Below are 281,533 nucleotides of genomic sequence, written 5' to 3'. Positions count from 1 at the left end.
GAGAATGCAAAAAGAAATATTGGACAGCAGCCACTACATCATCACCAATTAAAGGCCATGCTTTCTTGAAGAAAAGAGGGGTGAAGCCCTCTGGACCAGGTGCTTTATCGTTTCCTTGGCAAAAGAAGGCTTCCTTGATCTCTTCATTGGATACCACCTTAGTAAGATTAGAAGCTGCTTCTGAAGGCAAAGCAAATTGGAGAAGTTCCTTGAGAATACGAGGGTCTGTTTCTTTAACCCCTGGATCAACAGAACCGATTAAGTTAGAGAAGAAATCAGTCACTTCGGCAGCCATTTCGTCGAATGTTTCAAGTGTCTGACCCTGCTCATTAATCAGCACCCGAATAGTGTCCCTTTTATTCTTAATAGCAACCCTTGAATGGAAGAATTTGGAGCATTTATCTCCATCCTTAAGCCATTTCACTTTGGCTTTTTGTTTGAGAAACAAAAGTTCTGCATCTTCCAGAGTACTCAGCTCTGATTGTAATATTAACTCCTTTTCAAGAGTGTCTTCACCTTTTAACGTGAGAATCTGTTGAAGCTCCAACTCACTTCGCTTTTGTCTTACACGGGCCGAGAGGTCACTAAAGCTATCTCTATTTAAATTCTTTAGGCAGCTTTTGAGTCTCTTCAATTTCAAGAAAAGGATCTTCATTGGATTACCATGAATAGGTTCTTGCCGCGAATGCCTAAACTCATTCATAAAGTTCGGGTGAAGTGTCCAAAAATTGAAGAATTTAAACGGCTTCGGTCTATTACAAGGGATCCCCTTCGAAAGCCAAACAATGGACATACAATGATCTGAAATTCCTGGAGAAGTAAATTCAACAAAAGATTGAAGGAAGAACAATTAGGATTGATCAGAACCCTATCTAATTTTCGTGCCAGAAAGGATTCTTTCTGTTTGTTATTCCAAGTGAAGGAAGGACCGAAATAAGGGTGGTCTTGAAGGTCCAGCTCGTGGATGAAGCCTTGGAAATCTTTCATATCAGAAGTAAGATAGTGGCCTAAAATCTCATGGTCCGAGCTTTCAACAGAATGCAGAAAAGCATTAAAGTCCCCTCCTAAAATCCAAGGGGAGTGATTAACAACATTGTCCAGATCTCGAAGTTGGTTCCATAATTGTATTCGAATTGTTCCCTCATTACTTCCATAAATTGCCGAAATGAACAGAGGAGCCCCAAGGTAGTTTCCTTTAACAGTGATACTCTGATCAGTAACATGAATGATGGAAAGATCGATACATTTCCTCCAAAGTACCCAACTTCTCCCATTTAGAGCGTGATTGTAATTAGTACAAACATTCCAATTTGCAAACTTTGTCTTGAAAATAATCTCTGACTTATCTAATTTGGCCCTTGTCTCCAGTAAACACAAAACATCAATTTTGTAGTGGTATGCTCTTTGAACAACTCTATCTTGTTTCAGAAGTTTATTAAGACCTCTTACATTCCAAAAACTAAGTATCATTTAGATGATGATCCGGCTGTACCCCCATTACCTTCAACTACAATGCTGTGAGCTTTATCTATGTGTTCTCTCTTCTTCGATTTTAACTCATTTACCAAGCCTGCCACTCCCAAAGAAGCAGTACGAACTTTCCTTGGAGGTCGATTTGCACTTTGTGAATTTTCTTCAACTGTAGTGAGAACCTCAAACCTATTTTTTGAACCTACAAGTGAAGCTTTTGAATTTTCTTTAATAGGTTTTCCTCTTCCCCGTTTAAGGGTTGTTTTTTGAGTGACTAACTTTTCTTCCTCAATTGAATCATTAAGGTCTTTTAAATGTTTTTCTCCATCATCAACTAAGTCTTCAGAGACACTTGCTGTAGGTTGAATTTCAGTGTGCTCTTTAAGATCATCTTGAGCTTTGGAATCTGTTTTGGTCTCATTGAGGTCTGGATCAATAACGAAAACAGTATTCAGAGGATTTTGATTCTGAATTTCAGATAGCTTAGGTTCAGAATTCTGGGATTCCTGAAGAAGTTCAACTCCTCCTATTGATGGGGAACCAGAATCTGAGTTATAAACTTCCTTCTTTTTCCAAACTTGGGGAGCTGTTGAGGCAGGATTTTGTTTATGCAAGCATCCCTTTTCCGAGTGGCCGAAGACTTTACATTTCCTGTAGGATGGAGGAAGCCACGGAATTTCCACTAGAATCGAAGTGGGATGGCCATCTTTCAGAACAACTTCGATATAATTTGGAATTACTTCGTTAACCCCAATTTCAACACAGAGTTTTGCATATTCAAGTCTGGATTTCGAAGCTGTAATCGAATCTATAGAAAGGGGTACTCCTATAGCGCTCGCTATGTAACTAAGACCAGCTCGGTTAAATAATTCAAGAGCGACGTTATACAGGTGCACCCAAACTGGAATTCTAGCCAAATTGAAACTAAGTTTTTTCAAATTAGGCTCCCATTTCCTAAGTATCAATGGTTTGTTTTGTGTGTGCCATGGACCGTTCTCTAACACCCAATCCCTAGCTGAAACAGAATTGAAAGAGAAAATGAAGAGATTACTACCAGCAGAACTCACCTTGACTTGTGAACCTTGTAAAGCTTTGTTCCACAATGTAACGACAATTCGTTGAAGAGAAGAGAAATTGGGTGTTGCTCCCAGGAATTGTCCTACCAGAGATAATTCCCATTCAGAAATTCCAGCATCGAGGACCTCTGGAGGGGGAAGAACAACCGGGTTCCCGTCGCGATGCTTTGGGGGAAAATAATCAAGGGTTTGTTCTGTAGAGTTCCCAAACAATTTCCGCCAGTCCATCTGTTCTCCCATTTCCTCTCAACTCAAATTCTCATATTGATTCATAGTGGCATATTGAAAAGTTTTAGTGTTTAATTTTGATTGAAATCTGAAGGGATTAAAAGATTTTTCGATCAATTTTAAATAAAAAAAAAAGAAAGAAAAAAGAAGAGTAATAGTAACTTTACCTTTCGTTTTAACTGCCAGAAAACACTTCCCAGCTTTATCGAGCCAAAGAAAATGGAAGGGTTTGCTAAGAAAGAGAAAGCTGTGGTCTTGTGGGGTAACAGTTAATTCATTGAATAAAAATGGGCCTTCAGTGTTTGGCTGTTGGTGTGATGTGATGCAGTTGTCCTTAAATCACGTGATTGTGTCATCAATGAAGATTGTCTCTTTCCTGGCCTGATGAAAAACAATGGTTAAATTTGCTTATTTTATAATATTATTATATAAGTTTTACGGTTACATTGATTTTTCCTGATTGTTTTTATCTTCTGCTTCCTTGTCCTGTATTGGTTCTAAGTTAGATTAAGAACTTAAGAAACAATGGAGTATCCGTTTCTTCCACCTTTTATCATCCATAGAAATAAAAAATATTTTATATAAAAGAAATGCAGAGGAAAATAGTGGAGGGCCCTTTTGCATTTAAGGATTCTGTAAGTATAATGCAAGTGCAGTTGAGCTTCAATCCTATTTAAGATTCCATATATTTTCAAGTAATTGGAATCTGGGAGTTACTTGGCTTTCATGTTTTCTTACGTACAGTGAGGTTTTCAAAAAGCTCGGGTGGAAGATGATGTTATAGAGGTATGGAAGCCATGTAGGTGAATGAGACAGGCTTTTTGTCTCTCCTCTATTTGCGGCTCTGTAAAGAGGCGATATGAGCGAATATGTCCTCGGAATTTTCGTCATCTTCTTTTCTTTTTTAATTGTTTTTTTTTCTTTTTCAAATTCATGGTGTTTGATCTTACCACTAATGTTTGGCAGATAGTTTAAGTGTGCTAAATTGGAGTCACTTGCAAGAAACTCTGGCTGAAAATTGAGGCATAATTATCATGGATCTTGAGCATGGCAAGCCCTTAGATACTTCAAAGGTTTGTGCTGTGTGCATATATCCCCAACTTCAAGTTATTAGTTATTTTGTTTCTTGTTTTTTTCTGGTAGGCTTAGATTATATGGTTGAAGGATTTATGCTGTTATCGATTGAAGGAGAGTTGCTTATTCTAGAATTGTGTTGCAGAAGGGTTCTTGGAAGACTGCATTGCTTTTCGCGTACCAAAGCCTTGGTGTAGTTTACGGGGACCTCAGCACTTCCCCTCTTTATGTTTACAAGAGCACATTTGCTGAAGATATTCAACATTCGGAGACAAATGAAGAGATTTATGGTGTTCTGTCCTTTGTGTTCTGGACTCTTACTCTTGTCCCCTTATTCAAATATGTGTTTGTGGTTCTTCGGGCGGATGACAACGGAGAAGGTATGTATTTAAGCAATTGTGTCTTCCGTAATGTTTATCCATTAAAGATTAAACTGAAACCTTTTATTCATTGCAGGAGGGACTTTTGCGTTGTATTCTCTCATATGCCGACATGCAAAAGTCAGTCTTCTGCCCAACAGACAGGTCGCGGATGAAGCGGTCTCGACATATAAACTTGAGCACCCTCCTGAGAAAAAAAGCAGTTCAAGAGTTAAATTATACCTTGAGAAGCATAAGATCTTGCACACTGCTTTATTAATCTTGGTTCTCCTAGGTACTTGTATGGTAATAGGAGACGGTGTTCTCACCCCAGCAATTTCGGGTAAACCTCTTTGCAGTCAGTTACTTAAATTTGCAACTGATTTTTCCCAGCCACCGACTAATTAAATATATTCTTCTGAATGTAGTTTTCTCTGCCGTGTCCGGCCTCGAGTTATCCATGTCTAAGGAGCATCACCAGTGTAAGCCCCTCACTCAGCTTGCTATCTTAGATCTTCTCATATATAAATAACATTAAATTGCAACCCTGAAAACTCATAAAACTGCATAATAGTCCAAATCGCCAGCACATGGTCATAACTACCTTTAGAAAAGATTAACACGTCATCTGCAAAGCACAGATGGGTTAATATTACTCTTTGGCATTTGGGTTGATACCTAAACAGGCCATAAGAAGCAGTTTTCACCGTCTCTAATCTTGCAATAGACTGTTTTTCTGAGTCTTCTATTTTCTTCCATCCAAAGATCCTGTCGCCCTTCAAAATATTACATGCCAGGTTTTGTTTTCAAGTTAGCTCTGCCCTGATATCTGAAACCCATGCTCTCTCATTTACAGATGCAGTTATTCCAATTACATGCTTCATTTTGGTGTGTCTTTTCGCACTTCAACACTATGGCACACATCGGGTTGGATTTTTCTTTGCTCCAATAGTGTTAACTTGGCTACTTTGCATCAGTGCCCTTGGCTTATACAATATGATCCACTGGAATCCACATGTCTATAAAGCTCTTTCTCCATATTACATGTTCAAATTCTTGAAGAAGACAAGGAAAGGTGGATGGATGTCTTTAGGAGGCATACTTCTCTGCATAACTGGTGAGTTTGAAACATATTTTAGTAAATTTTCATGCTGCGATGTGTCTTACTTCTCTGAAGGTAGGTTCAATGTAATATCCTTAGCTCAAAGTAATCCATGCCTCACAGTTATGATAGCTCATTTTTGACATTAGCATATCAAGTATGTTAGTAATGTGGAGCAAAACCTTTTTCACAATTTGCATAGAGTTAACCAGCAAATGAATACATATCATTGATAACAGGATCTGATTAGGCTGTAAAAATTCAAAAGTTTTACTCACGCTCAAAGCTGGACAGGTTATCCTATCATTCGAGCTAAACATTTCGCATTATCTGATTTGCAAGGGCCCATTATACATGCTGCTGTTAACTTAGAATAACAAGAACTCTGTTCCACATCCATTTATTAATTGGTCTTCAAGCAAAGTTGTTGGTTTTGAATTTTGTTGAGACGAGATATATGGATAACTAATACCATAGGTTAAGTTTGGTTCAATGTGAAAATTGACAACCAACGAATGCCAATATTCTATTTATTATCCGTGCAGGCTCGGAGGCAATGTTTGCTGATCTTGGTCACTTCTCTTACGCTGCAATTCAGGTAACTCAACGCTAATACTCTTATAAATGTCGATTTAGTCGGTTGGATTACCAATTCAACGTGAGTTCACAATATACTACTAAAATGAAATTTAACCTTTGTCATGCTGCAGACTGCTTTCACCTTTCTGGTTTATCCAGCTCTTATATTGGCATATATGGGTCAAGCTGCTTATTTGTCTCGACATCATAATACAAGTTACCAGATCAGTTTCTATGTCTCAGTTCCAGGTATAACTCATCATCTGTTTTAAAAAACGGTAGGAAGCTGATTGATGAAATTGGACATATGAATTCAAGCTCCATCCCTTTTCTTCAAGAGCTAAGAAATACTGTAAGAACTTAAATGGTGTTTCAATAGGATAACTCCTTAGTTTATCATGTCTCCCCAGCTTAAAAGACATTGCAGTATCTCTTTGTCGGAAGAATATCTGAATTCATGGTTGTCGACAAATAAACTTGATTGCTTAATTTTTGTGTGTGTGTACAGAAAGTGTGAGATGGCCGGTGCTAGTAATAGCAATTTTGGCTTCTGTTGTGGGAAGCCAAGCCATCATTAGCGGAACATTTTCGATCATCAATCAGAGCCAGTCACTTGGTTGTTTTCCTAGAGTCAAGGTTATTCACACCTCTGACAAAATACATGGACAGATTTATATCCCTGAAATAAACTGGGTGCTCATGATCCTTTGCATTGCCGTGACTATTGGATTTAGAGACACAAAACACATGGGCAATGCATCAGGTAAGTTTAAACACCTAAAACTTCATGCACTGCACAAAATAATTTTCCAACATAATATGAAGTCCATTTTCTTATTCTTTTTGAAGATTATTCAATTGGCCTCTACCTGTTAACTAAACTTTAGCTGAAAATGGCTTGAGGAATTAGATCTTTTTTTACATTAGATGATACCATGAAACAGTGAAGTCTGATGCATTAAAGTTCTGCTCTTATTGGTTTCAGGATTGGCAGTGATGACTGTGATGCTGGTGACGACGTGCCTCATGTCCCTCGTTATTACCCTCTGTTGGCACAAACCTCCTGCAGTGGCTCTTGCCTTTCTTCTTTTCTTTGGTTCTATTGAGTTGCTTTACTTCTCAGCTTCACTCACCAAGTTCACTGAAGGTGCTTGGCTCCCTATCCTGTTGGCCCTTTTCCTCATGACAGTCATGTTTGTATGGCATTATGCCACCATCAAGAAATATGAATTTGACCTCCACAATAAGGTGTCACTAGACTGGCTGTTAGCATTGGGTCCAAGCTTAGGAATTGCTAGAGTACCGGGTATTGGCTTAGTTTTTACTGATCTCACCTCGGGAATCCCAGCTAACTTTTCTCGTTTCGTCACTAACCTTCCTGCCTACCACCGTATCCTCGTCTTTGTGTGTGTAAAATCAGTACCTGTGCCTTTTGTGCCCCCAGCTGAGCGCTATCTAGTGGGCCGCGTTGGTCCTGCTGCTCATCGGTCATACAGGTGCATTGTTCGTTACGGATACCGAGATGTACACCAGGATGTTGATTCTTTTGAATCGGAACTAGTTGCCAGACTGGTTGATTTCATCCATTATGATTGGCATCGGAGCCAGCACGCTAGTCCTTATGCTGAAGATGAAGCTTCCAACTCTAATGAATCATCAAGTGGATGTAGATTAGCTGTAATTGGAACAGTTGCATTTTCTGGCGCACCAGCTTATGAAACAGAGGGAAGTATTCAACCAGAAAGTGTATCTATTGGATTTCCTACAGTTCAGAGTGTCACAGATATCGTCGAGATGGAGGCCGTGGGTGGTGTTGAAAGAAGAGTTAGATTTGCCATCGATGATGATGATGAGTCCGAATCTGAAATGGAGGTGCAGCTGAAAGAAGAACTGAAAGATCTATTGGCAGCACAAGAAGCAGGGACGGCATTCATACTAGGACACTCACATGTGGAAGCAAAGCAAGGATCATGTGTTTTAAAGAGGTTGGCCATTAATCTTGGGTACAACTTATTGAGAAGGAATTGCAGGGGACCAGATGTTGCACTCAAGGTGCCTCCGGTGTCTTTATTAGAGGTCGGCATGGTTTATGTTGTCTGAGCTTTCTCATCTCATGTAGCTACTACTACTTTGTATCTTTATGATATTATATATATTACAGAAAGAAGGTGATGAGAAGGCTGGCCTGTAGAGAAGGTTAGACAACTTGTTTAAGAGTAATTCACCTCTTTCTTTATGTTGGATGCTATACAGAATTGGGATTACTATTTGTGAAAGTGTATGTAAGTTATGCCATTCTCAAGTTCAACACACCCTCTACTCCTTTTACCAATATACATCATGTTTGGTTGGAGAAATCAGAAATGGATTATTCCATTTCTCAAGTGAGGTAGAATGGACCATTCAATGGAATGCTCATTCCCTCCCTATTCCAATAGCAGTTAAACTATCATGGCTTCCAATTTAGTTTCACCATGTGCAGCGGACACCCCAGCACCAGCATGCCAGCAGCTTAGTGGAAATAGGGTGACCAAAGGGCAGAAAACCAGTATCACGGCCATGGCTGCCAATCCACCTGCAATCCACTACCGTTAAGAAGCCAGTAGTGGCTTTGGTTCGACTTCGATGATACCACACCATCTTCTTACAGCCAGTGCCAAATGAAACAAAACAATGGTGGTGGGCGCTTATCCCGACATAAAATTGGAAAATTATACCAGGGATTCATATACACAGAGGATCAGTTTGAGAACCATTCTGGTGCACGTGTAACATTGGATAAGTACTTTTGGGCAGGGCCTACGCCTGAATTACTCGACAAAAAAATCTATAATGGGGAGACCAGCGAGTTTATGCAGAAAGCCGACTCCAGAGGTTCAGTTGGAGCAGTTGGATATATATTCCCAGACAATTCAATAATCCTATCGAGACATCCACCGTTTGATGATATACTTGGTACAATTATTTCAGAAGATAATGCTTACTCGATAGGATAATTGAATCGGTGCCGGGATCCTAGTTTAATGTCATACATCTAAAAGAGAACTATGATTTCCGCAACAATTATAAATGTCCACAATCACACCATCTCTAACCTATTATATGTTGTTTTTTGGATGATATGTTCGTTTGGACTAGGAAAACAACTCAGCTTCTACACTACATGCTTTCAAGTGAAATGAATTTTTCACCTCATGTTCAAATGAATACATCAAACTCTGATTATATATTCTTTCAAGGAGTGCAACATCTAAGGTTAGTTTATACTGTTCTCTACACAAAATACAATTACATGATCAAAACTGCTCACCAGTCTTCTCAAGGGATAATATTCTTTATAGTAACAATGAAAAAAGTAGGCAGCAGTCTACATTTTGTGCAAAAGAATGATTACATATCAAATAATATACCACAGTACGCAACGCAGATTTTCATCAAATTTTAATGTGAAACCAGTCACCAGGTACAGAAAGTATACAAAACCTGATATTTTTCTCCTCAATTTGTGATTTTACATCCTAGTTGAGGATGTCCGATTTATCCTCTGTGCACCCAATCTGGGAGCAGCTGCTTTAGTTCCTCTGCCTCTTCCCGCTGATAAAGGCTTTGCCTTGGTTGTTGGAGGGGGAGCTGCAATAGCTGCCCAGGGATCATCATCATCAACTGCTCCACCTGCTTTTACATTCAATGGTTTTGAAGCAGATTTTGGAGGAGGAGCTGCTATCGAACCCCACAAGTCATCATCTTCATCTTTAGCCACCTTCACTGTACTTTTCGGTCTCAAACTCGCAGAAGCTAAAGCAAAGAAACAGAGCAGACAAACCAAAATGTAAATCTACAAATTTTCAAAAATACCTCATTAAACAAGTACATTTCCCATCTTGGACCATAAACATTAAGGCTGGAGATTTATTTCCTATATTACACGACTGAATGTAGAATAATACTACCTTGTGGTTTAGGCTGTGAAACAGGACGCTTCTGAACTGCCTGAATATTTGCCAAGGCTGGAGATGGCTTTGGCTCATCAAGGGGTTCAATATCATCCCATCCATCTTTATCACTGTCCTGTTCTTCATGAATGCCATTTTCAATTTCTCCCCATCCATCGGTTGAAGTAGGAGATGGAGGCATGGGTTGATCTGCAAAATCTGTACTGGAACTTACACGGTGGACAGGTGCTGTACTTGGAGTGACTACTAGTACTAAGATTGTCATAGAAAAACAACATCAGAGATGGAATTATTAAATGAAACAACCACATATAATCAGGAAAAAGTAAAGACCAAAAGTGCAGGCATTGTATAACTTATTTCCAAAATAATAGGCTCCAATAATATCATGAAATACCTGGGTTGGATGTAGAGGTTGTGATAGTGGCTGGTGTGATGGAATTGGCAGTAGCAACTGGAGCTTGATCAGAAGCTTTGCCTTTAAGAGTCAAGGAACTCATGGCCCATCTGCATGGTCAGAATCTTAGCAGTCAACAAAAAAAATTACAACCTTGTCAAAGCGATACATCATCCATCAAGTGGCTATAAATTTTTCTGGATTTGCCTTTATAGATCATTAACTAAGATATCTGCTTAAAATTAATGTGCCTGACAAGCAAACAAGTTGTTATATGAAAGTTTTAAGGTCATTTCTACAATGACAACAAGCGATATCACCAACTACAACAATTATTCACAACTTACCCCAGTAAACCGGCATGTCCTGGCATTGATGAAATCCCTAAACTTCCAGCATCAGCAGTATCTCCAACATTACCCTGTAAAGAACAATAGACAAAAAACATTAGTAGAAGAAAATTGTGTACCATAGCTGATATTGAAGATTTCTTAGAACAGATGTTAAATATTAAAATAAAAAAAATTATGCCTGTATAAAGAAATAATAGTTTAGTTTGATACAGATAACGATCATAATACAGCAGAGAACATAAGTGAGAGAGAGAAGTTGAAAAAGAAACATGAGTGAGAGAGAGAAAAACGTAGAGAGAGAGAATTTGAAAGGAAAGTCAGTTCCTAATGAGTGTTGGTCGGCGTTTATCGAAGGGTCTCCCATCGTACGCTTAGGGAATTATTCTTAGTCCATGGTCCTGTTATGAGAGTTTTTATTCCAAGCCAAACTAGAAATCCGAAATACAGATTTTCCACTTTTGCTTTTGTTCATTTTAAGAGGGAGGAAGATCTGAAGAGGGCTGTTGATAAGTTTAACGGGATTGTGATTGATGGAAGGAAGATCTCAGTTAGTCCTGCCAGATTTAAGGATGAACGTTCAAGGTCAAGGGTGGAGCTTTCTTCTTCAAACAAGGTTGCTGGTCAGATTAATGCAGAATCTTCAAAATCAAGAGAAAGAGAACATTAATAGAAGCAGAAGGGATGATAGAACTTATAGGGATGCTCTTGTTGTAATGGGAATAGAAGGGGAACAATGATCTATTGTCTGAGATATCCAGAGGAGAATGTCAAGAAAATATATTGAGATACATATCCCATCAGAAAGTGCCAACTGGGTGAAGAGGTCGTTAACAGGGATTATCAAATACTCTTTTCAAGTTGAGTTCATTCGGAATGCATTAAAAAGAAGGCTATGATTTTCAATTGCTAGATGAGGCTATGTCTGGAATTCTTGTGTGATAGTTCTTAAATCTCATGAGAGATGCTGGAGTTATGGAGCAAAAAGGAAGAGGTTTTAAAACAGTGGTTTGAGCGAGTGGAACCTTTACTAATGAAACCGGTACCAATGGCCTTTTGCATGGCAGAATTAAAAGGGGTTCCTTTGTTATGCTGGAATGAACCCTTCTTCGAGAAGTTGGCTGGTATGGGGCAGTGTGGTAGATATCATCATAGTACAAGGAAAAGAGAAGACCTCACAATGGCAAATTTTATTGAAGGTGGAAAGTCCCTTTGATGTTCCAGAGGTGATTACTCTTGGATCGTATGGAAGATCATTCAAAGTAGTATCAAGATTGGATCAGCTAGTGAGTATTCTAGTTCGTTTTTCAGTAATTTTCCGATGGAGGATTTCGGCGAGATATTTTTTGAAGAGAGTATGTCTGAGAAGGATGAAGACAGATTGTTGTCAGTTCATGGGGAAGGTGAGACTTGCGCAGCAGGGAAAAATCGTCTGTCAGTGAACAATTGGATTGACAAGGGAGTGTTTCGTGTTTCTGGAGGAGCTAGTGAGGACAGACAGCTAGCAAGACTTTCCTTAGATAGGAAAGATATTAATGTGGTCTGTCAGAAAGTCAGACTGTTGGGAATTTTAAAGTTGGTGAGTATGCAGGTTTGGGGATTAGAAGTCAAAATTATTCGGATGATGGATCTCAGGCCCATTCTGAAGACTTTGGGCAGTCTGGGTCAAAATACTTTTCGGGTTTCATTTCTGGGCCAGCATTTACAATTATAATTTGGGAATTGGTTGAAAACCTTCATTTATCAGGAAAAACAGGGGAGTGTCCAATGTATTGGAGACGAGCCCAATTGTAGAGAAGTCATTTAGTGCAGAAATAGAGCCCGAAGAAGAAAATTTAAGACCGATGGAACTGGTTTCAACTAAAACTCAAGGGGGGAGGCAGTTACATTGCTCTAGAAGAAAGTTCACAACAGAGAGTAATGTGCTGGAAACTAGAAGTCTGAGCAGTTGCAAAAGGGTATACAACAGGTCGAGGGAAAGAAGATATTGGTATGGGGATTTGTTGAACATCTCGTCTGAAACAGGGGGTACCATAGTTAAGCAGAGGGAGCTAGATGTTGATTCCAGTACTAAAAATCAGCTCTATTTATCAGCAGAGAACATTGCTGATGGGAGTCTTTTTCCTTATCTTGACAATGGATCTGGGGGTGGGAGCGTAGAGAGGGAGATTGAAGGTTACTTTTCAGAAGATGATTGCTTAAAGTCCAATTCTGGTTTGTTGATCAGAAGGATGAGAAGAACTAAAAGGATCCTGTATTGAGAAGCCCTTGACCAGGTGAGCATTGATACAGCATCCTCCTCAGCTTTTTCGATTCTATTGAAAGAAGCGGTAGAAACTTGGGAGGTTAGCAAGCTTTTGGGTGTGTCTTTTAAGGAAGGGAAAGAAGCCTTTTTGGAAAAAATCATAGCTTTAGAGAAAGGCGTGAATGGGGTTAATAAAGGTTTGGTTGATTGAGGGTTGTGTCTGCACCTATTTCCTTTTATGAAGATGACAAAGTTAAATATGTTCATGGAATGTTAGGGGCTTGGGGAAAAAACGAAAAAAAGAGGGTTGTTGAGAATTTAGTCACCAACTTTAATCCTACTTTTCTTTGGCTGCAAGAAACTAAGACTGAGAAATTTAGAAGGTCTTTTTTTAGGAGAAGTGGAATTAATAAGCTAAAAGGAATTTTGGAATCTCCTTCAGTTGGATCAGCGGGGGGCCTGTTGTGTTGTTGGGATGACAATGTTTTTGAGCTGGAGATTCAGTTTATTACCAGGAGATTTATAGCTACTTTCGGTAAATTTCGGAGTAATAATTCCAGGTGTGGTTTCATCAATGTTTACGGTCCAGCAGTGGAGGAGGAGAAATCTGGTTTTTTTGAAGAATTAAGCAGTTTTCTTAGTGGACAGAATTATCCCGTTGTGGGGGGATTTCAATGTCTATTTACAAGAAGAAAAAATGGGAAGGGGTCAAAGGGAGTTCAATGGAGATCTTTAATGAGTTCATTCTTCATACGGGTTTGATTGATCTCCCTATGAATGGGGGTAGGTTCACTTGGTGTAATAACCAAGAGAATCCCACTTTTGTAAGATTGGACCGTTTTTTGGTTGATTGTCGCTTTCTAGAGTTGTTTCCGGGCATTTTGCAGTCTCTTCTACCAAGATCTTTGTCAGATCATAATGCTATAGTTCTGGAGAATAAAGGAGTGGACTGGGGTAGAAAACCGTTTAGATTATTCAATTATTTGATGGATGAGGAGGGTTTTGAGGATCTGGTTGTTTCTTCTATTCAGAGTGGTAAGGATAGTCAGAAGAAGGCAGGCGTTTTTAGTCTGATGAGGAACACCAAACATGCAATTAAGAAGTGGTCTGGAAGCAGAGATAAGTATCCAGGAGCTTTGATTTTTGAATTAGAGAAGAAAATTTCGTTGATAGAGGATGATATTCAACAGAAGCAAGGAGTTGTCGACAGTGAGGTATTAGAGCAGAATTGTGGAAGCTTCACAAGAATCAGGAGCAGATCTGGTTTCAGTACTCGAGAACTAATTGGATTGTAGATGGGGATCGCAATACTAAATACTTCCATACTTGTGCTACGATTAGGAATAAAAGGATGCTCTTGCTTTAAATTTCAAAGGGGAACAGTTGAAAATCCAACTGCAATTAAGGCCATAGTTAAAGAGTATTTTTTTAAGATCTATAATGAACGAACTACGTTAGAAATTGATGATTTGAATCTGGATTTTCCCAGAATTTATTTGGAGCAGAATCAGTTCTTAGAGCAGGAGTTTTCTGAGGAGGAAGTTTGGGATGTTGTGAACTCTTGTGGTAGTAACAAAGCTCTGGGTCCTGATGGCTTTAATCTGGGATTTTTCAAGAGGTTTTGGTAGGTCCTTAAGGTAGATATTATGAAATTCTTTCATAATTTTTACTTGGGGAAGGAATGGGAACATGGAGTAAATCACACATTCATCACTCTTTTTTTTTTTGATAAGATTGGAAGGCCTCGTTAAAAACCCCCTTCTTGGTTAAAGGAGCTTAGGGGTAAGCTCCTTAATCAACGGAAGGAGGAAAAGAGCGCCTTAAAAATTTTATTGATAATAAAAGTTTACATAAGATTTAAACACTACACCCAAATTACACATAAAAACTTAACAACTACTTTCAACTAGACCTCCTCGCTGGATCAGAAAATCCAGTGATAGAGCCTTACAGTCAACCTATCCCTTTCTTAGCTAAGCTATCAGCCTCCTCATTGCTTTCCCTTGAAATCCACCTCACTGAATGAACCATACCATTTGAAAGAGACAAAATCTGATTAACTAAAGGCGAGTAGAAAACAGGAGCCAAAGCCGGTGATTGGATCCATTCCACTACCGACTTGCAATCACACTCAACAATCAATCTCCCAACAGATACCCAATGTGATGCCAAAAAAATTTCAATGCCTCATCACTCTTATTCCTAAGATTTCAAACATTGGTGGTCTGGACGATTTTAGACCTATAAGCCTAGTTGGTGGATTGTATAAGATACTCTCTAAATGTCTGTCAAGAAGATTTAGGAGTTGCATTTCAGATTTGATCAGTCCAAGTCAATTCGCTTTTATCCCCGGTCGGCAAATCCTGGACTGTTCTCTTATGCCTGAAGGGATTGACTTTTGGAGGAAGATGGTTTAAAAAGGTTGTGTTTTTTAAGGCTGATTTCAAGAAGCATATGATACTCTTGACTGGCCTATTTTGTTTAGAATAATGAAGGAAATGGGCTTTGGTTCTAGATGGATAGGTTGGATTTCGAAATGTATCACATCAGCAACTGTTTCAGTTTTGGTGAACGGGGTCCCTACCGAGGAAATTCCAATGGCGAGGGGTCTTCGGCAGGGCTGTTCCTTGTCTCCATTGTTGTTCAATATAGTTGGGGAACTCTTGAATCTATTAATACTGAAGGCTGTTTCAGGAGGGCTTTTTTCGGGTTTGGTCATTAAGAAAAGAGGAGAGGAATTTTAATTTAACTCATTTGCAATTTGCTGACGACCTTATTATGTTCTGTGGGGCGTCGAAAAAACAGATCTTGAATGTAAAGAGGGTGCTTCGGGTGTTTGAGATTATTTCTGGTCTTCAGCTGAATTTAAAGAAGTGTAAATTATTTGGGGTGAACTTAAAGGAAGGAAATTAAGGATTGGGCAGCTATGATTGTGTTCAGTGGGCTCTTTTCCCTCAGAATATTTGGGACTCCCTCTAGGTCCACATAGGAACTCCAACATTCTATGGGATCCAATGGTTCAAAGCTTTAATAAGAGGTTAGCGGGCTGGAAAGGCTCCTCTCTGTCACTGGCAGGCAGGCTAGTTCTAATTAAATCAGTTCTAAGCTCACTCCCTATATACTTTTTGTCAATGTTCAAGGTTCCAGCTTCAGTTTACAAGACTCTAAATTCTATTATGTCAAATTTTTTATGGGGTGGTGGAGATGGGAAAAAGAAGATCCATTGGGTAAGCTGGTCCGACGTTTGTAAACCAAAAATTGAAGGAGGCTTGGGGGTTCCTAATTTAAATGTGGTGAATAGGCACTTTTGGAAAGTGGGCTTGGAGGTTTGCTATTGAGAGGGAGGCGGTTTGGAGGGAAATGCTCTGCATCAAATATAAATTGGACCCTTCCTTGATGCAGTTCGACAGTAAAGTCCTAAAATTTTCTTGGATGTGGAGAGATATGGTGAGTAATCATTATAAAGCTGATTCGTTGGGCTGTAGTATCAGAGGTAAATATAGCTATAAAATTGGCAATGGGAGGAACATTCGGTTTTGGCAAGACAATTGGGCAATGGATCATCCTTTGATGGTATTGTTCCCTAGACTATTTTCTATTGCAGTGAATAAAGCAGGAAGATTATTTCAGTTTGGGGAGTTCAGTTCAGGGGGGTTGGATTTAGAACGTTCAGCTGAGGAGAGAGTTGAATGACTGGGAATTTGAGCAATGGGCGAATTTGATGGCTGTTATCTCTGATTTTTCTATTTCTGCTGATGCCGCTGATGGACTGTTTTGGAAGGGGACTGGAGAAGGGGTTTTCACTGTGAAATCATGTGTCAATCTATCTTATTCGGGTTCCCCCGATTCGGAGGTCTAATGTTTGGAGGGGTCTGTTGCCTCCAAGAGTAGAGACTTTTCTTTGGCAAGTTATCTTAAAGAAGTTGGCAGTGAAGACAGCTCTGGTTAAGAGAGGTGTTCAGGGCATAAATGATACTTTGTGCTCTTTTTGTAATCTAGAAGAAGAGTCTTCATCGCATTTATTTTTTTCCTGTTCGGTTGTTTGGCCAATTTGGATGAAATTCTTGGGCTATTGGAATTTCCAGTCTGTTTTTCATGCAGATGCTAAAAGATTCCTATTGGCTTGGAATGACTTGAAGACCAACTCTCTTATCTGGTCATTTATCCCTGGAGCTATTTTATGGACAATTTGGAAGACCACGTATTTTATAGTGTTTAAAGGAGGGAAGCTTGATCGAGCAGAGATTTTCTTTCTAGCAAGGTGCAGGATTGCTTCATGGGTTTCTAGCTAAGGAAACTCATATTACTATTTCCAAGGATGATCTTATTGCTGACCCTTCCTTAGTGGATTCCTACTCGTCCCATTCTAATCGGATTTCAACCATGTTTCCTTGGTCCCCTCCTCCAAAAGGTTTTATTAAACTTAATGTGGATGCGGCTACTTCGAGTGATTGGAAGAGGAGTGGTTTAGGTGGTATTTTGAAAGACATGTCTGGTTCGATTCTTGGCTCCTTCAAAGAGCCTGCTGGTCCGGGGGGCCCAACTTTAATGGAATTGAAGGCTATCCTAAAGGGTTTAGATTTTTATGAATCTATTTGTCATAGGTTTAAAGATAGATTGATTATTGAGAGTGATAGTAAGGTGGCAGTTGGCTGGGTTAAGGATGTGGTCTCTTGTCCTGTTATTTATGTTCAAATTGTTAAAGACATTATTCAAAAGCTTAGTGTTTATGAAGGTTTTATTAGTTGGGTTAGTAGGACAGCCAATATAGAGGCGGATGTCCTAGCTAAGGCTGGTATTGGTTGAATTATGTTCTGTTAAGGGCTGTTTCTTTCTGGTTTTGTATCTCTTGAGGGAGATTAGTTTGTATTACTTTGTTATATTTGAGTTTAATGAAATCCTAGGACACTCTTTTCCTCCTTGTGTGGATTAAGGAGCTATTTTTAAGTTCCGTTAATCACAAAGGGGGTTTTATTGAGGCCTTCTATTCCTATCAAAAAAAATAACGATCATAATACAACAAGGTTTTATATGCCTTCACTATTGGCTGAACCAAAACATCCACACTAAAACCTAAGATAAAGAACAATAAAGATGACAGATAAACGCCTAAAAGGAGCAAGACATATTTTGAATAAAAAGAAGACACAATTAGTTATATGTTCCCTGCATGCCTGAAATCTCTAATAAAATAGTGCCTATCAAGCATAGCCATACACTGGTTAAAAGCAAATGGACGGAACCAGAAATCCTTGCAGAACCAAGAGATACAATCGTTCTTATTAAGTTTTAGCCTGGTTCTTATTAAGGATGGAAAATTTGTACCGAATGCATTAGAATGCTGAACAAGGAAACAGGCAAAAGTTATAGTTAAATGCAAGAAGTATTATCCATTCTGTGCTTGATAACACCGAAATTACATTCAACTTCGCATTTGCTTAAATTCAACAAAATGAAATGGGAGAAATGAAGAAGGCATCTTAAAGCTCACCTTCTCGTTATACTGCTTCACTATGTGTAAAAATTGATCAACTGCTTGAAATGCCTTTGACCTTACATCACTGTTAAATAGACAAGAGAGCGCATTCTTCATGTATACTGATGGATGACAATAAAAAGTTGATAATAAACAAACCAATCAAGAATAACATAACCTGTCAGGATCAATAATGAGTACAACAATATTTGGAAGAATCCGAGTAGCAATCTCAGTCATGTCATAATAAGAACTGGTGGCACATAAGGCCATAACTCCTGCCACAATATAATTTCATGTTAGTTTGATGACACCAAAAACCCAAGAACATATATGCTTTGAAAATCAAAGAAAGCATTTTAAAAACCAAGAGTATCAGAAACTAGCCATAAACAAGAATACCTGCTCCTCGGGCAGGAGAGAATGTATCACGCAATGCACGGACCGTAAATGCATTGATCAAAACTCTCTTCCTTGTCTACAATATTAGGGAAAGATGTGACAAATTTTCAACAGCAGACAATTAATTAAACTTAACAAGAAGCATAAAAGTTGACACTAAAAGAAAGAGGATCGCCACTAAACACTACTATCTCAGCTGATAATGTTAGCTAACTCAAAATATTAAACAAGGATCGGCCTAGAATCAACTAACCCCTTCGTTTAGGTAGCTTGCAATGTTTCCCAGTAATATGGTGGTATTTGTCCTAATTGCAGGCTCTTCATCAACCTGCACAAACATGCCAAATGTATAAAGAACATGGTTTTAGACTGTAAGAGAATCCTCCAACAAATTAAATGAGAATCTTAACATTCTCATAATAGTAATATATATGGAGACACCTTGGTGATTTTCATATGGGAAATTAGACACAATTCCACCACTATTCTTTTAAGTTGAAACTAATAAACCTTTTTATCCAGTTAGATAAAATGCTTTACTGTTGGGTGTTAGGTGTTGGACCCAAGCCTTATCCTTTTCTTTAATATTTGGAAAGTGATCTATATAAATGTTATATATAAAAAAATTTATTGTTAAACTTTCAAAAACACAGGAAAATTTTATCTAAATATGATATTTTAAATACATAAAATTAAAATTTTCACAATAATTGTAATATAATTTTTATTTAGAAGTGTGATAAATTAACAGTTTATAATTCTTTATAAATTTGCAGGTTGACTTGACATAAATATAATAATGTTATTATAAACTGGTTATGCAGGCATAAGGTTATAGGTTTAGAAACTTTTGGTTGCTTTCTATTATTCCCTTGCAAATGATGGTGACTGAGTAAAGCCATATATATGTAAACTGACCCCCAAAAGAAAAAAAATAGAATACTACAATACAATACCAAATGATGTGTACCTGTAACTTGGAAAGATACTTCAATAATGAGCCTGACAAAGTACGTTGCGAAAGCTGCAATGGAGAATAAGACAAAGCAAAACTTAGAAAAGATTCAATTGCATTTTAACATAAAAATAATAAAAACACCACGACGCATCTACAAAATAGACAATGAAACAATATTGCAAGACTATAGAGATGATATAGGATTAAAATCACAAGCTCATATAGAACTCAACCTTTTGGGTTTTTTCATTTTTTTCGTAACTCCTTTCTCCATTCTACTTGACAGAACATAGATAAGCAACTGAAATTCGCACATGAAAAGACCTTACACATTGTTATCCTACATTATTCACATCCCAAAATGGTTAAACTTAAGACCATTGGCATATAACAGGGCATTTATTTCTTAATTTATCTCTTGGCACTCATCTCAACAGATCACAATTAGTTATAGAAAAACATCTTCACTTTGTCTCCTAGTTCCAACTATCTTTTGATTATCTATAAAGTCAAGTAGTCAAACGTTTATAAACTTTGCTAGTTCCTTGTACGTTTACGCGAATGACATTGCAAGCTAGTAAGAGTTGAAAAGTAACTTGAATAAGTCAACAACATAACTAAAAACACAATAGACTCTTGAAAGAGATATGACTAACTATAACAAAAACATTAGAACACACAATGGGCCAGAAGAGATTTCCCTGCTTTCAATGCTTAGCTGGATGGTGAAACTTTTTTTTTTATAAGAATTTCAGGCCTCATTAAAAAACCCCTTCTTGATTAATGGAGCTTTTAGGAAAGCTCCTTAATCAGCGGAAGGAGGAAAAGAGTGCCTTAGGATTTTATTAAGCATAGGCAAAGTACATAAGATACAACCAGAAAACATCCTTAACAGAACCTTAAATATTACAGAACAGAAAATCAAAAACACCAAAACGACCTGACCACACTTTTTTTTTTGATAAGAATGACAGGCCTCCTTAAAAACCTCCTTCTTGATTAAAGGAGGAGGGAAAAGAGTGCCTTAGAAACTTTATTACTCCTCCGAAATTACATAAGATTTAACATAAACACCATACTGAAAAAACGAAACAGACTAAGCTACTCAACAGACAACCAAAAACCTAAAACGCAAACGATACAACGCACTGGAAACGACTAAACATCAACCAATTCCCATCTTTGCTAAACTATCAGCCTCCCCATTACACACCCTTGGAATCAATCTAATTGAGTGCACCCTGTCCGAGATAAAAGATGAAATCTCTTTAACTAATGGGAGGATAAAAACAGGGGCCAAAGCTGGGGTATGGACCCATTCCACAGCCGACTTACAGTCACTTTCCACAATCAACCTTCCAACATTAACCCAACAAGAAGATTAATCATCCAATCCCCTGTTTAGCCAGAGTATCAGCCTCACAATTGCAGCTCCTTGGTATGTGTCTAACAATAATCTCCCTTTCCGAGACTAGGGAAACAATTTTCTCAATCATCGAACCAAAAAAATGAGGAGATGTAGTCGGCAGCAAAATCCAATCCACTGCTGATTTACATTCACTCTCTATTATTAACCTTCCCTTCATCGCCCACTCCGACGAGAGAAAGAAATCAATGCCACCAGAACATAGAAAGACTGACACATCTCTTCTAATATTTTAGACCAAGGTTATCTCCTATTAAAACAATCTTAATTTTCTTCATCACCAAAACTGGAGTCATGCTACCCTATTTTGCCAGCTCTTGGTTCAAGTGTTGAACTTAGGGGTGCCAAGACAATTATGTTAAATTCTTTTTCAACTCATCCTTATATGTGGATATCTACAAACATCGTCTAGTTTGACTTGTCCAAAACGAGATTGACACAGGTCCTACAAACATGGATGCTAACAGCAATAAATGAGTATACCTTAGGAGCCAATATAAGCATAGACTTAAGAGTCAATTCTCGGATAAACGCAGAGGTGTCTGCAAATCCAGTAGCAACATGGGGATAGACCTAGTTCAAAATTTTAAATCAACAGTTAAATATTAGCAATATTATCAGGAGGATGAATAAACCAAATTTTCTTGAATAAGGGAGAAACGTAAGAATCACTTTGCAGTGGATTGCATACTTGCTCATCAACAACTTGGGCTGATAAAGATTCCCCATATTGATCAATATGCTGTAGGAGAGCAACTCGAACGGCTCGGTCATTAGATGCAAAAAGTTTCACAATTGTAGGCAGTACCTGCAGGGAAAAACGAAGATGTCATCCACTCAGCCAAAAGCAATAGAGCACAAGTAACATGTTTAAACAGTCTGGTTTATATATTTAAATCAAACATATAATCATATGAATAAAGTAAACTGGAATAATGAATAGAATGACCTTCAGACTAAATTCTTCAGGTTGAAGCCAAGAACCCATTTTCAACAATGCAGTCAAAGCAGAGGCAGCAGCTGAACCGAATTCAAGGGAAGAGGCTAACAAAGGAAGTAACTGCAAAGCAAATTATGAAATCATAAATTGGCAGTTGAAACCATGGATGATTATCTTAGCGAACTTATCACAGTTGAATTCTAAAGATTGCACCTTCTTCAACACAATTTGTCGAGGAAGCTGCTCGGCTAAATTAGGAAGCTTACGAAAGAAAGTATCTTTCTCAACACTGTCTTTTAAACTAAGAATTTCCATGAAATGTATTGTGTCCACCAACTTATTTTGGAAATATTCTGGCAATAAAAACATTTAAGAATGTAGTATTAGCACAAAGAAGAACCTGACAGAGAAGAAGGAATTTCAAAACACATAAACTATTGAAGGAAACATATGCAAAAAGATCTTATACACAAAAAAAATGAAAATGAAACAGAAAAGATTTCTCAAAGCAGAATTCAGAAGAACTAAAAAGCGCCATATGAAACAGATTTATTGGTTGAAACTTATGATAAAAGAAAATTTATTACAATACTGAGGAACTGAGAGATTGGTGTTTCCTAGCATAAAGCTTTCAACGTAACTTCACTTTCAAAATGAGTACCATCTCTCTTCATCATCTCAAAACTATCACCCATACTCAACTCCTGCCGGCTGCATCACCTTATTTACGAAAACTTCCCACAATTCAAAATTCAGATCCTCATTTGTCTCTCTTTTTTTCCTCCCTATTTTGTATGGGCTTCGAAGGGTAGGCTCATTATTGAAAGTGATTCAAAGACAGCAGTGGAATGGATTAAAGATCAAAGTTCAGTCCCTATTTACCTGTCAAATTTTGTGAGGGAGATTGCGTCTGCTGTTTCGTTAAATCAGATCATTATCAGGTGGATTCCTAGGTGCTGTAATTGTGAGGCGGACAAGCTAGCTAAGGAGGGAATTGGCTGATTGTAATGCTTTTAGTTGGTTTGTATGTCTTTGAGGGGTGGTCATGCTGGAGTGTTTCAAGTCTTATGTATTTTTATAGGAGTCTTTTTAAATTTTATGTAATTGTTTTATCATTAATAAAATGATGTACTCTTTTCCTCCTTCCACTAGAGGGTTCTTGCCTTAGGGCAGTGGACTACTTAGAGGGAGGTTTTTAATGAGGCATCCTATTCCTATCAAAAAAAAAAGTAAGGATAATAAAGGAACCTATAAAAAAATATCATAACCTCTGTTGCAGGAATAAAGAACACTCCATGCCCCTCCAAAGATGTCAAAAATTAGGTATAGTTCGTCCAAGAGTTGAACATAAGATCTCATGCTTATAAATCAGACTGCTGGAAAAACTACTAGAGACTTGGTAAAGGGCACTTACCACTATTTTCTATAAGCTTTGATGTATTCAATCTGCGAGAAGGCATGGAGCTCAATAGCCGCTGGTAATCTGGAAGCAAAGACTGTGAAACAAGAAAATAGGCAGATAAATACAAAAATGAACCTTGCCAGGGATCAAAATGGAAGCACATATAAACACAAGCGAACTGAGGAATGTGACCACCAATAATAATAATCACAAACCTTTGGAATAGAAGCAGTGTTGCGCAGCTCCTCAGTTTTCCCCAACTTCATGCCAGAGAAAATCTCATAAATAAGACATCCTATCAAATTACAGAAGATCAGATAGCAGAAAAAACCAATAAATAACACAAAATGAACCAAATTACAGATATGTAATTATTATTATCTTCTTTTTCACTAGTCCACTTTAGATACATGCATATGTCCATACATTTTCTGATATCAATGTGATAAACAGTGCGCATAAAAGAAAGTTGAGAAGAATTGTTAAATTTTTTAAATAAATCTAAACTCATAAAACTCAAGCAGATGAATGCTGACTAGCCGCATAGCCAAATGAACATCAGAAGCTAAGCAGTCTCTGCTCCTGCATCACTCTCAGTCAGCAGTACACTAGTGTCTAACAGAAATGAAAAATTGCCAGTAACAACTCCCAACCCATGCAAGGAAACGTCCTCTTATCCAAAAGGAATTTCATGATGTAAATACACCTAAGAGATCGATACGAAATTTACTGGATGCTAAAAAAATCACACAAATTAAGTGTTTAATCATCAACACATCTAATTTCTTACACCAGAATCAAAAGAAACAATATGAACTTACCCAAACCCCAAGAATCAATAGCCCATGGTGGTGATTTTCTTATTGTGGCCCAGTCAGACTTTGCCAGCTCCATTGGCTTGTATTGTAATCCAACAAGCCATTCATATTGCTGACAAAAACAGAGGATTAAATTGAATTATCCACAGGAAGTCTTGACAACAAATAATGAAATGTTGACCTTGAGAGTCCCATAAAGATATGTGTGTGTGTGTGTATGAGAGAGAGAGAGAGAGTGAGAGAGTGGTTTGCATAATGGATTTCATAGCATAAGATGGAAAAAAGAATATTTATAATATCAGCATAATAAAGAAAGAATATAAAAATTGAATAAAGTATTTCATCTATGTAAATCATATGCAGAAAAAATTACATAGATTGCAATTATACTAAATTTAATATGTAATCTCTAAGGACTCGCTCAGAAAAAACTTTGTTCTCTAATAAGATACTTAGACATCTCCATAAGTACCTACTTGAATTTGAAAATTTAGTAGTATACATGTCATATTGAGATTCAAAAATAGCTCAAAACATTTTCCTCACAGCCAAACACACCCATTACCAGCATTGGCCCCGTAGCAGTTGCATTTGCCCAGTCAAATTCTGATAGAACATCAAAAGCATGTAACTTCCAGTCCAATGTCTGTGTTACAACAACACTTGACATACAAACATTGCCATGAACCTGTACCATCCAAAGCTAGTGAAAAGAATGATCTTGAAAGGCATAAGAGTGGTTTAAAACAAAAGAAATCACAATATTGTATTCAATGACAATATATTCTATTTAAAGCAGTGCAATTTCCCTAAGATATGAACTGCTAATCTCAAGTACAAAAAAAGAACATGTGTCGGCGTGTCTAAAAGTGTTTAGAAGTTCAATGGACAATGATCTGAATTGCAAAAGCTTGAAATACTCACAAGTTTGCAATCGTTATTTAAAAAGCTAACAGCTTTAGCAACTTGGTGCAGCCCCCAAGCATAATACTCATCCCTACCAGCAAAAGAAATCAAATCTAAAATTATTCTTTAAACAACAAATAATGTTGGCAAGTTTCTACGTATGATGGCATCAAATGGGGAAAATAAACTTTCAAATAAGAGCATATTTTAATTCAAGTCTCAGAAACTAAAATGTACATCCTTTCTAGGAATAAGAACTAGCAAAATAGTAAATACAAGCAGGGGATTTAACAAAGTTAAGGGGCTATACCTTTGTGTACCTTCTAAACCGAGTTCCTTGATCTTCTCTGACAATGGCATAACAAGCTCCGTGACAATATAGATTGTAACTTTTGGACTAGGAGCATCAAAAGATTCAACCTCAGTACTATGAAGAAATGACAATATATTTGGATGCCTCACCTGTGAAAAGAAGCTGAAATCTCATACCAAGGTCCAGAAACCAAGAACTATACAAACAAAACTAAGACCAATAACAAGTTAAAGTCTAATCTTTCCGGATCAGGAAAACGGGAATTGAGGTGTTCATGAAACATTATAGGAATCAATAATATTATAATAATCCAATTTTAGACATTGGGTAATTCTAGCAAAAGCTGCAACAACACGTAGAAAGAAAATCGGGATTTAAAAGGAAGGAATAAGGTGAATTGGTTACAGTTCGAAGACGCTTGACACCATTTCGACCAGCAGCTAAATGGCCGTCCTGAGGATTAGTTCCGGTAAGAGAAAAGATAGAGACCGCTGATCCATCATCCTGAAACATTAAAGAAGAAAAGAGATAGAATTGAAGGTTTACGAGTGTTTGAGGAAGAGATTAGAAAGGTTAAAACTGCGGGAAAGATGTACCTTGGAGGTGCCACGAAAGTGAGACCAAGAGCCCCAAGCGGAAGGGTAAGGATCTCCAATGTTGTAAGGTAGATCCTTGAGCCCGGTTCCAGATCCGGCTACCACTCCTTTCAAGAATTTCAACATCTTGTTTCTTCGATGATCTGTGAAGAGATACAGAACAAGGAGGAGCAGAAGCAGGAGGGGGTTCCAACTTCCGATTCGATTTGATCTGCCAAAATTTCTTTTTATTATTATTATTGTTGTTGTTTTTAAAAGTAAAAACTTATTATATATTATTCAATATTAATAGGGCAAACTATGTGTATTATGATTCACCTATTTTCGTGATTCTGTTTCGATCACATAATAATAATTATTATTATTAAATTATATTTATAGTTACGTTTTAATTTTGTTTAAATCATTTGAATTTAAAAAATAAACAGAATTATTAACATGATTATTTTTTATTTTTTCAATGATAATGTGATATTATCTTATGATGACACACTAACATCATTATTAATCTATTAACGACGAATAATCAAAATGAAATTAAAACTTTTAAAATAAATGCTCGAGATTTATCTTCTATGTTACTCTTTGAAACCACAAATTATTTTTTGCTTTTTTATATAATAAGATTTCCCCAAACGAAGGAATAATACTCACTTTGTTGATCTTCTTTTAATTAGTTCTCCAAACTTGCCGTAATGTATACATCTATCTTATAGTTTTTTTTAAATCTTTTTAAAAAAATAAATCATGAATTGGTGTTATCTTTAAGTATCTAAAGAATCAATTAACAATCTCTATATATTCTTCACATAATTCATTCATATATTGATTGATAAGATATATCGAGAATGTAATATATGATCTTATGTATGATGGATATATCAATTTACCTATTAGTCTCTTATATTGTCGTTTGTGAATATGTATTCCTCTTCATTTTTCTTCAGTCTTAGGTTAGAATTCACAAGTTTTTATGCTAGTTTATACCCAATTATGTCCATCTCAAGTAGCAAATTTAATATATATTTTCTTTAAAATATTATAATTCTTACATTAGATCGTGTAATCTGAGACCTTGTTGTCTTTGATTTTTAACTCATAAATAATAAAATGATTTCTTCTGATTTATCTTCTGTTATAACCATCAACATAGACAGTAATAATAGTTATTTTACCTTTTAATGAAAGTTTTACAAATAAGGTGTAATCTGCTTGACATTGATTGTATTTGCATGTGATTACTATTTTGGCAAACCTATCAAATCAGGCACGAGATCAATTTACCTATCAAAAGAAGACAGAGAATTAGACTTACGACGAGTGAACTTATCCATGTAGAGGAGAATTCACTTTGAGCAAGTAGGGTCACCACACATCTCAACGAGTGAACATTTTTTTTAATAAAAATAGATTGCAATTTAATTTTGAGCATAAAGAACAGATGAGAGAAGAATGGTCTGTTTCAATTTAGTAGATCTGATTTCTGCTACTTTTGAGAGTGATCCATCTGTTATTTAGACCGTATAAAGGCTTGATTGAGGTTTAATAGATCTGATTTCTTCTACTTTCGAGTATAAAGGCTTGATTTCTTCTACCCAAGTAGCTCCTGCAGTACTTCAATTTTCTTCTCAAGAATGAATTGTATTTGGTGCTGGTGTTTGAAGCATTAGCCACGTCTGCATGGTTGCCCCTGACTTGGCATGCTTCGGTTGGGTCTCCAATCAACAGGACATAAACCAAAATCCTAAGACTACTAGGTTCCTTGTTTCCTAATACTTTTAACTGTAAGAAAGAATTTGTCAAAAAAAATTGTAAGAAAGTTGTAATTAAAATAAAATTTATCCTTAAAAACCAGAAGAAAAAAAATCCTAATAAAACCTTAAATGAAAGCACAATCCAAGTACAAATTCAGTTGTTTAAATTACTTGTTCAAAAAGCACAGCCACCCCAGGGCTAATTTACAACAATAGTTGAATGCTTCAGAATATATTCACAGCCTTAACCATAAACAACACAAGTCTTTCGTGCATTCAATTCAACCATGAAATTTTCAAAGGAAGTAGCTGAGATTCTTACAAGCAATTCTCAGCAATGTAAACAACATTGTCTTCGTCTGTCCCTTCTGCTCAGCATCGAGAGTGTGATGTATATGGCACACGTTAGATGCCTATTTGGAAAATAACACCTTTCAGTGCATTGCATTGATAGAAAGATTCATCATCTTTGGATTTGTCACTTCCATAACCTTCCACTGTTGTACTTTTGTCCCCTTTACATACTTTTCTTTTTCTTACTTCACTGCCCCATTCTCTAGGCTACCTTTTGTCCACATTTGGGCTCCAAAATTCTGCAGTCCTGTTCTAATTTCAGCACTCTACATTCTCACCACTCAAAAAGTTAATTGCATATGAAGACCTTAAATTATAAAGCAATAATGTAAAAAAGAATATTTCTATTATTTGATTACATAAACACTTTAAACACTTATTTTTTAGAGCACGTTGGAATTTAACATTTTATTTTAGGATAAACGGACCCTTGATTGAATCTTAATCATTAATTGATTATCAGTCAACACTCTTCCCTGACGTGGCAAGACCTATGTGCATGCTACATCATCACTTTAAACATGTAGAATGTGCCACATCATCACTTTAGACATATAGTACATGTCATGTCATCACTCATGTAGACGTGGCATGTGCCGTATTATCACTTTAGATACATGTCGTGTGTCATGTTATCTCTCATGTACACCTAACATGTGTCATATCATCACTTTGTATAATTGACACATGTTACATCATAACTCATGTACACGTGTTATATATCACGTCATTACTTTGGATATATATCTTACTACGTCAGCAAAGAGCATTGACAATTAATCAATTGATAGTTTTCGTCTAATCAATGATCATTTTGCTCAAAATGATATATTAAGGATCAAAATATTCTTAAAAAAGGAGCTAAATTCACTATTTGATAAAATGTTAAAGATATTTTTATAATTATGCCAAATAAACTTCTGCTATTTTCCACAATAAGTTTGAAAGTTCATATTTGTCAGGGGAGAGGGGACCCATGCAGTAGATATATAATTGTGTGTACATATAATGCACACAAACATGAGTCAAGTCAAGTTTCTGCCATCTTTCCTGGAAATATACCATGCAATTGCTTGGCATAAATTATTGATGATTACGATGGTTATTATTACTCCAAAGGAAAATACATTTCCACACCTAGATAAAACCTCAGTGGTTCTTATTGTTCCACATTGCCTATTACAACTGTTGCAGCTAAAGTTAATATTAAGCTTTACAAGCAGCTAGACATAGACTAGAGCAACTCACTTTCATCAAACTGAAAATCGTCTTCAAACTCAACAGGCTTCATTACAAGGTCCAATTCTAAGTTCTGGGAAGTGATTTCAGTGCTTGAATACACGTTAGACACCACATCATCATAATTGGCTCCGATTATATCCTTCCACATGATAACAGAACCCAAGTCCGTAAGACCGCTTGTTGTCGGCGTCGTCGGCGTTGTCACCGTCGTCTCTTCCTTGGCTTCCTGCTTCATGGTTGTAGTGTTCGATGGGATATCGGAATTGACAAAAGTGACCATCTTGAAAGATTGCCAGGATTCCGAATCACTGATGATTTGGGGAGCCTTGAATGAGTCTGGTCTGCATGTATGGGTTCCGATGTAAGTGATCTGATACATTTGGGAATCATCGTCCATTCTTTGGACTTGTTTAGTGGCCCGGCAACCTTGATCGTATTTACGAGTGCACCTAAAGTAACCCCTGTTCCATGATAATTTGGACCGCTTAAATAGCTTCCTTTTACAGGAATCATTTTTGGAAGGAATTGCAAAAAATGAATACCTTGGGTGTTCAGAATTCAAAATCTGCTTTTGTCCATATTTCCTCCACGCATGACCGTCTTCAACAGTTGCAGAAGCTACTGTCCATGTCTGTTCAGCTTTCCTGCAACCAAAACACACCCCATTAAACATTTCGTACAATCTACGTATGAACATCCAATATTTAACATGTTTTTTTAATACCTTCGCTTATAACAGCCTCTCTTTTCCTTGGAGACAGGTCTCTTCTTACAACAAGGGGAATCATAGTAGGAAGTTGCTTGATTCTGAGAAACCTCGACAGATTCATCACTAGACAGCAACGGGATCGCGTGATCGAAAGATGTGAAGATCTTGTGCACGAGCTCCTGAGCCGAGAGACGCCCACTCTTTTCAGAGGAATTGTGGAAAAGAATCTGAAGCTGGGTAGCACAGCCTTTACCAGTAACAAGTTCTTCTATTACCCTTTTCTTATTGCGCGACACACTTCCCATAATTGTCGCCCGTTCTGCTTTGCTTACACTTGTAGATACATATATAAAGAAGAAGAAGAAGCAGAGATAATATTTTAAAGACAGGAAAAGATAGAGAAGAGGAAGGGGAGAAGCAAAGTAAAGGAAATTGTAAGGAAAGGGGAGTGAAGTGGGAAAGGTAAGATGGAAAATTCTAAACGTGTCTTTCTCATTAATGATGACAAAAGCAAGCTGACGTTTGTACATCCTAGATTAGAACTTGGATACAACGATATCATTTGGTCTTTAACATAATTTGGCCTGCATTAGACAGTGTGGATAACATTAATCAAAGGAAAAAAAGAAAGAGAAATTGATAAATTTAAAAACAAATTAAGGTCACACAAACTCAAATCATACACAGCTGAATTGATTTGGGTGGAAGTCAATGGACTACTGAGCCACCTTCCATGAGTTTTCCTTTGTTTCTAGAACTAGGCATCATTTCTTCTATTTTCTTTTGAAGTTAGAAAGGGATAGGTCAAATTTTGGTTATGTCCCACTATGTTAAAATTGAGATTCTAATATAATTTGATATATTTGTTTTTATAATATTATTAATTAGTTTAAATTATTAGCACATTTAATTATTTTAGATAAAATAATGATATAAACATTTTATATCGAACGCATCCATCTTGTTTGAATTAAAACAATTACACAATACGTTAGTAATACTAATCAACATATCAAAAAAGCAAAAGCTACATACACCAAATTAATTTGTAATGGTACAGTAAAGACTGCAAGTAATGATCAAGGACACATGAAAAGGGGGGGAACAATATTAAGAACTTTGGCTAATTTTTTTTAGATTTCATAATTTTTAAATGAACTTCATATAAAGAAAAATAATAAAATAAAGATCATTAATAAAAATGAATGAGAGTTTAATTTATTTTTTAAAGATTTACCATGAGAGTAAAGGTTTTAACCTACAACCTAGGAAAACTTAAATTGCTCTTAATAAAAAATAATAATAAAAATCATAATTTTATTCTTAATAAGTATTGAACCCACAACTTAAAAAAAATAAAGATAGCAATTAAGAGTTATTAACCGGTTGCTCGTTTCCTCTAAAAATTATCAATGAAAACCTAAATTTAAAAAAAAAATCTATTCAATTTTCAATTGTATATAATAATGTATTATTTAGTTTTTAAAAATAACTAAAAACATTGTTAATAATGCATTATTTGTTTAAATTTGTTTGGTCTTTTACAATATAACCATACAATAAAATAAGTTTTTAGTGTTAGTTTTTGCAGCGTTTTCCGAGTTAACACTTGCTTTACTCGGATGTACCATTTACCTCTTCTCGTCTCGTCCCGTCTCGTCTCCGAGACATTGTGTTGGGTTACTGTTAATAAAACCAGGATTTCTGGAAATTTGTTGTTTAAGTGGAACTTTGGCTGTTGTTTGTGATTTTGGTTAGAGTTTGCTACCACTCTGGAAAAGTTTCAGAAAGAAAGAGAAATCAAATTCAGAGCAGCAACAAAGCGCGCTCATCGTCGTCTACAATGGGATCAAAGAAGCGGAAGCTCTCTCTAGAAGGCTACATCGATTTCCCTTCCTCTCACAAACAACCCCTCTCGCCGACAATTCCCTCAACCAGGTCCATCAATTCTTCTCTCATTCCAACTTTTCAATTTCCTTTCATTCCTTTTCTTATTGTTCATCATCTGATTTGTTTTCTGGTTATTTCATTTTCTCCATTCACGGTTTTAAGAAACTCAAAGTAGCTAAGGTAATCGACTCTGTTTCTGTTTCTCCATTTGATTAGTCCATCTTTAGTTTTAGTGAGCTTATTATATTGCGCGAACAACTGAGTAGAAAGAGTTGAGTGATGCGGTGGAAGAGTTGAGTGATGCGGTGGAGAAGCTGAGCCGGCATTTCGTCGAACGCCTGACTGACTCAAAAGGAGGTGATCGGAGACCTCTATCGTCTGGATTGGAAAGAGTGTTGCGTTACCGCAATTGAAACCCTAAACTCTTCGTTTCCTGAGGAACGATCCAATTTCATCCCCAGGCGGGAGAAGCTCTGATTTCTGAACAAGAAAGCCGAACATCTGTTTATCTTGCGGGGACTTATTTGATTTTGTGCTTGATTTCACTCATTTTGATTTCTTCTTCAAAAGTAATAAAATGGGGTGTTAAACTGCATGGAAAGACTCAAACATTGACTCTTCCATATTCGAGTAGATTTTAGAATAGCTAAGACATTTAGTTGGACTACGTACGAAGGCTTCTTCCATTTTGTGCTTGATAAATGAATGAAGAAATGAGGAGTTCCAATGCATAACCCTTTTGATTAAAAATTTTATGTATGTATTAGTATGATATTGATCAAATCTCTTTATTAGCTTGAGTGTTACATGTCAAAGTCAAATATAATTATTATAAAGATAAATGAGATTTAACTTGTTTTAATAAAATATTCTAAATTTTATTATTACGGGATTTGAACTTTGGTTCTAAGGCGCCAATAAGGGAGTACACATTTATGACGTTTTGAGACTAAACGTTACTACAAGGCATTCGTTAAGAAAAATCACTATATATATATAATCAATAATGACGTTCCTGGTCAAAAATGTCACTACATATCATAGCATGGCTATAGCGGCCTTTGAGAGAATAAACATCATTAAAGACAAATTAATTCACGATGTTAGAAAGCAAACACCACTACATATCACAATAATTAGTTGTGTTTGTTTCAAAAATACTGCTATATAATTTGACCTTTTGTGACATTTAATGTTCACAGTTGTCAGTAATTGTTGAGACGTTTACTTTAAGGGTGCTTCTTGTCGTGCTCTTACTAACATCAGGAAGTTTTTTAGCGACACTTAAAAATATCGCCAAGACTAAAAAGCATCGCGAAAACCTATTTTACTGTAGTGAAAGATTCTTTAGGTCAAGCCTAGCGTAATATATGATGAAACCAAATGGACAGTTCCTAGACTCTTTTGATGACATGGCGACTGAGTTAGTGAACTTCTTCACTAATCTCATTGGTATTGCAAACCCAATGATCAAATGTCCTCCTATGGAGTGCCTGAGAGACTTACTGAATTTTTCTCTACCTATTGACGCTGGAGTTATGCTTATTAAGGAGGTGGAGGATGAGGAAATTAAAGAAGCCTTGTTTAGATAAGGCTTTGATGCTGGAGCTATGCTTATTAAGGAGGTGGAGGATGAGGAAATTAAATAAGCCTTGTTTAGACAAGGCAATGGTAAAAGCCCAGGCCCTGATGGGTATTCTTCTTGGTTTTTCAAGGCTGCTTGGGATGTGGTGGGCTGTGATTTCCTTGCTGCAGCCATGTTCTTTTTTATCTCCTCCTACATGTTGCCTACTTTTAATTCTACTACTATTGTCTTAGTTCCTAAGGCACTAAATGCTTGCATGGCAAAGGATTTCAGACCCATTTCTTGTTGTACTATAGTGTACAAAACTATCACTAGAATCATCACTACTAGACTATCTCACATCTTTTCTAGTATAATCTCCCCTAGTCAGACTGCTTTTGTAAAGGGAAGAAATATTGTTGATAATACCTTACTAGCTCAGGATATTGTTAAAGGCTATTCTATGAAAAGTCTTTCTCCTAGATGTGCCATTAAGATTGATCTACAAAAAGCTTTTGACTCTGTGAATTGGGACTTTCTGATGGTTGTACTAGAGGCTGTAGGTCTTCCTGTGAAGTAATGTAGTTGGATAAGGGCATGTGTTACTTCATCTCAATTTTCTGTTTCTTTGAATGGTAGCCTTGTGGGTTATTTTAGGGGTGCTAGAGGAGTTAGGCAGGGGGACCCATTGTCCCCTTACCTCTTTGTCTTGGTTATGAATGTTCTTTATTCCTTGCTGGATGTCTCTGCAAAAAGGGGAATCTTTAGGTAACACCCTAAGTGTAAGAGAATTTCACTTACACACATTTGCTTTGCTGATGATCTATTGGTGTTCTGTCATGGTTCCATGGATGTTGTGATGGGTGTTTTGAGTACCCTGGAGGGTTTTTATAAGTTCTCCGGTCTTAGGCTTAATGCCCAGAAAACTAAACTCTATGCTTGTGGCTTATCTGACTCTGTCCTTCAGCTAATCTAATTTGGTACGGGATTTAGGGTTAGTATACTCCCTGCTAAATACCTTGGGGTACCTTTGGTGACCAGAAAGCTCACTAGCAAGGATTGCTTTGCTTTGGTGACTAAGATTAAAGAGAAGCTTTGTAAGTGGTATAATAGAAAGCTAAGTTTTGGGGGCAGGCTACAACTCATCAAATCTGTCCTGTTCAGCATCTTCAGCTACTAGAGTAGGCAACTCATTCTGCCTAAAGGGGTCATTAGTGATGTTGAGAGACTTTGCATGAGGTTCTTTTGGAAAGGCTGTGATTCCCCAGCTAAAGGAGCCCGAGTTAGCTGGAACCAGATCTGTTGTCTGAAATCTGAGGGAGGCTTGGGGTTGAGGTGTCTGGTTGATTGGAGTAAAGCTCGTTGTCTTCTACTTATCAAGAAAATCTTGGCAGGTGAAGGTTCTCTTTGGATCGCTTGGTTAAATGCTTACTGTTTCAGGATTGACGATTTCTGGAATGCCGATTGTAAGTCTCATTTTAGCTGGATCATAGTAAAGCTGTTCAAAATGAGGAGTGAGGCTGTGAGACTATTCTGTTCCAGTAGTAACTGGGATCAAATTAGAGCCAGCTGGTTATGGGATAAGGTTCGAAGCAGGAGTGAGAAGGTTCCCTGGCATCGCCTTGTGTGGTTTCCTGGCCACATTCCAAAATTTTCGCTGATCTCTTGGATGGCAATCTTGGATAGATTGCCTACTAAGGACAAGTTAGCCAGGTTTGGTATTGTTACAGACAGTGTTTGTAGACTGTGTAGCTCTGGTCTTGAGTCTCAAAGTCATCTCTTCTATGAATGCTCTTATGCAAGTGAAGCTTGGTGTGCTATCTTGCTACTATGTGGACTTAACCAGGTACCTACTGGTTGGAACGATCTTCTGCACTGGTTATTGCTGAACCTGAAAGGTAAATCATTGTTGGTGCATATCCTCAAGTTGGCTTGGTCTGGCTTTATCTATTGCATTTGGGAGGAACGGAATCGTAGACACTTTAGAGGGGTGCATTTCTCGGTTGGCACAGTTGTTGGTAGCGTTAAAGAATCAGTGAGAATTAAATTGTATAGGAGTTCTATGAATAGTCTAGATACTGTAAATAGGTAATTGTGTATAGATTGGGGACTGATATAATGCCTTGATTTATGTTTGTAGCAGCTTGGCTGCATTCTTTTGGATGAATAGAATTCTACTTATCCAAATATATATATATATATGAAGAAACCATTCTCTTTACTAATCGGATTAAAATGGCACGATTTCTCTAGAGTAAACTTTGATTCCATTTGCAAAAAATAAATTATAAATTTCAAATTAAATAAACTGAGTCAATTGATTTTTCAAATCGATATTTGTTTATGTTTTAGATTTAAATCAAGTTAGATTTTATAATTTAAATAATTCAAATAAATAAATTTCTACAAATATCATTTAGATTCTTGATAATTTAAAAATATATAAATTGATCTCTCTTAGCAGAAATTACAAGAACATACAAAATCATCATTTAAAAAAAGTATTTTATATTATATATATACACATAAACAAAATATATGTAATTTTGAAAATTCTTATATTATTTATTTTTAATATCATTAGTTTTATTTTATAATTTTTTAAACTCATAAAATTTTAATAGCCTAATTAAAAATATTATTTGTTTAAATAAAATAATCACACATTTAAAAAATGCTAGCATTTTAAAAGCTTCAAAACTTTTTAAATGATCATCCAAAGACAAAAAGTAAAGGAAAAAACATTCTATTTTTTTAATTATATTATAAAATATTTGTCAATAGTCTAATGAAAGTAGTTAATATTGAGTTTCTCATATTATCTTCTCACGTTGAATACATTAATGTATGGAAAGAATAATTTTTATTTGTAGACATAAAAGAAGATATTTATGTATGGAAGATTTGATGGGAAAGATATTAAGTTGACCAATGAGCATCCAAATTGGCATTGGTTAAATAATAAAAGCACAGCTTTGATTACTAAAAGAAGGGAAGACAAATGCATTTAAAAAAAAACCTAATCTGAGTTGTAACATGAAAACTACACCTTACCAAAATATTCTCTATCGGTATTGCTCCACTTGACACATGATGGGTTGTTTATATATATATATATAATTACTGATTTCTTATTTATTAATCGATTAATTTGAATCAGGTATTACAGAAACAAGAACGACATTCCAAACTTAATTTACTCTATTTTACATATGATGGGTTGTTTTTAATTTACGAAAAACGAATGTTGAAGTTCACAATAATCTATAATTTGACTTTTGATTTAGTATTTAGAAATTGGGTGTCATTTACTCTTCTCCATCTTCAACTCCAAGCTTCAAGCCTTCAAGGGTGTTGACATGGTGAGATGGTTTTACTTTATATTTTTTACTGCATGATAGTAGGATGCCACTTGCTTTTAGTTTACTGATTTTGCCACTAAACATTGGTTGTAATATATTTTATATTAGATTTAATAAAATAAGATGCATTGAATGATGAAAGCAGGGTATTGTTGGCTTGCAATACCATAGCTAGTAACAAGCAAACAAATGGAATGAATTAAAAAAAATTTAGTCAACACCCGATATTGGTATAGTTAATAAATCATTCTATTTTTATATGATTATATTATTAAATTTTAATTTTATATACAATTATATTATTGAATTAACATGGATGATTGTTTTCATAAATAATATTTTTTAATATGAATATATATATATATACTCAAAATAACATCGCTTTTTTAGGATTATACCTTTGATTTGTGTATCAATTTTTTATTGAATTTTTTAATGTTTTAATTTTAAGCAGTTAAGTTTTCGACCATAGTTATTAGTCGTTATACGTTATTGATCGTTATTCGTGACAAGATTAATACCAAAATGTTAATATTTCACTCATATTTTTTCTTCTCAAATTAGTTTGCCACGAAACTCACATAAAACTGATAAAAATTCATCTCAAGTTTCAATGTGTAAATGCTCTGTCCTCCTCCATTGACCATACAATGATGTTAATTTTGTAGTATGTTATTCGTCTTCTTAAAATAATGTTTCTCATCATCCAGATTTTCAAATAAACACCACAAACTTCTCAAATTCGAAGAAAACCTTCAAACCCAAAGATTGATGGACTTTTTTTTGTTTAATTTCATGAATTTAAAAAAATGGAAAATTTTAAACCAATAAAGTGGTAAACGATAATGAGACTTGATATCTAGGGTGATCGTAAAAAATACCAGAAAGTGATAAATTTTTACAACAAATTTGATGAAAAATATTATAAAACGAAATAAAAAATTATTCTTTTACTTTTACATCAATATCGCACTACTGTATCATTCTATTATTAATTATGTGTAAATAAAATTTAGTGTTATAATATCAATTCATGGTCTAATAACAAATTGGATGTAAAAATTAAAGTAGTATATGGTACAATTCAAAGCTTACCTTTTTTAGTACATTTCATACCCATCGGATCATTGTCAGCCGTTTGATACTTTATGATTATGATTTACGATGAACCTGGCTACACGGTAGTACATCTTGTTTAAAACTTCTAATGATGATTAGATGAAGCGAAGATCATTACCCTTCCCGACTATCCCAACTATAAAAACAAGAACCAGCAAGAGGGTGTCTTGAGTTTCCAAATCAAACTGATTTTCCCTTGACCAGCAAAGCAAAAGGAAAAAAAAGAAAAAAAAAGGTTCTGGAGATAAAAACCATGGGAGAAGAGGTGTCGATGATGAGTATAGCAGAAAAGGAAACATCAGCAGACATGAAAAGAACACACTTTGTGTTGGTTCATGGTATTGGTGGAGGAGCGTGGTGCTGGTACAAAATCAGGTGTCTCATGGAGAACTGTGGGTACAAGGTTTCATGCATCGATCTCAAAGGTGCCGGCATCGATGGAGCCGATGCCGGTTCTATTCTGTCTTTTGATGATTATAACCAGCCTCTCATGGACTTCATGTCTGCCTTGCCTGATACTGAAAAGGTTATTATTTTTAAAGAATCTTCACCTGTTTCCATATTGTTCATATATGATAATTGGCCGAAACACTCAGCAGAGCCCTCATCTTATAATTTGCAGGTGATATTGGTAGGTCATAGTGCTGGAGGGTTAAGTGTAACGCAAGCCACTCACAAATACCCCAACAAAATCCGTCTGGCGGTTTATGTTGTGGCCACCATGCTGAAATGTGGCTTCTTGACTGATGAAGATGTCAAAGATGTAAACACTTCTCTAACCTGGTTGTCCTGTTAAATTGTTCTCTGTTGAATTCTGGGTTTTGTTTTTTACTTGTTCTCTTTTGGTTAACCTGGTATGCTTGTTCTCTTTTGGTTAACCTGGTATGCACCCTTGGTGTTTTGAATTATTAGTGGTAAATTGGAAGAGATGGTTCATGTGGCCAAGTACCACCTGTTTTCATGAAGGCTTGGCTGTCAGCCATTTCATTATTCCCACGTTTTAATCTATTATATTTTATATGGTATATATAGGAATCCAAAACTTTACAGACGTTACTCACATTTCACTGTCCGTTACTTTTTTCAGTAACCGAAGGAGGTTCACAGCTAGCAAATATGACATACCAGTATACAGATACCTGTATGTATATCTGGTTGATCGGTAAATAATCCCAAATTATCTATTTATTCCTCTTTTGAGCCACCTATTTTGAACCGCAAAAAGCAAGAGGCACAAGCAGGGAATTTCAAGGACAGAAGAAGCATCAATAGTACACAAACGCACACCCCTTCTTTTGGCATGCATGGGAACCAAAATGCCCTTGCTTGCCGCTTCCGAGAAAAAGACCAAGGCCAAGCCTAATCTGCTTTCTGATCCTTTCCCTCAATATGATTCTATTATTCTTTTAGCTTAAAACCTATAGAATCTATTCCCTATCAGTTCCCCAAAACTCAAACTAGTTCTTCATTGGTTTTAACTCAGAAAGGCAAGGTTATACCAAAACCATGGATATTATTGCTTGAAATGCATGCAGTTGTTTGATGAAGCAGTAAATACTAGCTACATGCATTTACTTCAAAAAAAAATTTACCTTCACTGGTCAACTGTTGTTAACCTCCACCTCCAATGACTGAGATAATGAATATGTGATTTGGTGTTAAATTAAATCATGACCAGTTTGTTAGTTATTTAGTTAAAAAGTTTGATGATTATCCTGGAGAAAGGAGAAAAGAAAAGGGTCAAGCAATTTTTAAATGTGAAACAGGGAATACCAGATTTATCCCAATTTGGTGATGTGTACGAGCTAGGATTTGGATTGGGAGCGGAGCAGCCTCCGACCAGTGCCATTGTTAGAAAGCAATTCCAACGTAAAATCATCTATCAAATGAGCCCGCTGGAGGTTACTGAGTTTGACACCACCTTTATTGCATTGGTCTCTTCTATGTTATGTATGGTAATGAGCATTTTATATGAATTAAATGATGCTGGCCGGCACAGGATTCGACTCTAGCGGAGATGCTTTTACGGCCGGGACCGATCCTAGCACTGAGGAGTGCTCGATTCAAAGAAGGCGAGTCGGTGGAGAAAGTGGGGCGTGTATACATTAGGACAATGCATGATAATGTTATAAAACCGGAGCAGCAGGAGGCAATGATAAAGAAATGGCCGCCATCTCAAGTGCATGCTTTGGATAGCGATCACAGTCCCTTTTTCTCTGCCCCCTTTTCACTCTTTGGCTTGCTCCTTAAAGTTGCAGCAACTTCGGGTGGATGTAACTAAGCTCATTCATGTGTTGCTATTTCTTAGAATGTGAACCCAATGAGTAAATCACAGAACCTTATGAACAAAGCTTGTTCATGTATGAATCATATGGATCAAAACAATGAAAATAAATGGATCACAACTTCCTCCCCCAATTGTGCTAATCATATGGTCCTTAACGATTCTTGTGATGAAGCATCATCCACACATCATGTGTTTCATTCCCTGCCAATCAAAACTCGGTAATATTTTTTTGGTCTTAAGCAAGAGTAGTAATTATCAAAGAGTGTATATATAGGAAGATGGGTTATTATTTGGTATCCGATGACACGGCCGTGCTCCGGAGATGATTAACCCAAAATGCGATGCAACCCTCCATCTTTCTCTTTGCTACACCAACCAATTGAAAATGAACACGTATATACACATGAATCCTTCAATCGGTTTTTAATGTGTTTTCACTATAAATGTAGCCCCTGAATTTCACCCACGCTTTTTTTTTTCTTTCACGAAATCCGAATTGCCTCTGCAATCCCCTAAAGGTTTTTCCTTTTCCCCTTTTTTAATCATACTGTTCTTCCTACTGTCGTTTTTGTTGTTGTTTCGAAGACGACTTCTATTTTTCTAATGCTTGGAGAATCAGACTTTGAGCTTTGAATTGCTTTTCTGATTTGCCCTCCTCCTTAATTTTTGTTCTATAAACGAAATGTTTGGGTCTGAATTTGCAAGACCTAATTATATTTTCATTGTGTGTGTGTGTGTGTGTGCTTTTTCCCCTCTTTTTTCTCTTATTTTTCATGCTAAATCATTGGTCTACACCCTACAGCTTTGCAAACCTGATCTTCATGAATTCAAGCAGCGCTGTTGCATCCACAGTTTCCTGCAAATCGGGAAACAAGAACGGTTTTCTTGTCTGGATTTTGGCTTGTTTGCTTCGAAGTTTTCTTGGAACCCCTGTTGCATACCTTAACTTCCACCTGTTTAAGGCCATTGTACGGAGCCCTTCTTCATCTAATTGCATATTGGAATCAATTGGATGTTTCCATCCATAACCTCAAGGCCTTTTTGAAGTTATCTGAATCATTTCATAACCAGCATGGTTTCCTCTGAGTTATCTAGTGTAAATGAGTCTCGCCTTCACAAAGACTTCCAAAATCAGTTACTTTTCCCCATGGGGCAACCTGAAACTCCGAGTTCTGACAATCTTGAGTTTGATTTCTCTGATGTGTTTGGCCCTGCTTCAGTTCAACCCTCAATGGAAATCAGCACCCAGAATCCTAAAACTATGGTTGTTGCAACTGAATCCAATGAAATGCTTTATGATGATCCAGCTGCCATCTGTAGCCGCTCACACTCCTTGGTTGGCCCCTCAACATATGTTAGCCAGTCATTGAAGCTTAGCAAGCTTACATTACGTGAGACGGGGGATTCCCTGGAACTTGTAGAGAAGCCATCAATTGATGATGTTATTCTGGAGAATCCTGATGACAATATAGAGAGTCGTCCTTTGGGACAGCAACCTATGGGACTAGAAGATTTTGAAGTTTTAAAGGTTGTTGGCCAAGGTGCTTTTGGAAAGGTTTACCAAGTAAGGAGGAATGGTACCTCAGACATATATGCAATGAAGGTTATGCGCAAGGATAAGATTATGGAGAAAAATCATGCTGAATACATGAAATCTGAGAGGGATATATTAGGAAAAGTGGACCACCCCTTCATTGTTCCGCTCAAATACTCATTCCAAGTAATGATGTGCTAGTAGAGTAATGATTTATATTTCTGGTTGCTTTTTTTTATTCTCTTATGGTTTTCACTTGTTTCAATGATGCCATGCTAGTATAATTATGGTAGTGTAATTATATTGGATATTTTGACAGTCATATAAATTTGCTGTCAAATTTAGTATAGGTTTATATTTATCCATTTGCCAATTCATGCAGACCAAATATAGGCTGTATCTTGTGCTTGATTTTGTTAACGGAGGGCATCTGTTCTTCCAACTTTATCGCCAAGGCTTGTTCAGGTATGGCATTAAATGTAAGCTGCAACTGCTTTACATTGTGATGACAATGATGTAAATTTTCTGGACCTTTGTCCAACATTTTGCATTTCCTCCTTCAGGGAAGATTTGGCTCGCATATATACTGCAGAGATAGTATTAGCCGTTTCTCATCTCCATGCAAGTGGTATAATGCACAGGGATCTCAAGCCTGAAAATATTCTTCTAGATGCTTCTGGACATGTAAGAATTGTGCAAAATGCTGTGAATTTTTTTAGTGGATTTTCATCTACTAGAGATTGTATTTAATGTTTGTATGGCCATGCTATAGCAAAATTTATGGTTTTCAAACCTGAAGTATTGTCATTATATGTGCCACCTGGTAGTTGGTTTCTGCGGTGGTCATAATTTTTGTGATTGCATGTGCGGGAAACTGTGTGCTACGCTTAGCATTGGTTGAGCTTAACTAACTGAACTCTACACTACCGTCATGGTGGTTGTTGCTACCCTTGTGTTACCAGGTAATGCTGACAGATTTTGGCCTAGCAAAGGAATTTGACGAAGCCACAAGATCCAATTCCATGTGTGGAACTTTAGAATATATGTCACCTGAAATTGTTACTGGCAAAGGCCATGACAAGGCTGCTGATTGGTGGAGTGTTGGAATTCTATTGTATGAAATGCTTACTGGGAAGGTTGGTATATATCTATTCATTTTGATAATTTTATTCGTCTTATGATCTTCAGCTCTTGATTTTTTGTTACGTTTGAGAAAGTGCATGTCTAGTATCTAATGCTTCCCACACTTTTCTATGCATGCTTAGCCTCGCTCTTGTTTATTGTTTAACTGTTTTACAGCCACCCTTTACTGGCGGAAACAGACAGAAGGTCCAGGAGAAAATAATAAAGGAAAAGATCAAGCTGCCAAATTTTTTGTCAAGTGAAGCACACTCAATCCTCAAGGGGGTAAGTTCCGCATTCTCCTCTATTTATGATTTTTCCATTAATGTTCCAATGCTCGGAAAATGTCCAAGACTTGCATAGCTGTGAACTTAAACGATCTACTCCATATAATGCAAAGTAAATGTGTAAAACGTGTACAAATGTGAAACTAGATTGTGGTTTCTTTGGGTTATGTAACTTTTGTGGTTCCTCATGTTTGGATTTTCATAAGGAATAATGGTGGAGTTTGTTTGTTCTTTCTTTAGCTTTTGCAGAAAGAAGCAAGTAAGCGTCTTGGTAGTGAGGAGATCAAACGCCATAAGTGGTTCAAGTCCATTAACTGGAAGAAATTAGAGGGTCGGGAGATAAGGCCTAGTTTTCTTCCTCAAGTTGCAGGGAACCACTGTGTAGCTAATTTTGAGGAGTGCTGGACTAGCATGCCGGTTACTGATTCTCCAGTTGCTAGTCCTACATTCGGTGAGAATCCCTTTAAAGGCTACACATATGTTAGGCCTGCCGCCTCCTTTCTTCTGAGAAATGCTTGATATTTCCCAAGCGACGACACAATGAAAGATGGCTATGCTAACAGCCTTTTCAACTTGGATTAGTTTGCGGAACTATGCATTCGATTGTGTTTTGTTTTCTTTCTTTTTAGGGCTTAAACATAACGCTACAGTGAGTCTACTAATAGACATTAATTTTATGAGATCCAAACAGCGGTTTTATGTTTCCTTATTCTTTCTTGATCGTTAGATGGTATGTTTTTTTTGTGTAATGTTCATATGAAAAATCAGGATCATTTAAATCAGAATTACCATTCGCTTTAATTATCAAAATAAGTTCTGTAACGCCTCTTCTTAGATTCTCTTAGTCATCTAGTCCGGATGTAGAGAGAAATTCACACTACTCAGCCTCCTGCCCATCTAAGTGAACCGCTAAAGCATTATTGAATTAAAGACGAAACCACTTCACTTCACAAAGCAATTGGAAGAAGATATTATGATGATAAACTGCAGTTCCATAAACATAATGCGAATAACTCAAAAATCCAAATATTTTAAGCATGAAAATCCATCAGTTCAACTAAAGGAAATATTCGCAATACAACTATAACGATAAACCAGAAATGAGTTCAATAGATGCTTTTGGAGAGCACAATTTTTTTTTCATGGTCAAGAGTCTATGCCGCTCCAGAAAGAAAAGCTCTTCCAGGTTGACGATTAGCCAAAGGCCCATGACATCCAAGAAGCTGCACATTATAAATTTTCCACTTTAGACATAATACAACAGGAAACTTGCAATTACATCATTTGAAATTGCAGTATTTAAACTTTTTTAATGTTCAGTGCAAACAACAGTAACCAAAGAGAGTTAAAAAACATCATGCACGATTTCATATAATAAGCATCCATATAATGTGTATTATATACGCAAATCAGGAATATAAATAAATGATAAAAACACTGTCTGAAATAGATAATATTTTCCCATACCTTTGCATTGACACCATCTGGGACAATCCTGTTCTCAGACTTCCACCTCAGATAGTCAGCACGGTTGTATTTGGTAAATCCCCTGACGATGACAAATATAATAATATCATAAATATATACTTCAATTATAGCAAAACAAAGAGAAAACATCAGGAGTTCAAGAGTAAAACGTCTAAGAAAGAAAAAAGCATACCACTTCCTGCTAACAATAATCTTTTGACGACCAGGAAACTTGAACTTTGCACGACGAAGGGCCTCTTGTGCATGATGGCTGTTGCTGTCCTTGCAACGAACAGAAAGGAGGACCTGACCAATGTCAACTCTTGCACATGTTCCTAGCGGTTTACCAAAAGCACCCCTCATTCCAGTCTGAAGCCTATCAGCACCGGCACATGAAAGCATCTTGTTGATCCGCAGAACATGGAAGGGATGAACCCTTACTCTCAAATGGAAAGCATCCTTCCCAGCAAACTTGGCCATGTACTTGTTGCAGGCAATTCGGGCGGCTTCCAATGCCTCACTCGAGACATTCTCCTTCTCCCAACTGACCAGATGGACACAGAACGGAAATTCATCAACACCCTTTTTCTTCATCCCAACATCATAAATTCTGATCTTAGGATCTGGAACACCGCGGCAGTATCGAGATTTAGGGTATGGTTTGTTCTTGATTTGACGATAACACCTTGCAGGTCCTATATAACGAAAGAAAATAATGAGAACGACACTCAAAAGTTTACATAATACAACAATAGATTCTAAGGGAAATCATGATAGAACCCATGAAATAATACAAATCATTTCTAAAAGAGATGGTTTCCAGAACCTTAAGCCTAGTGTGCATGCAAGATAGAAGAGAAATATACAATTAAATTCTAAGTATAATGTAGCCAGAAATACAAAATAACCAGAACTTGAAAAGAAAAATGTAACGATTATAGACTCCACAAGCAACACGCTAAAGAAGATGGCCACCAGAACACATTCCCAATGATTTTTTAAGTAGTATTTGCAAGCAATTACATGATATAGTTAGTAGACGATTCAAAGAGCACCATTGTCCAAGTTCCTTGCATAGTATGAATAAACTTAAAACAATTGAAAATTAAAACAATTGAAAATCATAAAGCCAACTGAATCTTCAGCCGCTACAACTTAAAAGATTTATGACAAATTTTCCATTATTTTTTTTTGTAGAGATTAGCAGGTCCTTTTTGACATGGAAATCAAGAAATGAGCATGATTAAACAGATTAAATGCATATCAAAGCAGTTCGAGACATACGAAACAAAATGAATTTCCATTAATGTAGGTAAAACAAAGAATAAAATGACGGAAATTGACAGAAAGACAGCATCCAACGATAATCGATAACACAAAAAAACGTAAGAGCAATTACAGCAGTAAAGATTTAAGAGAAGAATCATAATAGCAAGCAAGAGAGGGAGGTAAGGAACTCACTCCTCCCCATGTCGACGGCTGGTCCAGATGAGATTTGAAACTTAGGAAGAGCAAACCCAAAATGCCCAAAACCCTATCTTCGCCCTTTTCATTTTATAGCGTAAATGTATAATTAAAAATATTTATTTTGGGCTCATATAACTTCAGTCCAAACCAATTTCCTATTCTAAAATACAAGTGAAATTATAACATCTCAAATTTAAATAAATATTAATTAGATTTTTTATAATGAAAACAGACTGAAATGAATTGATTACAAATGTGAAGTCCCTGTTTAGTAGTTAGGCCAAAATGTTTAATAGTGAAATTTTGTTGACATGTTTCACACCATTGATTTCCAACAGTAAGATGTAGTCATTGATACCACATTTAAGGAATTTATATCCCTTAAATAAGGCCTTAAATAAGGGATAATTCCCACTGATTGGGAAAAGCTTACTAAATAAGTTTCATTGTCTTTCATCCCTCATACTGATTTATGATTTTATGTTAGAGAGTAAATTTATAATATTTAAAAAATAATAAATTTGTAAAATTTTAAAAGATAAAAATAAATTATCAATTAAAAATACAAAAATATATTTAAAATATATAAAAATTTAACATTTTCAAAATAATAATTACCACACCCTCACCCTCGATATATCCATTCATTTCACCATGACCGAAAGTTCAAGTGTGTATAATAGAAAAGTGATATGCAGAAGGCTATGATAGATATGGTATAAAAGTGGCCATGTATGTATATAGATATATGTAAATTGCTAAATGATGTATGATACTTGTTTGGTTTGGTTCGTTGACATTATATTTTAATTCATTTATAAAACGGTATCTAAATTATATTATTGTTTTTAATAATCTTGAGTGATTTATAAGGTAATATCTGTTTAGAATTTTCTTAATAAATTGACAACGTACATGCCAATACAGACGCAGCTACTCGAATCCAGAACCTCTAGAGAGAACAATATCCCCTTTTTATTACCGATGTCACTTGATGAGTTCCTAAAAACTCTTTCCTAGTTTCTTAATGTTTTCTCAAATTGTATAATAGATATATGCATAATTCCGTAATCGCTCCATTAATATATGACAATCTCTTGTCTAGACAAGATTGTTACATAAATGTTTTCTCAGTTAAACTTCGAAACAGAAAGCATTGGAGTTGTAAATCAGTTAGGTTTTGGCACCACATATACTCGACTTGCACGCCTCAGTTTTCATCCCTTCACCATTGTTGGTTGGTTACTTATACTTTGAGGTTTGAGACTGCAGAGACGTGGTTGAATTAAAGCTGCAGAGCTGCAATCATTTGAGTTGCATGCCCAATAACTTAACCTCAGGTGCAGTAATATTCTGCTTTGTTGTGTGTATCCTATACATACATACATACATGCATACATGCATACATACATTTTATGTATAGAAATGCTCGTCATCGTTATGAGGATTGAGGAATTCAGATTGGATCAGATCATTGTGTTGCATCAATGATCTTTTGTGGTGGACCCATAAAAATTCCAAGTGTTCCCCCTAGTGGGGTGGTGCCAGTTGTTGGCACTTATCAACGGGTGATAATTTCTTTTTATTTCACATATAATCAAAATAAAGGGTCATAGTCTTGTAAGTATATGCCCTGAATGCTTGTACTCCGGCTGACATATTAATACCCTCAACTCAGTGTTAACCGGCACACTGCTTACAAACTGGAACGAAAATGATAGTTTTTTGGGGGCACAGTTGGAGCTAGCTTAGCTGATTAATTGCCTCATCTCAAGATGGCAAATATGGTCATATTAGTTTGAGTTTTGGTGTGTTCCAAGGACCCAGTAAATTGCAGGATTTTGCATATGAAAATTGAAAAGTTAACTTTTAGCAGAAGAGGGGGAGATTTTGAAGACTGATGATGATGGGAAATAAGGCTAAGCTAGAGTGGTCTCCACAAGTTCACTCACTCTCTATCCATGATACAGACGGGGGAGAAAAGGACTTTCTTTATGGCATTTGGAAGAGGAAAAAAGAAATGCAATTTACAGTCTAAAAGCAACATACTACTACGTGGTATGGGGTGTCGTGAGTCTGAGTTTCGGTCACTCCCCAGCACAGCATAAGCTCCAATTGTACGTCTCTCGCATCAAATCATCAATGTCTACTTTTATTTACATCTACACATGTATATTCGTCAGTTCATCTCTATAAATATATATATAAAAAAAAGCTATGCCTCCATGACACAGGACAGGAGTGCCAGAAAGTACCTGTATCAGAATTAACACTATCAACTAGCAAATACCAATGCTCCATCTCTACATATTTCTATTTTCTTTTGAATTATACCCTTTTTTATGTTCAATTTTTAAAGAAGATTGTGTTGTGTACGTAATTCAATCATTAACATGTAGTTTTCATTGAATGTATGGCTCATTATAACGGGATTCTATAATTAATCCAATTCAATTCCGCCATTGTTTCCTAGAGAAAGAAAGTGAAAGTAACATATTGTATGGATGATGAAAGAGTACGTAAAGATACTGTAAAAAGATTTTTGTGATATTCGAATTAATCGATTAAAAATAGAAAATGTAAAGTAATTTGACCTGAAAAAGAGTGATAGAGAGAGCCTAATCCTCCAATACCGTGTTTTGCTTTTACACCCTTTGATTTCTTTTTTCCTTTTTCCCATTCCATACTATTCCCACTCTCCCTCGTTGGATATGGTCAGATGTTAGGTCGCTTTCCCGTATCTGACTCTCATGACAACGATGACCCACCTTTTTTTCCCTTTAGTTTGCCTATGATAATACATACATACATTATACATACATACTACAACTCATTCATCTCTGCCTGGCCTTCACAATCCATAATTTCTGCAGCTATCTCCTTTTTCTACTATTATTCTCCACCTTCTCTCTTACTTCCTTTCGTTGTTTTGCTACCTGCAGTTGCTGTCCATGCCAGGGCCTTCCCATTATTTCTCTTTCCTTTGTTTGTGCTTCTATTTTTTCCGTTTATTCCCCCAAGATTAGGGTTTTAAGCATTACTTTGCATCACTTAAAAAATTAGGGTTTTACTTCACTAACTCAACCTGATTACTCTCTCCATGAGTATGAATGTTTATAGTAGTGCAGCACATGTATGTTTTTTAGCGGTTAGGTTAAGATAATGAATTAGATACAGACTCACACTTTCCTTTTACTTTTATTGGTTTCATTTCTTTCTTTTTTTTCCTTTTATGTTAACAAAATACTAGATCCCATGTCTATATATTGACTTGATAGGACTACTTTATTCACTTCTATTAGTATATCAGGAAATGGTTTCTTTGATCTGATGCCTGTCCCGCAGTTTCCAGGGTTAATTCCCCCTGCTTAGTACTTGCTTCGTAGCCTATAATAACTCATCAGTCTAAACTTATGCACATGCCTTGCCGCTTACAACAGTAAGTTCTATATCATCTGTTAAATTGTTTCCTTGAAGCTGGCGGTTGCTGGGAAATGTTTCTTTTTTCCCATCATTTGCAACTCATCTTTAACTCACCAACGGAGTTTATAGTCTACTCACACTTTTCCTTTCTGTGAATTTACTTTCATATGCTAGCTTATTATATACATAGTTGGTTGTTAGTTTCCTTTGGATGTTTCAAATTCGATCATGTTTCATGTCAAGGTCTTACAGTTGGTGTTTCGTTTCTGAATGTGGCGGTAAAGGGTACTCAAGGATTGATCTTCTTTGTTCAATGCGTTCAATTTAATATGTGTTTTTCAATATCAGTCCCTTCATCATTCTTTTATCACTCATTTCATTTGAGTTGTTAATTTACTTTCTCTTTCATCCTCTTGGACATCAGGTTGGTTCCTCAACCTATAATCACTAAGCTTGGATCACATATTCGAGTTGTGGTGTTTGTCATAACGCTGCAATTAGATTGGCTGAAAATAAAATTGATGTAGCTGATTGTTTTGTTAGTAAAAATGATCTTGTAGACTAATTTGCTAGTTTGGGCAGCAGTTGTGTAGGAAAGAATTAAAGAATTTTAGGGAAATGGGAAGAGAGAGCTTCCTTTAGCCCACTCACGGATGGGAACAAGGGGGTTGAACTAGCTGCCGACTCATTCATTCAAGCACTCAGTAGAAAATGAAATGGAGATTTTTACTACTGTGATTGTGTGAATGAAGCGGGAGATAATTTTGCATCCCTCTTTCTCCATGCTTGGACTGAAGGGAGCTCCTTCTTCCTGTTCCCCCTCATTTATGTGTCTACTGTACTACCAAATACTCTCTACTTTTACTACCTATCTGTATATAGCTTTCACCTCATTATCACACGTAACTTATCTACCAACACGGCTAACTCGTATCATCATCGACCTTCTTCTTTGTAAGTAAAGTAGTACACACTGACTTGGATCATTAATTGCCACCTCTCTGACATGGCGTAAATGCTTGTTACTCATTTGGTGTATTTTTCTTTTTACTGGACAGGGAAATCAAACTATGGTCATCTCAACTTGTCAAACGGGAGTTGGCTTAAAGGTTCCATTATTGACAAGCTCTCTTGAGTCCAGTCCCAGTCCCAGTCCCAGTCCCCAATTCCTTCTATTCTCTAACTTGTGTATACATCTGTACATACATTACTCCAGGCTCTAGCATTAGTAGTGTTGGATTTAACTTGCTCAAAGTGGAGTCAGTTCCATCTGATGGAACTATTAATGATCTACTACTGATGTCTGTTGACCATGTGTTGGCATTTTGAATCAGACGGTGTACAGCTCGGTGCACGTGTTGGCATGTGTTTGTTTCTGGGTGTGTTTCATTGCTTGTAAAGTGTCAAATGCATGAGTGGGGTATGCTGCTGACTGCTCGCACCTCGAAATTTGACTATAGCCAGCCATCAGCATCAGGAAACAAATAAACAGGACGTATGATTTTATGTCATAAAATGTACATTTAGGAAGTTATATTAGAAATTTAAGATTGTGAAATTATAGGATTTCAACTGCAAGGATGCAACCGCACTCTAACATCCCTTGGCCCATCCCTGCAAGTAAGCGTGTTTCAACTACATGTTTAAAATATTGGTTTTGGTTAAGCACATTTAGAACCAGTTGTTTTCTGCATCTGAAAGTGTGCATCGAAAGAGAATGCCATTGTTTTTTTAACTTGGGCATCTTGTTAGTTTTATAGCTTGCATGGGGCCTGTGATGATGATGTCGTGGATCTTACTGCAGGAATGAATAAGTTACGGATGATTAAACTTGCATTCCTCTCTCTTATTTCCTGCTCCCCATGGATCTCTCGTAAACATTTATAATAGATGCATGTTATATATATATATGAAATGTGGTCCCTAAACAGCCACCATTTTCACCTGATATGCAAAGTGGATTATTAATTAGTGTTGTAGTTCACTAGATTTTGCTTGTTACTTTAAACAACTTGTCCTGTTTTTAAGTTTGGTCCCCACATTCGCTGGTCCTGTGGGCTGTGGTCATACAAAGTCTCATTTCTCAATTAGCTCTGCAAGTTGAAGTCGTTAAATCTCATTTCTCCCTACAGCGGTATTTTCTGAAATCTGTATTGTCGAAAACAGCAGTGTGAGGGGGAATCAGACTAATAACAATGAATTGTGGCCTTAAATTACGGGTAATAACTAATTATGGTAATAGCAGGTCACTATTGTCGTAATTGTTCTGTTACGATAAAATTACAAAAAATCTAACTCCATTATCGTCTCACAATTATTATGTTTTACAATAAGAATAACTCATGATTGTGATACAATGATTGTAATAACATTGTATTTCTAGCAAGTTGTTTAATAGTTGGGATATTGAATTATATACATAATAGACTGATTTAAATTTCTTATATCTACAACTACGATAAACGTAACGTGACAGTAATCAAAATTTGGGAATCACATTCTTTTTTCCGCCTCAATATATCTATCAATCTATACAAAGTTTCATAATATATATATATATATATATATATATATATATATATATATATTTGAATGAATAAAGTTGATGTGATATTTTAAAATAGAAAATAATAATTTGCAAATCATCCAATCAAATAAGATAATGTCATAATGAATCTGAATTTAATAAGATAATCTTAATCATGTTAATAATTGAATTTAATAAGAATTTATAACCATCATAAAATGAATTCATACAAAAAATAGCATGAGAAAAATATTTTCTACCATCTTTGAACATTATATTATTTTTGTAGGATTTAGATCAGAAGGTGAGTTTTTAATGACGTGAATATGCCTATCAGTTTTCTTTAAAAATGGAGATTGTATTCTGAAAATAGGAAAACTGATTGCAAAAAATAGGATAAGAATAGAAGGTGAATAGGATGGCGGCAGATTTTTTTTTTTTGATTTATTTTCAAAACAAAAATTGTTGTTATATTCTCTCAAATTTATTTCAATATATATATATATATATATTAATCATGACATGATTTAATGTTGTTCTAAAAAAATTACTTTTTTCTTTTTCAAATTCTCCAATTCTAAAATATTTTTTTCAATCAAAAAAATAAACTCTAAAATGTCTATAAAAACAAACATCACTAAGAACAAGATAAAATAACCCTAAAATCTTTACACCCTACTTTTTAATAGATCAAAGGAACATAATTTTCATTTGGGGAGAATAAGAACCCCAAAAGGCTTGTATTTGGGTTTGACCTAATTCAATTATCTTTTTATTAATTTTGCCTTTTCTTAACTGTGAAGAGAAATCTAAATATGGGCTTTGAGCTGCGCATTGCTTGGCCCAATGTAGACATTCTCTCATAAGGGAAAAAAACAATACAAAACCGAAGTTTACAATTTTTATATGATAATATTAACCGAAAGGAAAATGGAAGATAGATACAGAAGAGAAGCGGAGGAAGGCGAAGACGTAGTTGTTGTTTGTGACCTCGGATCAGATCTATTAGCTAACCACTGATTCTGTCTTTCTTGCAGATTTCGTTGTCATTTCCTTCGTTTCGCATTAGTCGGTTTCTCAATTCCCCCTTCAATCTTTTCTTTGCTTCTTGTTACTCAATTTTGCATTCAATTTCAATTCCCTTTTTTTGTATATATTTTCGATCTTGTTGGATTCTTTTTGCTCATTTTTGCAATCATGAATTGGAATTAAATTTCTTGGTTCCCTTAATTACTGTATCACCCTTATAATTTATCTCGTGCCTACTGCTCCGTTTTTCGGATTAATGCTGCCTTACTAATCCTAATTATTATGCAATCATTAGGTTTTGGATAGTTGCTTGACAAAAGAACTGTAAAGAATAGTTTCTAAATTTCTGCACTCTTGATTTTTTTCAGCTAGCTAAGTCTTGAGCATTCATTCACGTACACATACATGGTTATTGGTGGCTTTAGGGTTTTGCAAGATTTCCTTTTGGAGCTTTCTGTCTCTGCGTGTGCTGCTAGGCTAATGTAACCAATTCCAGAGTTGGAGACACCTTTTTTAATCATTATCATTCACTTACACATGACTTCAACCACACTGTCCACCTCTCCACCACTCTTTGCAAGGACATCCGCTGAACCTACTCAAACCCACATTTCCGATGATCCATCATCCTTTATGCAGTCCCAGGATGCCCCTGATATTGACCAAATAGAGTTACTCTCTGTGTCCTGGAACCAGGATTATGGCTGCTTTGCTGCTGGCACATCCCAAGGTTTTCGTATTTATAATTGTCAACCCTTTAAGGAAACCTTCAGACGTGATCTCAAATCCGGGGGTTTCAAAATTGTTGAAATGCTCTTCCGCTGCAACATTTTGGCACTTGTCGGCGGGAACTCCAATTTTCACTACCCTCCAAACAAAGTTATAATCTGGGATGATCATCAAAGTCGCTGCATTGGTGAATTTGCATTTAGGTCTGACGTTCGAGGTGTCAAATTAAGGCGTGATCGCATTGTTGTGATCCTGGAGCACAAGATATATGTCTACAGTTTTATGGATCTCAAGCTTCTTCATCAAATTGAGACTTTGGCCAATCCTAGGGGCCTTTGTTGCCTTGCTCACCATTCTAATACATCTGTATTGGCTTGTCCTGGTCTTCATCGAGGACAAGTTCGAATTGAACACTTCGGCCTCAATAGGATGAAACTAATTAATGCTCATGATTCTCATATTGCCTGCTTGACCTTGACATTTGATGGTCTACTTCTTGTAACTGCTAGTACCAAGGGTACCTTGATAAGAATATTCAACACAATGGAGGGAACTCGCTTACAAGAGGTATATTGCTGGACTATGGTTTTGTTTTCTCCTAAACTTACACTTGTATTGTTCAAGTAATGTTGATTCAAGGGGGGAAATTACTAGCTTTGCCCCTAAACCTGTCCTGCCCGATCTGTGAAGTAGTGATCTTAAGTGTTAACAGTAGGTGTAATGTCATTTATATCGTCAATTAGCATGATGGACTCTTCAGCATTATTCTCATCTCCACTCAATCCCTCTGCAATTTAGGCGCTCATAGTAATAGTTACTGTCCATGTAGGTACGAAGAGGAGTGGACAGAGCAGATATCTATAGCCTTGCCCTCTCGCCAAATGCCCAATGGTTGGCTGTGTCGAGTGATAAGGGAACTGTTCATATATTTCACCTTCGAGTTAGAGTTTTTGGGGAGGATTCATCTTCTCGACAATCTTCTGTCCAAGGTCCAGCATTATTTCATCAGAATTCTTCAACTTCACTTGATGCTCTTATAACTCCAAGCACTGGTGCCAATCCTGGTTCATCATTGTCTTTTATGAGAGGTAATAAATACAGTAAGCCTTTGTAGTTTATATACAGGTATTTTGTTACTTTTTAAAACAGAATTGCAATCAATTCGTTTCGTGAAATTTCCAATAAAAGTCAATTTTGTATGTTACAAAATATTTAAGTCAGTGAATCGCTAGATATGGAATTCTTTATAGAAGATCTGATGTATAACGATGAGGATAGGTGAGAAGCAGAGAATTAGTTGGCTGGTGTTATATTAATTAAAATATGAGTATTTGCTTCTCTAAACGTACCAACATTCTGCATTTGCCAGGGGTTTTACCAAAATATTTTAGCTCAGAATGGTCATTTGCTCAGTTTCACTTACCTGAAGATACCCACCAATTTATTGCAGCATTTGGATCTCAAAACACTGTTATTATTGTTGGCTTGAATGGGAGGTATTTGCTTCTCCTTTTTCTCTTGAATACCATTCAAATGCTATTTTGTCATTGAAGAGGAATTGTGCTTGATTTCCTATTGAAATTAAGGAACTAGTATTGATAAAATAGAAAGCTTTAGTTGGTTTAATAATTGTTTGTAAGGTACGGAAATGCCTTGGATATGTTGACCCACCTCATATTATATCGTTTTTATACCTTATTCAAAGCTATATATTTGCATAATTGTGTTCCTACCCGAAATTTAAACCTCGTGTATTAGTTCTTTCATCAAACAAATCTGCTTCTTCTCTGAGATGATAATCAGCAGATGTGCAACAATCCATTTCAATAGGGACTTACTTTCCCTGTTTCTTGCCAACTTCAAATGTGTACTGCTTTATTGAGCATTTTACATCTTTTATGATGTACGGCATCTAATTTCTTGTAAGTTAGGTAGATGCTGTATATTTCATACTTAGGTCAGGTACTGAACTTAAGAAACAGACCAAACTGTATAGCATACAAGTACTTCCACAAACTTGGGGATTTGTGTTTTCTTGAGAAACAGTCTGAACTCCACGATCAGAAGAGTATCTCCTTCTACTTCCCTCTGCCTTCTTCCTCTGGTCTATTTTAAAAATTTCCTACTCTGTCTTACACCTTTTCTTATTATCAGTTTCTACAGGTGCAGTTTTGATCCCGCTAATGGTGGAGAGATGTTGCAGCAGGAATATGTCAAGTTTTTGGAAACTGATAGCCGGCCTAGGTAGAATTGAATCCAGACAGATGCCTCTGATATTGTACAAATGGATCCAATATCTTTCACATGTACATATCTTAAAATCTTCCATGAAATGCTGCATGCTTCTTGTTGTATAATGTCCAAGAAATTGCTGTTCCAGGTACTTTGTATATGGGTAATAAATTGCTGGTTAACGGCAATATTCCACTGGACTAAAATTGGCTCTATATAAGAGACATATTTCCTGGTACTCAAATTATTCTTGTCAGCCTGACAATGCCAAAGCGTCCTGGCTATAAAAAATCACAGGGTTTTGTATTCCTTGCTTATATTACCATGAAGTTTATTCGGAATGCTCTTCAGTGGATGCTTTCAAATTCACTATATTTTGCAATACTTGGTAGCAAAATCAAGCTTCAAAAGGGTAAGCATTTTTTCTAGGCAAAATTAGTGAATTATTCTTTAGTAGTTGGAGCATTGGAGCAATATTTTTTAACTGAGGATTGTTGCAGGCAACTCTTATAGCGCTATCGTCCTACTTTCACCTTAACAATCTCCAATAATATTAAAACGTGTTTTTTCCTTTCTGGAAAAAATAATGTATCCATACAAGTCCAAAGAATTGGGTACCGTTTGGTAGTCTTAATTTGGGAAACAACGAGTGATAACTGATACATTCGGTTCCCTTGGAATTACTCACCCATTTCCCTACATACTATAAGCAACTCCAGAGAGTTCACCAGTCTAACAAATACCAATAACACGTGAACACAATTGAAAGTAAACAAAGAAGGGCCAACCATGGACACCCTTATTATTTCCATTTTTCCTTTTATTTTTAACACCATATTTGATTCGAGCATGCGATTCAAGCGAGGGTAGATCTCAATCACTTAAAGCATAGAGCTTCGCTTATCATCAAATGCAATCATCACTTTCCCTATTACTCTTCTATCTTTAATTGCAGAGAATGCAAGGTTGGCCTGTCAAAAGACGAACAACCAAATAAGTTGAAGCATTCCGAAGAAGTAGAAAGTAGAACCTACACCTGCAAGCCTATAACAGTAAAATCTTCTCACATCATCTTCTATACGGGAAGGAAAAGATAAAACCAATCAAAGAAATCAATGAATTTCTCATAAGCATCTATCACAGCGGTAGCAATTACAAGCTTCATCATTTTGGTGAGTCCTATAAAGAAGTATGCACCAAAAGTAAATCATGCATGTCTGGGTCTCTAAATCTCACCATGCATCAATTTGCATCAGGTTGTAAGATTTGTGATAGTCCCGGGATATTGGGACTGGAAACAACATAATTCACTGACTCCAAAATGAGGAATGCAGATGAGAATACTGCTACACTTTGGTAAAGTTGCAAATCTAATGAGATGGATAGGATTTGGTCCGCTGCAATTCCAAGTATGGGCTAACCTGGCTTTCAGCAGACCACTGTGCTTTTGTTTAGAGATTTGAGGTTTAAGACATCAATTTTCAAATACTTCCTCTGTATCTTTCAATTATGGTTTTCCTTCATAAATTAGAGCTTCACATAATAAAAGAACAAAGGGGGGAAGTGGAAGACCGGTAGGAGCCCATTACCTCTGTTAGGCTATACGTTTGAGAAATGTGAACGGTAATTAAGCCCTTTTGCATCCAGGAGATCAACTCCCGGATGGAATCCTCGAGCACAGCTGGTCGATGTATCCTGTAGCTACCGCAGTACAGTCCATGCACAGTCCAGTTCTGCATAAGTTATACGAGGGAGAAGGCTATTCAAGATAAACAGCTAGCAACAAGTGACTGACTGACTGTGACCATAATAATTACGAACTAGTTTAACATGTCAAACTAATGAGCATCATTAGAGTAGGTTTAGAACCAATCCCTGCTACATCAAATTTATAGTTAATTATTTGACATACAAATCTTTCATTTGTCTATCATAAATATTTTCAGAAAGTTCCATTTATGCCCAAGAGTCCATGCACATTCCAGATTTACACAAAATAGTTGTCAGAGAAGGCCACTAAAGACAAGGAAGCAACTAATAATGAGTAACTGGACTGGTTAATGTTAAGAGTTGACTACTGAGCTTCATTACAAATCTTTTATTTGTCTATCATAAATATTTTGAGAACGTCATCATTCATTTATCCTAGAGTTCAGATAGTTATACAAAGAAAACACAGTCCATACCATAAATACACAGATTTCAACTAATTTGCATTTTCAGTGTCTATTTATGGTCTTCTTCAACTGAATATATTGATAAAAGAAAAGGCAAGCACAGATGAAATTATATCACAAAACCATCTTGGGTCCGAGAAATGAATATCACAAAACCACACCTTCAAAAGGAAGTGTTAGGAACGGTGACATGAGGTACATAAATACAAGCAGACCACTCTTGGTACTTTGCCAATACCCACAAATGAAGTATGATGGTCGTCTATTCAATGCAGACACACGGAAATTTAGAGAGAAAGAGGGAAAAGGTGGAGTACCTTAACAAGAGTGATATTTGCTGGGATCACAGGGATTTCACCACTGGCGAATCCGATGACAAGAATTTGTGCACCCCAATTCAAGAGCTTCATAGCTTCTTTAGTAAGCTTGCCACCAACAGGATCATAGAGAACATCAACCCCTTTGAGGTCCCTTGACTTGAGGAACTCCTTCACACTTGCAGTTAGATTTTGATCAGTCAAGTCTACCACGTGATCAACACCCAAGGACTTTAAAAACTGCACCTTTTCAGCTCCCCTGAAATTGTTTGATACCAGTACCTTTTTAGTGTTGAAATGAACAAGAAATGTAATGCTATTGCTAAGAGAAAGAAGCAGCACCTGGCAACAGCAATGACAACTGCGCCGCAAACCTTGCCAATTTGAACAGCAGAAACGCCAACGCCTCCGGCGGCACCAAGAACTAGCAATACCTGTTTGTAATAATTACCATTTTTCTTCTTTACAAGTACTATTACCATTATTAATTAGTAATAATAAACGAATAAATAAAAGAGATAAGTGCCTGAGAGGAGGTCAGGTTAGCCCTGTGAACAAGAGCTACATGAGAGGTCCCAAAGGCGACAGGGAGTGCAGCAGCTGCCACCAGATCACACCCTTTGGGCAACCCAAACCTAGTGAATCAGAAACACTGATTAGTTCATTAATTAATCCTTAAGAATCGATAGTATTAATAAATTAAAGTAAATTAAATTAAGCTGGTGGGGACGGACAGGAGGGATTGGTCTTGGACGACGAAGGAGGCGTAGGTGCCTAAATCGGCAACGGAGCAGACGGGGTCGCCCACCTTGAACTTGGTGACGGCGGGGCCTACGGCTTCGACAGTTCCGGCATAATCAGAGCCCGGTATGAAAGGGAGGGGAGGCTTCTCTTGGTACTTGCCCAATATCTGAAGGTAATTTCCGTAGTTCAAGCTGGTGGCTTTGACTTTGACTCTCACTGCAGTTGGAGAGTCCAATTCTGGGATGGGATAGTTTCTGATGACCTCAATGGGAGATGGGGACGAATCCGAATCATTGCCCACTGAGGGTGATTCTGATGCTGGATCGCCCAATCTCTTGCACAATAGAGCTTCCATCTTCTTCTTCTTTTTCATATATTTTCCTGTTTTCTTCTAAATATATTGACTTTTTTAAGAAAATAATGTTGGCGAAAAAAATATTTGAAAAATGCAGTCCCGCCTTACTGACGTGTTCCACAACAGATATTATTTTATTAAAAATAAAATAATATATTTCTTTTGACTAGGGGTAACTTTTTTTTATTTTTTTAAGAATATTTTTTAAATTTTAGATAAAATATTAATTTTCTTTTTAAATTTTAAATAAGATATCACTTTAATCTTTAAACTTTAAATATATCACTTTCACTCTTAAATCCAATCAAAATTCATATTATCGATCATCTATAACTATCTATCGTCTTTGAATATTAAAATTTTCAGTTTATTTTTCTCTTTAAAACATTTTTTCATCAAAAAATACCATGAGTTCTATAAATTTAACGTAGAACGTTTTGACTTCATTTCTTATGTAGTTTTGATCCCGCTAATGGTGGAGAGATGTTGCAGCAGGAATATGTCAAGGTTTTGGAAACTGAGAGCCGGCCTGGGTAGAACTGAATCCAGGCAAATGCTAATGATCTTTGTACAAATGGTCCCGATACCTTTCACGTGTACATATCTTAAAATCTTCCATGAAATGATGTATGCTTGTTATTGTATAATGTCCAAGAAATTGCTGTTCCAGGTACTTTGTATATGGGTAATAAATTGCTGGTTAACGGCAATATTCCACTGGACTAAAATTGGCTATATATCGAATCCATTAAGTAACCTCAGTAGTAAAAAAAATATTATTCTTCCTAGATGTTTTAGATTTAAGCAGGCCTATAGGTGTGTGTGTGCATTGTTAATAAGTTTAAAAAATTCAGAACAAATACTATCTTACAATCACTCCAAACTATTTTTTTTTTTAAAATAGCTCAATATCAAATACATGTTTGTTTTTTTTTGGATAATTTCATTTTATTACCCAAAGAAGAAGAGTTCTGCTACAAAAAATCAATCACCAACCAAAACCATATGAGCAACCTACTTACAAAATCAAATGATCGGTTAGACTATACCCAAAAATTACAAAGAGTAATATTAACACTATATAGTCTATTTATGTTCATTCCTCTTAATTGTATACCTATAATCTCCTTAATAGCTTTAAGTATCTCTTCAACAGTTCTGAAGCACCCTTGGAACAACCTTCTATTTCGTTCCTCCCACAAGGCGTAAATATAAGTACACCAAGCCAGTTTCAATATAGTTGTGAGAAGAGACTTACCTTTCCAAGCACTACAAGCCCAAGCTAACATGTCCTCCCATGACAATGGGGTCCTCCTTAACCCGTTTAGGAACAAAATGGCCTCCCATAAAGAAGAAGCCAAGGGGCACTCTTAAGAACAAGAACAAGTGGTCCCTTGTCTCCAAAGCTTTGCCCATAAAGAAGAAGCCAAGGGGAACTCTTAAGAACAAGTGGTCCCTTGTCTCCAAAGCTTTGTTGCAGTTAACACAATTACCATCAGTAGAAATCTCCATTCTTTGAAGCCTATCTCTAGTTGGAAGTTTGTCTAAGAGAGTCATCCAAGCAATCATACTATGTTTAGGGATGTAAAGAGGAAACCAAATCAATTTATGCCAAGGTATTTTGTCACCCTTCACCCGTACCTTTTCCCATATTTCCCTTATCTTCTTTGCTCCTGTAGATAGGACAGGAAGAGCTTCTGTCCTTGATTTAAATATTCTGTTTAAGCACCAGCTAGTATTGGCTCCTCCATCTATGATCCAAAAGTCATTCTCCTTTAACACGTAGCTTTTGAGCCAAGCTACCCATAAAGAACCCTCGCCTGCAAGAATTATTTGCTGGTGCTTAAATTATTCTTGTCAGCCTGACAATTCCAAAGCGTCCTGGCTGCAAAGAATCATAGGGTTTTGTATTCCTTGCTTATATTACCCTGAAGTTGGCTGAGGGTCCCTGTATTCGGAATGCTCTTCACGGATGCTTTCAAAGTCAGTATATCATGGCATTATTCCATTTGCAACACTTGGTAGCAAAATCAAACTTCAAAAGGATTTTTTGTAGACAAAACTAGTGAATTCTTCATTAGTAGTTGGAGCATATTTTTGTAAACCGAGAATTGTGGCAGGCAACTGTTATAGCGCTTTTATCATCCTACTTTCACCTTAACATTCTCCAATAATATTAAAACATGTTTTTTATTTCTGGAAAAAAATGATATATCCAAAGAATTTGGGAAACAACGAGCGTGAGCTTACGGTTCTCTTGGAATTACTCACCCATTTCTCTACAAAGTATAAGCAACTCCAGAGTGTTCACCAGTCTATAACAAATACCAGTAACGCAAGTACAGAACTGAAAATAAACAAAGTGCCAACCATGGACACCCCTATTATTTCCATTTTTCATATTATTTTTAACTCCTTATTTAATTCGAGCATCGGAGACAAATCTAGTTGCGAGGGTAAATCTTAATCACTTAAAGCTTAGACCTTCGCTTATCATCAAATGCAATCATCACTTTCCCTATTGCTTTTCTATCTTTAATTGCAGAGAATGCAAGGTTGGCCTGTCAAAGACGAACAACCAAATAAGCTGAAATGACTCATGTAAGAAGTAGAAAGTAGAAACTACACCTGCAAGCCTACAACAGTAAAATCTTTTCACATCATCTCCTACACGGGAAGGAAAAGATAAAACCAATCAAAGAAATCCATGAATTTCTCATAAGCATCTATCACAGAATCATGTATGATACGACGGACTACAGACTTCAATCCTGAAATGCGTATAAGAACTGTCATTTTTCCTCCTAAAGACAATAACATCATTACTAGAATAGAAATGGACCGGTAGCAAACACAAGCTTCATCATTTTGGTTGAGTGCTATAAAGAAGTATGCACCAAAAGTAAATCATGCATGTGACATGTCTAGGTCTCAAAATCTCACCATGCATCAATCTGCCTATTATCTGCATCAGATTTATGATAGTCCTGGGAAATTGGGACTGGAAACAACATAATTCACCAACTCCAAATGAGGAATGCAGATGAGAATACTACTTCTATTTGGTAAAGTTGCAAATCTAATGAGATGGATAGGATTTGGTCCGCTGCACTTCCATGTATGGGCTAACCTGGCTTTCAGCAGAGCCACTCTGCTTTTGTAAAGAGATTTGAGGTTTAAGACATCAATTTTTTCATATACTTCCTCTATATTTTTCACTTATAGTTTTCCTTCATAAATTAGAGCTTCACATTATAAAAGAACAAAGTGGGGAAATAGAAGACCTGTAGGAGCTCCTTACCTCTGATAGGCTGTTAATATGAGAAATGTGAATCATAATCAAGCCCTTTTGCATCCCGGAGAGCATCTCCCGGATGGAATCCTCAAACACAGCCGGTCCATGTATTCTGTAGCTACTCCAGTGCAGTCCATGCACAGTCCAGTTCTGCATAAGTTATATGAGTGAGAAGGCTATTAAAGATAAAAAAAAAAACTAACAACGAGAGACTGACTATACTAAATATTAACTTGTTTAACATGACATAAACTAATGAACTTCATTACAGTAGGTTTAGAACCAATCCCTGCTACTTTAAATTTATAGTTAATTATTTGACATACAAATCTTTTGTTTATCATAAATATTTAAAGAAAGTTTCATTTATGCCCAAGAGTCCATGCACATTCCAGTTCTACACAAGAGTGAAGTACCTTAACAAGAGTGATATTAGCTGGGATCACAGGGAATTCACCACTGGCAAATCCAATGACAAAAATTTGTGCACCCCAATTCAAGAGCTTCATAGCTTCTTTAGTAAGCTTGCCACCAACAGGATCATAGAGAACATCAACCCCTTTGAGGTTCCTTGACTTGAGGAACTCCTTCACACTTGCAGTTAGATTTTGATTACTCAAGTCTACCACGTGATCAACACCCAATGACTTCAAAAACTGCACCTTTTCAGCTCCCCTGAAATTGTTTGATACCAGTACTTTTTGAGTGTTGAAATGAAGAAGTGCAATGCTATTGCTAAGAGAAAGAAGCAGCACCTGGCAACAGCAATGATAACTGCACCGCAAACCTTGCCAATTTGAACAGCAGAAACGCCAACGCCTCCGGCGGCACCAAGAACTAGCAATACCTGTATGTAATAATTACCATTTTTCTTCTTTACGAGTACTATTACCATCATTATTTAGTAATAATAAACGAATAAATAAAAGAGACAATTGCCTGAGAGGAGGTCAGGTTAGCCATGTGAACAAGATCTACATGAGAGGTCCCGAAGGCTACAGGGAGTGCAGCAGCTGCCACCAGATCACACCCTTTGGGCAACCCAAACCTAGTGAATCAGAAACACTGATTAGTTCGTTAATTAATCCTTAAGAATCGATAGTATTAAAGCTAGTGGGGAACGGACAGGAGGGATTCATCTTGGACGATGAAAGAGGCGTAGGAGCCTAAGGCAGCGAAAGAGCAGACGGGGTCGCCCACCTTGAACTTGGTCACGGCGGGGCCGACGGCGTCCACAGTTCCGGCATAATCAGCGCCTGGAATGAAAGGGAGGGGAGACTTCTCTTGGTATTTGCCCAATATCTGAAGGTAATTGGCGTAGTTTAAGCTGGTGGCTTTGACTTTGACTCTCACTGCAGTTGGAGAGTCCAATTCTGGAATGGGATAGTTTCTGATAACCTCAATGGGAGATGGGGACTATTCCGAATCACTGCCCACCGAGGGTGAGACTGATGTTGGATCTCCCAATCACTTGCACAACAGAGCTTCCATCTTTCTTTTTCATATATTTTTCTGTTTTCTTCTAACATGTTGATAAGTTTTTAACGCATATACATACACACACGTTTGGGTAAACTATTAAAATGACTACTTGTATTTCATTTTTGTTCATTGTTAACTTGTTGTGTCTATATTTAAAAAAAATTAATCACTTACATTATTATTTTATAGTGTTTTGATCATTGTCGGTCGTCATTGTCAAACATTAAATAGTCTCGAACTTCACAAATCTATCCTAAAACCCTTTGATTTCTTTTAAAATTAAACAACAATAATAAATTTATAATTCATATTCTTTTAAAAATAAGAAAACAAGAAATCTAAATTCATATTATAACCATATTCATATTTTGTTTGTTTGTAATAATAGATTTAGATAACATATTAATTCAAATAATTTCTTTGAATTCAAACTTGAAATCGATTCAGACTAACTCAAATTATATTTATGACAAATAAGATTACCTTGTAGCAACTTTAACTTTTAAGTCTACATCCGAATGTTAACTTGAGTTAGTGATGTATTATTTATTTAGTGTCCGGGTTTCATTGGGCCAAATTTTGGCTCACTTTAATAGGCTTTGGGGCCTTTTTTAAGTAATTAAATCTCTTTTGGGAACTTTTGAGAATTTGATGAAAGTTAAAGGACCATTTGAATGATTTAACAGTTTTTTAAAAAGTCAATGCTACTCTTCTATAGGAGCACGTGTTCGCCATGGCTAAAGGGAGGAGGTGATTTTTTCGATATATCACCGTTGAACAGTATATTTCTCGATCAGGCACCGTTTAGATTATATTTCTCGATCTAACACCCTTTGCAGAAAGGCACGTTCCCTGCAACGCGCTTTACGCTGATTTGGTATCACGTGGAATAAGGCATGCCCCTAAAGCGCGCCTTATGTTGACATGGTATACACATGTGTAAAGGAGGTATAACGCGGTGCTGGGGCTGCGTCTTATCCCAAAATCTGCCACGCGTCACAAAGGCGCGCCCTAACTATAATTACCCACATACCTCGACGTTTTACACCTCAATCCCTACCTATAAATACCCCATCCTCAATCATTTTCATCACACAAAATTCTCTCAACTTCTCTCAAATACTCTTATAATCTCTGTCTATGGTATATTTTATTATATTGTTAATATTTTGTATTTAATTTATTTAAGTATTTAATTTATTTAATATTTTACTTAATTAATTTTTTTGCAGATATAAAATGGAAGACGGTCTACTTCGCTTTGATGGAAATCATATATCTCGACACTTTGCTGATACGGTAACATTTTAACGTTTTAATTTAATTAAAACTATTAGTAATAATTTGTTGATTTATTTAATGCATGATTATTATATTAAGAATTAATTTTTTTAATTATTTAATTTTAGGAGAAGGACCGTGTATTAGATCCTTTTATTAGAAACCTTAAGCTAGTGATACCTAGTTGTGTCTTGCCGTATTTAGTAGATGTTGGATTCAGTTACATAGGTAGATATCAGGGTCACTGTAAGATAGAACCAGACCTTATTTCTGCCTTAGTAGAGCAGTGGAGGCCGAAGACCCACACATTTCATCTTTCGTGCGGAGAGTGCACGATTACACTTGAGGATGTTTCTATGCACCTGGGGATTCCGGTGGATGGAGATGTGATATCAGTGATCGCGCAGGGTTCCTGGACTGCTTTGTGTCGGGATAATCTAGGACGTGTCCCGGAAAGTTTTAACGGTGGTCGGATACCGTTAAATTGGTTAGATGCCAATTTTCGGGAGTTGAGCGAGGACGCGTCAGATGATGAAGTTAAAATATATGCACGAGCATGCATACTGCAGCTGATAGGAGGGTTGTTGATGCCGGATAAATCGCGCAACCAAGTTCACTGTATGTGGTTGCGACATCTTATCGACTTTCGTCTGGTCGGATCACTCAGTTGGGGCTCGGCAGTTTTGAGTTTCCTGTACATGGAGATGTGTCGAGCCACTGACTACAGACGTAATGCTATCGGCGGATGTCTCCTGCTGCTGCAGTCTTGGGTATGATATCGATTGCCCTTTTTATGTCCCGTTGTGAAGAATCCATTCGTATTTCCGCTATTCTTGAGGTAATTATAAAACTGATTTCGTATATTAATAATTTTATACAATATATAATAATTTTTTTCCTTGAATAGATGATCTACTGACAGGAAAAATCATCAGGAGCTACCTGATGATTTAGGAAAAAATTAGTGTGCTAATCGATCAGAAGGCTAGCACTCATGTATGAATTTTAATGTTTAAAAATTGATTTTAGATTATAGTTATATAATTAGATTATTATTTTGATAAAAATTATATATATTTGTTTTAGTTTGAATGGGTGTCATATTCTAATGATGATGTGAGGACAGTGATCCCACCTGAGTTGAGGGGCCCATCAGATGTTTGGATGGCGATGATCCCTTTGATCTGTTATGCGACAGTCGAGTGGCACTCCACTGATCGTGTGCTCTGGCAATTTGGTTGTTTTCAACCAATTCCGGAAGCATCTCGCAATATAGACGAGTTGCATATCATAGATAGACGTGGCAAGACCGATACAGATTGACTGGTGAGGCATCATGAGTTGGTCGTGTTGTGGGAGGATCGACATCGTCGTCTTCCCCGTAGAGAGCCCATTTATGTTGATGACTTGACGGTTGATGATGATTATTATGAGTGGTTTAACAAAAACGGGAAACTATTTCTGCTTCCCGAGGATGCACGAGGGCGGACCTTTCCACGACGTCTAAAGAGACGTTCACCGACACAGCACCATCGTCCACTGACTCGTGGACGGAGAGCAGGTGCTTCCGGTTCATCCTCAGCTGCACCAGCACAACATGTGTGAGAATCGTTGTATACTGTCAGTTCTCATATGTTGTTTTTCATCTTCCTCTTCGATACGCGAACCATTCAATTGCATCCGTTTTCGCATCGGGCACAGTAGCATACATATTTTTCTGTCATGGAACGGTCGACTCTCGATTGAACAGAATTATGGATATTGTAATTTTTTATAACCATCATCGCTTATTCTTTGCTTGAAAATTTGCTTGAAAACTCCATGCCTAAATATAACTCACCATTATTTATTGATGAGTAATATTCATAGTCATCGAGATAAGGCATATCCGCAAATTTTGGCCTATACATTGCACCATAATCAGCTTCATACATATGTGCTAGAGGGTAGTTTGTGTCATACTTGCTGGACACATCATCATCATCATCGGAGTTGAATTGCGGTGATTATGGGTGAATGAATAGTCCAGTCTCAGCACCATCCACACCAGGCTCACGAAGCAGTTCTTCTGGTGGAGATGATGGTTCCTCCATACTCTCCACATTTAGGTCGAAGAACCTACTACTTGCACGCCTTCCCCTTGAATTGGAAGACATATCGACATTCAGATCGAAAAAGCTCACAGTCGAATACCTCCCCCTGGAGCTTGAAGCCATCGTGTCAAATAGAAACTGCACAGATTGTTGCGTCGATGGCATCTCCATATTAAAGTCAAAGGGATTTGCAGATGAATGCCTTCCCCTTGAACTGGACGCGATGTTACCTTTCGAATTGTTCATCGACCCACCTTGATACATATCGTAAGGAGTTGCGGATTAATGTCTCCCCATTATGGCATTAAAATCAGTACACATTACTGTCGTTGGGTTGTCAACTTGATCAACTTGTTCAGCCAGCCCATAGTGGGAGCTTAATGATTGACCCCGAACAGCACGCACTTGAATAAAATTTGCATACATCTCAATATCGGCGTCTGAATAATTACTTTGAGCTTCAACCATCATTTCAACATCATCATTGTTCAAAAGTTCGAACGCTGTATAAGTTAATGGCAACGATGATGCTGGAAATCTGTACTGCAACGACGACATTCTTCTACTACTTCCAACATGAATCTTCCTCGAAATCTTCGTTATTAGCTCCTTAAGAGTTATGTTTCTCTTCAATGATATTTTAACACGTTCATTTGATACGAAAACAACGTCGGTTTCATCTTCTCGAATCTCACCATCATAATAAACAATAGCTGAAAGTCGCACCATTCTTTGAGTTTAAAAGTGTGGCAATATTATATCTGCAAAAAATACAACTAAAATAAAGCTGATTAAATAAAAAATATATGAACGAAAGTATAACACAATAATTTTTTACACATAAAAAATAATAATTTAAATAATATAATTTTATATTATTAACTGTACCGCAAAACTATTTCGACGTATACTCCCGCTTTCTAATTTTACAAACACAAAAATTAATTGACAACAATTAGTATAATATTTTTCAAATAATCATAATAAACAATAAGTATAATAAAAAAATTTATCACAAATTACCTTATAACGAAAAATCGCACGAATTTCTGAATTAAATATGAGAAGATTGTCGGATTATTGTATTAATTTTTTCCTAATCGAAAGAAGATGTGAGGAGTTACCGGGGGGAAAGGGTATTTATAGCCGAGAAAAGCTACAAGACGTGATACTTGCACCGCGCCTTACATAATTATATCAGATAAAGCTAAGACGCGACCCCTGTTCCGCGCCTAATATAATTGTGTTAAAGGTAAGGCGCGATCCCTGCCCTGCGCTATACTCCTAGGTGGCTTAAGGAGCGCTCCAAGGACCGCGCTTTACACACGTGTATACCATGTCAGCATAAGGCGCGTTTCGGGGGGCCTTACCCCACGTGGCACCAAATCAACGTAAAACGCACTGCAGGGGGCGCGCCTTTCTGTAAAGGGTGTTAGATCGAGAAATATAGTCTAATCGGTGCCTGATCGAGAAATATATTGTTCAACGGTTATATATCGGGAAAATCGCCCTTTTCAGACCTCATTTTTATAGCATTTCCGTTCTTTCTCCTTCAGTTGTTTTTGGTTGATTGCTGTGTGAGAGAGAGAGAATTGATGAGTGAGTCTTTCTTACCATTTCATCCTCTAAAATTCAAGAGGTAAGCCTGAATCTTCATATATGATAATGAGAATTTTAAGAGTTAAATGAAGATTTTTCAAATTTTGTAGTTAAGATAGCATATTAGGGGTGTTCGTATTTAGGTACCCGCTTTTATGGATATCTTATATATCAAATACGTAAGATTTGTTGGTACAAAAAATGCGATTCGTGTCTCGACCCGTAATAATTGATTATCCATAAGTTGAGTACCCATAAAACATGAATACTTACTTATCCAAGCTATTGAGTACCCATAAAAGATACGAATTTTTGAGTGATAAAAGATCATAAAATCTAGACAGCAAAATTCTCATAAATCTGTTCTAGCAATGACTTTGAAAAATCACCAAAAATCTCATAAGAAAAATTAACAAGTGAGCTTTGTATACCTATAATGGGATGGAAGTCTAGTTTCGTTTAAAACTATATTTGATTTTGAGTTGTGTATTAAAAGTTATTAAATTTTAATTGAGTAAAGATAAGAAGACAATGTAATAAACTCTCTAAAAACAAAATAACAATTATTTAAAAAAATTACCATAAATTGTAAGAGTTAAACTAGAAACTATAATTTATATGATTTGAAAGTTTATTATAGAACAAACAAAATATGATTTTAAACTATATATTATTAATTACACATTTTTCTTTGAAGGTAGTGTAAATTACCATATTTTTAATAGTCACGTTTTATTGTTTATTAATGGTGAAAATCATTTTTAAAAGAATTGGGCTTGATCGTTGATTTTGGTTGTATATCATTGTAATTATTTCTTGTTGTGTGGTTTGTGTGAATGGATCTGGATACCTATATGAGCACTTCAATGTTGATGGCGAGATATCGATTGTACATTCCTAATGCTATGTGACTCTAAGCCTCACCCGATATTGAATGTATGTATTTTATGCTTTGTGATCCCAAGTCTCATTCAAAAGTGAATGTATGTTTCTGATGCTATGTACCTAAACCTCATTCAGGTTGTACTTGACATTGTGTGATTACTGTTATATGATTGATAGCGTATTTTTTGGCATTGTACTCATGCCCTTTATATATCCGTACTCACATATCATGTTTATATTTATGATGTGTGTATAGTAAAGTAGAAATATACTACTAAGCTTATAAAGTCTAGCGTTCGGGTGTTTCCGTTCATAGGTGAGTTGATTAGATAGTGCCTCGAGGAGCTTCATCGGAGAAGGATTCTAGCATCCGAGTCATTGCAGATTATGACATTATCAATACTTTTCTGCTCTTTATTTATAAAAAAAAAACATGAAACAAGATAAAATTCCAAACTTATCTGCTCAATATATGCCATATTGTTGGCACGGTCACCGTGGAATAGTCTCCATGCATTTGCAGTTCAGAAGATGTTGGCTGGGAAACACTTACTTAAGGCACCCACGTTTCTTATAGTGGCATCCTTTGTTGTGCTTTTCCAATATTAAAACTTCACCACTAATCTATTTCAAACTAATCCATATGAGAATGCCAATGACAGAAAGCCCTATCAACATCAAAATCCATTCATATTATACTTTGAAAAGAATTTACTGTGGTGCTTAATTCAGAACTTATGTCAGTTTTTTCTTTCTCTCTTCATTCAATTTATTTACCTTTTACAACAGGGAACAAACTACAGTGAATTTCATTGCAAAAAACTAAATTCATATACATCATACATACTGCAACATTGAACTTCAAATTCGATACTTACAAGAAAATAAGAGAGAATTTTTTTCTAAGATGAAAGAGAATCTTGAATGCACAATGAAACCGGAAAAAAAAAGCCCCCCCCCAACAAAAAAAAATTCCATATGCTTCATTAATAAGACAAAAAATTGAATTCATAAGGCAACCGTGTGCTTCAACCTTGATGTTTGGCTGTGTTGGAAGATGCAAACGGTGGCACTCGGGGTGGTGGAGCTAACAAAAGTTTTCGACCAGCTTCCGTAACCATCTCGTCACCTTCAAAACAAGTATTTGAAACCGTCCTACCATACATCATCGTAGTAGAGCCTAAGATGTCATCTCTGAATCCACATGCTTTGAAGAAGAACCTGAAATAAGCTTATAAACACCATGCTCTTGAAAAAGAATCAACACGAATCATTTATCAATGACCCAACCTTTCCCTTGATTCTCTCAGGTTTGCACATAATTTGTTTGCAACAAATCCATCCGATGATGTTCGTTCAATGAATGAAAGAAGCACCTATCTAATCAAATTTTAAGCCCTGCTATATTTTAATTCGTTCTGGTTTAGGGCTGGAGTGAAGGTGGCAGAAGAGAGCTACTGAGCCAGATAACATAAAAAGAAGACAGTAAGCTGCAGCAAATTCAGGAGAAAAAATAATTCCCCATAAGCTGTAGGCTGATTGTAATACACTTGGCTGGCCTTTGTTAGAATGACATTGCAACATGTTTCCAAGCAAGAAAAGAGAGGCTGCCTAGTGGTAAAACCATTAAAACCAGGGTACATGAAACAGATGCTTAAAGAGAACACATAGGTTATGAAATTTTAGCATAATGACAAGATTACCTTTCCTTTGTGGAACAAATAGCAGCTATGTCATAAATGTCTCTAGTTGTGAGCATCCTAGAAGCAAAATTAGGGTAAAAAATGTTAAACTCGTACATATAACTTTAGTAACTACCAGTATACATTTCATTTCAAAAACTGAAGGCTAAGAATAAGGATATAACAAGATAATGTAATCTCCATCGTGCAGTTCCTGGGGCAATTATTTTGACTTTGACAGCTAAAATTGAAATCATCAAACAAATAGAATTTTCCTGCTATTCAACTATAACAACCATGACTCAGAAGCAGGCAAACGGGTGACATGATACCATTTCTAGATCTGAGTATGGATGCATGCACTGGCTCTTGTTTAAAGGAAAACAAGATTACAGTTGCATGCCTACATTGAGCATGCATGCATGTTTGGGGCAGATTTGATATGCAACTACTTAATCCTGTTAAAAAATTCAAAATTAGTAGAAACATTAGAGTAACAAACCTTACAATCCTTTTAACTATTATCGTCCCAATTTCCATGCCCTGTAAAGGAGGAGCGACCTGAAATGCACTAAAGCACGATTATAGGAATATGAACGGTACCCAAGTATCAAATTAGAATTAGAGGTGTCTCAAGAAATCACACTGATAAAAAACTGAGGGTTTTATAATCCAAAAGCCTTATTACAGTCAATAACTTAGCCCTTTACCTTAAAAAAATACAAACCAAGAGTTGAAAACTTGATATTGATATCCACAAGTAAGGTTATCTGATATTTTTTTATAACCATTGCATTCTTCTACAAAGGGGAAAAAGGGCCCAAACAGATTGGTTATTAAAGGATGTTGGGATGCTAACCCCATAATTACCAAAGGATAGAAAGACAAGTACCATGACATCGTAGATGGATGCAGTCAATCCTAGATCAGAAACAGCACGGCCAAAGCCAATAAGCCGGCCGTTCGAAGGGTTGACGGGCGTCACACTCTCCATCAAATCTCCAACAAAGTCCTTTTTCATTTGCTTCTGCTGTTCTTTGTTTTGGATTTGCTTGGTGATGCTAGTCACCTTGACATGCTGAGGTTTGCAGAAGACTGAAACAATCACACAACTGTGGGAGAGAGCAATCCGGAGCTTGTCCAAGTTCAAGGCTTCTTCAACTATGCCGGTGTTTAGGTCCACCTTAGGGAACCGGTGGCAGGAGTGGTTGCAACTAGTGTACAGCTCACTAAGCTCTTGAAGATTAATGTGGTATGGGTCCGTTGATATGTAAATTGGCATCATCAATGGTGGTGGTGTTGAATTTAAGCTTCCAAACTCCCTTGAACTTGGGTTTGGGTTAGGGATCTTTCTTCTACTGTTTCTGCGAATCCATCGCAGTTCCATGGATTTGAATGGGAAAGCAGCAGCAGCAGCAGCAGCACCACCACCACCCCGTATCATCATTATCTGTGAAGAAGTGATGCTAGAAATAGCAGCATCCACCATCTCTTGTGTAGTGTTGGATGACCTTACTCTTCGTCTACGCATATACATATAAATGGAACAAGTTAAAAGAGTATGGGCGGCTGTCTTAGTCTTCGCCAATAATTTACCACAACTAACATTTATCAATTTGAATGAACAACAATGGAAGCTAAGAGAGAGTGGTCGTAGGTAGTACCTGGCAAAAGCAATGACTAATGCACCGCAAACCCGGCCAATTTGAACGGCAGAAATGAGAACGCCTCCTTCGGCACCAAGAACCAGCAATAATTACATGTAACTGCTTATCTCCTTTACAATACAATCATAAGACCACAACTATTAGCGGGGGCAATAAAAATAGATAGAATGGAAAGCAACAAAAAAAAGGGACCTGCCTGAGAAGAGGTAAAGTTGAGGTACCAAAGGCGACAGGGTCCGGAGTGCAGCAGCTGCAACCAGATCACACCCTTTCTGCACCCGAATTCTAGTGAATCAGATTGAACTTCGGGAAGCAGCTGCCCACGGCATCGACAGTGAGAGCATAATCGGGGCCTGGAATGAAAGAGGAGATAGAGAGGCTTCTCTTGGTACTGACCCGGTATCTTAAGGTAAACGGCTTAGTTGAAGCTGGTGGCTTCACTTTGATTCTCGCTGCACCGCAATTGGAGTCCAATTCAGAGAAGGAAAGCATAACTGGGCTTCCATGTTTGTTTAATTGTTTCTTCTCTTCTCCTACAAAAGTTTCCTTTACTTGTGGCTTTCGGTCCACAATGCAGAGATTTGGATAATACTCAATTGAGTTATGACATGTGAACTATTTATTTAGGTCACAAATTTCATTTCCACTGCTCAATTTTTTTTATTAATCTAAGATAATTATAAAATAATATTTATTTTAAAAAAATAGTATTTAATAATTAAAGTTCAAATACACTTGTAATCTCTAATGTTCGTACATAAAACCTCTAAAGATAACAATCATCATTTTTTTTAATAAGAAAGATAAAAGACAAGTTATATAGCAGTGTTTTAGTTCACTGCACAGCAAGCATCTTTCAAGAAGACTTTCCTAATCTCCTCCGGAATTGTTTGAAAGAAATGTGTCCAAGCCATCCAACTACAGCATCTGCAACTCTATTGTTCTCCCGTGGTGCAAAGACAATTTCCAATTTCCAAATCCTAACAAGAAGCTGTTGAATGTGTGGAAACATCGAGGAGCTTGAACTTCCTCTCCTATCGGAGCCAAAACCAATAGCTGATAAAGCTTCCCTACTATCCGTTTCGACCACGATCGAGCGGAAACCCAAACTCCAAGCCAATGATAAACCTTCGAATATGCCCCAAAGCTCTGCATCAAGCACTGAACAAACACCAATGGCTTTGGCAAAACCCATGATCCAACCACCCATATGGTCCCTTAGAATACCTCCGCACTCCGCTAAGCTCGATAACAATCATCATTTTAATCAGTAAATTTACTTGTTCGTGTCCTCATTCAGTTGTTAAACCATCATTAATGACATTTATGTCAATCATTTATTATAAAAGGAAAGTTTCTGAAATAATGCAGTAGAAAAAAAAAACAATTTAAATTAGGTAATGAAGATTTTATTTTTCTAAAGTAAAGTGCTTGTTATAATGACATTAGAAAGACGTGAGAAACATTTGATGTCTTTAGAAAAATAATCGGACGAGCGATGACTTTTAGATCAAACTATATACAACATTGGAGAAGACATTGTCATCTATGCATCTTTCACCAAAGATACCATGCATTTCCAACATCTTCCGAAAGGTACCAAGTGCTCCATGCTGCCTCCACGTAACACTATAACAAATATACTATTTGAGAAAATAAAATCCCTAACATCATGTTTGAATCACTTTCTCCTGTTGCATTATCTTTCAAAATTATCTATCATAAATGGAGGAAATATCAAATATCAAAGAAAAGAGTTGATCAATCCTAGGATTATATACTAAGATTTCAAAAAATTTCACCACCACAATTAGAAGTAAAAATGAATCGGATTCAAACAAATAAGGTTGCGATTGTGTTTATATATATACATATATTATTGTGTTTATGCTTAGTTCGTATTCGTTTAAATTTTTAATTTCTTGTTTATGTTCTTTTAATTATTTTTGAAGGTGTTCGTGTTCGATTCATTTAATGATCACGAACATATTTATTTAACATTTGTGAACATATTTATTTATATGTTAAAAATGTTAACTAAACAAACAAACAAAAATAAATAATACAAACCAACTAATGGTGAAATTATGCCACTAGTCCTTAAGCTTCACAATTTAAACTCTAAAGTTCACACTATTTTGATTTAGTCTATACATTCACCAATATTTAAAATGTAAAAAATAAAAAGAAACGATTCGGATAAACGGGATTATAAACGAGTCGATAAACAAGCTTACAAAGATTTTATTTGGACCATAAAAGAACCGAATACACATTCGTTTGTGTCCATCCGTTTATTAAATAAACATACAATTTTTATCCATATTCGTTTATTAACTTAACAAAATGAATGTTGTATTATCAATTTATTAAATACTCTATTCATTTACACCCCTAACTACACTAAACTCTTTTTACGAGTGACACCTTAATATTAAATACATAATTTTAAATATATAAAATTAGTGGTAAATTGTATTAAATGGTCTTTGAACTTTTAGGATACTTACAATTTATTCAGCAAACCTTAAAATTTGTAATATAATCGTTAAACTTTTATTTTGTTATTAGTATGGCCGTTATCATCAGTTGACATGAAATATTAAAGTCTTATTCCCCTCAAAATCTAAGCTTCCAAACCTTGTTTTCTTTGAAATTAATTGTCGACATCACTTCCTTCTTTCATCGTTGCTTGAAATCTCATCAAACTTTTTCTTTTTTTTCTTTTAGTTTAAATTTCTGAAAAAAGTTAATTTTTTTTAAATCTCAATCGAAACTAAAAGCTAAAACTTTCTAATCCATCATTATCAACTATTAGATCAATTTGAAACTGAACTATATTAATTTTTTGACTTAACAAAGTCTTCCCAACGTTGGGATTGATTGATGAACATTCTATTCGTAAAATTTTGCCAAACCGAGATGAAAGTTTTCTTTTTCTCATTTTTTACTTGATTTTTTTCTTATTTATTATTTATTGTTATTGATGGTTGTGGTTGTGAAGATAATCAAATGTGATTGGTGAGGATGACTCGGGTTTTAATTGGTTTGGTTTAAATTGTGATCGAGTTTCAATTATGTTTGTGTCTTGGATGAAATGATTGTGATGAATGGTTCGGTGGTCGTTGGAAGATGGTGAAATTATTGAGTATGATGGGTGTTACGTTTAGTTGCAGTAATGTTTAGAAGATATAGAGGTGATGACACATGTAATTTGGAAGAAGATAAATTCTCAAAACATACATTTTTATAAGAGAATAAAACCTTAATGCACACAAGAGGTTTTTTAACACGAAAATGATTATAATAATAACATATTAAATCTCTAAAAAAAATATTATATTATATTCATTCAACTTACTTAACTCGTAGAACTCAATTTATTTTTAATTTTAAAAAAATAAATAATTTATCTTAAATATTAGGGTAAAATACATGTTTAGTATCCTAACTATCACTTTTGTTCTGTTTAAGTCACTTCAATTACTTTTTCAAATCATAGTTAATGTTATATTTTAATTCATTTTGGTAATCTATCGTAAAAAATGACAATTGATGTGTCATTTATGTAATTTTTTTCAATGATGATATGGTATTATCTTATGATAACACATCATCACCATAATTAATTTTTTAATGTTGGGTGACCTAAAGGAAACCAAAATAAAATGTTAGGTAAAATTTTGAAATAAAAATAGTTAAATGAGCAAAACGAAATCAAAATAATAGTTGATGTACTAAAGTGTAGTCTACCCTAAATATTAAGTAATATAAATAATCATTTCGATTCACTCAGTTTACTTTTTTTAAGTAAATGAAGAAAATAAAATTTAGAAACAGTCACAGATACACTGACATATGACTATAAATACTAATATTTATTTAATTTCTTACAAATTATTATTTTATAATTAAAAATTATTTTTTTCTAGAGATTATGTTTTAAATCACCAGACTGTAAATATGATTAATCATATTATCAAATGATTAAAAATATTTAAAATATATATAATTTTTGAAAATATTTAAAACGTTGTAATCAATTTTATCTTAATAAAATATATTTATTTAATTCCAAAATTTGAAAAGTAGATCGGACGGCGAAGCATTCTCACTGGAATCTGAGACACAGACAATACAAAGTCTCAAGTCTGGGCCAAGAAAAGCGAAGAAGGCTTCTTCTTACTTGTTACCAGTACTATCCCTTTTCCTTTCTTTAAAGGATATCAAATCTTCTGTTGCTGCTGGATGAGGGAGCTTTAGTTAGACAACCGCAGCCCTAGAATTGGGTGGGAGCCGAAATCCAGCGGACTTAGGGCTTTGTTTTAGGAGCTAAAGATATGGATGGTGGGCGGTGGATTGCGGTCAGTCCAAGGTGCAGTGGACGGAGATACTTGCATCCAAGAAAAGAGGGAGAGCCGATTCCTTCGTTAACAGTGTCAAGAAACTTCAACGAAGAGAAATCTGCTCTAAGCCACACCGTGCTTTCTCCATCACCGACGTCCAGGAGCGCTTCCGTAACATCCGATTGCAGGTTCTTTTCACTTACTTGCCCTAACTTTTAATTCTTTTATCATTGCGCTAATTTCCTTCGGCGTTTAAAGTTTTATTCTTTATTCTTCCTTTCCTCTGGTTTTTGTTGTTCAAATTGCTCGAGAAATCTTCTTTATTATGGCATACAAATTCAGTTGTCTTTACTCGCCCAAACCTTAGTTTAACGTTTCGTCCTTTCTTTTCGAAATTGCGAAAGAAATTTGAACATTTTAGCCCTAGCTGCGAGTTGCGGAAGAACGAGAGAAACTCTTAGCCTTGCATCTTAATGTTAAAATTGGTTTGACACATACTACCCGTTTAATAGTTTAAACTCCAAGTTCTGCTTTGGTTTATAATAAACAACTGAAATGGCTGGAGCGCATACAATTTTCAATTTTATCTTTACGAGGTACTGGTGCAAGCCTCACATACTTCCGTTGTTGTTCAAACTTTGCTTTTTTTTTTGGTTTAAGTCTTTAATATTATTAACTACAAAAGAAAAACATTTGAAACGGTGGGACTTCTGTGTCATCCTGATGTTGAATGAAAAGTTCCGTGAATGATAGTTAATAAAGCTTTATTGAGAAATGAGTAAGAAATGTAGGAGAATGCATTGGCTATATTAAATTTTAGATGCTTTATTTGCATTTGATGGTATTCGGTAAACATGTTATATTCCTGCTATTTCAATCAGTTCACCTTTGGTTGAATAGTATATATGTATGAGTAGGAGATACAGAAGGAAAACTCTTCTTCTCATTTAGTTGGAAGTCTATCAGCTAAAACATTAGTTTTGAACGTCAATGGGTGATCTGTTACTTGTCTAGCCTCTGTGTATTACTGTTCTTATGGGCTGCTTAATAGTTTGGTGATATGTTGTGTAATATGCAGGAGGAATATGATACTCATTATCCAAAAGGACATTGTTCAATGGTATTACCGTGTCTGAGGAAGAGATCAAAGATTATAGAGATCGTTGCTGCACGAGACATTGTTTTGCTCTTACCCAGTCTGGTGTATGTGCAGCATTTAGTCGAGGTGGGAACCTTGTTTTCACACTTCTAAGCTTATTTTGGATGGGCTTTTCTATTTCTGTTGTGTCAAAAATTAGAATAGGAATCTTGATATTTTATTGTTTATTGGGTGCAGAGACTAATCGAAGAATATGCTTTCTAAATGTCACTGCCGATGAAGTTATACGAAGCTGTTTTATAATAAAAATAATGACTCACTTATCACAGTCTCAGTTTACGCTTCTGACAATTTCAGCTCCTTGAAATGCAGAAGCACAAGGATCGAGTATGTGAGTTTTTACAACCTCTATACAACCCTTAGCTTATCCGAACTGGAGCCTAGAATAGAAAATAGTGAAAAAATCAAATAAAGAAGATGAAATACTGCATCTAGGGTTTCAAATCACCGTCACGGTCGCGTTTCGGTCATTTCGGGTTTACCGTGATTGTGGCCGTCGCGGGAGCTATTGCGGCCGTCGGGCTCTGTTGCGGGTGTAGCGGGTAACTCGGATGGCGGCGAAACCGCTATTTCGCGGATGAAATCACGTTCGGACCGTGATTTGAAACCTGACTGCATCTCTACATTGTAATTTGCAATTTTCTTTTCTTTTCTTTCTGAAACAATTCGGTTTTATGGGCAGATACATAAGAGAGGTCAACTGATGCTGGTTTTGCACTTTTTGAATCTGAGTCACTGAAGTGCCTGGGTTTGTCGAGTTTGATGTTAAGGGAAGGTACTCATATCTGCACAGGATAGGTAAGTGTACTCAGCCTAGGAATGTACCTTTGTGCTAAACTATAATGTTGGATCTGTAACTAAATCCATGAGTCTGATGTTTTTCCCCCTTTTACTCAGCATACAAGGTATTTGACCTAAAAATTATACGATGTTATACACCATATCGGATAAAAATGTTCAGGAGATTAAGATAAGGTAATGCTTCTTTCATGATGGTAATTTCTCGCTACAAAAATAAAATTTCATTCAACGCTGATTTTTTTATCTGTTCTGATAGATAGCAAAATTGATACCTAATGAGGTTAAAACAAAACATTGATTGTAAAACTATCTGTTTTATTATCATGAAGAATTACAGTATTGTAATGGTATACAAGTACCGTTTAGTCCAGACAAGTTTTCATCTTCTCATGGAAGCAATGTACTAATTAACAATCAAATGGTAGCTTGTTTGCTTGGAGTCACTGTTATGCAATTGACTTTGTTCATCATATCTTTCTTGACAGTCCTGGGATCATGTTATTGATTTTCACTAAAGTTGGTGGCCATGTTCCTCTCAAGATTCTCTCAATTGAGGATGGTACAGTTCTCAAATCTTTTAGCCATCTCTTCACCGGAATAAGAAGGTGGATTTTATCGAACAATTCAATGAAAAGCTTCTTGTGAAGGGAAAATGAAAACCTCCAAATTCTTGATGCAAGTATCTTTGTCAATATAGTGCAATCTTATTCAATGTTAAAGCTTAAAAAAATCTAAATATTATTGTGCAGGTTCGCAATTCAGAGCTAACAGAAGTTAGCAAAATGAATTTATGACTCCATCAGCATTATATTCTGTATGAGAACAGTTATTCCTAACATTTAGAAACCGGACAGTGGCTGTCTGGAACTTCCGTGGAGAACTTGTAACTTCATTTGAGGATCACCTTCTGTGGCATCCTGACTGCAATACTAATAATATATATCACAAGTGATCAGGTTATCATCTCTTACTGCAAAGCTGATTCTGATGATCCATTGTCTGAAGGAAATGGTTGTTTTTCATTCTTTGAACTTTTTATTTTCTGTTAAATACAACAGTATGACCAGTTTAAATGCTTAGCTCGCTTATGAAGTTATATTCTTTTTTCCTCTTATCTTATTTTATTCTGGTAATGTATTTCATATTTTCATCTTACATGAAACTTCATTCCTCCTTTAGATAACTGTATCTCTCATTAGGTCTACTTCTCGTTTTTGGTTTGGCAGGGTCCATCAATATCAGCAACATATCGACTGGGAAGTGCCTTGCTAAAATAAGAGCAAGTAATAGTTCCCCAGTGGAAAAGCAATGTAGCTGTTGCAATGTTAGTTATGGTAGCAGGTCGAACATGAACGGCCGTTCATCCAAGATTAGAAGCACGGTGGCAGAAGCTTGGAAGATATCACCGCTCTTTTATGACGAAGAGCACATGAGATTTACACAGGGAACATGTATGGTCTAGTTCATGTGTGGTCCAACTGATGGGTTTGATTTTGATTAGTAAATTTATATTTTGACTTTGGTGGAAAGTTGATTCTGTGAATGAGAATTGCAAGTCTCATGAAATTGTACCATTATTACTTGGTCTGATCGTACCAATTCATTGGGCTCTTGTTTCAGAGTACTGGTCCATTGTGGGAGTGTAAATTGCTGTTTTTGTAGTCACATCTCACTTATGCTACTTCTTGCTACCCTCTGACATAGTGCATCGGATAGTTATTTATCGGATTAATTGAAGCGATTCTTTATCGCAATGAAGCAAGCAATCTGAAATGTAATTATTCAGTTGCCCTGGAGAATGACACGAATAACTATAACATTGGTGCTTGATACATTTATTAATGATTATAACGAACTATTGTGAATGTTTCTTAATAAAAAAATATCCGGTATTCTAATCAAATGTGTATAATTATTGTAATCAAATAACAATTGTCTGTCATTCTTAAAATTTGAAAAAATCAGAAATTTCAATAATTATTTTTCTTTGATATTTAACTTTTTTATTGTCGGTTTTAATAAAACAAGTTTGAATTGTTACTTTTGCAGAGCTTGAAGACTTGAGTTGAATGAAAGTATATCTGCATAATTTATCAAGTTTGATTTGACACTTAATTTATTTCGTTTAATGTTTTAAAAGATTTATAAAATTGTTTAAGTTTTGATTCGGTGTCTAAGTCCCCAATAAATAAAGATGTTTAATCACCTTTAATGTTCTACATGTTCATATTTTTAGACATGAAATGAAACTAAATTGAGAAAACGAGGGACAAACAACGTAACTTTGTTTACTTTTTAGACCACAAAGAAGTGGTTCTTGAATCTTCAAAACTGACTCGTAGTACCTTTCATTATGTACCATACAATACAATTTCACATATTCATATCAATGATTTACTCTGTAATTACTTACAATACAGCATGCTTGGCTTTCGTTTAACATTCTTCTGTCTTGTTCTGTCCAGCTCACTCCCAACTGTCTACAAAAGTAGATCAGACTGAGGCTGCGGTGTTTGGTTCAATCAACTTGCTTGCTGGTGCTTTCTCTTGTCTTTCTACATAACCAGAGGGAAACCATCCAGCCTTGCCCTTGCATTCTCCTTCCGACCATCCATTGGCACCCACCTTCATTGTTACAACCAAACTTATGATTATCATCACCCAACAGCCTACCTACCTAGCACTGCAGTTCGAAAAATACGTACCTGGCGAACCACGACATAGTCGCCAACTGCTAAGTTTAGCTCCCCATCTGCTTCAGCATCAAATGGGTGTACAACCTGTTAAAAAACAATCCGCACCTCAACCATCGGTAACAGACGAAGAATAATGGAGTAAACTGAATTTCTATACATAATTCAGAGATCAAATTCCCAAATTTAATTTAGTTACCAAGGGGCCGAAAGAGAAAAAAGTGTTCAAAAGCTAAACCTTTGCTATGAAATATCCATCGCTTTGTTGTTTCCCTGAGCGTCAGATCCATTCGAACCAAAGTTATCATGTGGAATGGAGACATTCAGCTCTCTCTCTGATGTCACCGAGTTCAATGACTCATTTCTGCTCTTCTAGGGTTATCTATGCAGCAGTAAACTTCGATCAAAACCTTTTGGATATGTAATAAATAAGAGTAAAAGCAGTTTGGAACCCATAAAATTCCATGTACTTGGATGGTGCCTAAACAAGTCATGAGAACAATAACAGAGCCAAGGGAAATTAAGTACAAACCTCAGCATATAGCTTCTCTAAAATAGCAAGAACATGTTGATGATAGGATTTTTCGGCATCAACCTGCAAATGAGTCAGGCGAGGACCAACGACCTGAGCACTACAGGTAGGGGTAATGAGCATTGAAATCAAATTAACTCTAAAGTCAATAATATATTTTCTAATTCCATATTACACACACACATATATATGCCCCGGTTAGGACTTCTTTGTACCGAGTACACGTCAAACAAGCAACTATAGTTGTCAAACTAAACTTACAACTACCGATGTACACACATGGAATCCTCAAGAAAATATCATTGTTATAGAATAAATAACAGTGGCAAAAACATCCTTCAGTTGGAAATCAAATTATGTATCTGTAAAGAGAGCACTTCTGAGTACCAGAAAAACATTTGTTTTCTGAACCACAGGAAAAAAAGAGAGAGCTATTATGGCATTGCATAAAAAAATTAAATCAAAATTAGCAATACCACTGAACGGAGCACTTGGAAAGTAATCTTTTGCTGTTGATCCTCAGCTGACAAACATGGCCTCAGTTGCTTCTCTTCCTAGTACCACCATTGAGGATTTAAGTTCAGTCAATCTTTCGGCATGTTTAAGCTTCATGTAGCTTTCGGTAGATATATCAGATTCCTTGGTCTTTGATTTACGTCTCAAACATCTTCTGACTGTTGTGAAAAAACAAATGGCTGAGAATATAACTTACGTACATAAAAGGAAATAAGAATAAACTGAAAGCTGTAAAAAAGAAAGATGATACAGTTTTTATAGGTTATAATTGGAGTCAAAAAAGGATTAAATCATTCCATATTTCTTTTGGGATAAGTAGGAAGTATAAGTGTAATCTTGCTTATTAAATGTTGGGAGAAAAAATACCCTGCACATCCGTCAATGAACACATAACCTTTTTTAGAATTAACAAAATGAACTTTTCATGAATTGGCTGGGCCACGTAATGACAATCAAGAAATTACAGTGGACTGCGTCAGTGAAGTCCATGCCAATTTTTTGATATCTTTTCTGGTTCAACCAACCAAATTCACAGTCCTAGGTTCCAACTGCTGACATTGGCCTACTCCAAATTTTAAAACAAAGAAATACCTGAGCTTCAACCTCTTGACGGAATCTGTCATAACGGTGGGTCAAATGTCGAGCATCCTCTAAAGGAGCTCCTGTAATTAATGCCTGTAGTGGCTCCGAAACCTACACGTATGAAACCTGTAACACTTAGAAACATGAATATGCGAAATAAACATAAAAAAGAGGGGGGGGGGGGAAGATCAAAGCTATGATCTAATAAATGTTATCATAATTTCCAGCACTATTCATGCAACACTTGGCATCAAGTGCATCCTTGACATGTTTTAAACAAGGAGAACGAACATAATGAAGAATAATCTGTTAGCATACGGTCAAAATCAAAACATTCAATTTTTTGGAAAACCAGTCCTAGTTTGCAATAAACAGCAATCGCATGATAACTGGTTATAACTTAATTTGGAAAGCCATGCATAAAATAAGTACTTATTCAACCAAACATTTTGATACAAAAGAATGCACATGTTTAGGAAGGCAGCTGGAGACTTGTTTTATAAATACTAGAAATCACGCTAGGGAAACAATAATTGATAAAGTTTGTAACTTCTAATCTATAAACGCCTAGAATCAACAATAGGCCTTAAACATTTCATTAATTGAAGTCAATGCTTAACAAGACAAAATCAGAACCAACAGTAGATGTTCCAAGTTAGTTGTCAACATCTTATCATTATTTCATCATAAATATTCAATACATTTCAGTTATCATTAACAATACCAATAATTTCCTCTCCGCAAGAGACCCCTATGAACAATCAGTATATGGCAATAAAGTTAAGAAATTACCTTCTGACCAAGGATCCCAAGCAATGTCTCCATTTCATCTTCCATTGATTTATGTGACTTACCAAAGCAAAGGGAAGCTCTTGCAAGAGGGAACCGGTATTTTGATTTTCAGCCATACTTGCAACAATCAGCCAACTTCCTAGCTAAAAAGTCGAGGTGAAACAGCACGAATCAGCTTTGTTCAGGGATCAACATGTAGTAAATGAGATAACCATGCATACCTATCTATTAGCTTTGTGCTTGTTGCAATAAATCCTTCTACGCCACGGACTATGTTTCGCGCAAATGCTGCAAGCATAGTTCAGAAGCGTAAGTTGACATGTATTTATTCACAAGTTAAACCACTTTAATAGAAGTAGGATTGGTTGAGAAGGACTGAAGAATGTACCTTAGTCGCCTTAGTAGAAATGTACAGGTCTTGAAGCTTTGAAGACATTGAAGTTCGGCTTCATCTACCGTAATGTCTTCATTACTAAAATGCCCAAGATGCCTTAGTACTGCCTACATGATGGAGAGGATTTGAACCATATTGGTGAAATACCTTAGTCCATTATGGACGAAACTACTGACATTCAGTAATGAGAAACAGAATGGTACAGATTTTAATCTTAACGTTTCTATCACATGTTACTATGAAAAAGCCTTTGACATTCTAGCTTATTAAACTTGGGAGTTTGTTAAAAAGATGACAATAAAATTCAGGATTGAACACAAAAAATTCCAACGTTGTCGTGGTGGTTATATTTCCTCAAAAGAGAAGAAATTTGGAAATAGGAATTGAATGATTCGCTTGGACTCTAGACACGACAATTAGTAAAGCGTATTATGAACGGTTTTTATTTTATTTTATCGGTCTAAAGCATAAACTTGAAACCCGTAAGCTAAAGTGTATCCGATATGATGAAAGATGAAAGGAAAAGGAAGAAACCCCTACTTGCTGTTGCTTGGCAACTTGTTCTCTGAGCTTGGTAGCCTGCTTCTTGATAGCTTCCATTTCTAACAGAAGAAATTTCCTGTTAATCAATTCCCAAAATCGACAACAACAGGAAATGAAAGAGAAAAACGTAAAAATACGAGGATTTGTGTTTGGTTTACAGACCCTTTGAGGCAACAGAAAGGAGAGAAATCAAAGACCCTTTGGACTTAGGAAGGTGGAGAAGAGGAAAGTGTCTTCCTGTACTTCCAGCAGAAAAGGCAGCAGCTTTTTGTGCTTGAGATTATTTTTTATTAAATAACAGAAATTTATTTCCTTTCTATGTATATAAATAGGTTGATATTTGGATTTATTTGACTGTTTAGTCACTTTAGCATGCCTCGTTTGTGGCGAAGAACCTAAGGAAGCATTCGAGTTTGGTTATTAATGCTAATATTATTCACTTATTATACTGTATAATATATTTTATTTATTCCATTAGGGTTTGGAGGGGTTGGAATTCGTTGAAACGTCAGTCATTATTGTGGTTAGTTCAGGAAATACAGAGAAACTCTGGTGGATTCCACTGAGGGATTGGAGTTTAAACCAGCTTTTTATTTGCAATTTATTATTCTGAATTTGGTGAAGGGAATATTAATCATTTTATTTGCATTAATTTATATAATATTACCTCCCATTTCATGTTTTCTACCCATAAATTGTTTCACAGATGTTTTGATAGCCCAAATGCCCAATGAATAATTTTTAAGGAGCAATCATCATATCCCACAGCTCAATTCTAGTAATAATAATGCTTGCTTTTTTCATATATTATAAATATTTTTTTTGTAAACTACCCAATAATAACTCGAGGATAGAACTTTTTATATAATTATAGTTATTTGGGTAAAATACATCCAAGGTCAATAATTATGTTGTTGTTGAATGATGATGAAATATATTTGAAATTGACATCCAAATATTACCTCGTAGTCTCGAACTTACAATGACCATAATTAGAGAAGTTTATTTTAAATTAAAACCTAATTGATCAATAATTAAATACGATGACTCATTTGCTTTTTAGGTATAATTAAAGAGGCCAAATAATCATAGGCGGAACATCTTTGACCCCGGCAATTATTTTTTAAGTATTAATTAATATTGAAATATATATTTTTAAAAAGAAAAAAAATTTACCCAACCCTCAATTAAAAAAAAATTTTTAACCCCACTTTAATAAATTTTTAGTTTCACCGACAGAAATAACCATGTTGCATTTTGTACCATCTTTTGTAACAGAAGTTAATGTTAGGTATAAGATTGATATCAAGTCAAGGTCATGTATGAAATGTTATATTAATCCAACAAGTATTAGGTTAAGCTATGTCGTTAGTAAATCAATATTTTACAAGTAGTAGGTTAAAGGCTATGTCATGCGTAAATCATATTTTACGTAATGAGGACTAAACTGTCTCAATGGTTTTAAGTTTTAAACTTTTTAATCCTACGAAGGTTCGAATTAATCGATTTAAATATAAAATAATTTAAACACATAAATTTAAAAAGTTTAAAATAATGTGAATAGTGGCGGACGTACATGGCATTTAGGGTAGACACGCTATTCTAAAAATTAATTTTTTTCCGATTAGTTGTGTAATTTATTAGTTCGTGTCCACTATGAAATTTTATTTATATCCATATATAAAAATAGTATTTTTCCAAACTAAGGAGTCCAAAGTGGAATCTTACCATTTATTTACTAAATTTTAGTAGTATAAGGACTGAAATAGTAATTTTATCATACCGGAGTGCCAAATCCCGTGCCACCCCTGATTTGGGATAAGAAAATGAGGGAAGAAAATTGTACCGATTTGTCACATTCTACTGAGAAATCGAAATGAGAGACGCAGAATATTCAAGATAGGTTGAGCTAATCATATAACTCGATTCGGTTCTTAACTGTAAGCAACCGGTAGTAGTGAGATGATGCGTAAAACAAGCAGATTCATTGAAGAAAATCAGAAATGGAAGTAATAAATCAAGGACAAAAGGGCAGTCTAGCAGAGCCAGCCCTGTGACTGGGAATGGTGAAATGCCTTAGTAATCCTTGTTGCTCCCTCATATCCTTCACAAAGAAAAGCCTTTGAGAACTTATCTTCCACAGCTCTGTTCACATCATGCACGAAAACATCGGTCTCCCCCTCTTCTCTGTTCTAGCCATTAACCCCGCCGTGTAGATAGCATTCATCCTCCCGGGGGCTTCATCGTGGAACCCGGTGGGCGCATCCACCATGATCAGATCCCACTTTACATCATAAATTTCACTCGAAAACCCTTTGTGAGCAAGCTCGCACTTGGAGAATCTCGGGTCACTCACGACCCTGCACGATTCCTCTTTCGTACCCGTCTCTAGCAGAGCATCGATTGGTGAACTTTCGTGGAGTATTCGATGGTATTCTAAACCGGGGAACTTTTGCTTCATCTGCTGGATCCACGCCTTGTCTTCTTCAAGGAAAACCGTGCGCCCACCGTGATTAAGCGCTGCCCCCATCAGACTGTCGTGGCCTAAGCCGAAGACCAAGAAGTTGCAGGGTGCCTTGTTTTCTAACACTCTGGCCGACACCGAGATTTCCTTGAAGGTTTGTTGTGGGTGGTGCTGGTGGTGGCGTAGTGGATGAGGGCGTTGGCCAGAGATGGTGGGTTTTGGTGCATGATGGAAGGGATGGACAGGGTGTGGAGTTGGAAACGAGGGATTCTGAAATGGAAGACGATGATGATGGTGGTCGTTGTGTTGTGTGGAAAACGTAGAAGAAGTTGTGCTGAAAACCAAGAGGAGGAAAAGAAGGAAGAAAGCACAGATGAGAATGAGCTTGGTGTTGAAAGATGGAGACTGAGGTTTGGCGTTGGACCTCATTGTTATTGCTTCAACTTCAATTTCCTATGGCTTAATTAATTTGTTCTGTTCGAGGGAAACTGAAAGGAGATAGGAGAAGGGGGATGTAACGTTACTTTGGGAGTTGACGCTGAGACAATAACTTATAGTTTAGACTTTGTTGTCCGTATAGAATCATGACCCCATCCATACAGACCAGCTCATTATTGAACTTCTTGTTGCGTTGTCACTTGTCAACGAATATCTACTCTGTAAATATTCGAGTTTGGCTCAAGGATTATAGAAATTATATGATACAAAAAAACAAATTCATTCGAGAATTCATTCTTAAAATATTCAAATTTGAGCAATTGTATTTATAGGATATGTGTATGTTATTGTAGGTTAAGAAAAATTCTGAATACATTATTTATAATCACTTTAACTATTCAAAAAGGAAAAAAAATATAATTTTAAAATTTTAAAATAATAATATCTAATATGATATTGAATTATCATTTTGTATATTATTATAGTATAACTTTTCATTGATTGATTTGATAATTACTAATCGTGTTAACTCATAATATAATAATACAAAGTAATAATTTATGTATGACACTTAATAATGATATTATCGAAATAATAATAAACAAAATGATAGTTCAAACATCATATTTATATTTTTAACAAAATATGGTGATATTAAAATATAACTATCAAATTGAACATTTTATCAATAAATGAACTATAAATATTATAAATATTTGTTAAAGTATATGTATCAATTGTGATAATTTTAATTTTAAATTAATATTCTTTATGACATATGAATTATGAATAAATTAGTTTTTAAATCCATACAGTTAAGAAAACAATGTTTATAAAATTGAGTTGTTGGTGGGTTGCCATTGTGAGTGGAATAATGAAGGTCGTTTTTTAATTATTATTTTTTTTATCAAAGTTGTGTTGCGGTTAGAAGGGTTGGTTGATGATACCATTTTTTTGGGTGAACGATGAAACCTTCTTTTTTTATATAACAAATAAATCAATTACAGCGCTGTACAAGGCATATGTGCTGGCTAACTTCCAGATACTGTAGGTAATTTTTATTCCCTCAAGTTTTTCTTTAAATAATCTGCATTATTATATAGTAATATTTTTCAAATTTTCAATTTATTAACAATATAAATATATCTTACATATACAATTGTTCTAACCTAAATTATCTATAAGTTATATTGCTTTATATTGAATTCGTATTGTCTAATTATATAGGGTGGACCTAAATTCCAATATAAAATTATGATATTCAATTCGTAAACGCAATAAACATATCGTAATTTAAATTAAGATGTAATCATCTACTATCACATTCTATCTAAAATTACAGATATTTTAAATTTGATTTGATTATTTTTTTCTCTAAAGAAAATTTGATATATTAAAAGTAAAGACATTATTATACACACCCTAACGATTTTGTTATTAGTATATTAAGTATTATTATGATTTTATAATTTTTATATAAAATTATAACAAATATCAGATTACTTAATCTAAACTCAATGAATAGAACTCATTGATAGATATATCAAATCAATAAGGTATTTACATTATATGATTAAAATTTGATATTGTATAAAAAAAGCATGAAGAAAGATAATATATTAATCATTTAATGTTAATGTATTTGATTATATATATATATATAAATAGCTTAATGTTGAAAATAAAGATTCTACAATAAAATAGATATTAAGTTTTACTAAAAATCAAAATAATCATATATATAAAGAGAACCTTACTAATAAAATAGAAAAATACAGATTATAAATAACTTAACTTTTAATAATATCGCATACTATCTATTTCCAACATAATTACTTGGTTATAAATAAACTTTTTAATGCAAAATTGTTCAAACTATATTTATACTTTTAATAAACATAAAAGTAAATGTATTTCATGTTTCAATCAAATTAAGTTTCTTACCTTCTTCAATTTTCTCTTAATTTAATATCTTCATTAATTGGAGTCAGATTGAATTCTAGTCAAATTCTAGCAATCTTCACATTCAACACGAATTCAAAGTATAAAATTTGAGATAAATCACAAATTCGATGAAACATCAAAACTCAACAAAAGTATTCATCTCACGAACAAGTTCTCTACTTCTTTCGTAAAATCTCTTAGAGTGTAATCAACAATGATTATATCGAATTCAAACCTTGCCTGAGTTTAATGTATGAGATAACATAATCTTCACATTGGTAAGATAATCATATGTGTCAGCTTTGTTCATAATTTTATGTTAATTTAGGTTGGGTTAACGATTAATATTTTTTTCAAACTTCGGTTATCGGTTAATTCATTTCAAAATCAGTTCGAATTAATTAATTATTAATATATATTAGTATAATTATTAGTCTGAAGATTGTTAAACTTCAGTTTTAATGAATTAAACAAAAATATTAAATATTAATATAATATTTTTGAAAAATTTTGGTTCGATTAACAATTAAAAAGAAAAAATTGGTTAATGATTTTTAAAAAGTTTGATTCAGTCGGCTAACCAAATCGACCGGTTGAACACCTCTATGCGTATGAGATGTTTTGAGCAACGTATCAAATACAAAAAATAAAAAAAATAAAAAAAAAACCTTTAAAAATCGAATTATGCTTGCTGCCATTCAAAAGATTCATATTCGAAGGATTCAATTCATCAAGTAAATAGAAAGTTGGTGGGATTAGAATTCAAGAATAAAAGATAGATTTCGAATTGTATTAGGACTTTGCCTTGTTGATGTCAATGGAGTGAATGTAGTTTATGTTTGATTAGGGCACATCCGATTATAAGAGAACTCGAGTATAAATGGAGACTCTATTCACCTTAATTGTCATGATCGATTTGACGAGCAAATAAGATAAATGAGCATTCAGCCCAAATCCCTCTGGTTGTCTTTTTATATATATTAAGCATTCTCTTATTTTATTTTCGCTCATTCAATATATTAAACCATTTTTAAGCCGACGAAGTGCATTTAAGGCATTACTCCAAAATGAAGTCTTGATAAGATAGCAGTTTAGCTATCTAAGAAACAAGAAATGAAATGAAATCTTTGTAATTCTTTATTAATGAAAACGCTAATCTCTCTTGAGTTAGAGAGTAGCAAAGAGAAAGGTAACTGCTGTTAACAAGAAGTTTAACAACTTAACTGCTCGTAACAAGGAGCTAACAAACTATTCTAGAACTGACTTCTAGAACTCACACAACACATGCATAAGCTTGTATACATAACACTAACATTCACCCTGCTTTATTAACTTCTTCAGCACTTGCTTCAGCTTCTGCAACAAACTTCTTGACTTCAATATTCCCCCTGCCATTCCCACTTTGTAATCCTGCAGGAAGACCTCTTAGTTGTGTTACCAAGAGTTTTTGTCTGTGTTTGAGAAACGAAGGGGAAGAGAGTGGCTTTGTCAAAACATCCGCCACCTGCTCATAAGCAGGAATCTCATTAACCTGTAAACGACCATCAGCAACCATTTCTCGAACAAAAAATAAGTCAAGCTCAACATGCTTGAACTTAGAATGCTGAACAGGATTGGCACAGACCGCAACAGTGCTGGAATTATCACACCACAAGGTAGCTTTACCATGTGGAACCACGCACAACTCCTAAAGCAATGACTCAATCCAAACAATTTCAGTAGCTGCAGAGGCAACACTCCTATACTCGGCTTCAGCTGTGGAATGAGAAACTACTTGTTGCTTGCGTGAGCTCCATGAAATGAGATTTCCACCAAAGAAAATACAGTAACCAGTCGTGGAACGCCTATCATCAATATCAGACCCCCAGTCTGCATCAGCAAAACCAGTCAAAGATATGCGAGAGGATGCTGTAAAACAAAGACCATAGTCAGCCGTTCCTTGAAGATAACGTAAAATCCTCTTAACAGCCTGAAAATGACTATTGCGAGGTGACTGCATGAACTGGCAAACTTTGTTCACTGCAAATGCAATATCTGGCCGAGTGACTACTATGTACTGAAGAGCTCCTACAATGCTTCTATATTGAGCTGCATCTTCAATGGGGTCACCAGCATCAATCGATAACTTGTAATTGGAGACCATGGGAGTAGGTAGGCTCTTGACATCACCAAAACCATGCTTATGCAACAGCTCACGAATATATTTTTGTTGAGTCAAAATAAGACCATTGTCATCAGAACACACCTCAATGCCAAGGAAAAAATTAAGAGAGCCAAGATCTTTTAAAGAAAATCGAGCATGCAACTTTTCAATAACACATTGCACCTCACCAACCTCACTCCCTGTCACAATAATGTCATCAACATACACTAGCATGTAGACAACACTGCTAGCAGTTTTTCGAACAAACAGAGATGAATCAGATTTAGACAAGACGAACCTTTCAGAGACCAGGTACTCTCGAAGGCTCTCAAACCAGGCCCGATGAGCTTGCTTCAAGCCATAGATTGCTTTATGCAGTTTGCAAACTAAACCATCACCAACTTGTACAAAACCAGGAGGCTGAGACATGTAAACCTCTTCCATCAATGCCCTATTTAAAAAGGCATTATTAATATCTACTTGACGCAGCAACCAACCTCTTGTCAATGCAAGAGTAAGAATCACTCGTACCGTTACAGGTTTCACAACTGGACTAAAAACCTCATGAAATCAATGCCTGGTCGTTGAAGAAACCCCTTCGCAACAAGACGAGCCTTGTACCGAGACACTGAGCCATCAGCATTACGTTTCACCTTAAAAATCCACTTGCGTAGCTGTTTCCACTTAATAGTGTGGTCCCAACTCTTTTAGTCATTTGATTGTTCTCATGTGAACGAATTAGTGCGGTCCCATGAATATTATCATCATGCATTGTCGTAACTTTTCTAGTCCTTTGATTGTTCTCATGTGCTGAAGTGGCTTCCATATGCGTACGAATTAGTGTGGTCCCATGAGTGTTATCATAATGCGTTGAAGAAACACGCTTTGACAGAGCATCACATGGGTTATTTTCACGTGTTGAGTCGAACGGAGCACCATGAGTGAGACCACGTGGGCTGTTGGCATTTAAAAAACCATGCATTGAATTGAGTGGAGAATATGACATGGGTCCAGCAGCACATTCAACTAGAGAATCACGTGCATGTGTTGGATTTGGTGGAGCATTATGCGTCAATGGAGCAGCATGTGGACCATTTGCAAATAAAGAACCATGCGTTGAATGCATCGAATGAGCATCACGCGTGAGACCAAGAGCATTATCAACATGCATTGAAGGAGCACACATTGATTGAGCATGTGGTGGTGGAGCAAGTGCAAGTGGAGCATGCGCTGGTGGAGCATGTGATGTCTGTGCAGGGGAGACAAGAGGAATAATGCTCGTGGAGACACCATTATCTGGAGTGACACCTGAAAAATTACACACTTCATAAGGAAAAACACTTTCATCAAATACAACATGCCTTGAAATTATTACTCTGCCAGAGTCATCGAGACATTTGTATCCCTTATGAGTAGTGCTATATCCTAGAAACACACACTTCTTTGATCTGAAATCCAGCTTATGACGATTAAACAGACGCAAGCAAGGATAGCAAGCGCATCCAAACACCCTGAGAAAAGAATAATCTGGCAGGACACGATACAGAGCTTCAAAGGGAGACTTGCCATGCAAAACAGGTGTGGGCAATCTATTGATAAGATAAACAGCATAGCTCCAAAATTTCTGAGGTAAGGAAGCCTGAGCTAATATTGTCAATCTTGTTTCCACAATGTGCCTATGCTTCCTCTCAGCCTTACCATTCTGCTCCGAGGTGCCAGGGCACGAGAGACGATGCTGCACTCCATTGGCAGAGAACCACTTTCGAAGTGGTTGATATTCCCCACCACCATCAGTCTGGAGAGCTTTAATTTTGTATCCAAACTGCACTTCAACCAATTTCGCCAAATCAAGAAAGCATTGAGCCACCTCATATTTACGTTTCAAGAGGTACATCCAGGTATAACGGCTACAGACATCAACAAAAGAAACATAATAAAGAAAACCGTCAGTGGAGCATACAGGAGCTGGTCCCCAGACATCAGAGACAACAAGTTGGAAAAGCTCATTATATTCGGTCAAAGATTTACAAAAGGGCAACTTATGAGATTTCCCTTGCATACAAGCAGAACACACATTTACTACTTCAGTTTTATTAAAAACATTGCTACACGACTTCAAAACACGCTGAACAATATCAAGAGATGGATGGCCAAGACGCTGATGCCACAACTTCAAAGTCACAGGTGACTTCGAGACATTATTCACCAAGCAAGGTGACCTCTGATCCTCACAAGGCAGTAGCTGATACAGCCTGTCATCCGTGAGCCTCCCTCGAAGTAGAATTACTTGAGTCCGAGCATCCTTCACAAGACATTTAGAGGGGTGAAATTCCATGAAGACACCATTGTCACGAGTGAACTGAGAAACAGACAATAACTTTTTCTTTATGTTAGGTACGTGCAACATATTTTGTAAAATTAATGGCTTCATGTTTGAGCTCAAAAAACCTTGACCAACATGTGTAATTGGAATACCATCACCATTACCCATGAGCAAGGAATTACCACCCGTATAAAGAGTACCTGATTGAAACTCAGTCATATCATTTGTGACATGATGTGTAGCACCAGTGTCAGGATACCACGAGTCAGTTGATGCTGAAAAATTAGACCCGAAGTTCATTGGAACAGTGGACACATATGCTGCCGAACTAGGAGATGTACCATGAGGACCACAAGAGGTATTCGAAGCAAAAACAGGAGAGAATCTAGGAAAGGGGTAATATCCAGGAGCATACGAGGAAGAAAAGTAAAACGGAGTGGGAACAATGTTCGAACGAGAAGGCATGGAGGTTACAGTATGAGCATAAGGTTGTCTACCAGATTGCGGGTGTTTAGCAGAATTCCCAGCACCAGTGGGCTTTGAGCCATTCTCTTGCATCGACTCAGACCCGGACACACCAGTGTCGTCTCTATCAAAACGATGATAACACTTCTAGACCACATGTCCAAACCGGCCACACAACTGGACGATTATTATTACGCCCTCGACCTCGACCACGATATCCATTTGTCTGTCCACGAGATGAATGATCCTGTGATGACCCAGTATTAACATCCTGAGTTACAATAGAGTTAGTTTCAGCAGCAACACCTTCCCGAGATTGAAGAACAAGATTTGCAGAGAATTTTTCACTCAAGAACATCTTCTGTCGAGCCTCACAATCTAACAACATCTCAGTAAGAACATCAAGAGAAAAATTTTATCGTGATGCAATTGCAATAATAGACTCAAATTCCATTGTAAGTCCAGCTAACACAACATTAACATGTTCTTGCTCAGTAACCACACTACTTGAAGCATTCAACAAATCACATATGTATTTGACTTTGGCAAGATACTCCCTAATCGTCAAACCAGTCTTTCGCTGGGAATGAAGATTATGTCGAAGAGAAAAAATCTTTGCACTGGAACGAGCACCAAACAGACGAGATATAGTATTCCAGATTGACATTGCAGTTGTAAATCCGGTCAAGTGAGGCAAAACCTCTGTACTCACAGTAGTTAAAAGCCAGGAAGCAAGCAGTTTATCTTGTTGACGATGAGCAGCAAACAATGGATTCTCTTCAAGTTGTCTAAACGCATTAGTGATGAACTCATCTAGTGCAACAGAACCGGCAGAGATGAACCTCAGCAACCCATAGCCATCAATTATCAAAGCCACTTGATGCTTCCAAAGAAGGTATGTGGATTCAGTGAGTTTAACAGTGTCATGCTTTGGTATGTGTTGAATACCAAACATACCTCGAGAAGTTCCATGACTCAGGGAGGAAGCATTCGCAGATACATCGTCGGGATCAACCGTCAAATCAACCATGACGCCAAGAATACACAATGTGAGAACTTAATCTCGTGCAGCTATTGGAATGAAGAAGAAACAGCGGAAGAAAACACCCAGGTATTTGCCGAAAGATACCATGATAAGATAGCAGTTTAGCTATCTAAGAAACAATAAATGAAATGAAATCTTTGTAATTCTTTATTAATGAAAAAGCTAATCTCTCTTGAGTTAGAGAGTAGCAAAGAGAAAGGTAACTGTTGTTAACAAGAAGTTTAACAACTTAACTGCTCGTAACAAGGAGCTAACAAACTATTCTAGAACTGACTTCTAGAACTCACACAACACATGCATAAGCTTGTATACATAACACTAACAAGTCTAACTTAAGCATACAACTAATGATTTTGGGCTTAAAATCATATGATTTACCATAATAAACCTTAACCAAGTGGTATAAGAATGGCCCTTCGACTGCCTGATTTTATATTGAGCATCCTAGTGGATGGGCGTAAGGCAAGGTGGACAACCGTGACGAGGTCATCACGAGATTGAATAGATTCATTTCTCTGAAAGTTTCATTTGCATTCAAGTACTTATTTCTATAAATAAATATTAGAAAAAAGTATCGACACATATTTAAAGAGCGTCGATACATAATGTAAACCTATTTGCTAATTAACCAGTATATTTTTACCGGTTACATTGTAAATTTACTTGTTTCTGGGTTTTTGTTCTTTGAGAAACAAATAACATGGTGGGTTTCCCAATGCTATTCTTTTGTTACTGTAAAGTTTTTATTCTTTTTTATTGAGTTTTGCTTAAAATATCTAATTTTTTGTATTAAAAATGAAAATTCTGAAATAAAAATGACCACACAAGCACACTTTTTTTTGTCATTTCGAGACTAATTTTTTCATATTTTTACCTGTTATATTGTTATGGATCGATACATTTTTATAAAGTATCGACACTTTCTTGGCGCTATAACTTCTTTTCTTTTAAATTCCAAAAGTGTCGATACTTATAATAAAGTATCGACACTTTCAACATATCTGGTAAATCTTTACTGATTTTGTCATTTCGAGACCGATTTTGTCATATTTTTACATGTTTATGGATCGATACATTTTATAGAGTATCGACACTTATTAGCGCTATACCTTCTTCTCTTTTAAATTCCAAAAGTGTCGATACTTATAATAAAGTATTGACACTATCAACATATCCGATAGCGCTTTACCTGTTTTGTCATTTATAGACCGGTTTTGTCATTTTTTACCTTTTATATTGTTATGGATCGATACATTTTTATAAAGTATCGACACTTTCAATATATCCGGTAGCGCTACCTATTTGTCATTTATATACCGGTTTTGTCATTTTTTTACTTGTTATATTGTTATGGATCGATACATTTATAAAGTATCGACACTTCAATATATCTGGTAGCGCTTTACCTGTTTTGTCATTATAGACCGGTTTTATCATTTTTTTACCTGTTATATTGTTATGGATCGATACATTTTATAAAGTATCAACACTTTCAATATATCCGGTAGCGCTTTACCTGTTTTGTCATTTATAGACCGGTTTTGTCATTTTTTTACCTGTTATATTGTTATGGATCGATACATTTTTATAAAGTATCGACACTTTCAATATATCCGGTAGCGCTTTACATGTTTTGTAATTTATAGACCGGTTTTATCATTTTTTTACCTGTTATATTGTTATGGATCAATACATTTTTATAAAATATCGACACAAACCGACAAGCTAAGTTTGCGAGTTGCCAAATTTTTTAATATTTCTTCATGATTTCCGCCTATTACATTATTATTATTCAATATTTCTGGTAGCGCTAAACCTAATTTATCAAATATCTTTTAATGTATCCGGTAACACCGTATATTAATCGTATATTAATCTCTCTTTCCTGAGACAATCCCAAAGAAAGTGGGCCTTATTAAATCTGCCTTTTAACTTGATTGAACTACACTTCAACCAAGACAACAAAGGGGGAAGATTTTCATCTGACACTTTATTCCACGAAAAACAACAACACATAAGTTCAATATAAAAACAACCCAACCCAACATGAAACCTACATAAGGCCCAAACAAAGCTAAATCGAAGCAAGGACACAAACAAACCATAATACTCTCGAGATGTTACAATATTAATAATTTATTAAGTTCAATTTATGAAATAATTGTATAAACAAAATTTGAATTTGAGTATTTGATTAATCAAACTTAATTGAATACAAAAATATATTTTATTAAATTCAAATCTGATATAAAACCGTGATTTTTTTTAAATTAAACTCGAGTTTGAATTTATCATTGTTCGACGTTAATGTAACTTTGCACCCTCATTTAGACCGATCTAATGAACATTTCAAAATCAAGCAAACTAACATGACTGTATAATAATGTAACCGCCAAAGGCTATTTTGCCTTGCATCTAAGCAGTTTGAGGGAAAATAAAACTAACCATATCCACATGCAGTATATGCAATGTACTCAGTCAAGTATCAAGAACGCACGGCTAGCGCATTCAATTTTACAATGCTTCATTTTTTATAATTTAATCTTTATGATTTACGTCTTTATGATAAAACATGTAATTCAAGTTTTGAGTATATTATAAAATTTTTATTGTCTTTTAAATATTAAAAATAGAATAAAAATTAGAATAGTCTGATATAATTTATAAGATAGTATTTGATTAAATTTTTTCTTAGTTATTGACAACGAATCTAGAAATATTTTAAGGATGAATACATACGTTAATGACACAATTTTTGGATGATGAACACATATAACAATTCAGGGTGAACAATATCAATAAAATAACTAAATAATCGAAACAAATTCAGATTTCATGAGGTACACGTATATCTCCTATTATTGACAACGTACACATCTTATAAATAAAACTCTTCGAGCTCGAATCATTAAGAATAATATTATCTTTTATCATGGACATCCTTTAATGAATTCAATTAAAATTTAATTTTTAGATAATGTAGTTGAGCGGATGTTCATTAATTTTACTTATTTAACAGACTAGATTAAACAAATAATCCTCTTATGAATGATTATCCCCTTCTTGCTTTTTATAAAGATTATTTAAGTTTAAAGAAAAGGAGGAATGCATTATTAAAGAGTAAAAGATTGGTCGTAAGTATGGTAGAAAAAGAGAAAAAGGATGGAATGGAATGGAATCAAAGTAAGATGACCCCAACAAATTCAAACAAAAATATAATTATATTTTTAAAAAATCATAATATGTCTTAAAAAATATAAAAGTAATTGCAAATATCTGAAACACTAATAATACTTAATTGTAATAATCGTTATCCGTTTTGAAGAATTATTGATGAAGTTTGGCGCGCCGAAATCCTTGCGCGATCCTTGGGCGAGACGCCCAAAGAACGCGGCAGTCAATCACGCTCACGCCCCCCTTTTTTCATTAGCGAAACGTGAAGCCCAGTTTCCGCCAATTAGCACCAGAAAATCATCATTCTTTCTACTTTTCTTTTGCTTTCCCATTGACCGAGGAGGAGTCTTGCATGAAAAAAAACCAAGGCACCACTTTTTCTAATCCATTCATCTGCGCATTGGTCCTACATTTTCCATTCTTAAAGCGCTGATTTGGAATCTGTTTCTGAAACTTTAATGTTTTGTCAACAATTTACTAAAAAAAAATTGATTTTTTTTAAAAACAGAGGGATCAATTTGATAAAGTTATAAACATCGGGGGTTAAAATTTCTTTTATGCCTTTCTTATATTTCGTTTTCTTTATTTGATTTTTTACACGACGTTTAACCTATGAAAATTGTGGTTTAAGTGTAGAGTTGGGAGTAGTAGTTAAGGGAGAGAATATGTTCATGTATCTAATCCAAACTCTGTTTGTAGTCTCCTTGAACACATGGAGCCGAATGAAAAGAAGAAGATAGAGATCGGAAGAGTAGGGTCAAAGTAAGTAATAATCTGAAAAACCGGAAGAAAGAGTGTTAATGGGAAAGATTCCAATTGGTCAACTGCTGTTAAAATTAAGCAATTAATCACTCGGCAGCCATTATATCTTCAATATCAATGTGTTGACATGTACACAACAAGATGTTTCACATTTTTGTTTAAATAAACATTTGTTTTTTGAAATGGAAGAGATGTTAAACAACATTAAAGATTATTGATTCTCTGTATAAAAGCCTGATTTTGCTCCATTGAGATTTGAGCACAATTCTCCTATAAATGGTCATGCAATTTTCCAACTAAACCCAAGTAAAAAGAACCAAATGGCAAAGGCAATGGCTAGCAAACTCTTCTTGTCTATCTTTCATGACACTATTAGTGTTGGGAAATGGTGTTGGTGTGGAGGGAAATCCAAATTATAAAGATGCATTGCTTAAATCCCTTCTCTTTTTCCAGGGACGAGGTCAGGAAGGCTGCCTGCCAACCAGCAGGTTTCTTGGAGGTCAAATTCTGGCCTTTCTGATGGTTCCCTTGACCATGTATGTCGCTGATTCTCACTTTTATTTTTGGTCGCCATATACATATATTCTGCAGATAAATATAATAAAATAAATTGCATTTTGTGTCGAAATCAGGTGGATTTAACTGGAGGCTACTATGATGCCGGAGACAACGTGAAGTTCAACTTCCCGATGGCGTTCACCACCACAATGCTATCATGGAGCACACTTGAATATGGAAAGAGAATGGGTCCCCAGTTACAAGAGGCAAGGGCTGCAATCCGCTGGGCGACTGACTATCTTCTGAAATGTGCCAGAGCCAACCCTGGCAAGCTCTATGTTGGTGTGGGTGACCCTAATGTGGATCACAAGTGCTGGCAGCGTCCTGAGGACATGAGCACTATCCGAACTGTGTACTCTGTTTCCCCAAGCAACCCTGGCTCAGATGTTGCTGCCGAGACGGCTGCTGCATTGGCAGCTGCCTCCCTGGTTTTCCGGAAAGTGGATTCCAAATACTCGCGTTGTTGCTTCAAACAGCAAGGAAAGTAATGGCGTTTGCTATTCAATATCGTGGCGCATACAGTGACTCACTTGGATCAGCAGTCTGCCCTTTTTACTGCTCATACTCGGGGTATAAGGATGAGTTGCTCTGGGGTGCCTCATGGTTGTTAAGGGCAACGAATGATGCTTACTATAATTTCTTGAAAACATTGGGAGCTAATGATCAACCCGACATCTTCAGCTGGGACAACAAATATGCTGGTGCTTATGTTCTTTTATCCAGGGTAATTAACTTCATATCCTTCCATCCAATTTTACCTTTCTCTATACACGCGACTCAATTTAGTTTATTATTTTCATTCAATTATTGCAGCGTGCATTGCTGGACAAGGATAAAAACTTTGAGCAATTCAAGCAACAAGCCGAGAGTTTCATGTGTAGAATCTTACCCAATTCTCCTTATTCAACTACTCAATACACACAAGGTAATTTGGAGGATTTTATATTCTATTAGTACATTCTAGCAGTTCGTTTGTTTTGAAGTGAATATAAATTGAACTGCAGGAGGACTAATGTACAAGCTACCTGAAAGCAACCTTCAATATGTTACATCCATAACATTTTTACTCACCACGTATGGCAAGTACATGAAAGCCAGAAAGCAGACGTTTAACTGTGGCAGTCTCTTTGTTACTCCAAATAAACTCATTGGACTTGCAAGAAGACAAGTGAATTACATACTGGGGGAGAATCCAATTAAAATGTCGTACATGGTCGGCTTTGGGCCCAATTTCCCAAAGAGAATTCACCACAGAGGTTCTTCACTGCCTTCTTGTCGAGGCCCCTCAGAGTATGGATGTGATGCTGGTTTCCAGCCATTTTCTACTCGCTAACCCGAATCCTAACGTTTTAGTTGGAGCCGTGGTGGAGGTCCGAATCAGAATGATGGATTCCCAGATGATCGGTCTGATTATGCCCATTCCGAACCTGCTACTTACATTAATGCTGCATTCGTTGGACCGTTAGCATATTTTGCTCATTAATTTATGAACCGAACCATGTATGAATCAATCTATTACCCTAAAAGCTTGGGTAATGGTTGGGACAAATGTTAAACTAGTGGTTTGTTCTTCTATTTTAGATTCATGATATCACCAAAACAAGAAGAATATAATTTGATTAATACAACACACTATCTTTAAAAAAATCTATTTATCAATTGATTTGCAAAACCTCTGTAGAACCGTGTTTGTGTATATTGATGTGTGGTAATTTATTGACGTGTTTAGTTTATAATTTTGAACTTTATTTTTAGAATTTTAAATAAGAATCCTAGATAAATATTAATAAACAGGCTAAATTACTTATTTGGTTTTCCACCTAATAATGTTTTTATTTTGGTAACCCAACTACTTTTTAAATCATACCTAATGTTTTGATTTATTTCTGTTTGGTCACCAATTGTTAGGTTTGACGGGTTGATTTAGAGAAAATAGTGATGTGATATTATAATAATAGTTTGGTCCCAAAACGTACACAATTTATTAAACTAGTCATAATATGAAATAATTTAATAAATTATCAATATTTAAAATTTCTATTAATTCGATCAAACGAAATCTCAATCCCTCCGCCAAATCTTGATCTTCCACAACATTATTTCCCCATTGTCGTCGTCTATTTGCTCAATTGTCGTTGTCGCCTTTTTATATGGACACGCACACGGCACACCCCTCCTTGACCCCAACATTTCATTATAAAATAAATCTCAATTATAGTTTTACTAATTTCTTCAAAGCCAAAACCCAAAAAATGTAACGACCTGAAAATTTCGAGCTAACATTTAAGAGTTGACTCAAACTTAGAATTTGGTGATTCGAGATATATTTAGTTGTTAATCAACCCAATCCGATGACGATTGAACCCAATTGATGATTTCTAAAGAAGAGTTTCGAATGTGAAAAAAACAGGGGACTAAATGTGACATTTTCCCTTGGGAAAAACAAATAAGATGTTTGTCCTTAATTTGGAGTCAAAATGTGGGGTAGAGGGAGACAAGAGCTATCTTGTGACCTTATCCTCCCCATACATCCATCACTTACTTTTTCTTCTTCCAATTTTTTTTTCAAATTTTAAATGTAAGAATAATCGTCTTCATCTCTAAAGCTTCAAAATGAGCTATGAATCTCAATGGAAAGGGTTGAATGAATTGAGAGTTTAAAGTTTAGAACGAGTTTAGGTTTTAAGAGGGTTCAAAGGGGATTTGAAAGGTATGGAGGTTATAAGTTTATAATATACATGTCATTCATACTTTGGTTGTGTTATGGCTAGTGAATGTAGTAGGAGAGCCCTTCAAAATCAATGGAAAAGGGAAGTGTTGAAGCGATGATCAATGAACTTTCTTTTTTATGTTTTGCTTAATGTAATACTGTTTTATTCTTAGTAAATCTCATATGAATCATAAATGTAGTGGTTTGTGAGTTAAAATATATGTTTAATGTGTTTAGTTAGAGACATAATCGATGATCTTATGATGAATTTTACGTTTAAATTAATAATAGATGATGACAAATTATGTAATTGTAATGCCTATAGCCTTAGTGATCATTTTAGGCGTCAAATGAAGTGTTCAGGGTCAAGTTAGGGTGTTTTTTTAGCCGAATTAGGTCATTTAGTATCAATATTGTTCATCAAGTATCAATGCTCGATGTATTTGTACGATAAATCTGAGTGAATTGTTCATCGAGTATCAATAGCCTTGAAAGAGTATTGATACCTAAATTGTGATGTCTATTAGAGTTTGTCAATTTGATAATGGAATTTTTAAGGGGTACCGATACCCTAATTAAAAAGTATCAAAGTCCATTGGAAAGTAACGATATCAACATTGTGGATTGAGAAAATTAGTTCGAAACCTGCTTAAACTTTTTGAAATTGTTCATAATGCTTCAGAGAGATCGTGTAATTCCGAATGATTACTACTTATGTAATTAGTGATTAAAATGTGAGATTTAAAAATTTAGTGACCTAATTGGATAAATTAAAAATTTCAAAGAATTGATTGAAATGTTTTGTGTAGGATCAATTAACAAAGAATGAGGAACTAAAGGGGTAAATGAGTCTTTTAATAAGTGAAATAATTAAATATTAGTTGAGGATATTTTATACCCACGTGGAAGGCAATTAAGGGATAACTAAAGTTTCAGACTTCTCTTCTTCTTCATTCTTCTTCTCCATCGTGAAGCCAAACTAAAGGTGAGTTTTCTTGTTAATCAAATTATTGATGAATTTAAGGTTGCTTATTGATCATTAGATGATATCTAAGCTTAAAGAAAGCTTAGGTTATCTTAAAATCAAAAGATGATGGAGTTAGGAAGGATTAAAGAAATGAAGTAGAAAAGTGAAATCTTGGAATAGAGTTCATAATAAGAATTAGAAGTGGGATTTGACTTGTCATCAAGCTAATTAATAAATAGGAAGTATTAGAATTAAAATTAGAACATGTTGGAATTTGAGTGAGATTCTTAAATTACATATGGAGGATTGGATTTCTAAGTTTTAGAAGTATTGAATGGATAATAATTAGTTTAAGTAAGTGTATGCAAGGTGTTGAGAAGATGATGAAGAGATTTTCGTGCTAAAATGACATTTCTAGGCTACGTGCATCAATGTACATTCAATGTGTACCGATGCACAGGAAGTGCATCGATGCATACCTTTAAAATAAAAACATCGAATGCCATCAGTGTATCGATGCACAAGTAGTGCATCGATACACCCCCTTAAATACAAACATCGAATATGATTTCTGTATCGATGCATAGATAGTGCATCGATGCACCCGTCAAGGGATGCATTGATACATGGTGTAGTGTATCGATGCATACCTTCATTAAAAGATGAAAATGGCTTTTCTTTTAGCCCAAGAAATGATAGTTTAGAATATATTAATTAGTATACTGATAAGTATCAATGAATTACTATGTAGATACAAAGCCTAAACAAGTTCTAGAACAATTGCCTAGTAAGATCGATCGAGGAAAAAACAAGAAAATATAGGTGAGTGCATATGCATAACATGATTATAAAGATATATTCAGTTCTAAACTTGTGAGAAGTCTAGATTCAATACATTGATGCATGATTCATTCATATGCGAAGCATGATATGAATTCATACTATGTACATTGTAACATGTTTTAAATGAATATGTATGCAAAGTTATATGAGCCATGTGATGAAGGTAAGGAAATGATATGTCTATGTGATATATTATGTAATTTGGGAAAAGCCCATGTTATGTAGATGAGAACTATAGGTATAGTTGGCATGCCAAGAGTAGAGGGTCTACGCGGTCATTCGGGACATATATGTATTCTTTGGAACATGTGTGAGGTCTTTTGAGACACATACTTGATCCTTGGCATATGTATATGCTTCTTAAGGAATTTTCTACGTGGTCCTTAGGGACAATCTTATATGGCACTACGGTGTAATTCTACGCGGCACTTCGGTGCAATTCTACGTGGTACTTCGGTGTATTTATACGAGCTGTGGTGACAGCATAGTGCATAACCTCACAGTACTCACATACCTTAGGTTCTCAGTAAGGTATCATGGGCCAATATCTTATTAATACGAATTCATGAATGTTAATGTACTATGCTTACAGGTAAGGAACATGGTGATATAAATTGCATAGTTAAGTATTTGATTTCATCTCATTCCATTTTATTATGGCATTTCATTACATTTATTTGTTGTTATTATTATTATATTGCCTCACTAAGTCGATGACTTAGCGTGTGAGTGTTTTACACGTAGAATCCGAGAAAATAGACGAGACAGGTTAAGCAGTTGGACAACACTACTCCTGCAACTATCAGATCAGAGGCAACTTAATCAGTATGTCCTTTTGTTATGTAAATGAATGTTGGCATGTAATCAAAGGGTCAAGTTGTGCATGCTCTGAGTATTTTGATAAACTTGTATTAACATATGTATATTATTGTATTTTAATAATATAAGTTCAAATGTTTTATCATTTTTAAGAGTATTATTTTGTACAGTCAATGTGACATCCTGGACTCGTATCCGGGTCGGGTATGGGTTGAGGGTGTTACATTTAATGGTATCAGAGCTATGGTTTAACCGATTCTAGGCATAAACCAGAGTCTATAGAGTCTTTAAATGAAATACATGCCAACAAATAGTGAGAACTTCTGATATGGTATAGTATGAGTATGTTGTTTTTCTAATAGAATAATGTGTTTATTTTATTAGATGTCCGGACATAATAGCTCCCAAAGTGAAGTGGGAGAAGATAGGCCTGCTGAAAGTAGTAATTCACCTGCCCTGGCCAGGCAAGGTGAAGGGCAGTCATCTCAGGGAGTGCCTGTACAAGACCAAGATACTTTCTTTAGGACGTTGGACTCTATTCTGACGCGTCTTCAACCTCTTGCCCCACCAATTCAAAGAATGAATGTAGCAAAAGAGTTGAGAAGTTTGGGAGCTCCCGAATTTAAGGTAGAATCTGAGGAAGGTCCGGTTGCGGCGGATCTTTGGTTAAATGATTTGAAAATCATGTTGGATGATCTCCATTGCTCTGAAGTAGAGAAGTTAGATGTAGTTGTCTCGTTACTGAGGGGACAAGTACATTGGAGATCAATTTATTCGGCAGATGAAGAAGAAGTTTATAAACTTGAAACAGATGAACCGCTCTGTATATGAGTATGAATGCGAGTTCAACAAGCTGAGTCGGTTTGCATCTGAGCTTGTGCCTACTGAAAAAAGATACGTGTGAATGGTTTGTGGAGGCCTTATGCCCTAGATTGAAAGAAATACTAATAGTATTGAATTTATCCTCGTTCCAAGAGGTGATTAATCGTTCCAAAGCTCTTGAAAAGGCTCAAAATGAGAGATTCGGGGACTTAAGAGTTTAGACATCAAAGAGGACATGTGCTTCTTCTAGCTCAGCACCACCAAAAAGAGGAAGAGACTCAGGATTTTGATCACAAGTTAGATCAGAAACAGTTGCATCATCTGCTAGAGGAGCAAGTCAGGCAAGGCCTAGACAGATACAGTCGATGGGAACTGGTGCTGGGTGATCCAACCAGGGTCAAGCAAGACAATGTTAGCATTGTGGGAAAAACTATTTTGGGGCGTGAGGATGGCTGCTAGGGCTTGTTTCCGATGCAGAAATGCTGGACATTTATCCGGGATTGTCCGTTGATGGTTGGTGAACCTGCACCATCTGAAAGAGTTGGTTCTGCCTCACAGAGAGGACGAGGAAGAGGCAAAGGAAGGAACCAGTCTGAATCCTCTGCTCAACATGAAGTTCGGTCAACCGCACAGGTATACAATTTAAAGACAAGTGAAGACTGTGATGATCCCGATATTATAGCAGGTACTTTCCAACTTTATGATAAATTAGTATTGGTATTGATTGATCCAGGTTCTAATTATTCTTATATTACAAGTAAGTTAGTAAAAGAATTGAGGCTCCCCTTAGAAGCTACGAGTAATGAGATTATAGTAACTAATCCTTTAGGCCATAGTGCTCGGGTGAACAAAGTCTGTAAAGGGTGTCCCATAAAGATTCAGGGAATTGAATTCCCTGCTAATATGATAGAATTACCCTTTGACGAGTTTGAAGTGATTTTGGGAATGAATTGGTTGTTCTGTTACTATGGGGATGTTAATTGCACATCGAAAAAGGTAACCCTGAAGAGTCTAGGAGAAACAGAAATAAGTGTGATCAGTGAAAGGTTTAATCCTCTAGCAAATGTAATATCATTAGTGTCTGCTAAGAAGCTATTGCTACAAGGATGTCAAGGTTTTCTTGCAAATGTGATAAATACAAGAGCTAAAGAGAAATGATTAGATGAGATTTCAATAGTTTGGGAATTCCTGATGTTTTCCCTGCTGAGCTGCCAGGATTACCTCCAGATAGAGAGGTAGAATTTCAAATTGAAGTAATGCCGGGAACAGCTCCAATTGCAATAACACCTTATCGGATGACTCCGAAAGAATTGCAAGAGTTAAAGAATCAATTGCAAGAGTTGTTAGATAATGGATTTATTCGACCAAGTGTGTCGCCTTGGGGAGCTCTGGTGTTATTTGTTAAGAAGAATGATGGTTCAATGCATCTCTGCATTGATTATCGACAGCTTAATAAGGTGACCATTAAGAATAAATATCCCCTCCCGCGCATTGATGACTTGTTTGATCAGCTAAAAGGAACTTCGGTATTTTCGAAGATTGATCTACGTTCGGGTTATCACCAATTGAAGATTCAGGAGAATGATATTCCAAAGACTGCTTTTAGAACGAGATATGACAATTATGAATTCATTGTAATGTCATTCGGAGTAACGAATGCACCTGCTGCTTTCATGAATCTCATTAACCGGATTTTTCAGCCCTATTTGGACCAGCTTGTTGTTATCTTTATTGATGCCATACTGGCTTACTCGAAGTCCATTGAAGAGCATAGCGCATATTTGCAAACATTTTTGCAAATTCTCAGAGATAAGAAGTTTTATGCCAAATTTTCTAAATGTGAATTTTGGCTAAATGAAGTAATTTTCTTGGGGAATGTGATCTCTGCAGAGGGGATTCGGGTGGACCCTCAAAAGGTAAAAACTATAATGGATTGAGAAGTTCCAAATAATGTATCTGAAGTTCGGAGTTTCCTTGGACTTACCGGTTATTATCGAAGATTCGTTAAGAATTTTTCGATGATAGTGCTGCCTTTAACGAATCTGATGAGAAAGAATGTACCGTTTGTTTGGACTTCTGAATGTCAAGAAAGTTTTGAAGCTTTAAAGAGAATTCTTATAGAAACTCCTGTATTGGTTCAACCGGAATATGGTAAGAATTTTCTAGTATACAGTGACGCGTCCCACAATGGGTTGGGGTGTGTATTAATGTAAGAAGGGAATGTGGGTAGCGTATGCATCGAGACAGTTGAAACCACATGAAAAGAATTACCCCACCCATGATTTAAAAATGGCTGTAGTGGTGCTCGCTCTCAAGATTTGGCGTCATTATCTGTATGGAGAACGATGTTACTTGTATAAAGATCATAAGAGCTTGAAATACCTGATGACTCAAAAAGAGCTTAATTTGAGACAAAGGAGTTGGGTTGAGTTTTTTGAGAGATTATGATATAATAATTGACTATCATCTCGGAAAGGCTAAAGTGGTAGCATATGCTTTGAGTAGAAAATTGTTTGCAGCTTTACGAGCTATGGATACAAGGTTATCTTTGACTAGAGACGGTGGTCTATATGCAGAGTTAAAACTTAAACCATCATGGTTGGACCGAATAGGAGAATTGCAAAGTCAAGATGAAATATGTTTGAAAAGAATAGAGCAAGTAAAGAATAAAGAAATTAAGGATTTTGAGGTGAAGTCTAATGGGAAATTGTATTATAAAGAAAGAATTGTCATACCAGACGATGAAGAGTTGAAGAAAGATTTATTGACAGAGGCTCATTGCAGTCCATTGACGATGCACCCGGGTGGAACCAAGATGTATATGGATTTAAAAGATCGGTATTGGTGGCCATGGATGAAATGAAACATTACTGAATTTGTGTCCAAGTGCTTAACATGTCAGCAAGTCAAAGCCAAACATCAAGTTTCGTATGGTTATTGCAAACACTTTCTATTCCATAATGGAAGTGGAAAAATGTAACGATGGATTTTGTCTCGGGGTTACCCCTGACTCCAAACAAAAGAGATTCAATCTGGGTAATTGTTGATCGATTGACCAAGTCAACACATTTATTTCCTGTCAGGACAGATTTCTCCATGGAAAAGTATTCGGAACTGTATATTAGAGAAATTATTAGATTGCATGGAGTGCCTGTTTCTATAGTTTCTGATCGAGATCCTCAATTCACCTCGAGATTATGAAAATCCTTGCATGGAGCGTTGGGGGCTCGCTATGTGTCATTGAGTTTAAAGGGTCGTGGGAGAAATACTTACCACTGGCGGAATTTGCTTACAACAATAGTTATCATTCCAGTATTAAAATGGCACCCTATGAGGCGTTATATGGGAGGAAGTGTCGTACACCATTAAACTGGTATGAGCTCAAAGATCGAAGTTTACTTAGTCCAGATTTGATTCAAGATATGGAAGAGAAAGTTCGGGAAATCCAACATAACCTAAAAGTGGCATTTGATCGGAAAAGTCCTATTCTGACCTCAAAAAAAAGGATATTGAATTTGAAGTTAGGGATACAGTATTCCTGAAGGTATCACCATGGAAAAAAAGTATTACGATTTGGTCGGAAAGGAAAGCTAAGTCCTAGATTCATCGGGTCATATGAAGTTGTTAAAAGAATAGGACCAGTGCCATGCCAGTTATCTTTGCCACCAGAAATGGAGAAAATCCATAATGTTTTCCATGTGTCCATGTTACGAAGATATAGGTCCGATCCCTCTCACATTGTTGCACCAGAACAACTAGAAGTTCAATCTGATTTGACCTATGAAGAGGAACCAATACAAATATTGGCTCACGACGTTAAGCAATTGAGAAATAAAATGGTTCCGTTAGTCAAAATTCTTTGGAGAAATCACAAGGTAGAAGAAGCCACGTGGGAACGTGAAGAAGATATGCGACTTCAATATCCTCATCTGTTCGTACAATGAAAATTCGAGGACGAATTTTTCTTGAAGGAGGGAGATTTGTAACATCCTCCATATCGGGTTAGTGATTAAATTGTGAGATTTAAAAATTTAGTGACCTAATTGGATAAATTGAAAAGTTCAAAGAATTGATTGAAATGTTTTGTGTAGGATCAATTAACAAAGAAGGAGGAACTAAAGGGATAAATTAGTCTTTTAATAAGTGAAATAATTAAATATTAGTTGAGGATATTTTATACCCACGTGGAAGGCAATTGAGGGATAACTAAAGTTCCAGACTTCTCTTCTTCTTCATCGTGAAGCCAAGCTAAAGGTGAGTTTTCTTGTTAATCAAATTCTTGATGAATTTAAGGTTGCTTATTGATCATTAGATGATAACTAAGCTTACGGAAAGCTTAGTTTATCTTAAAATCAAAAGATGATGGAGTTAGGAAGGATTAAAGAAATGAAGTAGAAAAGTGAAATCTTATAATAGAGTTCATAATAAGAATTAGAAGTGGGATTTGACTTGTCATCAAGCTAATTAAAGAATATGAAGTGTTAGAATTAAAATTAGAACATGTTGGAATTTGAGTGAGATTATTAAATTATATTTGGAGGATTGGATTTCTAAGTTTTAGAAGTATTGAATAGATAATAATTAGTTTAAGTAAGTGTATGCAAGTTAGGGATATAAAAAGAGGGGAAATATAAAGTGTTGAGAAGATGATGAAGAGATTTTTGTGCTAAAATGACATTTCTGGGCTATGTGCATTGATGCAAATTCAATGTGTACCGATGCATCAATGATAAATCCCAGAAATTGTTCAAGGTGTATCGATGCACATGAAGTACATCGATGCACTCCTTTAAAATAAAAACATCGAATGCCATCAGTGTATCGATGAACTCGTCAAGGGATGCATCGATACATGGTGTAGTGCATCGATGCATACCTTCATTAAAAGATGAAATGGCTTTTCTTTTAGCCCAATAAATGATAGTTTATAATATATTAATTAGTATACTGATAAGTATCAATGAATTACTATGTAGATACAGAGCCCAAACAAGTTCCAGAACAATTGCCTAGTAAGATCGATCGAGGAAAAAGCAAGAAAATATAGGTGATTGCATATGCATAACATGATTATAGAGATATATTCAGTTATAGACTTGTGAGAAGTCTAGATTCAATACACTGATGCATGATTCATTTCATATTGCGAAGCATGATATGAATTCATATTATGTGCATTGTGTAACATGTTTTAAATGAATATGTATGCAAAGATATATGAGCCATGTGATGAAGGTAAGGAAATGATATGTCTATGTGATATATTATGTAATTTGGGAAAAGCCCATGTTATGTAGATGAGAACTATAGGTATAGTTGGCATGCCAAAAGTAGAGGGTCTACGCGGTCCTTCGGGACATATATGTATTCTTTGGAACATGTGTGAGGTCTTTTGAGACACATACTTGATCCTTGGCACATATATATATGCTTCTTAAGGAATTTTCTACGTGGTCCTTAGGGACAATCTTATATGGCACTACGGTGCAATTCTACGCGGCACTTCGGTGCAATTCTACGTGGCACTTCGGTGCAATTCTACGTGGCACTTCGGTGCAATTCTACGTGGCACTTCGGTGCATTTATACGAGCTGTGGTGACAGCATAGTGCACAACCTCACAGTACTCACATACCTTAGGTTCTCAGTATGGTATCATGGGCCAATAATCTTATTAATACGAATTCATGAATGTTAATGTACTATGCTTACAGGTAAGAAACATGGTGATATAAATTGCATGGTTAAGTATTTGATTTCATCTCATTCCATTTTATTATGGCATTTTTATTACATTTCTTTGTTGTTATTATTATTATTATATTGCCTCACTAAGTCGATGAATTAGCGTGTGAGTGTTTCACACGTAGGATCCGAGAAAGTAGACGAGACAGGTTAAGCAGCTGGACAACACTACTCCTGTAACTATCAGATCAGAGCAAACTTAATCAGTAGGTCATTTTGTTATGTAAATGAATGTTGGCATGTAATCAAAGGGTCAAGTTGTGTATGCTCTGAGTAGTTTGATAAACTTGTATTAACATATGTATATTTTTGTATTTTAATAATATAAGTTCAAATGTTTTATCGTTTTTTTAAGAGTATTGTTTTGTATAGTCAATGTGACATCCTGGACTCTTATCCGGGTCGGGTATGGATTGAGGGTGTTACAACTTACCTTTCATAACATACCTTGAATGAATAGGTAAATCAATAATTGAACACTTATGAATAAGATGACACAGAATAGAACACTATTGAAAATTATGTACCGAATACGATTTTAGTGGCACTTACACAATATGTGACCTTAGTGACAATTACGCGATATATGATATTTGTAGCATTTACTCGAAAAACAACTTGAGTAGCATTTATGCTTATGAAATGCATTTGTTGACACTCTACTAAAGTGATATCATTGAAGCATTAATGGGCACGAGTTACCAACTTCAGTAAAGGGATAACCTTGAATGTAAATTAATAATAAGAATCCTTAAATTCGTCCCAATGAATATATATTTTCACACATCATGTAAATGTTTGCTTACTTGTTTATGTTTATGTCTTGTATAGACCGCAATAGAGTATATGTGTATTACTTGGTAAAGTTTAGTGTTCAATTTAATTTTTTTTTTGTAGGTTAGTAGATTTTGCTTGACTCGTGGGAGCATCTTCAGTAAAAAGAATCTCCAATACTGCTTATTCAAAGTGCATCACTGGTCTTTTAGAGGGCATGCGTATTCATATAGATGTTACTTGTATTTTAGTCCTATTTCTGAATTTGTAACACTTATGAGTTATTTTGTTATGAACATATTTTGTGTCGGTGCTTCACATTTTGCATTACATGATTTGAATTCCATACTCTATATTACCAATTATCTTATGGATCGGCAAATAATAATTATTTTTAAAAAAATTATAATTTAAATGTCTGGATTATTCAAAAGGCCTAATATGACAGCTTAGGCCATATGTTTATAACAGAGTCAAATTTTGGATTTTACAAAATTCTTTTTTATTTATCCTTTGTTTTGATTTCATCTTATACTTAAGATTATCATAAAAGATGTCGAGTAATTTCTTATAATTTTCAACAGATACATATCGCAACGGAAGTAATTATTTTTTATTTTGGTTTGCTTTATAATTTCTACTCATGATAAAGGTTAATTCTAATTACTAGATTCCAGTGTCTCAATAAATATATTTTTTCTTATTCAAGCAGATTTGTAATTCATTATTATATGGTAAGTCTTGTAATTATGATTTCTTTATTATTATTATATAAGTTTATGATTTTATAAAGTTTATTTCTATTTAAAGCACAATAACATGGCGGGGTTGTAACCTACATAGTCTTTCCGTTTGAATTTTTTGGATTTTATTTCCAATTACAAAGAATTTTTCAATCTCTCATTTACTATATATTTATTATCCTGATTGTTTTTGGAAAATACTTATTAAAAATCATGTAATCAGTCCATTATATTGTTTGGTATGATTTTCCGTCTACGGATTTCAGAAAATAATTATTTTTGGTCAATAAAATATTAATTTTCGATACACTTTTCTCCTATAAATAGTCAAGCAGTTTTCTAGTTTAACCCACGTTAAATAACAGTCAATCATACAGTACCAAATGACGAGCAGACTCTTCTTGTTCATGGGTTCACTGACACTTCTAGTGCTAGGAAATGGTGTTGGTGTGGAGGGGAATCTAGATTATAAAGATGCATTGCTTAAATCCCTTCTTTTCTTCCAAGGACAGAGGTCAGGGACCCTGCCTGCCAACCAGCAGGTCTCTTGGAGGTCAAATTCTGGCCTTTCTGATGGTTCCCTTGACCATGTATGTTTCTTATTCTCAGTTTTATTTTTGGTCACCACCATGCACATATATTCTGCAGATAGATATAATAAAATAAATTGCATTTTGTGTCGGATTCAGGTAGATTTAACTGGAGGCTACTACGACGCTGGAGACAATGTGAAGTTCAACTTCCCAATGGCGTTCACCACCACAATGCTGTCATGGAGCACGCTTGAATATGGGAATAGAATGGGTCCTCAATTACAAGAGGCAAGTGCTGCAATCCGCTGGGCGACCGACTATCTCCTGAAATGTGCCAGGGCCACGCCTGGGAAACTCTATGTAGGTGTGGGTGACCCCAATGTGGATCACAAGTGCTGGCAACGGCCTGAGGACATTAGCACTGTCCGAACTGTTTACTCTGTAACCCCAAGCAACCCCGGCTCGGATGTTGCTGCCGAGACGGCTGCTGCATTGGCAGCTGCCTCCCTGGTCTTCCGGAATGTGGATCCCAAATACTCGAGTTTGTTGCTTCAGACAGCAAGAGAAGTTATGGCGTTTGCTATTCAATATCGTGGCGCATACAGTGACTCACTTGGATCAGCAGTCTGCCCTTTTTACTGCTCATATTCTGGTTATAATGATGAGTTGCTCTGGGGTGCCTCATGGTTGTTGAGGGCAACGAATGATGCTTATTACTATAATTTTTTGAAAACATTGGGAGCTAATGATCAAGCCGACATCTTCAGCTGGGACAACAAATATGCTGGTGCTTATGTTTTTTTATCCAGGGTAATTAACTTTTATAGTCTTCCATCCAATTTTCCCTTTCTCTCTATATGTGTCCTAGTTTAAGTTTAATTATTTGCAGCTTGCATTGCTCGACAAGGATAAAAACTTTGAGCAATTCAAGCAACAGGCTGAGAGTTTTTTGTGTAAAATCTTACCCAATTCTCCTTATTCAACCATCCAATACACACAAGGTAATTTGGAGAATTGTATATACTATTAGTACATGCTAGCTGTTGGTTGGTTTTGAATTGAATATAAATTGAAACGTAGGAGGACTAATGTTCAACTTCAAGCAACCTCAAAGCAACCTTCAATATGTTACATCCATAACATTTTTACTCACCACATATGGCAAGTACATGGATTCCAGTAAGCAGACGTTCAACTGTGGCAGTCTCGTTGTTACTCCAAATTCACTTATCGGACTTGCAAAAAGACAAGTGGATTACATACTGGGGGACAATCCAAATAAAATGTCGTACATGGTCGGATTTGGACCCAATTTCCCCAAGAGGATACACCACAGAGCCTCTTCATTGCCTTCCAAGGCAAGCCAACCTCAGATCATTGGATGCGATGCTGGTTTCCAGCCGTTCTTCTACTCGTCGGACCCGAATCCTAACGTGTTAGTTGGAGCCATTGTTGGAGGTCCGAATCAGAATGATGGATTCACGGATGATCGATCTGATTATGCTCATTCTGAGCCTGCTACTTATATTAATGGTGCAATTGTCGGACCATTGGCTTATTTTGCTTAATGATTTGTAAATTCTCTTATAAAACAATCTAGTGCCCCAAAAGCTTGGTTACACTTGATGCACATGTTTAAACTAGGGCTTTGCTTTCCCTTTATAGTTTCACTATACTGCCAAGCTTAAAAAGAATTTGCTACTGAGTGTTATATTATATGGTAAAGTTTTATCGCTCTTATTGTCCTAATCAATTGGTTTTGTGAAGAATTTTCTGGATTGCTTTTATAATATATCAGGCCTTCACATGAACAGCTCTAAAAACGAGCTACATTGGGTTTGAATTAAGCAGGAGGATCTGAACCATATTGTTGCAACTACTGGTGTATACTTGTTATTAGGGATGGACCAAAAGAGTTTGATGGGACGATCACTGATCGTCCTAAAATTTCAAATTTTTATTTAATTTAACCATAACATGTTTTACTCCTCAAAAAATTTTAAATTCGATCTCCTGAAATTTTCTAAGTAAACCTCTTAATATATATTCTCCGTCTGTCCTGCTTGTTATATTCTTGGGTGTAATTTTGGTAAGTACAAAACTAGGTGAAGCAAATTGTAAGACTTTAATGGGCAAAATCGTAAGTCCCGAGTTTGCTGGCAAAGAATCTTTCCTTTGCTGGAGGAATGCAGCTATTGCAATCCCATTTGGTAGAGTTATAAAGTAGAGGAAATTTGTAGTTCATTCCTCTGAAAAACTTTTGTTATTCTATTAACTCCTCCGCTTAAAAAGTTATTTATTTTCTGCTGGCGGCTGTATTCAATCGGTTGTCCACACGTTGGAATCTGACGTGACAATTTTTAATTATTTTTTATTAGTTTTTAATTAAGTTAATTAAAAAATAAGAAAATATTTTAGGAAATAAAAAGTAATTAAAATTTGTTATATCAATTATTTTCTTAATTTTTTTAAAGATAGATGACCAAAATAGAATTAAAACGTAATATTATATATTATTTAAAATAAATAATAATTAAGTTATTAAAATAAAATTAAAGTGATAAATGAACTACTAAATCCCAATAAAGAGGAGTAAATTTGAAGAGAGAAAAATGTGCATTACTCTAGAATTATCTGAATTTAGCGGCGACGGTTGTTCGAAGTAATTAGGATTATAAATGAGTTTAGTCGAGTTTGAGTATTGTTAAGTTTAATTCGACTCAAAAATTTTAAAATAGAGTTTCTCAACTTGAAATTTTTTAAATGGAGTTCGACCCAACTTAAAACTCGCAAGCCTGAAGTTTTCAAGTTCGACTCAAACTCGAAACCATAACTTGAAGCTCAAAAAAACTTGAAATTTTAAAAAATAAAAACACTTAAACTTAATTCGATTGAATTTGAAACTCGAACTTAAACTTTTAATACATAAAAATCTTATATTGCATTTTTTTTAAATCAACATATTGATATTAATATTATTAATAATTTAATAACTTAAAAATCTTATATTGCTTATTAAATTTGTATAATTTGTAGAATAAAAGTAAGTGATAAATGATCTTCCCAACTTCATTCAGATTTATCCAGAGAGAGAGAGCCAGAGAGAGAGCGCAGAGGCAAAGGGGCAAAGGGAGAGAGAGAGAGATACGATGCTAATATTGAGCAGCACCTATTCGTCTCCCTGCGTTTCTTTGTCCCCCTCTCTTTCTCCTCATCCTAAGTTCCCAAATCCCAACCCTAATCTCTTTCTCCCTTCTCACCCCTCTTTTACTCCCCTTTCCCTCCGTTCCAATCAAACCCCTCCCGTCCCAAGAGTCCCCTCTCGCCAAATTCCCACAATTTCATCGCAACTTTCCATTCCATTCACTTTTTTTTTACTTCATATTTGATTCTGTTTATGGGTTTTGTTGCTTATGCTTTTATGTCGTGGATGGTTGCAGGTTGCCGCATCGACTAAGGCAGAGCCTTTGAAGGTTATCATATCAGGGGCTCCGGCTTCCGGTAAAGTTACCCAATGCGAGCTCGTCACCCAAAAAGTAATCTCTCTTCTTTTATAAAATTTATGCGTTGTTTTTTCTTATTTCCAATTGAAGTTAAAATTATATATATTTATTTGTTCATTCAGTATGGTTTGGTGCATATTTCTGCTGGTTGTTTTTTCTTATTTCCAATTGAAGTGAAAATTATATATATTTATTTGTTCTTTCAGTATGGTTTGGTGCATATTTCTGTTGGAGATTTATTGAGAGCAGAAATTGCCTCCTCTAGTGAAAACGGGAAGCTAGCAAAGGAATACATGGAGAAAGGACAATTAGTCCCTAATGAAATTGTTGTTATGGTAGGGAAGATATTGTTAAGTTCATGTAGAATGCTTTTCCTATTCATGAATCCTATAGTTTTTGGTATTAGATGGTCAAGGAGCGTCTGCTGCAACCTGATTTTCAACAAAGGGGTTGGCTTTTAGATGGATATCGTAGGAGCTCATCGCAGGCAGCTGCTCTTGAGGATTATGGGATCCGTCCTGATGTTTTCATTTTGTTGGATGTAAGAATGTTGTATTGCTCCTTGAATTGATCTCCCACTTTAACTGCATTCTGTTATTTGTTCGTGGACCAGTTTTCAATTATAGGTGTCTAAAGCCTTTCTAGTTTAACATGTCCAACTTGTTTGCAGGTTTCTGAAGACATTCTTGTTGAGAGAGTTATTGGAAGAAGGTTAGACCCCATTACCGGGAAGATATACCACTTAAAATATTTACTCCCGGAGAATGACGAAATTGCGTCCAGGCTTACACAACGATTTGATGATACTGAAGAGAAGGCATGTCTGATACTCTGATATTCCTTGCTTGATTGCTTTTGAGTTGGGATTGTGTTTCTTTGAATCATTTTGGGATTCGTCTTCATTTGTAGTAGTTCCCTGTTGTTAAAATGACAAGTTGCATTTTCTTATTTGCATTTTGTAGGTGAAGCTGAGGCTACGCACACATCATGAAAATGTGGAGGGTGTGCTTTCTGTATATAAAGATATCACAGTCAAGGCATGTTATGTTCTTTCTCTATGGCATTAATTGGTTTAAAATTAATGCTTGTGTAGGGTCTTGCAGATAAAGATGAGAAAATGAAGAAACCGCGTCATACATGCTGGTTTGTTTTGTTTTATAACTAACATAGGTTCAAAAGTTTAGGGACCTAAATGGGACAATTTAAAGGCTAGGAAGGAAAGTAGATCCAAAATAAAAGTGTTGGGACCGGACCATGGTAAAATCTACCATTTAAGTTTGCATTTAAATATTATAATTTGGAGGTGAAAATTTTAATTTTTATTGTAATTTTATTTAAAATCATTACTAAAAGCATTGACATTTATCTCAAGTTCTGGTGAACTCCTTAGTCCAAGACCATAAGCTAGACATCTTTACTTTTGTACTCATCAATCCAGTTAGTGGTTGCTTCTTTCTTCGAAATATCTCACTTTTTGCTTATGATTTCTTGCAGTTTTTCTCCCATCTACTTTTTCTTTTCAATTTAATTCTCTTGTTCCCACTTCATATGAGGCTAGAATTTCTTAAAGATCTTGCTAGATTTAACTGAAGATTCAAACAAATCCAGCCACATTGGTTGAACTTTTGCCAGATCTTTTTTTTGGGAAACCATCTGATAAGATCAAGTTAGACTATTAAGCACAACAAGCTTTCAATTTTCTAGGCATTTAATTATTGGAATAATGCGACACTGAAAGGGGAAAATGGGGAAAAAAAGGAGCACTATGGCACTAGATGTTGTGGGCTGTTGGGAATAGTGGCATGGGTAGTGAAAGTAGATGTCTTAAGCCAATGATAGATGTGACTTCATAATAGGTTGCTAGAAAAGTTCCATGATGTACTATTGTTGATTAGGATGGCAATGAGTCAACATCAGAAATGCCCTTGCTAGACGAACCAAATAGAATCCAGACTGTCTAAGCATGATGATGCACTAAGTCATGATTCCTTTTTGTGGGATCTCAGTTATTTGTCGACAAATACAATTAGTTTCAGGTTTCAATTTGTTCTTCTTGCTACGGTGATGTGGTTAAATCCTGGTTTTTGTTCTTATTGTTTATATTATTGATCTTTCAAAGTGTAAACCAGTATCCGCGTAAGATACCATTCTTGATGTGTTAATTCATTTCAAGATTAGTATTTTCTGGTAACTATGTCTGAGGATTAAAATGAAAAGATGAAGGTATTTTCATGTTATCATCATGAAATATACAGGCTGCCTTATTGTTTGAGACCATTCCAAAGATGAGGCAATATTCTGCTAAATTCAAATTTTGACTGGAAAACTGGTTTCTGGGATCTACAAAGTTCAGTTATCTTAGATTTTTTTTAATCAGAATATATTGTTTGATTTTCAGGTTAATGGGAATGTGGCCAAGGAAAATGTGTTTGCACAAATTGATGCTGCCCATACACATGCAACTGAGCAAAGGAGGTGAATTTTGGATCTCTAGCTGCATAAATAAAAACAATATTTAAGATAGTTTCTTGGTGATTTCCATCAACTAAATATATCCCGTGGATCACATTATATACTTGGACTTGTGTAATACAGTAAGTAGTTCAATTTCCTTTTCCTTTTTGGTTTTTTTGGGGTTGGGGAATAAGAGTTTCAAATTCAATAGTGAGTTTATGATATGGTTATTAGCAAGTCACATCTGTTACCATCAATTCTTTATACGCTTTAAGGAAAATTATCTCATTCACCCTCCAAAAAGTAACTGTATGCGGAAGTTTGGCATGTTTTTTCCCTCATTTCCTTGCTCCGACGTGTTTCATGCCATCCTTTGGAGTTGCTCAACTTGACAATTAGGATTTGAGATTGATGGAGAGGTAAACATTTAATTAGATATTGAACAAGTTGATATTGTGTGGAGATGAGATGACAGATAAGCTGATCTTGTTGAATGCAAAATTTGAACAAAATGATTGCCCTCCTCAATGTGTTTAGTTTGTATATGATAGGTTCAATTATTGGCAATATGTCGTGCAATCTAACTATCCTAAAACAGAGTTACCGGTTGCTAATGAGAGACCTACGAGCAGTCACTTACCATAGGTTGCCATCCTGTCTCAACAAACGAAATGTCGTACGGTTTCTCTTGGTCCTTGGCCAAGTGAAAGCTTTAGATAACACAATATTTGAAGAACAACCAACCAATGATCTAACAAATGACCAATCTTTTAAGTGACGTTACACTTGTTCATTATTTAAATTCTTGAGAGGATCAGTACCAATGTTTTGTTTTTAGATTGGAATTCCAAGATAAAATAATATTTTATTGCTTCTTGGTCCAATATATCATACATACATAAAAAAAAATATGCATGCTTCCGTAAGCATCCTTCAAAAGTATAATCAAGGTTTGTTATTGTCCGCAGAAAATGAAATATAACGTCGAAAAATTTTGTGGAATAAAAGATAAAATAATATGGGATATTTGAGAGAGATGATGAAAAGAGACTACTCTTATTATTATTGCATAAACTCTTATTATAATAGTTGCATGGGTAGTTTGTTTGAGGTTAGCCGAAGTGGGGATATTGGCTACATTGCCATTGGCGTCAACGGCAACATAAACACGATTGCAGCAAAAAATAGGCAATCCAACTCTTCCAGGTGATAGTATGACAACAGTCACTTGTGAGTTTTCTCTTTGGATTGTAGCCTGTGCTTCTGCTTGTTTCTTCCCGACCAGTTCAGGCCACCTGGCCTTATGTCCTGCAAGCCAACCACATTCATTTAACCAAAATCTAAATCATGAAAACGATGGAAGAACAGTGCAAGTACCACTTACGCATGGTGGATAACGTGGCCAACCAGACATCTTTTCTCCTCCCTTAATTCTTTTGTTTTTGTTTTTTCATTTTATTCACAATGTTCATCTCATTTATAACACAACCTTCCCTGAGCTTGTTTATAGAAACATACTAATTTGTGGAAACCAATATATTTATTTCCTTATAAACCAAGGGTTTCGTCAAATACTCAAATATGACACCCATAATTTGTGCCCCTAATCACTTCTTTAAATTTTTAATATTGTTTATCAATTCAATGTCCTTTTCATACTTTAATTATATTTATTTATATTTTTCATTTTTAAATTTATTTTTAACATTTATATTGATGAAAAAAATTAAAATTTAAAACCAAAAGATGAAAAACAAATTAATATTAAAATGATTATTTTTACTAGCTCGAACGCAAATATTTTATTAACCTTCTATGTCGTTGTGTATTATATTTGACAATTGAGAAATGAATTAGGAATAATTGAATCCTTATAATTTAAATCGTTCTATTTGAAATATAAACTTTTGTACAGTAAGTTTTAAATATATGATACCTTTCAGATTCTCAAAAAACCCTTAATAACTCTCATTATAGGAGGAATGCATCTTCCGATACTTCATGATAAACGAAACCCCTGAAATTTTAACAAGAATTTATTTGGCCATGGTTCTATAATGCATAACTTCGTCATTCTTCTCCCTGATTCCTTAGAGAGAGAACTTGCATAATACTCATCTCTCTCCTTGAGAAGAAGTCCATTCTCTTTGAAATCTATGAGAGCCCATCTAAAAAACTCTTAATCAAACCCATCCATCAGTAAACCACAAAGCGAACAAAGCACTTTAATGTCACATAGAGTGCTAAATCCTTATTCATTATATACCCCTCTTCATGTCGTAAACAAAACACTCAATTTTTGGTATTATTTTTTAGACTTATTTAATGAATTAAAAATTCAATCTGAATTATTAGAATTTGTATGTTAAATATTATTTTGACATGAATTTGAAGTGGTTTGTACCTAAATATTCAAGTGTTAAACACAAACAATGTAAAATAGAGTTTTAGAATAGTTTAAAACTTGAATTGGTTCAGTCAAAATTAGCAAGATCCTATCTATAATGAAAGAAATGGGCCAAGGCCGGATTACATCCTCTTGACTTCAACATGGTTTTCGCTCAAATGAGGAGACTTTTGGCTAGAGGGCATTCCTCAAGGATAGTGCGAGCTTCAAGGGCAAACCTCACTAATAGCATTTCAACAGGATGGATGATTTGGTCAAAATAATCTTGGTTAATGACAGTCCACTATAAAAAGAACAATTGCGATGAAAACCAAGCATGCATTCAGTAATCAATAATTCTATTCCTAATCAACTATACCCAAGATGAAGAGTTTGATAATATTGTTTGTGTTCCATATGTTCCTTCCGGTTAACGCCTTCCGTCCAACCCTTCTTCTAGGCAAACTGAACCTGATAGAGAGAACCTGCAGACAAACACCCTTCTATGATCTTTGCATGTGGTCCCTAAAACCGAGTCCCGAAAGCCGCGACGCCAACGTCAATAAACTAGCTCAAATCGTGGTGGAATCACTCAAAACTCAAGCAACCGAGACACTCGATCTTATCGACGAGCTACTTCAGGACGGTCTTTCACTCAACCCCGTGATGAAGAAGGCCTTGACATCCTGCGCCGAGCGCTATAACGTGATCATCAGGGGAGATGTCCCTGAAATAAACGAAGCTCTTAAAACGGGTAACTACAAATCTGCGGAGAAAGGCGCCAATGATGCAGCCATAGAGGCCAACTCATGTGAAATCGAGTTCCCGGCCAAATCGCCGCTATCTGATATGAACAAAGTGGTGCATGATGTATCCGTTGTCGCAGCTTCCATTGTCAAAATAATACAAACCAAGTTTTCCATAATGTAATCAAGATTTAGATCTTGATCTTTGATCCTCATCAATAAATCGATCAATATTTTATCAGAAACTAATTTTCTCGTGCCTTTGATCTTTCAAATTCATTGCTGTTGCGGGTTTTATTGAAATTTCAGAGACAGTGTTTCCGAGAGTTAAGACTCGGGGTTGGAACTAGATACCATATTAGGGTTCGTTTCAACCCAATGCAGGAGAGTGGGATTAGTTTCATTGAATCCTTTAAAGGCATGGGAAAGATCACTTCAATGGAGGTACTGTGTTTACTAATACAAATTTACATACTCCGCAATTTTTTAAAATTTATTTTGACCAGAAATCATACGAATAGGTTGATGTGAAGAGGTGGATAATTTCTTTTGGTAAAAGGTTATTATTTATTTTGCGTTAACTACATATTTAATCATACAATTGTATTTGTTTATGTTCCAATAGCTTAAGTTTAAAATTCTTGATTTTAATATTCAATTTTAAATTTATTTTTATCACTTAATTGTTAATTGTGTAATGATAGAAGTGAAATGGAGAATCGTTGGACAAATAATCCAAACGTGAAAAAATTAGAAAAATATAGGTATTAAAAAATTAATTTGGGATACGGGTAATTTGTTACAACGTTTTTTAAACTCGTCATGCTCTCGTGACGAGTTTCATAAAATATAATTTTCAATTGTTTTCCGCCACAATATTTTCAAAATTTAAGCAGTAACATTTTATGTTTTGTTCAGATTTATTATGAAATTAATTTAACATTTTATTAATTTTCATTTTCATAATCAACATTCTTTTGTATTGTCATTCGATGGTCGTCGGTCGATCATGTAATAACATAATTAATACCAAAATATTATTTTTTTCCCTTTTCTTCTTCTTAATTTAATTTTTTTTTGAAATCAATAAAACTCAAATTAAAACTTTAATTTTTTTATTCGATTTGTAATCTCCACCATTTAACATAAATTTAAAATCAATATAAATGAAAAATAATATAAACATATTTAAACTTATAATAATAATATAATTCAAATTAGTATTCAATCAATAATATATATAAATATTACTATTATTAGTCAACTACCAAGTATATTTTTGGTCAATTCAATGATTGACCAAATGGTTTGGCTTCCTTGACATTACTATTACTAAATTCACGTTTTACTTGCGAAGGTAAATAGTAGAAATATACACAGTAAAGAAGAATAAATAATTGAAAAAGGAAGAAGAAGAGGAAAATTAAACGAATCTACAAAAGATAGAAAACCGATAGGGGGGAGGTTAGAAACCGGAAACCAAAGTCTGACTCCGATCCATCCATCCAAAGGGACCTTAAATTCTTTGTTTGTTGCTTCCTTCCTCATCCATAAATCAATTGTTTATTTCTTGATTTTTTATGCGAAACACAAACAAAACTCACAAAAATGTCGATCAACATGAAAACCCTTACGCAAGCTCTGGCCAAAACGGCTGCCGTTATCGAGAAAACCGTTCAAACAACCGTGCAGGAGGTAACCGGTCCCAAAGCTCTCCAGGACTATGAACTCCTTGACCAGATCGGTTCCGCAGGGCCAGGTCTTGCCTGGAAGTTGTACTCATCCAAGGCGCGTGACGGAACGCGTCCCCACCAGTATCCCACGGTATGTGTTTGGCTTCTGGATAAGAAGGTTCTGTCGGAGGCACGCGCTCGTGCGGGCCTCTCCAAGGTGGCCGAAGATTCATTCTTGGATCTGATACGGGCCGATGCAGCGAAGCTGGTCAGACTGAGGCATCCAGGAGTGGTCCACGTGGTGCAGGCTCTGGATGAGAATAAGAATGCCATGGCAATGGTTACGGAGCCTCTGTTTGCGTCGGTGGCTAATACTCTTGGGAATGTCGAGAATACTACCAAGGTTCCTAAGGACCTTAAAGGGATGGTACCTGCTCTACTTACTTTCTCCTGATTCAGTTTCAAAAATTTGAATTACTCCAATGCTTGGTATCAATGATTGAATGTTAAATGGTTTATCCAAATCTTGAATCCTACTAAGCGAACCAAGTTGTGTAGTACTACTTTTTTAATGCCGTAAATGTCTATATTCTGTAACGTAGTTCTCTAAGGATTTTGATCCATATTAAAAGACATGATGAGGTTTACACTGGTTGTCACAGGCGTACTGCAACCCAATTTTATCTGGGGTAGGGATCGGCAGTGCAAGCACAAACCGAGTTCTTTAGGATTAAGTCTTGTTATTTTGGTCTTAGTATTCTAGAATCAATTTTGTGCTCGATCCAATTTAAGGCACGTTCGGAAAGTCACTCTGTAATTGAATTTGGGTATAATTACACAATTGTGGCGTGTTTGGACAACCATCGTAATTTGTGGATCCTACTGAATTGGGTGTTTGAATATTTTTAGTAGGTTGGGGTTCTCAACCTTAATGCATCCAACAATATGTAGGAATGTTTGAAAATGGAAAGATTACCGGAGTGGAATTGAGTAGTAAACAATATTTTTTTTCTCAGAGTGGACAAAGAGTTTTTAAGTTTTGGTGCTATTACAGCTATAACTTATTTTGAAATTATTATCAACTTATGTTTTTAATGGTTTGAAAGAATCACAAGCAGAAATCTTTGAAGTGGAATACTTTAGAACCTGTTTGATTCTATGGAATTTAAGGGATGTTGTGAGTTGTAGTTTCATTGTCAAACGATCTCCTAAGTCCTAACCTTTCAAGAACAAATTCCCAAATAGGATAACTAATAATATTTTATTCCCTTTCACTATAATCTTCTTTCGTTTTGCTCTATATGAACACATTGCTATAACATTGAGTTATGAGTTGGAAAATTGACCCTCTTGCATTCGAACATTGAATATCCCTGTCTTAGATTCCTCATGTTTTTGTATAAGATGTAAAAATTGTTTTCAAAATTTCACTGGGAATGGTAAGTGCTTGAATTATCTACCATCATGTTATGTCTTCACCATTATATCTTTTATGATTATAGAAAACTTAAAGAATATCTGCTTCACAGGAAATGAGTTTGTTGGAGGTGAAGCATGGTTTGCTTCAGATTGCAGAAACCTTGGATTTTCTTCATAACAATGCACATCTTATTCATTGCGCTATATCACCCGAGGTTACTTCTTTGCCTTTTTAATGTTTTGTTTTGTAATTTTTCCTGATTTCTAATAATATGGCTGTTGGTAATGCTTCAGAATCTTTGTTTCCCTTTTCCACAAATTAATTTTGATTTTCTGTTGTAAATAACTACTGGTGGTTTATGAGCTGTCCACATTGATTTATCCTCTTGTTCCTTTTTTTTGGGGAAAAATTTCATCTATTTTTTAGCATGTTAGGCCTACAACTCCTTGTGTCATTTTTTATTACTTCTTTTAATAAAATTTTGATTGTAGATAAGAATTTATAAAGTGTTCCCTTTTAGGCTGCTGGATAGATTGTGGTGGGTAGGGAACATAACTGCTGTATATGTTTGTCTAAATACTACTTTGCACTATGCAGAATGTCTTGATTACATCACATGGAGCTTGGAAGCTTGGTGGGTTTGGTTTTTCTATCTCAAAAGATCAGGCCTCGAGTGTACCAGCCTTCCATTATGCTGTAAGTAAAACTTTTGATATTTTATGGGTTTAGCTCAAGTAGTAATGGCGGGGATGGAGTTTGGGAAGAAATGCTACTCCTTGTACTCAAAAGAAAAATGAGAACATTTTTCATATAACTTGAAATCATTGTACTTGACCCTACTGAAATCAAAATTTAAAACAAGGTAGAAGTATGAAAAGCCCATTTTCTTTAGCTCTTCCGGTAGATGTGTGCATGGATGTTTGGCTGTTTATATATAAGGAAAAACTTGAATTTACATGTCTAGCTCATCTGTACTTCTAATGCTCAACTCGTGAACATAGTTTACTACACTATTGATAATTTGCTTATGTGACTTCTTTTCTTAGGTTAGCCTTAGCACTGTGATATGAATGTCCTCTGTTTAATGTCTTAATATGATATCATAAATTTTGCATATGATCATACATATCATATTTATTGCTGTTTTTGCATTTAGGAATGCCATTTTGACTCCTTTTTTTATCAACATTATTAGCTTCTATTTCAAGTAATTTTCTTTCTACCTTTTAGGTTTTGCTATCTTATGTGTTCCATTTTGACTTGTTGGCTATGCGAGCCTTTCTCTTTGTGAATATTAGTATGCTCCCTATGTTAATTTATCAAGTCATTGGTCATGATGGATGGCGTTGCCATTTTGCAGTAATGATCTGTATTTCGCTATTATATTCTGATTTCATATGGTCTGTGCAGGAATATGATACTGAAGATTCTGTCATTCCTCTTCAGCCATCATTGGATTACACTGCACCTGAACTGGTTCGCAGTAAAGCATCTTCAGATGGATGTTCTTCTGACATTTTCAGCTTTGGATGCCTCACCTACCATTTAATTGCTCGAAAGCCTTTGTTTGATTGTCACAACAATGTCAAGATGGTACTTACTAATTTAAAGTTTTATCCTTTTGAATTGATCCAATTTTTGTTTTCTGTAAGCAAAATTAACCTTTTCCTGTCATGTTTATATTCAAGAAAGTTTTCTCTCAAATTTAGTTGTTTGGTTCCTTTCTTTTTTGATTGAAAAAGAAATTCATTAATATCAACTTAATTGACTATTAGAAAAGAAATTCGTTTGGATATGCATTTCATTGATGGACACCCTATTGTTCAAAAATCTTATCTACAACATTGCTAGAAGTATTAGAAATTTGAGAAATCACAGCATCTGCAATCAAAAATTAAGAATAGAGAGTTTGATATTATCCACTTTATTACTAGTAAAGGTATAATTATTGAAAATAGAGAAAAAAATGTAAAAGAAATTAAATACTGCAATCTGTATCATTAGCCACTCATATATATATATATATATGTGCTCCCCACTTTCAGATGTTGGCAATGTTTCAAACATGCTGTCCATTTGTTCTCTCATGCAAATTAGAGATATATGTGTTTCAAAGACTGTTTTAAAGACATTGTAATTCAACAACCTCAAATAAACATGTTGAAAGTATATCCTTTTGCACTTTGCAGCTAGTCAGTTACTAGCCCTATGTCATTCATTTTTCTCTCTTTATTTGTCTTCTCCTATTTTTGACCATAGTAATAATATAGTTAGCATTAACATATTTCCTCGTCACTGCTTTACACTTTTCTGAATTGTTTTAAAGTAGTACCAGTGGCTGATTGTTTTGTTTCTTCCCTGCAGTATATGAATACATTGACATACTTATCCAATGAAGCCTTCTCCTCTATTCCACCAGAACTAATTCATGATTTACAGAGGATGCTCTCTGCAAATGAATCTATCAGGCCATCAGCACTTGATTTCACTGGTATTACTTGGAGCATTTCAGAATTTTGATCTTGCACTTTCATATGTTAAAAAAACAGAAAAGGAAAATATTTTCAATTTGTAGAACTTGTAGCCCTCATGCTAGTTTATTTAGAGTTGAACATTGTAAGCGTGTCTTGGATGCAATCATCCTCTGCCATGAGTTGTAATGTTCTTTGATCATGGAGTCACTGCAACAGGCAATTAAGGTTGTATTAAAATCATTGTTTTTTTTATATAATATGACTTCTCATCAAAAGATAGTGACTCCGTTTTGAGTTGAAATCTTATTGTTTCCGTGTTTAATGGAAGGCTTGGGCTCTTATTATCAAGTATTTATATTGTTGCATTATGCATAAAATTTTCAAATCTTAGATGGCCTTTTGCTCTCTCTCCCTCTCTAGCCATCTAGCTATTTAGCAGAGATGGATAACTTGGATGATATGTTGTTAAATTAAAGCAAATAACTTTGAAGTATCCTGTCAGTTCCACATAGTTATTACGGAACTGGCATTGGAACTCTACTCTTTGGATTAGTTTAATGATTTTGAATTTAATGTAATGTATTTGCAGGTACTCCATTTTTCCGAGATGATACTAGGTTGCGTGCTCTTCGTTTCCTCGATCACATGCTTGTATGCATTTTAATTTTCGCTCGTTTAACATATGTTATTAGACGCAATCATTTGAAAGTAATTTGCTCGAAATAAGTGCTGTAAAATGCTTAATTCTTGGGTGACATTTTTTTTGGCAGGAGAGAGATAACAGGCAAAAGTCTGAGTTTTTAAAAGCTTTATCTGATATGTGGAAAGATTTTGACTCCCGTGTGTTGCGATATAAGGTTAAGATTTTATCTTCCTTCTCTAACTGTTGTTTTCTTATGTGTAATACAAGTTTAAGTTTTAAGTAGTTCTTAGACTCTTAGTTTTTAAAAATGACCCTTTAAACATATTTGGGAAATTAAATAAGAAAATATTAGAAAACAGACTTTATAAAGTGATCTTCATATGTGAATTCTCCTCCCTGGCTCTTTCTCTCTCATTCAGTGATGCATTTGATATTCCTCAAGATTTTTACGTGTCGTTCGTTGCACTTTTTATTTTGTTGATATTTGTAGTTCAGTGAGCTAGAGGAGTTGATACAGTGGTTCAGTTTTATTATCTCTTGCATCTTGCAGACAGAATCAGGTCAATTCATAAAATTTTCTAAATGCAGGTACTTCCGCCTCTTTGTGCAGAACTGAGGAATTTGGTTATGCAGCCAACTATTTTGCCAATGGTCCTCATGATTGCAAACTCGCAGGTGCTTGTTTTGCTATTAATCAGGTTTTGGCATATCAATGGAATGCTTATTATCTTTTTTTTGATAAGAATTGAAGGCCTCGTTAAAAACTCCTTTCGTAATTAATGGAGCTTGGAGAAAGCTCCTTAATCATTGGAAGGAGGAAAAGAGCGCCTTAGGATTTTATTCAACAACATAAAATACATAAGAAACAACCAGGACCACACCCCCATCAAACCATAAACAACATAAAGCGCTCGAAACCCAAAGCAAACCAAAACTATAACAGAAACCTACTCAAAACCGACACAGCAGTACCCTAGATCAGAGGGTGAGTCTTGATTCCCAAACTAGCAATACTATTACAAAGGATCAACCACAACAAACCCATCGAAAAAGCACAAAACATTACAAGAAGCCTGTTACACTTAACCGATCCCCTGCTTAGCTAACCTGTCAGCCTCCAAATTACAGCTCCTAGGAATCCATCTAAGAACGACCCCCTTAGCAGTAATAAGAGCTTCAATATCCTCCACCAGATCACTGAAAAATGAAGGGGCAGGTTGCAGCTTTAAAATCCAATCCACTGCACATTTGCAGTCGCTCTCAATAATAAGTCTTCCCTTCTTAGTCCAATTTGAAGAATAGAAAAAACCCAATCCTTCCTTAATAGCTTTCAGTTCAGTCAAAATAGGCAAACCATGCCCTACTGCAGAAGAGAAAGAAGCTAAAGAGCCGCTGAAAGAGTCTCTCAAGACACCACCAATACCCCCTTGCATCCCATCGCCAGTCACTGCTCCATCAACATTGAGTTTAAACATATCCGCTGGAGGAGGAGACCAACCAATAACCTTCTTAGGACCAGAAGTAATGAGAAAAGAATCTGCCCTCGTAGGATCCCCTACTAAAAGGTCTGTCTGAATCCGAACTGAAGGATGTTTAGCTAAGAACCATTTCGCCAATCTAAATCTAGTGATAAAATACAGAACTGAACTGTCACATTTTCCATTTTCAAAAACAACCAGATTTCTTGCCTTCCAGATTGACCAGAAAATAACAGTCGGAATAAACCTCCAAATGATAGAATTATGCCTAAGATTGGACCATGAGAAGAGAATAGAGGAAGGATCTTGATGCAGAGTAGTAGAAATATCCCATAACCTTAGAAATTTACACCACAATCCCGAAGCAACAGAACACGTTAAGAACAGGTGAGCTATAGTTTCATCCTGGGAATTACATAATGGACACAGTACTTCCGTTAGAGGGATCCCTCTTTTCTTCAATTCCACTCTAACTGCTAGTTTCTGATGGCAAATATGCCATAAGAAGGTTTGAACTCTAGGCGGAGCCAAACCATCCCAAACCCACTTCTTCCACTCAAAACTCTCTTCAGAACTATCATATAACGACAATCTACAAGCTTTGACCGAGAACATGCCATCCCCCTTACCCGACCACCCCAGGAAATCATCAACAGAACATGACAGCTCAGTCTTGTCAATCAACAACATTAGATCGATCCACTGGTCCAATTCCCAATCACACAAATTCCTTCTAAGCTGGATGTTCCAAACCCAAACATTATCTACATACCCACCAAACTCAGAGACCTTCCCCCATTTATTTGTAGACAAAGCAAAAATTCTGGGAAATTGATGATTTAAAGGCAGACTAGTGATCCAAACATCAGTCCAGAAAGCAATCGGCTGACCATTTCCCACTTGGATCTTTGAATTGTCTCTCAAACAGTCACCGATCTGATCATTCTTCGAAAAGTTACTTAGGATGCCTTTCCAAATCCAAGAATCAAAAGGAGAAGCCGCATCTGAAATAGAAAGGGACAGGACATCAACATTGTTTTTGCAGCAGATCAACTCCTTCCACAAGCTTCTTTTTTCATTTGCAAATTTCCAAATCCATTTCCCAAGTAGGACTCTATTTATCACCCTTAAATCAAGGATTCCCAAGCCACCCTCTTCAATAGGTTGACAAACCGACTTCCAACTCACCCAATGAATTCGTTTCTTATCAAGGTCTTCACCCCAAAGGAAGTTAGCCATCAGAGAATTCAACTTCTTAGTCACTTTGAGAGGAATCTTGAAAATAGATAAAAAAAAAGATCGGCAAGGATGAAAGCACAGATTTAACTAGAACAAGTCTACCCGCCAACGACAATGATTTTGCTTTCCAACCTGCTAGTCTTTTATTAAAATTCTGGAAAACAGGATCCCACATACTCTCTGAATTCTTCCTAGTGCCAATCGGTAGACCAAGATAAGACATAGGAAAGGACCCCACTCCACAGCTCTCTTTCGTAGCCCATTCTTTAACCAGGTCAACATCCATATTAACTCCAAATAACGAACTCTTAGACAAATTTAAATGTAACCCAGACATGACCCCGAAAATCCTCAATACTCTTCTAATATTTAAAATCTGCATTGGAGAATCTCTGCAGAAAAGGATTAAATCATCTGCGAACTGTAAATGAGTCAAATGAAATGAGTTACCAACCCTACCAATGCTGAACCCTTGAAAAAGACCTAAATCAGTAGCCTTAATCAACATAAGATGTAACATTTCCCCCACTAGATTGAACAGGAGAGGTGAAAGACTACACCCTTGTCTCGACCCTTTACTAATGTGGAATTCGTCAGTAGGATAGCCATTAACTAACACCGAGATAGAAGCTGAAGAAACACAACGTTTAATCCATGAGATCCATTTTCCCAAAACCCATAACCTTCAATATTCTGAATAGGATAGGCCACTCAACCGAATCATATGCCCTACTAAACTCCGCTTTGAAAACAACTCCTTTTCTCCCTAGTTTTCTCCAATAGGCAATGACTTCATTTGCCAGAAGCGCACAATCAATCAGTTGTCTACCCGGAATAAAAGCGAATTGTGAAGGGCTTACCAAGCTATTAACAACAGAGACAAGCCTTTTCGATAGCACCTTAGAAATGATCTTATAAAGGCTGCCAACAAGACTAATAGGCCTGAAATCTTCAATTCCCTCTGGATTCGCTTTCTTAGGGATTAGAGTAATAAAGGAATGATTCACTCCCTTTTCCCATTCTTTACCTCTATGAAAATCTTGGACAAATTGCATGATATGCTCCTTCAAAATGGACCAAATTTTTTTTAAAAAAACCCATAGAAAACCCATCCGGACCAGGTGCCTTAGCACTATCCGAATAAAAGACAGCTTCCCACACTTCCTGTTCAGAAAAGTCCACCTCTAACCCAGCCTTTTGTTCCTCTGTCAATTTGTTGAAATTCAGATTACATTCGTCCACTTCCAGAGCTGAATTCGAATTGTAGTTGACTTTAAAAAACTCAGAGATAATTGATCTAATCTGATTAGTAGTAATAATATCTTCCCCATCCACTTTCAAAGACGAAATGGCATTCACTCTACTCCTATTAAGAGCACATAAATGATAAAACTTGGTGTTTCTATCCCCATCCTTGATCCAATGGAATGCTTATTATCATTATTATTATTTGCATTTGAAATGAAAAAAAAAATGCTTGAAGATTGTGTTGGTCTTTGAAGTATCTTCAAGCTAATCTTTCTTGATTAGTTGTTAAACTAGGAATATCTTTTGATATTTTAAACTTGCTAGATATTTTCTCTCTAAATTGTAGATTAACGTTATCCTTTTTAATCAAGCTCTGTTTCTGTGCCATTACCTAAACTGACCACAATTAGCTTTATGTGTGAAATAAAATGTAGTCCGATTCTCTTTCTTTCTGTTTATTGGTCGACAAATTTTTATATTCTTTAAGTTGTTTGTGCCACCTAATGAATATTTTAATAAGAAACAAAATTTCATTGCCAAGTATGATACTTTAATGTTTGCTTAATTGTCAGCTCTACTTAGGAATATGTCCCTGGTTATGATAAACAGAAGGTCTCTATGAATAGTTTTTCCCATGAAAATAAAATTAACAAGTGCGTATTACGTAGACACCATTAGGAGTGAGGATTCTGGTTGATCCAGTTTATTCAGATTAAAAACATCAAAAACAGACCAAGCCAGCTAAACATTTCTCAATAACCAAACCAACCAAAATATGAGAAAGAAACCAAAATAACTGAACGGCAATAAATTGGTTGGTTCAGTTTGTTATGCTGGTTTTGTTTGATGGATATTAGTTTTGCTACCTTGCGCATGGCGTATTTTAAAAACCTTCAATCGAGTAGCTTTTAAATATCCACAGTTTCTGTTTAGTGAGGGGTGAGACCTTGAGACGAGGGTGAATAGTCTGTTGAGGAAGTGATGCAGTGAGGGACTGAGAGTGAGGCTGAGAGAGAAAAGAATGAATACGAGGCAGATGTGGAGTCTTACAGAGAAAAGAATGAAATGTTTGAGGACTAGGGTTTTTCTTACAGGTGAAAGAAGTTGGGTTGGGTTTGTGAAATCGGGTATTATAAGGGATGAGTAGTATAATTGGGTTATGGCTTGCTAAATGCTTTTTCTAGATTCTAAATAAGCTGATAAAAGTGTAATTTCTGTTAATGATGCTGAAACTTATAATAGTGACTTGTAAGACGTTTGGATTATAAATCGAGTTACTTGTAACTTATGAATTCTTAATTGCATAGGCAAGCCATCAGAAGTAATTCTATACATCTTCAATATAATTTTAAACCATGTGTAAATTTTCATCTATTCAAAGTTTGTTTGAGCTTTATCATTGGGCAATGTGGAGCGAGTTATTGTCTCTTAGTTCTTCATCTTCTTCTTCTTTTATTCTTTGTTTACAAAATGTGAATGAAGTGATAAATCTAGTTGTACCCTGAATAGACCTTATAGTTATATCTTGTATAATCATAATTTTCTATCTTGTTTGAGTAATAAACTGATTGCTTGTAATAAATTGTAGGATAAAAGTGATTTTGAGTTAGTTACACTGCCAGCTCTTTTACCTGTCCTGAGCGCTGCTGCAGAAGAGACCTTGTTGTTGCTGGTGAAGCATGCGGAGCTTATTATCAACAAGGTAACTAAAGTAGTATGCTCTCTGAAAGAATGCTCTCTGAAAGAATGCTCTCAAGGGTCTAAATTTCCTTCTCTTTTTTTGTTTCATTTAATAAAATTAGAGGACAGAGTGGTCTAGTTTTCTTTGTGAGAATGAAGAAATTGCTATTTTGTGAGTATGTAGTAGATATCTGTGGTTTGGAACAGTATGACCTACTTTTCTGATAATTTTGGGTGTGCAATTTTGGGTGGTGAGTCTATATTCACTATGAGATTCTTTAGAAAGGAAAGAGACTAAAAGAAAATACTGATTAGGGTAGTCAAACATTAGGTTGACTTCAACTGACAATCAAGAAAAAGGAAAAGATCTTATGCTTCACAGTGGGCCCCTATAATTGCTGAAACAGAGAAAATCATGTAAACTAAGAAGCTTGATATAATTTCTTTCAGAGGTGCCATTCAAATTTTTGAGCTCGTGTGCTACAATCCTGCTAAATAATAATTGCTGAAACCATTCCTTTATTCAATGCCATGTTTTCCATTTTCTTCTGAGGTTTTTTGTTATGAATCACGCTCAATCATAATTATAGTTGTTCCAATTACTGTAGACAAGTTCAGAGCACCTAGTATCCCATGTATTGCCCATGCTTGTTCGAGCTTATGATGATAATGATCCTCGCATTCAAGAGGAAGTTTTGAGAAAATCTGTATTGCTTGGCAGGCAACTTGATACACAGGTGATTGTCATCTTTTTATATTTTTTAAAAGATTACCATTTTCAGAAGTTTGCATTCTCTATGTTTTGCACATGCAATAATAATGATCGTGAATGGACTGCAAATCTGTTAGAAGACAATCAGAGATTTTGCTGGACTCCTATTGACTTGGATGTTATTTATGCTTGTTATTTTCAATTATTGGGTACTGTGAAGAGTAAAAATCATTTGTACCTGTCGATTGTTGTATGATGTTGAGTTGTACATTTTTTTTCTTAACTGCATTTTGTATGGATTTGAATTAAGCAAATATGAAGTTGTCTGAGGATTAATAGGTGAACTCAGTCTACAATTTTGAGCCTCTTTTGGCATTTTTCTCGAATAACATGCGTCTGTTTCTTAGAAGCTGTCTTTTCTTCCATGTTTTCTTTATCTTAAAGCGGATTGATGTAAAGAAACGTGGTTGGTTTGTGTCACAGTACAGTTTTTTAATAAAAACAATTCATAGTCCATCCAGCTCTTTTCATTATGTTTACTTTTGTTCTTTTTTTTTTATAGAAGATTAGACCTCATTAAAAAACCCCTTCTTACCCTCCCTGTTACGAAAATAACATGGGGGCATTGGAAGGAAGAAAAGAGCCTATAATTTTATTAATAATACACTGCAATCCCTAACAACAACTTAATACCTCCCCACAAAAACATAAGACTTAAAAACCACCTTCTGCTGAAAAACCTTAACACTAATTACAAAAGACTGGAAAACAAAATCCCTTCTGAACCGAAGGGAATCCACCCTCTAACATCCCACAAACAAAGCCAAAAATCGACCTATGCATCTTTAGCTAATCTATCCGCTCCCCAGTTGGCAGCCCTCAAGATAAGCCTTAACAAAATATCCTTCCCTTCCTTTAAAGAGACGATCTCCTTCACTAAGGATTGAAACATAGGGTTGCTTAATTCCGGATTATTGATCCACTTCATTGCGACACTTGAATCCGATTCTAAAATAATCCTCTTATTAAGAACCAAACCTGAATCATTAAGCAAGCTCAGCCCCCTCTTTATCGCCAAAAGTTCTGCCAAAATCGGAGGACCACCCCTAACATTTTCAGAAAACCAGTGAATCAGCACACCACTACTATCCCTAATCAAACCTCCTATACCACCTTTAGTCCAGCCCTTCACCATTGCTCCATCAACATTGATCTTTAAGAAACCATTTGGAGGAGGAACCCAGCAAGTAGGTTGGGATCTTCCTTTCTTCTGTCTATCAACCGAATCAGCAAGAGTAAGATCACCCACTAATGAGTCAAAAGGGATCTGCGTGTCAAAACTAGCAGCAAACCAAGACACAATTCTAAAGCGAGCAATAAAGAACAACATCACCACATCCAACTTTTCCTTCTTAAAAATAACCTCATTCCTGCTTTTCCATATCATCACAATACGGCCCTTGGAATGAATTTCCAAATACAAGAATTCGGAAGTAGATCATCCCACTGAATAATACAGTCTAATATGTTATTTGGAATAGTCCAAGAAACGTTCCACAAATTTGAAAATCTGGCCCACAATCCCCAAGTTACCTCACACTGCAGGAAAAGATGTGAAACTGTTTCCCCAAAACTGCCACACAACGGACATAAGGGATCTTCAATCCCGACCACTCCACGCTTCAACAATTCCTCCTTAACCGCCACTCTCTGATGAACAACTTGCCATAAGAAGGTTTCAAAAGAAGGTTTACTTTTGTTCTTCAACTTATAAAATACTCCATCTGTTTATTTTCTTTTGATGGTTCTCTTAATTCAAAAGAAACAAGGCTGAACTAACGGTTTGGGAAGATGAAACTTCAGAAAACTTGGGTTATAAGGAACCTCTAGGTTTATTATTAATTTAAAGAAAATAATAAGAATAATTGTGTTGGTTGTAAAGTCTTCAACTTATTTGTGTAGGCTTACTTTTTTGCAAGCAAAGTTTTAACCCTAACCCTAGATTTAAAGCCTAAAGATACCTAATAACCCTAAAAATATTTAATAGCCTTAGCAGTCTATCATATATATAATAACTAATAAATATTATAAAATAAAACTGAAATAATAAAATAAAATGTTATAAAATTAAGCTCCCGCTTCAGATGCAAACCTCACATGCTTGCCCTGAAAACCCTTGGATTATCCAAGAATAGGTTACAAAGACAGATTATCAGCCCGTTGCTTATGAAGATCAAGAACCAATGGTATTAATTGAACCGAAATATTGATTTGCTGTTTAAGTAGAATCAGGAGTTGGAAATTCGCGAGAATCACTGTTAGAATTGCCATTTGATTTCATTCATTGTTTTTGGGTTGCACTGTAAGTACAGAGGTTCACATCAGATGGGAAAATAGATATACCCCGTAGCAAGAGATTCATTCCCTTTTTATCATCATAATGAGCAACCTGCCACAAATTACAGACAATACTGTAAACTATTTCATTGTAGAATTTAAGCTTTTGTCTTTTAAAAAGCTCGTATAAAAGATAAGTATGGTTAAATATGTTTTGAGTTCTTTTTACCTTTTATAGTTTTTTCGATATTTTATTATAATTCTGATAAAAACATTTAACAACAGGTTATTTAAAATAATTTTTATGCTTTATTTTAAGCTAGCTGTTCTGCCATATGGATTTTTTTAGAGTATCTTTAAGCTATATTTAGTGCATTGCAGCTTTTTAATTACTTATTTTAACATATTGAAGTAGGAATTTGGATAACGTGAAATATGGATTTAATAGTATGAAATTAAACAAATTCCATGTTCATTCTTGTTTCTTCCTTTTCTTTTTACATTATTATATTCGTGTTGGAATTCCTTATGTTAAATGTACTAAATTAATGTTTCAATCTTTATTTATTCTATTCAGCTTGTGAAACAAGTCATTCTGCCTCGCGTTCATGGCTTAGCTCTTAAAACAACTGTTGCTGCGGTATGTATAAGTTTTTTTGGGCATTTAGCTTAATATTAAAATTATAGTCTTGCTTTTTAGATTTGTAATGACTAAAGACTGTTATGTCAGTCTCTCTGTTACAAAAAAAAGCATTCTGTGATTAATAAACCGTTACAGATTTACTTAGGGTGTCCTTGTGCATAATCCCTGCTATTTTCCTGAAAAGACGTGCCTTTAAGAGGAAAATGATTGAGATCGTCCATAAAGTTGAGTGTAATGGAAAAGCAAGTGAAATGTCGTCATTGTTGTTTCTAGGAAGACATTTAAATTCTAACTTCTTTCTTCTCGTCCATTATTATTCTAAATGCTCAATGGAATGGAGTGAAGCGAGACATACTTCTGTTTCTCAAATATTGTGCGGGACGAGGGCCTTTTTATTTTTGAAAATTTCCAGACATTAAAAAAGAAAAGAAGGCCACATAGCCATTCTTTCTATTAATTTTAATTACTTTCTTAACCTTTTTGTTTCTTTGAGCAGGTTAGAGTCGGTGCTTTGCTATGCTTAGGAGAGTTTGTACACACACTTGATAAAAAGGCTGTGCTTGATGTCTTGCAAACTATTCAACGTTGCACAGCTGTTGATCATTCTGCTCCCACGCTTATGTCTACCCTAGGAGTTTCAAACTCAATTCTCAAGCAGGTAACAATAGACTTAACGTTTTGGTGTTTAAGTTGTTTTCCACTGTATATCAGGATCTCCAGAGGGCATACAGCTCATATCCGTGTTTTCTATTCATCTCGTTTAGTATGGAGTCGAATTTGCTGTGGAGCACGTCCTTCCTCTGCTCGTACCTCTGCTTACAGCCCAACAGCTGAATGTTCAGCAGTTTGCCAAATATATGTTCTTTGTCAAGGATATTCTCAGGTATAGTTGTTATTGCCGTGCTTTTGTTGAATTTCCTCGGAACCTATTTCTCTGTACACCTGCGTGGTAAAAGATGAATTATTTCTTCTCTCTTTCTCACTCTTATCTCACTGATTCGTAACAATTAATACTATTATTCTTTAACCATTTTCTTATGAAGATGATGTGATATCTAATGTTGTTTTATTTCAGAAAGATAGAAGAAAAACGGGGTGTTACTTTAACCGATTCTGGAATCCCAGAGGTCAAACATGCTACTACTGCCAATGGGCTTCAATCTCAAGCCTTGGGAAAAGCAAATGGAAGTGTGGCTTCTGCAAAAAGCAGCCCAGCATGGGATGAAGACTGGGTTCCTACTACCAAAGCAGCTGTCGATGCCAGTGACACTGCCCACCAGCCTTCCAAGAACGATTTATCCATTCACTCTTTTCTGGGTGATAAGTCGATTCAATCAGCACCCAGACAATCTCAATCTTCCTTGATACCTACTGCATCTAGCCAACAAATGTCTATTTCATGTCCTCCGGTTGACATCGAGTGGCCTCCTCGACCATCTTCAGGTGTCACTGTAGAGCCAGGCAATGGCGAGAAGCAACTAAATGCAGGAACATCATTGTCATCAAATTTTGAAGATTTAGATCCTTTTGCTAACTGGCCTCCACGGTCTAATACCTCCTCAAATGATTCTGGAACCTTTAGTAATGGCAGCATGGGACCGGGCGTGGGCAATTATGGATTCAGTTCTACGAGCACCACGAACCACCAAACAGACAACAGCAACAGTTGGATGTTGGGCAACCAAAACTCTGGGGACACACTAAGACCTACGAATGCAGATATTTTGAATGGTGGAGGTCCCCAGAACAGTATTGGATTCTTGAAACAGAACCAGCGGGTTTCAGCTCCAATGAGTTCTTCATACAATAACCAGAAATCAGCAGATATCGGATCTATATTTGGTTCTAGTAAGAATGGGCAGACTGCTCCGAGACTTGCACCGCCACCGTCAACAGCTGTGGGTAGAGGAAAGGGCAGGGGGAGGGGAGCAAGTTCAGGTTCAAAGACAACCTATGCCAAACCAACGTCGGGACAACCACCTCTTTTGGATTTGCTTTGATTAGGTGGGCGTCTCCTTTTTTCTTCAATGTGTTTTTGATACAGCTGCCCTGCCATCCCAAGTCAGCATTGAAGGTAAATTTATTCATCTCGGAATGAGAGTCGTCATGTGGATGGCATTATTTGTTACGTAAGTCATTGGTTTGTAGCTTTGTTGTATCTGAGATCCGTGTAACAGGGTGCGTGTCTTTATGTGATAAAATTTGCATTTTTAAAAGATCAATATATCATTTTATTATCGTCTTAGTTTAAAATTTTAATAAAATAAAATTTGTTGTTTTTGAGGTTGGAAAGTTAATTTTACTGTTCTAATTTTAAACCTATAATTTTAAAGGGACTAAGATGAAAATTTTCTATTTAGGGGACTATGAAAAATTTCTAATTTTAAATTTAAATTTTCGATCATAACATATTGTTTTAGAAAAAGTAAATACTAATTTGTTAAGACAATCTTATTCACAATGTTACTTTTAAGATATTTTTAATTGAATCTAATTTTTGTCTAAAAAAATTACTTTAAAATTATTCGTGAACAACCATTTTTTTAATCTATTTTTAAATTTTCAATTAGAACGGATTGTTTAAGAAAAGGTAAATAATTTCTTAAGGTAACCTTAACACATGTCACTTTAAGGCTTCTGGATTAAATCAAAAATTTAACTAATTTTTTCCCTGATTTGAAATTATTCAATTAGGTTCTCCACTTTTTACATCTCAATCAATTAACTCCTTAATCAAATTCCTATCATTTTACACCCCGAACACTTTTCTCTCAATTTCAAGTTTTTGGAGTCCCTTCGGTTCACCAACATTGGAGTATTTTATTCTAAATTCAAATGGTGTGATATTGAAAAGTATGAGAAAAATAATATAACTTGATTTTCACGTTGATCAAACGAAGAAACTAGATTGAGAAGAAAAAGAAGAAAGAGGGGCAAAAAGAGAATATTTTAGTACCAGTTACATCATGAATAATGATCGACGATCATCAAATGATAGTGGAGTAGGATGTCAGCCATGGATGGAGAAGAAGAAGACTACAAGTTTAGTTAAATTTCAGGAATATAAAACCCTAAAACACATCATTTTTGGTGTTGGCATTAAACACTTAATGGTAGAGTAATAAAAACAAATGGAATTCAGAACTTTATTGATAAATTGAAAACTCTGAAAGTTGGGTTGAGTGAACACGTAGTTCCTACCGCATAGTATTAATGCCTTTGCTTATCTTCGTGAAATTTATTCTTGTTTCAATTCTCTCTCTTACGAAGGTCAACCCAAAATGAAAAAAATCAGCACAAAGGAGCAGGAAAAATAACTCGTCACCTGACGATATTCGAACTCTCCCGGGAAACCCAATGTACTTAGCAGGCACACACCTAACCACTCGGCCAAAGCGACGTTACATCAATACCGTCATTTTATCTAATTATGTTAGTGTTTTTGTTTAAAATGATAACATGCTTCAGCTGATAAGTACACTTACTGAGTCAGCCTACTTGCTGTATATGTGAGACAAATATCGCTCCCGTTTTGGTTCATGATTTGGGTATAATGATCAACTTACATGTGAAAGAGTTCATTCAATCATACTCATTTATTCTGTACGAAATTGTTCAATTATCGAAGTGATTTCAGTTCAAGTTTTTAATTTCATTCGATGAGTTTGAATTTAACTTCTTTTACCGAACTCATTTTTTTTTAAGAGTAAAAACATCTGCATTGCATGTGATCCTCTTTTGGCAAAAACTGAATGACATATTTTAGAACAGTTTAGTAACAAGGGTTACAACATGTTTTTGTACAACTGCAGCGGCAATTGCATACCTTTGGACATTTAAGACGAGCATTTTGATCTGCAAGAGGAAGGCCGGCAATGAGGTTGAGGACAAGAGCAGCACCGTCATTTCGGAGCTCGGCAACAGCTCGAACACGAACCGCATCTACACGATTCTCCATCCAAAGAGCTGCAGCAGTTGCAGGTCATGCAGTTACATGATTCTTCCTGCTCGTAGCGACAAAAAATAAGGGTCCAAATAACGAATCAACGAGAGTTTTATTGCTTACAGAGGGTATATAAGGGTCCAAATTTGCCATCACAAAATCCGTAACCCTGAGAAGAAGAAGAAAACAAGAATATAAACTTTATCTTGTAATGCATAGAATTCATCAATAAACAAGCAATGATCAACAAGATGTTATTCAGGGTCATTAGAGCCTGCATAATAATTTGATTAAGGAGTTAATTGAGTGAGATGTAAAATGTGGAGAACCTAATTGAATAATTTCAAATTAGATAAAAATTGGAAGTGGCAAGTGGAATCAAATATTTTCAATTTTGATAAAGTGAATTAGAAGGAAGGTGCATGAGCATAAGTGATGATGAAGGAGGGACAGGTCCTCATGCGCACACACCCATATATTATTATCCGTACCCTAAAGGATCCTTTTATGCTTCCCTGTTCCCTACCCACATCACGCCTCTTTATTGCCCTATTAAAATACAACACGCCTCTTCATTTACCTTTTATATCTTTTGTTGACTTTTTTCTCTATTAAAAATATCAAAATTTTGGTAAACTACACATTTAGTATCTAAACTATTGTTTTTATCTTTTTTGGTCACACAACTATTTTTTTAAAAAAATCATGCCTAACGTTTAAGTTTTGATTTTATTTTGGCCACACGTCGTTGAATAATTAACGATGATGTTGACTTGTCGTCATAAAGTAGTACAATATCATCATTGAAAAAAATAAAAATAAAAATTCACGTCAACAATTATGTTAATCTTTTAACGGCGGGTGACCAAAATGAAACTAAAACTAAACATTATGTATAATTCTAAAATAATAATTGAGTGACCAAAACAAAATAAAAGTGATAGTTGTGGTACTAAACGTGTAGCTTACCCTAAGATTTTTACCGACAATCAATTAATATAATGAAAAAATTTTGAGTTAAGAAGGTGTCCTCATAATAAACTTATGTAATAACCGATATAAATTAGTTAATTAATAAATTAAAATTTTGTGGTTATAAAAATATATTAAAATTGTTATGTCCGTTATTTAAAATTTATTAATAATTTTATAGGAAATAAATCAAACTCTTGTCAAAATCAATGTGAATATATAATTAAAATGTTAAATATATCTATCAATTGGATGCCACTTCTGTCACATTTTTTCTAATACCCTCCTCATGTCTCCATCTCTTTGTGATTTTCAAATGCTGTTTAATACTCCTATTACATTGGTTTAATTCTTTTAACTTGTTTTTGGAATAAATCCACACTTAATTCTTTATTTCAATATATTTTCCATTATAATACTTTTTATTCTACATTAATCTTAGAATTCAACAACTTTTTTTCATTTATTATAATATTTTGTTACCGACAACCTTATTTACTCTTGCTTTGACCGATGACATGACCAAAATTTTGGTAAGATGTACCATTGTCTCTATTATAGGCTTTTACTTCTTTTGTACCGACCCCGCTTTCTATAATTATACATCTGAGAAACTTTTGTTTTCAACAGGGAAAAAACCAACATTTTCATGATTTAAAACTATAAAATTTCAAAGCACTATAGAATAACATCATTTTAAACTGAATTTATTGATTCTCGATTTTAAATCAGATATTATTTTATAATCACTTAAATTATAAAAAAAAAAAGGAAACATCATCTCAAACCCAGAAACATGCAGGTAGTTGAACAACCTAAGAAGTTGAATTTTCTCAACATCTGTCTTTTTCTTTGCTCCCACATGGGGTAATGTAATCTTCACTCGTATTGTCCATAAACACCGCATGGAATATACAGCAAAACCAATGAAATTATTGTATCCATGTTTCTTCTAAATCACCTCAAGTCCCTCGTTAAACCAAAGCACCGCATACTCATTGATTTATAGTATCCACGTACAGTTCTATGTATAATTTTACAAATATCTTTTATGTAAAGACAGAGAACCTTCTATAAATACTATTATAATACCAAAAAGACATTAAATAATACACTGACATCTAATAATTTCAGCTTTCCATTAATATTATATTACAAATGACTTTGTGCCCGAAGACATCATCCCTTGTCTTCTTCATATGCAAAGGAGGAAAAAAAATAGTAAAGGAATCTAAGTTGTTTTCTTATTTAACATCATGATCACAGCACCACCATGTCAATGTGATTATCGATTTGCGTAATTAGGGTACATTTAACGAGAACGACGGTGATTGATGAGGTCATAATCTGCAGTTCTTCGAGACCTCGGAAGATACACTATTGATTCTGAAACTGTGCAACTTCTTTTACACGAACTGTAAAGATTGATGAACCCAAACCTGTCACTCACGCTTCTCGTTACCTTAGCTCCGTTCCAGAGATTTCTGTCGGTTTCTTGATCACCGTCTTCCTTGGAACACTCAATCAACGCCGCGAAAAAAGGATCCATTCGCCGGAAACTCTCGGAGACGCCGGCGGATGGTTTCTTCCTTGTTAGCATGTCTTCGAAACTGCTGGTTTTTGAGGGTCGTGGGATAGTCTGTGGAGGCAATGGCAGCAACTTCATGGAGTAGTCCTTTTTGCTGTGATTTTGTAGCTTCTTTGGGATCCCTGGTAAATGTTCCCAAGAGAATGGTACACCTGAAAACCGGAATGGAGTTCCGGGACTGAAAGGCGAATCATCGGGAAAATACGAAGATCCCAGTGAAGATGATGACGATGATGATGAAAGTGACGAAGAAAATGAAGGGTATTTGGCTACCGGGACTACGGGGCCACATTCTTTTGCTGCCGTCTGCTGATGCCCGATTTGAGTTGAGGAGGAACCCATTGCTTTAGAGAAAATGAAGAGGAAGATCAATTTGTGTTGCCATATGGTGTTCTATGAGCTTCCTCTTATTTATTGGTTTATTATGGCTTAATAGTCAATTTAGCCCCTTAAAGATTTTGATTGATCAAAATTGACCTTTCAAGTTTTTTTCCATCAATAGCTTTGGCACCTCCTAACCCATTAAATATATTAGAAATCTCCAAAATCAGACGTCCGAACACACGAATATAAATTTACAACCTGGAACTACCAAGTCCCGCACACAACAAAAACTAAACATACTCGAGGAAGCAAAAGAAAAATAACAAACGCAAGCAAGATAGTCCCCCATTAACACAATTGGAATTAAATTCTATTGACCCAAATTTGTATAGAAAAAGTTGTAATATCCCAAAATTTAGATAGTGACTAAAATGAAAATTATGAAAGTTTGATGACTAAAGTATAAAATTTGAAAATATTTAGGGACCAAAAATGATAATTTTAAAAAGTTACAAATTGACCCGTAAATAAATAGTTTGTCTTAAAAATAATGTTTATGTGGGAATCAAAATTTTAATACGAATTTTGTAATAAAAATATGATAACGTTATATTATGAGATTGTCAAATTTAACATATGTTTTAACATAAACATGTGTTCTCTAAACATCAACAAGTTTTAACATAAATACACAAATAAACATGAACATATGTTTGTTTATTCAAACTCAACTCATTTACGATTATATTGATTAACGCTATAATATTTAATAGATAATATTCATTATAATAATATTAGAAGTAGATGAAAAATCATATGTAACAATTCAAACTTAAATTAATTTTATTTTAGTAAATTTTAAAATGAAAAAATTGGTTTAAGGTAAAAAATAATACGTTAATTAAAATATTCTTGAAACATACATTGGGATATATACATGGAAATTGATAGCATGTATCTAAAATGTTGAAATTTTACATCAATTTATATATCGTCCATAACATTTTAACTAGCTTATCTTCTTTTTACCTTAAACTAAAATTATTCACTCTAAAATGGATTTAATTGATTACTTAAACAATGTTTTGTTTTATCAAATAATAAATAACAATCTATTTATAATTACCATATAATTATATCAAAACTATATTATCAATTGAATAATTAATAGAGAATCTCTAGGTTGAGTTCTAGAATAAAGGCCTAAAGACATCCCCCCCCCTCAATTTTGTTAGAAAAAACATTTTAGTCTTTAAATATTTTTTTCACTTCTTTTGATCAACGAATTTTAACTTTTTATCAAATTGGGCCAATCGACTGAAAAAAATACTAGACATGTTAAGCTAACATCAGCTATTTTGTTCTTTTTTTCTCTAATATTGATGTCAACTTGATAAAAAAATACAAATCTATTACTTTTTTAGTCAAAAGGCTCAATTGGATTAAAAAAATTAAAAATTCAAGGGCCAAAATATATTAAAAGAATTTAAGGACTAGAATGTTTTTTTTTAAAACAAATCCAGTGGTAAAAAAATGTCATTAGGCCTAAAAAAAGTAATCTAAAACAACACTAACTATGAAATTAGTTTTAATTCTTTTGTAGGTTAATTTGACCATTCTTAATCTTTATATATTTATATATAGCAAAGAACCATATAATCTTGATTATAGAAGAATGCAGTAAAAAGTAAACAAGATTATTTAGTTGTTGGAGTGTTGAACTGATGATTAGTGAATCAAGATTATTGGTAGCCTCGACAAGTAATATTATTCTGGGATAGGTTTAGTCTATCCAATGACATACGCGATATTTTAAAAAATTATGGGTGAACGTTTGAAATATTAAGAGTGATGAACTTATAAAATTCTAAGAGAAAAATGAATTATCCATAAAAAATATAAAAAAATATAAAATATATGATAATTAAAAATTTGGTGACTACTTCAATCGTCACCCTGGGTTCATCCTGCTTCTACTGTACTAATAGATATATACAGAGTATGGACTGTGTTAAGCATACGCCTGCACATCTTAAGCTGTCTAAGCCTTGGGTTTGGCTTGATAGCCTCCAACCCTAAAATTAGAAACCTAATTACCCCTCAACCCCTCTAATCAATTAATTAGGGATAAGGATTTTGTAGCCTTTAGGTTTTGAGGTTAACTATTTGGTAGGTTGTTCATTAATAGTTAGTTATTGTAAAAGGATATTTTATTCATTCCTAGGTTGGTTAACAAAATTTTACCATGTTAAAACACGTCTTATAAATTAATTTATATAGTAGGCCACTAATATCTTATAACTATCCTAACTATAACATGCACATTATATTAAACTAGTAAAGAAGTTCAATGTCATGTTACCAAATAATGTATTTTATTTTGTGAACAAATTTATTAAGTAATTCGATTTCGTTGATTAAATTATTTTTTGATATTGGATTTTCCTTGATTGCATCTATCCTCATCTTTATTGAAAACAACGATTGACTAATACATTGTTATTATAATTTTTCTAATTCTCAAATTACTAATAAGGAACAACATATATGCCTTGATAATTTTGAAAATTACCTATAATTCCTTGTTAATTGATTTTATTAAATTAAACAATTTATTGGTTTTCTTACTTGATTGAATTTATTATTGATGCGAAATTCCTCTAATTAACATTTTATTAAATTAAATATATTAATTAATTATTATTTTTTGGGGTACTGGTTACTTTTTTCCCACGTCCAAAGCAACAAACGATACAAAGTCTGGCTAACCATATCCGTCGGATGGACTGGGCCTTTTCTGATTGTTCTTTTCAGAGATTGTCATAGAGCGGGCTCACTTTGTTTCATGATTAGTATGGAGTCAGAAATTGTATATCGGTTAAAGATAAAATTTTGATTTTGGGTTGCTTAAAAAAAATAACGGATTAGCATAACATTAAGCCACTAATTTGCATATTCTATTGAAAGAGAGCAAAGAAGAAAAACTGCAAGTTTCTTGCAGAAATGCAAACAGATTCTTTCTATGTTCTGAAATGAAAAGCTTTACTTTTTGATTCCTCTGACACAGTTAGCGTGACCCAAATTCGCACTAAGCATAAATTAAACCAACCTGAACAAATATTTTTCCAGGCCAACTTGACAAAATTTACAATTTTAAGGCCTTTGTACGAATAACAAGAATCTGTAACCAAATACAAAGGCTCTCAGCCTTTGATGCGCCTCAATGCAAGGTAAGCGAACAACCTATATCCTACGAACATTAGAATCAAGATTCCGACGCTTAGTTCAGGCCTGATTTGCCCCACGATGTCTTGATCGATCAACTTGCAGCTAACCGTACTACTTCCGTGGTGCGAGCAGCCCAACTGGGACGACACTTTCTTTCCGTCGCCGTATTGGATGTTGATAAACAGCTTATAGCTGTAATATGTAGTAGAGGCATACTTGATCCATGTCATACATGATGGAATCTTATGCACGTAGAATCCTCCCGTTAGAACAAATGCTAGCATTGTGACTGTAACTATGGTCGAAGCCTGTTTGGCATCCATGATCAATGCGCCTAATGAGAGGCCGAGCCCTTGAGACACGAGCACGTAGCCGAGAAGAACCAACAATGTCAGTAGAAATGACACCAAATCGGGTTTCAATCCGGTCATCCAATATGTTACGAGAAGGAAAACCGTGGGGAGAATGAGCTCCATCGGGAGGTCTCCGATTATCCGTGCCATGAAATAGGAAGATAGGGTGTACATACCCGAAGCACGCTCCTTCATGAAGATGGCACGTTCTTGAGGAAACGCAAATACTGCATTGAACGATGGCAAGACGCCCCAAAAGATGGAAATGAAGAAGAGGAGACCTAGGCGATCTTGGATATCTTGATAATCCGAGTGCCACCACATTAAACCGGCCAGCATGGCGGCGGTGATTACTTGGAACACTCTGAGGGGGTTGAAAGATTCTTGCTTTCTTTCTTTAAGGCTTCTTTGAAGCAGAATGCTAAACTGATAGAACCAAGTGGAGATCAAATCTGTTGCTACACCGGCCTTCTTCGGAACAATGGCTGCCGACGAAATGCGAATCTTTAGCCGGAACAGGGGTGGTCTCCATGCAAGCAGCTTTAACTTTTGGAGCCAGCAGTGTGTTGTAGGAAGCAATTAGGGTTTGCTTCACGTTTGGCCTCTCTCTTTCGCTTACACCATCAAGTTTACACACACCTGAAACGAATAGAATAAAATTTAGGATTTTTTTATTTTTCAAAGCAACACTGTTTAGACGTGAATAAATACGACCCTAAGAATAAATGTCTATTTAGAATATTTCTTAACCATTAGTAATGTACACATTTTGTAGACACAACAACTCAAATTTAAATTCTCTAAATAAAAATTACATTAGCGTATGTTTACCTAATGCATACAATTCTCTACAAATTAGCATATATTCCCAAAAGAGATTAAAATAAAGCTTTACGGCATGTATTACTTTAAATAACAAAAGTATTGACAAATATCTGTCCAGAACTTCAGAATATTGTATAAAATCTATAGGTAGTGCGAAGAACAGGAACTCTGAACGTGTAAAAATATGGTGGAGTGGGATTAGATTTCCTTTACAGCAAAATAGTAAGAAAGTCATAAACATCAACTATTGTTTAAAAAATATCAACAGTAAAGTTGGGCCAAAAAAGTAAAAAAATTTAATACTTTATTAACAGACAACATGACTAATGACAGGTTCTTGTAATATTATTGCGCATGGAACAAGTAGAAGGAAATACTAGGAAAAGCAGGTCCCCATTATGAAATTAAAGAAACTGAGTTTCTGAGCAAAGCTAAAAGAAATTGGGATTAAAGATGACCAGTGTTGGTGGGTAAGGTGGGAGTCCACTCAGGTTTGGTACTGCCCCTGCCACTATGGTCTGATCATAGTGTTGGTCTTTAAACATATCGGAATTCCATAGATGGAATTAAAGAAAGGGAGAACAACCAGAATATGTATTTCAGATCAGTCTTTTATAATGAGAAGGAAGTCAATTTGGACAAGTGTAAAGGCGGAATAGGACAAGGGATAGACCGAAGAGAGCGGGAGTAAGTTGTTCTCCTAAAATTTCAGATTTTCATATAATTTAATTTAACTTTTGTATTTTTTATCGATAATATATTTTTGTCCTAAAATTATATAAATTATCTCTCTTAAAATTTTATAATTTTATCTCTAACCTAAAATCTTACGAAAAGATAACTTATGAGACCGATGTATTGACAAGCTATTGTGAGAATTATTGGCTAAGAAAGCACATTCCTACACAACCAAGATGTTTTCTAACGCTATCAATGGCGTCATATGCCACAAACTTCATCTTTATTATACTAAAATATTCCTAGAGATGATGATGTCCAAGAGTCCAACTTTAATACCATGCACCCCCATGTAATATTCGTCTTCTTAATTACTATGTCATCAAAAGGCTACAAATATTGAAACGTATCGAAGAGCACTTCATCCACGATTGGCACATAACATTGTTCTTTGTGGATTAGTGACGCACCCCACCATTTATTGTATATGCATATCGACTATGAATGATATATCATGTAGAATCATTCATACATATATGGACAAATTAAGATAAATATTAGAATCAAATAAATTTAAAAGGATCGCAATCCCTCCTCTCTCTTTAATGACTTAGTCCTACAAACATTAAAGTTTAAACTATAGGTTAAAAAGCAAATTTATTTGATTTAAAGCTAAAGTTTGATTCCAAAGTTAAATTCCCAAATGATTCACGTAACCCATCTATCTTTGGTAATATAAAACGTTGGTGACCTAAAGATTAGCTGATGAATGGATGATGGAATTTGTGTTTCATAATTCATGGCATGAGCTAAGCTAAAGGTGGAAACCACAGTGCGTTGGTTATGGAAAATCTTCATCAACTGAAAAAGGAAGATTTGGAGCGAGGGATCATTGGAAAAGACAGAAAAAAGAATACCGCACTATCCATTTTTATCCATCTTAATATATAGTGTCATGACCTATTATTGTCAACTAAGTAGTATTTGACTCACCACTCATTTGCCAATATTTCTTTTGATAACTTTTCTCCTAGCTAATGAAGAATCTATTCGTACAGTAAGTAAACAGCAACAAGTCATCTTCAAAACGAAACTAGAAAGAAAAGGAAGTGAGTGACTTAATTCACATATTCGAGTTAACTCAGCTAAACTCATGTGAAAGAAAGCAAACAGCTGTAAAAGCAGAACAAATTGAAGTTGAAGCCGACGTACCGTTAGCGAGATCAAGGAGGAAATCCGCAGGATTCATAGGAAAAGACGGTGAGAATCCAGTCGCCTCAAAATAACCCATGGCTTCACTTCCCTTGCCGAAATACAAGCTTCTTCCTTCACTCAACACCAACACTGAGTCGAACAACTGATAAACTCGGCTAGAGGGTTGGTGCATGGATGTGACTATGGTCTTCCCTTTCTGAGTCAACGAACCCAAAATCGAAACCAACCGGTGCGCTGCCGTCGAGTCCAAACCCGACGTGGGTTCATCGAGAATAAGCAGACTAGGGTTTATAAGCATTTCATGTGCTATGCTCACTCTTTTCCGTTCTCCACCCGATATCCCACGTATGAAACTGTTTCCAATGATTGTGTTTTCACATTTGGATAACCCCAACTCCGACAAAACCGTTTCGGCCACCGAAATCTTGTCCTTGGTCGACAACGTGTTTGGTAACCTTAAAAGGGAGCAAAACACTAAAGTTTCACGAACTGTCAAGTGAGGGTACAGAACATCGTCTTGGGTAACGAACCCCGTGCGTTTGGCTATTTGTTTAGTGGGTTTTCTGTTGTTGGCAAGCAAGCTCCCGGATAAATTGCCATGGCCGTGCTGGAGCCTCCCTGCTAAGGCATTGAGGAGAGTAGATTTGCCGCTGCCTGAAGGACCAAGGATAGCCAACATTTCTCCCGGTGAAACCATGCCCGTGATGTTATTTAATATCGTTTTCTCTTGATCAGACGGTGTGGATCCATGGTTGAGCACGCGTTTGATACTGATACCCTGTGTATTGGTCCCTTGTACCTTCACCTTGTAACACACGTCCATGAACTGATAAACGAAAATAGACAAGAATATTAGTACCATAAAAGGTCAATCCATGTTTAAGGTCAAAATGAAATATTTTTTTACCTTGAGTGTGATAGGATAACATGAAGCCATTAATGATGGGAGGTGATCACGCGAATCTCGAGAACCATCTTTTGAATGACGAGTACCATCCTCATTGGGAGCTTCCAAACCACCAAAACCCGGCATTATTACCTTTCAACTTTCCTTCCTTGGATTCTTTTACTTTCTCGGGAAAAGAAAAGAAAATTTGTGAGTGTGGAGATGAAGGAGAGAGCAAGAACTGAAGAAGAATATGAAAGAGAAAAGGGGGGGAACGGGACACGGGGTATTTATGTAGGTAAAGAGGGAAGTGGGTGCCACGTCAAAGGAAATTGTCCCAAAGTTAAAACGGGGTACGTGGCAGAAGACCTGACAGATGGCAGCTTGCCAACGTTGGTTCGTGGGAAGTGCGCTATTAAGCAGCGTGCCCTTTCATTTCTTTTTTTTCTTTTGTTTCTCTCTCTTTCGTACCCAAGAGTTCATTGAAATTGAAAAGTTTAGATACAATGAAGAAAGCCAGCTAGCTAGTGGAAACAATTATTATTAGAAGCATTCATGGTGGTTTGGCCGCAGCTCAATATCTTTTTTATTTGGTTAGAAATATAATCCAAGTCCTCATATGTTTTGCACATTTAAAATTCAGTTTCTACACTTTTTCAAATTTATTAATTTAAATTTAATTATTAGTATCATTAAAAATTATTTTATTAAATTCAGATATATTATAACATTATTTTTTTACTACATGATTGTTAAGTAGAGTAACTAAATTCAGTTTATATAACTTTATTTTGTACAAGATCATATTTAAGTTTTGAATTGAAAAGTAGAATAATTAAATTATAGAAAATAAATAAAAATATTAAATTCCAAATATGCAAATAACACAAATAAAACACATTTTAATCATTAGATACTAATATAATATCTCAGTGTTGAACATACAATAAAATAGACCATAAAGATATTGATTAAGAATCATTATAACAAATACAACATTGTAATCCTATATTTATATATAAAAGAGAATTATTAACTAAATGCTTCATTCTTCTTACTCTAGCCTACTAGAGTTATCAAATCTCATTTTCTTTTTTCTTTTTTAATACTCTCCTTTAAACGTTATTTAATTAAAGATGTTTCTAGATGCTATTTATCGTATTAAATTGTTATTTAATTTGAGTTATCAGACTCAATTTTTCTTTGAATATTTTCCTTTAAACTTTATTTAGTTAAGAATATCTAAGTTCTAGATGATATGTATATTTTTTTTAGCAATGTAAAAGTTATATTATTGAAACTTGATTTTAATTGTTATATAACTGAAATAATAGTTGAAAGATCATTATCTTAAAATAATAATTATAATTTATTATTATTTTATTCAAAATTTTATTAAATAAAGTACATCACTAATCATTAAATTATTATCGATTTTTATTTTATCATCAAATTATTTTTATAGCAATTTAAAGTGATTACAAAATAATCTTTATTAACTATGAATAATACACACATCTTACAAATACATTTATTTCCTATACACCATATTTATGATGCTATACACACCATAGGATACTTAGCCTAAATATTGGCTCGCATTCGCCCTCCATTGAAAATTCTCTACAAATCAGTGTAGAGAAGTATAAGGTGACGGCGTAATGTTAATTTTATGATTGAATGAAGTCGAAGTTTGTAACCTGATGAAGCTCGTTCGCGTTTAACCGCTGCTTCTTCTTCCCTCTGTTGAATCCTGGAAAGATTTTTCTTCCGAGTTTCGGAATGATCACCACGCCATTCTACCTATAAACCAATCTACTGTTAAAAACAATGACAACCAAGAATATTACTACTAGATTCATAGATTACCAGATTCTCATTTTTTTGCTTGCCAAACAAAAGATAAGGGGTCCATTATAGGCTAGCGGATATTAATGGCTTTGAAAGCTAATAAAGCTGCTACCCTCCATTTAATTACTAATCTGCAATACTTGACTCTCCATTAATGCAAAAAAAAAAAAAAAAATTATTCCTTAGTAGATATCGAGATCAAAAGCCTAACTATTAAAAGGTAGTAATAAACACAGTAGGTACATAGTTATTGTTGTTACTTTTTTATTTAATTGAAATAGTCTAATTATAAGTCAAATCAATAATGTAATTATTAGATTTTTGAATAGTAACTTCGAAGAATATTAAATTATTTAGCCTCCGTTCGGTTTTTATTTTATTTTAATTTTTTTTTCAAAAAATATTTTTTATTTTTTAAAATTAAAAAATATGTTTGATTAATATAAACTAAAATCTGAATAAAAAATAAAATAGTAAAAATATATTTGATATCTAATTTTAAAAAATAGAAATAAATAAATAATTATTAAAAATAAATAAAAATATAAACTTTTTAAAAAAACCATTACATTAATTTAACATGTGAATTATAAAAATATAAAACAATAATGTTGATAAAAATGTCATAGCACAAAATTTGTTTTTCTTTTTATAATAAGAATATAATGTTATTGTATATTAGACATCAATTAAATTTTAAAATTACATTAAAATATTATTACAAGCAAGAGCACAAAAAATCATCATTAAAATAAAAAAATATATGTTTAATGGTAATTGAGACCCTCAAACTTTTGGGAAAAAATAACTAGTGTAGCCACTTAAAGTTTTTGCACTGGAAAAAATAATCTAACCTTTTGAAAAACGAAATTAAACGTTGACTGTCAGGATGCTTACATGACAATCTACAATATTGATGTGACATTACACGATACACGACTATGTAATAAATGAACTTAATTGATTTTTAGACTGAGTTTGATGGTGTAATTGTTTTTTTAGAAAGTTTGAGAATTTACTTATTTTTAAAAAAGAAAAACAATTATTAAGATATTAAATACATTAAACATAAAAATACTAAAAAAATAAATTATTAAAAAATTTCAGTTTAAGGATTATATTGAGTGTAGAAAAAAGTTTAGGGACTATATTGATTTTTTTTGCAAAAATTTGAGGGTTTTATATACCATTAAATCAAAAAATTATTGTTAGTATAATATGTACTCGTGTAAGTTAATTTAAAAATCTAAATCGTATGTTTCCTAATTTTTCAAATTTCTAAAATAATTTTATTTAAAAACACTGAAAACCTTTTTTTTATATTTTCATATTTTCACTTATTTTTGTTTTTATTTTTCAAAAATCACTTTCTAATTTTACAAATAAACATGTTTTCTTCAACATTTTGTGGTTTTTAAGAAATAAAATAAAAAACCTATATTTTCTAAAACCAAACGAATTCTCTCTTTTTTTTTACTTTGTTTAAATAAAATTTAAGTGGTGGATTTTTATATTTCCGTTTTTTAATTGAGATCTCATAATTTTATAATATATATATATATATATATATATTAATATAACTGATTTATATAGATTTTATCATATTATCATATATATATATATATATATACATTATTGTTTTGTTAAAGTTATTCACTTTAAATATTTTTATTTGAAATTTTCATTTATATGTTATGAGTGATAATTAATTGAAAATAGTTTGAATTATTATGTTCTAACTCTTAACATTAATAGATCAATGATAGAAGAAACGCGGTATTGAGACTAAGTCGGATTTATTTGATATTGTCTGAGAAAATAATGCGTACGATTGTTGAAAGGAATAGTTGTATTTTCAAATTTTCAAATTTTTATATAATGTAAGTGTTATTTTATAATTTTTTATTGATAATATATTTTTACTTTTAAATTTTTATAAATTTGTTCTATAACCTAAAATGATGATGCGTTAAGCCGCCTATGGACAACATGGTGGAAGATGTGCGTGGGATGAGAAAGGACATTAAGTTGAATGAATATTGAAGCAAATGAATGCGCTTTGAATATATATGACATTGGAATTCATTGAAATAGAAAAAACAAAGGAATTGATGTGGGAGTAAATAGGGTAGGCAAATAACGACACATCTTCAAATTTAAGCAGAGCATAGCATGACGTTAGTTGCTAATAAAAGTAAAGCACAATGAAAGGGAATGGAACACCTCAGGGCTGACCTTTTACTATGTTGACACCTCCGCTTTTCTTTGACCCTGACGTCCCTACTACTACACTTGTGTGGGCAGCGGGTCCCATCCACCCCACGGAGGCGGTGACTCGTGTCGACCACACGACGAAAGTGGCACGTGATGGCCACTAATCCCTCCCTCACTTCCCCCACTTCGCTTTGTTTGCCCATAACAAATCAAAACTGGATTCTCTCTCACACTATCGGCGCGTGCTCACAGGGTAACAATATAAATGCAAAGCTGGACTCTCATTGGACCACGTAATCCACCCTCACCTTTCAATGAAACTATAGCCAGGGAACTTATGCAGTTAGGTGCGTTTGCGTTCTCTCTTGCTTTTTGATTCATGTCATGTTTCCATATTCAGTGAAGGGATTTGGCCCGTTCTTTTCTTTTTTCTTTCATTAGGGAACCAAGAGAGATACATGCAACAGCGGAAAATTAATATCAAAAGCTCACTTAACCAAAACTTTATTTTATAATAATATCAGTAAATCTTATATATACTTAAAGATGAACATATTATTTTATGTTAAGGAGGTGTGTTTGTAAAATTTTAAAGAAAGATGAATTTTAAAAAATTCTGAAGGATGAAAATAAATTTTTAATATAAAATACATAAAAATATTTAAATTATATAAGATTTTATAATTTTTAAGGTTGATTGTTCCATCTGCTCTATAGGTACATTCCTCAGTATGCCTCTGTGTGTGTATATAGAGTAAATGTGTACAGCCGAGAAATCTGGTTTCATAGAGATGATAATGAGCAATAACATTAGAAAGCAGTCGACCAGAAAATATGGTAAGATGATTCCAATTAGAGTGGGTTGATTTGATAGCATCATCGTCAATTCAGTGAACCAAAATATCGTAAGATGATAATGATATTTTTATAAAATTAAAAGGGATTTAATTAAAAATGTTCAAAGAAATTAAAATTTGAAAGGAACCAAAATATAATTTTCCAAAAAGTTTAGAGGTAAGGCCCATCTGGCCTATTATTGTCTGTCTCTACATTATTCACCTAATAAGAAAATTAATTTTTAAGCCTCCTTCAATAAAACAATGATATATGTTATCATCTTATTTGTCACAAAATTTTAAAAAATGATTTTGAAGCTTTAGAGAATCACCATTAATTAAAATTATAAAATTATTAGTTATAATAATATTTAGTATAATTAATATACTTTTATAAATAAATATAATTAATTTAATATATATTTTTTATATAATAAATATTTTGGTTGGTTGCAATGGATGTGCGTTGAAGTATTCATTGTATAGGTATTGGGTTTGATACTTAAAACTAATTTTATTATTTATGATAAATAAAATGATGATATTATACGTATATTATATAAACTAATATTTTGGTTAGTTGCATGTATTTGACAAAACATTTTTTTCGTTTATAATAAATAAATAAATAGTAGGAATTATAATGAATAACGTTGTAGCAATAAGTGCAAGAATATTCACTTCCATAATTTCATTATTTTATACTTCACAATAACTCGAGATTTAAGAATATAGAAATAAAAAAAAATTTATCGCTGATAAATTTAATGCAATAACTTACATTTATTTTTATAATTTGTCGTCATTAAGCGTTTAACAGCAGTGACTGAAATGATTTTTATAATCCTAATGACTAAATTGATAGTGCTTTAAAAGTTATCATGATTTAATTACAATAATTGTTTATGACTATATTATAAATGTTGTAAAAGTTTGGTAACCAATTGGATTTTATTTTGGTGAGTGGGTTTGATTTGATTGCAGAGTTTTGATATAATTCAATGGAGGAAGCTTACGAACATCATCATTGGGTTTGGAAGAGAACATCACTTCACAGCCGAAGATAAAAGATTAGGTTGACCAATGTGATTATTTTAAGGACTTTTGGGTGGCCGACACTTACAATGGTTTAGGTATACCCAAAACAAGATTCTTCAAATAATATAATCTTTTCCCCTAAACCAAATAATGTAGGATTTCAGCCCCAAATAAAAAGGTGTTAGGGTACATAAAATTCCCATTTTTAAAAAAAAATCAATTAAATTACTAATTTTTTATATGCAACTGTACTCTTAAATTAAAAGATTAATTATTAAATTGAAAAAACAAAAAATAAATAATTTAAATGACTTATTTAAATATTAGTGTCATTTGACATATTACGTTTCTGTAATGTGAGATATATATTCTTTTAAATAAAATTTCTGAAGAAATATATTAAAATCTTAATATAATTAAAAAATAATTTTGTAAAACATTATCACCTGACAATTCTGTAAATTGATATGTAAGATTAACTAGTTTGTATATCTTTTAATGATCAATTTTGATCAAAGAGATAAATTGATGAAATTTTAAAATATAAATATTTAATCGAGTGAAAAGAATTTAGAGAATTTAATTATTTATTTTAAAAAAAAATAAGAAATTCATGCACCTTTAATACATAAAAATAATGATGTATAGATCAAAAGGATTTCAAACAGACTACATATAACATTTATAAGTAGCGTGGATCTTGAGTAGGATCCGTGTTTGCTTAATCAATTCAAGTTATAAAATTTTGGATTATACTTTAATTTATAAAGCTTTAATTTCGTATTAGAAAAATTTAAATTTAATACTCGAGTTGATCGGATTAGAGTCATTTTGAACTAATTCAAATGAGTTGGTCGAATCCTACAAACACTGGCCGCTGGTGGGTTGAGTTGGTCAAGGACTCCTTAGGCTTAAACCACCTTGCCACCCTAACTGGGTCTATGTCAAGGGCCATATATGTACAAGGAAAACATAGTTAAGATTTAACAGTTAAAAATGTTTCAAACTTTTAGTTAATTTAATTTATTAATTCAATATTTAACTAATTTGGTCCAAAAAATATCTAAGAAAACGATTATTTTTTTCAAAATTTCAAAAACTTTTAAAACCATTAAACCATAATTATTTTATTAAACAATTTTCACAATCCAAACTTACTGTTTGGTCTATGACTTAGTGGCAGATAGGAAGTTCACTCGAGGAGTCGAGTCAAAGGGTTATAAATGAGACGAGACTTGAAAAGCTCACGAATTATTAATAATATTAAAGTTTTAGATTTTTAAATTAAATTATTAATAATATTAATATATATATATATATATATATGTTATTTAAGAAAAATAAAAAGTTCTACAACATTGGTCGAGTGTGGATAAGCGCCATTAACGATGAGCATCATTAAATTAATTTATAAAATATTAAATTATAAAGTACTAATGTATAATTATAAATTGATTTAAAATCTAAATGTAATTTAATTAAAATTCAATATTTATAAAACATTAGTTTTTAGGGTAAACTATACCATTTACCACCTAAATATTTACCCATTTTATTTTAACCACTAATTTTTAATTTTGTCAAACAAGTCACTAAACTATTTAAATCTTTTCAATCAAACCACTTGATGTTAAATATTAACGGAGGAGATGACATGACAGTTAGTAAAATTTATATAAGAGAAAATAACCTCAGTGACCAAAAATCCCATATAATATACGATTTTAACCAACTTTTTCCGGATTTGCCAAAATGACCAACAAAATCGCAATGCGATCGCTAATTCGCAACGCGATCCCCATTATCGCAAATCAGTTTCCAGATTCGCAATGCGATTATGACTATCGCAATGCGATTTTCCAATTTCGCGTTGCGATTTTCCCAATTCGCAATGCGAATAAGTAAATCGCAATGCGAATTTGGAAAATCGCAATGCGATACTGACTATCGCAACGCGATAATACAAAATCGCAACGCGATACTGACTTTCGCAACGCGATAATACAAAATCGCAACGCGATACTGACTTTCGCAACGAGATAATACATAATCGCAATGCGATTTTCAAATCGCCATTAGTATCGCAAAGCGTATTTTATTTTCAAATTCTAAACACGAATATTAATATATTGGAACACTGAACCGTCCACAGTATATCCCGTAATCGCAACTCATAACATAAAACCTAAAATCACAACTCAGTCTCATCTCCATCTCTCACTCTCTCACCCATCTCCGACGAAATCCGTCCCCATCTCTGGCGAAATCCGTCTATCTCCATCTCTCAGAGCCACCCTCACAATCAGAAATGGAAAATCAATCAAATCAACCACCGAGGGTTAGTTTTTTTAATTATTTTCTTTTTGAAATTTTTGCATTATTATTAGGTTTTTCATATTGAAATTGATGATAAGTTTACTGGTAATTTCAATAATAGATTAACCATTTCACTTAGATTGCTTATTAAATCAACCGAGAATCGCAACGCGAAATGAAAATTGCAACGACAAAATCGCAACGCGATTTTATTCTCTCGTTACGATAGTCAAATTCGCGTTGCGATTGTCATTTTCGTGTTGCGATTTTCATTTTCAGAAACTATTCTTCTTCTGCAAATTGAAACTTGAATGAATTGCATTACTTCAACCAAAAAACAAAGACAAATAAGAAATTCACAGTGTTGCAAATTTAAGTTTGAAGAATAAACTACTACTCTTTATGTTTATTATTGTTTTTTGTATATCTTCACAGTGTAGTTTTTGGTATATCTAACTTAGTATGTTTATTGTTTTTGTATAACTTTTATTCGGCTCAATTGACCTTAAGAAATAAAGTCAGCCTGGCCAAAACAATTGCGTCAAAGCTTTCACCTGCACAAAGAAAAATGTTTGAGGATACTTGCTTCGGGCCATGGCTGAAAGTATAACATCCCGGTGGAGATGCGATTTTGACACACCTGTTTCTTCAAACCATGACTAGGTATCTACCAGATACTATACAACGTCGTGATGAAGAGATATGGTTTGATTTTCCACCGGTGTATACGTGTTTTGGGCGGGAGGAGTTTTGCTTAATCACTGGTCTACGCTTCAGACACGATGATGTAGATCGGTACACTAGACACATTACCCGTCCATCATGGTTATCCCGGGTTTTTCCTGAGCTGGAGAGGCCGAATATACACATGGAAGACCTGACGAGATTATTGAATAAGAAAGATAGTTTTACTCGGATGGATGACGTCGATGTTGTCCGAGTATGCCTTCTAATACTTTTGCATGCCGACTTTTTAGGCAGAGAGGCCAGACAATCTATTCTGAATGATCTAATCAAATTGGTAGAAGACCTAAATGCGTGGAACCTGTTTCCGTGGGGCTCGTATTTATGGAAAGCTACATGGAATAAGTTATCGTCTGCCTTGGATGATCGAAAAAGTTTGCATGGCGATGGTTCCAAATACACTTTGACATGCTTTATTTGGGCCTTTAAGGTAAGAATTTTTATATAATGTTTCCAAAATTATAAGTAATTATTTAACAATTACTAATGTTTGTTATTATATTGTTTATAGATTTGGATATTTGAGGCCTTTCCCGCCATGAAGACATATGCAATAAAAACTTCAAATGATATTCCCAGGGCTATTTCATGGAAGAGGAAACGAACCTTGCAATGGGAAGATTTACTACGATATACGACAATAAATAATGTAAGTTAACATAAATACTACTATATGTTTATAAACAAATTATTACTAGTACACGTTTAACTTTGTTTGAGCTTTTATATTGTTAGGAGGCCAACACTCCATTACAGAGGCTGACACCCACGGAAGCTGAGCTTGCCACTGATTGGTGGCAAGCTAGTAAGCATTTTTTTTGATGGCACGGATGATGAGCAGTATCCACTTTGGGAGCCATCACCTCACCCAGAGCTATCACCTCACCCAGAGCCATCACCTGATCGACCCGACTATACACCTCCACAACGACAACCATCACCTATTCTGTCACATCATCGAGCCTCTTCTCCACCATCACCGCAAGATAGGCGACCGACAAAGATGCCACTACGTTTATCTCCCTGTTCTCCACCTCCACCTCCACGGGATGAGTTAGGGGAGTTACGTGATGAGGTCAATGCCTTGCGTGAGGAGGTCGGTACTTTATGCAAAGACGATGGTGCATGGCGTGTTGAGATGTCTACTTTACGCGGTGAGGTAGCCGCTCTACGTGAGATGGTAGCATCGTTGCAGAATAAGGTTCATACTCTACGCAACGAGGTAAGTTTAAGATTTTTCATATTTAACTTGATGATAAATTTACTCGTAATTTCACTTAGATTAATCATTTCACTTAGATTGCGTAATAAATTCATTCGGTTGCTGCCAATACTGCTAAACTGTTTTTGTTAGTATTTGTTTTTGGTTTTGTTTTTGTCTTTTGGCTGAAGTAATGCAATCCATTCAAGTTTCAATTTGCAGAAGAAGAATAGTTTACTTTCGCAACACGAAAATGACTATCGCAACGCGGAAATGGCTATCGCAATGCGAAATGAAAATCGCAACGCGATTTGTGTTTCGCATTGCGATTTTCATTTCGCATTGCGATTTTGTCGTTGCGATTTTCATTTCGCATTGCGATAGCCATTTTTGCGTTGCGATAGTCATTTTCGCGTTGCGAAAGTAAGTTTCGTGTTGCGAAAGTAAACTATTCTTCTTCTTGAATGTTTATATATGTTGTCCTTTTAAATATTTATATAAGTGCTTACTTCTGGAATGTTATCTGATGCATTTTGTGAACTATGATAGAATAATGACTTGGGTGAATACAATGCAAGTTTGAAACATATTTGTCTTTGTTTAATATCATGTCTGTTTATTTACTGATTTATGTATTAATTTTTTTTAGCAGCCCGATAAGGTGGATGCTTTACGTCAGGTTTTCCTTGCACGACGGAGTTCACGCATCAGACGGCGTGCACGTGCTATTACGTCTCCGTTCACCCCAATTGTGCGAAGACTCCGTAAGAAGAAGCCCGACTCACCTGTCATCCCTCAAGAGTCCCCTCCAATCGTTCAAGAGGCCCCTATCATCCCTCAAGAGTCCCCCCCACCGTTCAAGAGGCCACTGTCATCGTTGAAGAGGTCCCTCCCACCATTCCAGAGCCCGATTCACATGGGGTAATATATCGATTTATTGAGAAATCCCCACCGTTGCCGGACATGATGGATGAGAGTTGGCTCTCGTATGAGTTACCGGCTAGTACCCTTCCGGTATCTGAAGTGGAGAGGAGACAACTAACGAAAACAATTATGGATAATACCCTTTGGGCTAAGACCGCAGTTGATTTTTATCTACATGAGCGGAGCCAAGGGTGTTACACTGACATAAGCAAACTCAACGATGAGATGTATTTGTTGCTTAATCGGTCTTGGTGGGGTGTGTTATTAGGGGTTGAAGACAGTGGCTATTTCGATGGGGAGGTAAGTCTTATATTTGTCTTATATATGATTTTGATTAATTTTTTTTAAAAATTAATGTAATTCACTAATATATGTCTTTTTTTGTAAAACAACATATCGATGCGTGGGTGTCACGTCTTCTAATAATAAGGAAGCTTAGGAAAAATAAAAAAAATTCGCGATATACAATAATGCCAGCGGCTTTTCACGCAGTTCACTTGAAGAATCAACGAGATGAATCATTTTCGTTGGGCAATGGACAAGCTAAACTTTATCCTGCATGGTGGGAGGTCGATAAGGTTAGTGTTTATTTTTTAAATTTTTTAAAGGTGTTCATAAATAAGTGCACAAATAAATGAATTATTACTTATGATTGCAGGTGTTTATCCCTGTTTTGGAACGTCGTTATTGGCTTCTCGTCCAACTTCAGCTTCGATCCCTGAAGATAATAGTATATGACAGCATGATAAATTACATATCACTGTCTGATTTGAGAGATATTATCAAGGGATGGAGCTCTCATTTGGCTAAATTCTTGGATGAGACTAATTATTGGACTCATTCTGGATACAAGAAGCCAAAGAAGTTCAATGTCACAGTTGTCAGAGACGAGATCACGCCACAACAATCGCCGGGAGCCAGAGGGGATTGTGGTCTTCTCGTATGCATGTGCTTGGCGCGTTTGACGACAGGAAGCACAGAGTTTCTACCTCCCACCGATAGAGATAGAGCTGCAGTAGGCTTGTGGTTTCGGCATTATATGGCTAGAGCGATATATTCGAGACGCTGCCTACCTGCATCCGCGTTATGAAAGTATCCATTCTTAATTGGTAAGTCAAATGCAAGTTTTGTTAACATATATACTCCTTTTGGTTTGAAAATGTTTGGTTAAGTACCTAGAATTCAATAATTTGATGTTTGTAGGTTTTAGATGTGTAGGAAGTCTTGTTTGAGCAAATGTTTGGTTTCTGCAGGTTAATCCTTAAGTGAGCTGCGTGAAATGGATGTACGGGTGCAAAAGTTGATTCATTGATTCAATAATTGATGAGGAAATAAGAATTATTATTATTTTTTTGATTGTTTAATTGATTTGTAAAAAAATGATTTGTAAATGTTGATTTGTTTAATTGATGTGTACATAATTCTTATTTGTGCTTGTTTAATTGATTGAAATGTAATAGTTGATTTGTTGATTTTCAATCTGCATTATGTTGAAGGCAAAACAGACTATCGCAACACGAAACTGACTATCGCAACGAGAGAATCGCAATACGAAATGAAAATCGCAATGCGAAATGAAAATCGCATCGAGAAAATCGCAATGCGATTTTCATTTCACATTGCGATTTTCTCGTTGCGATAGCCATTTTCGCGTTGCGATAGCCATTTTCACGTTGCGATAGTCATTTTCGCGTTGCGATTTCCCCGTTGCGATAGTCAAATGAATGTCTTATAAGTGATAACAACTGAACAGATCATAGCAATGTTCAAACTCAAGTTAATAATACATGCCTAACTGAAAATGTTAAAAGTTCACACATAAAATACACATAATACAACGTTTGCATTTAAAAATACCTAAGTTAACAGTCCCAAAAGGTGAAGTCGGTTGTGATTGGGATTTTGAAGATGATTGCGATTTTGATTGCCTTTTGCTTGACACCACATGAACTTTGGATTTTGATGAGGATCCATATTTTGGTAGAGGAAAAGATGATTGTGATGGCACTGGTGAACCACATGTCAACCTTGTATAACCACTTTCCTTGCACCGACTACATGTCGATCACTTCTTCTCTTCACCCTTAGACGGTATACGATCGTGACTTTTTGGTCGGCCAGGTAGCCTTCTGTCCATGGCTGGTGGCAAAACTGTTTGTAAGTCATCTGGTATGTCACACTCAGAAGGATGTTGCGAAACTAAAACCTGTTGCGAACTTTGAAAATTGCATTGCGATTCTGTATTATCTCGTTGCGATAGTCAAAATCTCGTTGCGAAAGTCAGAATCGCGTTGCGAAAGTCAGAATCGCTACGCGAAAGTCAGTATCGCGTTGCGAAAGTCAATATCGCGTTGCGAAATTGGAAAATCGCATTGCGATAGTCATAATCGCGTTGCGAATCTGGAAACTGATTTGCGATAATGGAGATCGCGTTGCGAATTAGCGATCACATTGCAATTTTGTTGGTCATTTTGGCAAATCCGGAAAAAGTTGGTTAAAATCGTATATTATATGGGATTTTTGGTCACTGAGGTTATTTTCACTTTATATAATTACACATTTAGTTCTCATTACTTACACATTCTATTAATTTGGTTCTAACTTTTAATTAATTCAATAAATTTAATCCTCAATCAGATTATGACATGTGTCACTATGTGATTGGGTTTTTTCTTAATATTTTTATTTAATTTAATAAATTTTTCTTCCAATCAAATGGTGTCATGTGTCACCAATTGAATGAATAAAAAATAAATTTAATCAATAACCGTTGCTGGTAGGGTTTGAATCCAAGGAATTAGGAGAAAAAGAAAACATTTTAACCACTGGGCTGCACCATTTAAATGAAAAACCTATCACGACATAATATATATAGTTAATGGCAATAAAAAAGGGAAAATGACCTAATAATAACTCCAACATGGAATAATTGAATAATACAATAATATGATATATATATATATATATATATATATATATACATATTATAATTAATTAATATGTGAATGCATTTTATTTGTATTTTAAATCATTTTAATGAAAAAATAAAAAAAATACTTTTAATATATCATAATTGAAATATAACAAAGAGTGTCGTTGACTTAGAATTTTCCTGATAGTTGAGGGTTTATCATAGTAAGTATTTTAACTTATGCATTGACTTGTTTATATCTCAGTTAGAGTAAGAATTTTATATTTTATTATTTATTCATTATATATTTGAAGAAAATTTTAGGGTAAACTTGATTTTATTGAATTAGTCTATTTTAATATAGAGTTGTTAAATAAGATTAAATTCGATCGATGTTATAATATTTTAAAATATAAGATATGATACATTTCAATTCAATAAAATTAGAATAATGAAGATAATTTATTAATTTAAAATGTGTAAAATGATACATTTCAATCATAACATATTAAATTCACTTTTATTTTATTTTTTTGCATTAATTGTGATTTAAAATATAAATAAAACATATTCATTTATTAATCAATTATAATATTTGTTTATATATATCTTATATTTTCATTCTATTCAATTATTTCATGCTTGAGCCCTTATAAGGTCATTTATTACCATTAACTATATCATAAAAATATATATATTATGTTTTGTATACTAGACAAATTTAGTGATACAATTTAGTGGTTAGGGCGCTCAACTTTTCAGCTTGCGTCCCAGGTTCAAACCTCACTAGCAGGCCACCATTGGATTAGATGAGAAATAAATTAAATAAAAATATTAAAAAAATCTAATCACATAGTGACACATGACACTATCGGATTGAGGATTAAATTTTTGAATTAAATAAAAGTTAAGACCAAATTAATAGAATATATAAGTAATGAGGAATAAATGTATAATTATACAATTTTATTAATTGTCATGTCATCTCCTCCGTTAATATTTAATGACATTAACATTTAAATAGTTTGGTGACCTGATTGACAAAATTAAAAAATGATTAAAGTAAAAGGGGTAAATAGATAAGTGATAAATGATATAATTTACCCTAAAAACTAATGTTTTATAAATATTGAATTTTAATTAAATTACATTTAGATTTTTAAATTATACGTTTAATACTTTATAATTTAATGTTTTATAAATTAATTTAATAGTGGTCGTCATTAACAATGCTCATCAGTGCTCATCGAGCATGACTGCATCATCCAAATACAATATAAGATTTTCATGTACTTAATATTTGGTTTTGTGTTTCAGTCGAGCTTAAAAATTTTAAGTTCATGAGCTTTTGAGTCGAGTTAAACTTAGTGTTAAAGTTTTTGAGTTAAGCTCGGTAATACTCAAACTCGACTCGACTTATTTATACCCTAGTTCGAACTATAAGATTAACAGTATGATCTGTAAATGTACATAAAAATATTTCGAGATATACACAACAAAATAAAAAAACTGAAACTGCATTTATACGCCTTTGGGATTCAGGCAAAGGTAATGTAATAACTAATAATAGTAGTGTTAAAGTTATGAGCAACATTTTTGTTCACAACTCATACATGAAAAAGTAGAGTTCATTATTTACACAACCTTCTTATGAACACATTTTTCATGAGCCTTCGCCACACCAATCTTTTATGAATCTGGCATTTTACTATCAACTACTTCACCTCTTTCTTTCATTCTCTCTTTTCATACGAATCATAGATAAAAAGCTTACCCTATCGACTTAACGAAGCAGCAACACCAGTCTGTGGCAGCTACTCGGTAATCAGCATCTGAACTTCGTTCGTAGGCATTGGAAGCTGAAATAAATAACAAACATGGGATGAAAATGTATTGATGTATTAAACACCATTAAGCTGATATTTTCACTTGAAACACCACAATCATGGCCTGAGCTGCCCCAATGAACACAAGTAGCATCTAAGAAAAAGCAAATACGAGGCATGACTATGATGAACTACTAGATATCTTGCAAGGTTACCACCTTTTTATTCAAGTGTAAGGCATGCAGATACAGACACTAAATAGCGCACAGTAAAACTTTGTAGCCTACTTAGTTATTAAGTTGGTTTGAAGAAATTAACAACAATTTTAACACATTTTTCATGTTCGTTCTGATCTTGCTCCTGCAATACCATTCCCACATTAACAAAACAACAAACGCATGCCATGCCAACAGTTTACATATGCTAAAAAAAGCTTTTAACCATTGATCCACGATTCATGGGGTATTTAGCAATGGCGGGAAGGGGATAAAGAGGACAATGTTATGATTAGAAATAATGCCCCTCTCCCTTTTCTACATATGAATCACCTCTATGTTGCACCCGACTCTTCCTTTTTGTTGTACTACACATGAATATATGCATTCAAGATCCTCGAAGTACATGGAAAATTTTTGACACACCCATCTCCGAGACACGATTCTGAGTAACATAGAATCACCCTACAGCTGATCTTACAGAATTTCGAAGGCCTGCTTACTTTTGGAGAAATGCCTTTTGTTCTTTTTGTTTTCCATGTCTACTTTTTAACAAGGATTTAAATTGTAATTGCGATCACGTTTTTAATCATGTTGTATTTATCACGTTTGCAGACATAATAGATGTTATTGCAATTATTGTGAGTATCGTCATCATGAATTTCTTTTGATGGACTTGATTTTTTTTTAAATCAGCTGATTTTTATTTTTTAAAAATTAGAATAACGGGAATACCAGTCTATTATTATCGCAATTGATCGCTACTCGTTAAATTGCAGCCGAGATCAATCATTATTGGTGTAATTCCGCTTCATACCACTATTTTTCACAACAACGATTTTAGACACCACTGCTACTGCTATATGATAATTACTATTTGAATTCCTACTAAAAAGTACTCTAAATGTGATAATTGAAACAGATAAATACTTTTTTTATATTATGACTAGATTATAAGATAATATCTAATACCTTAACTATATGAACCCGACGACTAAATTCATTTAATGCGTTTGAAACAAGAAAAATACTAATCATAAGGTTGCCAAGTTTTCAGGAAGTGGAGAATCAACTAACTAATATGAGCCTCAGCAACACGATCAACAAACTCTCATAGGAAGGGAAAGGAATTTAAAAGTAAGTCCAGAAGTTCAGCTCAAACATGCCTAACTATAAGAATCCGGGTACATAAAATTAAGACAGTAAAACAAATTAAAAAAATTAGAGGAAAGGGAAACGGGACTACCTGAAGAACTGATTTCCAAGAATATTCACAAGAGCCCGTAACCTCATCACGGCAAGAATGGACGGTCTTGAACTGGTCAACGTCGAGCTTCTTATTGATGAATCCAACTTGGAAATAGATGGAATCGGAGGGTGGCAAATCGACCTTGATCTCATCCACATCGAACCACAAGAAGAATCGCTTCACCTGGATGCCTTTCAAATCGGTAATGGAGCCATAACCCAGTTTTCCGGTGATGGTTTTCTCGTAGTAGACCAAGTAATCGAATTGAATATAACAAGGGCTCGCCAGCATGACGACGAACCTCCCATCGTCGTGAAGGACGTAGTCGGTGACTGTGCTGGGTAGAAGGCCACTAGGGAGACCGTATTGGGGAAGGATATCCCATACTGTGGGCGGAGCAGGCTGAGGCTCAAGGGCCGAGAGAGATTTGGGGATTGGAAAGAGGAAGATTAGATAGATTAGAGCTAAACCCAGATGGGAATTCAAGTAGTAGGCCGCCATGGATGGAAGATGGAAAGCAATTGAAATGTGTGCGAAGACTCCGTGTCTCTTGTGTTTTATTATAATACAAGTTGATTTTAATTATTATATTAATTGATTAATTTCAACCATTAATGAATGAAATATCAAGAGTTGATAAAGCTCTAAAAAATCTGAGCAAGAAATGGACCCCACGAAGATGGGCGGTCCTGTCAAGAACATTTAACAAAACCTGGACCACTGTCTTAAATGAATTCACATGTCTGGGTTTTCGTTCTTAGGAGTTCGCATGAAATCAGTAGATTGTTTTACTGTAACTCTCCTCCTCAACAACAATTGTCATAGTGGCAGCCTCAAAATCCAGGCTTCTTCAAAATCCATCCTCTGTGATGGCTGAAGCCCTTGCTTCTACAATTGGTGTCATCTCCAAGGATGAAAAAAGGACATTCTTGAATCCAATAATAAAGGCATTATCTCTCGCCTTTAAACTCAAAAACCTCACCTATTGTGAAACAATTTCTGTTGGAATTTACCTTATTTTCTTTTCTTTTTCTTTTTAATTTTCTTTTTTGCTTTTTCCTTCTCTTTCGTTCGATGTTTTTCTAATAGTGCACCCGACTGATTAGCAATATGTCCATCCATCATAAACGAACATTATTGTTTCATTATAAATGGAACATTACAAGAAGCAGCAATTGTCTGATGGCTACATACTCTATAATGCCAACAATTAGTGAACTATACAGGCTAATTTATTCTATCGGCTGAGTCCTTCCCTCTAACCATTATTAAGGTAGGCATGAAAACCATAAAATCTAAACATTCCCAAGTAAACGAGTGAATAAAATCCAATCCCAGACCTAAAGAAGCATTGACACCCTAGGCACCTTAAATGGAACGTCCTTTGATTTCAGTTTCTCAAATCGCAGCAAACTAATCAAGAGATTGGTTTTCATTCTATGTTTATGTTGTTCCGACTTGTTTTAGATGCATATTAGGACATCGGAATAGAGATTAGATATAACAATTCAAGGACCTTCTAAATACATGGAAAAACGTTGAAAAAAATTAAACATACTTATGTATGATACATACTTGTATCCGACACTCACATCCAAGTTCGAGTAATATAATTTCAGTTAGTATCATGTGATGGGTCTTTCACTCCCAATGCATCAGCTAAACTGAAGGTCAGGTTGCTCCTCAAAGATCTGCTTCTTCCGACCCCAGCATCCCCCGTTCTCATCATTGCAGCAAACTCCCCGTAGTCTATTCGCCCATCCTGCAATTTTAATCGTGGATTTGTATTAACATTTAGGAAAAGAAAATCAAATTTGAAATACTAAATGCACTCATACAAGTAATAATTCATATTTTCCGATATAAATACACTCAAGAGACATTCATCTCAGTGAGGACATTGATACGAACACGATGATATGTGGAAACTTTGGCTATGTAACTTTAACAATGGAAATATGAAAGAATAACTTCAAAGTTTCCATTGTATACTTACATTGTCTTGGTCAATTTCTTTGATCATCTCATCCAGATGAACATCACCTAGACCAAACTCTTTGCAGGCATTTTGAAGTTCATCAATGGTGATGTAACCACTACCATCTTTATCAAAAAAGGCGAAAGCAGCAACTAAATTCTCCTCCCTCTCGATCTTATTTATGTGCAGTGTAGCAGCAAGGAATTCACCATAGTCAATTGTTCCACTGTTATCGATATCAGCCTGCCAAAATTCCCAAGGCAATAACCGTAATTGTGAGACACGCTCATGTTGTAACAGTATAGAGTATCACTTAGATTATAGCAAAAACATTAAATTTTCAACAACTCAAAAGGGTATATTTACAGCTTCCATTAAAGACTTGATTTCTGATTCCGTAAGTTCAGAGCCGACTTTCTTTAAGCCATCTTTGAGTTCCTGAAATGTAATCGTCCCACTGTTGTCTGTATCAATCATTTTGAACAACTCTTTCAAGCCACCAATTTCTTCCTCAGAGAGTCTCTCTGCTATGACCTGCAAAAGAATTTCTTCTACATCGTAATAAGACGTGTGAAACATACATAAATATCAAGAAGCCATGGTATTTGTCAGTGACCCAAACAACCAAATCAAAGTCATGTAAATGCTTTCTTTAATGCATGCCTTTTTGTCAAGCAAAAAAATGGTGTTGTATACATTGTACAATATGAAGGGATACACTTTGAGCAATAAACTGTTTTTCTACAATCATGAGCTATAGCAGAACAATCTAACCGAAAAGGAAATAAAATTTTTACAGTTTCGCCTTCTTCCATCCAAGTAGCAATCTCTGCCCCTTATAGTTCTCATGAAACTATTTGATAGTGAATTTACTTCTTGGGATGAAATGATGGTTTGCGGCAATATCTCATCACCACTCACAAGCCCAGATAAAGTTAACATGTATTAAAGTTTAAGAGATTAGGTTTGTGACTTCTACTGCCAACAACTACAGCAAAAATGAATGTCCAATTTAAAACAAGTTAAATTCCAGACCCAAGCCCCCATCCAACTAACCAACAACTAGCTAACCGACACCAAAAGTTTGCTTTGCCGAACAAAACAAAAATGAAGAATGGATGTTTCATTCTACTTGCAGCTGATTACATTAACAAAATCATTGTAACAACAAAAATATGAATGGATGACCTTGTTACTTGTGTGATAAGCTACCTCTCTTTATACCACTATGAGTTCTAGCATAACTACTGAAAATGGAAATAAATTTTAAATCTGCAGAATTATGATAGTTTTGCTTCTTCCCTATCCCTAGCCCTCCCATCGTTTGAATTATCTTGTTGGGGTGTGAAAGGCTCTTTCTGTTTTCCATTTTTCTTTTTTTTTCCTTCCCCTTGCTTGGTGGGTGTTGATGGTTTGAAGCATGTTTTTTTTTTCTTCAGAAGAATGCCTGTAAACATATATCAAACCCAACCCAAGAAGATTTTTTGGTTTTGGAGTTTGAGATTGTACAACCACACTTCAGCTGCAACCAATTGTAGCAGAAAGAGATGCCCACTACATGGGCTATAGCAATACTTAATATTATGAATAACGAAACTGCCTCCACCTAAAACCCTTTCAAAGCCCAGACCCAGAACTCCATCTGACTAAGCCCCATTTATCCCAAACCTGGGGTTTGATTCACCACAAATATTTTTGAGCCAAAGACAAACACGAGAACCCAATGCGGACACCCAAAAACTCGAAATAAGTTCCATGAAAGGGAAAGGGAAGGTAAAAGCTTGTATATCTATAAAATTTAATAATGCTACCTGAGTGAAGAATTAAAATAAACAAGAGTTGGGTATCATATCAAATATAAATACCAAAGTATTTCCATGCAGATCGCATTGAATCACAGTGCTATTCCATGTTAAGAAGAACAGCAAAAATATATATCTGCCATGATCGAGTGTAAAATGAAGCCAAATTATAGTATACCTACATAGACCTCCATTCCTTCTCTCTACTTATTATGGCAAAATCCATACTTCAGACATAAAAACAATTTCATAAGACCACACCCATAAATTACAGTGTAATAGCAAAAATAACACTACTATGCTAAGAACATCTTATTACTCAATTTTGGCAGACTGTTTTTATTATTTCTACAAAATCATAATTTCATGTCAGATATTATTCATCCCATGAACATTCAATCAGAAGCTTTCGAGGATTTTTATTCTCGTGGTGCCCAAGACAAGATAAAATCCTTCAGCAAGAAGATAATAAATTCTGAATATAAGATAACTAGATGAGAAGTTAACTATCAGATTCTATGAATTTTTTCCCACAACTAGAGATCATTAATAAGATGGAAAACAGGAAAATCACATACACGCAGAGCCATCTTTTTAAGTTTGTTCATTGCTGAGAACTTCTTTAAACGTGATAATACAGCAGAATCCAGAGGTTTGTCTGGGGCAACCCTATCATCCACAATCCATGGGTGACCTGATGCATAAATCAACTAGCAATTGTGATTTACAGACATACAACAAAGAATGGAACTGTCATTCACCTGCTACAGAAAAGAAATAATAACATATATGGCATAGTATTCAAAGAACTTACACAGGACCTCATGAGCAGAAATTCTTTTTTTTGGGTCCCTTTCAAGCATCTTCATTAACAGATCTTTTGCACTGTCAGAGATACTAGGCCATGGCTCAGATACAAGATCAACTTTTCCATGTAAAATCTGTCTGAAGATTCCCGAATCACTTTCTGCAAGTGGAGAGGGAAGGTAAGTACACCTCAGGATATGAGAACACGAGAATGGCACCACTTGTTGCAGGGATTACAATATTTCAAAATAAATACCAGCCCAAAATGGGGGGACCCCACTCAACAAGATATATAGGATAACACCAGCACTCCATATATCTGCTTCTTGTCCATAATGCTTCAACAAAACCTCCGGAGCAACATAAAAGGGACTCCCAACAACATCACAAAAACATTGTCCTGCAATGGAAACGAATAAAGCACCTCAAAAAAATATAAGGGAAAGCACTGGTACATGGTGCACGAGAAATTCAAAGACGGTTCTTACAAGCAGAGTTCAGTAATAAAGCACTCACTGATAAGTTAATTGTGATAATCTTGACATCAGACGAGTTTTCCAAGCTAATTGAACCATCTCAGTTAATGTTGGAGAAGATTTATATATTATATATTCAATTGAATTAGATAATTGAACCAGAACTGACGTTCCACACAATTTCCCTTTTCAAAAATAATGCGAACTTTGAAAAATATATATCAAGCATCAAATCCCAAGGGAAATTGATCCTAATAAACAGTACCTGAAGAACATGCAGTGAATCATGACGGAGAAATATAATTATCCCAAGAACTTCAAAGAATCAATTCAATTTAAATAATAATAATAATAATAACAATAAAATCAAAAGAAAACCCCAACCATGGAAGCAACCAATACCAGATAACATTTCAAAAAAAAAACCAATACCAGATTTCAACATCCAATCAGATAATTAACAAAAATCAGAAAAAGAAAATTCAAAACTACAGTTTTTAATTCACGGTGAACTGCATTAATCATTCAACCCAAAAAGCCTTCAATTCAAGAGAATCAAGATCAACATATATACGCAAAAGAAAACCCAGGGAGCAACCTGGTTTATAGAAGACGGACAAGCCAAAATCTGTAGCCTTGAGAACGGCATCATCCCCAGGAGAATCAAACAAGAAATTCTCAGGCTTGAGATCTCTATGCATAACCCCAAGAGAATGACAAGCCTCGACCACACCGACAATAGTTTTGAGAAGCTTAGCAGCCTCTCTTTCACTATAATGACCTTTGGCCACAATCCTATCAAAAAGCTCCCCACCAGCACAAAGCTCCATAACCAAATGAACAAAGACGGCATCTTCGTAAGTTCCCTTGATCTGCACCACGGATGAGTTCTCGGACAAATGATGCATGATCTGGATCTCTCTCCAGACGTCATCATAATCTTCAAGGCAGACGAGTTTGCGCTTGGGGATTGATTTGCAGGCGTAGCGGACACCAGTGACCTTGTGGGTACATAGATAGGTGGTGCCAAATTGGCCTTGGCCAAGCTTCTTGCCCAAGAAATAGTGGTCCCTTATTCGCTGGGTTTGGTAGGGTAAAACCGTACCACTGGGCTTTCTGGGTCTTGATGATGATGCAATTTGCTTATTCATTGCCACAAATAATCTCGGATGAGATAGATCCCTTTCGCTTTCACCTTCGTCCCGCTAGACAACCAATGTTTACAATTCCAACCGAATTTACAATGAAGCGGAAACAAAGCTCAAATTCTCTGATTTGGAATTTTTTTTTTCTTTTATTGTTACAAAATAGTGCATATTATGAGTGAAAATAGAAAATTGGAAAAAAAAGTAATTTTAACATAAATTTTCATATATAAATGTTAGTCCTTAAAAAAGAAAAATTAGGAAGTTATTATTTTTATTCCATGGTTTTTAATAAAATAAATAAATTATGATATCACATGTAAAATGGATTTTTTTAAAAGTAAAAAATGAATAAAATCAAAAATCGAAATGAATCATGTAAGTTGAGCGGTTGAGTAAAATGTCAAGTTTATTGAGATATTGGGCATATTTATTAGGCTATTATTATATTATCCAAAAATTGGGATTTAAGTTTGGTCGCGTAGTTAAGGTTTTTAACCATAATTTTTTTCTCTTTTTCTTTGTCATCGTTAATCATCTTTTTTTTCTTCTTATTTATATAATTGACGGTGATATTAATTTTAGTATTGATCGTTAATTGTCGGTATTTATTTTCTTTATTTTATTGTGTTGTATCATTGTTTTTTCTTTTTTTTCTTTTTAATAATTCTGTCTTTATGATACGTTTTTCTCTGTCTTTATGACATGTTTCCTTTACCTTTTGGCACATTTCCTTTTTCATAGTTAAATTTGATATTACCGCGATTGATTAAAATGAGGTCATTTGTTATTATGATGATCTTCCATGCTTTGGATTCTCATATTGGATTTGGATACGATTTTGCGTCCGTGGATAGTTTTCTCACGTCATTCGATTATGATTTATAGTTTTTCGGTGGTCTTTCAATAATTTGATCTCCTTTTGTAGTTCGCTTTTCGATACAGTTAGATCTGTTCGTATCTACCTTTTATTCGAGTTTATTTGGTTAGGTTTTTAATATTTTCCTTATATGATCATTGTGTGATGTTAAGTCACAATTTCTTATGTAAATGATTATAGGGAAATGTTCTTATTATGTGTTTTAGTTTACGATTGTGATTGTAAATTTTAATTATAACTTAGATATTTTTTTTATTTTCAATAAAACTAACGGTCTCTACCTTGTCAAAAAAAGTCCAACCACATAGTTTTATTATTAATATTATTATTACAAAAATTTATTAAAGGTTTAATACAAAAATAAGTATTTAACGTTTTAACGTTACACTTTTAGGTGTATGGATTATAATGACCATTAAATTCGGCCGTTAAGTGACACACATCACTTTCATAAAATTTTAATTTTTATTTAAATTTAAATTTAAAACTTAAAATTATAATTTATTTAAAAAAAACCCAAAATTTTATAAAATTACCCCAAATGTTTCAAAAAAGTATCAAAAAGACCCCTAAAATTCTTAAACCCCAATCGACTCCTTTGCCTCCAGCCATCGTCATTTTCGCTGTCACAAACGCCTTATCTACCACTATCGCTGAAGCTTCCTTATCTGATTCAATTGCATATCGTCGGGATATGCTCCCACTCAAAAGGAACAGCAACACTCACGATTCTATTATCCCGATGGTGGGGTTGCTTCGATGACATGACACACACTGGGCACTGGTGAGGTGGCTTCACATTGACGATGACAACTCACTATGGCTGGTAGTGGGTCAATCGAAGGTGATTGGGAATCGCTAGACAGTGGATTAGGGATTTGAGAGTATTTAGAGGATTTTATGATTTTTGGGGTGTTTTGTAAAAAATAGAAAAAAAGATATGAACTTTTTTGAACATTACAAAAAAATCAAAATGTATAAAATAAATTTTAATTTAAGCGTTTTTTTGAAATAAAATTTTATATGCCCGATACGTGTCAGATAACGGTATTTTATAATGATCGTTACAACACATACACCTAAAAATATAACATAGAAAATGTTAGGCACATAAAACTATAACAAAAAAAAACATTAATCACCAATTTTTAATAAAAAAAAATATTTAGACACATAAAATTAACTTTAAATATAGCTTAGACACCTATTTTTATGTTATTTTTTTTTTGTTAACAAAAGAGAATGAGCTTCAACGCTCAACTATCTCACGTTTCTTGTTCCTGAATCAGACTTACCAGTTACCACCTCCGATGGTGAGTTGTTTAACCAGTGTACGTCTAAGTCTGTTGGCTTCGCATGTTTGGTTGGCCACTCTGTTACTGTTTCGAGGAGCGTGTTGGCAACGCACAATCCAATCCTTTTTTTCCCTCTCTCTGATATGCAGTATGATATTCCCCGTTCGTTGTTGTATTCTCTTGTTCTGCAATATGCGAACAGCATCGAGGCTGTCCAGTTCCATCTCTAGGTGGGGTTTTTATGGTAAGCCTTAATTAAAATATAAAGTTATACAAAAGAAGTTGCGTTCATGTTCTTACAAAAAGGTTTTTTATATAGAGATATTTTAAATAGTGCGATGAAATAAGAATCATTTTATTATTTAAATATATTATTTATAAAAAATATCATATGATAAAAAATAATCATCAAAATAATATTTATTTTATGTTTTGTCAACGTATTTAAAAAAAAAACAGTTTATTAAATATATCTTTATTTTACGTTACATAATCGATCATAAAAATGAAATATGTATTTGACCAAAAAGTGTTTTCATTAGATTTTACTGTTTTTATATTCAATTTATATCACTGATTTAGGTTTTAAGGGCACATAGTTTTAATGTTATTAGGTCAGTGTTAAAAATGGTTATTTAGGCATTTGACTTTAGGGTTTCAGAGTAAGAGCATTTAGAGTGTTTTGTTATGTTAGGGAGTAATGATTGGTTTGGAGTTTAATTTTAATGATTAATTTTATTGTTTAAATATAATAAGAAGGTAAGAAATAATGACAAAATTTAAATGGAAAAAGTTATTATTAGAGGAAAAAATTATAAATGATAAGAATATATGATTATGGCTTGAGGTTGAGAGATACTAAAAGAGGAAGACATTTTTTTAATTGTGACATGAGTTTTTAAAGTATTCATATCATTTAGGTTGTATGATATTTTCTCTGATATACTTAGCATTATGAATTCTAGTTGATTTTGAACGATCTAGATATATATATTTTTTGTAATGAAGAATTCAATACAATTATATGCCAAATCAAGACATGTCTTAAATTTTTTTATCGAAGGAAACTCATATTTATATACTTTGAAAACATGATAAAGACAAAATACATCATCCATATATGCCATGTAATCGATATTGACATATTAACATATAATTATCAAGTCGATTTCATTCTCTTTCATTTAGAATGTACTCTCTGTGGAAAGTTTTTTTATCTTTTAAATTTATTAAGTGGATTTGCTCATATTGTCGTTAGTCTCTCTCTCTCAATCATGCAGACGCCATTGTTATTGTCATGCCCTTAGAACTTTGATGCCTCGGAACGTGCGGCCTTAGTCGCATTCTTAGTGATTGCGGCTAAGTAAGCCTGAAAATATCTCAAGCAAGGATGCTTAGAATCTCGATGGAAGCTAGACAAGAGAACTATCACAAAAAGGAAGATAAGAAAGCGTTGAGAGAAGAATGCTCTTATGATTTCTCAAAGTGAAGGAGTGAGTACAAATGAGGAGGGGAGGACTCTATTTATAGCTAAAGCTCCCCTCAATGAACGACCAAGATCTAATTACATCGACAGTCGAGATTAAATCCTACCTACAAAAAACAAGTGAGCATTATCTATACAAATTTAAATGCCACCAAAGTCTTTGTGGCTTCTAGAAGGTCCAAACCCCCATTTGGGCTACTTTTCATGTACTAACCTCGGTGGTGGGATTTGGTTCGTGACATTCTCCCCCACTGGTTCCGGTGATGCCCTCGTCACTCGTTTGGCATGATATTGGTATATTCTGTTTTTGAATTGCCAAAGTCCCTCGGCATGTTCCCAACTCCCTTCGAACTCGGGTTGTCCCTTCCATAGGATAAAGTACTCATGCCTTGGGCGGTGTCCTGGTCGTCGAATGACTCTCTCCGCTTGTATGTCCTAGATCTCCTTGTCATGTGAGACTGCTACTCCGATTGGCGCTCGGTGTGACTTGCCTCAATCTGGATCCTTGGTATCCTGATGGTACGGCTTGAGCAGGCTAACATGGATAACTGGATATGCTCGGATGGTTGAAGGTAACTCTAATTTGTAGGCCATGGTGCTTACCCGCTTCACGACTCGGAAATGACCCTCGTATCTTCGTACAAGCCCCTTGTGCACATCCGCGTGGCACAAAACATTGGCCAACTTTGTAAGGACAAGGTCGCCAACTTCAAAGTTTACGTCCCTCCGCTTTCGGTCAGCCCACTTCTTGGTTCGCTTTCTCGCCTTATGCAAACAAGCTCGGGCTAAGTCGTGTTGCTCGTGCCACTACTTGGAAACGTTGTGTGCTGATGGATTGGGCCATTCATACTTGGTAACAATCGTGTTGGGTGTCAACGGTTGTTTCTCGGTCACGATCTCGAACGAACTTTGGTTTGTCGCCTCGCTCCGTTGCAAGTTGTAGGAAAATTGGGCCACATCCAATAACTTTGGCCAGTCTCGTTGGTTGGCACTCACGTAGTGCCTCAGATAGATCTCTAATAGAGTATTCACTCGCTTAGTTTGTCCATCGGTTTGTGGATGAACTACGGTGGAAAAGTTCAAGCTCGATCTCATCAGTTTGAACAACTCCGTCCAGAACTTGCCTGTGAACCGCGTGTCTCGGTCACTAATGATGGTTTTCGGCATTCCCCAATACTTCACCACATGCTTGAGGAAAAGTCGATCCAGACTTTAGATGCCGGTATGAACGTCGCATACTTTGAAAACCTATCAACCACAACCATTATACTTGAAAGTCCATCAGTTTTGGGCAAACCAATGATAAAATCTATGGAAATACTTTCCCATGGGCGCTCAGGAATGGTCAAAGGCTGTAGCAGTCCCGCCAGTTTCTTTGCCTCGATTTTGTCTTGCTGGCACACAAGACAAGTCTTCACATAGGCCTGCACATCTTTAGCCATGTGCGGCCAATAGTATTGCTCCAAGAGTAATTCCAAAGTCCGATCAACTCCTGGATGTCCCGCCCACTTGGAATCATAGCATTCCTTCATGAGCTCCTTGCGTAACTTCCCATATCGAGGTACAAAGAGACGATTCCCTCGATAATATAGTAGTTCCCCCTCGAGCCAAAACTCTCGGGTTCGCCCCTCCTTAGCTCCCTCAATAATCCGCTCGGCCGTAGGATCGTGGGGTAACCCTTCTTTGATCCTTTCGAGCAAGGTACCTTCCACAGTCTCGATGGCGTACCTCCGGCTTAAGCCATCTGCAATACAGTTCACCTTTCCTGGCTTGTACTCCATGAAAAAGTCAAACTCGGCAAGAAACTCTTGCCAACGAGCCTGTTTGGGAGAAAGCTTCTTCCGGGTGAGGAAATAACTGTTGGCAACATTGTTCGTGAACACCACGAACTTGGACCCGAGCAAGTAATGTCGCCATGTGCGCAAGCAATGTACAACTGCTGTCATCTCCTTCTCATGAACCGAGTACTTCCTCTCGGTCTCATTGAGCTTCCGACTATCATATGCAACCGGATGTCCCTCTTGCATGAGGACTCCACCAATAGAAACATCGGACGAATCAGTGAAGACTACACAAGGCTTGGTATAGTCTGACAACACCAACACGGGCTCATTCACCATGGCCTCCTTGAGATTTTCAAAATCGTCATGGCATTTCGTGCTCCATTCTCACACATTGTCCTTTTTGAGTAGCTCGGTCGAGGGTGTGGCAATCTTTGAATAGCCCTTCATGAACTGTTGGTAGTAGTTGGCTAGTCCCAAGAATGCTCGCAATTCAGTTACCTTGGTGGATGGCTTCCACTCATCAATCGCCCGGATCTTGTCTTTGTCCATCTGGAGCTTGCCTCCTCCAACAATATGGCCTAAGAATGGCATTTCCTTTTGCGCAAACGAGCATTTTTCCTCCTTGACATAAAGCTCGTTCTCTCGTAACACTTGAAACACCCTTCTCAAGTGTTCAACGTGTTCTTCCAAAGTCTTACTATACACAACGATGTCATCAAGGTAAACTACAATAAAACGATCAAGAAAGGGTTATAGTACCTTGTTCATTAATGTGCAAAAGGTTGTAGGGGCATTGGTGAGACCGAAGGGCATCACAAGGAACTCATATGAACCGTAGCGTATCACGCAAGCAGTCTTCAGTTCATCGTCTTCCGCTATCCGAACTTGGTAGTATCCAGACCGTAAATCTAACTTGGTGAACCATCTTGCACCACCAAGTTGATCGAACAAGTCGGTAATCAATGGGATCGAGTACTTGTTCTTCACAGTGAGCTTATTCAAAGCTCGATAATCGATGCACATTCTGAGGGAGCCGTCATGCTTCTTCTGGAATAGCATCGGTGCACCAAATGGTTCCTTTGACGGTCGGATGTATCCAGCATCTAAGAGCTCTTTCAATTGTCTGCGAAGCTCCTCTGTATTTGGCATAAGCTCTATCTTGTGGTCCACATCTCTCTTCGGTGGCAAATGCTTTGGTAGCTCAGTGGGCATCACATCCCTAAACTCCGCCAATACTTGTCCCATTTCACTTGGGACTTCTTCGGTAATTGTGGGTTCAATTCCCACCAATGAAGCCAAAAAGGTGGGTTCCTCCTTGCACACCCCCTTTGAGAATTGGATTGTGGACAACATCTTGGCCTCGATTCCGGGCCCTCGGCTCACTGGAACAATGCATTGTTGCTTTGGATCCAGGATGCACAAGCAATCAGCAAAAGGCATTGGGAAAGCATTTATTCGGTCCAAGAAACTTAACCCAAGAACAAAGTCGAAGTCATCGAGAGGGATTACCTTGATGGCTTCTTTTTTGGACCAACCTCCAACGGTTAGCTCGATTCCTTTTACAACCCCCGCAATCGAAACTTCTTCGGCGTTCACGGTTTTGATGGAACCACTTACCTTCTCCATATGAAGGCCAAGTATTTTGGCAATTTGTTTGGACATGAACAACTCTGAGGCACCGATGTCTACTAGTGCACTTATCTTTTGGCTTGCCACGATGATGTCTATGTGCATCAATCCATTCTTCTTTCGACCTTTCTTGACCTCCATGGTGCTAAGGATAGAGCCAAGTTTGAGAGTCTCACTCTCTACCCCATCATTCTCCTTGATGGCAGAAATTTTCACAAGTTGAGGACAATCTCGTTTCATATGATTTTCTCCACAAGAAAAGCACGATAATTTCCCCTTCTTCTCCCAAGGATTGAAGAATTTTTTGGGTCGATCATTTGGCTTCCTATGATTTCATGTTGGCTTGGGAAACCTTCCTTTGGCCTTCTCTCCCCCACTACTACCTTTGGGTTTCAGATTGGATTAGAGAGAGTCGGTCTTATTTACTTCAAACGGGGCAATTGCCTCGGTTGCATCCAATGCCTTGGAGAGTTCGGTCACTCCCCTCCTATGGATCTCTATGTTGGCCCAACACTGTAATCCATCCATGAATGCAAAGTATCCTTCTGACTCACCCAAGTCTGGGATTTGCATCTTGATCTTAGTGAAGTTTTTGACATACTCCAAGATAAAACGATCGTGCCTCAATTGCTTTAGTTTTGCTCAAGCCTCGAGCACAACATTCTTCGGATATAAATGCTTTTTGAGTTCTTCCACGAACTCCTCCCATGTCTCGATTGGATTTGTTCTCTCGGAACACCTACGTCGCCACCATAACATAGCAACGTCAGTTAGATAATTAGAAGCAACATTTACCTTGGTGGTATCATCCCCGATACCCATGCCACGAAAGAATTGCTCCATGCCCTAGATGATATTCTCCACATCTTGGGCATTTTGACTCCCCTTGTACTCCTTCGGCTTAGGGACGTCGATCCTAGGTCTTGGTGTTTGCGCCTCCCCAGTCACACCATTCAACACGACAACTTTGTAGACGAGCAGCTCGCTCTTGAGCTCCTTTACCTCCTGTATTATTTCGACCCTCATGGCCAAGTACATGCTCTCGAGGCCTCGGGTACGCTCGTCTATGTTCTCTGTTAACTCGCTGATGAGTGCTTGGGTTTCTTCGCGGAGTACATCCTCCACAGACTCCATTTTCTCCAAGCGAGATTCAACCGAGTCTTGAGTCTCTTGGACTTCATTATATCGATCTTCTAGCCTGCCGACCATTTGCTCGAATGAGGCCACCATATCCTTCGAGTTTGCTCATTTTTTCGGTATGGCAATACGAGTCACTTTGCTTGTTGGGGCCTCGTCTGGGTTTTGTTGTGCCATTTCTCACGAAACTAGCTCTAATACCTCTTGTCACACCCTTAGAACTTTGACGCCTCGGAACGTGTGGCCTTAGTCGTCTTCTTAGTGATTGCGGCTAAGCAAACCTGAAAATATCCCAAGCAAGGATGCTTAGAATCTCGATGGAAACTAGACAAGAGAACCAACACAAAAAAGAAGATAAGAAAGCTTTGAGAGAAGAATGCTCTTATGATTTCTCAAAGTGAAGGAGTGAGTACAAATGAGGAGGGGAGGCCTCTATTTATAGCTAAAGCTCCCCTCAATGAACGACCAAGATCTAATTACATCGACAGTCGAGATTAAATCCTACCTACCAAAAACAAGTGAGCATTATCTATACAAATATAAATGCCACCAAAGTCTTTGTGGCTTCTAGAAGGTCCAAACCCCCATTTGGGCTACTTTTCATGTACTAACCTCGGTGGTGGGATTTGGTTCGTGACATTCTCCCCCACTGGTTCCGGTGATGCCCTCGTCACTCGTTTGGCATTATATTGGTCTATTCTGTTTTTGAATTGCCAAAGTCCCTCGGTATGTTCCCAACTCCCTTTGAACTCGGGTTGTCCCTTCCATAGGATAAAGTACTCATGCCTTGGGCGGTGTCCTGGTCGTCGAATGACTCTTTCCGCTTGTATGTCCTAGATCTCCTTGTCATGTGAGACTGCTACTCCGATTGGCGCTCGGTGTGACTTGCCTCAATCTGGATCCTTGGTATCCTGATGGTACGGCTTGAGCAGGCTAACATGGATAACTGGATATGCTCGGATGGTATCCTATTTACAACAAAAAATTATTAGTCTATACCCTAATAATTACAAAGATTAGAATTTACATTATCAATTCTATTGATATCTTTATCACTAAGTTGAATACAAACAATCTCCTTGATAAACTTAAGAACTTGGTCTGTTGTTCTTAATCCACCTTTGAAAATCCTTCAGTTTCTTTCCTCCCAAATCAAGTAGTTAAAAGCGTTCCAAGTTATTCTTAGGATGATGGAAAGTAAGGATTTTCCTTTCCATTTTTGAGTTGCACATTCTATCCTTGAATCCCATGTCCTATGAGTATCACGAATGTCGGTAAGATTCATGATAGAGTTCCAGACAGAAGAAGCATAAGTATAGTAAAAAAAACAAATGGTTTCTGGATTCGATTTCCTCATTACAAAGGACACATATTCGATCAGTAGTAATTCCTATTTTGAAAAGTCTATCTCGAGTAGGAAGACGGTCAAGAATAATCATCCATGAAATCATGATTTGTTTGGGAATTTGAAGGGGAAACCAGAGCATTTTATGCCATGAAACCTTGTCTCTATGCTCCCTTATTTCTTCCTATATGGCTTTAGTTGTTGTGATTCCAGCAGAGATAAGTGGGAGGGCCTCTCTTCTAAGATTAATTTTTTTTGATGCTCCAGCTATAGGAAGAACTTACATTGATAGCACTTAATTCACTGTTTTTAATAATATAACAATGGATCCAAGCAACCCACAAAGATCAATTTCCTGCAGGAATTTTTCGAATGAGTTGAATCATGCAAGCCTTATTCCAAGAGTTAAGATCCTTCAATCCAAGACCTCCTTCAGATTTGGGGCAGCATAATCTATTCCAGCTGATCCTTGCACCTTTAGCATCTTTATCATATCATTTCCAAAGGAAACGAGAGAAAAGCTGTTCGAATCGTTTAATAACCTTCTGAGGAAGTAGAAACTGCTGACACCAAAAATTTGCAAAACTATAAATGACAGTTTTAATAAGCTTAAGACGCCCAACATAGCTTAAGAATTTTCTAGACTAGTGGTGAAGTCTTGTTTTGATATTATCAAGGAGAAAATGCAGTATTTTTCAGTGAGTTTTCTAGTAACAAGAGGAACACCAAGATATCTTACAGACAGAAAACCTTGTTTAAAACTAGTGGCAGATTTGATAGATTCAAGAGTTCTAGCATAAATACCAGCATCATAGAATTATGTCTTGCTGACATTGAGATTGAGACCAGACAAGGTATAAAAGTGATTAAGAACACTGGTAACTCCAACAATAGACTCAAGATTTCCTTTGCAAAATATCAATAGATCATCAGCAAAAGAGAGATGGGTAATACCTAGTTTTTTACATTTTGGATGGTATCCAAAAATACCTCTAGGAGTAGCAAGGTTAAAGATATTAGAGAGAATGTTCATAGCTAGCACAAAAAGAATTTGAGATAATGGGTCTCCTTGTCTTATACCTCTCTGTCCTTTGAAATATCCTATCAAAGTTCCATTAAAGGAAATGAAATATCTAGCTTCTATTTATCAAACTTCAATCCATCATATGAAGGTGGAAGGTAGCCCAATGGCATTAAGAGTAGAAGAGATGAAATCCCAGTTAAGAGAATCAAAGGCTTTTTGTAGATCAATTTTGACAGCAGACCTTGGATATATGTTTTTCCTACCATAGCCTTTCACCAGTTCTTGAGCAAGAAGGATATTGTCAATTAAAGATCTTCCTTTCACAAAAGCAGTTTGGTTGAGAGTAATAAGATCAGGCAACAACAAAGTTAGTCTTTTAACAAGAATTTTAGTGATAATTTTGTATACCATTGAACAACAAGAGATGGGTATGTAATCTTTAACTTTGCTTGGGTTTTGGATTTTAGGAATTAAGGAAATAATGGTGGAATTGAAAGCAAGAAGAATATTAGCCTCTTGAAAAAAATAGAAAACAACATTGGTAACATCCTCCCCTACCACAAACAATGAATATTTGAATAACAGAGGTGTGAATCCATCAGGGCCTGGTGCTTTGTCATTCCCTTGACTAAACAAAGCCTCTTTTATCTCTTTAGCAGCAACTGTTTTAATAAGATCAATTACAGTCTCAATAGGCAGAGAAAATTGGAGCATATTTTTCAAGAAGGCAGAATATGTTGGAAGAACATTAGGGTCAGGAGCACCTAATTGATTTTTGAAGTATTCAATGATTTCATTAGACATATCTTCATAAGGCTCCAATCTTTTACCCTCATTGTTAATAAGAACCCTGATGATATCTCTTTTAAATTTTGAGGCAATAGCAGTATGGAAGAGTTTGGTGCATTTGTCTCCATCTTTAATCCACCTCACCTTTGTTTTCTGTTTTATAAACATGAACTCAGTTTCCTCAAGAGCAATTAACTCCTTTTGAACATTTAATTCTTTTTCAAGAGAATTCTGCCCATTTAAAGTTGATATTTGAATATGCTCCAGCTCTGTTCTCTTAAGCCTTACCCTTGCAAAGATGTCACTATAATTATCCTTGTTAATTTTCTTTAGGCAAAGCTTTAACCGTTTAAGTTTAAGGAATAATTTCTGCATAGGGTTACCTTGAGTAAGTTGTTGCCAAGAGTAAAGAACTTCATCAAGGAAATTAGGGTGCTTGGTCCATAAATTAAAAAAATTAAATGGCTTTGGTCTATTGATTTGAGTCTCTTTGGAGGTCCATACCAAAGTCATACTGTGATCAGAAGGACCAGGGGCTATAAACTCAACAAAAGATTCCTGAAAAGAGGAAGCCCAATGAGGGTTAATTAACACCCTATCCACCTTTCTTGCAAGATAAGTATCCTTTTTATTATTAATCCAAGAAAATGTAGGGCCAAAGAAATGATGATATTGGAGAGAAAGATCTTGAACCACTTCTTAAAAGTCAAGCATATCAATGGAAGAATAGAGACCTAGAAGATGAGAGTCAAAGCTTTCTTAAAAGTCAAGGTCTCTGAGGTGTTGTCAAAGGGATCTTCTATATGAACCACAGTTACTGCCATAAATGGCAGTGATAAAGAAAGTATTGTTATTATAGAGGCATTTAACTGTAATACTTTGACCAATTGAGTGACAGAGGATAAGGTCAATGCCTTTCTTCCATAAAAGCCAGATTCTTCCGTTTATAGCAGAGTCATAGTTGGTAAGGATATTCCAGCTCCCTAAGATAGAGTGAAAGATTTTCTCAAAATTTTTAGGTTAAACACAAGTTTCTAACAGACAGAGGACATCAACTTTATAGAGTTTAGCTCTATTCAAAACCTTAATCTATTTTTTAGGATTGTTGAATCCTCTGATGTTCCAGAAAGAAATGATCATTGAGGAATAGAAGAATAATGACCCTCTATATTTTTTTTCTGAGGTACTATTGATCTTACTGATATGATCTTTCTTTTTAGACTTGAGCTCTTTGATAAGTTTGGCAACTCCAACAGCAGCATGCCTTTTTTCCTTGTTTGAATCTCAGAAGATGGTGAATTCTCATCCACTGTGGAGAGAATTTCAAATCTGTTTGCAGAACCTCTTAAAGTAGAATTAACTTTAAGAGGTCTACCTCTATCTCGTTTAGGATTAATGATAGAATCATTCATTTTAAGAGCAGTTTCAAGAGTCTGGTCAAATTGTTCACCATTAGCTGAGTCATTATTAGGAGGAGGATTAAGTGACTTATTATTAGTTTCCTCAATTGACAGAGCTTTAGGAATAAGGGTATCACTTTTAGAAAAGTGATCCTTTTGGATAGAAGAAATATTTTCAGATTCTTTAACTTGTTCTTTTCCCTTGGAAGCATTCATATCTTTTGATGAGGAAGAATCTGGCAGGGAATTTTGCAGGGAAGGATCAGGCAGTGGATTCTGCAAGGTTTCTATTTTTTCTTGAGATTGAAGATCAAAATTATCATTGAGATTATTCTTTATCCTCCATATTTTTGTAGTAGTAGGAGCTGAGGATGTTTTAACTAAACATCCTTTATCTGAATGACCAAAAGTGATGCATCTTCTATATCTATTAGGAAACCAAGGAATTTCAACATAGATAGTGGTAGTAGTACCATTAGCTAGCATCACTTCAACAGTTTCAGGAAGTTCATATTTAACACCTATCTCAATACATACCTTAGCATTTTCTAGCCTAAATTTAGAAGCAAATTGAGTCCATTGTTAAAGGAACTCCTAGTGCACTGGCTATATAGCTAAGGCCTTCCTTTGAAAACAGTTCAAGAGGAACATTATATAAATGTACCCATAGTGGCAGTCTTGATAAATCAAAATTTAGTCTTTGAAGGTAGGGTTCCCATTTCATAAGTATTAATGGTTTATTGAGAACATGTCATGGGTCATTTTCTAGGACCCAGTCCCTAGCAGTGTCTGAATTGAATGTGAAAATGTATAGGTTATTTCCAGCGAGACTTACCTGTGCTCGAGCCCCTTTTGATGGATGATTCCAGAGCTTTTCAATGGTTCGTTGCAAAGTGATGAAGTTGGGGGATGCTCCTAGGAACTGTCTCACCAGAGAAGACTTTCACTCTGTCGTTCCAACCTCTAAGACCTCAGGAAGAGGCTGAACAATTAGGGTTTATTGTTCTGATTTGAGGGAAAATAGGTAAGTTCTTGGCTATCTTGACACCCGAAGAGCTTTCTCCAATCCATATCAGGATGAAGGAAGAGAGGAGGAACGGAGGAAAATTGAAATCAGACAGATGATCGGACGAAAACGCCGGGGACTCGACGAGAAACTCAGGATCCGTTAGTCCTGCTAACGTGCGCCCAGAGAATATCGTATCTGCGCCTATTGAAGTGTCCCTTCAATTCTTCTCTTTTTTCTCCTCCCCAAAACACTCACATTTTCTTCGATCCCAAAATCTTCTGAATCCGACGCTGCCATTGTCGATGTTGAACCTTATAACGCTGTTCCCGAAGCCAAAGTAGCAGCAGAACCAGAACCAGCTCAGATTGTTGAGGCTTCCAAGGAAGTGGCTAAAAGGGAAGACATTGTTGTTGTTGTTATGGTGAGTAACGGCCTTGACTTAAAGAGTTTTCTAGATATGACATTTTTACCCTGAATGCATTTTTGGTTGTAATGCATATTTGTGTTTAGTCCTGACAAATTTTTATAAATTACTTTGGTTTTATTTTAGATTGGGGGTCCCCAATACATTATTTTCCCTGGAAGATATCTCCACACCCTGAGGCTGAAAGGTGCAAATATCGACGATAAGGTTGGTCGTTCAGTGTGTGTTTACGTTTTCTTAAATACTCTCCGCAGTTCTTAATTACTTCAAGAGTTGTTTTCTTTGTTGAAGAATTTGAATTCCTTTCATGATCAAACATGGTTAAAACAAGCTTTCAAGCATGATCTAGTTTGTAATTGTCAGTTTTGCTTTCATTTTTGAATTACATGGAAACCTTTACATCGGGAGTTGACTAAAGTGCTAAACGGTCTAGTACGCAAATGGTTGTGGAAGCATGCAGGTTATGCATGATCTTCTGATTATAATTTAGAGAGGGAGAAAATGATATAGCCAAAAGTTGTAAAAATTCTGGGTCCGGTCAATTAAGACTATTATCTATAGGTGAATGAGTTAGCACCACTCAGCTTGGTTGATGAAAGGAAAAACAAAGACTAGGACAAGTCTTTGGGCTTAACCTATCTTTGAATTGCCAAGAAGCTGCAACAAGCTGTCAATATCAAAAGAGCATAATGAAGTCTTTGCTTTCTACATTGAAAAAACCACAGATGTACGTATGTGAGATCATACCTGAAAGTTTTGTGAACAATAATCTAAAATGATATATCTCTGATATGGTAGCACACTATGTATAAGAGAAAAGAAAGGAGGTTGCCGCTAGGACAGAGTCTTTATGTTGATCTCTAAGTCTAACCCTCTATTCTTTGTGAACCGCAACTGAATATTTGAGCAACATGATCTTAGCTCATGTGGTAAGAAGTTGGGGTTAGGGTAGAGTGGTTATGTTGAACTCTAACCCTCTATTCTTTGTGAATTACCATCTTTGTAACCCTTGAAACAAATTAGAAAAAGTTTAATTTCCTTGTTTTGGCATGACTATTGTTGAACTTCTTCAGTGTTTTTGAAGTGTTAGAATCATGGCACCATGTTTTGATTTGAAATTTCAGTTAAACTCTTTCTATCGTTATGATTTGACAAACAAAGACGATGCATTTTTCTCTCTACTACAAAGGTACTCCCATTTCAGCCTGTGGTGGGCTTTTTAAAAATGTACGAGCATTTGTACTTGCGCTCTCTTTCAATTAATTTCCTTGTTAATATTGAATCAGTTTAAAATTTACGTTTGGAGTATAAGGAACATAAATGAAATGCTTATCGTGAATTCAGTCACAAGTATGTAAATTTTAAGAGCATCGTCTACTTGATAGAAAACTGTTGTGTTCGTTAACCTTCCAATGGTCTGAGACGGTGTTGTCTGGCTGTGTTAACATGTGTATCTGTTGCATCTCTAGACTAGTGTAAACTTAATATTCCAGAGTTTAGTAATTTCATCACCAGTTCCATAGTCATATTTTGTTGACTACTTAAAAGCTTGAATTCATTTTGTTTCACAGATTGTTCTAAACAAGGTATTGCTTGTGGGAACAAAAACTACATATATTGGAAAACCTGTAGTAACTAACGCTGCTGTACATGCTGTTGTTGAGGAGCAGGTATATAACCCCTTGATATTGTGGTTTACCATTTTAATTATACTGGAAAATTTATGTCCTCTCTTTTTACTTGCAGGGACTAAACCCAAGAGTAGTTGTCTTCAAGTACAAGAAGAAGAAAAATTATCGGAGAAATATTGGACATCGACAGGTATGACATTTTTGGCTTAACAAATTGATTGGTGAACTAGCTGCTAAATATTATTTAGATTCCAATTTATACAGAAATATAATTTTCTATGGTATTTAGTTTGTTTAGTATGTCGAAATAGTAAATATTTTATTATGTATTGTTATTCTATTATCTATTTATTTGCCTTTTGCTGCTTTTGGAGAAGCAGCGAGATATAGTTAATTCTGTCGTCATCTAGTTCTGCTCCACCAAACTGAAGCCTTCTTATCCTTCTTCGCATCATCTGTTGTCTCTTTTGATCTCGAGGTCTCTTCCTGAACTCGCCTTCCTGGTATTTGTCATTTGTCTATAGCTCTTGGAGCCATGAATTACTAGGCAGACAAATTTAGTTCTATCATCTATTTACCTAATTTATCCTCCTCTCCATCCTTTGTTCTCTCTTCCTCTTTGCAATTTGCCGCTTATATCCAGCTCGCAGAGCCACAGACTTCGAACTGTTTGCTAGCATAGCTGCTAAGTCCATGCAGTGTGGTCCTGGATATTTTTACTTTATTGATATTGACACATCTTTCTCGTAGGTGCTAAGCATATATAACCTCACCACTTCTCATCTAAATATGTTCTTCCACCGATGTACATCGCTTAGAGCCATGCTAGAAGAAAATTTATACATGTTTTTCTTCAACCTCATGATTTTATGGTTCTTTTGATGATTTGCCGTTGCAGCCAAATACTCGGATAAGGATAACAGGCATCACAGGCTACCAAGACTATCCGTCCGTTACGCTCAACTCCTAAAATTCCTTTGTGGAGGGTCAGGGGTGTTAACTTGTAATTGTTTTATGGAGTTCCCCTTCCTCATCTTCATCATTTTGTTTCCAGTTGGTTTGTAGCTTGATATAACTCTCAACAGATCAGCATTAATTGTCAAAAATGATGTTATTTTTATGAAATTTTGTTTCCCAACCAGTTATATTTCTTTTCCTGATATTGCTTGCATCTGCCATACTAATGTTTAAATATATATTGAAGGAAATGCAAAGATTGCTTATCTTAAAATTTCAGCCTTGTTTCTTTATTTTCTTTTCTGCTCTCTTACATTTTGTATTTGATGATATGTAAAAGAAAAAAAATTAGGGCCGATTAACTTAGGTGCTAAATATATTTCATTTTAGTCGTTCAAAATTTTAACTTGTAATTTTATGAGAAGTAAAAACCAGACAATGGGAAATCATGATGACATTCTCCCCCTAGCCTTTTCAATTTTATCAATTCCCAGGATAGTTACCTTATTTATCTTAAATTGTTAACTCTGTTAAAAACACAAGTGTAAATTACATATTTAATCACTCAATTATTCCAATAGTTTCGTTTTGGTCATCCAATTTTTGTTCTTCAAAATCATCGCTAAACATGTAAGAAAGAAGAAAGTCGTGTTTGATATGCAAAACTCCCTGCACCAGAACTTAGCGTTCGACCAAGAGTTCGAGCTGGAATCCATAACGGCGCATGACGAGGAGTTTCGAAAAAGAACTGAACGGCTGATTTTTATTTTCATGAGCGGGGACAGGAGAGTCTAATATCTCCAAGGCTGCAACAATTTCCTTTTCAGGCCAGGCCAAGTACCTTATCAAAGAATAAAAAGGTTATTTGCATCATCCATAATCAAAATATATTATTTTCTTAGGTTTATGATTCTCATTTGATGAGCCCAAAAGTTTCAAGGAGCTTATCCACGTGCACAAAAAATATAAGCAGTATTGGGATCAATGGATGTCGTATATATAATAATATCATTTATATACAAAATTTAGAGAATATGATTTGTTCGTTTAACATACTTCAGAGAATATGTTTATTTTTAGCCGGAAATGATAAATTATAAAGAAAAATTAATTTATTTTTTCAGAAAATAAGTAACAAAGAGAAATTTAAGTTTTATTGGAATAGTATAAAATATTATTATACTATCGTACATATTGCATACTGTAACATTATTATTTAATACAACTCGTACATCTTGATGGCGGATTGAGGATTATTTGCTTTCTCATACAAAATATAAATAATTTCTACTGGTATAACCATACATATTATTATAAATTTAATAGGAATTAATAGAAATAAAACTAATTTTATTTTAATAAAACATTATTTAAAATAAATATAGTTTTAATAATTATCTTTGAGTTTCATAAACATCAAATAAATTATTTTTTACTATATAAACAAATTTTAACTCAAATGCTACTTGATAAACTGAAAACTAAGTGCTGAAAAAATTAAATATTAAATACCAAATTATAGATATATTTGATATTTTGGTTAAAATTAAATAAAATATAATTTGATTATTTGATAAGCGTAAATTTTAAAAGATAATATAATAAAAAAACAAAAACTATTGCAAATACTCTTCACGTGATAAGTAGATATTTATCTACTCCATATTTTTTTACAGTTGCTTATTAAAATAAATTCTAATTGATAATTTTAATTTTAAATTATCAAACATATTTAAACTGTTAAACTCTCTACCAAATTTATTTACCGCCCATATATATATATATATATATATATACAGAGGTTGATTTTCTTTTTTGTTCTAGGATTTTTTCTTTTTTCTTGGGAAGGATCTTTAGGTAACGAAAAAAAATCTAATTTTGATGAACTGGATGTTGTTCTTTATATTTCCGTATAATCTGAGATTTTATAATTTTATTTTTAGGAATGCAATCTTCAGGATTTACTTTCTTTTTGTTCCCGACGCAGAGGATTTATTTTCTTAAATCGATGCTTTAGGGTTTGCTGATTTAGATCATAAAAATAATTTATACTGAGGTGTGTTAGGGTTTAGAAATCATGTATTGTAATCTGGCCCGGCCTTTTCACTTATTCTAGATCACAGTGTCTCAAGGATTCAGATTGTTTTTTTCTTTTTCTTTGTCTTGCCATCATCGATTAGATATACACTATCAAATTCTGGGAGTTTCAACTGATCATAATATTTTTTTTTCTTGTAATCTTTTACAGAGGTAGGTGTTTCTTGGTTCTATTGTTAATCAAATTTGAAGAAATCTGCACTCTGCAATGGCATCTAAGAGGATCACCAAGGAATTGAAAGACATGCAGAAGGATCCTCCCGTCTCTTGCAGTGCAGGTTTATTTAAGTCTTGTTTTCTAAATTCATCATAAATTGGAATTGTAATTGAGGAGAATTTTGGCAGTAAATTTGTATGGCTTGTTGTTCATAGGTCCTGCTGGAGATGACATGTTCCATTGGCAAGCAACGATTATGGGTCCAGCAGATAGCCCTTATGCTGGTGGGGTGTTTTCGGTTTCCATTCACTTCCCTCCCGATTATCCATTCAAGCCACCAAAGGTAAACAACAAAAACCATTTAAGAATCACAGGGACAATAGTTCTGCAATTCGGTCTTGTTATAAAAATGTGTGTTTCATTCAGGTATCCTTCAAAACAAAGGTTTATCACCCCAACATCAACAGCAATGGCAGCATCTGTCTTGATATTTTGAAAGAACATTGGAGCCCTGCCCTCACGGTTTCAAAGGTTCTCTTTTCACCTTTTCATATCCATGAATGCATGGCAATGCTTTGTATGTGATTTTAAACCAAATTTGTTTGCAGGTGTTATTGTCGATATGTTCGTTGCTGGCGGACCCAAACCCAGATGATCCTTTGGTGCCAGAAATTGCACATACCTACAAGACTGATAGAGCCAAGTATGAGTCCACTGCTCAGTCCTGGACCCAGAAATACGCCATGGGTTAACACTTTGGGACCCCTTTTCTTATATATATATTTTTCAAGCTGTTTTAAGCGTTAAGTGATGCGTTCACTTGCACGGTTTCTTCTCATTTTACCAAGTAATTAAATTTATTTCTGAAACCTTTGCTTTGGGGCCTAGGTTTAATTTGTTTAGGGTGTGCCATTGGCGAAAACTTTTCATTATGTTTTATTAGGGGTGAACTACAGTTGTGATTATTAATATTTGTGCAATTTTCCTTTTATCGCAAAAATTAAAAAAGTTACGATTATTAATATTATCGTTTATTATAAATTATTTATTTTGTTATTAGATTTTTTTAATTTCATGATATTGTATTTTCTAAAAAAGGGTTAACATGTAATTTGGCTCTCAATTTATAGTTCAAACATTAGTTTAATCATTTAACAAAATTTTAAAACTATAATTAAAAGATGAAGATACTTTTTAAAAAAATAAACATTCTTTAAAAAAAATTAGAAGAATAAAAATACTATGCGAGTACCGTGCCAACATCTTAACACTGAGTGATCAAAATAAGAAAAATACAATGTTAGTGACATTTTTGTCAAAAAAAAGTTTGAGGCCTAAAATGAAAAGAGATAATAAATTAGCGATTAATGATGTAGTTTACACTACTTTTATATATGTTTATAGATATAAGAAATTAGAAAAATATTTTAATTTTACACTAACTTAAGTGAACCTCTACTTCCATTATTTTATACCCGTCATAAAAATATCTCTATTAATATTTAAATAAAAACTTTTAGTTATTTTTATAAATTATGTGATAACATCAAATCAATCAAACTTTTAAATAATATAAAAAGAATATTTTTATAAAAAAAGTTATAAATTATGAATACCTTATCCGAAACTTAGTAAAAATGTAAATTAGATCTATTATTTCGGTTCATAATTAAATATATTTTAAATTGGAGAACAAATTTGGAGAAAGAAAATGACCGTGAAAAAAAATTGTAGTTGGGTTCAACATTTGATTGGCAAACCCGCTTTAAACAGTGCACATCACTAAATATTTAAGAATTTCCTCTAAAAGCGGTCAATTTACCTAAGATTAGAAATTAGGTTCCAGAAAATGCTTAAACGTGATCCTATAAAATCCCCTCAAATCAATCAATAAATAAATAAGAGGGAAAGGACAGAGATAATAAAGATTTCCTTCTATAACAAGTTTGAGAATGGCCGCCATCAACACTACACTTGTGTTTACTGTTCTTTGTCTTTTCATAGTATCCGAGGTGTGTGATTTTATGGTTTTCATAATCAGTTTCTGTGATGTTCATCTTGAGAAACAACTAATCATTTTTTCTCCATGATTTTTCAGATTGGAATGCCCATGGTTGAAGCTCAAGTCCAAAGACCAGGTAACAAAGTTTATCATTATTCGTAGCTTTTATTTATTGAACATAAATTTTACGTCTACGTATGAACTTTAATTCAACGTACAACGTGAAACATAATAAATTTTAAATCGAATACATTTATTGATTGAAAAACTCAGATTGCGTACCAAAGTGTGAATCGAGATGCAGCAAGTCATGGAAACCGAAGATGTGCCTTAAAACATGCATCGCTTGCTGTAACACCTGCGAGGGATGTGTGCCTCCAGGCCCTACTGCTAACAAGGAAGTTTGCCCCTGTTATGCCCAATACAAGAAGGGCAGGTGCCCTTAATTTCAACACACTCTCTCTCGTTAATTTCCATATCATTACCACTTGTATTTCAAACAAAATATTGTAATTAATTCCATTCATCTTTCATGTCCTCTCAATAATGATGCAAGTTTAAGCTTGCTTACTTATTTCCTCTACCTTCTTTGCATTCATTTTGCTCCAATCCCTACACTTTTTAAAATTTTAAAATTTCATCTTTATACTTTCAATTTTAGAAATTTTATTCTTCAATTTGTCACATGGACATGTTGTAATTATATCACATGAAATTTATAATTTTTTAAAATAAAAATTCTGAAATATTTTTAAAAAAATCATTTAAAATTTAATAAAATTTTAAAAATATCATTGATAGATTTGACAATGTAACACCATTTAATTTAAAAAAAAATTGTTAGATTTGACAATCAACATTAATAAAAAAATTGTGATTTGAAGAAATTTCAAAATATAAAAACTTAATTGGATATAAAAAAAATCCATGAGCTAAATTAATTTTTTTTAAAGAATTTAAAAACTTTTGACACCTAAACCTTTCTTAAGTAATGTTTTTTTAGACAATTTTATCGTATAAATAGTCAACTTAATCCTTTAAATCAAGTAAAATATTAAATAAAAAATTGAATCTTAAACTACACACATATATTATGGTACATATAAATTATAATAATAATATGTGCAATCATTTTTTTAAAATATTATTTAATATATTAATTATATTAAAAATAAAATTTAAGTACAGCGGAATAAAAAAAATGAACTCGCATATCGGAATTTTTTAAATTTAATGTGAGATTAAATTTATTAAAAAAAACTAACAAAGGCATCCTAGTAAAATAATCTATCTTATATTTACAAATCAAACACTAAAATATTATATTTAAATTAAATAAGTAAAAAATATAATGTAACATACTAACAAAATATCAAAGAATATTATATTTTTAATAATATTTATAAAAATAAACTTATGTTTTAAATATTAGTAAAATAGTTAATCTTATCTTATTTAAATTGAAAGTATGATGATGAAAATGGGCCATGTCTAATGGAAATAGTTAAAGCCAACATTAAACGAAAAAAATAGAACAAGAGAAAGTTGAATTAACCAGTGCTCTGTAAAATACTCGTCTTCTTCTCCACTGAAAACTCACCTACATCTCAAGTAAATTTCATAATTTCAAGATCTCAAGTATAAATGATTTGAAGAACATGAACCTTGGGAGCATGTTAAATGAGAATTTGTGTGAGCATGTCATGGCCATGAGGGCATCGTTTTGTTAAACGAACGGCACATTACAAGGTAAGATCTTTGGGATCCTCGATAATCTTGGCCAACGTTTGCAAGAATGAAGCTAGATCAGCACCATAGATGACACGGTGATCGGCGGTAACATTTACCTGCGGAAGTTTAAAGTTCAAAGTGAATGCTTGCTTTCAATCTACCTAAACATGGATGAGTTTTGGTCCATTTTTGTTAGGAATAAATATATCAAAGGAAGCCTATCATGGAAAACGAAAAATCTTACCTGCATCTGATTCTTCACGCCAATACGACAATCTTTGCTAGCTACAACTGCAGGCTGAGAAGCTCCAACAGCCATAATTGCTCCCTGCATCGAAAAATAATAAAAAGGATCAAGTACAAACACCGAGTTGGTACATACAGTTCAATCCACCAGATATTACCTGCATCTCAGGAATCAGGCAAGTCTTACCACATATGAGAAAATATTAATAATTGAGCAACAGTACTTACAGTTCCCGGCGGCAGAATGGCATCAAACCGGTCCACACCAAACATTCCAAGGTTAGACAGAGTGAAGGTACCTGCAAAAGGAGCAAGAAATATCAACAAGCAAACACAAAACAAAATGCAGATTAAGAAAAGGTCTCAATATTGTTAAAGGGGCATTAAGCCAAAAACCATATATTAGTCAATATTTTGCGGGGCAACTTAAATTGAAATTTTCCACCACCCAATGATTTTGCAATTCTTATATATCAACAAAAGTTCAGTGAGAGAAACTTTTCAATATTTTTATGAGTTATGATGATCAGCATCTTACAACTAACCACTATTCTAAATCAAAGCAATCAGTTTGTACCAGCAGAATTAGAAAAGAATTATCATCCCAGCATTAGCATGTTGTGGTCCCAGAACTGACAGGCAAGAATAAAAGGAAACAGAAAATGAAACCTATGCTCAACCTTCCCTAGTCAAGAAGATTGAGAAAGTTAATTATAGTAATTAATTTCATAGGAACCATGCATACTCTTTGTTCAGTGGCATAGAAACCTTTTTTCAAATGTCTAGTTGAGCTTTAAGTTTCCCAATAGTTCAAAATATCTTTGCATTAAAAAAATTATCTCCAAGAAACAGAGAATGCAGAATTTTCAAATAATTCATCGCTTTGTCCAACTGGGAATGAAAAAGATGGCAAGATTAGTATGCATATCATTGAGCTTTCATTAAAAGAACTCCTTGCTCAATTTGTGATGAGAATAACATACCCGTATTATATTCATGAGGTTGCAATTGCTTGGCCCGTGCCTTATCTACCAACTCCTTCCACTTTCTAGACAATGTATAAATGTCAACCTGAAATGCAATGAAATAAAACCCTTTCAACATTGTTACAGCTACATATGAATAAAAATAAAGCAGCCATAAATAGAATAGTACGAACCTTATCAGCATCCTGAAGAACTGGTGTAATCAACCCACCATCTATAGCTACAGCAACGGCAATATTGATGCTACTGTTATACGTAAAGCTGTTTCCATCCCTACAACAGGTATTAATTACAGGATGTAGAGCCAATGCAAGCGCCGTTGCCTTTGCAAGCAATGCTGTCATTGTTACACCCTTGGACTTTATCTAAACAAAAAAAAAATACAATTTACATCAACCGATTTTCAAAAATAAAAGAAAAGGTCCTAAATTAAGCGAAATTTGTTTTAAGCCAAGTAAGTTTTCTGGTGCAAGGCATTTTTCCCCCATAATAGGTCAATTGTAACAAAGACTCTAGCAAAACCACTTAAAATTTCTACTTATGACCACTTAGATAAACAATCTTAAATGAAAAGTTAGTTTCTTTACCTTATGTACTACTGTCAATTCAGTTATCAATTTATAAAGGTTCAATGTAAAGAAGCTAGAAATTATATCATTTTATAACAACTTAACAAAAGCATCTTTACCTTCTTGTACAAGGCATCAAGGGCATCTGTGGTGATGGTGTAACCGACTCTAAAAGTAGGCACAGACAAACTTTCAACCATATTCTTACTCACAGCACCCTGCATTGTAGTGAAAGGAACCACTGTCCCCAACTCAATACCAGATGCCACCGGGGCTGCGATTGCCGGAGAAGCAGGCGATGCCGCAGCGACCACACCCGCTGCGGCTGCGGCTGCAGCCTCCACGTCCTTAGCCACAATCCTCCCCAAGGGTCCAGTCCCCACCACTGTCCCCAAATCCACTTTCAACTCCTTTGCCAATTTCTTGGCGTACGGAGACGCAACTATCCTCTTCCCTCCCTCTGAAGCCGGATGCACCGCGGACCCCACAACCACGGTCTTTGTACTTGAAACAGTAGGAGCAACAGCCGAAACAGCGGGCTCCGACTCTTGCTTTTGCTTTGGTTTCTCCTCCACTACTCGGGCACTGCTGCTACCAGAAGAAGACTGAGATTTGGCCTTGGCTTCAGCGATCTCGTCTTCGGTCTCAGCCAGGAGGGCGATGGCAGAGCCGACGGGAGCTACACCGCCTTCCTCGACCATGATGGCGGCGAGGAACCCTTCGTGAAAACTCTCGACATCCATGTCAGCCTTGTCCGATTCAACGACAACAACACTCTCCCCTTTCGACAACTTGTCTCCTTCCGACTTCATCCACGACACGATCTTACCTTCCGTCATCGTGGAGCTCAATGCCGGCATGAAAATCTCTCGTATCTTCGCCTTAACCTGAAGGGATCGAGACTTAGCTTTAGAACCCGGGATGGGGGTGCGGCGGAGGGTGGAAGTGGAGGGAAGGAAAGAAGTTTGTAGGATATGAGCCATTTGGTGGACAAAGGAGAATTGGGTTTTGTTTTGAGAAGGAAATGAGAGGAAACTGGATGAGCAGTTGGGTTTTTAGCAGAATTGGGTGATTTTGGATGCCGATAAAGAACTGGGTGTGACCTCCAAAGCTTCGAAAGGAGGGGCGGAGAAATCAACCAATTTACCAGTGAAACCGTGAAAGTGGGTTGCTCCCTTTTGGGTTTGGTCCTTTTAGGTTTGAGTTTTGCAACTTTTCACTCTAATTATTATTTTAAGAAAAAATAACTTCAGTGGCCAAAAATTAATATACGATTTTAACTATTTTTTTTTGATTTGTTAAAATGACTAACAAAATCGTAATACGATCGCTAATTCATAATCTGATCTCCATTATTGCAAATCAGTTTCCAGATTCGCAACGCGATTATGACTATCGCAATGCGATTTTCTAATTTCGCGTTGCGATTTTCCCAATTCGTAATGCGAATAAGTAAATCGCAATGCGAATTTGAAAAATCGCAACGCGATACTGACTTTCGCAACGCAATACTGACTTTCGCAACGAGATAATACATAATCGCAATGCGATTTTCAAAGCACCATTAGTATCGCAAAGCGTATTTTATTTTCAAATTCCAAACACGAATATTAATATATTGGAACACTAAACCGTCCACAGTATATCCTGTAATCGCAACTCATAACCTAAAACCTAAAATCACAACTCAGTCCCATCTCTATCTCTCACTCTCTCACCCATCTCCGACGAAATATGTCCCCATCTCCGACGAAATCCGTCTATCTCCATCTCTCAGAAACTACCCTCACAATCAGAAATGGAAAATCAACCAAATCAACCACCGAGGGTTAGTTTTTTTTAATTATTTTCTTTTTGAAATTTTTGCATTATTATTAGGTTTTTCATATTGAAATTGATGATAAGTTTACTGGTAATTTCAATAATAGATTAATCATTTCACTTAGATTGCTTATTAAATCAACCGAGAATCGCAACGCGAAATGAAAATCGCAACGACAAAATCGCAACGCGATTTTATTCTCTCGTTGCGACAGTCAAATTCGCGTTGCGATTGTCATTTTCGTGTTGCGATTTTCATTTTCAGAAACTATTCTTCTTCTGCAAATTGAAACTTGAATGAATTGCATTACTTCAACCAAAAAACAAAGACAAATAAGAAATTCACAGTGTTGCAAATTTAAGTTTGAAGAATAAACTACTACTCTTTATGTTTATTATTGTTTTTGGTATATCTTCACAGTGTAGTTTTTGGTATATCTAACTTAGTACGTTTATTGTTTTTGTAGAACTTTTATTCGGCTCAATTGACTTTAAGAAATAAAGTCAGCCTGGCCAAAACAATTGCGTCGAAGCTTTCACCTGCACAAAGAAAAATGTTTGAGGATACTTGCTTCGGGCCATGGCTAAAAGTACAACATCCCGGTGGAGATGCGATGTTGACACACCTGTTTCTTCAAACCATGACTAGCGATCTACCAGATACTATACAACGTCGTGATGAAGAGATATGGTTTGATTTTCCACCGGCGTATACGTGTTTTGGGCGGGAGGAGTTTTGCTTAATCATCGGTCTACGCTTCGGACACGATGATGTAGGTCGGTACACTAGACACATTACCCGCCCATAATGGTTATCCCGGGTTTTTCCTGAGCTGGAGAGGCCGAATCTATACGTGGAAGACCTGACGAGATTATTGAATAAGAAAGATGGTTTTACTCGGATGGATGACGTCGATGTTGTCCGAGTATGCCTTCTAATACTTTTGCATGCCGGCTTTTTAGGCAGAGAGGCCAGACAACCTATTCCGAATGATCTAATCAAATTGGTAGAAACCTAAATGCGTAGAACATGTTTCCGTGGGGCTCGTATTTATGGAAAGCTACATGGAATAAGTTATTGTCTGCCTTGGATGATCAAAAAAGTTTGCATGGTGATGGTTCCAAATACACTTTGATAGGCTTTATTTGGGCCTTTAAGGTAAGAATTTTTATATAATGTTTCCAAAATTATAAGTAATTATTTAACAATTTGCTAACATATATACTCCTTTTGTTAATTGGTAAGTCAAATGCAAGTTTTGTTAACATATATACTCCTTTTGGTTTGAAAATGTTTGGTTAAGTACCTAGAATTCAATAATTTGTTGTTTGTAGGTTTTTAGATGTGTAGGAAGTCTTGTTTGAGCAAATGTTTAGTTTCTGCAGGTTAATCCTTAAGTGAGCTGCGTGAAATGGATGTACGGGTGCAAAAGTTGATTTATTCATTCAATAATTGATGAGGAAATAAGAATTATTATTATTTTTTGATTGTTTAATTGATTTGTAAAAAATGATTTGTAAATGTTGATTTATTTAATCGATGTGTACATAATTCTTATTTGTGCTTGTTTAATTGATTGAAATGTAATAATTGTTTTGTTGATTTTCAATATGCATTATGTTGAAGGCAAAACAGACTATCGCAACACGAAACTGACTATCGCAACGAGAGAATCGCAATGCGAAATAAAAATCGCAACGAGAAAATCGCAATGCGATTTTCATTTCGCATTGCGATTTTCTCGTTGCGATAGCCATTTTCGCGTTGCGATAGCCATTTTCGCGTTGCGATAGTCATTTTCGCGTTGCGATTTCCCCGTTTCGATAGTCAAATGAATGTCTAATAAGTGATAACAACTCAACAGATCATAGCAATGTTCAAACTCAAGTTACTAATACATGCCTAACTGAAAATGTTAAAAGTGCACACATAAAATACACATAATACAACGTTTGCATTTAAAAATCACCTAAGTTAACAGTCCCAAAAGGTGAAGCCGGTTGTGATTGAGATTTTGAAGATGATTGCGATTTTCAGAATCTCGTTGCGAAAGTCAGAATCGCGTTGCGAAAGTCAGTATCGCGTTGCGATAGTCAGTATCGCATTGCGATTTACTTATTCGCATTGCGAATTGGGAAATCGCAACGCGGAATTGTAAAATCGCATTGCGATAGTCATAATCGCGTTGCGAATCTGGAAACTGATTTGCGATAATGGAGATCGCGTTGCGAATTAGCGATCGCATTGCGATTTTGTTGGTCATTTTAACAAATCCAGAAAAAATTGGTTAAAATCATATATTATATGAGATTTTTGGTCACTGAGTTTATTTTCTCTTATTTTAATCCCTCGACAATCTTGGATTTAAGATTTGATACTTTTATTTAACAATAATTTTATCCTCTTTTTAAGATATTATAAGTATATTCGAGAATTGATGACATCATTAGTTGTTTTCATTTAAATGAAGGCATTGAATATTTGTTTCAGGCAACCTTAAGTATCATGTGATTAGGACGGTAAATGAAATGAAATAGATTGCTGAGTTACTCGAGATTGAATCAATTAACTTTCGAATCTAATGGATTCAACTCAAGCTCTAATTCTTAATGAGTCGAAACAAGTTATTTGACACTCAACTCGAAAAGCTCATGAGAAATTAAAAAATAATATATTAAATTTTTAGATTTTTTTAATTCAATTATTAATAATATTAGCATGTTTATGTTGTTCTTTTTTAAAAAAAATACAATATATGGCTTTTATGTACTTAAAGTTTAGGTTTGAATTCGAGTTTGAGTTTCAATCGAGTCAAGTTTGAGAATATTTCAATTTTAAGTTTTTCGAGCTCGAGTCGAACTTCATTTTTTTATTTCGAGTCAAAAAAATTTTAAGCTCACGAACTTTCGAGTCTAGCTTTAATTTTCTATTTCGAGTTCAAGACGAGCTTAACAGTTTTAAGCTCGTGAGTTTTGCAATCAAGTCAAACTCAATATTACACTTTTCGAGTTGAGTCGAGTTTCACAATACTCGAGCTCCACAATACTCGAGTTCGAATAGGCTCGTTTACAACCCTACATGTGATATGTGTGTTTATCGTTAATTACAAAACTTAGATTTTAAAAAATCAAATTTTTATCACTCATAACACTTTGAATAATCTTTCTCATAACACTTGAAGTTGAATAATCTTTCTTATTTTGATTCTATTTTTGAAAACGTGATTATTTTTGTAAAGCCTTAAGTGTTTAAGAAAAAAAATTAAATAAACCTAGAGTAATTATTAATTAATACAAATGTGCATCATTTTCCACCTAAGTTAAAAGTTTTTATAGCTCAAAAAGAATTATATGAATTATAGTATTATTCTACTGATTGATACATAATTAATATGTTTTAAAAAATTCTTTTATATTTATTTTTAATACATAAATCACAAATTTTATCAAGATTAAATTTTATCTTCGATCGACCTCATAATAAATCTATTTTAATAAATTTATACAATATGTTCATGTTTGTACATCTGATATTACTATACCATAACAATAATCATACTCATCTTTACCAACCAAGCATATATAAAAAATATAAATATCATCTAGATGTACCATATAAATATTTTATAACCTATAATCTTAAAAAATATCATATTTTGATATAATGTTAATAATTTTACAATCATTTGATTTAAAAGTGATATTATATCCTTTATCAAACAATGAACTTAAAATCAAAATAACTATTTAAATTATTAGTTTATAATTACTTTAAGTCTTGTTGGTATTTCAATTTCAATTTTTCTCTATTAGCACAAATCATACAACCTCAACGGTTAAGAGGATGATAATTATTTTTAAAAGTTTTGGGTTTGAATACATCGACTACAGAAATATTTGGACATTTATTATCAAATTATTGATAATTTTTTGAACATATACAACTATGTAATCATATCAGATTAATTAAAAAAAAATTCTCAACCAGTGAAAATTGAAATGTTATAAATATTTGTATAATTGTTCTACCAAACTATTAATTTAAACACTTAAAATAAATAAATCAATTTTAATACTTATTTTAACAAAAATAATTTAGGTACTTTATATTAATGATGAATAATAATTTAGATATTTATTTTTATAAAAAAAAACATTTTAGTATTTTAAATCATTTATAATTTAGGTTTTTTGTTCCATTAGGCCTATCCAGTATCCTGTATCCACTTCCCTAAGTAATTACTATCATCTGTTATTAAAAAGGGGGAAAGGTTTCCAAAGTGATAAGGAGCTAAACAAGATGGTCGTAGTTACATTGGCAACCAGGATTTTACTCACTCCCAGTCTCCCTCCAAATCCATTTCGTTCAGTTTCAAATGGAAAGTCCAGAAACAAAACAACCGAAATTGTCCCACAAACAACAAAGTCATGGAAGATTAAAACCATCGTTGCGTCTTCTTCGTCCTCAGTTGTTGGGTCTTTTAACCAAACAGTTGGTGAACAAGTTTTGCCAGTGAGAGAATGTCTTGAAAATGAAACAAAGAGCAAAGGAAAGAAAAGGGTATTCTTCTTGGACGTTAATCCTCTTTGTTATGCTGGAAATAAACCAAGCTTACAATCTTTTGGTCACTGGGTTTCTCTTTTCTTCTCTCAAGTCTGCCTCACCGACCCTGTTATTGCCGTAAGATTTTTATATCTATTTTACTTGGAAACGAACTTTTCATTTTCTTTTGTTTCCAATTACAATAGAAATTTTTGTTGGGATGTGATGGAAATTACTTTTATTCTTGAAGAATTGAAAGTTAAAATATATATTATATGAATAGTAAAATGATAGCTTTTACTTATACATGATCAATTATGTTTGAATTTGTGTTACAATTTGCATAATTGTTCAGTTTTAATAAATATAACAGTGATGATGATGCTTTTGCAAATTATTATTTGTGTTACATTTCATAAATTTTTTAGGGATGAACGGTTAAACGTAAAAAGCATATAGAAGAAGTACAAACAAACCAGTCTTATGTTTGCAGATGCAATAACTTGGTTGTGGTTAGACATTTCACTTTCATTTATTTATTTTCTTGTTTCAGGTTTTTGATGGTGAAAACTGTAATGAAAAGCGGAGACAGTTGTTACCTTCATATAAAGCACATAGGAGGAAATTCTTTCCACGGCCAACAACCTCAAAAAAATATGTTAGGAGTCAATTTGGGGGATCACAACAACTCATCATGGATGTTCTTAGAAAATGCAATGTGCCTGTAAGCGAACCTCTTTAATTTCATTTTCTTCTGAAAAGAAGTTAAGAAGCTTAGATAATAAAAGTAATATGGTTTATAAATTTATGCAAGAATGTTCTCACTTACAATGGTGGTGTGTTGGTTGCTAGCATGACCTGTCTAGATTTTATAGAAGTAAATGCTACGCAAACTGCCAAATTAACTTGTGTTTACATTAAAAATACTTCAGGACAGTAAGGATGATTGGTTTTATTTAGTATATAGCCGAAGAGAATAGTAACTAGCTCAGTTCAAATAATTGTTAAGAATCCAAATAGATATTTTTAGAAGAAAATTATACATATTTGTTGGCCAGAAAGTTGCATTATGACTTCAATTCATTTGCCACCATATTCCTCAATATAATAGTTGTTATGAGGACATTATGCAGATGGACATTGATGCTAAAATGTTGGTTGATCCATCCTTTTTGTTTTATTTGTTTCATCTGTGTGAACCTAAATCATGCAGGTCCTAAAAGTTAAAGGAAATGAAGCTGATGATGTCGTAGCCACACTGGTGGAACAAGTATTAAAAAGAGGATATCGTGTGGTTATTGCTTCTCCTGATAAGGATTTTAAGCAGTTGATTTCTGAAAATGTTCAAATTGTTATGCCTCTGGCAGAGTTAGACCGGTGGTCTTTTTACACTCTGAAGCACTACATAGCTCAGTATAATTGTGATCCGCACTCTGACTTGAGCCTTAGTAAGTATGCGTGCCTTTTTCTTTTCGGTGATAGTAAGTGTAAGATTGCAATTATATAACTGCTGATACCGTTTTAAACTTATTTGTATGCATATTAATGAGTTGTGTTCAGTGCTATAGTTTATCAGCAATTCTGTACATAATTTTAATTGTGTTATTTTACTTATTTTGGGCATGCAGTAACTAGTCCAATAAGATAATATAACCAGAAAATCTCACTATATAATTAAAATGTATTTACTAGGGTTATTTTTGTTGTTCTTTTAGAGAAATAAAGATGTGGGCGTATGGCATGACATCATGCCTGTTTCATTACATCTTTATGGGGGGAGTGCGAAGTGTTTGGTTCTTTCTTTTTACTTTAATATGCTTCAAGTGTTGAATTGTTTTCCTGCTTTGGATCACTTTAAATCCTTCAACTTTGAAAAGAAGATGGCTTCAAATGAAGTTAAACAAACTAATTATTACACAGGGGATTGGCTTATATGGTGCTAGTTGTGTTGCAGGTGCAATGGCAATTTGAAACTAATAAACAATATTTTGGTTTTCCTCCGTGTCCTTTTAGATTTATAATACACGAATTTTTTGAGAATTGACCCTTAACGTGGAAGTTCCATTAATATAAAAGTAAAAAAAAAAGGAATGTAGGGACTTGTTTGATAATTAGAATATACAGCTCTCCCAGCTTAATTTTTCAGTTTTGGTAAAAGAATGCTCCATGACTTTGCTTGTCCTCAGTTTTCCTAGTGTTCTAGATCTCCTCTGGGATGATGTGTATAAGTAATCATTAAGTAATTTTGTAGGATGCATCATGGGTGATGAGGTTGATGGTGTTCCTGGGATTCAACATTTGGTTCCTGGTTTTGGTCGGAGAACTGCCTTAAAGCTTTTGAAAAAGCATGGCTCACTAGAAAACTTACTAAATGCAGCATCAGTGAGAACTGTTGGCAAACAGTATGCACAAGAGGCCCTCACAAAGTATGCTGATTATCTGCGAAGAAATTATGAAGTTCTAGCCTTGAGGAGGTAACACATTTCCTTCTTTGAGCACCATGATTTCTTGTTCAAAGACCAAAGTCTCCTTATGGTGTTGTTGTTCTTGAATTATATCTGGTTCTTGATTTCTAGACTTCACCCTACTTATTATACAGGGATGTTGACATTCATCTTCAAGAAGAATGGTTGGTTAAAAGGGACACACGCAACGATGCAAGTGTTTTATCCAACTTCTTCAGATTGTTGGAAGAGACTGATAAACCTACTAATGCAAGCAGAACTAATTTCTCAAATGGTTAAGCCCTAAGTGCTGGTAAGGTTCCAATATTTACATGATTATATAGATGACTAATCTGGAAATTAAATGACTTGGTGTATGCTATACCGTGTACACCCTTGGCAGATTCTAATCTTCAAGAATACTTTTGGTGTCTTCAGAACTAGGGCTCTAATCGAGCCAAGCGCAAATAGTAAGAAACTCAGGGTTAAACATGATTTGAAACTTGCAGCTTGAAACTCAACTCGAACTTGAGTGCTCGACTGGACACTATTATTTAAGTTTGAGCTAAGCTCGAAAAACATTGAACCTTTCAAGCTTGGCTTGTATGCACTATTTACATACTTGAGGCCAAGCTTAGTTCATATACATTTTTTTAAAGAGTAAATAATGGTATAATAATAATAATTTTTTTAAAGAAAAGTAATGAAAGGAAGGAGAGAGGTGATTTTGGGGATGGATGCGAGGGAGAGAAGAAGAGGGGATGAAAGGAAGAAAAATAAATTAGGGTTCAGATTTAAGTTCTTATGTATCAAGAGTAAAAGTAGAATTTAATATTTAAATATAAATTAAATAAAAAGCTTGATTACTCTTGCAAGTTGTTCGAATCAAGTATTAAGATACTTGAACTTGGCTCACTATATAGTTCAAGCTCGGCTTGACAAGGAGGAGATCGAGTTCAAGTTTTTCCTGAGTTGAACTCGAATAGCTTAAGAGCACAAATATCTAGTTTAAGCCCCTATTCAGAATTTTGAATTAGTGATTCAACTTATTAATTTTTACATGAACTATTGCCTCTCAAAAAAGTAACTATTGATGGTTGCTTCCTGCATCTGACGTGCTATATAGACTGAGATCAGAAAAATAATCTGCATAACTTTTCTACTTTTTCTGTTCTTGTTTTGGCCTGAGATAGTTGCATAGTCCTTAAGTGTTCCATTGTTGTTGTGTTGAAAAGTGTTTTTTATCAAGTGTTTTTCAAAAATACTGTAGAAAAGTGTTGTTTGTTAATTGAAGTGTTTAACATTGCTCTCAAAAAGTGTTGTGGAAAGTTAAAACGTCTATTTTAAACATGTTAGAAAGTATAATTAATTGCAAAATATCTAGAATAAATGAGGCTGTTTTGATAATTTCATACATAAAAGCAGTATTAAATTTTTTAGCTTTTACGTTTCGGTTGAAAAGCTGGTTTTAAAAACACTTTTCATCTTGAAAGCTTCTTGTTCTTCATTGCTTAGAGTGCCAAAAGTGCTTTTGGCTCCAAAAACACTTTTCAATTACATTGAAGAACTAGTTAAGAATAGAAATATTAAACTAAGAAACTGAAATGTGAAGCTTATCATGTTATCTGTTGCCCCTAGATGAGGAATAGCTAGCTTGAAAAAGTAAGATTTGGGTGCGTGTAAATTGAAACAACAGCACAAGGCCACTGATACTTCCATCAGAGAGCTGGAGAAGCTGTGTTTGAACTGAGAACAAACTAAATACTAGCATTTAAGGTATGATACTTATCCTTTTATGTTCTAGCATTTTGTTTATCCATTTGCTAGTAGAATATATCTGATACTTGTAATGCAGGACGACAAGGAACTTAAACGATATGGCCTTGTGCAGAGTGGGTAATTTATAGGTCGAAGATGAGAAAAATGAGTAGGATGCCGTAGGTTCTGCTAAGGAAATTCCAGTACACTAGTAATTCAGGAAGATGGGGAATTTGAACTGAAAAAGTGTAGTTTTTCATAATTGCCTATGTTGGATTTCTTGGATCAGTACAGTTTCGAGATTGGTCATTATAAATTATTTAATTTCTGGAATCAGTTATGCGAAAGAATTGTTTTTAGAGTTGGAAATCATTCACTTGTTAGCACTGGCTATAGGATTGTAAATTTATTCATTCTAGTTGTGCATGAATGAAAAAACTATTATCATTATGTGTGCCCCTTGAATTGATGCTGAACTTTTCCACATGCCAAATCTTCAATAACTTAATGTTACAAAAAAGAAAACACAAACTTCAAGGTTGATATTTGGGGATTGGGTTTTCTTCTTGTTCACTATTTGGGGATTATATTGGTAAAAAAAAGATCTTAACTTTAGAAACAAAATCAAATGATTGCATTGCCATGAAAACATGTGTAAAGCTATTAAAGGGTACCAAAAATCAAAGTCCATCGTTATATCATAAAATGTTACAGTTATAAATGATATGAATGAGTTAGGAAAGAAAAGATAAAGGGCAGATAATGTTCAATCTAGTCATATCATACACATTGCCATGCAGATGCAGTAAGCAAGCACCTATATTGCCACCCTAAAGAGAGAGCCTTTGCTTCATCTCTTTCAAAAACTCTAAACCCACCATTGACATCTCCTTCACACTGAAGAGGGCTATAATGGGTGGTGATTTTCAGCAGAAGTTTCGCCTGTATCAAACACTTGGAACTCAGTTTCATCCCTTCAAACCCATGGCTCTCCATCCTGTTCTTCCATGCTTCCACCTTTTCATAGCTCGGAAACGATTCACTATCTTCCTCGTCCTTGTCAAAGTTGATCACACTTTTGATCTCCTTCCCTAGATGCTTTTTCTCAATGCTTAATCTCTCAGCGCTTTCTAGTGGGAGACAATCATCCAATGAATCAAACATGGCTGCAAAGTAATGTAAAGACTCCATAAATCTCGATAGGAAGCTTCTCGGGCTTCCGCTACCTTCTTGTTCAACTAACACAACAATGGAACGCCTAAGCGAATGCACTGATTTCAACGTCTCCGATACTTTGGTAGATTTATTCAAAGTATTCAAATGGAAATCCCATATAATATACGATTTTAATCAACTTTTTCCGGATTTGCCAAAATGACCAACAAAATCGCAATGCGATCGCTAATTCGCAACGCGATCTCCATTATCGCAAATTAGTTTCCAGATTCACAACGCGATTATGACTATCGCAATGCGATTTTCTAATTTCGCGTAGCGATTTTCCCAATTCGCAATGCGAATAAGTAAATCGCAATGCGAATTTGGAAAATCGCAATGCGAATTTGGAAAATCGCAACGCAGTACTGACTATCGCAACGCGATAATACAAAATCGCAACGCGATACTGACTTTCGCAACTCAATACTGACTTTCGCAACGAGATAATACATAATCGCAATGCGATTTTCAAAGCGCCATTAGTATCGCAAAGCGTATTTTATTTTCAAATTCCAAACACGAATATTAATATATTGGAACACTGAACTAGGGGTGTATTCGGTTCGGTTTTTTACCAAAAATTGAATCGAACCGAAATAAACGGTTTTTCAATATTTAAACCGAAACCGAATAGTTAAAAAACCGAAAAACCCGAAACCGGTTTTTTCGGTTCGGTTCGGGTTTTTTAACGGTTCGGGTTTTTCAGTTCGGTTCGGTTCGGTTTTTCGGTTTTTCAATGAAAAAATCACTTGAAACTATAATTTTTTTTACAAAAATTGCCTATTCGATTCAATATGGAACAAATGGGTTCCATATGAAAAACCCGAACCGAACCGAATCAAAAAAATAAAGCTTTTAAACCGAACCGAAAACCGAACCGTTTAAAGCCAAACCGAACCGAACCGTTTTACTCGGTTCGTGTCGGTTTTTCGGTTTTCTCGGTTTCGTTGCTCACCCCTACACTGAACCGTCCACAGTAATCGCAACTCATAACCTCAAACCTAAAATCACAACACCCAGTCTCATCTCCATCTCTCACTCTCTACGGCGAAATCCGTCCCTATCTCCGAAGATTTCCGTCCCCATCGCCGGCGAAATCCCTCACAACCATTCACAGTCAGAAATCCCTCACAATCATTCAGAAATGAAAAATCAACCTCCGAGGGTTAGGCTTTTTTTTTTTTTTTTTTTTTAAATTTTTGCATTATTTTAGGTTTTTCATATTGAGATTGATGATAAGTTTACTGGTAATTTCAATAATAGATTAACCATTTCACTTAGATTTCTTATTAAATTCATTCGATTGCTGTCAATACTGCTAAACTGTTTAGCCTGTGAAGTTAGTATTTGTCTTTGTTTTGTCTTTTGGTTGAAGTAATGCAGAAGAAGAATAGTTTCGAGAATGAAAATCGCAACGCGGAAATAACTATCACAACGAGAGAATCGCAACGCGAAACCAAAATCGCATTGCGATTTTCATTTCGCGTTGCGATTCTCTTGTTGCGATTTTCATTTCGCGTTGCGATTCTCTCGTTGCGATTTTAATTTCGCGTTGCGATTCTCTCGTTGCGATAGTCATTTCGCGTTGCGATACTCTCGTTGCGATAGTCATTTCCGCGTTGCGATTCTCATTATCTCGTTGCAATTTTCATTTCAACCAAAAGACAAAACAGTGTTGCAAATTTTAGTTTCAAGAATAAACTACTATTTATGTTTATTGTTTTTGGTATATCTTCACAGTGTAGTTTTTGGTATATCTAACTTGGTATGTTTATTGTTTTTGTAGAAATTTTTTTCGGCTTCATTGACATTAAGGAATAAAGTTAGCCTAGCCACTACAATTGCTTCGAAGCTTTCACCTGCACAAAGAAAATTGTTTGAGGAAACCTACTTCGGGCCATGGCTGAGAGTACAGCATCCGGGTGGAGATGCTAATTTGACCCATTTGTGGCTTTAGACCATGACTAGCGATCTACCCGACAGTATACAACGTGGTGAGGAAGAGATATGGTTTCATTTTCCACCGGCGTATACTTGTTTTGGGCGGAAGGAGTTCTGCTTAATCACTGGTCTACGATTCGGACACGATGATGTAGGCCGGTACACTCGTCATATCACCCGCCCATCATGGTTATCCAGGGTTTTTCCTGATGAGTCAATAGAGAAGCCGAACTTACACGTCGACGACATGAAGACATTGTTTAATAAGAAAGATGGTTTTACTCAGATGAATGACGTCGATGTTGTCAGAGTATGCCTTCTACTACTTTTGTATGCCGACTTTTTAGGCAGAGAGGCCAGACAACCTATTCCTCAGGAGCTAATATTATTGGTAGAGGACCTAAATGCATGGAATCTATTTCCGTGGGGTTCGTATATATGGAAAGTTACCTGGACTAAGTTGTCGTCTGCCTTTGATGACCGCAAAAGTTTACGGGGCGATGGGTCGAAATACACTTTGTCAGGCTTTGTTTGGGCCTTTAAGGTAAGAATTTCTATATAATGTTTTCAAAATTATAATTAATTATTTAACAATTACTAATGTTTGTTATTATATTGTTTGTAGATTTGGATATTCGAGGCCTTTCCCGCCATGAAGACATATGCAATAAAAACTTCAAATGATATTCCCAGGGCTATTTCCTGGAAGAGGAAACGTCTGTTGGATTGGGAAGACTTAATACCATATGCGACAATAAATAATGTAAGTTAACACAAATACTATCATATATAAACAAGTTATTAATAGTAGACGTTTAACTTTGTTTGAGTTTTTATATTTTTAGGAGGCCAACATTCCATTAATGAGACTGACACCCACGGAGGCTGAGCTTGCCACTGATTGGTGGCAAGCTAGTCATCGTTTTCTTGATGGCACGAATGATGAGCAGCCTCCACTTTCTCCACTTCGAGAGCCATCACCTCACCCAGAGCCATCACCTGATCGACCCGACTATACACCTCTACAACGAGAGCCATCACCTATCCCGTCACATCATCGAGCCTCTTCTCCACCATCACCTCATGATAGGCGACCGGCAAAGATGCCACGACTTCTATCTCCCTGTTCTCCACCTCCACGGGATGAGTCAAGGGAGTTACGTGATGAGATCAATGCCTTGCGTGAGGAGATCGATACTCTATGCGATAACGATGGTGCATGGCGTGTGGATGTGTCTACTTTACGTGGTGAGGTTACCGCTCTACGTGAGATGGTAGTATCGTTGCAGAATGAGGTTCATACTCTATGCAACGAGGTAAGTTTAAGATTTTCCATATTTAACTTGATGATAAATTTACTCGTAATTTCACTTAAATTAACCATTTCACTTAGATTGCTTAGTAAATTTATTCGGTTGCTGCCAATACTGCTAAACTGTTTATTAACACTGTGAAGTTAGTATTTGTCTTTTTGTTTTGACTTTTGGTTGAAGTAAATTTATTCGGTTGCTGCCAATTCTGCTAAACTGTGTATTCTTTAACACTGTGAAGTTAGTATTTGTTTTTGTTTTGTCTTTTGGTTGAAAGTTTGAAATATATTTGTCTTTGTTTTCACTGTTTAAATATCATGTATGTGTATTTACTGATATTTGTATTTAATTATTTAGCGAACCGATAAGGTGGATGCTTTACGTCGGGTTTTTCTTGCACGACAGAGTTCACGCATCAGACGGCGTGCACGTGCTATTAAGTCTCCGTATACCCCAATAGTGCGAAGACACCGCAAGAAGAAGTCTGACTCACCTGTCATCCCTTAAGAGTCCACTCCTATCGTTGAAGAGGCCCCTATCATTCCTCGAGAGTCCCCTCCTACCGTTCAAGAGGCCACTGTCATCGTTGAAGAGGTCCCTCCCACCATTCAAGGGCCCGATTCACATGGCGTCATATGTAGGATTCTTGAGAAACCCTCTGACGTGCCGGACATGATGGATTCAAGTTGGCTCTCGTATGAGTTACCGGCCAGTACCATACCGGTATCTGAAGTGGAGAGGAAACAACTACCGGACACAATTCTGGATAACACCCTTTGGGCTAAGACCGCAGTTGATTTTTATCTACATGAGCGGAGCCAGGGGTGTTTCACTGACATATGCAAGCTCAACGATGATATCTATTTGTTGCTTGATCGGTCTTGGTGGGGTGTATTATTAGGGGTCGAAGACAATGGCTATTTCGATGGAGGGGTAAGTCTTATATTTTTCTTATATTTTAATTTGATTATTTCTTTTAAATTTATGTAAGTTACTAATATATGTCTTTTTTTTAAAACAGCATATCGATGCGTGGGTGTCACGTCTTCTAATAATTAGGAAACTTATGGAAAATAAAAGAAATACACGATATACAATTATGCCGACGTCTTTTAACGCCGTTCACTTGAAGAATCAACGAGATGAACCATTTGCGTTGGGCAATGGACAAGCTAAACTTTATCCTGCATGGTGGGAGGTCGATAAGGTTAGTGTTTATTTTAGATTGAGTTTAAAGGTATTCATAAATAAGTGCACAAATGAATGAATTATTACTTATGATTGCAGGTGTTTATCCCTGTTTTGGAACGTAAACATTGGCGTCTCGTCGAGCTTCAGATCCCATCCCTTAAGGCAATAGTATATGACAGCATGATAAATTACATATCATTGGCTGATTTAAGAGATATTATTAAGGGATGGAGCTCTCATTTGGCTAAATTCTTGGATGCGATAAATTATTGGACTCGTTCTGGAAACAAGAAGCCAAAGAAGCTCAATATTACAGTTAGCATAGACGAGATCGCACCACAACAAACGAAAGGACCCAGAGGGGATTGTGGTCCTCTCGTATGCTTGGCGTTGGACCGTTTGATCACAAGAAGTATAAAGTATCTACCTCCCACCGATAGAGATAGAGCTGTAGTAGGCTTGTGGTTTCGGCATTATATGGCTAGATCGATATATACGAGACGCTGCCTACCTGCATCCGCGTTATAAAAATGTCCATAAACAATTGGTATGTTTATAGGCTTGTGGTTTGAAAATGTTTGGTTAAGTACCTAGAATTCAATAATTTGCTGTTTGTAGGTTTTAGATGTGTAGAAAGTGTTGTTTGAGCAAATGTTTGGTTTATGCTGGTTAATCTCAGAAGTGAGCTGCGTGAAAATGATGTATGGCTGCAAAAGTTGATTCAATAGTAGATGAGGAAATAAGAATTATTGCTTATTTTTGATTGTTTAATTGATTTGTAAAAGGTGATTTGTAAAAGTTGATTTGTTTAATTGATGTTAACATAATTCTTATTTGTGCTTGTTTAATTGATTGAAATGTAATGGTTGATTTTGTTGATTTCAATCTGCATTATGTTGAAGGCAAAAAGTACTATCGCAATGCGAAATGAAAATCGCAACGAGAGAATCGCAACGCGAAATGAAAATCGCAATGAGAGAATCGCAACGCGAAATGAAAATCGCAACGACAAAATCGCAACGCGAAACTAAAATCGCAACGCGAAACTAAATTCGCGTTGCGATTTTCATTTCGCATTGCGATTCCCTCGTTGCGATTTTCATTTAGCATTGCGAAATTCACGTTGCGATTTTCATTTCGCATTGCGATTCTCTAGTTGCGATTTTCATTTCGCATTGCGATAGTAATTTCCGCGTTGCGATAGACATTAAGATGATTGCCTATTAAGTGATAACAACTGAACAGATCATAGCAATTTTCAAACTCAAGTTACTAATACATGCCTAATTGAAAATGTTAAAAGTTCACACATAAAATCTACATAATACAACGTTTGCATTTAAAAATCACCTAAGTTAACAGTCCCAAAAGGTGAAGCCAGTTGTGATTGGGATTTTAAAGATGATTGCGATTTTGATTGCCTTTTTCTTGACACCATATGAGCTTTGGATTTTGATGATGATCCATATTTTGGTAGAGGAAAAGATGATTGTGATGGCACTGGTGATCCACATGTCAACCTTGTATGACCACTTTCCTTGCACCGACTACATGTCGATCTCTTCTTCTCTTCACCCTTAGACGGTATACGATCGTGACTTTTTGGTCGGCCAGGTAGCCTTCTGTCCATGGCTGGTGGCAAAACTGTTTGTAAGTCATCTGGTATGTCCCACTCAGAAGGATGTGGAATAGGGTAGACAATCTCGACATAAGTCTGTCGATATACTTCTGTAGTGTAGCAATCCATAGCGTATGTGCTTGAATCATCTTGGTTTAGATGAAGAGCAACTTTTATAACATGGCCACACGGATAACCAGATATTTGCCATTTCATACAACTACACGTCCTTGCATTTAGATCGACAAGCCCATTTAAGTTATTATCCAGTACTTCAAACAAAGTGTTTGAACATGGTTCAACTCTCCATGGCGTTGACTTCACAACACGTATCGTTATCTTTTTTTCAGTCCATGGTGTAACACGATGTTCCAATGTTCCTGTAAATTTAAATAAATAATACTTAGTAAAATATATGATAAGTTACGAATTCAAAGAAATAATACCTGCATGGTTTCTTTTCTTGTAGTACCATTGTTGAATAGAGGCTCGAAAAAACTCCATTAACATAGTAATGGGTAATTTCCGGGAATGACGACTTAGAGCGTTGATTGATTCTGCACTATTAGACGTCATGAAACCATATCTTGCTCCAAGTTGATGTACTCTTGACCATCTTTCAAACCCGACATCTTCTAGTGTTTGAGCACACTGAGGCAAAACACGTCTTAAACAGTTTATATGCTTATTGAAATCCACTTCCCGATAAGCTTTTACAGCTTTCCAGTATGTCCATTTGTGCTTTTTTATACCAGCAGACCTTGATTTTAGATTTCTATACAAATGAACACCACAAAGTCCATGAAAAGCATCTGGGAAACACCTTCTAACAGCGTTGTCAATTGAGTTTGCCCTATCGGATATGATTCTCAGATTGCTAATAAGACCTATGAAATCCCTAAGATGTCCCATAAACCATGTCCATGAATCAGAGGTTTCAGATTTGCCAACCCTGTAAGCTATTGGCAATATCCCATTGTTAGCATCCATGGCTACTGCTAATAAGTTTACTACAAGGTATCGACCTTTCAAATGTGCTCCGTCAACTATAATAACTGGGCGCATGCAAGTAATAAACGAACGAATCTACAAAATAATATACACAAGAAATATAATCATTTAAATGTGAAATGCATGTAACTAACAAAAATGAGTCAACATAATTATATTGATTTACTAACCGCAGCACCAATGGCGATAAACAGCAACTCAAAGCGTCCATCTTTATCTGTTTTGATATGAGTTACCGACCCAGGATTTTTCAGCTTTAAATTGTGATAATAAGCCGGCAGTTGGGCAAACGATGCTTCTGGCGACCCCCTCAACAATTCCAAGGCATAACATTTGGCTCTCCAAGCTTTAGAATATGATATACTAATCTTGAACCGAGCATTCATGTCAGTCATAATTTCATGTCCCCGATATACCCTGCCATTCAAAAACATTAACTCAGCCAGAAAACCACCCAACACCTTTTTGTTTGCCTGTCTATGGTGAGGAAAAACTTGGGTTCTTGAACATGTATGTTTATCAATAAAAGTCCTAACTTGAGACATTTCGCAATCTTTTATCCTCTTTGCAATCGTACGCCACGTACAGTTTTTGTCAATCATACACCTTGTTTCGAAACGATCTTTGCTTGATTTGTTAACTTTTATTTGATAGCCATCTTCCACACATTTCGTATACAAAGCTATCTTCAAGTCTTTCTTTGTATCAAAACAATCATCTTTCTTGATACGAATAACTTTTGTGTAACAATCAACTGCTTTCTTTACCAACTCTTCTTCCGGTATCTGAAGTAATTCTGGCATATTCCAGTTATACTCCCGTGGCATTTTCTTTTCTTCGGGGACTTTTTCTTTTTCTTTTTCTTCTTCTTTTTCTTCTTCAGGATTATATGAATTACAGAATGGATGTTCAACATGTTCATACACAGTCGTAACTTCCTCCTCATTATCATCAACAACATCTTCCTCGGCAACGGTTGTTTCATCATTAAAATTCGGGTATTGACCAATATCAAAATCATTACACGCAGGGTCTGTTTCTTCTTCGGAAACATCATCAAAATCCGAGTATTGACCAATATTAAAGTCCGGGTATTGACCAAGATCAAATTTCGAATACAGACTAGTACTCACAATTTTTTCTGTTGGCTCATCATCGTCTAATTGGTCAATACGAAAACCAGGAATTTGGTGCTGAAAGTTGATTGGGATTTGGATTAGAGAAAGGTTGTGGGTTTTGAGAAAAACTTAGTTGATTACTACCCGCTACTGACCCAACAATACTACTTCTAGGTTCAACAACATACAATGTAACATCATCACTTGAAACACTAATGTAAGCAATGAATCGTTCAACATCTTCATTGTCGGTTAATAAATAAACTTTACCATTTCTCTGATAAGATAGCCTAAATCCACTTAGGGGCTCTAAATTCAATTTCTTTGAAACACGTAACATTAGAGTTTCATAAGTTAACTTTTTTAATGACAGTTTTAGTTGAAGATTCATGGGTAAAGGCATATATTGTAAAACACCATGAACATTCTCCCATGACCCTCCAAAACATAAATCTATCCAAACATGATCAACATTAGATGATTTCATGGTTGTAAATTAATTTACTAAACAAACGAGCTGCGAAACTAAGACCTGTTGTCAGATGGGGAAGGATGTAGGAACGGATATAGGAACGGATGTCGTCGGAGAGAGTGATAGATGGAGATGGAATGAGTTGCGATTTAGGGATTTAGGTTATGAGTTGTTGCTGCTGCGTATATATATACACAAAAAATTTGTGTTGCGAAACTAAAACCTATTGCGAACTTTGAAAATCGCATTGTGATTATGTATTATCGCGTTGCGAAAGTAAGTATCGCGTTGCGATTTTCCTAATTCGCAATGCGAATAAGTAAATCGTAATGCGAATTTGGAAAATCGTAATGCGATACTGACTATCGCAACGAGATAATAAAAAATCGCAACGGGATTCTAACTTTCGCAATGAGATTCTGAAAATCGCAATCATCTTCAAAATCCTAATCACAACCGGCTTCACCTTTTGGGACTGTTAACTTAGGTGATTTTTAAATGCAAACGTTGTATTATGTGTATTTTATGTGTGCACTTTTAATATTATTTGCGCACTTATTTATGAACACCTTTAAAAAATTTAAAAAAAAAACACTAATCTTATCGACCTCCCACCATGCAGGATAAAGTTTAGCTTGTCCATTGCCCAACGAAAATGATTCATCTCGTTGATTCTTCAAGTGAACTGCGTAAAAAGCCGCCGACATTATTGTATATCGCGAATTTTTTTTTTATTTTTCCTAAGCTTCCTTATTATTAGAAGACGTGACACCCACGCATCGATATGTTGTTTTACAAAAAAAAAGACATATATTAGTGAATTACATTAATTTTTAAAAAAATTAATCAAAATCATATATAAGTCAAATATAAGACTTACCTCCCCATCGAAATAGCCACTGTCTTCAACCCCTAATAACACACCCCACCAAGACCGATTAAGCAACAAATATATCTCATCGTTGAGTTTGCTTATGTCAGTGTAACACCCTTGGCTCCGCTCATGTAGATAAAAATCAACTGCGGTCTTAGCCCAAAGGGTATTATCCAGAATTGTTTACGGTAGTTGTCTCCTCTCCACTTCAGATACCGGAAGGGTACTAGCCGGTAACTCATACGAGAGCCAACTCTCATCCATCATGTCCGGCAACGGTGGAGGTTTCTCAATAATTCGATATATTACCCCATGTGAATCGGGCTCTGGAATGGTGGGAGGGATCTCTTCAACGATGACAGTGGCCTCTTGAACGGTGGGGGGGGACTCTTGAGGGATGATAGGGGCCTCTTGAACGATTGGAGGGGACTCTTGACGAATGACAGGTGAGTCGGGCTTCTTCTTGCGGAGTCTTTGCACCATTGGGGTGAACGGAGATGTAATAGCACGTGCATGCCGTCTGATGCGTGAACTCCGTCGTGCAAGGAAAACCCGACGTAAAGCATCCACCTTATCGGGCCGCTAAAAAAAATTAATACATAAATCAGTAAATAAACAGACATGATATTAAACAAAGACAAATATGTTTCAAACTTGCATTGTATTCACCCAAGTCATTATTCTATCATAGTTCACAAAATGCATCAGATAACATTCCAGAAGTAAGCACTTATATAAATATTTAAAAGGACAACATATATAAACATTCAAGAAGAAGAATAGTTTACTTTCGCAACACGAAACTTACTTTCGCAACGCGAAAATGACTATCGTAACGCGGAAATGACTATCGCAACGCGGAAATGGCCATCGCAATGCGAAATGAAAAACGCAACGACAAAATCGCAATGCGAAATGAAAATCGCAACGCGAAATACAAATCGCATTGCGATTTTCATTTCGCGTTGCGATTTTAATTTCACATTGCGATTTTGTCGTTGCGATTTTTATTTCGCATTGCGATAGCCATTTCCGCGTTGCGATAGTCATTTTCGTGTTGCGAAAGTAAACTATTCTTCTTCTGCAAATTGAAACTTGAATGGATTGCATTACTTCAACCAAAAGACAAAAACAAAACCAAAAACAAATACTAACAAAAACAGTTTAGCAGTATTGGCAGCAACCGAATGAATTTATTAAGCAATCTAAGTGAAATGGTTAATCTAAGTGAAATTACGAGTAAATTTATCATCAAGTTAAATATGAAAAATCTTAAACTTACCTCGTTGCGTAGAGTATGAACCTCATTCTGCAACGATGCTACCATCTCACGTAGAGCGGCTACCTCACCGCGTAAAGTAGACACCTCAATACGCCATGCACCATCGTCTTTGCGTAAAGTACCGACCTCCTCACGCAAGGCATTGACCTCATCACGTAACTCTCCTAACTCATCCCGTGGAGGTGGAGGTAGAGAACAGGGAGATAAACGTCGTGGCATCTTTGCCGGTCGCCTATCTTGCGGTGATGGTGGAGAATAGGCTCGATGATGTGATAGAATAGGTGATGGCTGTCGTTGTGGAGGTGTATAGTCGGGTCGATCAGGTGATGGCTCTGGGTGAGGTGATAGCTCTGGGTGAGGTGATGGCTCCCGAAGTGGAGGCTGCTCATCATCCGTGCCATCAAAAAAATGCTTACTAGCTTGCCACCAATCAGTGGCAAGCTCAGCTTCCGTGGGTGTCAGCCACTGTAATGGAGTGTTGGCCTCCTAACAATATAAAAGCTCAAACAAAGTTAAACGTGTACTAGTAATAACTTGTTTATAAACATATGGTAGTATTTATGTTAACTTACATTATTTATTGTCGTATACCGTAGTAAATCTTCCCATTGCAAGGTCCGTTTCCTCTTCCAGGAAATAGCCCTGGGAATATCATTTGAAGTTTTTATTGCATATGTCTTCATGGCGGGAAAGGCCTCAAATATCCAAATCTACAAACAATATAATAACAAACATTAGTAATTGTTAAATAATTACTTATAATTTTGGAAACATTATATAAAAATTCTTACCTTAAAGGCCCAAATAAAGCCTGTCAAAGTGTATTTGGAACCATCGCCATGCAAACTTTTTCGATCATCTAAGGCAGACGATAACTAATTCCATGTAGCTTTCCATAAATACCAGCCCCATGGAAACAGGTTCCACGCATTTAGGTCTTCTACCAATTTGATTAGATCATTCGGAATAGGTTGTCTGGCCTCTCTGCCTAAAAAACCGGCATGCAAAAGTATTAGAAGGCATACTCGGACAACATCGACGTCATCCATCCGAGTAAAACCATCTTTCTTATTCAATAATATCGTCAAGTCTTCCACGTGTAGATTCGGCCTCTCCAGCTCAGGAAAAACCCGAGATAACCATGATGGGCGGGTAATGTGTCTAGTGTACCGACCTACATCATCGTGTCCGAAGCGTAGACCGGTGATTAAGCAAAACTTCTCCCGCCCAAAACACGTATACGCCGGTGGAAAATCAAACCATATCTCTTCATCACGACGTTGTATAGTATCTGGTAGATCCCTAGTCATGGTTTGAAGAAACAGGTGTGTCAACATCGCATCTCCACCGGGATGTTGTACTTTCAGCCATGGCCCGAAGCAAGTATCCTCAAACATTTTTCTTTGTGCAGGTGAAAGCTTCGACGCAATTGTTTTGGCCAGGCTGACTTTATTTCTTAAGGTCAATTGAGCCGAATAAAAGTTCTACAAAAACAATAAACATACTAAGTTAGATATACCAAAAACTACACTGTGAAGATATACCAAAAACAATAATAAACATAAAGAGTAGTAGTTTATTCTTCAAACTTAAATTTGCAACACTGTGAATTTCTTATTTGTCTTTGTTTTTTTGTTGAAGTAATGCAATTCATTCAAGTTTCAATTTGCAGAAGAAGAATAGTTTCTGAAAATGAAAATCGCAACACAAAAATGGCAATCGCAACGCGAATTTGACTATCGCAACGAGAGAATAAAATCGCGTTGCGATTTTGTCGTTGCGATTTTCATTTCGCGTTGCGATTCTCGGTTGATTTAATAAGCAATCTAAGTGAAATGGTTAATCTATTATTGAAATTACCAGTAAACTTATCATCAATTTCAATATGAAAAACCTAATAATAATGCAAAATTTTCAAAAAGAAAATAATTAAAAAAACTAACCCTCGGTGGTTGATTTGGTTGATTTTCCATTTCTGATTGTGAGGATGGCTCTTAGAGATGGAGATAGACGGATTTCGCCGGAGATGGGGACGGATTTCGTCGGAGATGGGTGAGAGAGTGAGAGATGGAGATGGGACTGAGTTGTGATTTTAGGTTTTAGGTTATGAGTTGCGATTACGGGATATACTGTGGACGGTTCAGTGTTCCAATATATTAATATTCGTGTTTGGAATTTGAAAATAAAATACGCTTTGCGATACTTATGGCGTTTTGAAAATCGCATTGCGATTATGTATTATCTCGTTGCGAAAGTCAGTATTGAGTTGCGAAATTAAGTATCGAGTTGCGAAAGTCAGTATCGCGTTGCGATTTTGTATTATCGCGTTGCGATAGTCAGTACCGCGTTGCGATTTTCCAAATTCGCATTGCGATTTTCTTATTTGCATTGCGAATTGGGAAAATCACAATGCGAAATTGGAAAATCGCATTGCGATAGTCATAATCGCGTTGCGAATCTGGAAACTGATTTGCGATAATGGAGATCGCGTTGCGAATTAGCGATCGCATTGCGATTTTGTTGGTCATTTCGGCAAATCCGGAAAAAGTTGGTTAAAATCGTATATTATATGGGATTTTTGGTCACTGAGGTTATTTTCTCATTATTTAATTTCTGGAATCAGTTATGCGAAAGAATTGTTTTTAGAGTTGGAAATCATTCACTTGTTAGCACTGGCTATAGGATTGTAAATTTATTCATTCTAGTTGTGCATGAATGAAAAAACTATTATCATTATGTGTGCCCCTTGAATTGATGCTGAACTTTTCCACATGCCAAATCTTCAATAACTTAATGTTACAAAAAAGAAAACACAAACTTCAAGGTTGATATTTGGGGATTGGGTTTTCTTCTTGTTCACTATTTGGGGATTATATTGGTAAAAAAAAGATCTTAACTTTAGAAACAAAATCAAATGATTGCATTGCCATGAAAACATGTGTAAAGCTATTAAAGGGTACCAAAAATCAAAGTCCATCGTTATATCATAAAATGTTACAGTTATAAATGATATGAATGAGTTAGGAAAGAAAAGATAAAGGGCAGATAATGTTCAATCTAGTCATATCATGCACATTGCCATGCAGATGCAGTAAGCAAGCACCTATCTTGCCACCCTAAAGAGAGAGCCTTTGCTTCATCTCTTTCAAAAACTCTAAACCCACCATTGACATCTCCTTCACACTGAAGAGGGCTATAATGGGTGGTGATTTTCAGCAGAAGTTTCGCCTGTATCAAACACTTGGAACTCAGTTTCATCCCTTCAAACCCATGGCTCTCCATCCTGTTCTTCCATGTTTCCATCTTTTCATAGCTCGGAAACGATTCACTATCTTCCTCGTCCTTGTCAAAGTTGATCACACTTTTGATCTCCTTCCCTAGATGCTTTTTCTCAATGCTTAATCTCTCAGCGCTTTCTAGTGGGAGACAATCATCCAATGAATCAAACATGGCTGCAAAGTAATGTAAAGACTCCATAAATCTCGATAGGAAGCTTCTCGGGCTTCCGCTACCTTCTTGTTCAACTAACACAACAATGGAAGGCCTAAGCGAATGCACTGATTTCAACGTCTCCGATACTTTGGTAGATTTATTCAAAGTATTCAAATGGAAAACCAAATTCACAGCAACCGTTTCGTTCTTCTTTTTACGAAGGTTAATCAGCTTGGAACCTCTTAACAAGCCTTGGAATTCGAAGACCAGATTGCGGAATCCTTTTGCAAAGCTCACTAATCTACTCTCGGTTTCTTGCAGCTGTGCTAAGCTTCTTGTGAAGCCCGTTAAACGAAGCGATATCCGGTTACCAGTCGTAGCCTTTTCGGAGAGTGATTGAATGAGGGAAGGCCATTGGAAGCCATAGGAGACATCGAAATCGATAACATGCAATGTTCGGTTATTGACGTCTTCCTCTTTCTCAAAGGCTTCGATTATAGCTTGGTTAGCAGTGAAATGAGCGAACTGGTAATAAGGTGACGCCCTATAAAGACAAGTGAAAGCTAAAAACTCTTCTTCAATGGTCGGCTCCTTCATTATCATGTCGTAGAAAGGTGATTTCCGAGTGAGAAGCCTTGCGAGTAAGCTGTCGGCGAAATAAGCGACGACCCTTTGAACCGAATCCCCCGTTAACGACACAGTTTGGTAAAGTTGTGCGAGATTGTCCAAGGCCGAGATCACATTGTTCTCGTCGACCGAGGTGGCGGTGATGAGCAGCAAATGGATCAAATGAAGGCCTTTACCGTCTTCGAGTACTACACCTTTTCTCTTGTGATGATCGAGCTTTAACATCTCTTCTCTCAGTTGAAGAAGCTTAAAGATCTTCCCTTCGCAACCTTCGTAATAAGAGGATGGGACGTTGTTTAATGGCGGCTTACAAGCATGAACCTTTCTCTTCCTCTTCCTGTGAACCTTTTCAACGCCGGGATCTGCCATAATTGCCAGGCTGAGATTCAATGGCTCCTCTTCTCCATATGAATCTTTCATGATCATATTTCGAGAGAAAGAGTTAACGATAGAGAAACATAGATCCAAAAGAAAGATTTGAAGAGGTATAAGATTTTATGGCATGAACGAAGCTTAGCGTTTTATGGGCAGAATAGCATGAGAATAATCCATGAAAACTCCCTTGTGTCGTTACATGTGAAAGGAAAAGATTAATATAAGAAGGGAGAGATTGAAGATATTTTGGGGTCAAAATGTGGTTTTGGTCCTTATATCATGATTAAATTAGGACTTAGTCTTTATACTTTAATTTGTCATGCTTTGATTATCTATTCCTATAATATCACTAATTAATCTTAATGATAATCATTATGGTCAAAATTTCGACGTGGATATTCGTTACAAACACTCCTTCCATTAGAATATATATATATATATATATAAGATTGAATTATATTAAATAAAAAGTATAATGATTAATTTTTATTGATTAATTTGGGGTAAGTACAGTGCAGTATATGCTTAAAAATAACTATTAACCTTTTGATATTAAATGCTCGTACCCCTGTTATTTATGCCACTCGAATTCGAAATCTCAAAGAATAACAACAATTCCTTTACTATTAAGGCCATCTCCAGCCCTCATCTCTTCTCTACAGCATCTTTATCTATACTCTAAAGATGAAATAATAATTCATCTCCAGCATTATCTCTACATTACCACCATCTCTACTTTATTCACAATATTTAACTATTATAATATTGATTTTGCAAATATAAAATAAAACATATACATTTCTAATAAATATCAAGATAAAAAGCATAAATAAAACATTCATAAATAACATTACAAAAATAATGTAACAAAGAAAATAATGGGTTGAATTTCTCAAATAATGAAGTTGAAAAAAATTGTTTTTAATTTATTTTTATTATACCCTAAATTAGTGGGGGTCATAACTCCCACCTAAACCCAATTTCAATTAGAAATTATGTGAGCACGATGTTGGTTTCTTTAGTACACAAATTCAATGCTAGAGCTGATGGATCAAATTGCCTTCCATATAACAACTTGAACAATGGTCGATGAGTGATCAAAATAGGAGTAAAACAATCCATGTCATTGTAGAGTGATCAAAATAGGAGTAAAATAAAAGTTGAGTGATTAAATTGAAAAAATTAAAAGTACAGTGAGTGAATTTGGAGAGAGAGTAAGGTTGAATGATTAATTGTGTAATTTACCCTTTGTACATTTACATAGCAATGAAATTGGTGAAAAAAATAAGATGCGTCCCCCAAATTTATATGTAAGTCGCTTGGACTCCAATGCGTCTTCAGTTCATTCACTTGAAATAATTTCGAGAGTACCATATTCGAACAATTTTTTTTCAATTGCATTATTGTGAAAAATCAACCAAAATACTGTAACAAAGAAAAGGAAAAGAAAAAAAATAACAAAAGAAAGTAAATAAATAAATATATATATATATATATATAATATGTAGCGCAACTACAGTGCAACGTCAGTTGTAGCGTGCAATTGTAGCTGTCGCCATAATCTAACATTAAAATGGCGATGGGTTGGAGTTGAAATTCATCTCTAAAGTGAAGATTGTAGTCACTTTAGCGATGCGCTGGAATTGATCAAAGTTAATGGAGTTTTAACTTAATGATAATTTTGAATAAGAGTACTAAAAGTACTTGAACCATAAATTGACTTTTTTATTTCTGAAGATTTGTTTCACAAGAGAAATGGTGTGATTGTATTCTCAAGAATCAATGTCTTAGGTCAAGAAAACATTTAGATATTTTCTGGAATAAAATCGAAATATACTTTTAGGAAAAGCAATGTGAAATTGGGGAGGGCAGGCTTGAAAGATGCCGTTTTGAATTGGACAAAAATCTAGACCTGCCCACCGCCCCCATTAGGCGACTTGTCTACCCTTGTAATAAGGCGGCTATCACCTTCTACTAAATTTATTCATATTTTTCAAAACTTATATTTATTAAAACATTTATTACCAAAAGGATTATTTATTGTATTTTTTTTTGTAAAAATGAATATTGATTATTGTTTAAAAAAGTTGATGTTTTTGAGTAAAATTGGAGATAAGAATGTGCTTCAAGTAATTCCGGATATGCTGCCCGAAAGAATATACATGAACGATAGACAGCATATAAAAATATTATATAATAAAGTGGCGGCCAAAATTGTACACTTTGAGGGTGTTTAATAATAATAAGGTTGAATTGTGGACGAGCATCTTAGTTCCTGGATTCATTGCAGAAAACAGATAAGCTGAGAGCTGACACATAAAATAAAACTGATCCCAATGAATAAACTGAATATACATCGGGAGAAACGTTTGAATGTGTCCTAACAAGCAGGCATTGGACAAACCCACATGAAACATGGGAACCCTGTTCAACTCCCCTTGCTTTTGCTCCTCTCTCACGGACTACCTCGTAAAACAATGCAAAAGCTTACTATTTTATTACCGGCTGCATCATTGGATGCTGTCCCTTTACACTGTGAGGTCGACATATGGCACCTCCCCAGACAGCCACTCCTGAAATGAAGGCAGACAGGGAAGTAGTACAAATTTGGGATGTTGAAATCGAAGAATATATAATAACAACATCGTCTCTCAAAACATGCGATGATACCAACATTCACATTCATAGCTTATGTTTCAATATTTTTCGGATTCTTTTATCTGTTCAATTAATTTTATACCGACTTATTAAATTTGGACTCGATTTTTAATCGATTAATGTTGAGTGTAGATGATTTAGTGGTTGGTACACTTGATTGGGAGAGTAATACGAAAGAAAATTAAGGTTTCACAAGTGGATGTGCATGACTTTTTTGTGCAGTACTTGATTACCAAACATTTCAAAATTAAAGGCATGTTGTTTCATACGATTTAAACAAGAATTATTGAAAGCATTGGTAGCCGCGTTTGCAGGATGTATATGTATAAAAAAAATTATAAACATATATTACCTTATAATTATATCAGATTATTAAAAAATAAATACATATCCATTGGTTGTTTAATTAACTGTCTACCGTTAAGCTTCTAAAATTCAAATACTAATATCTAGTTAAAGAGATTGGTAAAGGAATCAAAATCTAATAGGAAAGAGGTAGCTGAGATTACAAGGCTATACCTACCTTTTGTCGTTGCCTTGCCACCAATGGTTTGAATATAGTTGCACATTAAAATAGGAGAGGAAGGTTCTATTCTACAACCTAAAAACTAGTATATATAAAAGGAGCCAAGTTTGTTTTAATTTATTGATTTGATTCCTTACGATGAAAAAGGTCATTTTTCTGACCAAATTCATTTGTCCTTTTAACGCATCAAACGGCATATCCATATTTTTGTTATATATGGTATGTATCACTCAATTCTTTTATCTACCAATCTTTATCACTATTGTTCGCCTCAAAAGATTCCGACTCTAAAGTCCATAGACAATAAATAAAGGTTCTACCACGAGAAGAAAAAAAACATTGATTTATCAGGTTTTGAATTCTTACCTCTAATTTAACTTCATCTATAAACTGACTTTAGATAGTTAAAAATGTAATATATATATATATATATATATATATATTGTTAATGAAAAAAGATAGGCAAAGAACGAGAATCGAACAAATAAATATACAAAGATTACTTTTTATTTACAATTCTTCGTCTAAATTAAAGTGAGTGATCAACAAATTCCAAACCTACATTGAGGCAACGAGTATAGACAACCCATAACCAAAGGAATCAATAACAATGCAAAAGCTTAAACATGCAACCTCGCCCCCAATCTTTAAGCCAAAAGTGAAATAAACTAGTACAAGAAGAAGAACCTAGTCCCAAATCTGGTGGTGCGCCAGACTTAAAAAGAAAGCACGTAAAAACGACATGAACACCTACAATGATCCAATAACCTATCAAAGTTCAAAGGGCCTTATAACTTGCACATTCACTAATTAATATATTGGTTCTACCTTATAAATATTTTCTAAACCCCATATTCTTCCCATGTGCGGTGCAAGAGGAGTTCTGCGGTGCGGCGCCTAAAAACGGCTAATATACGGCGTGACCGGTTAAACAAGTGACCGGTTAAAATTTAGACCGGTTATGTTATATTATTTAACCGGAAATATTATAAAGTACAATAACATACTAGGTAGCGCTTATATAATGTAATAGGTAGCGATTATATTTACCTATTTTATAAGTAAACCGGTATATTTATACCGATAGCATTGCAAATTTACCTATTACATTATAATATGTTGAAAGTGTCCATACTTTTTATAAAAAGGATCGATACTTTTTTTAAAGTTATGTAATTTATGTTTCAATTTTTTTTAATAGTGTTTCATGTTTTCCACCTACAATATTAATTTAAGAATTTCATTTACACAAAAAATTATTTGATTGTTTTGATATTTTATAAAATAATATTTAGAATTTAAATTTAACAATATTAACCAAAGATAATAATAAATATGTAATATATATGTTTATTTTTTTTAATTTAATAATATATACCGTAACGTAAAAAATAAATCATTAGACGCCTATAATTACTAAATTAATATCTTAAAACTCACTCAAAAGATAACCTTAAATTAATGTTTTCCACAGTGAAAAAAGTATGGACACTTTTATAAAAAAGAATAGATACTTTACAATATAAGCACTACCTATTACATTATATAAACGATACCTATTACATTATATAAGCGCTACCTATTACATCATATTTTTACCTATTATATTGAAAGTGTCCATACTTTTTATAAAAATGATCGATACTTTTTTTAAAGTTATGTAATTTATGTTTCAATTTTTTTAATAGTGTTTCATGTTTTCCACCTACAATATTAATTTAAGAATTTCATTTACACAAAAAATTATTTGATTGTTTTGATATTTTATAAAATAATATTTAGAATTTAAATTTAACAATATTAACCAAAGATAATAATAAATATGTAATATATATGTTTATTGTTTTTAATTTAATAATAATATATATCGTAACGTAAAAAATAAATCATTAGACGCCTATAATTACTAAATTAATATCTTAAAACTCACTCAAAAGATAACCTTAAATTAATGTTTTCCACAGTGAAAAAAGTATGGACACTTTTATAAAAAAGGATAGATACTTTACAATATAAGCACTACCTATTACATTATATAAACGATACCTATTACATTATATAAGCGCTACCTATTACATCATATTTTTACCTATTATATTGAAAGTGTCCATACTTTTTATAAAAATGATCGATACTTTTTTTAAAGTTATGTAATTTATGTTTCAATTTTTTTAATAGTGTTTCATGTTTTCCACCTACAATATTAATTTAAGAATTTCATTTACACAAAAAATTATTTGATTGTTTTGATATTTTATAAAATAATATTTAGAATTTAAATTTAACAATATTAACCAAATATAATAATAAATATGTAATATATATGTTTATTGTTTTTAATTTAATAATAATATATACCGTAACGTAAAAAATAAATCATTAGACGCCTATAATTACTAAATTAATATCTTAAAACTCACTCAAAAGATGTATATACCTAAATATGTAGTTATTGTACATACCTAAATATGTAGTTATTGTACATACCTAAATTTAATGATAATATATACTTGTAGTTATTGTACATACCTAAATATGTACTGCGAATTTAATGTTGTACCCACCCTTTAACTACCACTACCAATGCCACATCCTATTGAAAGCAGCACGACTGAAACATGTTCAAAATGAACCTTTGCTTACATCTCCATCAACTCCTGGACCACTGAACTTGCACAACAAAATTTTTGCCATGGATAATACTGATGTAGACAATGTTAAGCCAACCGAGGAATGCCATGAAGTACATAATGTTGATGAATCTGACAGATTGGTTGGTCAGCTCTTCTGTTCACGTGATCAAGCTTGGTACTTTTACAAGGGATTCGCACGGGAACATGGGTTTAGTGCACGTAAGGGAACAACACGGCTTGACGTGGAAGGGAATGTGAAGACACAAGAATTTTGTTGTTCCAAAGAAGGGTTTCGAGTATCAAAAGTCAATACTGTTGATCGTCAACGTGCTCATACGCCAGTCACAAGAACAGGATGTAAGGCTAGAGTCGTAGTTACAGCAACAAATACAAACGATCAGTGGGTTATAAGTAAGTCTGATCAGAAACATAATCATGCATTGTGCACACCTGCTATGACACCATTTATGCGTTCTAATAGAGCTGTAAGTAAGGCTGATATCGATGAGGCAACAACATTGAAAGAGGTCGGTGTTGGCACGTCACAAGTAATGAACTATTTAACGCAGCAGGCAGGGGGCTATCATAATGTTGGATTTACACATAAAGACCTCTACAATGCACTTCAAAGAGGTAAAGCAAAGGAAATCGTCGATGGGGATGTGAATGCGCTTATTGCCTACTTTGATTATAAGAAACATGATGATCCCGGGTTTTTTATGACATACTCGGTAGACGAATCGGGGGCATTGTATAATCTTATTTGGTCGATCGAGATCGGATTACACATGCTTCGGTGATGTAATTGCGTTCGACACAACGTACAAAGATAATTTGTATGGTCGACCAATTATGCCTATTGTTGGTGTCAATCATCACCATAACACAATTGTGTTTTCCACTGCCATAATCGCTGACGAGACGTCTCAATCTTTCGAGTGGGTGCTACAGAATTTTTTAGAAGCCATGATGAATAAATCACCTATTTCCGTTGTAACCGATGGGGATAGGGCAATGCAGAGGGCTATCAAATCTGTTATCCCTTATGCTAAGCACATATTATGTTCTTGGCATCTTTCTCGCAATGCACAAGCTAACATTGGTGACCCAAAGTTTACAGCAGCATTCTCAAAATGCATGGCTTCCTGGTGGACAACCAAGGAATTTGATATTCAATGGCGTTCGGTTGTTTCAGAATTCAACATCCAAAAGCATCCATGGGTGATTGAGAAGGGAAATACACGACACTTATGGGAACAAGCATATCTAACCGGTCATTTCTTTGCCAATATTCGCTCAACACAAAGGTGCGAGTCTATGAATGCTTCACTAGCTATTGCACTGAAACACAAGAAGACATATTTAGATGTTGTTCGTGCAATTGAAGATGGAATTAGTAGAATGCGTATGAACGAGTTGAAAGCGGATTACTTAAGTTCCCATACGAAGTCCTTCCAGATCACAAAACTGGTCGACCTTGAAAGCTATGCCGCTGCGATTTTTACCCGCGAATCTTTTCGTGTGTTCCAAGATGAACTTATACGGGAGACATTGTACCGGATTGAGGCAGAGATTAAGTCCTTATCAGATGAATGTCAACATTATATTTTGTCAAAGTACGCAGAAAAAAATAAGAAATTTGAAATTAGTTTTAATTCTCGTACGAAAACTCTAATTTGCTCCTGCAAAAAATTCAAGACCGTTGGACTTCCGTGTCGCCATCAACTTCACATTTTGAAGCAATTGGACTACACATATTTGCCCGGGACTTTGATTCAAAGTAGGTGGACTAATGATGCGAAGGCTTCTGCACCCAGCTATGTTGATTTGAATGTGTCTCCAGAAGTGATGCAAATGGCAAGGTTCGCTGCTCTACGTTCAACGTCAAGTAGGTTATGCTACATTGCATCAAAGACAGACGAGTCTTTCAAAACCGCAAGAGATGAGATGAAAAAACTAATAGAAGAATTAGAAAACTCGTTTGGTTTGAATGATTCAGTCAACCAGAGTATTGTAGTAAACAATGTTCGTGACCCTCAACGAAAACAACGCAAGCGAAAAGAAGTGCCGAAGAACAAGGTCGATAAGAAAATTAGGTGATGTGGGTACTGCAACGGTGAGGGACATAACAAACTAACATGTCCTCAAGTCAAGCTCAGTTTGAGTACAAGCACACAGCCTACATCAACTGATTTTTTTGAAGACGGAATGGAATGACAACGATCTCCATATATCGTAAGTATCAACATGACTCCTATTGTATGTACATATAAATATTTTGAATACAGGAAGAAAAACCGCGTTACTTAAAAGTACCGATACAATATTAGAAAGTGTCGATATAGGTTGTAGACCTATTCGCTCATAAAACCGGTATATTTATACCGGTTATATTACAAAATTATCTATTACATTATAAATCTGGGTTCCGATGTATAAATGTCGACACTTTTTAAAATGGTATCGACACATTTTTCTTCCAATCTGGACATAAAGTACCGACATAATATTAGAAAGTGTTGATATAGGTTGTAGACCTATTCACTCATAAAACCGGTATATTTATACCGGTTATATTACAAAATTATCTATTACATTATAAATCTGGGTTCCGATGTGTAAATGTCGACACTTTTTTAAATGGTATCGATACATTTTTCTTCCAATCTGGACATAAAGTACCGACACAATATTAGAAAGTGTCGATATAGGTTGTAGACCTATTCGCTCATAAAACCGGTATATTTATACCAGTTGTATTACAAAATTATCTATTACATTATAAATCTGGGTTCCGATATGTAAATGTCGACACTTTTTGGACATAAAGTACCGACACAATATTAGAAAGTGTCGATATAGGTTGTAGACCTATTCGCTCAAAAAACCGGTATATTTATACCGGTTATATTACAAAATTATCTATTACATTATAAATCTGGGTTCCGATGTGTAAATGTCGACACTTTTTTAAATGGTATCGACACATTTTTCTTCCAATCTGGACATAAAGTACCGACACAATATTAGAAAGTGTCGATATAGGTTGTAGACCTATTCGCTCATAAAACCGGTATATTTATACCAGTTATATTACAAAATTATCTATTACATTATAAATCTGGGTTCCGATGTGTAAATGTCGACACTTTTTTAAATGGTATCGACACATTTTTCTTCCAATCTGGACATAAAGTACCTACACAATATTAGAAAGTGTCGATATAGGTTGTATAACTATTCGCTCATAAAACCGGTATATTTATACCGGTTATATTACAAAATTATCTATTACATTATAAATCTGGGTTCCGATGTGTAAATGTCGACACTTTTTTAAATGGTATCGACACATTTTTCTTCCAATCTGAACATAAAGTACCGACACAATATTAGAAAGTGTCGATATAGGTTGTAGACCTATTCGCTCATAAAACCGGTATATTTATACCGGTTATATTACAAAATTATATATTACATTATAAATCTGGGTTCCGATGTGTAAATGTCGACACTTTTTTAAATGGTATCGACACATTTTTCTTTCAATCTGGACATAAAGTACCGACACAATATTAGAAAGTGTCGATATAGGTTGTAGACCTATTCGCTCATAAAACCGGTATATTTATACCGGTTATATTACAAAATTATCTATTACATTATAATTCTGGGTTCCGATGTTTTTTCAATCGACACTTTTTTAAATGGTATCGACACATTTTTCTTCCATTATGGACATAAAGTACAGACACAATATTAAAAAGTGTGAAAACTTTGTTGTGGATATCATCGAAAACAATGCTATAGTCATGTGTTTCGATACATTTGCAAGCAGATGTAAAATATATTAGTATTGATATTTCAACAATCCTCAAATGTATATGTACACATAGAAGTGAATATGGAATAATTAATGAAAATATACACACAATATAATCACACCAAAATATAAATACACAAGAATGTTCAAATAATGTACCGACGAACAAAATTAATCCGATGAAAAAGGGTTATTTCTAACGAAGTCCGGAACATTAGAGGCCTTCAACAAATTTTCCAAATACTCTCGTATGTTTCCGCCTTTTTCTGAGGACATACATAAATAATTTCAATTATCAAACTAATGAGGTGCAATTTTACTAACAATAAACTAAATTCGCATAAGCATGAATAAATTTGTGTCATACCTAGAGCATTGTCATTCGAATGGGAAGCAGCGTCAAAGGTATGTGGACATATGTAATTGTATTTCTATATAAACACATAAGTTGTTAAAATAATCAATGTCTGAACACCTGTTCAACTGGAAAAACATATTGCATAAATGCAACTTACCGGATTATAAATCATTTTTTCCGCTGCATCATCGACCAAAAGTGTATTTAGCTCGTTAAAATCTGGACACGCGTTCCAAACAACATTGAGATCTTTACAGTAGGTAACAGAATCGTATGTTTTGCATTTTTTTTGATCCTGTTCACAAACAGTCGAACATAAATATGTAGGAATCATAGACAACGAAAAGTCAGCAAACTGTAATGACATTCATCTTACCCACACGAATAGAAAATGCTCAGAAAATACAGGTAGTTTCTCAAATACACGGTCGACGTTATGCCTGAGATTGTAATCAAGTTTGAATGTTAACATTCAAATGTATATTAACGATTTTGACTACAGTAATTCAATTGTTCCAAAAATGTTCTAACCTCATCTTTGAAGACCAAAGGGCAACAACAAAATTGTCGACACAAAATTGCATAAATTCAAATAATCCTCTTCTGAGGACAACATCTACAACATGAAGAAAATGAGATTAAAGTTCTACGCTTATATGTTAAAATAATGGATACAAAAGAATAGAATTAAAACCTGCAGGCAGTCTTGGGAAGTAGGCAAGGACACCATTGAGATAAAAAATTAAAAGTTTTCTTGAAGGCGGCGTTGCAGACACGATATACTTGTTTGGATCATCATCATCATCGTCGTCGTCATCATCTTCATCGTCAGCTTCATCGTCATCATCATCGTCATCTTCATCGTCAGCTTCATCTTCATTGACCGCTTGGTTGTCCACATCTGTTAAAAGAAAATAAAATACAGTTCAGAACGTGTAAATGTTTAGAAACATAAATAATGAATTACCTAACTCGTTTGATGTCGTTGACGTAATTCGTTACGCAACATGGAGACTTCATGTTGCAATGATGAAATATCGGATCGCATTCCACTCACAAGGGAATCAATATGCTCCCGAAAATTGACCATGCATTCCATCACGGTCTTAATTGTGACATCCTCTGCAACTGGAGCTTCTTCCATCATTGCGTCTCCACTTGGTTGCTCTTCTTCATGGCCAACGGGGTCCATTTCCTCCCTCTCTTGATCTAATCCGACCTCCTTGACACGCTTCCAACCGAGTTTTTCAACAAAATTATATCCCGCTTTTTTAATAAATACCATGTCAATCTTGCGGGTTAATCGAACAGGGGCGTCATGCGAAAAATCAACTTCCTTCTTCTTCAACAGATGGGTGATGACACATCCATATGGTAGTGTAGTTGAAATTGTTGCTCCCTTTGTGACCATATATACAATTGTATTAAATATGAGTTTTGCAATATTTGGAGCCGTTTTGGATCTATACTTTGCTATCCACCAATAATCGATGTCTCGAAGTGTTGAATGTTTTCCCCCACTAGGCCGGATATACCATGTGAGCATTTTGTGAAACACTCTCGACTCTACATCGAGGTGAATTGGGCTATTTCTAGCAACCCGTTTAATTGTAGACCAATCTACACCATTTTCATCTGAATCCCCTTTATTCGCTACACCTAAACCCTCCGCAATAGTTTCTGGAGATATATATATATATCCTTCCCCATGATATGTGTATTAATTCCTATTATATTAGTCTTATTAGGCTCGTGCTGTAAGGAAGCATTGTTGTAGAAGACTCTAACTAGGTTGAGATAATATCTTGGTTCTACACCAATGAATTCAAGCCAACCCCAAGATATAAATGTGGATTTAAAACTAAATGTATATTTATCATCAAACAAGAAACCCAGGTCAATGACACGTTCGGGACGAATCTTCCTTACTTTAAAACTCGTCTGCCATCTTTGTTTCTCCATATCAGATCTAAAGTTCAGAGTTTCGAAGGACCTGATTTCCTAAGAAGAATCGTTTGTTACAGAAGGAGGTTATGGTTGAGAAGAACTGGGTTGAGAAGAGCTTTGAGAAAGACCGCGCTTCTGACGCTGACGTTTTGGAGCCATTTTGGTTGGATGCTATTACAATGGAACACAAACACATTCAGGAAAAAAACTCCAATATAGAAATCAATCAAACCCATAAAATATCGATAAATTTACCTGAATATCTTATCGTCACTTATGATAACGCTAGAAGAAAGAGGAAGAGTTATCTTCTGCCTGCTTGCCTTTATGTTTAGGGTTTTTCGATTTAGAGTACTATATATAGTGAACGGTGAAAAAACACTTGATATTTAAAATAGTATCGACAAAACATTAAACAGTGTCGATACATATTATATACCAATTCTCTCATAAAATCGGTATACTTGTACCGGTTAGATTGAAAAATTACATATTACATTGTACTTTTGGTTTTCGATGTTTTTGGGATCGACACTTTCTATATATGGATCGACACTTTATGGTTGCACCCTGTTTTCAATTCATTCTAGACCACAAATATCGACACAAACTAAAAAAGTGTCGACACATTATTTAGACATATTCTCTCATAAAACTGGTATACTTGTACCGGTTAGATTGAAAAGTTACATATTACATTATACTTTTGGTTTTCGATGTTTTTGGGATCGACACTTTTTATATATGGATCGACACTTTATGGTTGCACCCTATTTTCCATTCATTCAGGACTAAAAATATCGACACAAACTAAAAAAGTGTCGACATATTCTCTCATAAAACCGGTATACTTGTACTGGTTAGATTGAAAAATTACATATTACATTATACTTTTGGTTTTCGATGTTTTTGGGATCGAAACTTTTTATATATGGATCGACACTTTATGGTTGCCCCTGTTTTCCATTCATTCTGGACCAAAAATATCGACACAAACTAAAAAAGTGTCGACACATTATTTAGACATATTCTCTCATAAAACCGGTATACTTGTACCGGTTAGATTGAAAAATTACATATTACATTATACTTTTGGTTTTCGATGTTTTTGGGATCGACACTTTTTATATATGGATCGACACTTTATGGTTGCACCCCTGTTTTCCATTCATTATGGACTAAAAATATCGACACAAACTAAAAAAGTGTCAACACATTATTTAGACATATTCTCTCATAAAACCGGTATACTTGTACCGATTAGATTGAAAAATTACATATTACATTATACTTTTGGTTTTCGATGTTTTTGGGATCGACACTTTTTATATATGGATCGACACTTTATGGTTGCCCCTGTTTTCCATTCATTTTGGACCAAAAATTTCGACACAAACTAAAAAAGTGTCGACACATTATTTAGACATATTCTCTCATAAAACTGGTATACTTGTACCGGTTAGATTGAAAAATTACATATTACATTATACTTTTGGTTTTCGATGTTTTTGGGATCGACACTTTTTATATATGGATCGACACTTTATGGTTGCACCCAGTTTTCCATTCATTCTGGACCAAAAATATCGACACAAACTAAACAAGTGTCGACACATTATTTATACATATTCTCTCATAAAACCGGTATACTTGTACCGGTTAGATTGAAAAATTACATATTACATTATACTTTTGGTTTTCGATGTTTTTGGGATCGACACTTTTTATATATGGATCGACACTTTATGGTTGCACCCCTGTTTTCCATTCATTCTGGACAAAAAATATCGACACAAACTAAAAAAGTGTCGACACATTATTTAGACATATTCTCTCATAAAACCGGTATACTTGTACCGGTTAGATTGAAAAATTACATATTACATTATACTTTTGGTTTTCGATGTTTTTGGGATCGACACTTTATGGTTGCACCCTGTTGGCCATATTGTAAATTTGCCTTTTACTTTAAAGTATCAACATGACCCTTAATGTGTATAAGAAACATGTACAACAACATACTGCTAACTTTTCTCATCTCATTCATAATTATATTCACATACAAAATTATAAATCGTATACAAAATTATAAATCTTATACAAAATTAACCCTACATTTACATCATTGCATCCTTTTGTTATTCTTATGTATCATGTCATCTTTTATTATCTCCTGTCTTCGTTCATTTTGATTGTGGCTTACGAGATCGTTTAATATTCGCGATCGATCCCACTCTCCAACAACCTATATTCAAATTGTCAGAACGTTAAGTATTGTAAACTACAGCATTCAATCTACGACTTTTAATAATTTTACCACAAACGAATTTTTCTTTCCACTTACAAAATCACCAGTTACCTCTGTAGAACCGATCGATTCCATCCACATCATCACATACATGCCGCAATCATGTCTGTTACAAAATTTGAAAACCACACATGTCAATTATGATGAATACTGCATAAATTAATCTTTCTATTTGTGATAACATCTCATACCCATTCAATTGCTTATTCTTCTTATGCTCCACAAATTTGAAATTTTTCAAGGGATACTTTCCTAGAGATCCACAGGATTCAACCCAAATGCGTTTCTTATTATAAGAATCTAATATTTTAATCTGCATTAAAATAGAAGAAGTTATGATCCAAAAAAATTATGCATTATAATTTACATAATGTCCTTTCATACATACATACATACATACCAATCTCTTAGCATCCTTCACTCTATGTTTAGCTGCTTCAGTTGTAAACATACTATCATATATTGTTGCAACACGATCTACCATATCCAACACCAACATATACCAATGTGAATTATGGTAGTTTATTGTGATCATGATCTACAACAAATTTCACACCCAATTTGAAAAAATTCAACATTCTATATCCGAAAACATCATTTGCAATTGGTATGGTGTCTTACCTTCTCACAGTCGGTGAATTTCACATAGTTATTCAGTATGGGACCCCAGAAGGTAGCAATACTCTCAACACTTTCTTTGCTGTTGGCATCCAACGCCTGCTGCTGCAATTACGCAACAAACATTATTAATTTACCGTCTATAACACTACTTATCTCCATTTATTAATTTAACTCACCGTAAGTGGTATGGAAGGTAGCCAATCCTCCGGAGTGACTTCTGAGAATCGTAGCATACTGTCCAGGCGAGCAAATCAATAACCTAACAAAATTAATTACACAATCAGAACATATTCAATAAGTTTTAACATTTTCTACTTTCTACTTACCACACCGCCAACCCATTCCGTAGGCTTCAACGTTGCAACGTCGTATACACTAGCGAATTGATTTCCCATTGAGATTACAGAATATCTGTATGAATCATTAGGATTAATATGTTGTAATGAAATATTTAAATATAACTCACAAAGCGATATATTTCACTTACTCCGATTCTAACTCACTATTCCATAAATAATCACAAATTGCAGATTCGATGTCATCAATTCCGCTTGGAATATCCGCTTTTTCAACCTACAATTTTGCATACAAATTTTTGTCACAACAACATAATAAAAACCAAATTAAGTTTTCTTTTATTCAACTTACCTTCTGCTTCTTCTTCTGGGGTGCAGGACATTCCGAATCCAAATCTGCTGCTATAACACTCTCCGGTGTATAAATGACATCGACTTCCTTCCTCCTCAATTCTTCCATCTCTTCTTCTTCCTCCTCCCTCTTTTCTTCTTCATATTTTTTCAGTTCATCGTATTTTTTTCTACATAGCTCTTCATCTCTTTTATTTCACCCTTCAATTGATCTCCTTCATCCAAGTATTTATCAACCACCCCCTTTACCCCCGTAAGTTCACTCCTCAATTCCACAACCTCCTTCACCACTCCCTCAAATTTTTCACCCGTCACCATCTTAATATCACCCCTTAACACCCCAACTTCTTTCACCACTTCACCCCTCAACACCTCTACTTCTTTCACCACTCCATCTATTTTTCCTTCCACTACCCCCTTATGCTTCTCAAGTGTATCTTCGACTCTCTCAAGTTTCTCTTCGACTCTATCAAGTTTCTCTTCGACTCTTGATTGTCTTTGCATGATATCAAATTGGATTTTTTTGATATCAGCCAATTCAGACATAAAAATATCGAAGTTACTATGTTTTCCCTCACCGTCGTCCCACTCACCGTCATCCCCCAATACAACCATCCCTCCTTTCTTCTCCTCTGCCTCCTCTACATCCTTGCCAATAACCTTCAAAATAAAATTACAATATTAAGACATTGATTATATTCTTAATACTATTTAATTACATTTATTACCCTTTCTTGCTTCTTCGCTCTATCCAACTTCAACTTCACCATCACTCTAACCACCTCTTCCTTCCCCTATGCACGGATACGTGCCACTCCGGTTCTTTCATAAGCCGGCACTGCCTCACAGCCCGACCAAAAATCGAACAGTGCAACCTGCATTTATAATAAAATTTATATTTTTATATAAAAACACAAAAAAGTTATTCAACTCATTTACCTCTAAGATTGCTATGCACCCTTTGAGGTATCTCTGGCTGCCCTTTTTAAAGGTGATTATTGATTTAATCAATCTCGAATGGATATATTCAGCCCAATTAAATTCACCCTTCAAGCCTTCATCATAAATGAGCTTCATATGTTCCTTGTTCGTTGACGTATTACCCGTTGGACAAAGAAAGATATCGACAAGGTATAATAGAACTCTGGCCTTCAGCTCATCCCCAACGTAAGATCCACTTTTTATTTCCTCTTCAATTTCAGCATATGTCACCTTATGCTTCAAACAATATTTGGAGGCAAGTGCTTTCCAGTCCTTACTCTTACAGACTTCTACAATACTTTTGCCTTCATTTTCTACCCCCAATACGGCTGCAGCACATGGGATCCCGAGAGGAAATGAAAAATCACCATACTTAGCAATACATTGTCTGACATCAAATTGCGCCATCAAGGATCGACACAATTCCCTCCGAATAGGTCGATCCCTTACTCCTACCAACGATCCAAAACCTATTTCTCCCAGCACATTCAACTGACCCTTCTCCTTAAGGTGTTTAATTAATAAATTCACCCTCTTAATGCTGCATCTTGTCGACACTTCCTACATTTTTTAACAATATATAATGTTATAGTTCTTATATATTTTGTATCAACGTATTTACTAGTTTAATGAATACCTTATTTTTCATGTGCTTTCCTCCGTTCTTTGTATTCTTTACTATCATTCCTTGACTGTGTGATGTAAGGTTCCTTTTCAGCATCACTCATTGAATTCCATTTGGACCTCACATCTTTTGTCACCTAATATTAAACATAAACGTTTCTTAATCAATACATTAACACTAAATACTACTCAATATCAATTTCATTTTACATACCGAACCGCTCTGTGTGCCATCTTCCTTCATCCATTTGCATTCGGCCATACTGTCAACATTTAAAATTTGTAATCAATTTAAAGTTTATCGATACTTTAATCCAATTACCATTTCAACAATAATAACAAAAAGACATTGATACTTACTAGAAGTACATATATCCACCCTTTTGGTTGCTTTCGAGTCTCGGCCTCAATTTCAAAGTCATCTGCTCCACCAACAATTTTCCAACCCATTGACTCCATTTTTCCTTCATATATCAGTTTACGCAAATCAAATTATTTTGTTACATACACTTTATTCAATATACAAATATAGATAACTACTCTTGTGGTAAAACGGTTTTCTTCAAAAGAATTTGAATGGTCACACCAAAATGTGTCGGCACATTTATACAACCTATAATATCATTTTCTACCTATAATATTTAATAAAAGTATCGACATTTATATTTTTCCTTGAATATCACTTTCTACCTGCAATCGGTCTCAAATGCTTCTTTACTCCAAAACCTCAAACAACACATAAAAACCCTATCGCGATTACTGTAATAATAAAAAATTAGGGTTTCGACAACATACTTTTCGATTCGACTGCAGCAACAAACAAACAAACTTCGCTTTAGAAACGCCTTCTGAAATGCAGCAACAATTACGCTTCGATTTCAAAAACTCGTCCGTTCTATCTATTTTCAGAGGATATTTAGCTTATATTTTCATCGGATATGTTATTTATATTTAATCGATACAAATACAAAAGTGTTGATACTTTTATGTCAGGTGTCGATACTTTCGAAAGGATAATTACCTATTTCTTTGAAAGTGTCGATAATTTATTACACGTACTTACGAAAGTATCGACACTTTCAATATATCCGGTATTATTTTACCGGTTTTATCATTTTGATACATGTTTTATCATATTTTTACCTGTTATATCGTTGTTGATCGATATATTTTTTTAAAGTATCGACACATTATAGGCGCTAAAACTGCTTCTCTTTTAAATTTACAAAGTGTCGATCCTTATATAAAGTATCGACACTTTCAATATATCCGGTAACGTTTTACTGGTTTTATCATTTTCTTACCGGTTTTATCATATTTTTACCTGGTATATCGTTTTGGATCGATACATTTTTTAAAAGTATCGACACTTTATAGGACTTAAAATTGCTTCTCTTTTAAATTCACGAAGTGTCGATCCTTATATTAAAGTACCGACACTTTAAATGTATCCGGTAGCGCTTTACCGGTTTTATCATTTCAATACTGGTTTTGTCATAGTTTTACCTGTTATATCGTTTTGGATCGACACATTTTTAATTTGGATCGACACGAACCGACAAGTTAAGTTTGCCGGTTGCACAATTTTTTAATATTTCTTCATGACTTAGACCTACTACATTATTATTAGACAACATTTTCGGTAGCGCTAAACCGAATTTGTTAAATATCTTTTAATGTATCCGGTAACGCTGTATATTAGCCGTATATTAACCCGCCTTTCCTGAGACATTCCCGGGGTGCAAGTGTTTTAAGATATCAAATTTTCCATCAATAATTTTTTTTCATATGATTTACTATGAGCATCAATTTTTCATTCACCACTTAATCATTTCGAGCATATTATATATCATTTTAAATGTCTCACATAATAGAATATAAAACCATAACTTTATTATTTAAACCTCTATTCTTATCAAGGGAAAAATATACAAATTGTCCCCCGATTATTAAAAGTTACAAAATGGTTACTCGATTATTTATTACGTTTCAAACTTATCATTTTCAGTTAACAAATTAACAGTTATTTGAGTTAGGCGTTAACATTGCTGACTAAGATATGATATTCGTTTGGAATTATGAGATAAAATTTTATCATATCTTATTCAATATTTTTTATTAGTCATGATGATGTCAAATCTAATCATGAAAAAAAGATAAATGAAAACAAACGATCAAACAACAAAATATGTCATAATAACAGAGAAATTCATACCATAAAGGCAAAAAAACATATCATAAAGATAGATTTATTAAAAATTTAAAAAAATAAAAAAATAGGGATAAACTATATTAAAATGAAGAAAAAAATAATAAATACTGACGGTCGTCGTCCAACCCCAAGATTAGTGTTGCCGTCGATTACAAAAATGAAAAAGAAAAAAGACTAATTGTGGCTAAAGAAAAGAAAGTAATTTAACAAATTGTTAAAATATTTAAAAGAATATAAAACTCTTTTTATTAAATCACTTATTTTATTATAATTTTATTAAATGAATTACAATAGGTAAAATAAAAATTATGTAATATAAAAGAATGTGTAACTTATACTTTATAATTTTTACTTGGCTTAATATATAAAACTGCCTAAATGAATTGCATTTTATAATTTTCATTTGTATTAATATAAAAAGTGTCTAAATTATACTATTTTTTCTATTTAAATGCTTAAATTTTTTTCGATCAATATAGGTGTTTAACGTTACAAGTATTACCATTTTAAATGTCTGGAACGTGACAACCGTTAAAAATATCTATTAATAATCAGTCAACCAATCAATGTTTAACACATGGTCTAATTTTTAATTTCATTCAAAATTTAAAAAAAATAAAATTTAAAAAAAACACTCCATTTTTCCACAAAATATCCAAAATACATAAGAAGAAAATCCACCTCAGCACCAGCGAACGATCTGATTTTGTCACCAGCATCTTTGTCGACACAAACAATCCATTTATCGTTGATTCATAGCAGCATCGTTAATCAAGAACACCCAAAATCACAACAGGAGATCAATCCCCTTCTTGAATATTTGCGGGAGTATTTGTGGGGTTTAACTGCTTTAGCCACTTCTTCAACAGAGGAGACGAATCCCCCTTTTTCCTTGCACCGAGTAGTCGTTTATCTCATTGGATGAATCATTTATGTAGAAGAGCAGCGTCGATTTAGTTTCCTGTTTAAATATTTGAAGATGTCCATTTTCTAGTGGGGGTGCCCATAGTTCCCAATTCGAGAACCACCTGCTTGAATATACTCATATGTATGGATTAAAAAACCACTAATGAATCCAAGCAGCAGACTCAAGGTTCCTCTTCCTTTAAAAATTTATCATCCTAATACCAGATTGAGATATAAAGAAAAGAAGAGGAATTCATGGTCGACCGATCTAATTCTTTATATTCAACGCGGGGTGTGTGGGGGTGTATTGTGCGAGAGTGCAAAATGTATATGACCGAAGATGGAGGCAGCAGCTGGTGACTGACGATGGTGATGCCGGCGACAGCTGGGGATAATAAGGGAATTTAGAGATTTGGAATTTTAAAAGTTTTGGGTGTTTTTGAAATTTTAAAAATATTTGGGGTTTCCTAAAATAATAATAATAATTTTAAGTTTTTTAAATAAAACTTTAAAAAAAATATAAATGTAACATCTATCGTATTTTGAATGGTTGACGAAATTTTTCTAACAGTGTTTGTAGTCAGAACACTTAAAATAATAACATTTATAACATTAAACATTTAAATAATTAAATAGAAAATTAAATAGAAAAATAAGTATAATTTAATTATTTTTTTTAAATTAAGCTTTTCACTTTTTAAAATTACATACCATTCATGCTATTTTTCAAACCGTACTTATACCACTTTATTAAATTTGTTTTTTTATTGCATCAAACAAATTATAATAAGGGATAAAAGTTTTATTTAATTAATTATAAATTAATTAATTTTAATGATTAAAGGATTATTATTATCTTTTAACATTTTAGACTTAAATATATCATATACAAAAGTATACAAATATTCACTATCAAATAATTAAAAAAAATTAAACATTCACTGTATTATTGCATTCACCGATACTAATCAGGAAAAAAAAGGTCACCGGCTACTTGGGTAAAGTGAACGGTCTAAACTTTATTAAATTCCCGCGAAAAAGGCGCTAAAATTTTCCCGGATTAAACTAAACAGATTTACATAGGCCAATAAGACAACTAAACAGTTTTTATCAACAAATATGTGAAATAATTTCCCTCTAATCAAAATAATAGTAATAATTTACATAAAAAAGTAAAAATAGAATAGATAAATACTTTGTCTTTCTATTATGTATTTAAATGATTGGAAATTGGAGTTGAGGAAACAGACAAATGAAAAAGATATTTTCGTTCCTGCTATTGTGTTTGAATTAATAGCCAAAATAAAAAATAATCCTTATAGATCGTAAATTTACAAATCATCGAACTCTGGAAGCAGAATTAGGGTTTTCTTCTGTTTATCCATCTATTTTGTATTTCGCTAATGGAAGCTGATGTGTCCATTTCCTTCTCAAACCCCAACTGAATCATTTCTCTTTCTTTCTACTGAGATTTAGGATTTTTTTTTTAAATTCTGTTTTCGATGAAGATGAATGGTGGTGTGGTATTATTGTTATGGTTCCTCTGTTTTTTGGGTGTTTGTTGGATGGCTTCAGCTAGTGTGCTGCTGGTTGGGAACAACGTTACTATCTCTTTCGACGCTGTTCAAGCTAATTTTGGTATGCTCTTTTTATTTATTTTTTCTTTATAATTTTTTTTAAAAATCTGCTTTCAGCTTTTCCTGTTTGGTTCCTGAGAAAATGTTGAAAACTCAAGACAGATTGAATCTTTTAAGTATTCTGAGAGCTCCAAATTGTATATATTTTTTCTTCTCTATGATTAACTTATTTAATTTGAAGATAAACTGCACATGAATGACAAATTGAAGTAACTTATGTTTGATTGAACTGAAAATTTGAAGTCAGTTGGTGTCGACTATATAATCGAATTCTTGCTTGATGTTTCATTTTTGTTGTTGATGATTTTCAGCTCCGCCAGTTAAAGGGTCAGGGAAATGTGGGGTATTATATTTGGCAAATCCTCTCGATGCCTGTTCGGAATTGAGTAATAATGTGGAAAAGATTTCCAATATTACTTCTCCCTTTGCGCTGGTTATTAGAGGAGGTTGTGGTTTTGATGAGAAAGTAAGGAGAGTGCAAAAGGCAGGGTTCAAAGCCTCTATTGTCTATGACAATGATGATGGTTTCTTGGTTGCAAGTAACTCCCTATTCCTTTAAAAACACCTTTTCATTTTGAATGATTGAAATTGCATATCTTACTTTTGGTAAACTTGGTTTACTAGAAAGATACTTGGGCCATTCAAGCAATTTATTGCCAGTAATCATTATTGGAGCCCTTTTTTCTCATTTGTCTTCGTGAAACCCTTTGAATTGCCTTTTGACATTATTTCCTACTAACTCTTGATCGCATCAGTTCCACTACTACGCTTTTGTTCAACCTTTTCGAACTTTTCAACCGTAAGCATTCTCCTAAATTCATATTTGATGGATTATAGTTTGGTGTAATTGGTAATCATGACGCCATATTTTTGTTTTCTTAGTGATAGTAACTTTTTAATCTTTTACTCTGCAATTTATCTGGTCACCATGATAACATTCCATTCTTGGTTTTGTTTCTTAGGCATAAAATTGCATGAATGACTTCGAATTTTCATATTAATTCTACACTTGCCACATCCATATAGAAATCAATTGTGTATTATGTGATTCTTTAAAGCAGTATGCATATTACACTTAAGCAGTTTACTATGATAACTCACCATGCTTATATCTTCATTTCTTTAGATTTACTTCTGGCCCGAGTAAATATATTACACCAGTCAAACTATAATTGATTTAATCAATCACACCTGTAATTGCAAAATCATCTTCACAAGTAACTTTTTGGATGTTGAAATTTACTGTTGGGAAGATACTATTTTGCAGAAATATATTGAAAATTACAGTGTGCGCTTGAAATTAAAGATAGGTTATATACTATTGTGGCGTATTCTTGCTGGATAACGGAAAGCTTTGAAGAAAAGAGAGAATTGGGACCAAATCTTTACCGATATTTCTTTCTACAGTTATAAATATGCTCCCATTATTCATTTATGCATATCTTTTTCCAGTCCAAATTTGTTTATTATCTTTTTTGTGTTTTCTTGAGTGGCAGATGTTAATTTCTATCAGTCATTATCATTGCGCTGAACATGTATGATTCTCTATATGGTGCATCTAACTTTACCTTGTAATGTATGTTTTTTTACAGTGGCAGGGAATGCTGCTGGCATAAAGATACATGCTGTCTTTGTTTCCAAAGCTTCTGGTGAAATGCTCAAAAAGTATGCTGGGTTCACTGATATCGAGCTATGGCTAAGCCCTACTTTTGACAATTCTGCATGGTCGATCATGGCCATCTCCTTTATATCTTTACTTGCCATGTCGGCAGTCCTCGCGACTTGTTTCTTTGTACGCAGGCATCACATTAGACTAGAACGTCCTCGATCTTCTCAAGTTAGTGAATTCCATGGAATGAGCAAGCGTTTAGTAAAAGCAATGCCTAGCTTGGTATTCACTGCTGTCTTGGATGATAATTCTACTTCAAGAACGTGTGCAGTATGTCTTGAAGATTATACCATTGGAGAGAAGCTCAGGATTCTTCCATGTTGTCACAGTAAGCTTCTTACAACAAGGAGAATGACATTGCTTGCTATTTTTATGTGGTAATTATATTTGGTAATGTGGTGATCCAGTGTCTCTTTGCATAAATGTTGCACAGTGATTAAGCAGCCAATTCATGAGTCATTTTTTGGTGGTTATCTTATTTCTGTTCTTACAAAATGATTTTTTGTTGCTTACAATAGGACAATTCTAGATTTAAATGGAGATGGATGATGCTTGGTCTGCTTGAGTTAGAAGCATAAGATGCTAACAGTTCTTGTTTTTTCCTTGTCTTTTTTTTTTCTTTTTTCCTCCCCAAATTAAAACCCAAAGAAGGGAAATTTAGGGGTTAAATGGATATTACTTCTGCACATTTCAAATGTACCGGAGAATGTCATTGTAGAACTTAGCTCTCTATGAAATCAGAATAGTTTTGCTTATCATAAACTGCTAAATTTGAGGAGTTTATTTGATCTTCCTCTCTTCTCATGAATTGTTCTTTGTTCATATAAAATAATATTTCTTGATTAATTAAAGAAGATGTGATTAATTGGTCCTTTATGTTTCTATCGCTTTGAAAAGTTTCAAAATGCACAAGTTAGAGCTAGATGGGCAAATGGATTCCTGTATATACCCCAAGAGTTTGAATCTGGTTATCACTTGTTACTTGCATGTCTTCAATCTAATCTCACTCAAAGAATCCAAATTACCCATAGATGACAGGTTACATGCATGCATAGATGCACTCACCTGCTTTATGCTTATAATGTGTTTGCTGTCCCGAATACTTGCACATTCTGTTCTGTTTTAAGCATGAGTATTCTCTTTGATGATTCAAGAGTATTACTATAATTATGCTACATATAGATTAATGATTATTGTAATTATAAGATTGTTGCATACAAATATGATTGACAATCTTTTATGTAAATACTATTTTGAAGCTTAGTGAGCTAAGCTTTTAGTGTTATAGGATTTAGAAACCTCTCAAAACTGAAAACACAATATCACGGATGAAAAATCTACTAAATGTTGAGTACTAATCCCTAGGGTCATTTATACTAGGGTCATTAGCCGATTACTAAACCTTATCCCAATCTTTCAAGGCTCAAAATATCTTAAGTCTAAGCCTAAAAATGTCACATGGTAGTCATGTCACTACTTGTTACAAAGAAAACACTTTGAAATAAGAACAAAACAGAATGGAATAAAGAACTATAAAAGAACTGCTCCTGCATCACTATGGTGGCCTTCCAAGTCGAGCATTGTTTGAGAGAAAGGGAGGGCATGCATGAATGACTTAAGCTCATCACGATGCCTGATGGTAAGTTTTAAGTCCTTGAATGCTTGTGCTTGGAAGTAGTAAATATCAGTTAATTGGATTACTTAAATTTAGGGTTCAAGTTTCTTCTGTTATTTTTCAGATTTTCTGGAAAATTCGAAGTGTGTAGTCCAAGAGGCTTGTCATTTTGGGATTTTGTTTAGACTTCGAAGTGTAGGATTTTCTTCAAATTTGACTGAGTTGTATGATGGAAAGTCCTTGCGGGTTTAGGCTATCTAGAAGTCTTTTAGAAATTTGTAGTATTTAGAAATCTTGATGTCAAGCTCCGACTTCTTTCTTCTTACCTTTCAGTTTCCCACTCTGTTTCGGGTTTAAAACCAACCTTTCTCTATCTTGTATTAATTTCTTTCGTCTTATTCTATATTGTGATTTACTGGAACATGAAACACTGCTTCTCTAAGAAGCAGTGCTGTCCAGCCAAAATATCCGAAGGCTAATAAAACTGCAGTTGTCTATGTTCTTTGTCTTTATGATTGCATTACAAAACAAACTATATTGGGGTTACAAGTTTTTGATTTATATCATTATCATCCCCTCCTCCATACTAATGTCGCTCGAAGAAACTTTAAAGGAAATATCAATTTTACATTCGTTTTTGTTTACTAATTAGTTTTATTTGGGACACCAAAGTATAAGCTGTGAATGTAGACTTTTGCTATCATTCTTGCCTTCATAATATAGTGACTTCTGTAAAGCTTCTTCAAAACTTGATTTGTTCACCTTATTTTAATTTTTTGTGTTTTTTTTAATGTGTATATATCTTAATATTTCCCTACATTTTTCAGAGTTCCATGCTTTCTGCATTGATTCTTGGCTTACAACATGGAGAACATTTTGCCCCGTTTGCAAGCATGATGCAAGAACCACTGCAGGTGGTTTACCAGCATCAGAAAGTACACCATTGCTTTCAACCACCCCAAGCTCAGTTTCCTCTGTGTTATCATCCGTTAGATCATTAGCATCATCGTCATCAATACAAATTGCCCCAGAATCATGGACATCTCCACTGGCTTCTCAGACACAGTCTCTTGCCAGCCTTCCATATATTCAGCAATCATTTAGGTCCTACCATCAATCTCTTTCCATGAGCTATAGCAGAAGCTCAGTAGAACTTAGAAACACAACTTCTCAAAGATCTCATACTTCTCATTTGGTTTCACCTGCCTCGTTGAATTATCCATCCGTATCACCGCTTAATGCAAGATACATGTCCCGATATTTTCCGATCCCAAACAACATGTCACCAAGTTTAGTCAGTTCTTCAGGTTGCCAACTGAATCCACTGCATTATAGTGGGTCAGCTGCTAGTTTTTCACCTTTTGCATCTGCTCATTCTCTTCCAGAATGTTAATGAGGTTAGTAATTACGGGTGAATTTGAAAGAATGCAATGCCCTACATATGGTAAATCATTACAGTTCTTGATACGATTGGTTGTGTTCTTATCTAATGTCGAGATTTTAACTTGCCGAAATTGTACATTGTAGCATAAGGTTTATGTAATTTATTTTGATTTCCCCAAATGACTAGTGTATGTGTGTAATGTGAGAAGAGGATTGTAAACATTGGGTTTTCAGTCTTGTGAATATAGTTATCTTGCAATGCTTATGCTTTGTAATATTGATTTAGTTTTATATGGTTATTCTTTTTATTTCATGTGTTTTGAAAGAAAGAAAAATTGTACTATCAAAATATTCGAAAGGATGCGCTAAAACACAGGCACTGATAATATACCAAAACACAATGTCCGAAGTGCATTCATTTATCATGTTCTAAAATATAAGAATAGCAGAATCTGAAGCAGTGCTAAGAGGAAAGAAAAAGGAATCATGATAAAACAAACTATTACTTGCTTTTCTATGCCTGATAACTTGAACAAGGTGTGCCCTGCAGTGAGCATCATCCGTTTGAACAGATCATGGGCAACATATTTGTTTCCTACTCTGCAACTCCATTGCCTTTTTCTTTAGCTTGTTACGATATTTTCACCAGGGATACGCCTCGGTTTAATCTCCTTTCTTCTCGGTCTACACTGACTGTTTTAGGCCTCAGAGCTCTTGCATGACCAGCCGTTACAGCTTCATTGATCTTATATTAAGAGCTTGAGAGCTTCATTGATTAACAGATTACTTACTCTCTTTTTTTACATTATTGAATTTGTTTTTGAAATTTGAGCATTTTTATTAACAGATTACACTAGAGGTATTGACAGATACAATCTCAGACGGATGGCCATGATTTTTCAAGTAATTGTCAATAGCTGCGAATGGAGAAAAATGTTTTAAGAACAATGCTTGGCCAAATACTGAGTAAGGCTTTGAAAAGTAGACTCATCGCAAGGTAGAAGAAGCCTGTTGTTGTGGGTATTGAATCCATATTCTTCTGCAGCTTTGTCAAGCAATTGCTGGAACATAGGGTTCTTCAGGAACGATGTTGGAATTACAAACCTCCTCATTTCACTGCCCACATATACCACGAAATGACCCTTTGGAGCTCTACTCCTTTTATCAACCTCTGCCTTGTTTCGCTCTGCCTTGTTTCGCGTCATCACTCAACAAAAGCAAAGTGAGAACGAATTATGTATATAATAAAAGCAATTAAAGGCTTTTGGATTCATTATAGGAAGGGGAGGGTATATATAGAAGTTTGAAGGTGTGCCTTTGCCTTCATTATCATGAAAAAGCCTTGGTATTGAGGGAGAGACACAGGTTGATGGACAGTCAGGCAGTTCTACTGTGTTCTCTCTACCAACAATGCTACAATTAAATATCCTGTAGCACAGATAACTGTAGTATAATCCAATGCCAGGGTTCAATTCATAAACATTTAAGGATTTATAATATCTCGTTAAAATAATTGATGGTTGATCATTATTATTATTATATATTGATTGAAGTTATATTTTAAAAATATATTATGTAGAATTTATTAAGAGACCTTAATAACAAGATAATGTTATTCTTCTTAGAAAATTCAGATTCGAATAATTACATCTACAAAATATATCCACAAGGGTTGTGTATGATAGAGTATATTATATTTGGAAAGAGAAAAATTAGATTGATGATGCCATGCTTGTCAGCACCTTGGATTCCTGAGGGCTCTGTGAAAAAAGAGATCCCAACCCCACCCGTCCCCAAAAGAAGGAATCGTTGACTTGTGTCGCTTTCTGTTTAGTTTAATTAATTAAAAGTCGGAACCAAAGGGGTTTAACATTGTACGGAAAATAATAGCACAAGGTAGGATATAACGCAGTTTTGCGACTTATCTATCATTAATATTTATCAAGCAATAGAGTTGGGATCTCGACAAGTTAGTTGGTGAAGCTCTTTGTACTCCACCAATCTTGTTATATTGTACATGCATGAATATGTATGCATTCATGCATCGACTTGCATTAATTGTTGCACATACAAAGAGAAGCAAAATCTTCCTATAATATATATATATATATATATATATATATATATATATATAGTTTTCTTGACATTTTTTAAATGAAAAAGATATAATATCAAAATTTGTCTCTAACGTTTGATTAAATAATTATTTTAATTTTTATTCTTTTTAAAGTATTTTGACTTCTAACGTTTATTTTAAGGTAAAAAGATATTTAATTTTGATTAAATAATCATTTTAGTCCTTATTCTTTTTTGTAATATTTTGATCTCTAACGTTTTATTTTATGATGAAAAAGTTTCTATTTGGGAGCGATGATAATTTGTTGACTAGCAATTTCTATCCACGTATGAATCATTTTGTCTTAAAATGAAATATTATGATCAAAATACTAAAAAAATAGAAATTAAAGTAATCATTTAATGGAACGTTAAAAATATTTTTTATCATTATGTTAAACGAGAAAAAAGAAATGTTATTGAGATCAAGCGCTCTCTCTTCCTGTCACAGTGTGTATTGCTCATTGATTCGGGCGTGCCTCCCATATCGCATGAAAAAAGAATTTTTTATAATACATAAGAATTTGAAGGTAATGACACTTTTATCATATTTTATAAAAAAAATATTATTATTAATAATAAGTTATCAGTTAATAATGACATTTTTCATAAATTAATATGGAAATATAATTTCATAAAATATTATTTGCGGACTAAACTCCCTTTGAATGACTTGAGATTAAGGAATTCAATCCCTAAACAAAAAACATAAAGAAGGGCAACTTTTTAGCAATTTAGTCGACGAAAACGACAACATATTTTATGACCGACGACAATATTCTAAATGAAAATTCAATTAAACTTGTTTCTCTAGCCATCGAAACTACTCATAACATTTATTAAAAAACATGTTAAAGAAACTGTCCAATAAAAAAATTCACACACTTTATTTAGAAAACCCATATCCTAAATCGTTTTTAAAATAACTCTAAATTTTTTAATAATTAATTTTCGATTTTGGAGATATTTTCTTAAAATATGTATCTCAACTGAAGTATCACATAAAAAAATTTGTTTAATTAATTCCATCTTTTATAAAGCGCTGCTAATAGGATGCGTTTTCATCTTATCTTATGCGATTTAGATGAGGATTATTTTTATTAAAAAATAGATGTAATTTCTCTAATTAATTATAAAAAAGTATTATTTGCGTATATATAAAAATGCCTGTAGTTGCCAAATCGGACAACCAAAGCCGTTGGGACATTTCGCGCGCGCTTTCACCGGCTATTGCCGGTAAACTCAGTCCAATCCCAAATTTTTATGTTCTTGCAACAAAAGCCAAAGGCAGAGAAAGACACGGTAATCGTACGGTTGTTATTATTAGTACAATACAATTTTTATTTTTATTTTTGGTTCTCAAATAGTCTTTTCTTTCCCCCTCTGTAAATATCATCTCTTCACATTATTCTTTCCTTTTCTTCTCTTTTCCCTTTTTTTTTGTTTTCTTTTTCCGACGAAATATTCAGTCGTTCTTCTCTCTGGGGATGTGCCTGAGATTTCACTTCTTCCACATATTTATTTCCTTAAATGTTTGTTTTTCTCTTTCCTTTTAATTTATATGAAGCTCTGGGTGTGTTGATTTGTTTCTTTGATGTTTTGGCCGAGTATCGGATCTGCTTTTCTTTTCAAATGGCTTTATTTGTGATGTTTCTTTTACCATGCACTTCGTTGGTTCTTCTTGGCATGCATCTTAATCCTTTTCCCTCTAGTCAAGTATAATGCAGTAAATTTCTTAAAATTTTGCAATATGCATATCCTTGTAATGTGCATTTCCAAATCCTTATATATTGATGATGATGATTGGGGAGCAAATGTTCTGTTTTCTGCACTGTAACAAAGAGGCAGAGGATAGCTAAATGTATAATAGTGCAAGCCTTTTATTTCATCAGCTTTATAAATAGAGTCCCAGCATCCCTGTTTACATATAAGCATGTTTCTTTGTTATTAGATCATTGTTGTCATCTAAAATATCTGGGGATCTAATCCTTTCATCTTTCTTTCTTTTTTCTGAGCAGTGAAATATCTTGTTCTGAAGCTTGAGAATTTTTATTTTTGTGCAATTTGGACAAAGAAATGGATGGGACTAAACATATAGGAATCAGAAATGTGAGCTCAGTTTGCTCACTTACCGAATTGGATGATCATGATCTCTCACGCCTCCTTGAAAGGCCAAGGCTTTACATAGAGAGGCAAAGATCATTTGATGAAAGGTCTCTCATTGAACTCCCCATGATTCTCACAAGAGGGAGTTATGACAATTACGACAGCATGCACTCGCCCGGTGGGAGGTCAGGCGTTGATACTCCAGCTTCTTGGGGTGGAAACTCCTTTGATCCGCACCCCATCGTGGCTGAAGCATGGGAGGCTCTCAGGAGGTCTATGGTCTATTTCAGAGGCCAACCTGTTGGTACCATTGCCGCATACGATCATGCTTCAGAGGAAGTTTTGAACTATGATCAGGTAAAGTTCTCATCAGATAGTAATATTGACATCTTTATTGCATATGTATAAAATCAAGGAGAATTTGAAATATTTGTAATTATTTTTAATGCTTAAAATCTATTACAATCTGGTGAGTTATGATAGTGAAGATTTATCGGATCGTCTGCTTGTTGTTTTGTTTCAGGTTTTTGTAAGAGATTTTGTACCCAGTGCTTTGGCTTTCCTGATGAATGGAGAGCCTGAGATAGTTAAGAACTTCCTCTTGAAGACTCTACAACTTCAAGGGTGGGAGAAAAAAATAGATAGATTCAAGTTAGGAGAAGGTGTAATGCCAGCTAGCTTCAAAGTTCTTCATGACCCTGTCCGTAAAGTGGACACAATCGTTGCAGATTTTGGAGAGAGTGCCATTGGAAGAGTTGCTCCAGTTGACTCTGGATTCTGGTGGATCATTCTGCTCCGTGCATATACAAAATCGACTGGGGATTTGTCTCTGGCCGAGAGACCCGAGTGTCAGAAAGGGATAAGGCTTATACTTATGCTGTGTCTAGCAGAAGGCTTTGACACATTCCCGACATTGCTCTGTGCCGATGGATGCTCTATGATCGATCGAAGAATGGTAATCAAGCCTTCTACTAATAATCTCTCTCTCTATTCGTGCAAGCCAAGTTCCCTTGCCAGTCTTGTAGTTAATTTTAATGTGAGATATGCATTTCATTTGAGAAATTAAAAGTATCAAACACTTATTTTACAGGATGTTTATGGTTATCCTATTGAAATTCAAGCCCTTTTCTATATGGCTTTGCGGTGTGCATTAGTGATGCTGAAGCATGATGGCGAAGGAAAAGACTGCATTGAAAGAATTGAGAAGCGTTTGCATGCCTTGAATTATCACATGCGTAGTTACTTTTGGCTCGACTTTCAGCAACTAAATGATATTTACAGATACAAAACTGAGGAGTATTCTCATACTGCAGTAAATAAGTTTAATGTCATCCCTGATTCTATCCCTGATTGGATATTTGATTTTATGCCGATGCGTGGTGGATACTTCATCGGGAATGTCAGTCCTGCGAGGATGGATTTCCGATGGTTCTGTTTAGGCAACTGTATAGCGATTCTATCTTCTCTTGCAACTCCTGAGCAATCAATGGCTATTATGGATCTTATTGAAGCCCGGTGGGATGAGCTTGTTGGAGAAATGCCTTTGAAAATAGCTTATCCTGCAATTGAAAGTCACGAATGGCGAATTATCACGGGTTGCGACCCGAAGAACACGAGATGGAGTTATCACAATGGAGGATCTTGGCCAGGTATGACTTTCCTTCTCTAATCTAGAAAGGATCATCGTTGTCTTAACATGTACTTTGATGTATAACAGTCATGGACTTGATTGATCATTTTATTTGCATGACCAGGTTTACTGTAATATTCAATTCTAATGATCTAAATCCTTTCCTTTTTCTTCATTTTGCAACTTCCCACTATTTGGAATGCAGTGCTTCTGTGGTTGCTAACGGCTGCTTGCATCAAAACCGGAAGGCCACAAATCGCAAGACAGGCGATTGATCTTGCCGAGACACGTTTGTTGAAAGACGGCTGGCCGGAATATTACGATGGAAAACTCGGGAGATTCGTCGGTAAGCAAGCGAGGAAGTATCAGACATGGTCAATAGCTGGATATTTGGTGGCGAAAATGATGCTAGAGGATCCATCACACTTGGGGATGATATCTTTGGAAGAGGACAAACAAAGGAAGCCATTGATGAAGAGATCATCTTCCTGGAATTGCTAATTAAGCACTCAAACTAACAACAAAAAACACCATGAATGTTAATGTTGATACTCGTATCAAGATGTCATGTGATTTATTTAATTACATTACTTTTTAAGGAAGGATTAACAACATAGATATTATAAAATATTAAAATTATTCAATCAAAATATATGATAATTTATCATATATGACATCAATTATGTGACATGGAGAAAGAGCTCTAAAATGGTAACATCCCAGGCTGAACGTTCTTATGATTTTGGGATAAACTTTTAGCTATGGTATAGATTTAATAAATCAAAAACTAACCACGTTTTATACTAAAAATAAAAAAATTCTAATATGGTAAATCAAATCATCTCAGTAATTAAATAGATAATTTTATTTTTAGAGATTTCGAATTTGAATACATCGTCGTAGAAATATTTAAATATCCATTGTTAAGTGATTGAAAACCTTTCAAACAGATCAACTCAAACTAATAAAAATAATAATATGACATTTGAGATTATGATCCTTAATTTTTTGGGTTTAGGGCATTGTAAGATCAATTTTCTTTATTAGAAAAAACAAGTAACCTCTCTGCCAAAACACATCCAATTAAACCAATATTTAATATAAAAATTAAATAAAGGGTTGATTTATAGGACGCTTGCTTCACTGAATGTAAGATAATTTTTGGAAATAAGATTACTAGATTATATTACGACTATATAAATGTTTGATTTATTTAGCATGAATGTAAGATTATACTCTTTGGTTGGAGGAATATAAGTAATAAGATTACTTGAATGCATATTTTACCAAATTATTCTTATGATATAATTTTTTAACAAGTTAAACTTTAATATTAAATTACAAATATTTGAATGAAAATTCATAGAAATATTTCAATGGTTCTATTATCTAACTTTTGAGAAAAAATACATTTAACATATAATTAGTATATCAAACGTGTATTTTTAAATAATTTTTATAACTATGATATTTGTTTATATAAAATATAATATAATATGAAAGAATAATATTATGGTTATGAGTGGACAAAAATATTATTTTTCAATGTATAAGATATTTTTTAAGAACTCAAAGTTTGATATTATTTTAAATAACTACTTGTTTATGATAAAATCATTTTCTTCATCTCATAAAATTATAAATGATTAAGACAGTATATTATTTAATATATGATCAAAAGTTCTTTTTGTTATATTTAAATATTTAATATTTTAATTAACGATCAGACAGAATAAATCATTATAAGGTCATCTCCAGCCCTCATCTCCACTCTACAACATCTTTATCTCTATTATAAAGTTGAAACAGTAATTCATCTCCAGCACTATCTCTACATTACCATCAACTCTACTTTATTCACAATATTTAACTATTATAATATTGATTTTGCAAATATAAAATAAAACATATACATTTCTAATAAATATCAAGATAAAAAGCATAAATCAAACATTCATAAATAAGATTGCGAAAATACAAAGAAAATTGGAGAATTAAGATCTTTTCCTTCTACAATTGGAGAATTAAGATCTTGCAATTTAATATACTTGAATTTATTATATTATGTTTAATTTTTATTTTATTGTGTAGAAATTACAATAAAAAACATAAAAGATATAATAAAGAGAAAATAATGTAACAAATAAAATAAAAAAAAACCAAAACCAGGAATCAAAAATCAGAAGAAGAAAAAATATGTAGCACAGCTACATTTCAACACCGGTTATAGCATTTTACTGTAGCTGGAGCACTATCTCTACTCCTTCACACAGCACGGTCTGACTCGCAAATGTCTTCAACTGCCATAGGTGGTTGCTAAAAAGTTGTAAGTCCCAGGTTTGACCCACCGCCCACGGCCAAGATCAGTCATCTTATCAGCAAGGTGGTTTGCTTCAGGAGGGTTGAACGTGTAATGAGGCTCCATTGACGGTTCACGTAAGGACGTATCCTTCTAACAACAGCTGGTTCATGGGGTGTAGGAGTGGAGCTAATACAAAGACAAGCTTCCTGGTTGTCGGTCTCCACCTCCGGTTCACGACATAAAAATTTAAACATAGGTTTCACAGACATAAAAATTCAACCTTTATCAACTTAATTTCTAAAATCTATAGTGTTGCTCCTTAAATTATAATTTACGATATGAAAAAAAACTTTTGAAGATAGCTTTCAATGTAGCAGATTCAACGAACCAAAATCTAGTATGACATCTGCACACCTTGTTATGACGTCGTGTCGTTATTATTTAACAAGACCCGAGAGCGGAAAGGCCTGAAGGCTACAAAAGGTTTAATTAATTATTTTTTGTGTTAAATATTTAATTAATTATTGATTGTAAAATATAAAAAATGATTTTTAAATGATAAATTTAAAATAATTGGTTTCGAACAGAATGCACATCAGACCAATTAAAATAAGAGCCAAGAACCTATATATTGTGTAAGATAATAATACCACTATGAAACGCAAGGATAGAAGGGGGGAAAATTGATGATGAAATGAAATCACTTTAAAATCATTAACTCTATCATTTGTCCCTCCTTACATGCGAGATGACGGTCTTTCACCTACTAAGATTTTTCATTTATTCTATTTAACTCTCCAGTCTGCTATGATTTATTTAATGGATTTTCTAATATTCTCTGATTCATTTTGTTCCATTTTTCAACACAAAGCACTATCAATACTCTAACAAGCTTCTATTTTGTCAATAGCCTTATTATTCTTTTTCCCAATCCTTTGACCATTTCAAAACCTTTTTTCGAGGTATGTCATATTCAAATTATTTTGATTAAATTATAGGGTAAATTAAACGTTTACTATATAAATTAACAATTTTTGTATGTTTTAAATTTATTTTTTAAAAAGCATACCTAATGTTTAGTTTTTGTTTCATTTTAGTACATCGTCGTTAAAAACTTAATGGATGAGCTTACGTGACATAGCTCCGGTGGACAAACGACCAATATGAATAGTAGACCACGAGAGAATGACGAGTCGACCAACATAGTGTAGTTTCATGCCCTTCTGACAGTGTACCATGGAGATCGGAGGATAAAGAAATCGAAGAATTCATCGTCGATTAAGGGATATTGAGGCGTTCCCTGATGAAACGGAGGGCGGAATCGTGTTTAGGGGGTCGAAAAGTTACGGGCTGGAAAGTTTGGACTTCATCAACCACGAATGCAATGATCGAAAATTATAGACACGGACAGCGACCGACAAGTCCGTCTGTTAAGTTTTTAACGATGAGATATGAAAATAAAATAAAAAAATAAACGTCAAATATGGTTTTTGACAAAAAATAAAAGTTTAGGTACTAAAACATATCAAAATTGCTAGTTTAAGTATCAAACACGTAGTTTACCCTAAATTATACTTTTAACTTCATTATTATATTTAAATTTGAGATTTGTTCAAAAAATATTTAAATTTTGAGATTTAGTTATGAGAAAATAATCTCAGTGACCAAAAATCCTAGATAATATACGATTTTGACCAATTTTTTTTGGATTTGCGAAAATGACCTACAAAATCGTAATGCGATCTCTAATTTGTATTGCGATCTCCACTATCGCAAATTCGCGTTGCATTTCGCATTGCGATAGTTGGAAATCGCGTTGCGATTTTCCATTTCGCGTTGCGGTAGTTAAAAATCGCGTTGCGATTTTCCATTTCGCGTTGCGATTTTCCATTTCGCGTTGCGATAGTCTACAGTTGTCGTTGCGATAGTCTACAGTTGTCGTTGCGATTTTCCAAATTCGTTGCGAAAATTCGTTGTGATAGTTAAGAAAAAAGATTTTGTTTCTTAAGAATTTTCTCTAAAAATATAGTATTCGCGCGGACGTGTCGAAGACACGTATTACCACGACCACGACCTGAGACGGACGGCGGCGGCGGCGGCGCGCGAGAGTCCCCCTTATTCTCTATCACCCAACAAGGAAGTGGGAAAGCCAAGCCTTAAATACCATTCCCAATAGTGTTTCCAATATTATGTGGGATTGAGCATTACCAACACTTGTTTCAAATACAATGTGATTATTCATGAAACAATTAACAATCATACACCTTAAAACAACTGAATTAGTAACCAATTGCATTAGTATTATACGATTAAATATGTCATAATTAAAAGTCAATCTACAATCAATCGCGATTATTGCAATTTTAAGCAAAACATTCAAAAATAATATCACTATTTAAGGCTCAATCCCACATAGTATTGGGAACAAGTGTTGGTAATGCTCAAATCTCACATAGTATTGGAAACACTATTGGGAATAGTATTTAAGGCTTGGCTTTCTCACTTCTTTGTTGAGTGATAGAGAACAAGGGGGACTCTCGCGCGCCGCCGCTGTCGTCCGTCTCGTCTCGGGTCGTGGTCGTGGTCGTGGTTATACGTGTCTTCGACACGTCCGCGCGGATACTATCTTTTTAGAGAAACAAAATATTTTTTTTAACTATCGCAACAACAACTGTAGACTATCGCAACGAATTTGGAAAATCGCAACGACAACTGTAGACTATCGCAACGCGAAATGAAAAATCGCAACGCGATTTCCAACTATCGCAATGCGAAATGCAACGCGAATTTGCGATAGTGGAGATCGCAATGCGAATTAGAGATCGCATTGAGATTTTGTTGGTCATTTTCGTAAATCCAAAAAAAATTGGTCAAAATCGTATATTATCTGGGATTTTTGGTCACTGAGGTTATTTTCATTGGTTAATTTAAATAATATCATGATCTATTCTTGTTAAAATAATAACGTATAAAAATAATTTTTTGACAAAACGTATAAGAATAATTTTTTAAACACATCATATAATTATTTTATCAAAAATACTTATACTAACCATAGACAGAGAAAAAAATAAAAGGATTACGCTATCTTAAACTAAAATCTGAGCATAGTATAACTAAAGGGACTAAATCATAATTTAACAAAAATAATAATGATTGCTAAAGTGTGAAATGTTGAAATTTCCTCGAAATGTGAGTGCAGACGATTAGGTGAATATATGAAGGGAAGCGCCAAACTTTACGAATGGGAGAAAAATTAGAAGTCAAAAGAAGGAAGCTTCTATCTTATGACTTTAATCAACCGTCCCTTTCCCTCGCTCTTTATACAAATTCTATTTTTCTCAAGGCTTGCTTTTCATATTGTCAGTTGCCTCAAATGTCTTCATCATCAATGGCGGAACAACAGAAAATCCATCCCGTCCCAGACATTGAATCGCCGCCACAAACCTCCCCGACAGCCCCCTTGGTTCCCCTAGGCTCCACCAAATCCGACCTTGTTAACCCTGTCGAACAACATCATCAATCCAACTACTCCCATGTCCCTCCTATTAGCCATCCGAGACCTCCTAAGAAAAGAAGCAGCTGTTGTTGCAGGTGCTTGTGTTGGACACTCTCTATTCTACTGCTCCTAATCGGCATTATAGGCATCATAATCGGCATCTTATTCCTTGTTTTACGACCGAAGCTACCGTACTATTCAATCGACGGTCTGGAGGTAACGCAGTTAAGTCTCAGCTCAAATTCTAGCTTGTCTGCTAACCTCCACGTTAACTTCACCGCGAGAAACCCCAACAGAAGAATCGAGATTTATTACGAAGGAGGTAGCCATATAACCGTGTGGTACACCGAAACCCAACTATGCCGAGGGTCGATACCTAAATTCTACCAAGGTCATCGGAACACGACCGTGCTGGTTTTGCCAATGTCGGGACAAATCCAGAACGGTGCCGGCTTGTTGACGGCGCTGCAACAGCAGCAGCAGCAGACGGGGAACATACCTTTGTTGCTGAGGGCCAGACAGCCTGTGAGGATTAAGCTCGGGAGCCTAAAGCTCCCGGAAATGAAGTTCTTGGTTAGGTGCTGGTTAGTGGTGGATGCTTTATCTCCTAACAGGGCCATCAGAATTTCGAGTAGTAGCTGCAGCTTCAGGTTTAGGCTTTAGAACTCCAGTTTCTTATTTGCTCGGATTATATTACTTTATTGTTTATTTATTTTCTTTAAATTTTCATAAAAATGGAGGGTTTTTAGCGGGTTTTGTCCTCCATTACTGTAGTTACTACAAACTTTGGCTTGTTGGTACGTTTGTAAAAATACATATATTCTATTTATTCCCAGACCTGTATAATACAATTGTATTAATGTTCTTTTCAAAATCATTTTTCACAACTTCTCAAAAATTAATATTAAATGCTAAGAAGATATAAAAGAAATATATCCGATTTCTAGTCCTTGATAAATTGATGCTACGGAGTGACATGTTTCGTCTTCATTTGTGCATATTCTAATTTTGGTTGCTGCTGTGCGTTAGATAGGCCTGTAAATGAACTGAACGTTCAACGAATCGTTCATGAATCGTGCGGCGAGAAGTTCGTTTATGTGCGTTTATTTATTAAATGAACGAACATATTTTTTGTTCGTTTAATTAAATGAACAAACATGAACATATGTCTCATTCGTTCATTTACGTTCGTGAACGTTCGGTTATGTTCGTTTATGTTCGTTCGATTATGTTCGTTCGATTATGTTCGTTTATGTTCATTCATTTATGTTTAACACAATCTTCTTAAATCAATTTTGGTGACCAATTTGTAAGTATCTTAAAAATATTAATCTGATATTCTGATGACCAACTCCATAATTAACCCAATTTTATTTGGAGATTAAATCCAATATGTTAACCTGTGAGGCACCTCGCACTTATATTCATTTTCCCCCTTTTTTCCCAAACCTTATTGTTCACTGGAGAGTGGAGACGATCTCTGAAAGATTCAAAACAAGTTATATTATAGTGCAATATGAAGTTTTACAGGTCTGTTTTCATCTTTTTCTCTGTTTTATTTAACTTAATAGTTGATATGTAAAGTTATTGTGGGTATCTTCACATCTAAAACTTAAGAAAACATAATACTTCTTTCTAGAAATAGATGGGAAGATAAAGGTAAAAATCGGAAGTATATGAGCATCAGTAAAAAGAAAAATATATAGAATTTGCCAGAAAACAAAACAAATGTTTCTATGCAATTTCTGAAAAAGAGTGTAATAGCGGAAAATGATTGTTCATATGTAATCATGGAACACTAAGATAAATGTTATAGCGTTAAATTAAAGTCGTGTGAATCATTTAATATCTTTAAAAGATCGATCGAAATATTTGATATCTTCAAACATTTCATCACTGCTAATAAGCTCTTACGCTATTTATCACTGTAGATTTGGTTGATTTGCATTGTCGACTATTTTTCATGAAATAACAATGGAAGGTAGGGCCTCCAACGTTTATGTTCGTGTTCGTTTATGTTCATTTATTTATTAAATGAACGAACATGAACAAGTTATATTCCTTAATAAACGAACATGAACAAAAAAAAATTTGTTCATTTATGTTCATGTTCGTTTATTTATTAAATGAACGAACATGAACATACATTCGTTCGTGTGCGTTCGGTTCGTTTACAGGCCTAGCGTTAAAAAGTGGATGTAGGAACCAGAGATTTAAATAATGCTTCGTAATCGGAATAATGATCATTGTATAACGGTGAAAGTAATGTCCGAAATTATTATTGTACGATCGTAATATTCATAATGTAACTGAAAGCGTGACCATAACTGTAATTTAAATATCTAATAGTAACTAAACAGATAAATGTTATTTCATGCTGGTTGATTGTGTAGGGGAATTTTCGAAGTTTGAGCAAAAGTTGAACATACCAATTCTTGAAGGAAGCTGTATTTGCACAAGAGGCAGGAATGGGTAGGATCATTTGTAAGGACATATGGCTAATGCACGTGGACCTATTGGAGATGGGTCCATTGCTTGAACCAAATTCACATTTTTTGTTTCTTGTTTCAAACCCAATTAGCCCAAAGAAACATGTAAAAGAAAAAAAAACAAATTAAAGAAATTTATTAATAAAATGAATGGAGATTACATAGATCCCAACAAATAAAAAAACAAAACAAAACAAAATCCAATTACGATAAAACCTGTCACACCCCAAAATTGGGGTCAACATTTTAGTCTTGATAGATTATAATTTTTATTTGTTTTAATTTTAAATTTGAGACTAGATTGAATAAATGTCAATTTTAGAGTTTTTTTTCGAAAACCTTGTAAATTTTAGGGACAATTTTGTAAATTCTGAAAACTTTGGAGATCTTTCGTCTTATTAACTCATAAATGAATTTGAAATTTCAACTCCATTAAATCTCTAACCAGTTCCCTGTTTTTCGTTTTATATGTATTTGTATATTTTATTTATCAATTACTTTATTTTTATATATATTATAAAAGGCGAAAAGAAATTAGATAACTCATCTGTCGCCGGGTTAGAAATCCCTAAATCTTAATATATATATATATATATATATATATAGTTTCATTTGAACCTAAGCTGTTTCTCTAAAATTCTCACAATTTCATCGTTTCTCTAGAATATGTACCACGTTCCTCTCCGCAACAATTTTTACCCTTTTTTTTATTTTAATCGTGTTGTTGCAAAGTTGATCCATCTTCCAAGTCACGCCTAAACTAAATCCTGATATAGTTAATCGGAATGTTGACTACAGACCATGGCGGAGCGGCAGTTGAATGGAACCTTGATTTGAGTATAGCTTTGATATTTGTTTTTTTATTGATAGTTTGCATGTATTACCATGGTACAATCGTTTTAATTTTGTTTAATAGTTTTTCTATTTAATCTGAAATAATTAAATTCTGATAGATGTTGTGATGATGTATCTGATTTCTGTGTATATCTATCTGGTGCTATATTTGTTCTGTATTAGTTGTTTGATTGGTTGAATTTTGATTTGAAGTATGTTTGTTCTGTGTTATTATTGTATTAATTACAATTCGGATAAGTATGTTATGTGACACATATTATTTATCGGTTTCGTATTTATGCTATGCATTCGTATTTTGAAATTCATGTGAATGTTCTTACATTCGGATCAGATTAAAATTCGGATATATATATATTGATGCTATGTCATTATGTGTTGGGATTGATAGGGGAAGTTCAGTGCATCCGAGTGAATGTCACTTCGGATTCAATGGCTTAAACCTTTGTAACAGACCCTACTTCATATAGTGTGTAGTAAAGAGTAATTATGGGGACATACTCTTTGAATGGTGTGTGTTGTATGGATACATTACATTTGTATATTTATTCATGTACCATGAAAATTATGACTTGGACTGTGATTATACTTGTTGATTTTTTTTTCCTGAATCCTTTGTTTATTCACACATTTTGACCGCACTAAGCTGTATAGTTAACCTCTTTTATTTTTTCCTTTCAAATATTTAATGATGTTAGGACCAAACCGCCATATGATCATTAAAGTCTCATATTTAAATTACATATTTTTTTAATTATTTTCTGATAAAGTGATAATAACTATATAATTTATTTGAAAATATGATTTCAGATCTATTAAAAATTTTAATTAATATTTTGATTGTCATAACCATTTTTATAAAACAATTAAATATTATTTTTAAAACGATTATGACTTTTATTTTGAAAAATTGAGTATTTTGGATTAATTTGGATTAAATTGAATAGAGTCGCCATCAACCTTTGTGTTAGGTAGATTGAATACCTAAAAACGTTTTTTTAAAACAATTTTAAGAAAAATCATTTTTTAAGACAAGATTCGGTCTGCGTTACCAAAGATTCATTTAAATGGATTCGGGAGTCGGTTACGTGCGGGGAAGGGTAAACACTCCCACAACGCCCAAAAACTGGTACTGTGTCGCTTACACATCGTTGTAAATGGTGGAAATTATAAATCAAATATAAGGTTAAAATATGATCTATTTATCGAACGTTGATTAATTTGCTTCGAATTAAATAAATAGAGAAAATTCTTTGACTCGAAAAGAAATCTCGAAATTAGCAATCCTCCCTCGGGAAAGCTAACTCGTCTATTTCTTATCAATAAAAGAATATTCCCTCATCATTTATTTAAAATGCGAATTGAATATAGAAAAATCGATGTTTACATACAACAAAATAAATTGATTAACTAAAAATGAATCGAATATAAAATGTAGAATGAATATCGATAATTTGCATGAAATGAAATAAACTATTATTAAGAGACATTCATTGCAATGTTCAACTTAAAATGAAATGAATTAATAATTAGCAAAATACAATTGATTTATTTCAAGTTCGCATTTGGTTTGAATGTCATATTGGATTACATCACTTCGATCAAGTGGTGCTTTCCACGCCCATTCTATAAATCGATTCTCTTGAAAATATTCGCAATATTTAAATAAAGAAATACAATGTAAGCCAATATAAATATGCGAAACAAAATATTTATAACAAATAAAGTTGAACATATTAATTCACATATGATATAAATAAATACATAACATAAAAATAAGTACATACAAAAGGAATTGACATAAACACAAATCAATATTAAAATTACCAAATAAAATGATCAAAAATAAATATTTATAATAACAATGACTAACATGGTAATAATAACAACTTAAAGAGCTAAAACAACAAAAATAACAAAATTGGAGGACTAAAATAGTAATTACGTAAACCTAGGGGCTAAAATAAGAAAAACATAAATTTAAAGGACTAAACAGTAATTACGAAACAAACAGAGCCCAAATATAACATTAAAATACAAGTACTAGAAACCAAAATAACCCACAAATATTATTAAGGACTAAAATAAAATGAAAGTAAAACAGGCAAGCCATATTAGTATTTAACCCAATATATAAAAGCATTGACCAAAACACATTCAGAATCAAAGTACAGGGATTATAAACATAAATAAAACATGTATTTATTTTATATAGTAAATAATGACTAAAATAATAAAATTAAAAATATTATGTCCAAATTCAAATATCCATAACAATACACAAGACACTAGATCAGTAACCAAAATGAAATAATTACAAACATTGTTCCCCGAATTAAACATTTACAAAAATAATATAACCATACTAATAGGACTAACAAATAAATATAGAAAAATAAGTGCTTAAAATAGAATAAAGCAAAACATTTCATCATGATTAAACAAAAATATTACAAAGCCCGGGGGACTAATCGTGTAGTTAACCCACACGCTGATAACACGCATGCCCTGAACCCTCTAAACGACGTCGTTTTGAACAGTGCCAAAACGGCACCGTTCTGGCCCGAGTGCTTAAGCCCAAAATGAGGCTTCAACTCTCATCTCCCTCATTTCTCTCATCCTTCAGCAAACAGAGAGAGAGAAACTTAAACTCTCTCAATTCTCTCAAATGAAGAGAGAAAGACCACGGTGGCCGGAGGCGCCCACGGCGTGGCCGACGACGGCGCACGGTGGCCGGAGAAGGCCAAAGACCCCCAAAATCATCCTCTCATCTCCCTAAACTCAGAACCTCACCCCGTCTCACCTAGAATCCACCCTAACCCACTAGATCTAAGGTCTTTACCTCTCGATGTCTTTGAAATCCGGCGGCTCTTGGTGTTCCCAACCGGCTTTGAACCCACGGTGAGATCTCCTCTCTCTCTATTCTTCCTTTTTGCTGTTGGTTCCCCTTTTCGTTTGACTCTCTTTTTTCTTTTTTTTTTCTTTTCTGGAAACCCCCCCCAATGAATCCCCTGTCATCGCATGTATCTTTTTTTTATATCCTTGGCTGAGAATCATCATCTCCATTTGATAGGAATCATGTTCCTAGGCTCGGGTTAGTACCAAAAGCCAAATATTTAGGGATTTAGGACTTTTTTAATGGGTTTTCAGATTTGGTGAGATTTGAACTGTAGATGACATTTTCGGATTGATTTGGGTATTTTAAATTTAGAGTTTTGATTTGTTTACTATTTCCTTTGATTGGTTTGATTTGGAACTGATGGGGTTACTGTTGGCGCAGGTGGGAGCAGTCGGCGGCAGCAGAGGATACAGGCGGCGGCCAACGTTAGGGCTCAGAACTATGGTTAGGGTTTCAGACCCTAAATAGCTCTTGATCTAGACCGTTGGATCGGTCCAGATCTAACGGTCTGAATGATGCGGCGCTGGGCAAGAGAAGATGAAACCCTAATGTCTAAGGTTGCTGAGTCGGGCTGGGTTTGGGTCAGCAGATGGGTCTGATCCTGGACGCTGGGCTGACTGGGTTAATGTACTGGGCCTCAAAAATTGGCCTGCAAAAATAATAATAATAATAATTAAACATAATAATAATAACAATAATAATAATAATTAAAATTAGATAGAAAAGACCCGGACAAAAACGGGTGTCTACAGCTGCCCCTCTTTGCACATTCTTGTGTTAACAAGAATAGGGCAAAGACGACAAGACATCACGTTTTTGTATGGTTCTCTCCCTCTTAAACTTAGAAATTGGATAATGTTGGTTGTTGGGGACGACACTGCTCATACGTGATGAAGAGTTCGGGTCGTCTAAGGGTGACACAGTTCCTACGTGATGAGGAGATTTGGTCGGTGGATGACACGGCTCATACGTGATGAAGAGATCTGGTCGGAGAAAGACACGGCTCATACGTGATGAAGAGTTCTGGCCATCTAAAGGTGATAATACGGTTCCTACGTGATGAGGACGGCTGGTTATCTAAGGGTGACACGGCTCCTACGTGATGAGGAGATCTGGTCAGCTGATGACACGGCTCATACGTGATGAAGAGTTCTGGCCATCTAAAGGTGATAACACGGTTCCTACGTGATGAGGACGGCTGGTTATCTATGGTTGACACGGCTCCTACGTGATGAAGAGCTCTGGTCTGGGGATGACACGGTTCCTACATGATGAGGACGGCTGGCCATCTTTAGGATTTATGGTTTCAAGAGAAACCAAATCAAAGATTTGTTTCAAAAGAAACAAACCCAAAGATGATATTTTAAAAGCAACTGTCTCAAAAGAGACCAAATTCGTTTTAAGGGAAACGACTCAAAGATGACATTTAAAGGGAAACTGTCTCGTGCAAGACAAAATTCGTTTTTAAGGGAATTGATCTCAAAGATGTTTGTTGTGTTTCAAGGGAAACAAATTCAAAGATGGTAAATTTTGTTTTCCAAACAAACTCAAAGATTTTTCTCAAAGAAACTGTCTCGAGAGACACAAAATTTTGTTTCCAAAGAAAGAGATTCAATGATTTTTTTCAAAAGAAATTATCTTAAGAGATAAAATTTTGTTTCAAAAGAAACATACTCAAAGATGAATCACATCTTAAGTGAGACCAAATTTGTTTCAAATGAAACAATCTCAAAAGTTAGTTTTTCATTAGAAATTGTCTCAAGAGAGACAACATTTGTTTTTAAAAAAATAGACTCAAAGATGATTTTGTTAAGAGAAACAAACTCAAAGATTTTCAAAATGAACATATTAAAAGATTTACTTCAAGAGAAACTGTCTCAAGAGATACAAAATTCATTTTAAGAGAAACAGATTCAAAGATTTTTTTTCAAAAGAAATTATCTTAAGAGATAAAATTTTGTTTCCAAAGAAACAAACTCAAAGATTTTTGTTTCAAAAGAAACTATCTTAAGAGAGACAAAATTTTGTTTCCAAAGAAACAAACTCAAAGATTTTTCGAAAAGAAACAATCTCAAATTTTTTTTTTTTTTTTTTTTTTTTTTTACAAAATTGTCTCAAGAGAGACAAAACTTTGTTTCAGACTCAAGGATTTTTCACGAAATTGTCTCAAGAGAGACAAAACTTTGTTTCAAAATAAATAGACTGAAAGATTTTTCAAAAGAAACAACTCAAAGATATTTATTCAAAAGGAACAAACTCCAAGATTTTTATTCAAAAGGAACAAACTCAAAGATTTTTTTCAAGAGAAACTGTCTCAAGAGACAAAAATCGTTTTTAAAAAATATTGTCGATTTTGTTTATATGGAAATAATCTCAAGGGTGTTTTGAAAAGTGTTTATTTTGTTTCAAATGAAACAATTTCAGGATTTGTTAAAAGGGAAAACTGTCTCGTGCGAGACAAATCAGCTTTGAAAATCTCAAGTGATATTAATTTTGCTTTAAGTACAACAACCTTGAAATTTGTATTATGAGAGAAAATGATGTCTCAAGCGAGATGAAATTTGCTTTAAGATATAGTCTCAAATGAGACCAAATTTGTTTTTATAGAAATTGTCTCAAGCGAGACAAAGTTTGTTTTTGAGAAAACGATCTCAAGTGAGATCCACTTTGTTTAATGTGAAACAAATTCGAAATTTGGATCTCAAAGGGAAAAGGTCTCAAGCGAGACAAAATTTGTTTTGAAAGAAACAACAATCTAAGGTGAGATTAATTTTGTTTTAAGTGAATCAAATTCAAAATTTGTATCTCAAAGGAAAAATGTCTCAAGCGAGACGCAATTTGTTTTAAAATTCTCAAAATTTGTGGAAAAATGTCTCAAGCGAGACGTAATTTGTTTTAAAGAGAATGTTGTCTCAAGCGAGACAAAATAAAATTTGTTTTTTTTTTTTTAAATTCTCAAAATTTGTGGGAAAATATCTCAAGTGAGACAAAAATTTTGTTTCAAGAAAAACACCCTCAAAGGCGATAAAAAGTCTGTTTGTTCATGCATGTTGAGGAAATGTCTTGATTGTTGACTTCAGGAAGCCCAAATCATTGTTTCTGCAAGTTAGACATCTGGTCATTTCCGAGCTTTGATTTCCTGAGAGATCAAAATGATGCATTTTTGACTGACTATATTGGATGTTATGATGGATGTCAAGATGAAATTTATTTGATTTTTTTGTCCAATTTATCCCCACGTGAGGAGAAAAATGTCTTTAATATATATGATGATAAATGTTTGATGCAAATTTTATGTATTATGTATGTATGTGTATATATGTATATATGTATGTATGAATTGATGTATGTATATATGTATGTATGAGTTGATGTATGTTTCTCAATCTGTAAGGAGGATGGTTGCGAGAGCAGTCTTCACTCTATCATTGATTCAGCTTGTCTGCATTTCCACTAGAGTGTACTCTTGCAAACTTAGACCTGAGACAATTTGTTTTCCTTGCCCCATCAAATTTTGCCCCAGCTTCGATATTGAGTTTCAGATAGATATTTTTTTAATTCCAAGATACGCCTCCAGAGAGATTATCTTGTTTGAAAATGTTTTTCTTCTTCTTTTATTTTCAAAAGTCTGAAAATATCAATAGTTTTGAAAAATGTTTAATCAAAAGTTTTGAAAATATTGCTCTTTTCAAGGTTTCACAATTGACAAATCATAAAACAAGAGTTCATTGGATATCAAAGAATTAATTACTCTTTTAATCCTTCAATAAATTATAGCTATTTGACAAGTGTCAAGATCAATGCTATCTTTGAGAGATGGTTAAGTAAGGGAGGATAAAAAAGTCTCAAGTGGTTGTTGTTGGTCAAAAGTATAGTGTTCTTATTTATTTGATGTTCTCTGATCTGATGGAGTAGCTTCTGTACTCAGTTATTGGAAGTGTTCTCTGACTCCCAACTCTCATGTTCTCATTCATGTAGTGATGCCTCATCAAGGGATTTGAGCAATCGTCTCCTATGTAATAATCTTCATATTCGAGCCGCCCTTTCAGGTTTTCAACTCGAATCCTCCTTTGGTTTCAAGACGTTACTCAGAATTTACGTCTTGAACCCCCCTTTGCTATTTTTTATCTATCATGCATTAAAAATTTTAGAAAACCTTTTGTAAATAAAAGATTAATCCTGATGAGCGGGATGAAAACTGTAGATAGTCTCTTCTGTTTAGAAATCCATGTATGATTAGAAGGGACTTGTAAGGCACGTAATGTAGGTCATGGTTCAGGGTTATGAAAGAAAGGGATAAAAGGCCCAAACATGTGTTTTAAGGGTATTTGAACCAAGGATCAATTAACTCTGATGCCTTCGATATTGTTTTGCTCAATTTGAATCTACTCGCATGTCTTTCTCTTGATGTCTTATGATCTTCGAGTCAAATGATTCTAGAGTTATTGTGTTTGATTAATCTCACGGTTTTAAGCTCAATGCGTCATTTAAGTCAGGAGACTCTTTGTCTGTGTTCTTTGTCTTCTTTTGTTCTTTGCTTTTTCTTTGATTTTTGCTTTGATTTTTCTCTTTGCTCTTTGTTTTTTTTTTCTTTGGTTTGATCTTTGCACTCTGCGTCTGGTTCACCTTTCGGTATCTCATTTGGATCAATTTTCTTCACTCAGATTTTCTTCACATTGCCCCCCAGTGTGGAGGGTGATCCTTGGTTAGGGTTGAATCAAAAGAAAATATCATTCAGGCTCAAAGGGGACACAAGGGATATATTTTCTCCTTTTGTGAAGGGATAAAGAAAGAAAGCCGTTCATCATCTCATACACAGAAGTCCTTGCAGAAGAGGTATCCCCAAGGGATAGATTTTCAGGATTAATTTTTATTTAAATGAAAACAGTAATTAATGCATGATAGAATTATTTGGAATGAATTCTATTTTTTTCTTCGCTTCTTGCTCTCAACATGTCTCAATTGCTCATGCTCGTCTTCAGAAAATTGATGCGAGATGCCCCACACTGTGTCTTCTTTGTAGGAAGATTTATGTTCAAGTAAACATCTTGTACTCAATGTCTGTAGGTTTTATTGGTAGAAAATGTTGGTTTTACGTCTAAGAAGACGATGGTGACTTTATTGGCTCAAAGAAAGGTATGGGTATGACTTTTGTGTCTCAAAAAAAATAAATACAGTGTTTCAAGGTGGAAAGAATGTTTCAAGGCCTTAAAGAGAGGGAATGTTTCAAGGTCGAAAATAATATTTCAAGGTCCCAAAGAGATAGAATGTCAAAAAATTGGTTATTTGGTAGTGACCAGGAATTATTTCGGGTAAAAATCGAGAGATTTTATTTTAAGGTTTTAGACAGGATAAAATAGGTCTAATCTTGCCCTATGTCAAAAATCTATAATTCTTGAAGAATTAAAAGGATTCCTAACTCATTTGATATTCAAAGAACTAAAGATTAAAATTTGTTCAATTATTTAACCTTAGAAAGTAGCATAATTTCAATCATTAAAAAATATTTGTGAAAATATTAAAGAAGGAAAAAAAACCGAGTTCAAACAAAACTATGCTCTCAGTGCAAGTGGTAGATGCAATGGCCCCATTTTTCTTTGATTGTACATGCCCCTGAATCCATTATGTTCTGGATCTTGCACTTCAGTGCCTTACAATTTTCAGTAGTATGCCCTGAGATCCCAATGTGATAATTGTATATGGCGTTAATATCATGGCCTTCAGGATATGGGCCAGTTCGTGGTTTGGATTGAACTGGAATCACCAGGTTGTTCTCAATTAGCGCTGGGAGCAATTCCTCATACGTCATCGGAATCGGATTGATGCGACAGAATGCCTCACGAGGTTTGGTCCCCAGAATAGCTAAATAAGATCCTTCAATGTTAATATCATCTCTTTCCTCATTGTTGGAACGACTAGTGCCTCCTATCTGGCCATTCTTGACTGCTCTTTCGATCATTTCTCCACACATGACAATGTCAGAAAAACTCTAAGTGGCAACCCCTATCATGTAATCGATATATGGAGACTTCAATGTATCGATGAATAGAGTGATAAACTCTCTTTCAGTCATGGGTGGATGCACTTGAGATGCGACATCCCTCCATCGTTGAGCATATTGTCGGAAACTCTCATAATTCTTCATCCCCATATTCTGAAGCATTGTTCGATCGGGGGCCATATCAATCATGTGCTTGTATTGGCCCAGAAAAGCACTAACCAAATCCCTCCAGGAGCGGACTTGAGAACGACTCAGTTGGTGGTACCACCTTGAAGCAGGTCCAATCAAACTGTCTTGAAAACAGTGGATCAACATCTGATCATTGTTAGTGTATCCAGTCATTCTTCGAATAAACATCGTGAGGTGGGCATTGGGGCAACTGGTTCCCCTGTACTCTTCAAACTCGGGCATCTTGAATTTGGGCGGGAGCACCAAGTTGGGAACTAGTACTAGTTCTGTTGCATCCATCCCGTTGTGAGAGGTTTGTCCTCTCATTCCCTGAAATGTCTCTCTGCACCACTGTTTCAGATTCTCTGGGATCTCGTTCTTGGCTCTTCTCGTCGCTTGGTGACTAGGAATCCTGTTGGACGAGATAAATGGTTGTGAATTAGCCTGTGCTTTCACACATTTAACTGTTTCACGGGTCAATGAAATCTTTTCTTTGCCTTTTTCTTGGTTGAGCTCAGCCATCTTTGCTACCATTTGGTCAACTAGATCTTTTTGGTTTTGCAAGATACGATCCACGGTGGTCTTTTGCATCTGCTCCATTTTAACCTCCCACTCAACTTGCATCTTTTGCAAACTCTCGTTCAGCTCTTTCTTTAATTCCTCAAACTTTGCATCCATTCTCAGTACTGTGTGAATGCAATTGCACAGTTAGAAGTGCTTCCTCAAAGTTTCCAGCAAGGTATGATTAATGCATGTAAACATGCTTAAATGAATGTTATGCAATATGCAACGATGCAAATGCAAATGCAGAAATGTGGATCCCAACAATGAATATTTTAGAACAATTTTCACCAGAAATAAAAGTTTTCACATTACAAGACAGTCCACTTTACAGACTTGACTTCTCTTAGATGTTGAATCTGAAATGGGTCGCTGCTTCATCTTGGATCTTGATCCTTGAAAATGATGCCCCTCAAGCGTTTTGTAAACAGACTCTTTTAATGCCCCGGCGATGCTGAAGTCAGTGCATCACTCTTCGATGAATAACGTCGGAACGATCGTAAATAATAGTCTACTGCTGGATTAATCCCCAGACTTCAGTCTTAAATGTTGCACGATCTTCGAGCTCACTGCTTTGTCTCGGATCTTTGTATTTGGAACTGATGCCCCTAAAGCATTCTGTAACCTAACTCTGTTAATACCCCAGTGGTGCGGAAGTCAGTGTGTCGCTCCTTGATAAATAGCGATGACATGATCGTAGATAAAAATTGACTACTGGATCACTCATCGGATCAGTGGCTCATCATTTTAGTCTCGAACGTTGCACGATCGTCTCGAGCAAGTCTCCTTCTTGTACTCTGTGCATTTCTTTTTAGCCTTCGGTGCATGTCTGTGTACGCGACTGCTTGGTTGAAAACTTTTATCTCTTCTTGTGAAAATTTTCTCTCGAATATCCCCTTGCTGATCAACATTTTCGCATTATGTTATGATGATGCAATGTAAAGAAGAATGAAAAAACAAAAACAACAGAAAATAAATAAGTTAGTGCACACAAAGAAAATAAAAGAAATTAGTTAGTACAGGTAAGACAATCGATATAGATAAAAGTGTTATTAAAAGATGAATATAACACCTACCCATCATGATATCTACCCGAGCATGCTTTAAATAGATAATAGTCCTACCCGTACATGTTATCTACCCAAAATGAATAATTTCAAAAAAATTGGTCCTAACCGCCTGGTATCTAGTTCGC

The 281,533-nt window shown here is 35.0% G+C and overlaps 26 protein-coding genes, 1 long non-coding RNA gene and 6 pseudogenes across 30 annotated transcripts; 18 read left to right on the top strand and 15 right to left on the bottom strand.

Moving 5' to 3' along the window:
* Positions 1-858: 858 nt before the first annotated feature.
* Positions 859-3,087, bottom strand: LOC120180569. The gene is made up of 2 exons (XM_039185882.1): positions 2,942-3,087; positions 859-2,862 (listed from the first exon to the last, which is right to left on the bottom strand). The coding sequence occupies exon 2, from the start codon at positions 2,784-2,786 to the stop codon at positions 1,467-1,469; it is 1,320 nt and encodes a 439-aa protein (XP_039041813.1). The 5' UTR covers positions 2,787-2,862; positions 2,942-3,087; the 3' UTR covers positions 859-1,466.
* Positions 3,088-3,765: 678 nt separating this feature from the next.
* LOC120180568 (potassium transporter 2-like) lies at positions 3,766-8,124 on the top strand. Its single transcript, XM_039185881.1, has 9 exons — positions 3,766-3,847; positions 3,994-4,228; positions 4,305-4,550; positions 4,636-4,689; positions 5,064-5,324; positions 5,855-5,907; positions 6,020-6,137; positions 6,397-6,651; positions 6,874-8,124. The coding sequence occupies exons 1-9, from the start codon at positions 3,809-3,811 to the stop codon at positions 7,986-7,988; spliced, it is 2,376 nt and encodes a 791-aa protein (XP_039041812.1). The 5' UTR covers positions 3,766-3,808; the 3' UTR covers positions 7,989-8,124.
* A 1,079-nt stretch (positions 8,125-9,203) lies between these two features.
* LOC120180566 (N-terminal kinase-like protein) lies at positions 9,204-26,302 on the bottom strand. Its single transcript, XM_039185880.1, has 21 exons — positions 26,071-26,302; positions 25,880-25,978; positions 25,472-25,623; positions 25,180-25,252; positions 24,821-24,943; positions 24,259-24,367; positions 23,653-23,732; positions 23,450-23,531; positions 22,249-22,388; positions 22,045-22,155; positions 21,787-21,903; positions 21,579-21,668; positions 19,682-19,735; positions 18,965-19,039; positions 18,712-18,787; positions 18,488-18,587; positions 18,325-18,394; positions 10,586-10,659; positions 10,239-10,348; positions 9,839-10,093; positions 9,204-9,683 (listed from the first exon to the last, which is right to left on the bottom strand). Exons 1-21 carry the CDS (start codon positions 26,194-26,196, stop codon positions 9,400-9,402), a joined length of 2,400 nt encoding a protein of 799 aa, XP_039041811.1. The 5' UTR covers positions 26,197-26,302; the 3' UTR covers positions 9,204-9,399.
* A 3,024-nt stretch (positions 26,303-29,326) lies between these two features.
* LOC120180572 (WRKY DNA-binding transcription factor 70-like) lies at positions 29,327-30,449 on the bottom strand. Of its 2 annotated transcripts, XM_039185887.1 has the most exons (3): positions 30,145-30,449; positions 29,963-30,064; positions 29,328-29,881 (listed from the first exon to the last, which is right to left on the bottom strand). In XM_039185887.1, the coding sequence occupies exons 1-3, from the start codon at positions 30,432-30,434 to the stop codon at positions 29,413-29,415; spliced, it is 861 nt and encodes a 286-aa protein (XP_039041818.1). In that variant the 5' UTR covers positions 30,435-30,449; the 3' UTR covers positions 29,328-29,412. The 2 variants fall into 2 exon arrangements, with proteins under 2 accessions (XP_039041817.1, XP_039041818.1); XM_039185886.1 differs by having other exon boundaries at positions 29,327-30,064.
* A 7,776-nt stretch (positions 30,450-38,225) lies between these two features.
* On the top strand, positions 38,226-40,431 carry LOC120180675 (methylesterase 17-like). Its single transcript, XM_039185957.1, has 4 exons — positions 38,226-38,590; positions 38,687-38,827; positions 39,831-39,965; positions 40,064-40,431. The coding sequence occupies exons 1-4, from the start codon at positions 38,318-38,320 to the stop codon at positions 40,343-40,345; spliced, it is 831 nt and encodes a 276-aa protein (XP_039041888.1). The 5' UTR covers positions 38,226-38,317; the 3' UTR covers positions 40,346-40,431.
* Positions 40,432-41,145: 714 nt separating this feature from the next.
* On the top strand, positions 41,146-43,891 carry LOC120180670 (serine/threonine-protein kinase AtPK2/AtPK19-like). The gene is made up of 6 exons (XM_039185954.1): positions 41,146-42,071; positions 42,268-42,350; positions 42,449-42,569; positions 42,848-43,021; positions 43,185-43,292; positions 43,535-43,891. Exons 1-6 carry the CDS (start codon positions 41,424-41,426, stop codon positions 43,811-43,813), a joined length of 1,413 nt encoding a protein of 470 aa, XP_039041885.1. The 5' UTR covers positions 41,146-41,423; the 3' UTR covers positions 43,814-43,891.
* Positions 43,892-44,308: 417 nt separating this feature from the next.
* LOC120180676 (60S ribosomal protein L10-like) lies at positions 44,309-46,378 on the bottom strand. The gene is made up of 4 exons (XM_039185958.1): positions 46,223-46,378; positions 44,955-45,456; positions 44,762-44,843; positions 44,309-44,517 (listed from the first exon to the last, which is right to left on the bottom strand). Exons 1-4 carry the CDS (start codon positions 46,230-46,232, stop codon positions 44,449-44,451), a joined length of 663 nt encoding a protein of 220 aa, XP_039041889.1. The 5' UTR covers positions 46,233-46,378; the 3' UTR covers positions 44,309-44,448.
* A 6,702-nt stretch (positions 46,379-53,080) lies between these two features.
* On the top strand, positions 53,081-56,408 carry LOC120180672 (autophagy-related protein 18c-like). The gene is made up of 5 exons (XM_039185955.1): positions 53,081-53,246; positions 53,576-54,503; positions 54,766-55,024; positions 55,306-55,432; positions 56,091-56,408. Exons 2-5 carry the CDS (start codon positions 53,745-53,747, stop codon positions 56,182-56,184), a joined length of 1,239 nt encoding a protein of 412 aa, XP_039041886.1. The 5' UTR covers positions 53,081-53,246; positions 53,576-53,744; the 3' UTR covers positions 56,185-56,408.
* A 297-nt stretch (positions 56,409-56,705) lies between these two features.
* Positions 56,706-59,788, bottom strand: LOC120180673 (quinone oxidoreductase-like protein 2 homolog). The gene is made up of 6 exons (XM_039185956.1): positions 59,397-59,788; positions 59,189-59,297; positions 59,005-59,096; positions 58,663-58,921; positions 57,758-57,901; positions 56,706-57,139 (listed from the first exon to the last, which is right to left on the bottom strand). Exons 1-6 carry the CDS (start codon positions 59,777-59,779, stop codon positions 57,050-57,052), a joined length of 1,077 nt encoding a protein of 358 aa, XP_039041887.1. The 5' UTR covers positions 59,780-59,788; the 3' UTR covers positions 56,706-57,049.
* Positions 59,789-62,145: 2,357 nt separating this feature from the next.
* LOC120180674 lies at positions 62,146-64,547 on the bottom strand (annotated as a pseudogene).
* Positions 64,548-71,318: 6,771 nt separating this feature from the next.
* LOC120180502 lies at positions 71,319-73,849 on the bottom strand. The gene is made up of 5 exons (XM_039185815.1): positions 73,743-73,849; positions 72,971-73,601; positions 72,581-72,639; positions 72,100-72,156; positions 71,319-71,617 (listed from the first exon to the last, which is right to left on the bottom strand). The coding sequence occupies exons 2-5, from the start codon at positions 73,565-73,567 to the stop codon at positions 71,425-71,427; spliced, it is 906 nt and encodes a 301-aa protein (XP_039041746.1). The 5' UTR covers positions 73,568-73,601; positions 73,743-73,849; the 3' UTR covers positions 71,319-71,424.
* A 4,007-nt stretch (positions 73,850-77,856) lies between these two features.
* Positions 77,857-80,852, top strand: LOC120180529 (annotated as a pseudogene).
* LOC120180530 lies at positions 80,853-86,328 on the top strand. The gene is made up of 3 exons (XR_005521691.1): positions 80,853-81,062; positions 81,278-81,580; positions 86,318-86,328. It is a non-coding gene; the product is annotated as an uncharacterized LOC120180530 (long non-coding RNA).
* LOC120180528 lies at positions 82,505-86,250 on the bottom strand (annotated as a pseudogene).
* Positions 86,329-88,072: 1,744 nt separating the features above from the next.
* On the bottom strand, positions 88,073-89,074 carry LOC120180549 (annotated as a pseudogene).
* Positions 89,075-101,161: 12,087 nt separating this feature from the next.
* LOC120180666 (endoglucanase 9-like) lies at positions 101,162-116,942 on the top strand. Its single transcript, XM_039185951.1, has 5 exons — positions 101,162-101,192; positions 115,224-115,431; positions 115,531-116,184; positions 116,264-116,375; positions 116,455-116,942. Exons 1-5 carry the CDS (start codon positions 101,182-101,184, stop codon positions 116,940-116,942), a joined length of 1,473 nt encoding a protein of 490 aa, XP_039041882.1. The 5' UTR covers positions 101,162-101,181.
* LOC120180667 lies at positions 101,239-103,038 on the top strand (annotated as a pseudogene).
* A 1,673-nt stretch (positions 116,943-118,615) lies between the features above and the next one.
* LOC120180649 lies at positions 118,616-121,565 on the top strand (annotated as a pseudogene).
* A 2,512-nt stretch (positions 121,566-124,077) lies between these two features.
* On the top strand, positions 124,078-138,933 carry LOC120180669 (cell wall / vacuolar inhibitor of fructosidase 1-like). The gene is made up of 3 exons (XM_039185953.1): positions 124,078-124,685; positions 131,242-131,261; positions 138,921-138,933. The coding sequence occupies exon 1, from the start codon at positions 124,102-124,104 to the stop codon at positions 124,645-124,647; it is 546 nt and encodes a 181-aa protein (XP_039041884.1). The 5' UTR covers positions 124,078-124,101; the 3' UTR covers positions 124,648-124,685; positions 131,242-131,261; positions 138,921-138,933.
* On the top strand, positions 125,912-142,223 carry LOC120180664 (SCY1-like protein 2). Its single transcript, XM_039185949.1, has 14 exons — positions 125,912-126,563; positions 127,666-127,770; positions 128,154-128,252; positions 128,967-129,149; positions 129,921-130,047; positions 130,620-130,681; positions 130,801-130,887; positions 131,262-131,348; positions 136,227-136,340; positions 136,927-137,055; positions 139,945-140,007; positions 140,507-140,668; positions 140,775-140,893; positions 141,086-142,223. Exons 1-14 carry the CDS (start codon positions 126,072-126,074, stop codon positions 142,008-142,010), a joined length of 2,754 nt encoding a protein of 917 aa, XP_039041880.1. The 5' UTR covers positions 125,912-126,071; the 3' UTR covers positions 142,011-142,223.
* Positions 142,224-146,225: 4,002 nt separating this feature from the next.
* Positions 146,226-146,950, bottom strand: LOC120180668. Its single transcript, XM_039185952.1, has one exon. The coding sequence runs from the start codon at positions 146,853-146,855 to the stop codon at positions 146,238-146,240; it is 618 nt and encodes a 205-aa protein (XP_039041883.1). The 5' UTR covers positions 146,856-146,950; the 3' UTR covers positions 146,226-146,237.
* Positions 146,951-149,948: 2,998 nt separating this feature from the next.
* On the bottom strand, positions 149,949-154,247 carry LOC120180665 (ABC transporter G family member 25-like). The gene is given in 4 exon segments (XM_039185950.1): positions 149,949-150,892; positions 150,894-151,057; positions 153,134-153,962; positions 154,044-154,247. Coding segments are annotated over 4 exon segments (1,971 nt in total). The 5' UTR covers positions 154,170-154,247; the 3' UTR covers positions 149,949-150,040.
* A 6,800-nt stretch (positions 154,248-161,047) lies between these two features.
* On the bottom strand, positions 161,048-177,668 carry LOC120180659 (calcium-dependent protein kinase 11-like). Of its 2 annotated transcripts, XR_005521701.1 has the most exons (9): positions 177,009-177,668; positions 176,191-176,334; positions 175,942-176,094; positions 175,706-175,821; positions 173,692-173,859; positions 173,344-173,568; positions 172,902-173,109; positions 172,087-172,090; positions 161,048-161,060 (listed from the first exon to the last, which is right to left on the bottom strand). XR_005521701.1 is itself a non-coding variant. In XM_039185943.1 (7 exons), the coding sequence occupies exons 1-7, from the start codon at positions 177,559-177,561 to the stop codon at positions 172,963-172,965; spliced, it is 1,506 nt and encodes a 501-aa protein (XP_039041874.1). In that variant the 5' UTR covers positions 177,562-177,668; the 3' UTR covers positions 172,828-172,962. The 2 variants fall into 2 exon arrangements, 1 of the variants encoding a protein (XP_039041874.1); XM_039185943.1 differs by lacking the exons at positions 161,048-161,060; positions 172,087-172,090 and having other exon boundaries at positions 172,828-173,109.
* On the bottom strand, positions 169,597-171,878 carry LOC120180660. The gene is made up of 2 exons (XM_039185944.1): positions 171,345-171,878; positions 169,597-169,916 (listed from the first exon to the last, which is right to left on the bottom strand). Exons 1-2 carry the CDS (start codon positions 171,846-171,848, stop codon positions 169,872-169,874), a joined length of 549 nt encoding a protein of 182 aa, XP_039041875.1. The 5' UTR covers positions 171,849-171,878; the 3' UTR covers positions 169,597-169,871.
* Positions 177,669-191,179: 13,511 nt separating the features above from the next.
* LOC120180648 (50S ribosomal protein L21, chloroplastic-like) lies at positions 191,180-194,510 on the top strand. The gene is made up of 6 exons (XM_039185935.1): positions 191,180-191,205; positions 191,544-191,754; positions 191,884-191,964; positions 193,329-193,427; positions 193,504-193,578; positions 194,287-194,510. The coding sequence occupies exons 1-6, from the start codon at positions 191,180-191,182 to the stop codon at positions 194,356-194,358; spliced, it is 564 nt and encodes a 187-aa protein (XP_039041866.1). The 3' UTR covers positions 194,359-194,510.
* Positions 194,511-196,649: 2,139 nt separating this feature from the next.
* LOC120180541 (ubiquitin-conjugating enzyme E2 30-like) lies at positions 196,650-197,372 on the top strand. The gene is made up of 4 exons (XM_039185854.1): positions 196,650-196,720; positions 196,815-196,942; positions 197,026-197,130; positions 197,208-197,372. The coding sequence occupies exons 1-4, from the start codon at positions 196,651-196,653 to the stop codon at positions 197,349-197,351; spliced, it is 447 nt and encodes a 148-aa protein (XP_039041785.1). The 5' UTR covers position 196,650; the 3' UTR covers positions 197,352-197,372.
* A 1,143-nt stretch (positions 197,373-198,515) lies between these two features.
* On the top strand, positions 198,516-199,184 carry LOC120180654 (gibberellin-regulated protein 3-like). The gene is made up of 3 exons (XM_039185939.1): positions 198,516-198,611; positions 198,698-198,737; positions 198,875-199,184. The coding sequence occupies exons 1-3, from the start codon at positions 198,552-198,554 to the stop codon at positions 199,045-199,047; spliced, it is 273 nt and encodes a 90-aa protein (XP_039041870.1). The 5' UTR covers positions 198,516-198,551; the 3' UTR covers positions 199,048-199,184.
* Positions 199,185-200,151: 967 nt separating this feature from the next.
* Positions 200,152-203,235, bottom strand: LOC120180699 (dihydrolipoyllysine-residue acetyltransferase component 5 of pyruvate dehydrogenase complex, chloroplastic-like). The gene is made up of 6 exons (XM_039185990.1): positions 202,253-203,235; positions 201,738-201,929; positions 201,562-201,649; positions 200,807-200,877; positions 200,577-200,660; positions 200,152-200,448 (listed from the first exon to the last, which is right to left on the bottom strand). The coding sequence occupies exons 1-6, from the start codon at positions 203,114-203,116 to the stop codon at positions 200,344-200,346; spliced, it is 1,404 nt and encodes a 467-aa protein (XP_039041921.1). The 5' UTR covers positions 203,117-203,235; the 3' UTR covers positions 200,152-200,343.
* Positions 203,236-208,191: 4,956 nt separating this feature from the next.
* Positions 208,192-213,046, top strand: LOC120180558 (5'-3' exonuclease-like). The gene is made up of 8 exons (XM_039185871.1): positions 208,192-208,635; positions 209,051-209,221; positions 209,711-209,945; positions 210,749-210,971; positions 211,097-211,254; positions 212,580-212,607; positions 212,651-212,717; positions 212,797-213,046. Exons 1-5 carry the CDS (start codon positions 208,255-208,257, stop codon positions 211,239-211,241), a joined length of 1,155 nt encoding a protein of 384 aa, XP_039041802.1. The 5' UTR covers positions 208,192-208,254; the 3' UTR covers positions 211,242-211,254; positions 212,580-212,607; positions 212,651-212,717; positions 212,797-213,046.
* A 14,726-nt stretch (positions 213,047-227,772) lies between these two features.
* LOC120180601 (GRAS family protein RAM1-like) lies at positions 227,773-229,312 on the bottom strand. Its single transcript, XM_039185911.1, has one exon. It carries the CDS (start codon positions 229,217-229,219, stop codon positions 227,801-227,803), a length of 1,419 nt encoding a protein of 472 aa, XP_039041842.1. The 5' UTR covers positions 229,220-229,312; the 3' UTR covers positions 227,773-227,800.
* Positions 229,313-243,923: 14,611 nt separating this feature from the next.
* Positions 243,924-267,146, top strand: LOC120180593 (receptor homology region, transmembrane domain- and RING domain-containing protein 2-like). 2 transcript variants are annotated; one of them, XM_039185903.1, is made up of 7 exons: positions 243,924-243,941; positions 250,735-251,050; positions 251,361-251,588; positions 252,642-253,046; positions 255,161-255,734; positions 260,295-260,299; positions 267,133-267,146. In XM_039185903.1, the coding sequence occupies exons 2-5, from the start codon at positions 250,915-250,917 to the stop codon at positions 255,724-255,726; spliced, it is 1,335 nt and encodes a 444-aa protein (XP_039041834.1). In that variant the 5' UTR covers positions 243,924-243,941; positions 250,735-250,914; the 3' UTR covers positions 255,727-255,734; positions 260,295-260,299; positions 267,133-267,146. The 2 variants fall into 2 exon arrangements, with proteins under 2 accessions (XP_039041834.1, XP_039041836.1); XM_039185905.1 differs by lacking the exons at positions 260,295-260,299; positions 267,133-267,146 and having other exon boundaries at positions 255,161-255,989.
* Positions 259,903-262,076, top strand: LOC120180592 (probable alkaline/neutral invertase F). Its single transcript, XM_039185902.1, has 4 exons — positions 259,903-260,294; positions 260,461-260,892; positions 261,028-261,586; positions 261,773-262,076. Exons 1-4 carry the CDS (start codon positions 259,908-259,910, stop codon positions 262,066-262,068), a joined length of 1,674 nt encoding a protein of 557 aa, XP_039041833.1. The 5' UTR covers positions 259,903-259,907; the 3' UTR covers positions 262,069-262,076.
* Positions 267,147-267,245: 99 nt separating the features above from the next.
* LOC120180550 (NDR1/HIN1-like protein 6) lies at positions 267,246-268,116 on the top strand. Its single transcript, XM_039185860.1, has one exon. It carries the CDS (start codon positions 267,246-267,248, stop codon positions 268,029-268,031), a length of 786 nt encoding a protein of 261 aa, XP_039041791.1. The 3' UTR covers positions 268,032-268,116.
* The last annotated feature ends 13,417 nt before the right edge of the window (positions 268,117-281,533 follow it).

The sequence above is a fragment of the Hibiscus syriacus genome, unplaced genomic scaffold, assembly GCF_006381635.1.
Source record: "Hibiscus syriacus cultivar Baekdansim isolate YM2019G1 unplaced genomic scaffold, ASM638163v2 tig00112498_pilon, whole genome shotgun sequence".
NCBI classification, from domain to species: domain Eukaryota; kingdom Viridiplantae; phylum Streptophyta; class Magnoliopsida; order Malvales; family Malvaceae; genus Hibiscus; species Hibiscus syriacus.
Note: the sequence above shows the minus strand (reverse complement) of the source record. Positions and strands in the feature narration are given on the sequence as shown.

What these genes read in the sequence shown, in the direction of transcription:
- LOC120180569 (XM_039185882.1), bottom strand. Translation starts at nt 2,786, where the DNA reads ATGGGAGAACAGATGGACTGGCGGAAATTGTTTGGGAACTCTACAGAA.
- LOC120180568 (XM_039185881.1), top strand. Translation starts at nt 3,809, where the DNA reads ATGGATCTTGAGCATGGCAAGCCCTTAGATACTTCAAAG. An exon ending in GTCTAAGGAGCATCACCAGT is followed by an intron (nt 4,690 to 5,063) that starts GTAAGCCCCTCA and finishes TCTCATTTACAG; the next exon opens with ATGCAGTTATTCCAATTACA. An exon ending in TTTCTATGTCTCAGTTCCAG is followed by an intron (nt 6,138 to 6,396) that starts GTATAACTCATC and finishes GTGTGTGTACAG; the next exon opens with AAAGTGTGAGATGGCCGGTG.
- LOC120180566 (XM_039185880.1), bottom strand. Translation starts at nt 26,196, where the DNA reads ATGTTGAAATTCTTGAAAGGAGTGGTAGCCGGATCTGGAACCGGGCTC. An exon ending in ACTTTCGTGGCACCTCCAAG is followed by an intron (nt 25,979 to 26,070) that starts GTACATCTTTCC and finishes TTAATGTTTCAG; the next exon opens with GATGATGGATCAGCGGTCTC. An exon ending in GGTTTAGAAGGTACACAAAG is followed by an intron (nt 25,253 to 25,471) that starts GTATAGCCCCTT and finishes TTTTGCTGGTAG; the next exon opens with GGATGAGTATTATGCTTGGG.
- LOC120180572 (XM_039185886.1), bottom strand. Translation starts at nt 30,434, where the DNA reads ATGGGAAGTGTGTCGCGCAATAAGAAAAGGGTAATAGAAGAACTTGTT. An exon ending in AGAGGCTGTTATAAGCGAAG is followed by an intron (nt 30,065 to 30,144) that starts GTATTAAAAAAA and finishes TTTTGGTTGCAG; the next exon opens with GAAAGCTGAACAGACATGGA.
- LOC120180675 (XM_039185957.1), top strand. Translation starts at nt 38,318, where the DNA reads ATGGGAGAAGAGGTGTCGATGATGAGTATAGCAGAAAAGGAAACATCA. An exon ending in CCTTGCCTGATACTGAAAAG is followed by an intron (nt 38,591 to 38,686) that starts GTTATTATTTTT and finishes TATAATTTGCAG; the next exon opens with GTGATATTGGTAGGTCATAG. An exon ending in CTGATGAAGATGTCAAAGAT is followed by an intron (nt 38,828 to 39,830) that starts GTAAACACTTCT and finishes AATGTGAAACAG; the next exon opens with GGAATACCAGATTTATCCCA.
- LOC120180670 (XM_039185954.1), top strand. Translation starts at nt 41,424, where the DNA reads ATGGTTTCCTCTGAGTTATCTAGTGTAAATGAGTCTCGCCTTCACAAA. An exon ending in CGCTCAAATACTCATTCCAA is followed by an intron (nt 42,072 to 42,267) that starts GTAATGATGTGC and finishes CAATTCATGCAG; the next exon opens with ACCAAATATAGGCTGTATCT. An exon ending in TTCTAGATGCTTCTGGACAT is followed by an intron (nt 42,570 to 42,847) that starts GTAAGAATTGTG and finishes TTGTGTTACCAG; the next exon opens with GTAATGCTGACAGATTTTGG.
- LOC120180676 (XM_039185958.1), bottom strand. An exon ending in ATTATTGTTAGCAGGAAGTG is followed by an intron (nt 44,844 to 44,954) that starts GTATGCTTTTTT and finishes TGTCATCGTCAG; the next exon opens with GGGATTTACCAAATACAACC. An exon ending in CAGATGGTGTCAATGCAAAG is followed by an intron (nt 44,518 to 44,761) that starts GTATGGGAAAAT and finishes TATAATGTGCAG; the next exon opens with CTTCTTGGATGTCATGGGCC.
- LOC120180672 (XM_039185955.1), top strand. Translation starts at nt 53,745, where the DNA reads ATGACTTCAACCACACTGTCCACCTCTCCACCACTCTTTGCAAGGACA. An exon ending in ATCATTGTCTTTTATGAGAG is followed by an intron (nt 55,025 to 55,305) that starts GTAATAAATACA and finishes TGCATTTGCCAG; the next exon opens with GGGTTTTACCAAAATATTTT. An exon ending in ATTGTTGGCTTGAATGGGAG is followed by an intron (nt 55,433 to 56,090) that starts GTATTTGCTTCT and finishes TCTTATTATCAG; the next exon opens with TTTCTACAGGTGCAGTTTTG.
- LOC120180673 (XM_039185956.1), bottom strand. Translation starts at nt 59,779, where the DNA reads ATGAAAAAGAAGAAGAAGATGGAAGCTCTATTGTGCAAGAGATTGGGC. An exon ending in GTCCAAGACCAATCCCTCCT is followed by an intron (nt 59,298 to 59,396) that starts GTCCGTCCCCAC and finishes CTGATTCACTAG; the next exon opens with GTTTGGGTTGCCCAAAGGGT. An exon ending in AAACGTATAGCCTAACAGAG is followed by an intron (nt 57,140 to 57,757) that starts GTAATGGGCTCC and finishes GTCTTTTGACAG; the next exon opens with GCCAACCTTGCATTCTCTGC.
- LOC120180502 (XM_039185815.1), bottom strand. Translation starts at nt 73,567, where the DNA reads ATGGTGGATGCTGCTATTTCTAGCATCACTTCTTCACAGATAATGATG. An exon ending in ATAGTTAAAAGGATTGTAAG is followed by an intron (nt 72,157 to 72,580) that starts GTTTGTTACTCT and finishes TTTTGCTTCTAG; the next exon opens with GATGCTCACAACTAGAGACA. An exon ending in ATTTGTTCCACAAAGGAAAG is followed by an intron (nt 71,618 to 72,099) that starts GTAATCTTGTCA and finishes AGCTTATTTCAG; the next exon opens with GTTCTTCTTCAAAGCATGTG.
- LOC120180666 (XM_039185951.1), top strand. An exon ending in CTGATGGTTCCCTTGACCAT is followed by an intron (nt 115,432 to 115,530) that starts GTATGTTTCTTA and finishes TGTCGGATTCAG; the next exon opens with GTAGATTTAACTGGAGGCTA. An exon ending in CTTATGTTTTTTTATCCAGG is followed by an intron (nt 116,185 to 116,263) that starts GTAATTAACTTT and finishes AATTATTTGCAG; the next exon opens with CTTGCATTGCTCGACAAGGA.
- LOC120180669 (XM_039185953.1), top strand. Translation starts at nt 124,102, where the DNA reads ATGAAGAGTTTGATAATATTGTTTGTGTTCCATATGTTCCTTCCGGTT.
- LOC120180664 (XM_039185949.1), top strand. Translation starts at nt 126,072, where the DNA reads ATGTCGATCAACATGAAAACCCTTACGCAAGCTCTGGCCAAAACGGCT. An exon ending in ATCAGCACTTGATTTCACTG is followed by an intron (nt 130,048 to 130,619) that starts GTATTACTTGGA and finishes ATGTATTTGCAG; the next exon opens with GTACTCCATTTTTCCGAGAT. An exon ending in TTTGTCAAGGATATTCTCAG is followed by an intron (nt 140,894 to 141,085) that starts GTATAGTTGTTA and finishes GTTTTATTTCAG; the next exon opens with AAAGATAGAAGAAAAACGGG.
- LOC120180668 (XM_039185952.1), bottom strand. Translation starts at nt 146,855, where the DNA reads ATGGGTTCCTCCTCAACTCAAATCGGGCATCAGCAGACGGCAGCAAAA.
- LOC120180660 (XM_039185944.1), bottom strand. Translation starts at nt 171,848, where the DNA reads ATGGCGGCCTACTACTTGAATTCCCATCTGGGTTTAGCTCTAATCTAT. An exon ending in CTTGGAAATCAGTTCTTCAG is followed by an intron (nt 169,917 to 171,344) that starts GTAGTCCCGTTT and finishes TATTTATTTCAG; the next exon opens with CTTCCAATGCCTACGAACGA.
- LOC120180659 (XM_039185943.1), bottom strand. Translation starts at nt 177,561, where the DNA reads ATGAATAAGCAAATTGCATCATCATCAAGACCCAGAAAGCCCAGTGGT. An exon ending in GGTCCCCCCATTTTGGGCTG is followed by an intron (nt 176,095 to 176,190) that starts GTATTTATTTTG and finishes CTCCACTTGCAG; the next exon opens with AAAGTGATTCGGGAATCTTC. An exon ending in AAGAAATTGACCAAGACAAT is followed by an intron (nt 173,110 to 173,343) that starts GTAAGTATACAA and finishes TTAAAATTGCAG; the next exon opens with GATGGGCGAATAGACTACGG.
- LOC120180648 (XM_039185935.1), top strand. Translation starts at nt 191,180, where the DNA reads ATGGATGATTCCAGAGCTTTTCAATG. An exon ending in ACATTGTTGTTGTTGTTATG is followed by an intron (nt 191,755 to 191,883) that starts GTGAGTAACGGC and finishes GTTTTATTTTAG; the next exon opens with ATTGGGGGTCCCCAATACAT. An exon ending in ATGCTGTTGTTGAGGAGCAG is followed by an intron (nt 193,428 to 193,503) that starts GTATATAACCCC and finishes TTTTACTTGCAG; the next exon opens with GGACTAAACCCAAGAGTAGT.
- LOC120180541 (XM_039185854.1), top strand. Translation starts at nt 196,651, where the DNA reads ATGGCATCTAAGAGGATCACCAAGGAATTGAAAGACATGCAGAAGGAT. An exon ending in ATCCATTCAAGCCACCAAAG is followed by an intron (nt 196,943 to 197,025) that starts GTAAACAACAAA and finishes TGTTTCATTCAG; the next exon opens with GTATCCTTCAAAACAAAGGT. An exon ending in CTGCCCTCACGGTTTCAAAG is followed by an intron (nt 197,131 to 197,207) that starts GTTCTCTTTTCA and finishes ATTTGTTTGCAG; the next exon opens with GTGTTATTGTCGATATGTTC.
- LOC120180654 (XM_039185939.1), top strand. Translation starts at nt 198,552, where the DNA reads ATGGCCGCCATCAACACTACACTTGTGTTTACTGTTCTTTGTCTTTTC. An exon ending in GTCTTTTCATAGTATCCGAG is followed by an intron (nt 198,612 to 198,697) that starts GTGTGTGATTTT and finishes ATGATTTTTCAG; the next exon opens with ATTGGAATGCCCATGGTTGA. An exon ending in AGCTCAAGTCCAAAGACCAG is followed by an intron (nt 198,738 to 198,874) that starts GTAACAAAGTTT and finishes TGAAAAACTCAG; the next exon opens with ATTGCGTACCAAAGTGTGAA.
- LOC120180699 (XM_039185990.1), bottom strand. Translation starts at nt 203,116, where the DNA reads ATGGCTCATATCCTACAAACTTCTTTCCTTCCCTCCACTTCCACCCTC. An exon ending in CCATTCTGCCGCCGGGAACT is followed by an intron (nt 200,661 to 200,806) that starts GTAAGTACTGTT and finishes TTTTCGATGCAG; the next exon opens with GGAGCAATTATGGCTGTTGG. An exon ending in GCGTGAAGAATCAGATGCAG is followed by an intron (nt 200,449 to 200,576) that starts GTAAGATTTTTC and finishes AAACTTCCGCAG; the next exon opens with GTAAATGTTACCGCCGATCA.
- LOC120180558 (XM_039185871.1), top strand. Translation starts at nt 208,255, where the DNA reads ATGGTCGTAGTTACATTGGCAACCAGGATTTTACTCACTCCCAGTCTC. An exon ending in GCACTCTGACTTGAGCCTTA is followed by an intron (nt 209,946 to 210,748) that starts GTAAGTATGCGT and finishes GTAATTTTGTAG; the next exon opens with GATGCATCATGGGTGATGAG. An exon ending in GAAGTTCTAGCCTTGAGGAG is followed by an intron (nt 210,972 to 211,096) that starts GTAACACATTTC and finishes CTTATTATACAG; the next exon opens with GGATGTTGACATTCATCTTC.
- LOC120180601 (XM_039185911.1), bottom strand. Translation starts at nt 229,219, where the DNA reads ATGATCATGAAAGATTCATATGGAGAAGAGGAGCCATTGAATCTCAGC.
- LOC120180593 (XM_039185903.1), top strand. Translation starts at nt 250,915, where the DNA reads ATGAAGATGAATGGTGGTGTGGTATTATTGTTATGGTTCCTCTGTTTT. An exon ending in CGCTGTTCAAGCTAATTTTG is followed by an intron (nt 251,051 to 251,360) that starts GTATGCTCTTTT and finishes GATGATTTTCAG; the next exon opens with CTCCGCCAGTTAAAGGGTCA. An exon ending in TGATGGTTTCTTGGTTGCAA is followed by an intron (nt 251,589 to 252,641) that starts GTAACTCCCTAT and finishes GTTTTTTTACAG; the next exon opens with TGGCAGGGAATGCTGCTGGC.
- LOC120180592 (XM_039185902.1), top strand. Translation starts at nt 259,908, where the DNA reads ATGGATGGGACTAAACATATAGGAATCAGAAATGTGAGCTCAGTTTGC. An exon ending in CTATGATCGATCGAAGAATG is followed by an intron (nt 260,893 to 261,027) that starts GTAATCAAGCCT and finishes CTTATTTTACAG; the next exon opens with GATGTTTATGGTTATCCTAT. An exon ending in CAATGGAGGATCTTGGCCAG is followed by an intron (nt 261,587 to 261,772) that starts GTATGACTTTCC and finishes TTTGGAATGCAG; the next exon opens with TGCTTCTGTGGTTGCTAACG.
- LOC120180550 (XM_039185860.1), top strand. Translation starts at nt 267,246, where the DNA reads ATGTCTTCATCATCAATGGCGGAACAACAGAAAATCCATCCCGTCCCA.